This window comes from Heterocephalus glaber, unplaced genomic scaffold (assembly GCF_053883595.1).
Source record: "Heterocephalus glaber isolate CG9 unplaced genomic scaffold, H.glaber_assembly_v1.0 deba00001531, whole genome shotgun sequence".
NCBI lineage: Eukaryota > Metazoa > Chordata > Mammalia > Rodentia > Bathyergidae > Heterocephalus > Heterocephalus glaber.
The window spans coordinates 22,363,671-22,652,028 of NW_028258329.1; the positions used below are offsets into that span (position 1 = coordinate 22,363,671).

Here is a 288,358-nt window from a genome sequence, read left to right on the forward strand (position 1 = left end):
TGAATCCAAACACTCTAAAGGGAAATTTGATATTGTATCTGTAATAGTCTTCATAAAGTGCACTTTATTGCCAGTTCCACCTCTTGGGGAATATGTTAAAGAAATAATCAAATACGGAGCTAGATATACATTGAAAAACATTAATGACAATAATAGAAGAAATAATATAAATACCCAATGATAGAGAAATGGTTAAATATATTATGGCACAACCAATGTTATCATTAAAATCATATTTTGGAGTAATTTATGTCATAATAGAACAATCACTGTATAAATAAAATTGAGTTCAAAACCATTTTTAAAATCCTGGATGGCTAAACATGTGTATGCATGAAAATAACAGAAAATGGAAAGCTCAAGGGTTAATAACAGTTTTCTGATGAAGGTCAGATGAGAGATAATTATTTTCAAAATTTCAGCAATACACATGTATTACTTTTTAAATTAATAGAATTATACAACTTGTGGAAATCCTAAGACATCTAGTAAACTATCTGAGCTTTGATACGTACCCCTTCAGGAAGGTTGCTTTTAAACTGGGCCTGGCGATTTGCAGGAATCCCTAAGGATAATAATGTTGCTTGCTCTCTGGTTCTCTTTCTCTAGGCTTAGGAATCTCAGCAGGGATCTCCCAGAGTCTCACATGGCCATTCAAGATCCACTTTCTCCTGGGACTTACCTTATGGATTGTCTTAGCTCAGGTTCCTGTGGAAAATCATCAAAGACCGGCAGCATAAACAACAAACATTTATTGCTCACAGTTCTACAGGCTGAAAAGACTGAGATCAAGGTGATGGTAGATCCAGTGCCTGCAAAGGGATCTCTTTTTGATATGCAGATGGCAACTTCTCATTTTTCATGGTGAAAAGAGGGGCAGAGAGAGAGGGGCTCTCATGGGTCCCTTTTAGGAGGGGTCTGATCCCAAGGCCAGGACACTGATCCAGTCACACAGTGGGTAGGATTTCAACACAGAAGTCGGGGCTGGTCAGCATCCAGCCCTTAATACACCCAGCTGCCTTTCCCTTCATCTGGCCTCACCTGAACAAAATGGTGCTAGAATTTCTTGAAGCTGGAACCATGTTCCTCTAATATGTGGGGCGTGTTTTCTTCTCCTGGTAAAATATTTCCCCTTGGCCACATCCTTTCAAGATCAGAGTGGGAATATGTGAAAGGTGGAATCCAGTCGCTCAGTCTGGATCATTTTTAGCAGCCCAGCCTCTCTGGTTCCTCTGTCAAATTCCCTCACATTCAGCAAGAAGAAGGCAGAAGAGTAGCCTGCTGGGACCCTGAGACTCAAGAACAGCAGAGAGTCATGTCAGGGCAGTCCCACACTTGTTTCTACCTCTTCTTCTTGTATCTCACTGAGTCATGGTATCCTTTCTCAATATGTGTACAGCTGGGAAATAAAGGAGACCTAATACACACTAGCACATTACTGTGGGCACAGTGGCCATATCCAGCCAGGTACAAAACACAGGTACCAAAGATGAATAGGAGTCCAAAAGTCAAGTGGAAACCAAATCTTCAACCCATTTTGGGCATACGGTCTACCGTAAAGGACTGTGCAGATAAAGTCAGCATACTTTGTCCAAAAATCATCACATCTTATGACCCCTATCATAACTTGATTCAAATTTTATTTAATTTTACTTTTATAAATCCTTTATAGAAAACTGTACATACATAATAATTACATCTCTCACGGTTCTTCTTTAGCTTTTACAGAGAAAACAATACTATAAAAGGTGGTTGCTGAAGGGTAATTTAATCCGCATTCTCATCAATTACACATGTTTTCTGTCTAATCTGCATAGAGGGAAAAGTCTTAGGGCTCAGTGTCTTCCATACTTTAATTTGATTTCCAGACCTAATTACATTTGCTTGAACACAACACACTTGTGCTCTTACAAGGAGGATGTGGGATGAAATAAAGCTTTTTCAACGTCTAAAGTTGCTTTTCTTTCCTGAAAATTAAACTTCCACTGTAATCCAAGTACACAGGCACAAAAAGGCACTGACTTTAATCATGTATTTAAAAAAAGATTTGATGTAAAGTGGCTGAATTGAATGTAGCTTATTTGAAAAAAATGATAATGGAAAGTTTAGCTAGAAAAATTTCCAACATAAGCAATAAAATGTAAGATGCCCACTCCTGTTACTTCCTCCAGGTATGCACACAAACACCTTCTCCCTAAACTCATTAGTTATGCCAAAAAATGCTTTGCAGATCCTTCAAATGTTTTGTTTGAAATATTTTACCCGCTTCCCCAATCCTTTTCATTACCAAATCCTACACCAAATCTTTTCTTTTTGACAAGCCTGAATTGTTGTATCTATTTCTTCTCTGTAGTCTTTCACCTTCTGACCTGCACAACACCTAAATTATCACAGTTTTCTATCAAAAAGGTAGAGACAAACCCTCTACTTTCCACCTAATACAGCTTTGAAGCTGAGAAAGCAATTTAAGAATTTGTCTCTTTTAGTTTGGCAACAACCATTTTTAGTAAAGCAACATGTGCTCGGTTTGTCCTGCTATCATCTGCACTCTGACATTGGTGAGCTCCAGTGTGCTGGATCCATGGTTGCAGAATTAATGGCACAGAGGGGAACAAAGCAGATGCAAAAAAATGACTCGGTCTCAATTTCCTGTGACCGGGGCGGGTTTTCTGAACTCTGAGCCACATGGCATCAGGAGTCAAGATTTTATTTTCTTCCTCTTGGTCGTGTTCTCCAACATGAAAGGAAACAGGAGGAGTTGTCCTGCTGAGATCATTCTGAGAGTCAAAAGAGTGGGCAGAGGTCAAGGGCCTCTGCAATTGCAGTCTCTCCAGTTACAGTCACTGCTGAAAGCCAAATGCACAGCAGAAAAAGGCAGGTCACCAGACAAGGCCACCTCCTTGCCTTCCCCAGAGTCGTCAAGGCGGGAGGGTGTAGGGTGACTCTAGTTTGGAAGGATAGAAGGAGGTAAGGATTAGACAGGGTCCATTAAAGCACTTGGTGTCTCCTTTCTTTGTTAGACTGTGACCATCAAAATATCCAATTTTTCAGTGGGATGACATATGGGAACCACCTGGATATCTAGCCCTGTACCTATTTAATAAGTGTAACAGGCTTCCAGGGCTGCCCTAAATAAATTCTACAGCTTGGGCTTGAGCAACAGAAATGTGTCTTCTTACAGATTTGCAGGCTGCAAGTTCACGATCAAGACTCCAGCGGGGTTAGTTTCTCATTAGAGCTCTCTTCTTGGCTTGTAGACATTTCTTACTGAGTCCTCTCATGGCTCTTCCTCTGCATAGAGGCAGGGGAGGGGGAGGAGAAGGGGAGGAGGGAGGAGGAAGGAAGGAGGAAAAGGGAGTAAGAGATCTGGAGTCTCTTCTTTTTACAGGGTTACCAGTCCTATTGCATTAGGGCCCTAACCTTATGACCTCTTTTAAATTCACTTACCTACTTAAAGATTTTTCAGTATTTCCAAAAATAGTCACATTGGGAGTAGAGCTTCAAGTGTGAAATGGTCAGAATACAATAAATAACTGTAAGCAAATGTGAATTTTCTTGAATGTGAAGCATTTTAGCTTATTAGGATGCCATAACAAAATACCACAAACTGGGTGGCTTAGACAACATAGATTTATTTCCTGGTAGTTTTTCAAGCTGGAAGTATAAGCTTAAGATACCAACAGGGCTGGTTTCTCAGTTCAACACTTAACATAATGTTAGGGTTGCTAAAGTCAAAGATGCAATACTGAAATAAATATCGTGCCATGATGTACATCAATTCATGATAAAATGCACTCGGCTGGCAGCACACAGGACTTTAAGCAAGTATCCACAAGAGCTGTCAAAATTGCCCCAAATTTATTTTTTTCTGTTTCTTTCCTTCACGATATTACAGATGAACTTGTAAAAAATCATATAGTAATGTGTAGTACATTTATTAACATTAAATGCTAATGTGTTTATGTATTTTCATTTCTTTTTATTTGATTTGAGAGTTTTTAAACACCTAAGCAGAAGCTACAGTTTTCATTATCATTATGTTGTTGCTTCTGAGTTTTAATTGCATTGTGGTGAGATATGCTGTCTGTATTAGAATGATTATTTTTAATTACTTTAATTACTTTGAATGTGTTGAGGTTTACCTCATGGCTTAGACTTACCTAGGTTTTGTAACTGTTCCATGTGTATTTGAGAAAAATCACATTGCTTGATTGTGAGCTGCTGGTCTCATACATAGCCATCAAATATGGTTTATTAACTGTGTTATCAAATTTCCTAATTTGTGTGATGTGCAGGTGCATATGTGTGTATGCATATGTGTGTGTGTGTGTGCATATGGGGTGAAGAGTGTGTCCACTCAGCTTACAATTACTGAAACAGTAGTGAAATTTCCTAATATACTGATGAATGTGTCATATTTGTCTTGTAATTAATTCAAATTTTACCTTATACATCTTGATTCAACTCTAGATAATTGCATTTAGAATTCTCTCTCTGTGTTATTAATAATTTTCTATACTTTCTGATAAACCATTTTGTTTGATATGAATATAGCGATATCAGTGTTCTTCCAGTTGGTTTGTGTCAATGCATCTTTTTCTCTTTTCCCCATCCTTTGTCCTTACCTGGCTTAACTCTTCTAATCAGCAGACAGCTACACTGCTTTTCTTTTTCATCTCCTAGCACAGTTTGTACCTTTCACAGTTGTGTTTAGATCCTTTACCTTTTTGTGTTATCAATTATTTGGCATTATTTATCTTAATTTAGTTTGTGTTCTATCAATACCTTTCTTTCCATCCCTGCCCCTTTTCTTTTAGATTAAGTGCACAAACACACTCTTCCTCTAGCATCTGTCATCTACTATTGGGAGTTACGTAGTAAACTATTTTTATTCTTTCACAAGTTCATGTTGTTCTTTGTTCCAGAATATTCTCAAGTTATTTCGCTTAACCATAAATAAACATGATTAGAAACACAGATTGAGTACTGAGCACAGAAGCTACCACCCAGCCAAGGATGAGATCCGACCGGGCCCCAGTAGACTCTTGAGGATGAGTTCATTCAAGTTGCTGTAACAGAAATTCCACAAACTGCATGGTTTATAAACAATAAATAATTACTTCTTACGGCTCTAGAGGCCAGGAGTCCAAGATCCGGGCATGACATGTTCTGTGACCTTGGATGATCCTCTTCCCAATGGACAGTATCTTGGCGCTGCATCCTTCTGCTGGGGAAAGGGCAAGGTTGATCTCTGGGGCCTCCTTTGTAAGGACACAAATCCCGCTCACAGGGCTCCACCTAATGACCTCGTCACTTCCCATCTCACGATACCATCACCACGTGGGGTAGGGTTTCAGTATGCAGATTTGGGGGATACAACATTCAAACTGCAGCAGCCAGGAAGCACACTCCCTCACCAGTTAGGGCACAATGAAGCATGGTGGTGATAGGATGTCTTGAGGGGTTCTTTGAGGAACCCATAAAAGGATCGTTGGGGGAACCCACCACCCCAAACAGGGCTGGTCAATTAAACTGGTACTTTCCTTTTGCCTTTCTTCCTCCTCCAGATCTCCTGGCTCCAGAAAAGCAAGAAGCATCAGTCCTAGAGGCAAGGACCAAAAAAGAGAGAGAATGAGAGGAGGAGAGAATGAAGATGCAGGAGCAGGGAAGAGGCTACCCATGCCCCCTTCTGCCCTGCATGTCCTGGCCAGGTTAGAGGGAGGGGCAGGATGGAAGAAGTGCTCGCCTGAAGAAAGCAGCCTAGGTTTTATCTCCACCAGGCTGGACATTTGCAAACTTTTTAGTGTAGACATTTTCAAATATATACACACTACTTGACAAAATATCACTTAAATGAGCAACTGGTTATAAATATTATTTCTCAATTATACTGCTCAGTCTTTTTAATTCTCAGTTTTTGCATGTGTAAAATAGGGATAAGTTTAATGTCCATCAGATAGGGCTGTGTGAGATGAAATTTTTTTAAAGTAGAGTGTATAAAAATCCATCACAGTGCTCGGAAAACAAGTACCTAATGTATCCATTCATTCATTCAATAGCCATTGAATTGATAACTTTTGATTCAGAAAGGACTATGTAAAAGCCTGGAGAGACAGCCTCAACAGTAGCAGACTGAGGCTCAGCCTGCAAGATGCTTCTATTCCAAAGGAGGTAAAAGAGGCTGCAGTTCCCCCACAGGATTGGATTGCAGCCAGCAGGATGAAGTATGTGGTGACACAACAAGGACTGAGCTAATCTGGATGTCTGAGAGGGCTCTCCAGGGGTGCTGATGGGCACCCCGTCCAGCTCACCTGGAAGTCTACCAGAGATAATGCACTATGTAAGGTATGTTCTTCCAGGAAGAGTGCAGGACCTCTTCTTCTGAATGGGTGAGCTGGAGGATGTCCCAAGTGGTTGTGCAACTCTAGATAAACTAACAGAATAAACTTGAGATTGCACCAAGTTATTTTGTCTGCTCTTTTTGACCAGGATACACTTATTCTCATAAAAATCCTACATCTTCACTCATGATTGTGGAGTACCTGGTCAGGAGTGAATGAATAAACTGAATGATTAAGCTTCAGGACAAAATCACATAGGCCCTATGAAGAGTGAATGGTTAAAACATGGGGCAAAAGCACACAAATAATTAAACTGCAAGGCAAAAGGCATGAAGGAATAATTAAACTGTGGGGCAAAAAGTGCACAGGCTCTGTGAGGAATGAATGGTTAAACAAGAAGAAGCTTAGATTAGTAAAGTAGGCTGTGTCTGCCCAATGTCCTCCCCATTTCTCCAAGAAAACCTGCTTAGCCTTGAGACAGGTCCTGGCCCAAACTGCTTTTTCTCCTGCTTTTTTTTTTTTTTCTTACACTGATATTCTAAATAAAAGCCAGAGAGTTCTCGGTTTGGGGGCTTATTTTCTTCTCCCAGAGTCTCCTAAACAGCTAGCCCCTCTCAGTAGAGAAACAATCCCTCTGAGCCTCTTGGTGACTGAACTAAGTCTTGTCTCCCAGTAATCTGTTCATCCTCCATGCCACCCATGGTCAGAAAATGCAACAAACAATTGCACATCAACTGGGCTCCTATGTTTTTTGAATTCTCCTTTTCATCATTTATTTTAGTGTTACCATTAGAGAGAAGATGTTCTTTTAGGTCATCTATAATCTTTTCTTGTTTTATTCCTTCTCTTCCCAAACCACCAGTTATTTATGCTGATAGAAGATTCACTGGTAATGACTTTAATCCCTAAATTAATTTTTTAGCCAGATTTCATAGCCAGCAATGGACCAGCCCATCAGTCATCATTCCTCCATATGTTCAATGCACACTGAGCCTGCTATAATATTCCACACACCCTAGTGAAAGGCAGAGACTCGACAGGAGCCAAGCCTGGGAAGATCCTGGTAGCTTCAACCCTAACTCCAGGTTAGAGGTGGATGGAGAAGTTGAAAATGAGACAATTTTACTTTGATAAGTGCTCAATGGAAATGAGCAGAGACATGACAGCAAGCATGACTGAAAATCATTTTAGACTGTGGGGTGCTCAGGACAGATTTCTGCCAAGAGGTGACATTTGATGAAGCCAGAAGATAAGCCAGGAAAACAACCTTTGCAGTCCCTGCTGCACCCTGAGCCCCAGCCCCAAGAGGTATCTCAGAACTAAACCACCTGTTGCAGGATTGGTGTGTTGGGGTAGGTTCTAGGCTCCTCAGCTGTAGTAGCAGGCTGGTGGGAAGCCAGACATGTGCTGTGACAGGGACACGGAGAGAACATGTGTCTCTGGTTTTGCCTGGTACAGCTTGTGTCTGAAAGACAGGATAGCACATGCCTGAAAAAGATAGGGTGGGTGGAGACTGTTGATTACAGCTTTAGCCCACCTATTCCCCTGCCAGCAGGGCCACACACTTTCATTCGTTTGTTGCAAGGACAAAGTGTCTGGTTATGTAGAGAAGCAGCACATGTCACCTTGTATGTGGGAAGTCATTTCTCAGACTTGTTGCAAATAGTTTGACAATTTCCATCAGTTTTCAATATGGACCTTTTCTGTGGCTTTGAGAGGCCGTAATAGGACTTCTTATGGTAGGAGAATGAACACAGTGTCTAAGATGATGTGGCTCTATTAATTTTGGTTTTTGTTTCTGGTTTGCATTTTTTGTTTTGTTTTGTTTTGGGTGTTTTTGTTTTTTTTTTTTTGCTTTTCTAGCAGGAATCTTTGTGTATCTGACTACACTGCAACAGGAGCTATAACAAGTGCATTCCACAGTGATGCACCTTTGCACACTTGCCCAAATCTGTCCCAGAGACACCTGAGAGGACCACCCTGTCCCCTTCTGGGGTCCTTCCAGAAAGACAAGATCCACTGTCTCAAAGCTGCCACAGCAAGGAGCATAGCAGAGAGCATCCTGTCATACTTCCCTCCTTGGAAGGGGACTGGGTGACAGGCTGGTCAGCTCTCTCTGCCCACCTGCTCCTGTACCTGGCACTAGGCTCCCTGGGAACAGGATTCTGCTTTTCTCTGTTCTCTGGTGCCCTCTGGGGGTTTCCTGTTGGATTCACACCCAATCATTGGATTCACATCCAATCATTGGATTCTGCAACTGGGCCAGGTGTGGGGCTCAGGTACACAACTGAGCTAGAGTCTCAGTCCCATCCATGAAGGTACAGAGAGCACCAAGCTCAGGAGGCGACCTGGTGCTTTTCAACACATAAGCAGCATGAGTGTTGCCTATCATTTATTTAAGGGTAGGAAGGAATGAACTACGTGGAGGGGTTGTCTGCAAGAAAAGACTTTAGGCAGAGGTTCTGCACTTCTTTGTGCACACTGAGCTGCCTCAGGTTTAAATGCTATTATCCCAAGTTCAGGTGTTGGAGGACAACAGGAAAATACTTAGAGCAGTTCTATTTCAGAGCACTAGTTCTGAGGATGGTTTGCTTTGGTTCAGATGCCAGCTCCACCATGTGACCTTACACAAGTTATATAAATTCTCTCTGTTCTCCGTTTTCTTTCCAAAATGGGCCTAACAGCCTGTGCCCTATTGGGTTCTCAGAAGACCTAAGTGGCACGCTGTGTGTCAAGTGCTTACCATGGAGCCTAGAGCACAGCACTCAGTGAACATGAAGCTAAACTGCAGGGAGCAGGCCCTGCTGAGTACACTGCCCACTCGCCTGGGGACTGGGGGTTCTCCATTCAGGCTCCAGGAGAAGTCTGGTCCAGGGAAGATACTGTGCCCTTGTAGCCAGGGCCAAGTGCAGTCTCCTCGGTGTGGGCTTTCCCTGAGACACAGGCAGATAGCTTTGCTTCTAAAGGCAAATGTCAGAGTTTAGTTTTCCGCAGGAAATCAGGCCCTCACAGGGCCGGTAGATCCAACAAACAGGTTTTCAGGGTGAGGGATACTGAACAAGATTTGTCATTCTCAGGGACAATTATTTCCTTGCTTTCTAAACTTGGTGGAGATGGAGGCAAGCACATTCATACTTTGTATTTATTATGAAGAATGCCATCCTAGATACAGTACTGGTAAAAGTTTCTGGAGTGCACTGGGTAAGGATGAGTGTAATCCCAGCATTTTGGGAGGCAGAGGCAGGAGGATCACAAGGTCAAGTCCTGCATGGGCAACTTAGCAAGACCCCATCTCAGAATAAAAAATAAAATGGGCAGGGGATGAAGCTCAGTGGAAAGGCTTTGGGTTCAATCCCTAGTACCACAAAGGAAGGGGAAAGGGGTATCTTTAGGTAAATAAATTTAAGCTTTTAAGATACTAACAAAATGGGTGTAATTGAATTCATTGAATCATCTAAGCTAAATGAGGCATGATAATACATGGATTTTGTTCTTCTCTAACTTTTTGCTCTCAAACTTGATTAGAAGCATCTCCTTTTTCCTTCCCCAAAAGATGCTTTGAGCAAATACCACAGTTTTTCAGTCACTTTTTTTTCAGGAACTAAAGTGATGTCTAAAAACCCACTGTCAACTGAACTTCTGGACTTCATACCGCTCACACAGCTCACACCACTTCTCCTCCACTCCCAAGGGCCAGTCAGGCCCCAGCCAGAGGCTCCAGTGTGGGCTGTGTTCCTCATGTCCTCTGCCCTCCTCTCTGCTTCCACCTTTGGGCAGGAGGATGAGTGATAACCGAAGGCAAAGTTGTTTCCCTTTTGCTGCTGTTACAGTCTCTCTGCCCACATGCTCTGTATAGGTACTTGGCTATTTGTAGGGCACCCATTAGGTTTTGTTTTGGAGACTCTACTGACAGCTTCTCCAGGCTTGTTTCCCTTACCTGGCAGAGTCACCTCAGTTCATCTCTTGTAAGCCCTCCCAGCTCCTGGCCTGTGAGGGTGGCCCTGGTCCTTGCATTCCCTGGTCAGCCCAGGGTTCCTCCTGCCTGACTACAGCCCTCCTGATGAAGTTCCACCATGGTGTCCACCTGTAAAGCAGGAAAACTGTCCCCTGCCCCCAGACACAGAGAGTGTTTTCCACAGCAGCACCTTAGTCTCCCTGACCGTCTCCTCTCTTTCTTCTGCTTGAATACACACAGAGGGTGAGTAAAGCCATTCGCTGCCTATGCCAGTGTCTGGCAGGGCATCAAGATGCCCACCACCTGCACCTCACTGTGGAATGTTCAGATCTGTGCCGTGACTCCTAGAGGACTTCTCATTTCCCCGGGGTGCTGGCAGACAGTAGGAAAGCGTACTCTGGCATGCAGCTCTGAAGGCTCCAAGCTCTATCTGGCTCTTGCTCTCATGTGGACTGAGGGACTCCCAGAGTTGACAGCACCCAGGTGAGTACGTCCACCTCTCAGTGGCTTCCGGGTGGCCCTTTCCGGAAGTGACACACACACTTCCTGGGTTCTGCTCTGCGGCTTCCCCCTAAAATTGCCAGAGGACAGGAAAAGTCCTAGACAGGTTTTGTCACATTCGGATCACTCGTGTCACAAAAACCTTTTAAAGTTCTTGGTATCTTTCAAAAACCTTTTCCTTTGGCAGTCAGGGTGATTCATGAAGGAAAAGCAGAATCATAACAACCTTACTGCCAGTTTCTTCATGCAATTCGCTAAAAATACAAGTTCTTTATATGAGTAATTTGATTATACTCAAAATTTTTATAATTTCTGTGAACACTGAATCAAGGTCAGATGCTCTATTTTTTTTGTAAATTATAGCTCCTTAAGAAAAAAAAAGTAGTAAATGCATTAGCATCTAAATTCAAGTTGTATTTGAGTACATTTGGCTATCTTCATGACATATCTAGGGTTTTTTTAGCTTTAAATAGAGTTCCCAAAGTACTCTGCTTTGATAAATAGAAAAATAAGGCTTCAGGTGCTTCTTCTCATATATCACTGCCAGCATGCATGATCAAGGACCAGCGATCAGTTGATGATCTAACTGCAACACAAAATAGCTGCTAGAACATTCATGACAACATCAAAGCATGATTTTCCAAAAAGCGTAAAATATGAATTTCATAAATATAGAGGGAACATGTGTCAACAAGCCATTTAACTCATTACCGGGAAAACCCAGCAGAAACTATAGGATAATTTCATAAAAAATTAGAAGAATGGGGATTATATAGTTAATTAGGAAATTAATACCAAAATAAATGTGTTGCATTGGAAACATAACTAGTTAATGTTTTGCATTTCCATTGGACAAAAATCTGCAAATTATAATATGAAACTTCAGAGTCTTGCCCTTAATTAGTGGAAAATAGTAAATACAACAAGAGTTCATCTTCAAATAAAATCAAATAATCCTTGGGTGGGCCTGTCCAACAATGCTCCAGTACAGAAAATTGAAAGGACAAAGAGTTCCCTTTTCCTTTATTTCCACATTTTGGATAATTTTTAAATAATGATATTTGTGTTAATATATTGTGTGCCATTGTTATTAAGTAAATTACAGTACTATAATCTGAGTAAAACTCGCAATGCTTAATTTATTATTTTCCCAGGTACAGTATTTACCTCTGGCTTTGTAGCTAACTCTGCAAGCTTCTTGATAACTGTCTTAGCTCCTTTCTTTATCACTGAGATACAACACCTGACATGCACAAAATAACCCACAAAATAAAGAAGGAGAGTTTTATTTTGTTTCACATTTCAGTCCATACTCAGCTGTCTCCTAGGCAGGACAGCATGGGGCACAAGGTCCTAGTCGAGGAAAAACTGCTCGGTTTAAGGCAAACTCTTAACTGTGAGGCCCTGTAAAAGTCAAAAAGAAAGTTAAATACTGCTAACAGACAATGGCAAAAAGTAAAAAATTCCATTTCAAACTGGAGGAATAAGAGGATAGAAACCAATGGAACCAAAGCGAAACTGAAACCCAGCAGGGCGAACACCAAATCCTGTAGTTCTGTATCCAGCACCCAGTACAAGTTGTGGTGATGAAATGTGAACTCCAAAGAACTTGGGCACCCCTGCTCCCACAGCATTGTTGATAGTTGCAGCTCTCATAGCTTCTCTCTTGAGGTGGTGTTGCTCACTCTTTGCAGCTTTCCTCAGCTGTTCTGTTTCTGCCTTCTCCAACTTTCCTGGTTCTCCACTATACCCTCAATTTAACTCTCACAGCTTCACATACTGTCATCTCAGGGGCATACTGCTTGGCCTCCCAGGCTTCCTTCTGAAGTCCAGGTGGAAGCCTCCTTGATTTCACAACTCTTGCATTCTGCATGCCTATAAAACCAGCACCATGTTGACAATGCTAAGCTTTGCCACCAGCTCAAGAAGCAGCCAGATTCCCTTGTATCATAGTTGCAGAGGTCTCAAGGGCCTGTATGGCTGAGCACCATGAACTGAACCCCACACAATCAATGCCCTAGGTGTTCTTCTGGGGCAGGGTATCCTGGCACACTCTTCTTAATGCAGTCTTTCACTTTTGTGATTTTGAGCCTGAAAAGAGTAGGGCCTTGCTGATTCTTCACATCCCCTTGAGGCATTTTTCCTATTGTCCTGTTATAAAGTACTTGGCTTCTTTTTAATGCTAATCTTTTCAGCTCTCCTCTGCTCCAGTTCCACAGGCATCTCCCTCTGCCAAAACTGAAAACCTTCTAAAAGGGCTTTTTGCTCCTATTTCTCACAGTAGATCTTGCTAAAAGCAGCAGCAACCATGCAAAATCATGAATGTCAGGTTCCCTTGAATCTTCCTCCATCAAATTAATTAGTCACCACCCTTAATCTCAGTCTCCCACAAAGTAGCAGGACAGGAGCAAAATGCAGAACAAATTTTCTGCCAGAGCATAACACATGGCCTGCAGTCCAACTGCCAATGAAGTCCTTGTTCCCAACCGAAACCCCCTCATCCTAGGGGAGGGTTATGAGCTGTCTTTTTATCAGCATTCTGGTCTTCTGAGTGATGAGTACAATTTTCCACCAAGTTTGTTTCACAGCACTGTAGAGATCCAGAATTCTAGAGCTGCTTCTCCAGTCAGCATCTTCAAGCCTTTCCAAACTTCTCCCTTGAACCAGTTCCAAAGACTTCTGAACCATATTGTCAGGTAGCCTCACAGCGATGACCCCACTTCACTGGTGGCACTATCTATCTTACTTACTTTCTTCATCACTGAGACACAGTACCCAACACCTGCGAATTAAAAGAGAAAAGGTTTATTTTTGCTCATGTTCAATCCATAGTCAGCTGGCTCCAAGGTAGCATGGCATGGCACAAGGGCATGGTGGAGGAAAAGCTGCTCACCTCTGGGAAGACAGGAGGTAAAGATCAAATCAAAGGAGGTTCTGGAAAGCAGATACACCCTTCCAGGTCACACCCAACCTGACCCACCTCTCCCAACCAGGCCCTACTTCCTAACAAGTCAGCCATAAGGCCTCTATAATTCAACTACCTTCCAAAGGTCCCACCTATGACACCACGAGGCTTTAGGAGAACATCTACATATAAACCGTAACAGTAATGTATAACTTGTAGTTCTCTTTCCCATGAGGAGTAAAAGTTTAAAAGATGCCTCCATTGCTTTATTCTCCTCCTCTTCCTATTTTCCTCTTCCTCCTTCTTTTAACAAACTTTTTGTTTTGGTATAGATTTACAAATTTGCAGACACTTTGAGAAAACAGTAAATACAAAGAATTCTTATCTATCCCAAGTAACAATTTTCTCTGTTAGTAATTTAATACATCTGCCACAGTGAACTAATATTGATAATGTTACTATTAACTAATGCAGATACTTTATTCAGACTTCTTTAGCTTTCACCTCATGTGCCCTTTCTCTCCAGAATGCCACCAAGGAAGGAGAGCATTCTACATTGAACTGTTTTTCTCCTTAACATCCTTGTGGCTGTGAGTCTCAGGCTTCCTTTGGTTTTGGTGACACTGATGCTTTTGAGGAGGATTGGTCAGATGTTTTGTATAATGTTCATTAACTGGAATTTATTTAATGTATTTCTAATTATTAGATTGCTACCATTATTTGGGTGAGGAAGAGCAGAGATAAACTAATATTCTTATCACATCACATCAGGGGCACATTTCATCAACATGATTGATTGCTGTTGATGTTAACTCTGATTGCCAGGCTGAGATAGCATGGGTCAGATTTCCACAATGAAAGTTATCCTTTTCCCTCTCTTTCCCATACTGTAATCTTTGGAAGAAAGTTAACTATATACAGGCCACACCTAAGAAATGGGGAGATTTGCTCACTTCTCTTGAGTGCAGAGCATCTATATGTATTAGATTCAGTTCCCATGCTCTGTCATACTTTACTACTTCTTCATTTCTGCACTAAAATACAGCCATTTCATACTGAAAAATACTATGCTCACTCAAAAACCCTCATTTGCCTCACCAAAGAGATGGTACAGTTTATTTTGAAAGTTTCATGACCCCTTGAAGGATTTCAGTGTTCTTTGGGAAAACTTTTAACAGAACTCCATGACACTCACAGGTAAGTATATCAATAGTGTTTGCAAAGCCCAGTTTTGGGGTACCCATTGTTATCTTTCTGTTTTTCTTGAGCTGTGTGATGACATCATTCTGCAACTTCACTTCTTTCAGCATATGCAGACTTTCTTCTGTTTTCATAGGTGTCCTGCTTATCATTTTTATCTATTGAATTCTTTGAAATTGCAGTATTTTAATCACTATATTCTTCAATAAATCACTTTTGATATAATTTGTTGTAAATTGGTATTATAGATCTTGACAATAATTTATTTTAAATCAACTGTCACATTATCATTTACATATGATATCATGTATTTATTTAATGTGTGTAGTTTGATAAATTTTTGACCAAAGTACACACCCTTGTTATCACCTCCACAATCAAGATGAAGAACAACTTCTTCATCCAAAAGTTCCCAGTATCATCCACTCTGCAGTCAAGCCCGCTCCACCTTGATTACCTTCACTGTAGGTTAGTTTAATTACAGTAATTTAAGAATACAAATAACAACAATTAGAAGACAAATGATGGAGAGAATAAATGACCCACATAGCTGAGTGACCAATGCTGTTCTGGGAGTACCTCTGTAAGACATGACAAAATAAATGAGAATGCAATGGAATTTTAAAGGTATAATTAGTATCACATGCCCAACTTACACAACATATCTGAATAGGATTGCTTCTTCACTTCTGTCTCTCAAACTGCCAAACTTCAGCTGGGTTATTGACAAACCTGAGCAGTTTGCATTTCACAAATTTGAGTCTAGGAGGTCTTTGGCTTTAAAAAGTTAATGGGATTAACTCTCCTAATTAAATAGATGTAGCTATGGTAACACATAGGTGCGTGGTAGAGTAAGTGACAGTGTAGGTACATATGGGTCTTTCCTAGGAAGAAGACACAGCAATCATCAAAGAGATGCCCAGGTGGCTTGATGACTGGATAGGGCAGTTAGTCTGGTACAATTAATGTCCAATGCCATTGTGGTTAAGACTCCTCTCCTAAGCATGTGTGTAGGTATCCCTGCAGAGAATGACCAGTTCCTGAAACTGTATCCTAAATGGATATCCCTGGTGACTCTGATGTGAGTGACCCTCTGCCCTCACATGAAAAAATACTACGTGAGACATTTTAGAGCTCTCTCTTAATCTGAAAACTCTGACAAATAAGCCACAGAATAGCAGCCACTCACATCACACTTAGTGCTATGAAAAGGTCAACAAAGACTATGCCACAAATAATTACAGGAACTCTCTAACAAGACATCCATAAAGAAAACTAAGAGAATTGAGAAATATAAGCCTGAAATACATCTAAGTTGAATTTTCTTCCAGAAAACATGTATAATAAGCCAAAAAAAGGATCAAGGGTATCCAACGCTTTCCCACAATGACATCCTCCATATATTTCATTTAAAAAAACAGTTCCTTGGAGTCTGCATGCTTCTTGGACCATGCACATTGAATTTAAATTGAAAAAATTATAAAACAAAGGATATTCAGAACAACAATAACCAGTACTCTGAAATTTCATTATGTTCATTGGTTCTCTCTTTTAAGTGAGATTATTTTTTCACCTCTACTTTAAAAAATATCTCCAAGTAGGGCCAGGGATTTAGCTCAGTGGTTTCACTGCCTGCTGTGCAAGCGCAAGGACCCGAGTTCAATCCCCGGTATCAAAAAAAGAAAAAAAACCTCCAAGTAATTCATGCACATAATTTAAAATGTCAAATAGTACAAGGCTTATGGACAAATAAACAAAAGTCTGGAACCCCTTGGACTTCTTTGGACTTCTTTTTGCTACCCCTAGAATAATTGACACAAAGAAAAATTGCTCTGTCTGCAAGCATGAGGGCTGAGGGTGTGGGGCTGCTGGGATGGTCTGAATTAGTTCAAGTGCCCATTCCTAGGCAGAGCATTGAAGTCAAGGGTACAGGCTTATGCCAGCCAGACTCCACTCTGGGAAGTGGAGGGAGGTTGAACTCAACAGCACCTTCCAGCTGCTGTTCAACAGTGGCCATGAAGAATGGACTAGACAGAGTCAATAGTGCTCCTGCAATACTTCTCCAAACTTCTTTCCTTCTGCCCTATGGCAGACTGACTAATGGCCCCCAAAGGTGTCCAGATCCTCAAACTTGAACCCATGCAGATTCTCATATGGTAAAAGTGGTTTTGCAGATGTGATTGAACAGAAGCTCTTGAGATGGGAGATTGTCCTGATTATACAGATATTGTGGCTTCTACTTAGATGTCATCCCCAAGCCTCATGCACTGATAGGTGAAGGCTTTACAGAGGTGGCTGGATCTAGGGTGTGTGGATGTGAATTAAGGATGAATGACAATTGGATTAGTCCACTGATTTGTTAGCATTGTTTTTGGTGTGAGTAATGGGAAGCCCCACCCCAGGTGTGGGTGGCACCACCCCAAGAACTTGTAGCCTGGATGAAATAAAAATGAAACATGGAAGGTAGGCTGCTGCTACTGTTGCTTGCTGCTTCCTGTCTGCCCTGCCATGGACTGTTTCTCCTCTGCCATGCCACCCTGCCTTGGAATCAGCTAACTATAGACTGAAACCTCTACAAACTATGAGCTAAAATAAACTTTTCTTACTTTTACTTTGAGTGTCAGATATTTTGTCTCAGAAATAAGAAAAGTAGTTAAGACAATAGTTGTCCTTATAAGACTGAGGCAGAGGCAGAAGTGATACAGAGGAATAAGGCTGAAGATGCGACCTTGCTGGCTTTGAGCATGGAGGAAAGGACTATAAGCCAAGGAAGATAAGGAATACAACCCACACAGTGCATTTTTCAAGTGAAAATCCCTTTCCTGTGGCTGTTCATGAAGCCTCTCCTGCTGTATGAAAGTTAAGAAGTTGTGTTTCCACTTTCCACACAAGTCTCTGACTTTGAATGTGGTAATCTTAGTAGTATTCAGATTGAATGCAGAGCTGAATTTAGCCACAAGATGGAGACTTCCCCCTAGTCCTAGAAAATATCCCAGCTCCTGGATTTTTGTTTTTTTCAACAATTTCAGAATGAATCACGGTAACATTAGAAACTTTTAGTCCAGTCTCTGAATTCATCCACAAGATGAAGAACCTGAATCCTAGAGCAGCTACAGGATCATTTTTAAAGGGGTCAGATCTAGAACCATGCTTCTTAATTCCCAGTCTGGTGTTCTTCAGAAAGCTTCACTTTTGTTTCCTGCCTTCTTTTACAAGGTTGTTTCTCTTGCATTCTGACTATTGCATTTCTTTATGTAGTTTTTTTTTATTGTTTGCTTCCCACCACCTCCCATTGTTGCATATCAGACAGAGCACTTATTTAAAATCATATCAGAGTGCTGCCCACGTTGGCCTATTATTTCTCATGAGAGAAAAAGAAAACTCAACTCCAACTCATACCCATTTGTAGCTACTGCTGAATGCTGAGTTGGGCATGTGGGTTATTTTGATGAGTCAGACAAGATCTCTGCCATCGGGGAACCCTGAGTTCGGGAGAAGAGGCAGTCATGTGAGTGAGATGACGGCCATGGTGAAGTGCACTATTCTCTCTGTTCTCAGAGAGGAGGGGAGGGGACACATCCAGCTCCATAGGCAGAGAAACAGCTTAAGCAAATTATGCAGCCAGAAAAGAAATCAGGAATTTGGAGAATGGAAAACTCCCTAGAAACCAGTGAACACCACCATTATCTTTTTCTGAAAGTACAGCAGTGATGGAATGCCAAGTGTCTTGACCAATAAGACTTAAATATAGGTAAAACATCCATTAACACTTTTAAGTGCCTTGTAGGTATCTCAGTTATAAAGTCTGCTCATAAAATAGTCTACACATTAAATATTAGTTATAACCTAAACAAGTCTCACAAAACCAAGTGAGAATGCTGGCAGCAGCAATGGAAGGCAGACTCCAAGAGCTGCCCAAAGTGCTGCTGCAGGAAAGACAGCTCCCTGGTGACCACATGGAGCAGAAGCAGCCACAGAGGGTTGTCACCTTAGTTTTCCTGTTAGCAGACCAGAACATCCCCGGGGGGACACCAAAGGGGCAGGTGTCCTGGTTCCTGCACACACTGTGCCGTCATGGCCCAAGTTTAGCGCTCATCAGGCTCACTCTGATCCTCACTGGAGACATACCCACTAGCCTTCCTCTGTGGTGTCAGCGTAGTGAATCCTAACTCTACTCAAACTAGCCCCAGGGCACTCTTCAGCCCTTCTACCTGGGCACCGGGGACCTGGAGATGAGCCAAGAGAAGGGGTCCCAAATAAAATCTAGGCGACAGTTTTTCCTGAAAGAAATGTGTGTGGGCTTAACAGATGAGTAGGCTTGCCCTCCCAAGGTCCTGTTAGAACCAGAGCTTCCAAGAACACATCAAACCTGTCAACTCCATCTGCTCTGCTACAATGTCAGGAAGTACAAATATAAAGAATGGAAGTTATTTAATCAAGGTCTGCTCAGTTATGCTGTGATAACAGAGTATCTCAAATGGCCAGCAGCTTAACAAACAAAGCATCTTTCTCACTCATGGTCACATTCAACAAGTATCAACAGAGCTTACTGCACACAGTCAGTCAGGGAACTAGCAGTGGTTGACACTATTGCCCTAAAACTCCTTTGACTGCTTCACATGACCTGAGTTGCCATAGTGGGGAAAGTAAAACTGAACCATCATGCATGGAATGTGCCAGAAGGGGACCGTGTCTCTCCATTCCATGTTATTGACCAAAATAAGTAACATGGGCCTAGATGTAGGCTAAGATACCAGAGCTCCAAAGCTGACCAATCTCCTGGAACATTTGGAGTCAGTTTATTACTTGTCCCCTCTATCCCTGTCCCAGTATTACAGAGAACCAAAGGGCAGCCAGGAGGTCCACCACAAGGAATGTACAGAATGCCTGGTTGTCTTCTAATGAAACAAAGTAAATTTGTGTAGAAATTCTCAACAGGCAAACAAACCTTTGAAAGCATCACAGTTGAACTAGAAAAATGTTTAGAAGTCTTTCCAATTGTCCGAAGTCATTCCTCAAATCATTGCTAACAGAATCAAATGATTAAGGAAAATTTAGCTTTTGCAGATTTAAAATATGCTAAGTCGGGCTGGGGATTTAGCTCAGTGGTTTCACTGCCTGCTGTGCAAGTGAAAGGGCCCGAGTTCAATCCCCAGTGCCAAATAAATAAATAAATAAATAAATAAACTTAAATTAAATATGCTGAGTCAAAGAATTCAAGTAGTTCGTTTCCCACATTGAGTTTGTTGGTGATTAGGTAGAGGTTCAGATCATTCTGGATGTCATATTGTCAGAACCAGGTTGGGACTGTGGAGATAACACACAGGTATTGAAAGAGGCAGCAGGAGTCTGGTTTGTCTACTCACAGCAGGGCTGGCTGAAGACTGCAGCAGAAGTCAGGGCCAGACTTGTTCAGGCATTTATGTTAGATTTGGAGAAATTCAAATCCAGTAGTTCTGTATGGGATAAAGACGGCTCTTCAACAGGCAGCTCATCATCTCCTGGACATCCCACTGGATAGGGCAAGGGTACTAATACTTGGAACTAGGTTGTCCCCTGAAGTGTCAGAGGCTTGGTCCCCAGATCATGATGGTCATGGGAGGTGGTAGATCCTTTAAGGGTAGAGTTTAACGAAAGGTCTTCAGGTTATGCGGGGAAGGAGTGTGTGGGACCCAGGTCCCCCCTCTTTGTCTCTTTCACTTCCCATCCATGTGGGCAGTTGGTTGCCTCACTGTATGGTCCCACCAGGATGAGCTGCCTCACCACAGCCCTAAAAGCAGCAGGGCTGACTGATCATGGACTAAAACTGCTAAACTATGAGCTAAGGTAATTTTTATCACTGCATAAGGAGATTACCTCAGGTATTTGTTGTAGTAATGAAATGCTAACTCAAGGAGAAAATGGTTGCCTATAGTACCAGTATGCAGAGAAATATGGACAGGATATTTTTCTTTTTGATCTTGAAGGTGACATCTTCAAAATAGTATTCTCTAAAAACTGTTTATTCTTATCTCCAGGTATCCCTTTTATCTACTCTCTGCAAGGTCTGGGACCCACTGATTATCACAGGGAAAGACTCAAGCTTTAGTGCTTGGAGGTCCATCACTTCTGGCCTAAAATGGTGGAAGCCATCTTTTCAATGTTGCCAAGTTACTTGTCAGGGTGATCCACTGGAGGTGCCCTGGCTAGATGAAATAAGGGTATTGCTTCTACCTCATGTTATCAAACAAACATCATAATAAAAAAGGAGTTAGTTGATGTGTTCTTTATTAAAACTCCTCCCTTGAGAACTACAACCTACAGAATGAAGGGATAGCCAGAGCTCTTCCAAATCATTTGTCTTCAGTCTCTCATGCAGAAATATCTCTGACTAGGCAATGCACCTAGCCCTCTCCATTTGCCTATTGAGACACTGAGGTCTGCAGAGATCCAGGCCTGGGCTGGAGACAGTTTTCTGTGTCACTGAAATAAAGAAGACTTTATTAAAAAAAGGAGAAGAAGAAGAAGAAGAAGAAGAAGAAGAAGAAGAAGAAGAAGAAGAAGAAGAAGAAGAAGAAGAAGAAGAAGAAGAAGAAGAAGAAGAAGACGACTTTATTGAAGATTGCCTGTGGCCTGAAGATTCAGGGGAGTCAGTGCTCTGTTCCAAAGGAACCTTGGTTTGTATTTGACTTGTATTCGGTCAAAATGGCTTCTCATGATCTCTGTTCCCCAGGAGCTAACGATGTCATTGGAACAGGTCACTTCAGTGATGGATGGCCTCTCTCTGCTCTGGTAACAGACACTGAGGGCCAGCAGGAGAGACCTTAGCCAGATGACCACCTATCTATTTGCTCCCTTCTCTATATTATTTATAGGAATATCATTAAGCAGCAGGAATGTACAGAGATCAGAATATATGAGATTACTCTGAAAGGTTTAGGCTGGCTATTGGGAATAGGAAAAACCAGAACAATCTACTTGGAGGAGTCACAAAAAGTGTGAAACAAGGTTGTCATCCTCTCCATTGATGATTATTCCTTGAATTAATGTTCTTCAGGAGATTTTATTTCAAAACTGAGCTAGACCATTGATCACACAAATGAAGACTGTATAATTGCATTATCATAATACAGTATATATTATGCACTATATTTCAGGCCTGTAGAGTCAACATTGAATTAGATTAAGTTCAACACAGTCGAGACTAAGATCTGGCTCACATCAGATTCCAGAGACAGTCTGGGAAGCTGTCTTCCTGGAAGTGACCCAGAAAGCCATCTTACTTCCTTCTTGCTGCTCTGCCACTTTAACTCACAAACTCCAAGGTCACGTGTCAATCACCTGTTGCGTGTCATGTGTCAGTGACAAAACACCTGAGCTAATCAACTTAAAAGAGGAAAGATTTATTTTGGCTCATAGTTTCAGAAGTTGCAGTCCGTGGTTGGCTGTCTCCCTTGTTTTAGGCCTATAGCAAGGCAGAAACATCATGGTGGAAGGGCATGGTAGAGGCAAGCTTCTCGGTCTATATAGCCAGGAAACAGAGAGGGAAAGAACAGACAGGAAGGGTCCAGAGACCAGATATAATTCCCGAGGTCACACCCGTGTGGCCCTCTCCCTTCAACTAGGCCTCAATTCCTATTCCCATCCCCTCCCAATCATGCAATGCAATTATAATCTCATCAGTGGATCACACTGGTGAAGTTAGAGCTCTCACAATCCAACACTCTCCCAAAACCACTCCTCTCTACACATGAGCTTTTGAGGGGACATTTTAGACCTAAACCAGAACAGTCACTGCTCAAGGAGACAAGATGTGTGGAAGAGTTACACTAGTTCTTGACCATCTCGGCTTGTGTGTGACATATTCCAGTTTGGCTTCCATGTCAAAAGAACTAGTTACTTATAATTAGAGCTAGTCACAGACCTGGTAACTAAGAAAGCTCCTGGGAAGTGCTTGTACATTTAGATTCTTTCTTCTATTTTTCATACTGGGATGATATTAAGGCTTTCTCTTTGCTGAAAAGTTTAATTGGGTTTTGACAGAATGTGTTTTCACATGTACAGCATCACACAGAGGGTTTCCCTGCCCTAAGTGCATGTGTGTCAGCACTACGTGACAGCACTGCTCCACTCCATGTGTCAACGCTTTTGCGCTGCACCCTCCACAGCTGACCCCTGGCCACCACTGGACTGTTGACCATCTCTGTATTGCTACCTTTTCTAGATGATCATGTGGAATCCTAGGATGTAGCCTTTTAAGACTGGCTTCTTTCCCTTGTCTGTAGGAAACTAGGGCAAGGGGCAATATGATCCTTTCTGGCCAAAAGACTTTCTGAACCTATTCAGGTGATTAGGGGAAAGCAGAGGGTGAGGAAGGGCACTCACTGCCAGGATGAGGCCAGTGCCAGATGACTACATTCATCATCAATGAAAAGGTCTTTTTAAATTTTAATCCTATCAAGAAAATTCAGATCCTTCTAATTTTTTCAGCCTGTTAAGACTTCAGAGCCACGGGCTGGCATTGGCGCCAGCGTTGGCTTTTTTGCCCACTGCACTTCCCGTACCCTGGCCACCCCGGTGCCGGGGCTGTGCCTCAGGAGGGTGCTCTCCTTTTGTTGTTGTTTCCTCTGCAGTCTTGTGAGTTAAGTAAGTCCATCAAAGGTAGAAAGAATGAAGATGTGAACACTAATTTAGCACACCTATTGAACATACTTTCAGAGCTTGTGGAGAAAATATTCATGGCTTCTGAAATACTGCCACTGACACTGAGGTATATTTATGGGTGCTTACAGAAGTCCATTCAACACAAGTGGCCTGCCAACAAAACCCTAAGAACAAGAGCTGTTGGTGGTGTTGTGTTTCTTCGACTTATCTGTCCTGCCATCTTGAATCCATGGATGTTTAATATCATCTCAGATTCTCCATCTCCTATTGCCACAAGAACTCTGATATTAGTGGCTAAGTCTATGCAGAATTTAGCAAATCTTGTGGAATTCAGAGCTAAGGAGCCTTATATGGAAGGTGTGAATCCATCAAAAGCAACAAACATCATATGATCATGTTCTTCGATGAACTTGGGAATGTACCTGAACTTATGGACGCTACAGAACAGTCCAGAACTGGCATGTCCCATGATGTTTGCAGCACTGCATGAAATCTGTGTGGCCCATTCAGATGAACTGTGGACACTCAGTAATGATCATGGTGCACAGCAGCACGTATTGAAAAAACTTCTGGCTATAACAGAACTACTTCAACAAAAACAAAAGCGGTATACAGAAACCAATGATGTCAGGTAGCAGGCCTCATGAGGTTCTGCATGGATTCCACATACCCAACATGGTAACTGACATCAGTATAATATCTCCTCTGCTCTTGCCAAAAAATAGAACACCTTTCCACATTCCAGTGATGTGTGAGCTATGCAAAGGAAACCGAAGATTCTGCTGGTGACTCACGACCAGCACCTCTGTAAGGTGTTTGTGCAGGACATTTGCACTTCTCCACATAGAACCTCCACTAAACTGTGAGCCTTGGTGTACAGATCACCTTCCATAAAAAGATGCTAGGACTGTGTCTTCAACCCCAAAAGTGTATTTTCAATACATCCAATTGCCAAAGTTTTGCTGTCTTTTGGAAAAAGAACTATGAAACCAACTGACAAGTAAAACTGTTCTCTATTGACAACTAGGGAGAACTGGATTCTAGACTGTTCTCACTGTAACACTTTTCTGACTCGGAATATAACCATTTGACTGTTCAACAACTGTGTTTACAGTTTCCAGGGTTTCTCACTACAATAGGAACAATCTTTGCTATATACTTTTTTAAAATACTGTGCTATTTCTCATTCTGGAACTGTTGAAAGAAAATATATAGAATGGATCTATTGCTCATCAGCTTTATTTTTTAAACACACTACTTATTTTGTTGGAATTGTCAAAGATTGCATTTAGATTTCAATACTTTTGTTAAATGTTTACAACAGTAAATAGTTTGAATTCAGAAAATATTATTGGTCATTTCACTGATCAGTGCATGTTACCCTTTCAGGCATTTTATAGATTCCCAATTTCTTTGTGTAAAAAAAAAACTAGAATGCTTTTTAATTCAAAGTTGATTTTTATACCCCTTTGATTATGCAGAAACCTCATCAGCCACTAACACAACTTACCCATCTTTGAACTTCTGACTACTGGTATCTGCTGGGCTGGATATTTAGTCAGACTGTATAGTTTTATTTGCTTCTGTATGTGTATTTGTGTGATGTATTCACAAGGTTTAAGTTAAAATAAAACTAAGGGATATCTTAAAAAAAAAAAAAAAAAAAGGCTTCAGAGCCAACCTCTGGAAGGCACCAAAGATTGTCCTCCCTCTTCTCTGTTCACATCACAGTAGCATTTGGAAATAACTTATCAGAAAGCTCTGTATCTCGGCAATTTTCCTGTGATCCCGGTAATCTGCCAACGAGAAGAGTGGACAGGAAGTGGGATCTAAGCACTGTATCAGGGAAGCAAGTGGAGCCAGAAACGTGGGAAAATCAAGGTGAGGAATGATGAAGGGAGAGGTGGTGATGGGCTCCAAATGGGACCGTTGAAAGAACAGGTCAGGAGCTGCCAGTGAGGGAGCCATCTCATGGTTTGGAGGACTTCAAGGGACAAGGTGAGACCTAGGTAGGCAAACAGAAGACAGAGACGTTCTGAGGAGGGAGAGTCGTGCCATGGGGCATTACAGGTTGGATCTGAAGTGTCTCCCAGAAGTTTGTGTGTAGAAGAAAGCTTGGTCTGCAGCAGATAGTGCTTTTGTGAAGTGGGGCAAGTGGGAACACGTGAGGCATTGTGGAAATATTGGGTCCTGGCCCCTGCTCTCCAATTTGCTTCCTGGCTGCCATAAGTGAGTGTTTTTCCTCTTCCATCAGCTCCCTGACATGATGCTCTGCCTCACCACAGGCCCAAAACCAACAGATCCAACCCCCTGTGAAGTGAAATCCTGAGAAACTGCCAGTTGAAATAAACTTCCCTTCTTATAAGTTGTTTATCTAAGGTATTTGTCACTGTACAGGGAGTGGACTGTAGGTCCCCACTGCACACAGAGGAAATGAGTTTGAACCCTTGTAGGGGAAAGATGTAAGAGGTCCTTGAATGGAAGGCTGAGAAATCAGAGTGCAAGCTTCTTGAAATGAGGACAGGAAGGGTCACTGAAATTTTCTCAGAAAAAAAGTAACCAGACAAAAGAGGACCGTGGCCCCTGTGTGTCTGGGGCCATGATACAGGGTCCCCAGAGAACCCCCAAACCAGACATCTGTGTCCCTCAAAGCTCACATACTAGAAACTTGATCCCAAACTCACAGGTTGATGGTATTTTTCCATGGGACCTTTTGGAAGTAATTAAGTTAGATTAGATCACGAGGTGGGGACCTGTAGTGTCTTTAGTGGCATTACAGGAGGAGGAGAGACACCCAGGCAACACTCTCTCCTGCTTTTTCCCTTTCTCACTCTCCTGGATCCTGCCACAAGTTTGAGGCCAGCCTGGGAAATGTGGTGATTTAGTAAGACTCTACCTCAAAAAATGGCTGGGGATCCAGCTCAGTGTGAAGGCCCTGGGTTCCATCCCCAGTACCACAAAAAACAAAAGGGTATATCTGTCAGCCATCCCACTAAACATCATGTCCCTTTCAGGAAAGGATCCTGTATTTTCTTCATTTCTTTCTCAGACACAAATCTTAAAATGCTTGTTGAGAGATTACATGAGTGAAGGTGCCAATTCATTCCTGACCAGCCTGGAGAACTTGCAAGTACTCCCTGTCCCAGCCATCTCAGATGAACCCAGAATAAATCAGGTTGGAGAATTCTACTTTGACCTTGAGATGAAGGTGACCTGGAAAAGACAGAGCAGAAGGGCTACAGACAGTAAGAACAGACATCTGAGAAACCAGAGTCCAAGAGATTTCTGCAGACAGCTGACCGAAGGGAGAAGAAGCCAGGATGGGACAAAACAGCTTTGAGAATAACTGATGCCTGGATTTCAACAAACAAAACCTTGTTAATTTCCCCCTACATCTCAGCCATCTCTATCTTGTGGCCATTTGGAGATCATTTGAAGCCCATTCCATAATTATTTTCTTCCTAAGCTTCCTTTATGCAGAAAAATGATAATGCAGTTAGAACACTCTCAAAAGTCCTGGGGGAAATTAATTTGTTTACAGGATTGTGTATCATATGGTTAAACCAACCATAAGAAACAGACGTCCTCTTCCCCAGCCAAGCTGAACCCTGCCTGGTGAGGTCACTAGGCAGGCAGTGAGTATGAGATCGCCATGTGATCCCTTAGGGCTGTCTATCTGGAACCTGGTCATCTACTCACAGGACCCAGGGCTCCCGTCACCCTCTCTGGGGCACATCCTCAGGTACAGCAGCTCTGCTCTCTCCTCCAGGGTTCTGTTCATTTCTAGGGCTGATGTGTGTGGCACAGACTGACATTTCTTTGCAATTTATTCCTGCTGCTTCCTCCCTTGGGTTCTTCAGAAGAATTGTCCCATGAGCCTTTCTCCCTATTTCGTGTCACCTGAGTGGTTTGCTGACAAGTAGATGTCATCCTCATACAAACCACAGCAGCATTCAGAGAGATGGCACTGGACTGAAAATAGGTAAGCAGTACTGAGCTAAACTATACTGAATTAATGATAGGCTTCTATCATCTAGCAATATACCATAATATAGAATTTCCAAATGACAGCATTTAACTGTACATTTTTATTCTGGATCACATTTGCCAACTCTGAATTATCACAATTTCCAAATTAGTAGAGTGGAAATTTAATAAGATCGTACACTCATCAGTGCCAGTTGGTCTTCCCTTCTTAACTTCATGAATGACACCACTTACCGAGTCCCATCCTTCCTGCAGCCAGCAGGTCCACATGTTCCACAGCACGGGCCAGAGCCAAACACTGGCCACCCCAGAGCACTGGAGTTGACCCTGCATTTCCCTTGGCCACTTGGAAACTCAAACCCTGACTCAACATCCACCTGTGACCTGGTATTCTCAGCCCCCCTTATTATAAGGGAGAAGGCTTTGTGGAGGTTTATTAGTGCTTGTCACTGTCTATCACATAGTGAGTAAATATATCTGCAATCTTTTTCTTTGCAAATGCTCTGCATGAATCAGGTCAGTCCTCAAAATACAACTCATCCCAAACATCCTAACCAAATGTTCATGCTGATGTTAAGGTTAATGTCGTGATCATGATGGCTTAACAATAGTTCATATGAAATTACTAAACCCAAGCCATTGGGACCTTGATTTCATGGAGGAAGTTGAGTAACACTGTAGTTATAGACATAGCAAAACACAGCTGTCATTTTTTTCAGTAGTGTAGATGAAACCTAGGGCTTTCACACTAAGCTATATCCCAAGCCCCCTTTTTTATTTTGAGATATGGTTTTGCTAATTTGGCCAACCTGTGCTCCAACTTGTGATCTTCCTGTCTCAGCTTGCCAGAGACGGCTGCCAATGTTTAGTCTCCTAGGATGGCAGGTACTGGGTCAGGCGGATCACACACAGCATTACCAATCCTTACAAACATGCAAGATTATTTCTGTTTGGCAGGGAAAGAATTGACTCGGGGACCACCACGGACATCTCCAATGTGACCCATCTAACAAGCAGTATAACTGGCGGTTAATATCTGCACTGTTTAACCTAAAGTCTGTGCTCATTGCAACACATCAATTAGATTATTTTGGCTGATAAGTTAGATTCCTAGAAGAAAAATAAGCGGCAGACTCAATTTTCATTTATTTACCCAACAGAATAAATTTGGTCTTTTTGAATGATGTGACACATAAACTATTTTTGTTTTCAAATGTTATGTAAAGATGGTGTGGTACTATTACAAGATGACCAGCAAGGAGTAATATGGATAGATTTAACATCTAGTAGAGGTAAGTACTACAAGGAAAAATAAACAGAGCAAGCTGCCAAGGAGAGGTGGTGGCTCTTCCAGCCAGGATTGCCAAAGAGACTCTCTGATAAGGCCATGACTGAGAAGAGACTGGAAGGCCAGAAGGTGGGGATCCACCAAGTATGAGGGAAAGAGTTCCCCAGCCAAGGAAGAGAGCTATCCAGAGACCCTGCAACTGCAGGTAAGGCAGGCATGGATACAGCCTGGAGGCCAGTGTGGCCAGAGCAGGTGTGCAAGAGTCTAGCTGTTTTAAACAATGCTATACATAAATGAATTTATAACTATTATTGGCCCAATGTTTGAAATAAATCTATCACAATTACATCTAACATTGCTGAGCACTCACTGGGCCAAGCCATACTCTGATCTTTTTTCTGAAATTCATTCATTTTACCTTCACTCTCTCTCTCTCTCTCTCTCTCTCTCTCTCTCTCTCTCTCTGAAGTACACACTAGTGTTTACCTCATCAGAAGAGCTCACCAGACAGCAGTGGCCAACTCTTGTCAGCATTGTCACTCTTGGAAAGGGTGTGGCTTGTTGTCTGGCCACTAGGAAGGACTACTAGAGACTTCCTGAAGGGACGGACCTGACTGGACATGGACTTTACAAAGGACTCTGCAGCTGGAGACCAAGTTGGGGCTGACTATTGCTGGCAGGTGTCTGGAATGCTCCAATGGTTCTGTTCTTTTAGTTGAGTTTCATTAATATATTTGCTGTTTAATGTTGGAAGATTATGCAGCCCAGTGCTTTAAGTAAATCTGTCAATAAGTAGATCCAACATTGTGAATACTTACTCCATTACGCACTCTTCTGAGCTTCTTCCAGGCCCTCATTCCTTCATTTTATCTTCTCAAAATGCTTTAAAGTGCATGCTGTTACTGATCTCGATTTAGACCATATTCACTTCCTGTGGCTGCTACAATAAATTACCACAACCTGATACTTAAAACCAACAGATATTTGTTTTCTCATGGATTCTGGAGACCAGAAGTCTGAACTCTGAAGTCTGGTAGCATCACCAGGCCACAGCGCAGGTGTGGCCAGGCCATCCTGGAGGCTCTGGTTGGGGGAACCTTTCCTCAGGATGGCACTCTTTGCCTTGTGGCTGCATTCTTCCAATCTTCAAGGCCAGCCTCTTCCCATAGCTCTGCTCTGTCTCCACATGGCTTCCTTCTGTGTGTAGTAAGATCTCTGGCTTCTTCTCACTTATAAGGTACATGCAGTGGCATTTAGGGTTTGTGCAGACAATCCAGCAAAACCTCCCAATCTTAATATCTTTAACTCAATCATATCTACAAAGATCCTTCCCCAATATGCTCTTTGCCAACTGAGGTGAGAGTTACAGTTTCCAGGTATTATGAGAATGAATTATGTGTGTAAGTGAGCATTTTTCAGTCTACCTCAGTGATATTGAGAACATTCTCTGAATATAAATATTAGCATAGTAATGCTGGTTTATATTATTTTGATGTACTTGAGAAGATATTATTAGGAGCATAATTTCCAAGTCAGACTTATGTTCTCTGTCCTTTGGTATGAATAAAGGCTTCTTAGGCCCCAAGGAACCTGCCTTGGGAAGACACTGTGGTTTATGGGTGGACTTCCACATAGCCCAGGTTCTTAGTAAATGCTTGCTGAAAGAAATGAGCAAAAGAATGAACTCAGAAGCCTCAAAGGGTGGCGAGAAAGGGGAAAGTGGTGTGAACACAGGAACTCCATTTACTAGAAATAGGCAATGTTTTCATTTATTATTTTTTAAAATTAGGGGAAAATCTGTATGAGCATTAGGAACTGGAAAAAGAATCATTCTCCTATTAAATTCTTCCAGAAGTTGCCAGAGGATGTGATAGAAGTAGAAGAAAATTAAATGAAGCTCTTTAACTGAGAACTTTCATCTGCAGGAAATTTGAGTCACATTTAGCAGAAAGTCTCAGAGCACTTGACACAAAGGTGGGCTGTGGAAGAGATAAAGGTCATTTTTTGTTTTATCACTTTTCTTATTCTAGCTGAGAAACCTACAGAATGACAAAAGGGCTTATGCATACAATTTAATGTTATTTAGTATTAGAAAGGAAGAAGATTCTGATACTGACTATGATATGGATGAATCATGAAGACTTAATGCTAAGTTAAGTAAGCCAGTGATTGAAGGTCAAATATTTTATGGTCCCACTTGCCTGAGCTCCCCAGAATAGTCAAAGTCATAGTAGTCAAATTCAGTAGACAGAAAAGAGAATGGTGGTTTCCAGGGCTCTGGGGGGAAAGGGGCTTAGGGGGCTGCTGTTTAATGGGTACAGAGTTTCCGTTCTGGAAGATGAATAAGTTCTGGAGATAGACGATGGTGATGGTTGCACAACAATGTGAATGTCCTTAAATGACTAAGTTGTATACTTGAAATGTCAAATGTCATGAATATTTACCCCAACAAAGGAAAATTAGGTATACACTGGAGAGATGGGCGTAGTCAGAAAGAATAGTCCAAATAGAAAGCTCCTGGCAAGAGTCATTTTCAGTGATTCTGATTGGCTCCAATGGAGTGAGCTCTTGTCCCTGTGGTGAGAAAGCACCCAAGAGAGCAGGACGAGAGGCAGAGTCAGACATATTCAAACCTGAAGAAAATTCCATACTGAGCAAAGGAGAAGAATAGGTGCTACACCTTGCATCTAGATGTAACCCCAAAGCCCCAGGCCATCATAGGTGAGGCTTTTCAGTTGGCTGGATCTAGGGTGTATGATGCTGGGATTAAGGGTGTGTGATAACTAAATGGGATTAGCATAGTTCTGGGTGTGGATAACGGTGGGTTGCACCAATCAATAGGCTTCTAGCCTGGATGGAATATAAAGGAAGACAGGGGAAGATAGGCTTACTGCTGCTGCTTGCTGCTTCATTGCCTTCTGCCCACCACAACGTGGACTATTTCTCCTCTGCTATGCCCCTCTGCCATGCCACCTTGCCTTGGACCCAACCAACTACAGACTGAAACCTCTACAGACTGTGAGCTGAAATAAACTTTCCCTCCTTTAACTTTGAATGTCAGTTATTTTGTCTCAGCAACAAGAAAAGTAAGACAATAGGAGACCCGTCTTCTGGCATAGGAAGGGAGGTGTAAACAGAATAAACAAAAAATTCTGCTTTCTAGAATGCTCCCAGCCTCAATTCGCTCTCCACTCCCTCAGCCTGAATTGTTGTTGTTGCAAGGATTTGGATCTGAATTGTCCCTTGCAGGCCCATGAATTAAAGATGTGGTCCCCATCTTGGAACTACAGAAAGGTAGTGGAGCACCTAGAGGTGAAGCTTAGTTTGGAAGTCATGAGGATGAATCCTCAACCTAACCCCGGCAGAGTTCAGGAACTCAAGTAGTCCTGGTAGAGCAGTGTAGCCACATCTTAATTCAAGAGATGAAATCCAGAGACAAGAACAGTCACAAGAGTTACTCATGGTTCACTTGGGCAAGCAGACCAAATATGTAAGATTCATATAATGATTAAAATCTACATGGTCCTGGGAACTGGTTGCAAAGTCTCTGCAAAATGTCACTTTTGCATCAGATATGTGATGCTGAAGTTGCTCCAGGTCACCTAGACCAGGAGTTAGGAGAGGGAACTGTGTATGTGAGACAGAAAAGAAGACAAGGAATTCTCCCTTACCCTCCAGCATGACTGGAGCCCAGAAGGACAGATCAGAACCCACCTACCTCCTTTCTACCTCCAGCCTCAAAGTACAGATGTCCAGCATAGAAAGCCTGTGCCTTCGGCCACAGAGCTGCACACACCAGGCCAAAGGCCAGAGCAGCTGAAGGAGAAGACCCAGGGGGAGCTGGGGTTATCGAAAGACCAGACGTGGCCCATGCCACCTGGACAGGCCAACACCTGAGAGACATGCCGCCACACATCCGGTGTCTTCAGCCATTCAAAGTGGACAAAACAGCAGCTCCTTGTTTCTACCTTTCAGATCTTATGCAGATCTTTTCTGTGGCCAAAATAGGACTTTCATTTAAAAATTAACCAATGTGGGTGAGGAGATGTGGCAAGAATTAGCCCTGTGAAAATATGATTTTACTCCAAACACAGAGATAAAATCCTAAAAGTAAAAAAAGGAGGGATGGATACTTTAATTTTTTAGAAATCCACTTCAGGAAAACAAAATCAATTTTATGGAAGATATTGCCTTTCACTTTAAGGAAAGAAGACTTTAAAATCTCTTTATAAAATTAGAAATGAAAGTGATATGTGAAAAACATCTTGATTAATGTGTCTGTGATAACTATCACATGTGTATGCATGTATCAAATCATATAGTGTATCTTGAATATATGTGATCCATATTAAAGAATTAAATATTTTCAAATAAAAAATAGATGAAAGGAGACATCATTAAGTAGTGATAAAAAAGAGGAAGCTAATTTTCTTAAAAGAAAGAATTGTCAGGTATCACAGCAAAAACAAGGCAAACTCTGTATCTTGGTAGCAGGTCAGGATGTCACAGACATGTTTTGTCTGGAATCTGTCCTGTCCCTTCATTTGATCCCAGATGCCGGTCAGCTTCCATCTGCTGTTTGAGATGCAGCATTTTTGTAAGGAATCAGAGGAAATGTTAAGGCACATAGTCATCTCAGCTCCAGCACAACATTGGCTGTGATTTCTAAAATCTCCCAAGCGAAAGGGACAATTCAGAGACCTAAACATCATTAAAGAAAAGTGTCCACCAACTCCTAAACTGCTCTCCTGGACTCCACTATTTTAGAAAATTCAAATTTTTCCTTTTTCTAGGACAGACTATATGTTGAATCCTATGGAAAGGAAGAAAATTCTTTTTTACGTATTATCAAACATATAATCTGTCCTAGTAAAGGGAAAGCCTGCATGTCTTTGCAAGGAAGAAAATTCAACAGCACGCAGGACAGGGCAGCTGCATAACTCCCATCCCACTGCAAGCTATCTGATGATCAGTTTCTTTTTAAATCTATATTACATTATTTAAAGTAACCATAAAAATGTTGAAATTTATAGGGTATCCCACGGTATTCCTATGCATGTATACAGGCAAGTTAAACATACAGGTCTTCTGAAACATTTACCAATATGTAGTGGTAAAAACAGTTTTACTCTTAAAGCCTGTTGTTGTGGTGACAATCTGGCTTCACTTATTGCCAGAGCGACTGTGGCACAGGACGACCCCGCCCACCAACCCATTTATGAATCCCTAGGGCAGTGCTCTCTAAATGAGTAACAGTGCATTGCACAAGCCCTAAGGGAAAGAGTGTGCCAGCTGGGTTTCATGTTTATTTGCAGCTGATGATTTCATGAGGAATTCTTTTTAAAAATTAAAAGTTGTTCTCACGTCTCGAACATCTCAGCTGTTGCTCAGATAACTGGAAACAATCTATTCTTGAGTACTTTCCCTGAATAACATTCTGCAGACCAAAAATATATTCCCAGACTTCACAAAAAAACTTTAAGAGTTGCTAAAGCAATATAAGAGTCATGTAACTACAGCCCAGAAGTGAGAAAGGCTGTCTTGTAAAGTTCAGAGCTGAAATCTTGCGAGTAGGGAGAGGGACATGGGCTTGGCTGGCGGGACACATGAGACACACACCGGCTGCAAGATGCGCCCAGGGATGCTAATGTCTCATCTCAGAATAGAATTCACTTAGCAGGAAAACAATTCTCTAACTCATGATGTACGAAATGAATGCTTTTATTCCTGTAAACTAAGTCACTGAGTGATTTCTGTTCAAATCTTCTGGGATTTATAACTAAATTTTACTCTTTTCCTGTTTCTTTTCTCTTTTTGGAACTGAATATGATTTCCATGCTATATAATTTGTCTTTCTGCTTTTCTCCCTTCCCCTTCAGTCTCCTTTATCCTACCACATGGGCCCTGAAAGCAGTTGGTCTGGGAAATAGTAGTTGTAGCACATTTTTAACATTGTTTGGATTCTCTTATTTTGTTTAAATGGTGCAATGGTAAGTATTTGAGGGATTTCTAGTCATTTTTTATATATACAAATTCTGTTTTAACTTAAAATTATCCAGTACATTCAAAGCTTCTAATAAAGTTGTCAGCGGGAGTCAAATGCATGCAAAATAATTTATCCCCTTGTAAAAGCAGCATCCTTGGCACTTCCAATTTCTGCTTGGTCTTTTGGAGCCCAGAGGGGCTGAACCCTAGGGAGGAAACATCAAACTGAGTCTGAGTTCTCCACTGAGGAGCAAGGGCAGCCATCACAGCCTTAACCTGAACACAGCACCAGCCTCAGGCCAGGGGTCTTCAGAGTGAATTTTTAAACATTAGACTAAAGAAACCATGACGAGACCCCAGGCAAATATGACCATAATAATAAACTCATTTGCGTGCATTGTAGATTTCAAAATAGGTAGAAGAAAGGATTCTGAATATTCCTAACACAAAGAAATGATAAATGTTTCAGATAATCAATTTGTTAATTACCCTGATTTGATCATTAGACCTTGTAAATATGCATCAAAAGAACACATAGTACTCCCATAAACATATATAATTATTGTGCATTGATTACAAGTAATTTCAAAAACAGTAACTTTAAAAATGAATTTTATCAATAATAAAAACATTAAACTAACATAAATGTAAAAATAGCATTCATTTGACCACATTGAATTTTTAAAAATGATAGTCACTTCATTTCTGGAAAACTAATTCTAAAAGTATGATAAATGCTAAAGAAAATCAATGGAAAAATCTATCTGGGAGAACAAAATGGGTGTTTGAGAAATGAGCAGAGTTGAACACTTTATGTTGTAGACAAACTATTCCGCGCAATGGCCTAATGGTAAAATATGCTCACAAAAATTTTAAAATAACATGGAAATTGCTTTAGAAAAAAATCAATTAAAAAGCTAAGAGAAAAATATCTCTACAAACTGAAGAATATGCAAATATGAAGAAATATCTGCACTTGGTAAAAAACTGGAAATGAAAGAGTTGATATCATTGAGCAGCATTGTTCCAGGTAGTTCTTCATATTTCTAACTTTCCACTAGTTCCATTTTTATGTAATGACTGTATTACTTTCATAGTAAATTTGTTTTGAAATCTACATTTCTTCAAAAGTAGGCAAGAAACTAGGATAATGATTGATTCATACAAAAGTAGAAATTATTCATATTTATCTGTGATTTATTATTTGAACGCTAAAAGTAGGGTTAAATTCTTTTGATTAACACATTTTATCTCACCAATATGTCAAATAGAATCACCTGAATAAACACACAGAGAGGGAATGAGTTGCATTAATTTGTTTTATAAATCTGTTTTATCTGAAAATGTGTTAACATCTTTCCTTACCTTCTCTCAAAAAAAACCCTATGTACATAATAGTAAAGAAGAAATAAAAATGCTCAAAATACAAAATTGTATGAGATTAATATTTTTAAAATCTAAGTAAATATTTCCAAATAAGACTGGAGGCCTTAGAAAAAATAGGATAACAATCTTTGAACTATTCAAGTTCATATAAAGTATGTAAAGATCTCTTAAAACAATACAAAAATCTCAGAAGAGCTAGAAACCAACCTGTTGTAAACGCCATTTGCCCATTTGACAAGCAGATACAGTGGTACCTCGGTTCAGGAGCTTAATTCTTTCCATGATTCAGGTCACAGAATAGTATATTGCAGTTTGGTTGCAACCAGAATTGTGGAACAAATTCTGGGACCAGAATCATGGAAAGAATGAAATTCATGAGCCAAGGTACCACTGTACTTTGTCCAGTGGTCCACATTGACGACCAGGCCATGTGGCCCAAGGCAAGGTGGAAGACAGATGACCTGGACCCAGAGACCCCCAGGCCCATTTCTGAGCCAAGCCCAGAGCCCCAGATCTGAATGCCTGCTTTCTAGCTCTGGGACCCTGGGCTAGGATTCTGCTTTCTTGTGCCAGGCAAGCAAGGGGCAGATAATCAGAGCTATCTAATTATTTGTTAATGAGTGAGAGAATGCATCTGTCTCCTGAGCCCCACACTGCAGCTGCTTATGGATTTCCTTTCCACCTTTCTGTCTGGTGCACAGCCCAATCCTTCAGTCACCCATTTCTTGTCCCTGATGTGTACTAGGCAGGGTGTTCAACAGAAAGGGCCTCACCACTTCAATCTTGCACCTTCTCATTCTGTTGGTACCAAGGTGCAGTTAACCTCACCCAAATAAACCACTGTTTGTGTTAACGAGCAAGTAGAGGGTCATAATGTGGAATTATAAGACTCAGGGATCAGTCCTTTGGCTGAAAACCCTAGTGCATGGGTAACTAGGTGAAGCTGTAGATGCTGCGGCTGGGCCAGGGGCGCAGAGTTGCTGGCCTTTTTCTAAAGATTAGCATAGCCAGGCATCATCGCATTTTACACAGGCAATCTATTTTCAGAATCTTGAACCTCTATCAAATTCTTTTTCCCTTATTAGGAAACTCTGGAAATCCCCTTAAATTCTCTTACACTCAGTCTGCTAAAGTCATGATGCTTATTAATGTGACCACACTTAATAAATGCAAAACTACAGTGAAATGTTAACTTGATTATTATTGGCATGCTGAAGTTTTTAGGGTTGACACTGTCATTATTTTGGCAACCTGTTTTCAAATGATGTCAAAGAATATATATAGACAGAGATAAAGCAATTATGGCCAAATGTGGCAATTGGTGAATGTGAGTTAAAAGTGTACAGATATCTGTGGTGCTATTATATTAACATTTCTGTATACTTGACTTCTTGCAAAAAAAATTTTAAAGTTAAACAAAAAAGATTTTTTAAAAATACAATGTCAAAGCTGTGCCCCTCCTCCCTAAAAATTTGTAAACACCAGTGGTGGTTATAGACTAGAGTGCTTTGCAAACCGTAAATTGCTGTCTGGGCACAAAGAGTTACAGAGAGGGCTCCTTGGGTGGCACTAAGTCACCTCTGGGTCACCTGGCCAAGCCTCCCACCTTTGGTTGCAGGGACTCCAGCCAATCAGTGCTGCTGCAGCCCCTCCACATTACATATTCAGAACCGGCCTCCTGGCTCCTTCCTGTGCCCAGCCCCAGCTGCAGACACCACAGGCAGCCCAGCTCTGGAGAAGGGGAGGATAAGTCTGAAGCTCCAGAAACCTCAGTCAGAACCGACCCTCTCTCATCTGCTGGCTTCCCAGTTTCCCTACAGCTCCCAGGGGCTACTGGCAGGAAGTCTGCTCCCATGAAACCCTCAAAGGCGTCCCAGCGCTACAGAAGCATCCGAAGAAATGCCAGCCAGCACTACCTCTACCAGGAGTCCCTGCTTTTCAGGTGAGTGGGTTCCCTCCATCAGAGGCAGGGAAGGCAGAGGAGGCAGCTATGTGAGCATGGGTCACCAAGCCAGGGACTAAGTCCCCATCCTGCTCAGTTCCTCTTCAGGATAACTCAGAAGCTTATTGCTGCTGAATCTTATTCACCTGTGGTGTTGACCTCAGCAGAAGGGATGGTGACAGCTGCTTGCTCTAGGCCAGAGGATGGGACATCTGAAGCCCACCTCCTAGCCTGGGTTTAGGCTGCTAACTCCATATAAGAGCTTTCTCTCATTCTCTCTGTTTACAAGATAGCAGCTCACACATCTTTCACAATAAATACACTGTCAGTTAGAAAAGGCTCAGAGCAGTTGGAAGTGAATGAGAACACTATTTAAGTTTGTTAGATAATTGTAATGAATATTTTCTTAAGTAATAAAACCTTTTACTTTGGGGAAACTGGAAAAAAATTTCCTTTGAGTAAGAAAAACCAGTCTGAATTAGAGAATAACAACACAGAGAATACTTTCTCTTCTAATAGCCACAGAAGAATATTCATCTCCTCCAGAAAAAGTTGAATTAGGATTAGCATATTACTTGGAATAAATGTTGCTGCGTGTTGAAACATCATTCTTCTAGAGAGCCACTATTTCCTTGGAATGCTTTGCCCATTTACACTTGCTGAGCTAATTTCTCATTCATAGAGACTGCCACTTTGTTTGTTCATGCCTTTGTTATCTCGGGTTTGAAATCAATCAGAGAACAGACAGAAAGCCATCTCTGGGTGACAGAAGTTTGGTTTTTATTTACTTTACCTTCAGAGTTGGGGAACAAGGAGGAGTTCTGCTTCTAAAATTATCCAAGTATTTCAATGAGCTGATAAAGGAAATTATTTGTCTACCGAGATTGTTGCAATTCAGGAATCAAATCTTTCACAAGTGACTCCTTGACTGATTCGGTGTCTCCTAACAATATCTTCTATCCTCAGAAACCTTTCTTCCCTGATCATCAAAGTAATAGACTCCAGTAAATACATTCCAATGGGTTACTGATGCTGTCAGTTCTCTACCTCCATATTCCTTACACACATACAGATGCACACACACATACATGCACATACACGCACACAAGCTTCATACAAATGACCCTGTCAAACTTTCCCCAGGAAAGATTATCTTTTCTGGAAGCAATTCCGCTAATCAGATTTCCTCCTTAATGCCCTGATCCGTTTAGTAACTTGGATGACAGCTTTAATGCTGATGAAACGGGGGACAGCAGTGACCCGGAACAAATCTTCCAGAACATACAGTTCCAGAAAGATCTCGTGGCAAATATTCGCTGCAGACCCTGGACCATGGGACAGAAGCTGAGGGCGCTGAGGTGAGGCCTCTGTCACAGTGACTGATTGCTATAAAGATGCTTTCGGACACAGGTCCATGCCCTGCCCCATGGACATAAAGATCAAAGATCTGGTCCTTGATCTGACTCAGGGATGTCACTAAGATAGCAGAGGATGTGTAAGTGTGAGTGTGTGGTATCTGAGTGCATGCTGAATGTGTGTGTTGGTGAAGTTTTCTGGCCTTCTGCCTCTTTCCCCAACACTAGCTTTTAACATTTTCTCCAAACTCACAGGAGATAAGAGGCCCAGCCTGGGCAGAAAGAGGTATTTTAGCTCCCTTGCTATTATCTCCTGGGGGAGAAAATCTCTACAGAAGCCCAGGTTATTGTGATACTTAGGGTCCTACTAGAGAGTCTGGCTATGTAATAATTAAGTCCAAAGGATGTGCATACAGGTTGCCTGAATTTGAATATCATTTCTACCAATCCCTAGCCATTTGGTTTTTTTTCTTTTCAGTGCTAGGGATGAATGGAACCCAGGGATCTTGCATTGAGCTACATACCCAGCCCTTTTTATTTTTATTTTGCAACAATGTCTCACTAAATTGCACAGGCTCAGCAATTCACAATCCCTCCTGCCTTAGCCTCCCGGGTGCCAAGAATGTGCCATGACAGCTGACTTATTTTCTTAATCTTTCTGAATACTGGTAACCTTCTCTTCCAAGTTGAGGTGATCATGAGGAATAGTCCTTATCTCTCACAGCAGCGTTTCCAACAGTGACAATTTGCTGGACTCTCGGGCACTCTCACATGATAATTGAGTGTTTAGCCACAGGGCTGCACCCCAGCTCGCCAGCACTTTAAACATGCATTCAAGCTGATTCTTTTGAGTTCTAGAGTTTGAGACCATGCATTGGTCATAGTCTATGAGAACTTTAAATGGGCTGGAAACTCACTATTGTGGGATCAAGTCATCTCTCTTAATCTGCGGCCACTGGTCCATTCTGTGTTTGTGCAAAGTTCATTATTCGTCTGGAGCTGAGGGCCTCCTGGTCTGGAATGGTCTGTTCTATAAGCATGGATTAGGCCAGGCCAGTTAAGTAGGGGTATTGATATTGTTACGAGGCTAAGAGAATGTGGAGAAGGTGTCCTTCAGACTTTTCCTTCCACTACATCCACCTTTTAGGTGGACACTCAGAGGTGTGAAGAGACCGGCCCAAGAAACACGTGGTTTTTGAGTGCTAGAATGAAGCTATCAACATCAGATTTCCAACCTCACTTCCAGTGTCCTCTTGTACCAAAACATGGGAATTTCACCAGAACAATCACTGGAGCTGTTAATCTAAAAGATAAAAAAAAAACAAAAAAGGACACATGTTCTATCAGAACTTTTTAAATGACTTAAAAATCATTCCAAAATGATGATGATTAAATGTTCTCCGAATGAGAGCGTAAGCCCCTTTCACCTTGATGCCAGAGCCAAGCAAATGATTACTTTTCAGTCTAGGAACTTTGGAAACAAAAGACCAGCCAGGCCTCCCACCATGCTGCTGGGCTACGCCACCGGGCCAGAGCTCCAGCTGGGTGACACCGGCCGTGAACCAGGCCAGTGGCACAGCTATACAAGGGCAGCTCGCCCTCCAAGCACTTCCATTTGTCATCCCTTGTGACACATACCTCTTCTTTGTCACCTTGCAAAGCTATTGGAGCAGCATTGCACTGCTTGGATCCACTGAGGTTTATCGTGAGGACACTGGGGAAGAGCAAGGGACTCAGAGCCCGAATCCAGGAGCTTCACCTGGCACAGATCAGAGCACCTGTCTGGAAGGGGGTGGCCCACACGTTTTCCTTGCAGGAAAGTGAACAGTCAGATCGGTGCTCATGCTGCTATGACTGCACCCAGGTTAGGCCTACCTGCCCCACTTCCCCTCCACCATGGATGGTGCTTGCCATGCCCATGCTGTCCTGGTCATTGTACCTCTAAATCACTTTCATCCCTACCCAGCAATGAGCTCTTCCAGAGCAGTGACTCTGTGTTATGCATTTCTCTATTTTACTATGTCTGACTCAAAACAGGCATCCAGCAATATCTGCGGGAAAGAATAACACCTATGGAGGATGGCCCTGGGGTGGTGCTCCCAGTATGGAGTAGCATGACAGCCTTACCTCTGTTTCTTGTTTTGATCACAGTGAAGCCAGTGCATTGCATTGGGAGGGCTATGATCATAAGGATTCTTGCAGTGAGTGGGTAGAGAGGTCCAAACCCCAGTGTTGTTAGATCATGCTTTGTAAAGATCATCTTGCTGTAAAAAAGAGAGTTGACTTGTCCTTAGGAGCTGCTTGGGATGTACACACAGAGGAGGGAATTTGCCAAACTAGCAAACTGGCTGATCCGGAAGAGCTAAGCTGTTGAGTACTGAACCTGCCCAAGCAAAGGGTAAGGAGGAACTCTGCTCTGGGGTGGCACAGGATGAGGTTACTCCAAGGAGATGTTCATCTCCAAGAGTCCATGGCTCAAGTCTGTCTCGTGGCATCAGCACTCACTCTAGTCCTGTTGTTCACACAGTTGTGGATTTAACAATCGATCTCAATGGATTCTGTCCATTTTTCAGATTGAACATTTAGATAACCGTAGCAGGTTCACTCAACAACACAGTATATGGGTGGTTGGTTTGGCTGAGTAGGTGTGTTCATGGCTACATAAACACGACTTTCCTGCTCCCCCTAACCAGACATCACTCTTTCCTTAAAGCAGGTTCTCTGAAGCCAGTCTGATTTTCACTTCCAAAGAATTGACAGAAAGAGGCAAGTTGCTAAGTGGAGGAGCTCAGACAGGATTTCCAAAGCTAGTGATTCCCAGCCAACCTCCAGAATTTTAAGAAATTCAGTTGTAATTACCGTTGGTATGCACTCACCATTTTGGATTAGTTGGTCTGTGTAGGTGTTAAATAATTTTGTGTGTGTGGAACTGGGATCAAACCCAGAGGTACTTTTTATTTTTTATTTTGAGACAGAGTTTCTGTAAGTTTCCCAGGCTGGGCTCCAACTTGTGATCCTCCTGCCTTGGCCTCCCAAAGTGCTGGGTTACAGGTGTGCTCAGCTAAAGAAAAACAAAATTAGGCTTGGCAGCCAACTGGCCTCCCGGTCTGACTCTAGGTGATGTTCATCCTTTCAGTGGTAATGGAGTGGTTATCTTCCTTCCAGTCAAGAGCGCTGGCAGTTTGTCTGGGTTGTTGTTTCTCTAAAAGCAAATGATAGTAAGAAACATGTTTTAAAGTGAAGACATGAGCACCCGGAAGGAAGCTCCCCCTCCACCATCCCAGGCTCCTAGGGCAGAGAAGCTCAGCCAGTCCCAGCACCCAGAAGGAAGCTCCCCTGCTGCCATCCCAGGCTCCTAGGGCAGAGAAGGTGAGCTGGTCACAGTACCCAGAAGGAAGCTCCCCCACCACCATCCCAAGCTCCTAGGGCAGAGAAGCTGAGCCATGTGGGCACCAGAAGCACCCCCACCCCCACCCCGTGGAAATGAGAAAACATATAAAAAAGCCTCAAAAACAGAGGTCAGGATCACCTACAGCAACCCCAAAGGGAAATGAGATGGAACAATCTGATACTCAAACACCTGGACTCTCTGAACTGGCAACAAAAGAGGATCTGGGAAAAATGAAATCAGAAATAATTACTCAGATAACAGCAAAGATTTGGCTCATGGTGCAAGACATGATTAATAAATCTAGAGAGGACACAGATAAAAATCATAGAGGAGCTGAGAAACATGATGGAATCCCAACATAGAAAACAAATGGAATCCATAAAACAGATACAAAGAGATTGCCAAGAGATTAAAAACTCCATCGAAAGTCTGTGCAGCAGAATGAACCAATGTGAGGATACAATTTCACATATAGAAGATAAGATTGAAATTAGTGAGGAGGAAAAGAAAATTTGCTTTACAATTGTAAGGGAACACGAGAAATCAATCCAGCAGCTGCTAGATGATGCAAAAAAGAATAACATAAGACTGATTGGAGTCAATGAAGAAAGAGGACAGAGTGCAGATGACATAAAAAAACTGTTCACAGAAGTGATGGCAGAAAACTTCCCAAAGAGGGGAAAAGAACTTGACATACAGATAAGTGAGGCATATAGGACTCCAGCTAGCCTTAATAAAAAAAAAAAAATCTACACATAGGCATATAATAGTTAGGATTCCAGACACTCAACAGAAGAACAAAATTCTACAAGCAGTGAGAGAAAAGAAACAAATCACATACAAAGGAAAGCCCATCAGAATCACAGCAGACTTCTCAGTGCAAACACTCAAGGCAAGAAGAGCTTGGAGTGATGTATTCCAAGCCCTAAAGGGAAATAGCCTCCAATCCAGATTGATGTACCCTGCAAAACTATCTTTCAAAATTGATGGAGAAATAAGATACTTCCATGATAAAGAGCACCTCAGGAACTTCATGAATACCAAACCAGCACTCCAAAAAATTTTAGCCAATATCCTAGGAAAAGACAATGAGGATCACAGCCCCAGGAAACCCAGTGGAATGAATCCATTGGGCATGACAAATTAAACACAAAGGGGGAGAATCCAAAAAAAAGAAAAAGTCATGACAAGGCTTTTGAAACTTTTGACTTCATCTCCCTAATGAGTGTATAATTCAATCCTATTATTGTACTGATTAGTATTTTTCTGATTCTAGAGCTGCACACCATTCCTTGTGCTATACTGGCTATTTATCATCTTCTTATGTCTACATTTTAATTGGGTTGTCTATTAATGAGCTCTAAAAATTCTTTATATATTCTGGTCATATCTTATATGCATTGTAAATATGATCTGTTTAAGGATTACTTTTCATTTTAATGATGTCATTTAAAGTTCTAAATTTTGATGGAATCTCATTTATCATTTTTTTTCTTTTATACATCATGTTTTTTTGTATCCTAGGTAGTTCTTGCCTACCCTGAATTCATAAATATTTTCCCTTATAATTTCTTCTTAAAGTTTTATACTTTTAGGCTTTCTTATTTAGGTTTATAGATCCCTTCAAGTTATTTTCATGTATGGAAAAAAAGGGTTGAGGTTAATTTTTTATATATGGATACCAGGTGTTCTAGTGCCCTTTGCTGAAAACACTATCTCTTCCTCAGCTTTTGAATTGAATTTATATTCTATAAAATGCTAATGTTAAATAATCTTTCAAAACTCAGTGGACCATATATGTGTAGTTCTATTTCTAGATTCTCTGTTTTATTCCAATGATCTATATGTCTTTCCTTACACCAACACTGCTTTGATTACTGCAGCTTTAGAAGAAGTCTTAAAATTAGGTACTAAATGTCTTCCAACATTGTTTTTGTTTTTGTTTTTGTTTTTAACTTTTCTAAGTCCTTTGTACTCCTACATAACTTTTAAATTTCAATATCCAATTCTTCATTTATAGCAAGTATACACAGACCTGAATTTTTATATATACCTTGTGTTTTCCAATCCTGCTAAATTCAAGTACAATTTCTAGGGGCTCCTAGAGATTTCTTAGTATTTTCTCTGTAGATGACCATTTCATCTACATATAAAGATTTTGCTTCTGCCGTGCCAATCCTATCCTAGTTGTGTCATTTTATTGCCAGACTATTTTGGTGGGGACTAGGTTTCAAAGTTTAATGGACAGATAAAGAGTAAGCATATCTGCCCTTGTTCCCCACCTTAAGGAGAAAGCATTGCATCTTCTCCATTTATATAAGGCATTCTCGCTGGATGTATGGAGTACATATCTTTAATCTGTTGAGAAGGTTCTGTTCTACTTCTAGTCTCCTGATAGCTTTTACCATGAACAGCTGTAGAATTTGGTCCAATACTCTTTCTCCAACTAGTGACAGGATCATATGGCTTTTTCCTTTCCTCTGTTAAAATGATGACTTTTGGGGGTGGATCTTCCAATGCTGAACCAACACTGCCATCCCTATAACAAAACCACTTTCTACATCCTGCCAGATCTGACTTCTAATAGTTTGTTTTGTTAAACAAATTTCTGTCTATGTTCATACTTTTTTCTTCTATTATCTTTATCCAGTTTTAGGATTAGCACAATGTTGAGTTCCTAAAATGAGGGGAGAAGCGTTCCTTCTTTTTTCTGCTTTCATTGTTTGATATAATTTATCAGTTAAAATGTTTATGAGCCTGCTGTTGTCATATAGGTAGGTTTTCAAGCTAGGAATTACACTTTCTTTAATAGGTGCTCTTCAAATTTTATATTTCCTCCAGAGTTAGTTTCATTAATTTGTCTTCCAAGGTACTTCATAGAAGTTGTCAAATTTATTTCAAAACAGATTTTTGTAATATGGTTTCTATATCCTTTTAAATTCTGTAAAATCTGTGGTAATGTCTCCTAGATCTTAATATTGTAATTTAAAAAATTATGACTGATATTGTGTAACAGGAAGAAAAGGTCTAAAAGAGCAGGGGAATTGGGAGGGGTAGGGAAAGGGAAAAAAGGGAAAGGAAAAAATATGAAAAGAGGAAAAAAAATGGAAACAAGGTCTTTGCAAACAGGGAAGGGTGGGGGGGGTGAAGGGAGGGCAAGGGAAGGGAAAAAAATAAGAACCAAGAGACTCATATAATGGTACAAGATCCCAATGAAGAATGTAACTGTATTTTATACCGAAAATGTACCAATAAACTTAATGGGGGAAAAAAAAAAGGAAAACAAAATTAAAGGTGTCTTCTAGCTATCAATAGTCAGGACATGAAACCTAGTAATCCTCTCCCTCCCACAGCATCTCGTCCTGCTTTGTTTGGCGACTTATTCCTCGTGCACTTCCACATATTTTGCAAAAATTGTAAGTGTGATAAAATTGTGCTGACAGTTATGTTTTCTTTTCTCAGACGAGCGAAGGAGATTGTGCTGAAGTTTGAAGGGAGGCTGACCAGGACTCGAGGCTACCAAGCAGCAGGCGCAGAGGTAAAGAACAACCGAGATGCTGCCCCTTTGTGGGGCTGTACTTGCCTTGGTCCGTGGGTGGTGAGCTCATTTGTTAGCAGCTCAGAGCATGGGGCTGAACTCGAAAGCCTCCTTTCCAAAACTTGGAGTTTAGTCCCAGCTGCCATGGCTCACCAGTTATGTGACCTGGCTAACTAAGCCTTGTGCCTCAGGAGAGGGATGTCCAGACTTAGCCCCACCCACAGATGCCGGTTCCTTGCTGTGTTACCTCATGTGTCCCTTGCTGTGTCACCTCATGTGTCCCTCACTGTGCGAAGGCTGCAGCACACTCCAGCTCTGGTTCTATAGTGCAGTGCTGAGGTTTCAATTGTGATTTTTCCCAACCAGTCATTTAAAGCTAAACTCTAGCACACCTTGAAATTATCTATGAAGATATTTCCTATGTCTTTTAAAATGAAGGGGAAAATCATTTGTTCTGGGCCCCTTGCTATCATAATGTCATCTTTTTAAAAATCTCATGTTACAGTTGCTGCATAAACGTGTGATTTTCACCTTGTAGTGATATCATATACAAATATTTTTGTCTTGCTTCTTTTTTCACTTAACACCACAGGGATTTTTCCATGTTGCTATATAGTTTTTAATATTCACCATTTTCGATAACTGCTTAATATTAATCTGATAAATATACATTAATTTAAAGGGGCATTTGCCTGCTCTATATATTTAAATCGCTTCTAACTTTCCATTACTATTAATAATCCTGCAAAAAAAATTTGCCAAATAAGATCTTGCTATCTTTTTAAATTATTTTCCTAGGCCAAATGTCAGAACTGTAATTACTACAGAAAAAGACTATGATCTGTTTTTAGGCTATTGATAAATATTTTAAAAATTACTTTCCAAGAGCCTTGATATACTATCATCCTCCATGAAATAATTTATTGGCCTCATAATATCTGCATAATCACTGAATATTATATATTTCAAGTTTATTTTAACAGAAAAATGATAGACTCTTATTAGTTTCTCTGAAATAAAATTAAAATGTCACAAATTTTACATGTCTGAAAATTATATCAAAAAAATCTCCAAGGTTCTGCCTTGGCATTCTTTCTTCTTACTCTTCACAGAATCTTCCTGATTTACGATCAAACTGTCTCATGACTCTTATGCCTGTTCCATTCTGAGGGAGTTTATGAACTACAAATACAAAACAAAATCATCATTTATAATCACACATGCTGCCAACACTCTTGTTTTTCTCTAAGTAAACTGTCTGAAATGCTATGGGAAGACATTTGTCTGATAATATTAGGCCCTTCACTTGGTTACAAACAATCTGTAACATATACAGCAATAGAAAGGTTAACGGGAAACCCAACATGGACTCAGGATCAACTTCAAGATGTGAATTTCCAGAGAAAGTGTTCCAAGCTTCCACCTTATCTAGAGATGGCCCAAAAGTTTTCAGCCATGCTATGCAGGCAGGCAGGGAAACCCATCCTTCCCACAGCCCCAGTGGCCAAGCAGGAAGCACCTCAATCCAGGTCAACGGAGCCCTGTGCCAGGTCTTCTGGTGGACACAGGGGCAGACCTGCTGAAACACTGCTCCTTCTGCCTGTGGAGCCCCCATGTTAAAGAAAAGCCCTCTACCACCGCTTTAGCCAATCTGCATATTGCTTACAGCTCAGTGAGTCTTATCTCTATTTATAGTCTTTCATTTGTTTTACTAAAAAAAAACCACTGTTTTCCAAATAGTAAACTTCATAGAATATTCCTCCATTCTCTCATGACTTCCACCCATGAGATCTTGGTACACCACCTCCTGCATGGCTATTCTTCCTTCTCCTGGGATCCACTCCAGACTCGAAGCGCCTTCTGCAGGCCCCCCGTTGTTCTCCATCTGAAGTTTCTGTTCATGTGAAGTTTCCCTTGATTCCTGCGCAATAACCCCTTGCTGTAGATAGTCTTACTTTGGCATTAGCACATTTCTGTGTTCTGTAAGAGACCAAGGTCTGGTAATGCAAGACCTCGGGTCACAGAGGCGCAAGAGCTGCCCTGGGTGCCTGGAACTGCAGATGGGGACACCCAGGCCTTTCTGCCATTGTTTCCCTGCTCTGGGTAAATGGCTTTGAAAGAATCCTTTGAGTTTTAACAGTCTACATCTTTCATTTCTCACGTGACAGCAAAAAGGGAAGTCCCCCTTCCCCAGAGCCCCATGGCACAATTTGGCAGGAATCCTTCTTCCATGTAGGACTACAGATGGCTGCCCACGATGCTCTCTACACTGCTGGCCTTCTAATGGGACGTCTGAAAACCATTTGCTTACACCCTGGAGCCAGGGCAGCATTGGAAGCAGGAAACTGCTCATCCCACCTCTTGCTAATGTTCTAATGATAACCAAAAGTAGCTTTAATGACCCTTAGAATTTATGCTACACTCCTTCCCATGTGTAGCTAATCGGGCCACCACCACTGCTGGGTTTCTTCTCACACCTCTCTCCTTGCTCCACTAGGCAGTCCCCAGCTCCTGCTGATGCGCAGACCTACACCAGCTGGCCTCCCTGCCCACACAGCTCCTCCTCCCATTTATTGTTCTTAAAGTGTTGATTCCTTTGCATTCAAGTCTCGGTGCAAGTATGGCCTGCCCAGCTAGAGCTTCCCTGACTTCATGTGTAAGAGCCTTCTCCCCAGCCAGAGGACTGTCCCACGGTGGCACGGACTTGTCCCCAGCTGCCTTCCCTCTACTGAAGGCAAGCTCTGCCCTGGCCCCCACACCACAGGTCTTGCCCACTGTCTGCACTTACAAGAGGTGCAACTTGGGGTCCCACTCAAGCAGGTGCTTTTTAGAGCCATTACACATGTTGTAAGAACACACTCCAGGGAAGCATACAACTCTTTCCAAGGATGAAAGAATGATGTTACCAAAATGCAGTAAGTTTCTTACCAAAATAACTCACCAAGATTACCAAAACTGAATACTTAGTACAAAAATAACAACAAAATTGAGTTACCCAAACTCAGTAACCCAAACCCACAGTCAGGACCTGTTCCTTGCAAGGTTTTTGTTTTGTTTTGTTTACTTTGTTTTGTTTTTGCTTTGCTCTTAAAATTCTGAATTATTCCATAAAGTTCGAAGAGTTTTGCTATGGAGATTTGGTGCAAATCATGATATTTTTCCCTGCACCTTACTGAATCATAGTCATCAAAAAATCACCTTTTTGGGGGCTGGGGATTTAGCTCAGTGGTTTCACCGCCTGCCTCACAAGCGGAAGGACCAGAGTTCGATCCCTGGTATCAAAAAAAAAGAAAGTAAAAAAAAAAAAAATCACATTTTTCTATTTGCTATAAGAAACTCGTTTAGGCAAAGCCAGTGTGGACTCATGGCCACAGTAAGCCTTGGGGATCCTTCAATCCAGTGCTCTGGAAACTGAGCCTGGAGGTCTAGCTTTTCCAGCACCTGAGGCCAGAGTGGAGACCAGGCAGTTACCACCTGTGAACGTGGCCTGCTTTAGCCTGATTCATGTTCTGAAATTCTCATACAATTTTAAACATCAAGAACACTCTGAAAGCCACCAACTGAACTCTATTGTTCCTTATATAGATGCACAAACAGCATTGCAAGCAAAGAAAATAACTTCCCCAGGGGCATGTCACAAGACAGATGAGGAGCTAGAGCTAGAATTCTGGCTTCTTCCCTCATGTTTTTTAGATTTGAGGACTTGACACAGGCCAGAGACTCAACCCAAGCCTCATCAAAGGACACTTGAGCATGCCTGCCTCTTGGCACTGCTGGGGAGACAGGATCAAAAGTCTTAGTGTGGTTCTCTGCACTCTAGAGAAAACCCAGCTGTGCAAAATAAAGGCAGTGCAAGGTGGGACAGGACGACATTGTAAGAGAGACCAGAGATTATTGCTAGAGGACTTTACAAACAGAACAACTTCCTTCCGGCCACAGAGAATCTGCAATGGTTTCATGAGAGTGGCTATATTTAAGTTGACTCTCAAATCCTAAGTAGAAAATAAATCACACCAACTTCTGATAAAATTCAGACTTTTATTTGCAAGCAGCTGTCTGCCCTAAGCAGACACATCCACAATGATATTATCGTATGGGTCTGAACCGGGGCCATGGGCTGTTTTATAGCTCAGAGTATGGTTATCACATTTGTAGCCCCTTGTGGAATGATATCATTTGCTTCCAACACAAACACAGATTGTTTGTGTGTTAAAACGCACAACCTGCCAACTCTGTTGGACAGCAGAGCCAGTGTCAGGGCACATTTTGCTTTACTCTGAAAAAAAAAAAAAGTGAACTCTTCATTGCATCTTAAGCCCACAAGACAAATTTCCAGCTTTATCCCTAGAAGCTTCAGCAGAAGAGAGGCTGGGAAGCTCGCTGTGCTGCAGGGCACCAGACACACACAGGTGGGGCAGGTCCTCAAGGTAGCCGCTGGACCCTTGGTCCTTAGGCAGGGATGTAGGTGTCACCACCTGGGCCCCATTCCCCCAGCGACCTCAGGTTTATGGCAGGGTCAAGGGTGTGCCTTTAGACACCATTCCTTCAGTGTTTTCCACTGTCTTAGCCCCTGCTTTGGGATAGTAGGGGGAAGGTCAGCTGTGACCCCAAACAATGTGCACCTCACCCAGATCCTGCAGGTACATAGTCACCTGAAGAAAAGCATGGAGAATCCAGGGGCCACTTGGGTCCTAGAACCAATGACAGCAGAGGATGCCACAGGCAGAGGTAGCCAGAGTATATCTGAAAGCCTCCCGCGACCAGCCATTCCATCCCCTCATGTGACAGTCCCTAACTGGCCCTTTCTTCCTAGCTATGGCGGAAGTTTGCTCGTCTGGCCTGTAATTTTGTGGTCATCTTCATCCCCTGGGAAATGAGGATAAAGAAAATCGAGAGTAAGTACTTTCAGGTGGAGAAAGCGGGACTACTGGCCAGTTCACAGTCTGAGCTCAGTCGGGGGTGTCCCTGCCCTCACACTGCACAGCCCTGCGTGGCCCAGGCTCACATGGGATCCAGAGATGGGAGACCCCAGCCTGTCCCCACCTGCCTTTCTACATTCCTAGGTAGCAGTGACCTCTCCCATCTTGTTCATTCAGTCAGACACACAAATCTCAGAAGAGGAAGTAAAAAACTGTGACAATAAATAAGATGGCAATTGTAAAATACAAGTATGAAAATCTGTACTTTCAGAGAAATGTTGTAAGCATTTAGATAATGTAAAAAAATAAACAAATCACATCTACACTCACACAAATGCAGACACACACACACACACACACACACACACACACACACACATGTACAATACCAGGAATAAACTTAACAGAAATTCTGAAAAAAAGGAAACTATAAAATTGGACCACAGAATATAAAAGTCTTCTAAAGAGATGTGAGATTTTGAAAATGCTGACTTCTCAAAATCCATTTTCAAGTTTAATGCAATTCTAATAAAAGTCTCCATGCATTGTTTTGAGTAGTTGACAAAATGATCATGAAATTCAGGTGAAAGAAAACAGCCAGAAGAATAATTTTGTAAAACTTAAGGAAAAATGCGAATGAAGTTGTATAACCAAGATGTTAAAAACACATTGTAAAAGCTAAGTAATCAAAACAGCATAGCATAATTCAATAATTGGAAATCAAAGGAATAAGCAAAAACTTCAGGTACAGGTAGCAATATTCACAGACTTTTACAATATGACTATTATCACAATCTGGCTAAATTACTCCATAAATGTTGCTGGAACAATTGAAGCAACTGTTTCAAAGAGTAGATTTAATTCTTTCATATTAAAATGTCATAAAATATTTAAATATACAAGTGGAAACCATGAAAGAATTAAAGAAAATATCAGTGATTGAATCTCAAAAGAGAACCAGTCTAATTATAAAAATGAAGTAAGAAATTATTTAGGAAAGTACTAAACTGTTAAAGTACATAGATAAGAAATTATATCTACAAAAAGATAAATCTGAAAGTTATACAACCAACTAGGAAAAATATTTAAATATTTAAATGAAATTAAGCAGTTTCTTAAATTTAGAATAAGCATAGGTATACAGAAAATGAGCAGAGTCCCCTTGTGCCCTTCACCCAGTTTGCTGATGTCTAACAAACTGGTTGTATCTTGAAATTAAGACAAAAGACCCTCAAAAAATTATTAGCATTCTTAAAATGACATCTAATGAAAAAGAAATATATCAGGTTCTCAAAAAAGCTAACATTTCTTAACATTCATGAAATATATGAAATATATGAAAATATGAAATATGAATAAAAAATATGAAATATATGACAGAGCATTTTAGATAAAATGTCATTAAGGAACTATCAAATAGTATTTTTGGTAAAGGAGGAATTTTTCTACATACAGAAGCAGTAACTATTCATGGGCATCTTGGTCCATCTAAATTACCATTTGGGGGGTAACACTCATCAGTAACTGCATGCTTCCTTAGGCCTTGCTGATATAGGAGCAACAACAGTGTTGCTTTATGGCGATTTCTTGCACTATGAGAACTGAATGTCGAGTGTTCTCACCATCACATCTTTCTGCAGGTCATTTTGGATCAGGTGTGGCCTCGTATTTCATATTCCTGAGATGGTTATTTGGAATTAACATTATGCTCACAATTATGACAAGTGCTTTCATTGTCATTCCAGAGGTAAGAACTATTTCAAGACAGAGAAAAGTACTGCTTGCCCAGAAGAGATGTTAGAGTAGCACAAATCTCCCGCTCTTGTTATCCTTGTGGGAAGGATGATGCATGTGTGAGGAATCTTTTCTCTGCAGGGCTGGACAGTATTATGGGTCTGTGAGCTGGTCAGTCTCTGTCACCTGCTCCAATCTGCAGTACCCTGCGAAGGCAGCCATAGACCATACCCAAACCAAAGAACACTGACTACATTCCTACAAAATTTTCCTTATGGAAAGTGAAATACCCATTTTATATTGTATATATTGTATATTTATATTGTATATATTTTGTATTGTATATATTGTATATTATATATTTTATAAAATGTTTAATTTGTCCCAAAACACTGTTTTTGTCCCCCCTGCTCCCAGCCATTTAAAAAAACAAAAGCTTTTCTTTACTCTCAGGCCATATGAATCTCAGGATTTGGCCTCTGTGCCAGTTGGCCAACCACAGGTTAAAATAAAATCCCCTATTCAGCTAAACCCCATCCTCACAAAGACAGCAGGGCTATCATTTCCTGGGCCATGACGGAAACCCAAGGACCCCAGAGATCTCCCGCAGAAGCCACATCTGATTCAGAGAAATCTGAGCCCTGGGCTGAGCTCTTCTCAGTAGAACCAAGCAGACACCCGGAGTTACTCGGTCCCTTGTCCAGGGGACCACTGACACCTCCTTTCTTACCAGCTGATCGCTGGCCAGCCCTTCGGAAGCACCGCCAGGAAGACCATCCCCCCGGAGCAGGCTGCATCCGCCCAGGACCTGAACACCGTCTGGTCCCTCGGGGTGAGGCTGGTGTGGCACCTGCGGGGAGCAGGGCACGGCGCTCAGAAGTGACCTAGCGCGATCTCCCCGCAGGGCTACCTTCAGTACTCCGTCCTCTTCTACGGCTACTACGGCAGGGAAAGGAGGATCGGGAGAGCTGGCTACCGTCTGCCCCTGGCGTACTTCCTGGTGGGGATGGCCGTGTTCGCTTACAGCTTTGTCATTCTTTTAAAAAAGTATGACTGCTCAGTTTCTCAAGATCTGTGCTAGCAATTGTGCTGTGTGATTTGATGCAATCTTGTCACTGACCCTCTAAGTTAAGGGTGTAACTGCACCCATTTTACAGGACAGGGGCCACCTGTGCATTTACGAAGCACATCCCTATGCTCACTGCCAAGGGCCAGGTCCTGGGTTGGCTCTGAAGAGACAGAGTGTCACACAGTTGCCAGTTTACATAACTTTAAAATTATGCAGTACCACACTAATAGAGATGAACAATGTGATCTAGGATACCAGAGCTTGCAGAAAGCAAAGCTGTGTGTCTGTCTGTGTGTCTGCCTGTGGCCAGGCTCCAGATCGTGCAGGACCCTGGCTGTGTGCACTGTCTTGCAGCTGGCACCCCTAGTTTGTCCCCAAGAGGTGGCACAACATACACGATAGCACTGTGAGTCCTGCAGCCACCCACGGTCCCTCTCAAGGCCTTGTCTGTAAGAGGCAGGTTGGCTGGTGTGGCCCCTTCCCAGCTGGCTTCCTGTGCTTCTCTGTAAAGAGCATAAGCAATGCAGGTGACAGGGGCCTCCAGCCTGGGGGAGATGTGGGCCCCACCACCTGGACCCCTCCCCATCACCTGGCATGTTAGCAAAGTGCAGGTAGAGGTGCTTGGAATAAAAATACATATAATAACCAGATCAACCAGCTCCTCAAGGCCTGAGAGCCCCCATTTGTAAGGCTTAAATGCTTTACTACATATTACAGTTTATGAACAAATCAGAGCAAACTTGGGAGGAAGACATGGAGCTAAAAGGTACTGTACTTCAGGGTAAATGGTATAAGGCACCGGCACAGCTTTGCCTGAGGAGCAGTCAGGACTCCTGCTTTCAAATACAGTATCTAAAGGGCTGTAGAGTGCAAGAGGGACAGACTGCTGGGTGCAGCCTCTAGGGGTAGTTATCATGGGCAGTGGTCCAGGCGACACCTCAGTGCAAAGGGGTGGCCTCTGTTCTCCAGTCACAGATGGGGACTGTGATGTCCAGGCACACACCTGTGGGACCGCTAGCCACACAGCCTCCGTGCTGTCCTCCCCAACCCTGGGCACTGCGCTGCCCCCCCCTGGGGCCGTGTCAGGGTGGCATCCTGGAGTAGACTCCCCTGTCCCTGGCCCCAGGACTCAACCATCACCCCTTCGGTCCTCTCTTGCAGGATGGCGAAGAACTCCCGCACAAGCCTGGCCAGTGCTTCCAATGAAAACTACACCTTCTGCTGGCGGGTGTTCTGTGCCTGGGACTACCTCATCGGAAACCCAGAGGCTGCGGAGAGCAAGACGGCTGCCGTGGTCAACAGCATCAGGGTACAGAGGGCTGGGTGCAGGGAGAAAGCACCGCAGCTTCTCTTTCCCATTTTTATTTCAGCCCTTTAGAATTTCAGTTTGCATGTTTGACAACTTACATAACGGATTATCATCATGGTGCATGTAATTAACCTGCAAACAAATAATTACCTGTAAGGTAGGGATACAGGTTTTTATTTTTAATTTAGAAGTCAATGTGATGAAAAGCAGTCAGAGCTATGGGCCACCCTGAACCCGACAAATCACTTGGAGCTCTAGTTAAAAAAAAAAAATCAGTATTTCAAGATACCACACTTTTCCCATCTTCCACTCTTTTTTCCCAATCTCTAGTCTTCTTTTCTCAAATGATTCTGAGATCACTGGTATTGAAGTCACTTATATCAAAGGAAGTTTACTGGAGAAATTCGTGGACATTGGAAAGAGGTGTTCAAGAACCGGATAGGTTGTCTCTAATGATTTACAGTTAATGACGATGCTGAGCTTCGAGTGCAGCCTGTGTTTTTTCTTAAAGGAGGCTATCCTGGAAGAACAGGAAAAGAAGAAAAGCAAAAACCTGTGAGTATTTTTTTTTCCATGTGCTGGATTCATGGATAAGTTTTAATTTGATACAGACATTAACCAAGCATATTTGTCATATTTTCGTAATTGTTGAGCAGCTCCTCTTTCTTTCTAATCTCCATCCCTCTGCTAGTGCAATTTGTGGAAAGCAGTCCCTTTTCCATATTGGCAGTTAGGAGCCCTTCCTCCCTCCATGGGTTCTGCAGCAAGGTTCAGAAGTCTGAAGTTTACCATTTCCTGTTCATTTACTTGGATAATAAAACAGGTATTCTTAGTGCCATCTTCTATTTGCTAAACGAAGCAGACATATGAATGCTGCTGGACTAATTTTATTTAGAAACAAATCTCTGAAGTTATAAGACACAAATAGTTTCCAGTTCATGCTCACAGCCTTCCAGGTGGCTTTCCTGGGTGTGAGGTCCTTCAGGAGACTAGAGAGCTGGCCTGAGAGGGTCAGGCCCTTTCACCAGAGGACAGATGGACAGTGGGCATCCCAGGAAGGGGTGATGGTCCTGTCCTCGTTGGGAGAACATGTCTGCTCCTCTCAGATCTTTCCAGGGTCTTCCCATGCATAGTCAGTATCTGTAGTCCAGAAAGAGCATGCAGAGGACTGTTGAAACAAACAGGACAATTGAGGAAATACTTCAGCCCCAGGGACAAGAAATCAGAAAGCAGGGATTCCAGCCCTCCTTTGTCATTGAGTCCCATGACACAGGGCACTTCCTTGACCTCTCTGGACCTGCACCTCATCTCTTGTGGAATGAAAAGGTGAGACTTCAGGCCAGTGTGTCCCAGAGGGTGGGTCATCCCCCACCTTGGAATCACCTGCAGTCCCCAAATATACATACTCCTTTGTCTTCTCCAAAGGAAGCAAATGTGCAGTAAACATTCTGGAAGTGCTGCACATGGTAACAGGACCCAGAAGAAGGGGGCAGGGGAAGAGGACAGTGAGCATTTGGCTGGTGACATCACATTGGCCCAACATGCCTTTTCTGGTGTAGCCACCAGAGGGCCCACCAGGAGGAAAACAAAGGAACCATGAACTGCAGGACTCATTCCCTGGGCCACATTCCTCCCAACTGGGACCCAGAAAGAAGCCAGGGCACAATGGTCTGGAGACCAGAGCGAGTGGGTGGAGAACACCTGGCACTCAGGGACCTGCATTCTCAGCATTTTCTATCTCCAGGGCTCGGTGATTTGTGTAACTGTAACTATAGCATGTAATCTACTACCATGGCTTTACCACGTTACTTGGAATGTGCTCCTTTACTGTCCAAATGAAGAGCTAAGACACACATGAAGGGAGGTGTGGTGACCAGCACAAGGTCCACAGGGGTAGGACTTCATGGAGGGGATAGGACATGCTTGGCCTCCCCTCTTGCCCACCAGGCAAGGCCAGGCAGCCTCTGTCGGGAGCAGGCTCCTCTCCTGGACTTCGGGCTGGCTGCCCTGGCCACTCTGAGCCAGACCCACAGATCTAAGTAACCCTCATACACCTGTGGTCAACTGGCAGGGTGAGAGTTCAGGGAGTCACCCTGGACCACAGGGAAGGGGACAAATGTCCCTCTCTTTCATGCCACCAGGGCCTGCAGTCACATCTAGCGGCAGCCACCTCTGTCTGCTACATCCTGTGCTGACAGCTCAGCTCCCTGCCTTCTGGGCTCACTTTTCAAGTCCACAGCCTACAAACAGGCCTATGCCCAGGGCTCTCCCGGTAGGGGCACCAGGCTCAGACAGCCTCAACGGCAACAGAAGGTGTCTCAACATCAGGTGCTGGCGTTGGTTGGTCGGTTGTCCCCTGATGTTGGCAAAAGTGGATATATTTCAGTCACGTGCAGATTCTAGAACATTGCTCACTCTGAGATCTGTCCACACTGTGACAGGCTTGTGAGAAGTGAGACCATGTGAGGAGAGGGATAAGTCCCATGTCCCATCTCATGGTCGCTGAGCTGCTGTTCTATTTGCTTGTTCATCCAGCAAATACAAAGTCCCCAAATGTCCCTTGGCCTAGTCTAAGAGCCGAGGGTACAGGACTGAAAAAAATGAGCCAGAGCTTACTTCTGGAGGGAAAAGACAGCTAATAAACCACCAAGAAAACATCTGGTCCAGTGTCAGCCACTGTGTGGAGTGATGGGCAGAACCCTTCTCTCTTTCGCCCTTCCCTCCCTCCCTAAAGGTAAATGTGGATACGACAGCACTCAATAGCCAGTGTTTGTCTAAGCACCAAGGCGCTGCCTGTGGAATATATAATTCATTGTTAACCCCATAGAAAGTGAGGAGTGGGGGGGTGGCTCTTCAGGGTCACCTCAGCACCAGAAGCGTCTCTGTTCCTGTGCCCCTTTGCTGTGCCTCGAGGTGCTCTGAGCACCTTGTGCCGGTCCCCCCACCTCCAGGGTCGTGACCATCTGCCTGAGGATCATTGCCAACATCCTGGTACTGCTCTCACTGGCCGGGAGCATCTATCTCATCTACTTCGTGGTGGACCGGTCTCAGAAGTTGGAGCAGTCAAAGAAGGAGTTGACGCTCTGGGAAAAGAATGAGGTAACCACGGCCATCAATTACCTGCACGCCCCTCCAAGAGATGCGGCTGGGCCTCTGTGTCTTTAGTGGTTTACGCAGAACCATCCCTGGGAAAACAGGTCAGTCCCCTAGTTGAGGGCATGAACCACAGGGCTTCAGGTGGCAGTGCTAGGGCTTGAGAAGTGCCTCAGGGCTCTGGGCAGGGGAAGACTCTGATTCACTGACATTCACAAGCATTCACACCAGCTCTGCCTTTGGGCTTTGCTGTCTGGGCCTCTCTTATCTCTGTGTCTTCCTCCCATCCTGCTTGCAACCTGACTCCTGCAGATGTATGTTAAGAACAGTGTGGGCACCACAGGGCACCAGTGCCCAATGTCAGACATGTGGCAGTTCCCATATTTCTAAATAACAACGCTCCCAGCTTCATAAATAGGGCTCATTTGTTATATGATCTCCCCGCCCCACTGAAAATTACTAAGTGGAAGGGTGTGGACAGTTTTGGAATTCGTAATACTCATTACGAGACTGCTGTTTTGAAGGGTTGGCCCGATTTACCTGTAAAGCTTTGAAAGGCATACATAGCACAAAATCACCTCTCAAGTCACTTGTATGAAAATAATTATCCTTTAGGATTTAAAAAGCAAGGAATGTAAGCAGTAAGATGATCATCAGTTTATCTGATATATATTTATCAATGTACAATAATTTATCAAAATCTAACACTGTAGGGCTGGGGATGTAGTTTAGGGCCTAGCACAAGGTCCTGAGTTTGATCCCAGATACCGAGAAAAATCTAACACTGTACTAGATAATCTTTTCCCATACCTCTTTCTAATTAATGTCAATTAAGTGGGTTGTGTTAAATATATATTTAGAAATTACTTATTATTTTAGACAAAGGATTTGTGTACCAGCTAAAGCTTCTCTTTCTTTTGCCATGAGTACAAAGAAACAAAAGCCAGGCATAATCCTTTAGGTAATTAATCCTCTGTATACAGAAAGAATATTAAATTTTCCCTCTGCCTTCCCTTTTCTATTTGTAATAATTGCAGTTATTTCCCTCTTCCACCCCAGGGTGGGGAAGTGTAAATGAGATGAAGTGGTCATTGATAAATGATGCAGAGATGCTGGCAAATTCCTGCTGGCATCTGAGTGTCCTCAGATTGCTGAAATTCTTAAGAGAAATACCCGGGACAAGCAGATGCTGGCCTTCAGGAAAGGAGAGTCAGCAGAGCCTGGGAAGGTTTTCAGGAGGAAACTGCAGGCCCTGAGGGTACCTGCTGCCCAGACCCTAGATTCGGTGACCCAGAGTAGGAGCGTGAGGCTGGAGTGGCCAGGGGGCACAAAGCCTGGCAGTGCTGTCCTGCAGGTGAGCGTGGTGGTGTCCCTCGTCACCATGTTGGCACCGTCTGCCTTTGACCTCATCGCTGCCTTGGAGATGTACCACCCCCGGACCACGCTGCGCTTCCAACTGGCAAGGTAGGCACTGTGCCAGGAGGGACCCCATGTGGCTCAGCGTCTGCCACCCAGACCTGGTGACCCTAGCAATCCTGGCTTTCTTCTGTCCCCAACACTTACCTAGTACTTCACCTGTGGTGTAACTCAAGAAAAGTGAGGTACCCCAAGAGAGAAAGGAAAAGAGGCAGGGAAGGGGGACAGAATGCAAAGGACAGAAGAACCAGATTCATAAGGCAATGGAAAAGAGGAGGAGGAGGAGGAGGAGGAGGAGGAGGAGGAGGAGGAGGAGGAGGAGGAGGAGGAACAGGGCAGGAAGGGGAGGAGGCACAGGAAGACGGTGTGATGTGTGTCTGGTTCTCTTCATTGCTGAATTCCACCCGTACTTTGACTGAATGTGAAGAGACCCACATTGTTTTTCCAGACCCATGAGGAGTCGTGTATGCATTGCTAATAATTCCCCAGAGCAGAGACCTTTCCCAGAAAGAGACCCTTCTGGAAAGGGCTGGGGGCTTCTGAGGTTGTAGAGACCCTCAGTGTTGAAGAAGATGGATGGTAACTGTATCCTGTGTGTGCGGCAACATCCCAGTCACTCCCTTGGGAGTCAGAACAGCGCTATCTTTTCTAGCAAGGGCTTCATCCTGAAAGAACTGCTTCTCCCCCTACAGTGAGGTTCACTCCCTAACAAAGCCAGCAGGGTATCAACGCCTCTGTAGCTAACAGTGGCAGCAGGAGGTGGCCTGTGCCAATTCACCATGTTTTTTCCTGAGAGGCCTAATAACATCCTCCAGGGCCACTGGTCACCAAGCACTTTGGGAAGACTCTCTCCCATCCAGGAATCCACAGAGATTTCTGCAAAAGACCTGAAACTAGTTTAGATTTTATGGCTCCTACATATACATCTGTCACAACTCTAAGCTTTAAGGTTGTAACCACATAGAATACAAAAATAGAAGGCTGGGGCTAGGTTCCAACACAACTTTATTTACGAAAATAGATGTGGGTAAGGCTGACTGGAAGGCCGAAATCCTCCAACCCTTGAAACCCAACTGTCATTTCAAAGATAGAAAGACAAGACCAGAAAGAGTGAGGGGCTGGCCCAGGAACGTCTGGAGCCACCACACACACACACACACACACACACACACACACACACACACACACACAGCTTCTAACTGGTTCTTTCTTCTCTGCTTCGCATCTCTTTCACCCAGGGGAGCAAGTGCCTCCCTCCACTCCTGCCTCCCTGGCGGGCATGGGGTGGAATCAATTCTATTATTGCATTTGGTCTAACAGCAATCCTATTACACAGATTGGCCTCATTACTCATACGCAAAACTGGAGAAACAAAGGCATGGAAAGACTTAGCCCAGGCAAAATTAGAGCTGATTCTGGTAACAGCAGCAGGCAAGTTATTTTAGTTGCATTAACTCACCAGCCTTTCATCCAAAGCACAGTGAAAATAGCAAAGCAGGGTCAAGACTGAGGTGGCATCCACTCCACCCTTCCCTCAGCCAGCATCCACTGGGCAGCTCTTAGGGCTGGTAGAGATCGAAAGTCCCAGTCTGCCTGGGAGATGCCCTTGGCCTGTGCACAACTGGGGTCCTGCCCCGGGGAGAGGAAGGAGGGCTCTGGCCACAGCAGACTCCTGCTTTCACTTGGAGTTTTTTCTCCACATAAAGCTTCCTTCCCACCAACAGGCATTGGACCCATGATTCTCACCATGCTCACTGCTGTCCCAGTCACGCATGGGGAGCCCTGCCTATTCCTTCGCAGCCTCAGGTCACCACGGTTTCCCACAGGACCACAGCCAGCCCCCTGGGCTACTGTACGAGGATTTCCAAAACTCCCAACTCAGGAAAGCTGACATCAGGCTTTATCACTGGCTGATGGGGACCTCTGGCAGACTGAGGTCACACACAGTGGCCTTCGTGCTGTAGCTACACCCGAAGGCCCTCTGTGTTCCCACAGGGTCAGGCCTGAACCACAGACACAAGGATCCCAAGTGGAATCCCAAGTTCAGTCGTGACTCCCTGTGATCTTGTGAACTGATCAGTGACAGACAGCTCTGTCTGTGTTTCTGTTTCCTTGTCCTCTAAGTAGGAATAAGGATGTGTGAGCTTCATGGCCCTGCCAGGACCCCTTCCTAAACTCACACTCTTTCTGCTACCTGAGGGTTCTAAAACTCTGATCCAAGGAAGGGCTCTAGTGGAAGAATGTAAACCCTACCCAGACCTCCTAAAACAGAGTGGATTCTGGAATTCCACACTTCAGTGCATCCAAGGCGATTTAAAGAATGCCAGGTGTGGTGCAGCAGCCACTTTCAATTTCTCCATGATAGTCTAGAACAGTGATGATAAACCTGTTAAAGTCCCAGGCCCTAAACTGCAACCCAAAGCCCCTTATTTATAGCAAAGTGCCAACACTGCAATTAAACTTGAATACTGAGGTGTTAGTTTTTTAAAAAACAACTTTTATCTAATGCTCAGCTGCTATGGCCACTTGGCTCACTCGCCAACAGAGAGGGCTCTGCATCCCCGCTGTGGCACACATGCTATATAGTTTCACCACCGCTGCTCTAGAACCTCGTCCATGGACTTGGATGTGGGGGTCTGGTTCTCAGGTGGGCTTGTGGCTTTCAGGGTCCTCGTGCTATATTTGGGGAATCTCTACAGCCTGATCATTGCTCTCCTGGACAAAGTGAACAGCATGAGCACTCAGGTGAGTGTCTACCTCTGCCACCTGCCCCCCAAGCCAGGGTCACTGTCACTGTCAGCATCACAGCTCCATACCTCATGTCCTAAACTCAAGGTAAGGACAGAAAAATTAGCCTAGTGCCCGGATAGGGAAGCTGAGGCCAGGATCCATGGCCAGTAAGTGGCCGTGCTGGGATGAGAACCTGGGGCTCTTGAATCCACTCTCTTGGTATGTACTACACTATTTCCTTGAGTTCCATCAGGAAGAGCTCTCAGCAGCTCTTGCAATAACCCCAGGAAGAGCAGCAGGCCATGAAACTCACTCAGAAATCAGGAGAGAATATTCATCTCATGGCAAACAGATCACACACTGTCCCAACTCAGCTAGCATCTCCATGCTCAGCCCAGGGGAACTTGGTGTCCATCCCCATCCTGCTCTGCTTTAGAGGATGCCCCAAGTGGTGGGGTGGGGGGAGAGGCAGGGAGGAGATTTCTGAGGGTGGTTTGCCCAAGACAAACCATCCTAGCACCAGATCTGAAGGCTTATAGATGAAAGAGGCCCTTTGTTGCATCAGGCTTTGAGGTTATGCAGGCCTGCGTCTCTGCTTGCCACTTACCTACATGGCCTTGAGCATCCATCTCCCACTTACTAAGCTTCAGTCTCCTTGTGGACGTGGGGTAATCATCCCTGCCTGATAATCCCATGAGGATGAGGCAAGACCATATGTGTTACCTTGAAATTTCTGACACTACATATCCATTACATCTCTGTGTCCCATGACAGAGAGGGAGAGGGAGGGAGAAGAGATTATTCCCAACCAATGCACTGTTTTCCTTTGTGTGGTCTCCCTGATTGTATGTATTTATAAACATGTGGACAACCTGTCCTTCCCTTCTTCCCTCTCTCCACAGGAAGTAGCCTCAAAATATAACACAAGTGCTTGGATGGATTCTACCACCTTCTTTGCCACCACGGCAGCCCCTGAAGAAGGGAAATGGCCCACACCTGGGTCTGGAACAGGGATCAGGGGAAATGGCACATGGGTCTTAGAGGAGATGAGGGTCCCAACATACACAGTGCCACTCAACAAGGTCAACAAGACCACACTCCACAACCAGAGTCTACAAGGCCAGTGCTGGGAAACATACGTGGGCCAGGTGGTTCCCAATACACTTTATGAAACTCGTCCACACCCATTTCCTGGCCCATTCCTTACAACTCTTTGAAGCATCATTGTCCCTATTTTCTAGGAAAAGTAAAATTCAATGGGGTTTATGCTTTTCTGGGTCTCAAAGTTAGTAACAGTCAGTGTGAAGGCAGCCTGTGCGGTAGTAACTATGTGCTAAGCAGTGTCCTCGTAAGACTTTCGTTATCATCACCATAGGCACAATGAGGAAACTGAGGCAAGGGTGGTTAAGAGAACTGCCTAAAGACACAGATGGTAATGAGCAGAATACTCAAACTCAAGATCTGTGCCTTAGCTATTCTGCTCTTACCCTTTGCTGCTTAATCTTAGACAGAGACTCAACTGGACAGTCTTATGCCATAGAAATGAGTCTCCTGTGGTTTGGAACCTCACACTTCAGATTATTTCCTGTTTGGGATAATGCTGGCAGTGCCTATCAAAATACAAATTCAACCCCAGTGTTCCCTGAGCACCTATGTGAGGCAACAGCCCCTCCCTGTGCCCACTCTACCTGACTGGACCCTGGGGAGAGCAGAGAGGAGGAGGACCAGGGATGTGAAGGAAGAGGTGGAGTGGGGCAGGCTGGGGTGGCAGCCATGACCTCCTGTGTTGCAGGAGATGCTAAAGCTGTCCATCATAGACATGCTGTTCACTGTGGCCAGCATCCTGCTGATAGACTTCTTTCGAGGACTTTTCGTTCGCTACTTAAGTGACTACTGGTGCTGGGACTTGGAAAGCAAATTTGTAAGTGAAATGCTGGGTCCTTGGGGAAGTTCCTGAGGCTAGATCCACCCTTTCCTGACACCTAAGCTGGGAAACAGCCAGGTATGGTAGAGAAAATGCCCAAGGGAAGAGGGAAGGGGGCACAAGGCTGAGTTCCACCTCCTCCACCCAACCTTCACCTTTTGCTGGTGGTCACACAGGCAGTGATCTCTGAAGTCTATAAAAGCAAAGCATTTCAGGTGTGTGACTGAGACTTTTGTGTTTAATGCAGAAATTCTTTTATTCTTACAGCCTGAATATGGGGAATTCAAAATAGCTGAGAATGTGCTACACTTAGTCTACAACCAAGGAATGATTTGGTAGGTATCACAGCTTCCCTTGTCTTTGCTACATCTCATCTGGGCTAAGATTTTGATGAGTCTGGATGGGACAAAACCAAAATCCACACAGTAATAAGCATTAAGAAAGGATGTTTGCAAGGGAAATAGTTCACATGCATAGCAATTTTATTAATGGTTTTCTAAGGACTTTGTGGGTAAGAAATGATGAAGGAAATAGTCCATTTTTAAACCACTATTGCTCACAGCCAAAAGGCCGACATAGGAATCAATACAAGGGAAGGGTGGAAAGAGGGACTGCTTCTCCCTAAAATAGGAGGATAATTAAGAGGTATAAAGTAATATTCCTCCAATCAAATTCTATGTTCTTATAGTCCACTATATTTTGCAAAACATCTTCACAGAGAGTATTAAAAATATGTAACACTTTTTAAATATGTGCTAGATACCGCGCATTTTTATCAGTAACTGATTTAATTTGTTGTGGTGAAGCTATGAGGTAACTGCTGATGTTTTCTGCGTTTTAAAGATGTAGAGACTGAGGCCTAGAGAAGCCGAGTGTCTTGCCTAACATCACATGGACAGTGCCATTTCTACCTGCCACAACAAACCATGTATTGATTTTTTGGGAAGACTTTTATTTATTAGACATAGCTTTTTATCTATTATCAAATTCCTCAAGTGTTAGTTCAATTGCATATCCAGTATAAATGGACTTAAGAGTCAGGTGTCCCAGGTTCTGTTCCACATTTGACATTTATTTGCCAGGTGACTTTGTGTGCCAGCTTCCCTGGGAAGGTTGAATTTTTTTCCATTGCCTCACCTCTTTTATCCTCAAAACCATGACAATGATGGAGGGTCTCCCCTATGTTAGCAAAAGGTCTTTGAGAAAATTGCTTTGTTTGCTCAACTTGCCTTCCTTATCTATTAATTTTTGATATTTACCCTTCTTTTCATAATTGCAGAACATTAAATGAGCTAAACTATATGAGGATGCTTTTCATAATGTTCAGCAAAAGTTGGTGCTCAATATATGTTAATTAAACCTAAAAGTCAGTATCTATTAGCACAGTGTTCACCCTACCTAGGAAAAATGTGGAGCCTGATCCAAAGTGTAGCTCCCAGGAGGAGGACCTTTCCTTTGCTTAAGTGTGGAGAGAATAACAAATAATAAGTAGCTCTGCAAAAGGGACAATTAAAAACAAGAATGCCACCTATGTGCAGAGTCTGGTTTTACCTCCAGGATGTGGAGAGTTAAGGTTTCAGACTTCCAGGCTTTTTCCAATGCTTTAAACATGGGGCATAAACCCCAAAGCCTCAGAGCCATGTTCCTCATGGGCTCCTGGGCACAGCCTGCAAGACACACTGGGAGAGAACACATGCCAACTGTTTCCCTTGTGGTTGCAGGATGGGTGCCTTCTTCTCCCCCTGCCTGCCTGCAGTCAACGTCCTCAAACTCATCGGACTCATGTACCTGAGGAGCTGGGCAGTGCTCACCTGCAACGCACCCCACCAACAGGTGTTCCGTGCATCCAGGTCAGTGGGAGAGGGTAGGCCTGGCCTCAGCAGAGACCTCATGAGAGCCATTCGCGCCCTACCTCCGAAAGGCATCCCCCCCACTCTCTGCTTGTCAAAGTCCTGCCACCTTCTATCTTTTCTCCAGGTGCCCCCATTTCCCAGGCTGCCCTTCTGGAATTAGTTATGACTCCTCTCAGGCATATAACACATTTTTTAAACTTCTTACTAAAGTTTGATAATCATTTAGAAAAGAATCCACAAATCATAAATATTAAGCTTGATGAACTGTCCCAAACTGAACACAACCAGCACCTAGATAAAAAAACAGAACACAAATGACCCAGGACCTCTACTTTCCTCCCTTTCCATCACCATGATTCCCCACAGTATGGTGGGCTCTGCCCAGTTCTCACTTTGTGGAAATGCCCCAGAGTCCTCTTTCCAACACTCAGTGAGCCACTTGTGGAAGTTGCCTCAGGGAGATGTGTCCCACTTCCCCCTTGGTGCTGCTGCTCAGGGACATGTGAGCTGCTTCCAGCTGGGAACTGTCATGGATGTGTTGCCTTTGGTACTCCTGTAAGTGTCTAATATCAGGAGCACATGCAGCAGAGCCATTGCTGGGCATCAGAACACAAGTATGTTTACCACTACTGGACAGATAGATCCAAAAACCTTTCCAAAGTGGTCCCATCTGTTGACGGTTTCACTAGAATTCCCATGGCCCCACAGGCTTAATAACACTGGTTCTTCTCCAAGACCTTCATTTCAGCCATTTTGGTGAATCCATAACACATTCTGAATACAGTGAGGTTTACAATGCCACTTTATTTTTGTGTGTCTGTCAGTATTAGTGGTTTCCAAGCTTTGTAACTGTGACCTGCATGACAGTGTATTTACATTTTACCTGGTAAGGTAAGCAATACACATACATGCTTACATTCGGGTATTTATGTTTTATACATTTGTTTTATACATGTGTATTTTATTGTGTGTGTGCACATGCAGAGAAAGAGGGGGGAAAGAATATTTTCATAAATTAACCCTCACCTTCTGTCTTAGTTCATTTTGTGCTATTACTACATAATATCTGGGGCTAAATTATTTATAATGAACAGAAATGTATAGGCTCGGGGCCAGAGATTTAGCTCAGTGGTTCCACCACCTTCCTCGCAAGTGGAAGGACCCAAGTTCGATCCCTGGTACTAAAAGAAAAAAAAAAAGAAATGTATAGGCTCACAGTTCCAGAGCTGGGAAACCAGGCAGGTTTGGTGATTGGTGAGACCCCAGTGTCTGTTCCAAGAAGTTTCCTTAACCACTTCATCTACTGCGGGAAGAGCACTGTCCCTCAGGTGTCAGAGAAGCACAGAGGTGAAGGGGCCAGACTTGCTTTTTAATGTCCATGTCAATACCACCCATGAGAGTAGAGACCTCAGAGCTTAAGTCATTGCCCAAAGGTCTTACTTCCCAAAACCCCACAGGGCAGCCAAGTGTTAATATGAGTTTGGAGAGGACACTCACACTGTAGCACCTACTTAATACATTCTCACCAAGACTACTAGTCAAGTGTATTGAGAGACAGAGAGAGAGATAGAGATAAGAGTGGCCAATAGCGAGCATGCTGCTGGCCATCACTAGGTGAAGCGACCCGACCGTGCATGCTTCCTGCAGAACCATGCACAGGATCCTACAATCCAGGTGGGTCTGAACCACCCTCAGAGGGGCTGGGGCAGCAAAGCTCACTGACATCACCCAAGGGACCAGGAACCACAGTGTGATAGGGAAGAACATTATTCTGAGCATCCAGGAGCCTAGAGGTTAGGAGATTGAGTACAAATCTCATCCAAGAAAGATAAAGTCAAGAATTCTAACAGAAAGAGCCAAACACCCTTGAGACATAAACAAGACAAGTTCACGGCTGGGAGCAGGAGAGAGAAGCCTTAGGTCAGGGCCCAGGTAGGTGAGCAAAGTCTAAGCTCTTTTCCCCCACACTGCTCTTGTTGGGTAGGAGCCATGGTATGGAGGTAGGCCCCTGGCTCTTCTGTCTTGTGCTGCGTGAATGCTCTTCCAGTGATTGTTGGAGGAGCAGATTGGGCTGCAGGGTCCATGATGTTCCTCTGAGCACCGATTTCCAGGTTTCAGTACTTTATTCATGGGATCCTACAGCACACCCATTCCTTAGCAGCTCTGAGAAAAGGATCTTCCTGTGTGCAGAGTCAGGAGCAGCTTCTGTGTCGGTCTTGGAACATCTGTGCCTGATCTGGAATGGGCACAGCAGCTGATGTTCTATGTCTTTGCAGGTCCAACAACTTCTACCTAGCCATGCTCCTGTTCATGTTGTTCCTGTGCATGCTGCCCACCGTCTTCGCTATCGTGCGGTACAAGCCGTCCCTAAACTGCGGGCCCTTCAGGTAAGCTCTTTTAGCTGAGATCCATGGGGAAATTGAGTCACATTGAATTGCATTCTCCCCCTAGCTCACAGGACTGGAAAACAGCATAAAAGTAGCTTAAACTTGCATCTTTCAAACCCAAGACCAGGACTCTTTCCTTGCTAGCAGGCTGCCCTTAGGCACAGCCATCTCTGAGCTCATGTTAAAAAGGTACAACTCCTTCAAAATAAAGAAGGAAGTAGCCCTGCTCCCAGGCTAGAGAGAAATTCTACCTGGCCAAAACCCAGAAGGCTTTATTAAAAGATAGCCCTCATCACTTTTTTCCTACATGATCTACCTGAAACCCATGGTCACCTCCATCTAACATTTAACCAGCTTTGATACAACACATACATACGTTTATCTTGGTGTGCATGCTTAAAAGACATGCCATGTGATTCCTGACCCTATCTTCAAGCTTGTGTATTCATTAGATGGCTACTTCATGTATAATCATCGTGGGAAGGGTATGTATCTTTTATTTGGGACATTTATCTCTAGCTTCGTAGCTGAGCATCCAGACATTTTTGTATGTCATGTAGCATCCTTTTGCCAAAAGCAATGAAGTCTGGAGCTATGTGTTTCTTTCTCACAGTGGACAAGAGAAAATCTACGACATTGTGTCGGAAACGATTGAGAACGACTTCCCTGGGTGGGTCAGTTCCGTGGTCGGGCACCTCAGCAGCCCTGTGGTCATCCTGCCCGCTGTGCTGCTGCTGTTGTGAGTGTGACACCGCCAGCCTCCAGGGACTGCCTCGTGCCTCGCCAGCCGACTGCTTTCCAATAATTATGTGAAACTAATTAGTTTATTCCGAAATCGCTTATAGAACTTGATGATCTAAGCTGGGACTCTGAGTCACACCCCAGAGTCACTTGATCCACCGCGCTGCAGGGAGACAGCTGTGGGGTTTCAGCGGGAGAGAGGGACACCCCACTGCCATCAGGGTGGCTATTGATCCATCAGCAGCATTTGGGCAATGACCGTGGCTACTGTTGTGGGGCTGAACATCAAAAGTATCGGTATCATATTCTGCAGAATTTAAAGGATCTTGAAAAGGAATTTCCCAGTGCAGCCAAGTAGTGTTGGCTTGTTTGGGCTTAGAAGGAAAAGTTAAAGTGAGGAAAGTGAGTACTCCTGGCTTAATGCCGAATGCCCTCCCTGCTGTTGTCCAGAGCAGAATTCTGGGCTGGTGGGGTTGCTGCAGAAAGCGGAGGAGAAAAGCAATCCTTCCCTGTGCTCTCCATAGAGGGGTCAATGTGAAGCCCCCATCTGACCTGGGGTTGCTTGTTCTGCCCAGCAGCTGAGTAGGGGTGTGGCCTGGCAGTCAGGCCCTCACTGCTGTGTCCTTCTGTCCTAGCATGCTCATCTATTACCTGCAGAGCATTGCACGCTCACTGAAGCTCAGCAACCAGCAGCTCAGAGTGCAGATCCAAAATGCAAGTATCCCCAGTATCCTGCTGTCACCCCCAAGTGGCTGTCACCCACGTGGTGAGCATTCTCCGAACAAGAGTGTTGTAGCCACGGCACTTGTGACATTTATGGCACAAGCTCCCCACCCCCCAGGTATCCTTTAGACATCCCTAAGAATATGAAGTGGGGGCAAACACTCTGGAGACAAGTCACTGTGCTGGTATTTTTCCTCCTCTGCAATGCCTTTGCTGAGGCCTTCAGCACCTCTGCACTCCTCGGTGGCCACACCAAGTCCAGACTCACCTTTAGGTTCTGGCTGCCATGAGATTCTCTCCCACCTGGGGCTCAGATGCTTTCCAAGCAGGCAGGAGGAGACAAACACTCCCCAAACCTAAAGGATTTTTTCTTCTCTGCAAGTCCCAGGCTCTCTGGGGTATGCAGTGAGGCCAGGGCTAGGGCGGTACCCAGGACACCAGGTTTAAGGAGGTTCTCTCCAGGTCCAGCAAAACTGCCTTCTCCAAGCCCTCAGAGTGAGGGAATCCTTAAACTTGGCAGCCTGGATTCCTCTATAGCTTGACCTTCATCCCTCCCAATCCCCATGCAAAAATGTTTTCCTCCCTTTTCAGTTAAAAAAAAAAAAATTCCCATAAGTATAGATTCCCATAAGTATCGAAGTAAAAATTTCCCATAGAAATTCATTGCAAAGGGGATTTTGCCAATATGTATCTTCACTGCTGTTGATCTGCATGGTCTCCTCTGGGACACAGGCAGACTATCCCAGCATCCCTAATCTAAAAATGTGACATCTGTGTCAAAATGATGACCCAATTGGAAAATTCCACACCATGAAACTTTGTTTCATGCCCCAAATTATTGAAAATGTTGTATAAAATCCTTCATACCATGTAGATAAGGTGCATATGAAACATAAACGATTTCAAGTGTAGACATGTGTCTCATCCCCAAAACACCTCATTATATATTTGTACATATGCCACATATTGGAAAAATCCACAATGCTGCTGGTCCCAACCATTCCAGATAAGGGACACTCAACTGTATTGGCGGAATGTAAACATGCCAGTGAATTGGCTGTCCCTAAGTGAAACCATTTAGGCACCAAACTTTGGTGCTTATGTGTCTCCATTCATTCACTCATTAATAGGCAGAGCCGCCACTGGTGCCTGGGGCGGGGGGAGTTCATTCACGCCCACGATATGAAGAACAACACACAAGTCTTTTCCTGCCCAAGAACAGAAACTTGTTACTGCTTTCTGCTGAATCTCAACCCAACAAGATTATCATTTACATTTTAGGCAAGATCCGAAGATAAGAAGAAGGCCGCCCAGATGGTAGAAGGTAAGTATACTTTTAAAGCACAAAGGTCTGATGTCTCAATGGATAAGCAAGAAGGTGGCCTAAGGTATGCTATACCCATAACAAGTCTTCACAGCCAGCGCTGCTATCTCACGATTAACTAGGTACAGTAAAGTAAAATGCAGGCTGCAAATACCAGTCGATGTCTTTAATTCTGACAACATGGCAGGCCTGTACACAACCTCCAAAAATCCAGTCAGAAGGAAGGTTTGAAGTAGTGGAGAAAGCAGCACAGCGATCTGGAGAAGCTCTGAGACCGTCCATCTTGTTCCTGTTCCTGATGAGGCCCAGCTCTGTCTGCAGGACCCACTCCCAGCCCCCTGGCCTCTGTCTTCCCTGTCCTGGCCCTGTTGAATGTTGGCATCTTGGCAGGCCCAGGCTGCAAAATGGATTCTGAGTAGGGATCCGAACCCAAGGACTCTGTAAGGGGATACCTTCTCTCCCAGGTCCTCCAAATTGGTTCCCATCTAGGCTCATGGTGGGGAAAGAGAAAGAGCTGCACCTCAAAAGTGATGGAAGCAGGGAAACAGATGCTAGTGTGGCCCAGAGGGAGGCTTGCAGGCAGGTGCAGCTCAAAAACAAGTGACTTATACCTGGGTGTGGTGGCACACACCTGTCATCCCAACACTCTGAGGTGATAAAATCACAAGTTTAAGCTGATCTTGGCGACTGAGTGGCTTGATGAGACCCTGTCTCAAAATAAAAAATTAAAAATAGGCTGGAGATGTAGCTCAGTGTGAAGAAGCTGAGTTCAATACTCAGTATCACAAAACAAGTGGGCCAGCCTCTTGGGACCACAGCCAGGGCATGCTGGTGCCACTGACTGGCACAGCCCACATTCTCCCTCAGAAGACTGAGAAGGGACTCAAAAAGTTCCATGCATCAATATTGTGCCGATTCGATGCTGAGCTCACTGGAAGAGATCTGTTCTCTTGGAGTTATTCTTGTTCCATCCATCTTTGCAGACAGAAACCACTAAATGAAATTAACTATGGAAGGTGACTATAGGTCACACTGTAAAAGCCCACTGCAATTGTCAAGGATAGTTTAGGTAGTTTCTAAAAATTTAGTTTTATTTCAGGTAGCACTGCATCTACCCAGACTTTTTCAAGGTAACAATAGCATTATCTAGCGCTCACTTTCTAGGTCAAGACCATCTTTTTGCTCAGAGTCCTATCTGGACTTTTCCAAATGAAACCTAATTGTCCCATAAGCTTTCTTATATCCATTGTATAGATAATGAGCTTCATGGAGGTATCCAAGGCTACGCTGTTATCTCAGGTCTGATTCCTCCTACACTCCTGCTCTAACCTTCTGCAATAAAATGACTTGGCTGCTGAATGTCAGTGGCCCATGGGTTGTGTTTGCAAGGGCACCTGGTTGTTTGTAGACTCTGCTGCTGCTGACAGTCATGAAATTCTTGCAACTAAACCAGCCTGGTGTCTGTCACCCTTCTGTTACTGTAACAGATACTAGATATGGTCCACTTAAAAGAGATAAAGCTTATTTTGGCTCATGATTTCAGAGCTTCCAGTTACAGTTCATGATCACTTGGCCCATTACTCGGAGTGAGTCAGCACCTGGTAGGAGTACGTGGCAGAGTCCAACTGCTCAGGTCATGACCAGAAAGCAAAAGAGAGAACGAGCATAGTTTCCACACTCCTCTTCAAGGGCACGTCCTCCATGACCTCAAGATCTCCCGAAGGTGCCACCACCTCCCAATGGTGACCTGCTGGGGACCAAGATTTTAACTAATAAGCCTTTGGGGGACACCCAAGATCCAAACCGCAGCAAGCGTGAATGTGTCACCCGTTAGATGTCATCTTCTCATAAGCCCCTCCTCTCCCTGCAGCTCGAATCCAGACCCAGGAGGAAAGCTCCAAGAGGCTTCCAAAGGACAGTGACCTCGCACACGTGGTGACACCCCTCAACAATGGCACTGTGGTCAGCTTAGACTCCCTGAGCACCGGGAGCAGCAGGATAGAGGCCATCAGTCATCCTGTGCCCCAGAGCCCGGGGCTGGGCCACAGGGGTCCCTGCTCACCTCTTCCTGGTGTCCACAAACCAAGGCCAGAGCATGATGCTGACAGGTGAGGCTTAGTCACAGACCAGAAGGAAACTTGGCTTCCTCAAATGTGACACCAGCCATGGCCCAAGGCCCACAGAGGTGTGCACAGAATAGGTGTGCCCCTGGAGTTGGAGGTCCTCAACAGTTTCAGGAGGCCAGGGACATTAAATCCCAATTCTGCCAGAAGGCTGGCCGTAAGGTCAAGAGACTGTCACAAAAAAATGGAGAGAGTGGGGAAAGGGAATCAAAGTTTGTTAAAAAGAACAAATTCTTTTTCCTATACCATCTACCATATAACCTACATTCGAACCTGCTCGTCCAGCATACACATTTCCATAGCCTGAGAAAAGAAAATTGGGCCCGGGATTTAGCTCAGTGGCTCCGCTGCCTGCCTTGAAAGCACAAGGTCCCATGTTCGATCCCCAGTACCAAAAAAGAAAAGAAAATGCCTTTTTGTTTATCTTCCATTTTCCAGTTCTGAATTGGCCCTATTATTGGCAAGACTTTCTATATTTCAGCTTCAGGTCAACTAAGCTTTAGTCAAATCATCTGTGCACTATATGGGTCATTTGGTTCTGTCTTTCCTAGTAGAAAGCAGTGGACCCACTTCCTTTAATGGAAGTGGGGTGTCAGAAGGGTGCTGACCCGAATGCATATCCAGAATTGAATTTGATCTTAATGTAGCACCATGGAAGCACTTTTAAAGACAATGACTAAATTAATGAAGAACTTGAAATCTTGCTATATGAGGCACAGGGTTGTAACAAGGAAGAGGGAATCAAATACTCCTGGGGAGACCATGCGGGTCAAACCAGCACTGCCAGACAGAGTGGCATCTCAGGGAATGAGCTTTCTAACAGGCATGACGCCCCCCAGTGGGAACGTGGGGAAGTTCCTGGGGAGAGGAATAGCCAGTTAGCAGACACAGGGGGCCAGTCTCCCTAATAGGTGCTCCACAAACACTGGTCCGGCCCCGTGATAAGACCTACAGTGTCAGCAAAATGAGCCATGCCCCACTCATGCCATACACATCACTTCCGGTCCTGAGGCTTCCATGATGAGAGGCCTCTTCGGCCCTTCTCCCCAATGTGTCCAGCCACAGGATACCGTGACACTTTGGAATTGATAAAGCCCTGGAGGTGCTCTGAGACCAGTGAGGCCAGGCTACTTAACCCCTTTGCCTTACAGGTATGGACAGGGGCCATGGGCCAGCACAGGGGACCTTCACCAGAACAGGGCCTTCACACCTGTGACACTGCCACAGCATATCGAGGATGTACGATCAGAACCTCTTTTCCGAAGAGACTTCCGGCCAGTCTATCTTCCTCTCCGGAGCCCCAAGGTCTCGGCTTTCGTAGTGCGTGGTCATAGGCCTCAAACCCCCAGGAACTATCTCATGCATGAGCGTGACTCCCACCAAAAGCCCCATCTGACTTTCTGGCCAGAAAGACATTTCAAGATGGACGCTTCTGGTGACATGGTGGAGGTGTACCCCAGGAACATGCGACAGCACATGTCTTGGGTGCCCCTGAAGCCTGGCTCTCCACAGCTGAGTGAAGAAGAAGAGGAGACGCCGAGGAGAGGTGTAGGCCAACGGCCATTCGCCCCTCGCTCCCAGGTGGACCTCCATCAACCCCCTCATTTTTACATTGGTGAGAGGTCCAGAATCAGGACCCGAGATCCTGAGCTCCGGGGAAGGAGGCGCTGTAAGTCTGGGGGTGACGGTTTTGAGGGTCAAGCCAACAGGCCCATGTCTGTGCCCAGGAGGCCATGCTCCGGGCACCTGCAGTACCCACAGCATCCTCTGCAGCCCCGGGCCTGGCCCAAGTTCGAGCCGTCCTTCACAGATTCTGACTCCATGTCGGTGTTGTCCAGCAGTGACCAGCAAAACAGCAGCACTGACCAGTACCTGCAAGTCACCCGCAGCCAGGACAGGCTCCCGAGGGCCATGGGACAAGCTGGCCGGAAGAAGGCCAAGTCTCGGCGGGCACTGCCCACTGATCTGGATGACCTGGTCTGTTCCAAAGTCTAGGCTTCCTCCCATGACCCATGCATAGAGGTCAGGGCACTTCGAAGCACCCGGCCGCACACCACTTCTCAGCCTTTCTGGAGACAGGAGTGTGCCACTGGACATCAGAGATTACGTGGTGCATTCAGTCACACCTGTAGATTGCTGGCCAAGACCCTGAATCTCAAACTGATGTTACAACAAACATGCACAAGTGTCATTTCTGAGTGCCTCTTAGGGCCAGCACACATCAGCTCAGCATTTCAAGATAACTTCAGTCCTTTGCTTGCAATTATATAAGCCAGACAGCTCATCCCGCTGTGGAAGTCCAGATCTGCTCTTTTCTAAAACAGTATGAGCATGCTGTTTTATGAGGCTGTCCTTCCACATACAAGGACTCCCTAATAAGCACCGGAAATGAGGTGGCTACCCCTAAGGGTTTCACAACACTTAATGTGAGTAATGAAAACTAGAGTAATGAGAAGAGTAATGAATCAATAAGAGCTCCTTTTACTATTTACTGAGCTGTGTCTATATTAATTAGTCAGAACACTAGGCTTGCACAGAATCCAAGTTTTATCCCTAAGTTTATTGGCTTTTTAACTGGGCAGGATGGATCAAGACCCAGGAATAGGTTCAGAGGAGTCAGGGCACTGAATTTCTCCGGGATTATGTATCTTTACTCTGCTCTGGTGTCTCAGATCCTCAAGCTCATTTCTCCTGTGCCAATAGCTTCCTCTGTGTGGCTGGTGGAAGAGAAAGTCACAGCTACAGAAAACACTCACTTTGCAGCATGCAGCCAGGAGGCCCGGAAGACAGGGCTGAGCTCTCAGTTCACTGCTGCCTGTGGTCCTCTGACTGGCCTTAGGCAGGGCAGCAGGTGTCAAATCTGGCACAGTAAGTGGACTGGGTCCTGATCCATCTCTCCATATAACTCCTTTCACTATGTGTCTTCTTGGCATTCTGTCTCCTCAACATACTTTATCTTTGGAATAAAAATGGCATTATTTTCATTTCTGCATCTCTTGTGGCAGACATATAATAGATATTATATTTGTTTTGCATTGCTACTCTCAGTCAAAATAATGATGGAGTCTTGCCAAAGATTAGGTTTCTTCAAGTGTAGCGGCATTGTGATGGGAATCCAAATGACACAGGAGACTATGAGTATATGCAAAGTATAAGGCAAAGGGAATCTTTGAAGATTTCGTAAGTGGTCTTAATCAACTACCCTGGGCTAAGGGCTAGGTAGTAGCAGCCCAAGGTTAGATGGACAGTGACTGGGCCCTTGCAGAAGTACTGTCAGTGAGGGGCTGTGTTCTTGTGTATTCTGTGGCTAGTTCCTTAACAGCTATCTGTGCTTGAGATTCCTTCCTTTACAACCTCCCAGACTGATGTATTTTCTCCTTAGGGCTTGACACAAATCACTCCATTTTGATTCTGACAGTAACAAACTGAGTGGCTTGAACAGCACGCGTATATCTCCGTTTCCGCGGTGAGGAGCGCAGGTGTGGCTCAGCTGGGTCCTTTTCTCAGCGTCTCACTGGGTTGTAAACAGGGCATCAGGTGACTGGGATTGCATTCAAGGTTTAAGGTCCTCTTCCAAGCTCATGTGACTGTTGGCTGAATGCCTTTCCTTGAGGTTTGGGGACAAAGGTTATCACCTCTTAGAGGCTGCCTGTATATCCCTGCCATGTGTCCCTCTACACATGGCTGTTTGTACCTTCAGTCAGCTGAAAGTGTCTCCAGCTTTCCATCTCTTCTTCCAGGGAAGTTCTGGATGCTCTTTTTAAAAGGGTTTACCTGAGTAGGCAAGGACCACCCTGGAGAAACTCTCCAATGATTAACTGCAAGTTAACTGTTTGGAGACCTTGATGCTGTCTTCAAAATGATATCTCACAAAACCCAGTGTGGGGGTGAAAACTAACCAAATCCACAAGTGCCAGCACAGCAAGAAGAGATGTAAATGGGGGTCAAATATCCTGGGGGCCTGACAAAGATATTTAACAAATACAGAATGGGTGAGTGAATGATGAATGAGCTGTACTAATGACTGAATCACAAATAGCACACTCACCGGATTAGAGGCCACTTCTAACCAGAAAGAAAAATTTAATCTAATTATTGCCATTTTAAAAATACAGATGAACACTCCTCCCTGGATTCATGAAAAAGAGCACACTATTTTCAAAGTCTAGCCACGAAATGTTCTGTGAGGCCATGGGATATGCTTTGGTGACCATAGTGCTGGTCTGTGTTGTGGCCGAGAGCTCACCGGGATACTACAACACATTTGGGAAAGGCTGGCCCCACATTCAGGTGTTGTAGGAGTACGTGCCTGGGTAGGGGTGTGAGGAACCTCATGAAGGCTAGAAGATAGACCAGCCTTGGGACACTCCTAAGAAAATCTAGTGACCAGGACATACCCAGGGCTGTAGGCATGATGTTGCCATACGCACTATACATCCTGGCACTTAGCATTGGGCTATGTCTTCAATTTAGAAAAATCTAAAAGACACTAATTAGTGCAAAATTGGTGTGACAAGCACCTGTGTTCCTACTAGGAGGGTCAACCGTGGAAACTTTATTTTATTCTCATCTAGACATTTTGCTATTATAAAAAAGAAACCGTCATAGACACAATGAAGTCCACATTTATCACATTAAATCTCATTCCCCTCACATTGTCCAGAGGTTGGTGTGAATCCACCCAGTAGATCATTTGTAGTTATAGATGTGTTTGTGAATATATATGCATAAGCATCAGTAAACAACATCTAAATATATTTTACTCAATTCTGTAATCCTGCATGTATCATTGTATTTATGTTGTTGATGCCTGTAGATGAAACTCACTTATTATGACTGCTGCATAGTATCTCATCTGTGAATAAACCATCTAATATTCATCCATTTTCTTCATGGTGGACATCGAAATCTTTTCTACCTCTTTGTTACTGAAAATAATCATGCACTGGACATCTTTATATGTTTTCTTGGAATGGATGTTAGTCCTCCTAAGAGAGAAATCTGTAACCTATAGGAGATGAGCACATTCGGGTTTCCTGGCTGCTCTTCTATTTGTCTTCTTGGTCCAGACCCTCAACCCCTTTTCTCAGCTTCACCAAAACTTGATCTTGTCACACTATATAATTTTTGCCTATTTGATGAAAAAAAAATACTAGTTATTTTAATTAGTTTGCCTTTGAAAATTGCTGGCACCTTTCCTTAGTTTGCATTTTCTCTTTGTGAACTGGTGCCTACTCTGCATCAGCCATCACCATCGCCCTAAGCCAGTTCCCACAAAGCTCTTGGGATAGAACTGCTTGCTAGGCAGTTGTCACCCCCATCCCCTGAATGCTACCCCTCACCTAAGTTGCAAGAAGGCACAAACCTACGTTACCAATGAAACCCAGCACAACTATGGTTTCACAGTATTCCTTTGGGTTGAGTAATGATCCCTGGCAGGGAGGTTGTGTGTTTTTCTGACCTGTAATTAAGTTACTATTGAGGATATGATTCACAGTACCACTAAAAATCTCTCCTAATAAAACCTGCATAACAAACTCCTCTCAAGTCTCAGAGATCAGAACAACTGTAAAAATAGTGAATACCTCTTGATGAGAATAGTCTGATAAATATCTGAGTGACCTAGGGATGATCTTTTGGTCACTCATTTTGTTTCAGATTTCACGAAAGCCAGGAAATTTAGAGGAAAGATTTCTGCACATCTCTGTAAAACCAAATTCCCTAGCCTAAAGCAGTATTTTCCAGGCACTCTGAGTGTATGTATGTGTTTGAATTAAGTGTGTGATTTTCTTTTTTTTTTCAAGTTTGCAAATTTTGTTTTTTGTACATTTCATGGTAAACTATATATGTTTGTAGGAAGTGGGATATAATAAAAATATATGAGTAAATATGTAGCCTTTGGAAAGAGTATTTGCCCACAAATTCTGCCACTTACTAGCTATGCGAACTTGGATGTTCTCTGCAATTCTTAGATTGCAAAATGGGGGAGTAGTTTCTTACTTCATATTGCTTCAAGGATTAAATGGCACATGCATATGATAGTGGCTGGCACATGGTAAGCACTGAGTAACAATTAGCTATGCTAAGTGAACACCAAATATATATATTTGCATATTTACTTAATAGATTCAGACAACCTAATCGACACACTGCCGGGAGTCCCTATCTGCCTGAACATTTATTTGAAATTCAACTAGGACTTTGGATCTCCTCCCAGCCCAGGAGGAGGAGGGTATGAAAGAGACTTACTCTCACTTGCCCTCAGCTTTCTTTGTTTAGTGTGGCCCCAGCCTGAGTCTCAAGCTGGAGCTTTCTAGAAATATTCTACACTGAATTTTTTAATGAAGCTTTCAAAAAATTTAACAAGATGTGCTGGGGATTTAGCTCAGTGGTTCGGCCACCAGCTTCGCAAGTGCAAGGACCCAAGTTCAATACCCAGTACCAAAAAAAAAAAAAAATTTTAACAAGACCTGCATGTTAGTACATAAAATAATCAAACAGTATAGAATGATGTAAAATGAAAAAGAAATGTCTTTGGGCTTACTCTGTTAAGTTTTTTTTTCTGTACCTTTCTAGAAGTGAATATTCTAAACAAATATACATATATAAACATATACAGAATGCTGATAGTCATACATTGCCTACCAATGGGAGTACATCTTGAGAGATGTATAATTAGATGATCTAGTTATTATGTGAACATCACAGAGTGTACTCATTCAAAATGATGTCACTAGCTGATATCTTAAGGGACCACCACTGTATACACTTCCTGCCATTGACCAAATTATCTTTATGTGGCAGATGACTGTAAGAAAACATAAACATATACAAGCATGTCTCTAGTCATTTCTTTTTCACACAAGACATATATGTATATATTTATATCAAATGGCGCATATACATCATATATAAATGTCTGTTATAGGTGAAGTACCACTCTAATTGCTATTCATTACGAAATCATTTGATCATGTCAACTCTGTTATTATTATCATTTATTTCACTTTCTAAATGAGAATGCTGAAGTCTGAATGATCAGTTTCTTATCAAGACTGAATCTAATAGGTGATGCTGCTAGGCTTTGAGTCCAGGCAATCTGACTTAAGCACTGGTTTTCTTTACATTAACTTTTTTTTTTCAGTGCTGGGGACTGTCTATTGAGTACAATAGACTAGCATTCACCACTGAGCTACCCCACCAGCCCCAGCACTGGCTTTCACTCACAATGCTACAGCCCTTTGATTGGTATTTTTGACTTACTATATAGTATACGAATAGATTTCCCTACTGTTTCATACACACAAAAAAATTTATTGGGGGAGGGTAAGAACTTAAATAATATTCACTTAAGCTTTACATACCCTTCAATTCCTTGGAGAGAATGAATGGCTCATGGTGAGAAGGGCCTACTCCTTGGCTCCTATAGCCAGACTCAGCCTGTGCCCACTATGAGGATCCAATAGGGAAAAGAGTCAGGTAGCAAGGATATGTGGGAAAAACAAATGCATTTTGGGGACAGGAGGGGAGATGGCTCCAGGTGTTCTGCACCTGCCTGTGTGCCTAATGCCTATTAGGGCCACTGGACCAAGCGGTGCTAATCACAGACAATCTCAAGTTGCCATTTGTCTCTAGGGAGGCTCAGGGGCCTTGCAGTACTGGCTCTCTTCAGATTCACCTCCAGTCACAATTCTGACGTCTATTTTTTGTGCTGACTTTGAGAGCCAGATCCCTCTCTGACTGCCTATTAATTTCTATCTAACTTAGCTGCCTATAATAATGCTGCTTTATATGCTCTACACAATGCCCTGCGGAGACATTTGTTATCATCCCATTGCACCCTGGAGCAAACTGAGTCCCAAAGAGGGTAAAAGACTTGCCCCAAACCATACAACCAGTAACAGGTCCAGAGCCTGAGACTTCCGGATTCCTGCCCACTTCAGTCCACAGCCTGGCAGCCCCTCTCATCTTCCAAAAAAGGGCTTTCAAGTAGTTGCTTTGCTTCCCCACCCTTCCTCACGTTTCTTTGAAACTTTTTGAGGAAGCCAATGCGCGCGCACACAGAGAAAGAAAGCACAAATAGACCTCAGCATCGACCTTTTCAGAGATGTGATTAGATGCAGCCCTGCAGAGGTGGCAATCCAGGCTGCCCAAGCACTTCACGCTGGGACCTGCAACGGCCACCCACCCCCTGCGAGCCGCCCAGCCCAGAGAATCCCGATAAGAGCTCCACTCCAGCAGGCCCCACAGGCACCTGTAACGAAGGATGTGCCACCAGAGACCTGGCACAGAACCTAGTGCCAACGGCGGAAAAAAAGCATATCACCAATAGACAAGGAATGTAGAAAAGACCAGGGTTTATTTAGATCAGCGTCCACTGCCAAGGTGGACAGTGGGTGAGTTTCCAAGAGAGGAACCACGCCAACAGAGTAAGACCTTGGGGGGTTTTATAAGAGTTGGAGAAGGGTCTACACAGCAAATTCTCCAAAGAATCCGGATCATCCAGCACTCTGCAGATTTCTAGGGAGCGCCTGCTTTTTTTAAAAACAACGTGTTTGCAGCTACAACTCAGACAAGACGCTCCCGGACTTTTAGCTTTAGATAGGAGGTGATCTAGAAGTCTTTTATCTTTCACGGAAGATAGGTCAAGACTCCTCTGGAGGACGAATGGGCCTTAGATCAGGTTTTTGCTCTTACCTGAGAGCAAGGTCTTTAACTGGTGTTCCTCTGAGCTCCGAGGGCTGTAACAGGAGGCTGGTTCCTGTGGAGGTTTTGAACCGCACCCCGCGCGCGCAACCCGAGCGGGGGCCGGTGGCGCCGGTCCGCCGGATGCCGGACCCACCCAGGCGGTGACGCCATTGCGGCCCGACTCCACCCTGCCGATCTCGGGGCGGGCGAGCGCCAGCCAATTCCGGAGCGGAGCGGGGGCGGGGAGGGAGGCGGGGAGGGGCGGGGCTCCGAGACTCCGCCCAGCAGCCAGCTTTCCGGTCTTGGTCCAGGCCTCAGCCTCGGACCAGGCCTGGGCTCCGTGTGACCTCCCGGGCCCCATGCACCTACGTGCCATGGACCCGGCGGCGGCAGCGCAGGTGAGCGAGGCGGTGGCGACGAAGATGCTCCAGTACCGACAAGACGCGTCCGGCTGGAAGAGTTGCCGGGGAGGCGTAAGTGGGAAGCTGGGCGGAAGGGGTGGCGACACTTTGCTCCCTAGGGTCCGGGGCCCCAAGACTCTGCTCTTTTCCTCCGGTTCCTGGAGCCGAATGGAGAGGGATGCCATGCCATAGGGGGCAGGGGTAATAGACATCAGCCGGTCTGTGGTCGCAGTGACTCCGGGAGGTAGGTACCCGTCCCTTCCGTGGCATCCACTTCTACTTATCCAGCGTTACCTGGCGGGTAGGTGGTGGCGAGATTTGGAACCCGCCCCAGGCTCCAAGCCTTTGCTAGGTTCCTTACACCTGGGCGCCCACCCCTGTCGTCCCAGAGGGTGGCAGGGAGCAGTTTTCCTTACTTGACACGACTTCGAATAAATTGCTTGAGGAAACAAAATATGTGGTGGCCTTGAAGGTGACTTGAACACCACCCATGGCCCTTGGAGCTGGCCAAGTAATTAATTAAGGGCACTTTCTCCGTCACCCTCTGCGGTTGGCAGCTTTGTCCAGTTTCGTCCCCACTCTGCCAGGTGTGGGTTGCGACCTTGGAGATCACATCTCCAGAGGCTTTTGATTCCTTTTCTGCAGAACTAGAGACTGAACCAAGAGTTCCCCCAGAGCCCAGCGAGCTCTAAAATTCTGCAATTCTGTGCCTTTTGACAGCATGGAGTTTCAGTTTCCTGGAGGCCATCCGTGGAGTTTGCAGGGAGCCTGTAAGTGTACACCCTTCTCCAAGCTTGTCAGATGCCACACCCTTCCTGGTGTCTCTGGGTTTGCTTCCTGAAAGGCTCCAATCCACCCTGCACCATGAACCACTCACCAGGTGTCTTCCAAAAACACCAGCTTCTGTTCTTAACCGAATCATTTCCAGCCAACCATGCCCTTGAGAAAGCTTAGGCCCACTTCTGCGGGCTTGAAGGGAGGTAGGCTGGTGCGCTTCTGCCCCTCTTCTGCCCGCCAGTGCCGAAGAGCTGTGGTGGACTTGGCACAGTTGCCCTTACGTAGGTCCCAAAGTAACAAGTGTGGTTGATGCTGGAGTCCAATACCTCTCTGTGTTCCAGGTACCGAGGAGATGGAATTGTGTGTGGTACCCCAGAGGAGGTGTGGGACTGTGTAAAGCCAGCTGCCGGGGGCTTGCGAGAGAAATGGGATGAGAATGTGACCAGTTTTGAAATTATCGAAAGCATCACCAACGTAAGTTTCCCCCAGCATGCTACCTGTAGACAGCATCTGTGCCGCCATGGGAACCTGATCCCAGCCCCTCTGGAAGGGTCTGTGACACGTTTTGACAGGAGGGGTACCCTCTATGCAGATGGGAGACAGTGTGACACAGAGTGTAGATACCAATAGCTGGTGACAAGGTACAGAGGGAATCTGGACGTTTAGGACACTAGGGGAAGACGTGAGTATGACTCCTCAGCTCTCACTGGACAGGGAGACCCTTGCCCAAGAGTCAGCATCCTCTGTCTTCTGTGGGCTATGCAAGTGACACCTGAATTAGCATCCCCTTTGGTAGAATGGACACCATCTAGACCAGCCCTGTCCGACAGAACTTTCTCCAGTGACAGAAATGTTCAATGACTGCCTTGTCCAACATGGTAGCCATGAGTCCTTTGTGGCCTGGGGCATTAGAAGGACTACTGAGGAAATGAATTAATTTTATTTAATTTTAACTAATTTAAATAGCCACATGGAGTGCCTGGCTCCCATAGTAGATACCTTAGATGTGAATAAGCCTGCCCTGGAATCCTCCGTGACTTTTAAGATCTGGTCTCATTTTGATTTCAGAGCTCAGGGGAAAAAAAAGTCATGGCCAAAACTAATAAGCAAGGTGCTCCGGGGAGGCACTGCTGACCTGTGCAGTTTGAGTGCTGTCCTGGTTTTGACATCTGGAGGCAACCACTAGGTGTTCACATAGGTGATGTTGTGAAATCTTGCTCAATAGCTTTCTGCTGGAGAGACTGGGTGCCAGGTGTTCTTAGCCCTGAGCCAGAACCCACACTTCATTCCTTGTCTCAGGCATTTAGGTCAGTGTTTCCTGAAGCATGGTCGTACATCCCTGCAGTAGGAAAGGTGATTTCAGGTCCTTCACACTCAAACCTGAAATTGGATGTCATAGTAAGGAGGTCGTCCTGCTTCAACTCCCTCGGGTTCTCCTGTGTAATATTTGCTTATCGTTAATAACAAAATGAATAGCTGTCCTCAGCCTCAGAATTAGAATCTAATAATCCCTTGTATATACCTGTTGCAGTTGCATATAATTTATAAGCAAGTGATTCTCTGAGGCAGTTCCAGTAGTTAAATAGCTTCTCTTTAAAGCCACCTGGTGTAGGTGTTTTAAAATGAACACAATTTGAAGATGATATTAAATGAATAATAGGATAGGTGAAATTTAAGATAGTAGGCAAATAGTCCTACACAAATTTTTGAAGTTGAGGAAACAGGTAAATACGCTTTAGAACTAAATACAGTTGTAATAACAGGAGGGTCATGTATAGAATTTTCTTACTGGAGGTAAAAGTGATTGTGTCTTTTGAGCACATTTGCACTTTTTGTCTTGATACAATGACTGGTGGAATGAGAATGAAAGGCTTAGGAAATTACAGGTTGATATCTGAGCTGACACAGTGATTCGGTAATGAGCAATGGCATTTATTGGGTCCATTTGTGTGTGCTACAAACACAGGGCTCTTTAACTGGAACCCTAGGGGCAGGAACAATTTTACAGAGGTAGAGAGGGACCCAAGTTCACGGAGGTAAAGGGGCTGACTAGGAGTTAGCTGGCTGGTGACCCCCACTCTCCCTGCACCCAGCTGCCATGGGTACCACTTCCCTAAGGAGGTGAGCGCTTCTCTTTAAGCCTTCTCCCACCTCTGGTGCTTCATGCTGGCGATCTGATGTCTCAGAGGCCCCCAGGAAGATGTTTTCCTCCTTGCTACCTTGTAACTACCTTACTTTTCCCAATCTGTCAGGGCACAGGACAGCTGGGGACTCCCTTGTGCTGAACTCTTATCTGGGCTGAGCTGCTCCTGCCGTCTTGGCCAGCTTGCCAGGGGACTGTGTGGTGACACTGGCAGGGTCTTCCTGCTGCTCTGGGTACCCTGGTTTGTCCCTGGATGTGGCTGCTGCCACACAGGACCCTCTTCTCTTCCCTAGCACCCATGTGTCCCGCCCTAGTGAGCCCCCTGGAGCAAGGATCTTCACATATTTTTGATTACATACCTCTGGCAGATTTTTGAAAAATTTTTCATCATCCCCACACATCTAGATGGCATCTAACATTGAGTTGAGAACTACACCTTCATGAGTTGCAAAGCAAGGCAGTTTGACATGTAGTAAGTCTCAGTTTTGAACACAGCAATACTGTGATTTTTAGTGAAATCTAAATAACATGTGAACTTGTGTTTAATGTTATGTTTTAAAAATACATGAGTAAATTTTTCTTATTCAGCAGTTGTATATAATGACTTTCCTTGAACTCAAATCTTCATTCCACGTAGCCCACTGGATTTTATCCTAAGATAATGTATGTTTATTCTTGGAGGTCCTCATCTTGCATCATAGATATGCCTACAGATTGAAATTATTTTTTGAAAATCATGTATTTTCTTTGACTGTAAGACTTGGTTAAAAATGGGAGTGAGGTATAATTAAATGACACGATTACATATTTTGATGAAGAATTATTAAGCACACAAAAAATTTTCACATCTCTGGAAGAAATGAATAAGAAGTCTTTGTCCTAATTAATTCATGTGTCCAAGGAAAAGTAAGAGTTCTCACCAGAAGGATACAGTCTTCAGTGGATTTTAACTGTGGAAAGGAGGGAAAGCACAGGCCATTGGTGAGCTGGATTTTCCCAAAAAGCAGAGAAGCAGGCAGTAGCTCTTTTATCATTTAGTGAAACAGCAGAAATGTGGAGAAAAGGCTCTTCCTCGCAGATTGACAGTCCCCCACACAATTTGGAAAATCCTCAAATGATCTGATTCTAAAATAGATGAATGATAGATGAATGGATAGGTAGACAGGACCCAGCACTCTCCCGTGAGTTTGTTGCTGCCACCTACATGATTTCTCACCAGTGTCCTCTTCACCTTGGGCTCCAGACACTGTCCCTAGGGCATAATGTGTGTAGGGCAACAGTTCAGGGTGGAACCTGTAGGGCCATTACAAAATCACTTCCACCTTTCTTACTACAGAATATCAGAATGCAAAAATAGCAAAATTGGCCAAACCTCACGCCTTGGAACATACGTAAGAAAGGGGACCACATGAAATCTAACCTCAGTATGTAGTACGTGGGTTAAATATCACTGTCAGCATCCCTGGTTGTTGTTGGCACCCCAGGGACACTCCTGGTAGAGTGATTCTTGCTGGGTATAGGGGTGGGTGTTCCTGTGATTCTTTGTAAGCAAGAAAGGAGGCCTGCCTACAGGTGCTGCCTTGTCCCAGGCAGGCCACTTTAGGAAGGAGTTCTGGGGAAACTGATCGCCAATACACCTGCTGAATAGTTCTCAAGTACCCCACGTCCAGTGCTCTGTGGTCACAGGGCCACCGTCCTGCCAAGCTATCCTGTTTTCCAGGACCTGGGGCATGGGGTAGGTGGGGAAGAGATGTCTCTCCCTCAGATGCACTGGGCCCCTTGCTTTGGCAGACACTGTGCGTGAGCAGGACCTCTACCCCTTCAGCTGCCATGAAGCTCATTTCTCCCAGGGACTTTGTGGACTTGGTGCTGGTCAAGAAATACGAGGATGGCACCATCAGCTCCAATGGTGAGTGGTACCCAGGTGCCACTGGCTTTATGGGGATGTGCTGGGCTCTCCTCCACACCCCCTCAGACCCTCAAGGGCAGCCAGTGGCCAGAAACCAGCCAAGAACTCACTCAAGCCCCAAGTCTCTCCCTTGGCACACTCCTGGCCTTAAGGGGCTAAGGGCGTTCTGTGCCATGGCTTTGGCCAGGAATGCTTCACACTTTGTCCTCTGGCATGCTGGTAACTAGTTGGTACAGTGGCCTCTGCCATTCCTCTGAGCCTGCCAGGGGAGATGGGGAACACCTCCTTGTCTCTGACAGCTGAGATTTGAGAGGGACACATTCTTCCTCTTAGCCCGAAACCTTCTACTCTAGAATATTCTTTTCTCTAATTTCTCATAAACTTGCGGAAGTTGTATGCTGGAGTATGTGTGTGTAGGTACATGCGTGTGTGTGTATGTGTTTGTTGTGAGTGTAAGGGGCAGTGGCAGGTAGCAGGGGTCCTGTGCCCTTACCCTGGGCTCCAGGCGACCTGGTCTGAGAGCACAGGTCCTTCACTGTGGAGGTTGGACTGACTGAAGCTGTTGCTCACGGCCCGTTGGAATTCCTCTCCAGCTACCCATGTGGAACATGCACTCTGTCCCCCGAAGCCAGGATTCGTGAGAGGATTTAACCATCCATGCGGGTGCTTCTGTGAACCTCTTCCAGGGTAAGAATAACCTTTGAGTATAGGCACCTGTCTCAGACCTAACTGGTTTTTTAGGGTGGGGTATCAATTTGATTGGGTTGGTCATGAGGTGTGGCCTTGGGATCTATATCTGGTACTGGGCCTCCTCCTCTCTGGGCCTGTTCCATGCTCTGCTTCCTGGCCACCATGAACTAAGCAGGTTTGCTCCACCATACCCTTCCACCATGATGTTTCTGTCTTGAAGCCAGCTGACCATGGAATGAATCCTCTGAAACTGTGAGCCAAATTAAACATCTCCTCCTTTAAGTGGTAGGTATTAGGTATTGGGTCCAGCCATGGTAAAACTGACTAGTACAGGTACTTTGACTACAGTTCCCAAGAATAAAAATGCCTTAGGCCTTACTGTTACTAGAAAAATGCCATACATGCACATGTCAGTGACATAATACGCCAAAGTGCCTGGCACATGGTAGAGTTGTGGGGAAGTGTTACACAAACTAATTATGATGTGGGGATGATTAGTCAAATGTCACGGTCTCATTTAGCAGATGAGGAAACTCGGGTTTGGGATTGTTAAGTGCTGGGTCCAGGGTCAGAGGCTGGAAGGCTGGCAGTGCAAGGTCTGAGTTCCATGTCTCTGCCGTGCTATCTGGGTACCACCTAACAGCCTGAGGGGCTATGATGATGATAGTTGTCCCCACTGCACATTCTGCACTGTGACTGTCTGTTCCCAGCTCAGGGGCTGAAAGAGGAATCGGAGCCCACACTGAGTCAGCCTGGAGCCAAACCCAGAAGCCTCCCTTCCTGTGTGCTCATGGGCATGGCCAGGTTTTACCAGGAGCTGTCCCTGTGATGAATATGCTAAAGGTCACTAATCTGGGAACCACCCAAGTTGACAGTGAAGGATACTGCACCTGCTGGTACATCTGCAGGTGTGTCCCAGGGTTTCCTGCAGACACAGAGAGTGAGGGCTTGTGCTCTCCCACAGTACCAGCCAGTGGCTTGGGTGTGGAGTATTTTATTCAAAATTCAGACCTGGCATCTACACCCACCTGTGTGTAGCACTGTTTGCTAAGTTGGCTTTGCAAACATCCTGTGAAAGACTTTGAGTTTGAAGCTAGCAGAGCCATGCTTGAACACACACCAGTTTTAGTTCCCCTGAAGTAATGAGATGCCCCATGTTCCCTGGCTTGGACTGACGATACTAACCTCTATCTCATTTCGGCCCTCCCTGCTTGGCAGTCAGATGCTTTGTGCTGCCTTCCTGGGTGCCAGGTCTGCTGAAGAGAGGTCTTTAGAAAAAAAATGCAGAGTCCTTGCTCCCTAGGGGCTGAACTCCAGGGCTATCTTCCTTAGAGGGGTGTATTAGTTACCTTTCAGTTGCTGGGACCAAATATCTGACATACAACTTATAGGAAGAAAGGTTTCTTTTGGCTCGGAGTTTCAGAGGTTTTAGTCCATGGTAAGCTGGCTCCAAGGCAGAAATACCATGGCAGAAGGGAGGCTGCTCACCTCATGGTGGTGAGGAAACAGAATGGAAGAACTAGAGAAGAAAGGGCTAGGGACCACATACTCCCTTCCAAGGCTGGACTCGGCAACCAGCTGCTTTCTCCAGCCATCCCCACCTCCTAACAGCCCATTCAGCCAAGAACTCACCAATGGATTAATCCACCAGAGGCCAGCGCCCTCGCAATCCAGTCACCTCTCTGCATCCTGTCTCTGAACTTTGCTGCTTTGGGGATCAAGCCCTTGATACATGAGACTTTGGGGAACCCTTCATATTTAAATCATAGCAGAGTGAGCACAGTATGATTAGCCCCTTACCAGGTAGCAAAGGTGACAGCACAGAATTTGCAGGTGGGGCATCTGGGCTGGAAGGGTCCCCAACACCCAGCAGGCACACAGGTGTTAACTCAAGCATTGATAGCCAGCTCCCATCCACTCAGAGAAAAGCATGTTGTGCAGAGTAGAGCTTCCTGCCAGTCTGCCCACATGTGGTTACTCTCCCAAGGCTGTAGGCCTGAACCTGGGACGCAGTTTATTCCCTTATCTTTCCATGACTATCCCTCTAATCTGCATGTTTGGATTCAGCGGGCAACAGCAAAAATATGCGACATTACTGTGTGTCGGCACTTTTATAATAACCTAGTAATTTTTGTTCTTACAGCAACGTAAGGCACTGTTATCCTCATTTTTAGGTGAATATGCTAAAGCACAGAGATCTTAAATTATTAATAACTTAACCCAAGATGACAAAGCCAGCAAATGATTCAGCCATCCGACTTCAGAATCTGTCCTCTTAACTCAGATATTGACCTGTTTATTTGTCTGTTTTTATCAAAACAGATAAAAAGTATCTGCCCTCTTTAGGGCTTACTTTCATTGTGCACAGGAGAGGAAAAACAAAACACAAATTTCCTTAGTTAGATTTCCACCCTTGTAGTTCTCAGATGTTTAGTGTTTTGGAGAAAAGTAAAGCCAGATGGAGGCAGGCAGCTGGGAGTGGGTGGCCCGGAGGTCAGCAGAGGCTCCCTGATGGGATTCTCAGCAGCCCTCAGCACAGGCCTGGAGGACTGGGGTTTCTGCAGAGGCAGGGGCAGGGCCAAAGTCCCAGGGGTGGAGCAGGCACAGGCATTTAGGAAATGTTCCAGAAGGAGATTCCTGTAGGTGCACAGGCCGCGCCCTGGTGGGCACTTAGCTCTGAGTAAAAAGGGAGCCATTGGGGAGCATGACTGGCTGTGCTCCGGATCCACTTTAGCTTCCGTGAGTTGTCTGGAGCAGACTAGGCAAGAGCCAGAGCAAGAGGGCCCCAGGGAGGCCATGTGGAGTCTGGGCGTCAGAGGAGTCTGGACCAGGCTGCATGATGACTTCACTTACAGCCATGGGCTTCTTGTTGTTGGGAGCGCCTGACAGCTGGGACGGTGCTGTGCAGTCCCCATGGCCCACCCCTGCCACTGGGGCTCATGGTAGTGAAAACCCTCCAGCTTCCTCTGCGATCGGGTATGCCTTTTCTTTGTGTCCCTTACCAAATCTGATTTTGGGGACACCTCACCGCCTCTGTTGCTCTAAGTGCCCACATTTCCTGTTTGCAGCCAGACAGCCATCTGTATTTCTGTCAGTCATATCCCACATGGGCAGGACACCAGCCTTCGGCTTCTAGCCCAGGGTCCTCTGCCACAGAGCTGCCTACCCCCAGATGATCCTGCCACCCCTGCCCCAAGTCCACACATGTTCAAGACATTCATGAGCAATTCTCAGATTCCGGGCCTGAGGCTTCATTACACCCTTCAGTATAATTGAGGATTCCCGAGGGCATTTGTCCCGGTGGGGTGAACCTGTCCATTGTTTAGCATGTTTGAATGTAAACTGGACGAGCTAAGAGATACCTATTTTCAAATAGTAATACATGCATACATACCATAAATAACATTTTTATGGAAAATAACTATTTTTCAAAACAAATATTAGCATTAAGAAGAGTGGCACAGTTTTTCATCTTTGCTAGCCCTTTCCAGTCAGGCTGGGTAGAAGCTCATACCTGCTTCTGCAGTCCGTCCTGTGGCTCCTCAGAGAAGGAGAGGAGAACCGTGTGCCAACAGGCTTGACCTTGCAGAGACCCAGGAAGAGCCTGGGTCCCCCAGTAAAAGTGCTGCCCTCGTTGGACAGGGACAGGTGACATCCATGTCCCTTCCTCTAGGGCTTGGCCTGGAGGGGTGAGCTTTTCAGAAGCATTCGTGGGACATATCAGAAGTTAGAAACTGCCTCCTTGGGCTGGAAGAAGGGGCTTCTCCCTGCCTGTGGGCCTGGGGAGCTGTGGAATGTGCCCACACACGGACAGGTTGCACCCTGATCGAGCAGGGGTACTGAACACAGGACAGGGTTGGGTGTGACCACCATATTACTTGTTTCTGCTGGGCCTGGCTCTGCTTGCCTGCCTCAAGGTGCAGGCTCCTGACAGCTCTGCTGTTGCCTTTGCAGGGAGCCCGGCAAGACCAGGCTGGTCACGTTCTTCCAGACGGACCTTAGCGGCTACCTGCCGAAGAGTGTGGTGGATGCCTTCTTCCCGCGCAGCATGGCCGGCTTTTATGCCAACCTTCAGAAAGCAGTGAAGCAGTTCCACAACTGAGCTCTCATGTGACAGCTGATGGAGATCAGCCGTGATGCATGAGGAGCCCCAATTTCTGGGAGAGCCTGAAGGCTGGCTTCTGCTCTTCAGGTCACCACGATGGGCAGCGAGTCTCTAGGAGTGCCAGCCAGGGCAGCAGCTGCCCCTCCTTCCTCTCAGGGCTGGTGTGGGGAAGCTGTTCACTGCTCCAGCTCTACCTGGGGTCCAAACGCACTGCCTGGTGGACCCTGGCTACTGGCCACCCGACAGAGACTCCGCTTGTTACTTGGTGATGCCCTGTGGTCCAGAGGCCACGTGCCATGTTTGTCCTCAGCTGATAATGATCACAGTGTCTGGCACCATGTCAGCACCTGTAGCTTCCCACCCTGTGCTGCCAACTCTGACTCTGGTGTATGTGTTTAACACTGCACAAGATTCCCCACTAAATGTCATCCTGGGAAATAATGATTTAAACAGTGGAATAAGCCTCAAGGGACAATACTTCACTGAGCCTTTGGATGTGTCTTCCATTGATTTCAGGTCCCCTTCTGTCTTCTTTCCCTTCTGAATTTACTTTCATGGCCCCAGCAACTCTGTTTGCCTCCGCCGTGTCCCAGCCCGCAGCCTGGAGTATGTTCTCTACCATGGTGACTGGAAACTGAGCCCTGCTCTGTCCGCATCCCAGCGCTGGGCAGAAGAGTCCCCTGTCCAGGCATCTACCTGCCTTTCCTCTCCTCTCCTTGTCCCAGGGCCGGGACAAGGATGCCCTGCCTGCTAGGAGGGACAGAGGGACAGAAGAGAGGCCAACCTAAGCAGCCTGGCCAGAAACCCTGGAGTCTGCCACAGAACCTGCAGGGGCCAGGCTCAGCCAGACCAGCACAGCAGCCCAGCTTCACACCTAGCAGAGGCCTGGCTGGAGTTCGCACACCTCTGCCTTTCCCCTTTCCCAGTAGGGCTACGTAGCCAGGGAGCCCTTTATGACCTTCCCCACCTTGAAGCTCCTTGGTGACTCAGTGCCGAGGCAAAGAAGAGCTCCCTTTCTGTTCCCGTCAGTTGTGGATCCCAGTCACCATGCGGAAATGTTCAGCTCCCACATCTCACCCAGAAGTCTCTGTGGGACACTTGTATTTGATTAGAACTCGTTCATTCCTGGTGAGTGGCTACGAAGCCTCACTGTGTGGCCACCCCTGTCCTATGTCAGGTCCCAGGAACAGACTGGTTCATGCCTACCTTGTGAAGTCCAGACCTCAAAGACAGTGGTCTTGCCCAGATGGGGCCTTGTGCAGGCCTGTCTAGCAGGCTGGACGGTCAGCCACCCGAGGACGAGAATCACTGGGCCCATAGGACATACTGCCTGCTCTGCCTAGCACCACACTTCCTGGCATCAGGGTTAAACTGCTTTGAACCCTATAGAAAGAGCTAGAAAACTGACTTCTTATCTTACAAGAAAGTGGAGAGCCACGAATACCAACCCTAGGTAGCTGCCTATGCTCCGGCACAGCAGAGCCGGTGTGGGAATCCAAGACCAAGGGCCTCGGGTAGAGGGCACTCTCCGTCCATGGGGATGGGCCCACACCGCCCCAGCTGAAGAGGTTGTGATAGGAAACAGCGTTTTCCATGCCTGAGCCAGCCCTGAAGAAGTTGGCCATGGAAAGCACTCTCAGTCCAGCAGCACGGAGCTCCCGAAGATGAGCTTTTAATTGCAGGTGCTGGGTGGCTTCTGACCTGAGCATCTTGGCCTAGAGACCAGGGACCTGGTGTCATGTTGTCAGAAGCCCTAAGGCAGCTGGGTGTGGGAGGGGTGGGGAGGGGCCTTCTAAAGCAGGTCAGAGACAGGAGGAGTGCTGGAAGGGACAATCATTGTTGGCAGGAACGGTGAGACCAAGGGGGAGGGACATATGCATTATGTGGCCACACTGCCCAACCCCAAACACGTGTTGTATTGAATCACACCTTCCACTGCTGGATCAAGTTCACCTTCAGTGTTCCATTAAGAAGGCTGATAGAAATGGTGTCTCACATTTCTAATCTACTTGCTCATCTACTGCTTGGCAAGACTCAGAATGGGATGAATGAGGCAGCAAGCAGAAAACAAAGTACTCTACATTGTTGTTTCTCTGAAAGAAACAGCTGATGCCAGCTGTGCTGATGTCACCTGAAAAAGTGACAAGGACTAGAAGCCTGCTGGGCTGACAGTCCACTGCCAGGAACCTGCTGCTTGTCTTCCTACAGGTGCTGGACAAGCCACCAGGCTACATTGCATGGTGCCATTGATAATGGCCTGGGAAGAACTACTGGTGTTTTGTCTCTGGCCCTTGTCCTTACTTCATAGGAGCAGAGGCTGGTGAGGGGCTGGGACTTGCCCAGGCCTGGTCATAGGTTGCTGGCTGTTGCTAAGTCACACTCACTTCTCCAAAGCCCGGCAGTAAAGTCTTTCAGGTAACCAAAGCAAATATCCCCTTGGCCAGGCATTCAGAGGTATTTTCCCTACTCTGGCCTTAAAACCACCTTTGCCTGTTAGTCTCTACCAGTGACAGGAGGAAGGACTCAGTCTCTACCTGATTACTCCCCAGCTGCACAAATCATGCATTATCCCTGCATTTCTGTGGGAGTCAGTACACCGGCACAGAGCCACATGCTGTCGGAGCTGCTGTGACCACCAAGTTACCCATTTAACACTGCACAGTACACAGCATGCAGTGGCTGCATGGGACAATTCTTCACACTCATGAAGCTGGTCCATCCTGACACACCTGTACACACTTGGAGTTTCCCTTGCCCACCTCAGCTCACTCCATCACCTGGCACCAGCCTATGATCACTTCTCCAACCCAAATAGAAATAGGTTTGCCAGTGTTTTATGTGACAGACTGTGTTTTTCACAAACAACCCAGGCAACATTTCCTCTCCCCCCCAAGCCTGGCAGGTCTGGCCTGGCTCTAACCCAGGTTCCAATGGAAGGCTGAGTTCCCAGTCGCCAGCCCAACCACTCCCACTTGAGAGGAAATGGTCCTTCACATGGCTCCTGCCCCCAGCCTTAGCATGGTTCCAGCTGGGGTCAAGTGGCACAGAGATGAGCCATCCACCAAGCCTTGCCACACTGCAGACTCACGAGAAAAATGAAGTTGCTGCTGCAGGTGAGCTATGATGTGATTACAGTACTTGTAGGAAATGGCAGAAAAGGACATGGATTTGTTAGATAGCAATATTTGCATTTTATTATGGCACCATAACATCATCACTAAGCTCTATATACAGTCTACAGTTTATATCAGCCACCCCAGTGTAACCCTGTCCTCACTTTGGGACAACCTTCTTATGGGTGGTGTCCCAGAAGGTCTAGACTAGAACAGCAGCAGCAGGACACACCCTGGGCTTCCCCCAGGCCAAGTGGGGTGGGCAGCAGAGACCCTGAGGACCAGTGTTACAGAGGCTACATGCCCTTGGCTTAGCTTGGCTTCTGTGTTGGCGCCCTCCCTACCTAGGCCTCGGCAGCTGAGGTCTCCTTGGCCTGAAGACTCCTCCTTTTGAGGACAATCGTGACAGGCCCATCGGGAAGAGCCTTGATGACATTCCAAGCTTCAAATCTCGTGAGGCCCTGCACAGAAGTGCCAGCCAGTTGCAGGATTTCATCTCCAGGCTGGACTGTCTCGCTCTGTTCTGAGGCTGCCCCTGAAATTAGGAAGAAGATGACTGTGGGTCAGCAGTTTTCAGGAATGAGAAAAGTTACCCTCTCCCTTTGGTCTCTGAGGAGCCAGGACAGCTGGGAAGAAGGTAGCACCCCATCCCATGGGAGCTTGGTGGTTCTAGAATGAGCCCCCTCATACTCAGGACTGCATGGACACCAGGCTTCTGCTCGCTGTGGTCTATGCTACCCCAGAGAGAGGAGATTTCATGTTCTAGCTTGAAAGACTGGGAAACTGTCCTCTAAGCTGTGGGGAATACAGAGCCAGTACCCATGCCCTATTCCCTTGGCCTCCCCTTCTTTGGGGATCATTGGCACTGGGTGGGGTGGGAAGGACACTGGGGAGAAGCATTCTTCATGGGTCTCCTGAAGAAGACCTATTTATGTAGAAAGAACACAGTCTTTCCAAGTTGCATGTGGAAACAGTCCTAATTTTTTACTGTTTATATTGAAAGGAAACCTCCCATCCATTTGACACCACGATCTTACAAAGAATGAATATGAATAGAACATAATAATGATTTTAATGAAAACATAGCTAAGTCTGTTGGCAGTTACTACAACAGGTGTGGTGCACATGTTCTGTATTTTTGACAGCAATGTACGATGAAGTATGTACAGTTTGTATTCTCACAGGGAAGAGTCCAGAGACTAGTAACTGCCTCAGTGCTTCAGAGCTACGTGATGGGAAGGTGTGGGTTTGAATCTGGACTTTCCGACTCAGCCCTGGGTGACCAAATGGCCAGGATGGAGAGAGACTGGCCGAGGGCCATGCACTATGGTGGCAGAACTAATATTAGAACCAAGTCCCCTGATCTTGGACCCCAGGCTCAACTTTGAGGTTAAAAATATCTTCCTCAGAATTAGGGTTAACACTGTGGAAATCAGTATGGATATACCTCAAAGAACTAGGGCTAGAGGTCCCTTTTGACCCAGCTATTCCCCTCCTGGGTATCTTCCCCAAAGAATGAAAAGAATCATATCACAGTGATATATGTGCACCCATGTTTATAGTGGCACAGTTTGTAATAGCTAAAGCTTGGAAACAGCCCAAGTGCCCATCAACGGGAAACTGGATAAAGAAGGTGTGGTTTTTTTAATAAAATGGAGTACTACTCAGCCATAAAGAACGAGAAACTAGAGTCATGTATAGCTAAATGGATGCATATTGAGGCCATACTCTTAAGTGAAATAAATAGGACACACACGTGTAAATACCGAACAGTATCTCTAGTGTGAGAAACTGATAGTGTAAACAAGGGTTAAAATGATTAAAATGAATAATTGATAATTTGAAATAAGAAAAGGTCCAAAGGTGTACAGGTGGTGGGAGGGGGAGGGGAAAGGGAAGAAGGGAAAGGAAAAACTATGAGAAAAAAAAAATGGAGGCAAAAATCTATGTAGGTAGGGAGGGGTGGAGGGGATGAAGGGCGCACAGGTAATGGGGAAAAAAGTAAGAACCAAGATACATCATGTACAGGTACAGGCACCCAATGATGAACGTAAATGTATTGTATACCTAAAATGTACCAATAAAAGAATTTAAGAAAGGAAAAAAAAAAAAAGAATTAGGGTTAACACGGACTCTGAAGGAACCCCACATACCCTTAGGTCTGCCCTCTGGATTTCCACAGCTGCCACACAGCTTACCCTAACAGCCAACCGGTGGTGGACCCGTGTAGGCAGAGGCCCTTAGGGTCCCATCCTAGGAGCCTCAGACAACCACCCACCCTGTCTACTTCTTTTTATGGTCAAGGAGCCAATGGCCCAGAAGGGAGTGGTCCCTAGCAAGTTAGAGGCAGAACTGGGACACAGCCAGGCTGCCGGACCCCCTGTCCAGGGCTCTCTCTCCCAGCCCATTGCTCTGTAGTTCTCCGACCCATAGGCTTCCAGCTTGAGAGACAGGAAGGAGTCAGGGGTGGTCACTCATGATTTCCACAGGAAAATCCAAATCCAGGTGACCCCAGTGTCAGACTGACTTGCATCCCAATCCATGATGAAGAAAATATCAAACTTTGGAAAAGTTCAGCAATAGAGACAGACCGGGGAGGCTGAGTTGTAGAAGTGTAACCCCAGACTCTGACTCTCTTTAAGACTTTGATGTTTTGTTCATCGTGGATTTTAAAAATTAATTTTGATTCTTAAAAATCAATGCAAGGGAACTATATAGATCTTGATGACTGTGCATGTGGTGCTCCCTTGACTGGTACCTTGGGCTGGTACCTCACCTGCCACACCAGATCCTGGCCCTGCCCAGTGGAACCAAACCAGCCTCGGTAGCTTAGGAGGACCCACTATCACAGAGGGGCTAAGGGAATGTCTGAGCAAAAGAGAACAGGTTAAAAAAGTAAAACTGACTCCCAAAGACATGGCTCTCAAGAGGACATGGGGCACTGAAAAGCCAGGAGGCCCCAAAGGAGCTCGAACCCTTTGAGGCCTGGCTCCATGCCTACAACCGGGAATAGCGCAAACAGCAGACCACTCCACACCTTTGAAAATTCTGTTGACTGTGAGAGGCTTGTCTCCGTGCAAGGAGCCCTTCCCTCCTTCCAGGCTGAAGCCCAGCCCTGCAGATGTCTTCTCCAGTGTCACTGGGCAGACCGTGGCCACTGCAGCTAAGGAAACACAGGGGCGGTATCAGAGACCCCTTCACTTCTGCCACAGAGGCTATGGCTGGTGCTCCAGCCCAGCACACTCCATCTCCACCCACATACATCTCAGAAGCAGGCCAAGTGCTATTGGGACCACATGTTGCTGAATAGCCCCACCAGCACTGGCTCTATTTGTCAAGACCATGTGGCCCTCCGGGCTTCCACTGAGCTGGCACAACTTACTCGAGTCCACAGAAACGTCACTGGCTGCTGAAGCCGATGCTGCAGGGTCGGTGGAGAAGTTCAGGTCAGGTGTGGCCTCCAGCGTCCGCCGTGTGACAATCACAGCTTGTCTTGGGTCCCGAGCTTGGCGGAGGATGGCCAGGGCATCACTGTGCGTGGCCCCTTTGAGGGACTTGCCGTTGATGGAAAGGACCTCATTGCCCCTCTGAATCGTCCCTTCCTGAGAGGCCAGCCCATTTGGAAACACTCTGTGAACCTGTGAGAGCCACAGGAAGTCAGAACCCTGGGAAGCATCCACCCAGGGTCCACACTGCTGAGGAAGGAGGATCTGAACCAGCTAGTCAGCCAACCCTGGAGGATTTTTAGGCTAAAGAAGACAGACTGGTCCTGTCCTAGATCAAGGCTGGTGCAACAGGACCAGCTTTCCTTCCTTCTCTGCCCAGAATGGGGATCCCCAAGAGTAATGGCAGGATAAACCCTCAGCATCCTTCCAGCAGCTGTGTCCCTGCAGTCCTTACTAACATTCAGGGGAGAGCTCTGGCCTGACCTGCTTTCTGTCAGCATTTCCTCAGCCACAGCCCTGAAGCACAGATTTTGATGGTGTGTGTGAAAAGGTTTCTAAGATCAAAAAACTTGGAGGACACTGTGTTAAACACAAGCCTTGAGAGTGTCTGTTCTTTAAGGACGTTAGAAATTTTGCAATGCAAATGTGCATCTCAGATCTCTAACACCAGGCATAGAATACAGTGTTCCTGACAGTGGGCCACAGCTGATCTGTTTGCCAAAGAGAAATGTTCCAGTGCCATCTTCTCCAGGATGCATTTAAGGTAGCCTATCCTAGACAGTCTAGACATTTTTAAAGTATTCTCCTGGAAATTCTGATTCTTTAGCTCCGGCCACCCTCTTGGTCCCTTTCTACAAGATCTGGGAGATTTAAAAATTCACATCCTTGGCTTGGCCTCTTAAATGATATGACTGTACCTTTGTGATTAAGAGGGGTGAATGACCACTCATGAACCATCATTGTTTTACATTTATGATGTGTTTCTCTACATGGTCTTGGTAATTTTTAAAAAATCTATTGTATGGTCAGACGTCATTAGAATCCCCAGCTGTATGACCTAAGCATGAAGCAGAAATGCCAGGGAATCTCAAAAAGAATCATAAATGCTATAATTCCTTATCCCAAGATGTGAGAAAGATTAATTTAGACAATAGGTCACTGAAGGCCCAGCACAGTGCTTGGTTGTTGGCAGTGCTGTGTGTTGGTTCCCTTTTAATGAGTCTGAAAAGGATGAGAATAGCTCAAACACAGAAGGAGAAAGAGGAAGTGTTTGCACATATGCTCAGCCAATGTGCACCAGTTCCTCCTGGCTTTTGAGTAGCTGCAGTGTCACAGGGTTGGCCAGCCAAGCGAGGTGGTCAGGAATCACTATTCAAGCACAGAGGGAAACACCCACACTGCTGTTCCCACAGGCACGCTGTCTTTTCTTCTTGTCAAACAGAAAGTGACCTACACCCTCAGGAATCTTTTGTAATAGCTATGTGCTGAGTAGCAGGAATCACACATACTTTACGTGCTCTTTAGTGGTAGAGAACTTGTAAAGACATCAAGGGAGTTGCTGTTCACACAGAACTGAGGGAACCAGCAGGAACAGGGCAAGTCACTGCTGCAAGGAGTTGTGGTCTGCTTAATGCTGAGCGGTGCTGTGAGCTGGAGGATTGTTTTCAGCTGGGTTGGGAGACCCAAAGGGGGCTGCATTGCCTACACGAAAGGTTTCCTGAGACACAGCCGAGGGGTGACAGCAGTGCACTCAGTGTGGGGAGAAAGAGCAGCTGGGATCAGCCTGGTCCCAGATGACACAGGGCCAGAGACCAAGTGGGCCAGGCCCAGGTGGGCTGAGGCAGGGGGAGGAAGGCAGCCAGCACTGACCAGGTTGCGCTGGAAAAGATGTGCAGCCCCAGACTCTTGTAGGTCCTGTGTGGACAGGGCTGGGCCACAAGACCTGGTGTGGGGTCTGTGCACAAGTACTATCGCTGCCCTTCCCTCCAGCCAGGGTCTCACTGCACTTGGCCAACCATCCGGATGCTCAGCCCCGCAGCTGTCCAGTGAACATCAGTGCTCACTATCCAGGTGGGCAAACCTCGGAGGCCACGTGCATCACAGGCCTCTGGCTCCCTGAGCTCCTTTCTCTCCAGGCCTGTGTGCCACATACTATGCCCAGGTCATACGGCCCTCCAAAAAGACCCTGTGGTCAGACATCATTCCATCTGAATCTTAGTGACCATTTTCAATTTCTAAAACATCACCTTCAAAAACACCGACATGGGGCTTCAGCCTTACAAATGCTGATTCAGATGTTCTAGTGGGAAATGGAGTCACACACACACACACACACACACACATGCACGCACACATGCATGCATGGAGCTGTACAGGTGATTCAGCTTTTTCTGGTGTACAGAGGCTGTTCTGGCTCACAGAGACCTTCTTTGTTTAAGTGAGGATCACTCAGCTGAGGGCTGAATAAAGGTCACATAGATCTTGGTGGCTCTCCTTTAAGATCCTGTCCTGACCGCCTGCCCATTGGCGTGGCATTGTGCATCCCTCTGCTTCCCAATACAAGGCCCTTTCCAGCAGGTCTGTCCCCAGAGCCATCTCCTCTGGCTCTGCCTCACAGGGTCACTCACCGTAATCAGCTTGTTTTCTAGGTCCGCCCCTCCTGCCAAGCTGAACCCAAGGCCTGCACCTTCCTCCTTGTGCAAGATGGTGACATGGATACTGTCCAGCTGCTGTGGGTGAAACATACACATTAAGAACCACTTTATTGCTGCCAGCATGAGCAATTTAATGACTCTTTCAGCATCAGGCTGCTCTGCTGTATCAAATACCAGCCAGGGCAGGCTCCAAGTCCTGCCACCTCCACAGATCTAGTTTCAGTTTCATCATCTGTGAAGGGAGAACTGTACTTTCAGAGGTGACAGGAAGCTCAGAAGGAAGCAACTGTACCTAAAGTAGCACTGTTTCTTTCTTGCTCACCCATGCACACCCACATTCACATAGGCTGGGCTAAGGGCCCACATCAGGTAGAACCCCAGCGTGCTGGACACCACAGCTCGGCCACGTCACTGCAGGACCCAGCTTGCTATGGGACGCTAGGTCACAAAGCCCAGGGGTTAGTGCTGTTTTGCAGGAGTTGACTGCTCCCTCTTCCTCCCTTCTCTTCCGTGGGTACAGTGGCAGCAGTGAGAGGGTGCAGATCACATCTCATTCCAGTGTGCATGTGAACACACACGTATGCACACATGTACACACATGCAGGCACACACAGCACTTCCCAGGCTGGACATGCATTCAGGACAACTCCTTCCATGTTCAAGGCCTGTAGCTGGGTCTCAAGCTCCAGCTCCTCCAAGCAAGTCACTTAGTGAGAAAAATGGTGGATGTGAGTGACAGGAGCTGTAGAGTCAGAGAACACATCTCCTGTCAGAAAGTCAGCGGCTGCAGGGAAATGCACAACAAGGCTACCAGACCATCCCTCTAAAGAAGAGTCAGAAGTCCAGGTTTGGGTTTAGGTTTTATAATCTAGAACTTCGTAATTTACAACAAAAGAGAGACTAAATAGATATGTTTGTGGGGCTGCCTGGACCCTGGGCCACCAGTTTTTCACTTGGCCTCTAGGGAATAAAGTTCTATCAGAATTCACTTGCAACTGGCTCTGTGGTCCTTCGAGTTGAGGACTCAGAAATGATTCGGGTTGAAGGTACCTTCTGGCCTAGCTCTAGCCCATGTGTCCCAGGTCATCTGGCTGGAGCTCTGGCACAGTGGAAGGGAAGTCCTGGTCCAGTAACGCCCAAGAAGGGACAGCTCTTACTGTTCCGTATGCTTTACCTTCCCTTATTTCATTTGTGCTGAATTGGGCTTCAAAGAACAATGCTTCCCATACAGGTGATGAGTGAGACTCAGGGGAACCATGGCTTGGGGCATCTCGTGTCCATCAGATGTAACCTACCTTTGGCATTGGAACTGCAGTGGTACCTTGGTTCACAAAAGCTTTTGGTTCATAAACAAAGGTAATTGGCAAAATTTTGTTTTTGTTTGAAAACTCTTCATCAGGTGACAAATATCACTGTGGCCATCTTTCCCACACAAACACAAACGTGGCCATCTTTTCCAGAATCATGGAACAAATTAGGTTCGTGAACCAAGGTACCACTGTATAGCTATCATGCCTCATCATATAGAAAAGAAAGCTCTCCCTGTCTTTTCATCCCAGTCTGGATTATTCCTGTGCCCACAGGAGCTGTGTGTGGACCCTGGGCAGCCCACCCACATCTGACTGCTAGCCCCAACTCCCCCTGCCACTTCTGCCTACACAGCCTTGGGCAGTTCTCAGAAAGCATGTGGGAAGTGGGGCTTCAGGATGATGTGTCTGGAGCATGGGGCACTCGTAAGTTCATGGTGGAAATAACAAAAGCTCGGGGTGAGAGCTCTTGCCAGCCACGCTGTTGACCATAGGCATTGTGCTGCCAGGCAGCCCCTGGGACATGGGCACAGCATTTTGAGCTTGAACTTGGATACAGAACACCTAGGCTCAAAGGAACTTCAGCCTCATCTTTCTCATTTAAAAATGGACAAAAAGATGCAAGAAATCAGTGTATTGGAAGGATTCCCTATGCAGAAAAGCGCCCTTCAAATGAAAAGTCACTGTAGCACAAAGAGCCCAGGTGTGTGGGCAGCCCTGGGAGCTGCCTTCTTGAGCCTCCAGGCTTGGGGCTTTTTGAGTTGCTCCCTATCTCTAGCTCCTCTGAAACCTCTGGTGACCACAGAGCCAGCCCCCAGTAGCCCTGCCGCTCTGTGAGCTCACAGAGGAATCTACCTTCAAGGTTGCTTCATCCAGAACTCTCACTTCCTCGATGAGTTTTTCCAGCTCTTCTGAGCTCAGCAGGGAGATGACTGACTGGCCAGACTGAGAAGAGCCGTGGTCCCCATCCTCGGCTTCCTTGGGCTCAGCAAGACCTTCTGTGTATTCTCTCAGCTCTGAAAGACTTCCAGAGGGAACATGAATAATAGTATTAATAAGAGCTACTCTTTATTACATAAAGCTTATTGCATAATTCCAGGCATGGCCATTCTATTATTTGATGCACGAAATCTATTTCTCAGCAGTATCATAAGAACAATACATAAAAACTACCAGACGGAGAGCTACACTGATTTAAGAGCAAAGCCCAGCCCTGCCACAGGAGCCACAAAGCACCTCTGCCAGCCCCAACCCTGTGAAGCAGAACTCGTCCACACTTTATTTTCAGCCAGAAGGGAAACTGAGGCTGAGCATGGGAGGAACGTGCATGAGGTCAGCAAGTCAATACCTGAGTGGGAGTAGGATCCAGATGTCCTGACCCCCTGTGGAAATCTCTGTGGAAAACTTGTCAGGGTGCAGTCCTGTGTCCCCACCTCCCATCCCTCCTGATGAGAGGTGTGGTGGAAACTTCTTAATGTGGCAGGCAGAGATGTAGCTCACATGCATGCACAAACACAAACACACACACACACACACACAAGGAGAGGAGGAACAATCTGTTAGCGAGTACATCTAAGAAATTCTTAAAGTGATACAAAGGATTAGAAAAGGACTATGAAAGCCAAAGCAAGAAGAGAGCATGGCAGAACCCTGATGGAACTCACTTGAGCGAGAACCCGGTGTCCAAGGGCATAGACTCAGAGCTACCTGCGGCAGAGTCTTCACTGGGCAGTGGCTTTGGAGTGGCCCCTTCCTTGGGGTTGCAGGCTGGCTGGCTGCCGGAGATGCAAGAGGGGAGGCACAGCAGGGACTTCATGACAGCTGAGGACACGTGGCTGCTGATGGAGTAGAGCTTGCTGGTCTTCTCGTCCAGCAGCCTCGCCTCGCAGGACTGGGTCCGGGTCAGGGGGAAGCTCCGTGCTCGCTGGCTGGGCATCTTGAGGATGCGGCCCGCAGTGTCCTCCCTCTGTGTGCCCAGCACCCCCGTGAGAGGGTCAGGGGCAGTGGAGACAGTTTTCAGAGCAGGTTGCTGCCTTGTGGGAGGGGATGTAACCACACCCATGGCATCGGCCTCTGAGGCCGCAGGGAAACTTGGGGACACCAGCTCCTGCCCTGGCTGCCTGTGCTCAGCAGAAATCTGAGCCCCTCGAACCAAAAGGCCAGAAGCCCGGCCTCCCTCTTGCTTCCCGGGAGGCTTGGGGGCCTCCCCAGAGGAGGATTGGAGGCTCAGTCTCTGGACTCCTCTATTGGGTAGCTGAGAGGAGCCAAAGGTTTCAAAGGAGCTGATTCTCTGCTTGATGGAGGAGGTGGCCCGGGGGAGTGGCCCAGGGGACTCTCTGGGAGCAGGGGTTGGCTGGGTGGATGAGCCTGAGTCAGGAAGCCATCTCAGGTCTGCAGCTCGAGTCCTCAGACCTTTCAAGCTCTGACGAAACCAAGCCGGCTTGGGGGCCACAGGGGGCCCCTTTTTCACAGAGCTGTTGTCGGCTGACTTGTAAACTCTGGGTGCACCATTGGCAGTATCCAGCCTGGGCGGACTCCCATCCGGGTGACTCTGTGTGCCATCTTCACCCAGGCTGACGCTGGGCTGCAGTGGCATGTGGCCCTGGCTGTCACTCATGATGGGGCTGAATAAGTTTTTGATGCAATCAGAAATTCTAACCCAGGGGTCTTCAGCAGTGGTGTCAAAGCTACAGTTCATCCGAGCCTGCCTCTTCAGCAGCCGGGGTTTTATGGGGGATCCTGGTGTCACTGGGGAGTGAAAACAAAGCCTGGGCTTATGCATTCCACCTCATGGCAATTTTTCTTCCTAAATTCTAGTTTTAAAGTTGAACCGCAAGGAGAACTCTGAAAGAGGAGATGAGCAGAAGCGGGGACACTGAGATGGGTACAGTCTGGTGGTGTCATCTGACTGAAGGGTCACCTCATAGGATGAGAGACCCAGGGGGATGCTAAATTCCAGCATCTGGTGCTCCAGCATGGGAGGTGTTTCCAGGAAATTTCTGGTCCAACCTCAGGCATTTTACACTGGAGGACTGCAGCATTCAAGAAGGGTAGGCATTCTGATGGCAGAGGCAGGAGAAGACCCCATGTCCCCTGACTGCCCACTCATGCCTGAAGTAGCCTCCCACATAGCTCATATAACATATAAAAGCCAAACAATTCTCTTACCTTTTAAATCTTTAAGCCAAAGCTCACAGATGCCACCATATTTGGTTTGGACTGCCATGTCCTTGTGAGGCAAGGTGACCGCACCTGCCTGTAGAGGGAGCTGCAGCCAACCCAGCTCTCTGCTCTCTCCCACCCAGTCAGTGGCTCCCACATTGACCCATCTGCCTGTCTCTGCAGTCCTATGAGTTTACTAGTCTGTCTACATTCAGGTCATGGATCAACTTGCTCTACAAAGAGGATTTTGCCCATCTAAAGAGCTTAAAAATTTCCAGGTAGAGAAAGCTTGGTGACACTGATTCTCAACCTTGGCTATGCATTAGAATCTGAAGGTCCACCCCTAGGTTCTGGTGAGATAAGACTGAAATTCGGGATGCATCCTGAGCTTTGGGGATGCCATGAGTCCCCATGGGACAGGACCTCAGGCTTGCCCTTCACCCTAGGGATAGTGCAGCATTGTCTTTTTCAGAAGCCAGCATTGACCTGGCATCCAGTCTGCCAGATAGAGAAGTCTTTCCCCTTGATTCATTTCTAGAGTTGGCTGAGGTCTACCTCAGAGCCCTGGAAGCCAAGAAACCAAGTGGATGTGTGGCCCTGCCACATTCCAAGAACTCGCCTTTGTCTGGTAAGAGCTTTGCATTTTGACTGTGTGTTGGGGAGTGGGAGAGCTTGATGCTGGAATGCAACCTAGATTAAAAGCACTGGTCACTCCTGCCCTGTCTCAGTGCCAAGGAGGCAAACCGTGATGAAACTTTCTGATAGAGGGTGAAGCTCTGCATGCCCCGGAGCCCTGGGTGGGCACTGCAGACTCTAGGACTTCAGCCAGTGAGTCCAGCCCTCTCTGCCTGCTTCTGCACTGATAAATTGCTCAGCTGCAAGGGGTCACGGTGCTGAGAATCCAAGTCAAAGATCCCACAGACAAGCTCTTTGCAAGCCAGGTGGGGACCAAGGTGTTCTCTGGCTGTTCCTCGACTGGGATGACTAAGGGAAGCAAGTGGCAGGTACTGGCTTGGTGAGATGTGTTGAATCTGCCCATTTCCGATGTCCCTTAGCTCTCCAGGAGCTCTTGTGTGATTTCCTGTAGTGTTTCTCAAACAGACATATGGCTTGTAGCCTACATATTTATTTCTTTGCCATACAGGGAGCTTCTCGTTGCAGGAACCAATCTGTCTCATTCTCCTTACAGCACCATACACAGAGCCTACCAAATAAGCATTTCATGTATGTAGCTGAATTAAATCACATGTTAGAATTCTATATGATCTACATCTTGACACTAAGTGAGGGAACGCTTTAAAGGCAAGCTGCCCAGAATCATAGAGAATAAGGCATAGATCCAGGATTTCCTGCCTCAAAATCCTATAATCCTGTGCTCAAAGTACTCAGGTCACATCTCAGCACTGCCAGGAGTACCATGTGGACACAACCTTCCTGCCCACCTCATGGGAGAGGTGGCCACCAACAAAACAGCACTTATGCTTTCCCTACTCTATGTTCTGACTTGGAAGTACTGCATGCAGCTGGCACCCACCAGGGGCTGCCCACCGGCCCTGTGTCTTTGACCTCTTCCCAAGGCCCTAGCCTCCTCCTGACCACTGGATTGGCCAGCATTTCAACCCTGCCCTCACAATCCAACCAGGAGGCTTCCTCCACCCAACCCACCGGCTGCAGAAGGCAAACTCACTGCCTCAGCAGAGCTCTCTCCATGAGGCCCTGCCTTCAGGAAGACCTCCGTGCACACTCACCTGGGCTGACTCTCCTCCCTGGCTGGCCCTCTGAGGAAGACAGGGCCTGTGGACTGACTCCAGGTCCTGAGCAGCCAGCGACAGTGCGGGGGGCTCTCCCCGTGGTGTCTTCCGGTGGCAGTGGCGGTGGCAGTAGCTCGCTGCCTTCCTGTGGTGTAAACAGGAAGCAAGACTGTGTCAAAACGGTAGCCTCCAGCTGTGAGAAGGCAAGGCGCACTTTGAAGAGGGCTGGAGAGCAGCTATGAAGCCACTTTCCTTGGAAAAGTCATCAGCAGCCAGGTGGAGAGGGTCATTCCCTTCCCAGCGTGGTCAAGGCACCTCCCAGGCACCCAACACGTCCCTCAACTTCCAGCAGCCTGGTGTCCACCCCAGGTCTTTGTGAGAAAGACAAGAGTCTTGGGCTGTGGAGGCACTGTTGCTTCTTTATTTATAAGCACATAATGGCCACTGACCCCCATCCAGGAGGGCACGGAGCCTCATAGAGTCCTCGTGGCAGAGGTAGTGTCCTTGAGTGTCCTTGAGTTAAGGTAGGAACACACCTACGGATTGCTTTCTCCATTGTCTCTCAGGATTAGACCCTTAGTAAGCAGGCTGCAAAGCGTGACATCACTGGAGCCTAGCGTGGTCTCCCCTCTGTAGCACCTGGGATGCCATCTCTTCACTGTAGAACTGTATTCCCCACTGAGTGGGATGCAGCCTCAGGGTCCTTCCTTAAACAGCCCAGGAGAAGCTGGACCAGGCACCAGGTAAGCAAGCAGAACTTTCACTGGACACCCAGCATGAGTGAGGTGCTGAAAGCACCAGCTCTGTCCTGGAGCTTCACCCAGCTTCACCAGAGAAGGGCCTCTGTCTCGTTCCTACAGAATGAGAATTTCCTGGACAGAAAATCAGAGTGAAAGTGTTCCTCGGAACGGGCCAGCTAAGCACAACACCATCCCAGAAGTGACAAGGAGACATCATGAGATGGGTGCCTGGAGGTCTGGTGGTCCGAAGAGGGAACTGTGCTGGGCTGGGCTGGGAGCTCCATGTTCCAAGGGCTCCAGAGTGACACAGTACTAAGCACATGGCTGGGCTGCATGCTTCCTTCCCAACAGGTGGGAAAGAAGGAGAACCACATGCATCCTTTGGGACTAAAAAGAGATGGCAAATGTCCAAGGTCTGAAATGTAATGTCCATAATGACAACAAATGTTCTTTGAGAAGGAAAGTTCAACACAAGTCAGAAACCCATTCATAAGTCACTGCAGTGTCTCAAGTTCCCTACCATAGGACTGAGCTTTAAGGTTGCATTTGGGAATTGCTGGGGGTTCAACAAGCTGGAGGACTCTGGGCTTCTTGAACTCATCCTGTGAAAAACCAAGGCTTGGCTGTGGCATTAGATGCTTAAACACTTAACCTGATGGTTTGCAAGACTCTCATCACACCAGAAATTTACTTTCACCTAGCAGGAAACTGTAAGGTGGCATCTGTCCGTATCCACAGATTGTTGGCACTTTGATAGACAAGTGCATCTGATGCCAAACACGCTCCTCAGAGCTGCTGTAAGTCTCAAAATAGACACAAGTGCACTTTGACTTCTAATTGGCACATCCGATGTGGCATTCTCTTCAGGGGAGGTTTTTAAAAATAGCCCATGATGTAAGTTTGATTTTACACAAATTTTTTTCTGGCAAGTGTTTCCTGGCACAGTGCTTGGTAGATGAGGGAAGGAGTGGGGAAAGAAGGAAAAGGGCTGGAGACGTGGGTTTAGCACAGAAGGGCTGTGTCACAGTTGTTTTTAAAATACAAGTGATATGGGCCAGGGATTTAGCTCAGTGGCAAGCGCAAGGACCCGAGTTCGATCCCCGGTACCAAAAAACAAAAAAAATACAAGTGATAGTTGGTGCCGGTTTTCTAAAAGGGAGAAATTATTATTTGTTTGAGGAAAATAGCCCTAAAGTCATTGTGGTTGTGGAGGTGTTATAGGAGACAAGGCATGGCAAAGCTGGCTGGGGAAATGAGCGGGACCTGTCAATCACAAGATTGCAGGGCAACACAAGGACCCCATATGTAGAGCTTCTCTCGAGCTCCCAGGAGATGTGGATGGCATAAAAAGGACCAAAGGACTGGCCATCACAGAAAGCCGCCATCGTGCATGAGTTTCCCTGATGGCCTGAGTGAGCCACAGCGTTTCTGAGGCCCAGCCTATATTTTATTTTGGCTTTTGCCCTCTTTTTCTCTTTGTTCTGTCCAAGTTCACTCTGCAGAGATGGAGTCTCCCATACCCATTTACCCCACACTTTTCAAAGAAACTTTTGGCACTGTTACTGGCTTGTCTCATTCAATTCTTTGTTCGAGGCAGAAAGAACCTGGAATACTTTCGACTGAGGAGCCATTTCTAAAGAAACTACCCAATAACAGAGGTGAGGTCCCCTTGAGTTACAGTGGATGGGAAAATTCAAGGGACATCCATTGCCGCTCAGGAAGGATCTCAGGATGCTGGAGAGAAGACGTCAGAGGACCAAGGGCGAGAGGAAAGGGTGAAATCAGAAGGAAGCAGAAGAGGAGAGGAAGGGAGGCAGCACAGTGGGTCACACAGAACAGCATCCGCTAAGAAGTGCCTAGGAGCAGCCAAGGAGATTTTAGGAATGACATCCAGCAGATCACTTCCTGTTTCCTGGGTGCTGTAACCCTTTCCTCAAGTCCCCAGCGCCCTGTACAAGTATGCTGTGCTGGTTGGGCTTTGCAGGACAGACTATAGGAGTTGGGTCTGCTGGGCACATGGGACAAACAGAGGGGAAAGGGAAGGGCCTTTGTGCTACCAGGGTCCTGGGACAGTGCCACAGGTGGAGGACAGGAAGGAAGAGAGGCAGGTGGGAAGGTGAGGGTGGCTGCCTGGGACTGGGCTCCCAGTGGATGGTGGCTCTGCCTGGCCTTCACTGAAGAATTCACTTCCTCCTCCCACCAGCTTATCTGGGAACAGTCCTTCTCCTGTTCTGGCCCCACCTGGCCAGGAGGCCCACATCCACATCCGGGAATAGCTCCTCCATTCAGAGACTCCAAGGGGAAGGAAAAATCCTGGTTTCCCAGCCTGCTCATTTCAGATTTGCCCTTTGATTGAGGTCTTGGGCCTAAAGGGAAATGAGGAGCCTGAGGACAGGGGGAAGAAGGACAAATCCACTGGAACACCTGCCCAGGACTCTCCAGCTGCATTCTGCCTGTTCCCTGGCTCCCTTCCCCCTGTGCCCTGTTGCCCTCCATGGACTTTGCCCTCCCCCCAAGCTGCTCTGTTCCCACTACCTGGGGTTCTGTACCTCTCGACACCCATCAGCCTTCAGTGCACCCTACCCTAGGTGATCTCCAGAGGCCTCCGTCCACCTACCTCATGGAGCAGCTGCTGAGCAAGAATGTGAGCAGCTCCTCAGCTCTCTGTGTGACTGGGCCCCACACCCTCGGACTTCTGCTAGGCAGCCCTGAGGCAGGATACCCAGCAGGACTCTGAATGGAGCCTGCACATGAGACCCTTACATAACAGCAGCTTCTCGCCAGTCTGTCTGCCTCCCTGTGAGCAGCTGAGGGGGCCTGACAGAGGGATTGGCACAGTGGTGCACACTGTGCCCCAAACCATTAGACACCTCACATAGTGGTTGGAAGGAGACCTGAGTTAGGGACCCTAGTTCCCCCAAACCTCTACCTGGGGAAGCAGAGGTAACCAGGGAGAAGCAGGGGCCAGTTCCTCACAATCACCTGGTTCTCCTTAAGAAAGAGGGTACCTAGATCCTGCTCCTTTGGGTGACTATTTAGGTAACTATTCTCCTGTTCCTGACAATGGCGTGCAGAGACTGCCTATTGCCATCACAAGGGGCCCTTCAAGACCTCTGCTCCTTTCCCATTTCCCTGAGTGTGACAGTGACCTGGCAAAGGGTACCTCAGATTCCCACCCAAGAAGACAGGAAGCCAGAAGCCAGTGTGAAAGACCAGGGCTTCCATTCTGACTCTGCCCAACTGCAACCCTATATGCCCAGCGAATCATCCCTCCAGCCCTGAGCATCAGCCTCTCTGCCGTGAAGGAGAAAACTTGGCCTTGGCCCTGCCCCACCACCACTAATGCTCAGGAACAACTGCGTGCTGTGCAGGAGGACAAGGCCCTCTTACCTGGCCACAGGTGGGTGGGCCCTGCCCAGAAGGGCCTGAAGAGTTGTCCTTGTCTTCCAGATTCTTCTGGGGCTCACTGTCACTTTTGAAGTATTTTCTGGGTGGAGGCTTGGGCTTGGAGGATGTGGGCTTTCTCACCAGTATCTCAAAGGACTTCTTCAGCCTCAGAGGCGAGTGGCCATCCAGGCCACTGGGCAGGGCTGGGTTTTCCTGGGGCAGCCCTGAGGCTGGGCCTGGGCTGTGTGTGCTGCCTTCAGAGCAGGAGGGCTGCTGCTCAGTGCTGCCACTGCAGGGGCTGCCCCCCGGTGACCCTGACATGTAGCTGCTGTCGCTACTGGATCGGACCATGGCCCTCTGAGCCCTGTGGAATGTGGGGGCTGAGGTCTTCTCCCGCTCCTTCTCCATGGTGGGCCGCCCATGCCAGCTGCTTTCCAGCCTCTTGATACCTGCAATGAAACAAGGGACCTTGACTGCTGAGCTATGGGGCAGTGCTTGGCAGACTCGGCCTGCTGTGCTCAGCCCAGGTTTGGGCAAATCATCCCAACCCAAAGCCCACAAGTGATGGATACACAGATGTGCTATTCAGATCCACCAGTAAGGAAGGGCTTGGTGCCCCAACGGTTGGGAGACTGATGGCAGATGGCTTCCAGTGGTTGCTGCCTCCAGGGATGCCTCAGCTGCAAAGCACTACCTGCCAGAGGGTGGCCTCGTCCTGGTGACTGATGGGGTGGGCTGTAAAGATCCACCCATTTCTGCCAACACAGGCCAATTTCAACAGGCCACATTAGCTGCAGAGCTCAAGAGCTGGCTGAGCTCAGCTTCACCCTCCATCTGCCCAGCATTTCTTCCTCCCCTCCTTCCCACAGTGCTTTAGGAAACCTCCTAAAAGACGCTGATGCTAAACTCCAGCACAGTCAGCTTCCTGAGTGGGGAACAGCCCATAACACCAGGTCTGCCCCAGTAAAGAGAGAATCATAACTCCAGGTTTGGTGGGCTTGCTCAAGGTTCAGTGTCACACAAACTGAACAGGTGAGCAGAGGACAGGTGGGAAGAGGACAAGTGGGAAGCCACTCGGAACCTTGTCCCCAGAGGTCGCCATTTCTTTCCAGCTGAAGATGAAGCAAGGCCCCAGTCCCTCTCTCCCTCCCCTCCCCACTCCAGCTCTTCTTCCTGGTTTCCAGCCCCATGATTGGCATCCTGAAGGCATCTACACATCCCTGAGAGCCTTCTATCCAAGGTACCTTCCCAAGTGCCCTTTCTTGGAGTCACAGCTCAAGAGAGTGAGACCTACTAAGGCCTGGACTCTTGCCCAAATCCCTGCTCCCTACAGGGAGCATCTGAGCCACAGGAGAGGACAAAGGTCCGCCTAGCTCTTTCTTAATTCAAATTCACTTTGAAAAAAAAGTTTTCATTTGCCTTTTCCTGCTCATAAAATAATATATCCTTAATTGAGAAAACACAACCACAGCAAGGAAGGCATGAAAGTATACATCCTCCTGGGTCTGATTATCCAGCTATAGTCACTGTTAACATTTTGGTGATTTTTCTCTGTCAACTTTCCTGAGCATATATATATGTGTGTATATATATATATATATATATATATATATATATATGTATATATATGTATACATATATATATATACACACACACCTTAGATGGGGTAAAACAGTAGGACACAGTTAAATAAAATCAGAGGTCCTCTTTTTTCTCTGCTTTTTTTTCCCATCTCATTGAACGTTCTTGTAAATGTGAGCACAAATGGCTGCTCATTGTTCTGTTGTACGGCTGTCTCATGATTACTTGGCTTATGCTGGTCAGATCCCTGTCCTAGGTCCTCTGTACACTATTGGTGTGACTTTGGGTAAAGGAGCCTCTCAGGGTCTTACTTTTCCCTATAAAATGGATTTTAAAATTAGATGTGGACATTTGGTAAAATTATGCATGAATTAGCAGTCTGGCATTATAAAAACTCAATATATGTTACATATTATCATTTCTCAAGCTTTTATTTTTATAGCTGGTTCACAGCCTCAAATGTGTACAGGAGCAACGTGTGTGAAAGAAAACTGGTAGAAGATAAGGGGAGTGGTGGGGACCATTGGGAACCAGATTTAAAACAATTCATATATAAGTGCTTTAATCTTGTACTTTCCAACCAAAGAAAAAATGTGAACCAAATTCAGCTGGTGGGCTCCTACCTTTCAACTCCTGTCTATGTATCTTGCCTGTCTGTGATGACTGCTTTCACATATTCTTATGGTAGAGAAGGACTTAATGGCTAAATTCTGAGCTTTCTAAGAAGGCAAAGACATTTCAAGTCAAACTTCACTTTTTCCTTTATGTATAGGTCAGCTTTCCTGTCTCTGGGACAAACTATCTGACATCTGCAAATTACGAAAGGAAAGGCTTATTTTTGGCTCATGGTTTCAGAGGTTTCAGTCCATGATCAGCTGGCTCAAAACAGAAATACCATGGCAGAAGGGTGTGGTGGAGCAAAGCTGCTCACTTTATGGTATCCAGAAAGCAGAGCATAGAGGAAGAGTGAGAGCAAGAGATATACTCTCCAGTGGTCACCTCCTCCAGTAGGGCCCCACTTCTGAAAAGCATGTTCAACTATGAACATAAGGGGATTAATCCATTCCCTGTGATCTAGTCACCTCTCCAGGAGTCTTATCCAATCAAGCTGATAATTAAGATTACCAGCACACTTTACCTTCCAAACTCCACTGGTGCCTCTCCTTTCCGAACTTGATGTTCTCCATAGCCTGAGTCACAGCTTCCTTGAGTTGCTGTTCGGAGACCTAGAAAATATCAACCAGCCTCTCAAATAACAGTGGAAATCCTCCATCAAGCTCTGTGTGCTCTACCAGCCATGCCTATGTGTTCTGGGCTCTTTCCTTCCACCCCACACTGCACATAACTGACAGATACACTAGGCATTGATGGTGCTGGTATTTTCCAGATAATTTCCAAAGTCTGTCAATGAAGGAGTTCCAAAAGTGGCACCTCTCAATGCCCCAGCCTCCTCCTCACAATGTGCTGTGTCACAGTTTGCCTCTGCAAGCCATGCCCTTCTTGGCAATGCTGCCCTGGCACTGTCATCATCCACAATGTCATGACCATCACAGTGCCATCACATTGTCTGTGTTGTGCCTTACAGGTCATTAGTTATGTTGTAGCAGTAGCTAAGAGTGTGAGTCTAAGAACTGCAAGATTTGTGCCCAAGGCGCAGCTCTCCCACTGGTGGTATGCATGCAGACCAGCTAGTTAGCCTTTGATGCCTCAATTTTGTCTTCCATAAAACAGTCACAACAATAGAGCCCACTTTACAGTACAGAGATAAGATGTTTAACAAAATAAATTGTTTGGAACAAAAGCTATAAGAAACAAAGGAAAAAATAGATAAATTGGATAACATCAATAATGAAAACCTTTGGGCAACACAGGACACAATTGAGAGAGTAGAAGCAATGCAGAGAATACTTGCGGATTATGTGTGTGTAAAAGGTCAAAATCCAGGATACATTTTTTTTAAATTCCTATAATTCAACAACAACAAGAAGAAAACCCTCTATTTAAACATGGGTGAAGAACTTGAACAGACACTTCTCCAAAGAAGATGTACAGATGGCCAGCAAGCAGAGGAAAGGTGCTCAACTGATATTAGGGAAATGCAAATCTCAGCCACAATACGAAACCACACTTGCCCATTAGAATGGCCACTGTCAAAACACAAAACAGAACTGGGCAGCCAAAACAGCCCAGTTGGAAGAGTATTAGACTGAAAAGACAAAACAAAACAAAGAGTTGCAAGTCTTGAAAAGATGTGGAGAAACCACAATCCTTGTGCACTTTTGATGGGAATGTAAATGGTGCCACCCCTATGGAAACCAGTATTGAGGCTCCTTTAAAAAGTTAGAAATAGAATTACTATATGATCCAGTAATTCTATTTTGGGGAATATATCCAAAAGAATTAAAATCAGGCCCTACCGAGGTCCTGAGTCCCGCAGAAGACGCCAAATCACCTCGCTGCAGACAGGCAGGTCTGTGCACACCCTACCGAGGTCCTGAGTTGCGCGGAAGACACTGAGTCACCCCATTGCAGACAGGCAGCCACCTGATTCCACAATACAAAGATGCAGAGGACACCAGACCACCAGACCAAGGTACTGAGTCCCACTGTTCCTGGTCCAGAGGAAGGGGCTTCTTGGTCACCATCCCTCCCGCTGCTCCAAGCCCAAAGGAAAGGGCTTTTGGGCCACCTTCTGTCCTGCTGCTCCTGACCCAGAGGAAGGGGCTCCTGAGCCACCATCCCACTGCTCCTGGTCCAGAGGAAGGGGCTTCCCAGCCACCATCCCTCCTGCTGCTCCCAGCCCACAGGAAAGGGCTTTGGGGTCACCATCCCTACCGCTGCTCACGGCCCCTGTCCCACCTCACCCAGCTCAGAGGAGGTAATCTGTGCAGGCACTAACAGCCCCCCACCCCAGTCAAAATGAGAAAACACATAAATAAGTCTCAAAACCAGACTTCCAGATCACCTACAGCAACCCCAAAGGGAAATGAGATGGAACACTCTGATACTCAACCACCTGGACCCACTGAACTGGCAACAAAAGGGGATCTGGAAAAAAATGAAATCAGAAATAATTTCTCAGATAACAGGAGAAATTGTGCCCCTAGTGCAAGACATGATTAATAAATCGAGAGAGGAGCTGAGGAACATAATGGAATCCCAACATAAGAAACAAATGGAATCCATAAAACAGATGGAAATAGATTTCCAGGACATGAAAAACTCCATTGAAAGTCTACATAGCAGAATGAGCCAATGTGAGGACAGAATTTCAGATACAGAAGATAAGATTGCAATTAGTGACCAGGAAAAGAAAAATTGCTTCAAAATTATAAGGGAACATGAGAAATCAATCCAGCAGCTGCTAGATGATGCAAAGAAGAATAACATAAGACTGATTGGGCTCAATGAAGAAACAAGAGAGAGTGGAGATGACATAAAAAATCTCTTCACAGAAATAATGGCAGAAAACTTCTCAAGCAGGGGAAAAGAGCTTGACATACAGATAAGTGAGGCATATAGGACTTGAAATAGCCTTGATCAAAAAAAATCTACACATAGGCATATAATTGTTAAGATTTCAGAAACTCAACAGAAGAACAAAGTTCTCCAAGCAGTCAGAGAAAAGAAACAAATCACATACAAAGGAAAGCCCATCAGAATCACAGCAGACTTCTCAACACAAACCATCAAGGCAAGAAGAGCTTGGAGTGACATATTCCAAGCCCTAAAAGAAAACAGCCTCCAACGCAGATTGATGTACCCTGCAAAACTATCTTTCAAAATGGATGGAGAAATAAGATACTTTCATGACAAAGAGCACCTTAGGAACTTCGTGAATACCAAACCAGCACTCCAAAGAATTGTACACAATATCCTAGGAACAGACATTGAGGATCACAACCCCAGGAAGCAAAGAAGAATGTATCCACCTGCCATGACAAGAAATTAAATGTAAAGGGGGAGAACCCAACAAAAAGAAAAAGTCATGGCAATGACAAGTCAGTACGTTTCAGTTATAACCATCAATGTGAATGGTCTCAATTCACCAATCAAAAGAAATAGACTGGCAGAATGGGTCAAGAAGCAAAATCCAACAATATGCTGCACACAAGAAACACACTTAATTCAAAAGGAAACTCATAGACTGAGAGTTAAAGGGTGGAAAACAATACTCCATGTGACAGGAACCCCCAAAAAAGCAGGAGTAGCTATCCTCTTGGCAGATCAAGTAGATTTCAAACCAACACTGATTAGGAGAGACAAAGAAGGATACTATATCCTTGTAAAGGGAAGAATCCAAGAGGAAGAGATGACAATCATAAATATCTGTGCACCAAACACTAGTGCACCCAACTATATAAAACAAATACTAACGGACATAAAAAGTCATATATGCACTAACACAATTGTAGTGGGGGCCCTCAACACCCCACTGTCACAAATAGATAGATCAACTAGACTAAAAATAAGTAATGAAATACTAGAACTCAATGGAACTCTTGAACAAATGAACTTAACAGATGTTTCCAGAGTGTTCCACCCCACAAAATCAGAATACACATTCTTCTCAGCTGCACATGGTTCATTCTCCAAAATAGACCACATACTCACACATAGAACATGTTTAAGTAAGTGCAAAGGAATTGAAGTTATCCCCTGTACATTATCAGACCATAGTGCAATGAAATTGGAGATCCATAACAAAGAAAATCAAAAAATTTCATGAACACGTGGAAATTGAACAACACACTTCTGAATAACCAATGGGTCACAGAGAAAATTAAAGAAGAAATCAGACAGTTCCTTCAATTAAATGACAATGACAATACAACATATTGGAATCTATGGGACACAATGAAAGCTGTCTTACGAGGGAAATTCATAGCAGTGAATATGCATATGAGGAAAACAGAATGATCCCAATTAAACAACCTGATGCTGCACCTCAAGCTTCTAGAAAAAGAAGAGCAGGACAACCCCAGAGCTCATACAAGGGAGGACATTATAAAGATCAGAGGAGAAATCAATACAATGGAGACCAAGAGAACAATACAAAAAACGAATGAAGCCAAGAGGTGGTTCTTCGAAAGAATCAACAAAATTGACAAACCTTTAGCCAACCTTGTCAGAAAAAGGAAGGAAAAGGCCCAAATCCATGCAATTAGGAATGAAAAGGGTGAAATTACAACAGACCCAGCAGAAATCCAGAGGATCATCAATACCTACTTCCAGAACCTATACACCAATAAGATGGACAACACAGAAGAAATGGACAGATTCCTAGATACATATGAATTACCAAAGTTGAACGAAGAAGACCTAAAAATTCTGAACAACCCAATATCAACCAATGAAACTGAAAATGTAATTAAAAACTTATCAACTAAGAAAAGCCCAGGCCCTGATGGCTTCACTGCTGAATTCTACAAGACATTTAGAGAGGAACTACTGCCACTACTGTTTAAACTCTTCAATGAAATGGAAAGGGAAGCAATACTCCCAAATTCATTCCTGGAAGCAAGCATCACCTTGATCCCCAAAGCAGAGAAAGACCTAACTGAAAAAGAGAACTATAGGCCAATCTCACTAATGAACATAGATGCAAAAATCCTTAATAAGATACTGGCAAACAGAATGCAGAAGATCATCAAGAAGATCATACACCCTGATCAAGTGGGATTCATCCCAGGGATGCAGGGATGGTTCAATATATGAAAATCAATTAATGTAATACACTATATCAATAGAGTCAAGGACAAAAACCATATGATTATCTCCATAGATGCAGAAAAAGCATTTGACAAAATCCAACATGCATTTATGATAAAAACCCTACAAAAAATTGGAATAGATGGTCTCTACCTCAAACTGATAGAAGCCATCTATGAAAAACCAACAGCCAATATCATACTAAATGGTCAAAAACTGAAATCCTTCACACTAAAATCAGGAACAAGACAAGGATGTCCACTATCACCACTCTCGTTCAATATAGTTCTGGAAACATTAGCCACAGCAATTAGCCAAGAGAAAGAAATAAAAGGAATAAAGATAGGAAATGAAGAAGTCAAATTGTCATTATTTGCAGATGACATGATACTCTATATAGAAGACCCCAAGAACTCCACCAAAAGTCTTCTAGACTTAATAACCAAATTCAGTCAGGTAGCTGGTTACAAGGTTAACACACAAAAATCAATAGCATTTCTCTAGACCAATGACAGACTCACTGAGAGAGAAATAGGGCAAATAATTCCTTTCACAATAGCATCCAAAAAACTGAAATATCTAGGAATCATCCTAATGAAAGAAATCAAAGACCTCTTCTCTGAAAACTATAACACTCTGAAAAGAGAGATTGAAGATGATATCAGAAAATGGACAGACATCCCCTGCTCCTGGGTAGGAAGGATTAATGAAAATGGCCATACTTCCAAAACTGCTATATAGATTTAATGCAATTCCAATTGAGATCCCAGCAGCATACTTCATAGACCTCGAGAAAACAATCCAAAAATTCATTTGGAGCAAAAAAAGATGCAGAAGAGCAAAAGCAATTCTAGGTAACAGAGACATGGCAGGGGGTATCACAATCTCCAACCTGCAACTATACTACAAAGCTACTGTGATAAAAACAGCATGGTACTGGCAAAGAAAAGACTTGAGGACCAGTGGAACAGATTAGAAGATGCAGAAACAACGCCAGACACACTCAGCCATCTCATCTTCAACAAAGGAGCCAAACATCCTCACTGGAGGAAAAATAGCCTCTTTAATAAATGGTGCTGGAAAAATTGGGCTTCAACTTGCCAAAGATTAAAACTAGACCTATATCTCTCACCATACACTAAACTAAAATCAAAATGGATTAAAGATCTAAATATTAAAATAGAAACTCTGAACCAGTTGGAACAGAGGTTAGGTAGAACCCTTGAAGACATCGGTGTAGGAAAAGATTTTATGAACAAAACCTCAGCTGCCCATGAACTAGCACAAACAATCAACAAATGGGATCTCTTCTTATTAAAAAGCTTCCGCACAGCAAGAGAAACCACCAGCAGTGTGAAGAGACAACCCACAATGTGGGAAAAAATCTTCACCTGCTCTTCCTCAGACAAAGGTCTACTATCTCGAATCTATAAAGAACTTAAAAAGATCAGACCTCCCAAATTTAAAGACCCAATCCAAAAATGGACATCTGAAATGAACAGACATTTCTCACACAAAGAAGTAGAAATAGCAAGTAAATACATGAAAAAATGCTCAACATCACTGGTCATTCGAGAGATGTAAATGAAAACAACACTGAGATTCCACTTCACTCCAGAAAGAATGGCTTCTATCATGAAATCAACCAATAACAAATGCTGGCGGGGCTGCGGGGAAAGAGGAACCCTGCTCCACTGCTGGTGGGAGTGTAGACTGGTGCAACCACTGTGGAAATCAGTATGGAGATACCTCAAAGAACTAGGACTGGAAATCCCATTTGACCCCGCTATTCCACTGCTGGGGATCTTCCCCAAAGAATTCAAAGAATCATACCATAGTGATATATGTGCACCCATGTTCACAGCAGCACAGTTTGTAATAGCTAAAACTTGGAAACAGCCCAAATGCCCATCAACTGGAGACTGGATAAAGAAAATGTGTTTTTTTTATAAAATGGAGTACTACTCAGCCATAAAAAATGAGAAATTAGAGACATTTATAGCTAAGTGGATGCACATTGAGCCGATAAGGATACTCTTAAGTAAAATAAATAGGACACACATGTGTAAATACCGAATAGTTTCTCTGGTGTGAGAAAGTGAAAGTGTAAATAAGGACTAAATGTATAATAGGTAATGTGAAATAGGAAGAAAAGGGGCAAAGGGGAAGGAAGTGGGAGGGCTAGGGGAAAGGATAGAAGGGAATGGGATTAATATGAGAAAATGGAAAAATAGGAACAAAATCTTTGTAAATAGGGAGGACTGGAGGGGTTGAAGGGAGGGCTGGGTGAGGGTGAAAAATAAGAACCAAGAGAGATTATATGAAGGTGCAAATTTCCAATGATGAATGTCATTATATTGTATACCTAAAATGTACCAATGATTAGAATGAATAATCGATAATGCAAAATAGGAAGAAAAGGTCCAAAGGGGTAGGGGTAGTGGAAGGGGCAGGGGAAAGGAAGAAGGGAAAGGAAAAATGATGAGAAATGTAAAAAATGGAAATAAAATCTTTGTAAATAGGGAAGGGTGGAGGGCGTGAAGGCAGGGCTAGGAATGGGGAAAAAATAAGAACCAAGATGCATTATGTAAAGGTACAATTCCCAGTGAGAAATGTAATTGTGTTGTATACTTACAATGTACCAATAAAAGAATTTAATACAAAAAAAAGAATTAAAATCAGTTCTCATTGTAGCATTATCATAATTGTCGAAAGGTTAGAGCAACTCATTGATAGAGTTCTCTGCTAGAAAAAATGGCCCCCACAACCCTGCATCCTAAGATGGCCCCTGCCTACAGTAAAAGAGTCACTCCAGAGAGAACAAAGACCTGCTCTTTCCCGCCTCGTCCCCAGTCACAGCCAATCATCTGCCTCCACCACACTCCCCCAGCCCTTATAAACCTCACCCAGCCAGCCCCTGGTTGCTGTTCTCCCCATTGTTCCAGACAGCCCGGCAACTCTGTCCCTTAATAAAAGTTCTGCTTTGGGTGTTCATGTTTTGGCTCATTTTATTTCTCTCATTCATTGGTTCAGCAACAGATGGATGGGTGAACAAAATGCCAGGTCAGTATCCAATGTGTGCTACTCAGCCTTAAAAAGGAAGAAAATTCTGAGACAGGCTACAAAATGAAGGAAACTTAAGGATATTATGTTAAAATGAAATAGTCAGGAAAGGACAAATATTGTGTGACTCCACTTACATGAGGTATGAAGTCAAAAATCATAGAAAGAGAAGATGGAAGGGTGAGTTCCACGAGGTAGGGGAGTGAAAATAGGGAGCTGTTTGGTGGGGACAGAGTTTCAGTCTGGGGAGATGAAACCTGGTGGTGATGGCTGCAGAACACTCTGAATGTACTTAGTGCCACTGAAGTCTGCACTTTAAAAACGTAAATTTTCTGTTAGGTGTATTTTACCACAATAAAGCAAATGATAAATAAACCACTTAAAATACTGGGTGCAATGCTTGGGAAGTAGCAAAACTTTTTTTTTTTTTCAGTACGGGGACTGAAGTCAGGATCTTCACACGAAGCTACATCTCTAGTCCTTTATAATTTTTATTTTGAGGCAGGGTTTCACTAGGTCAATAAGCACTCAGGCTGGGCTAGCAAACTATTGAGATGACAGCTGTTATCCACAATGTTCCTGCCATAATGGTCCTGTTAGGTCAAGACCACATCCCCATTCCTTCAGACTTGAGGCACCAAAGGCTCAGAGAAGCCAGGTGAATTGCCTGATTTCCCATAGGAAGCAAAAGACTGGACATGAGCCAGACTTTTTGGCGCTGAGCCCAGGGCCCCTCCTCCCTGCCACCTGTGCCCACTGAGTCTCCCCTGCCTGGCCTACCTTTGTCTCTGCCCTACCTGTCCTTTCTGAACTGGCCCCTTATCCCAGCTGCTAGGGCCCCACCTCCCTCTTTCCCGGGTCCTCACCTCATAGGGGCTCTTCCTGTATCTGCTGTCTGCCTTCCCTCCAGCCCTGTTCCTGCCGCCCCACCTGTGTCTGATGCCCTGATGTCCTGGCAGCGGCTTTTGCCACAGTCCTCAGGCAGCAGGAGGCACTGATGAGCTGTTTTCTTCTACTTCCCAGAGATTTAAGCCAATCACTTGCCTACCTTAGGTGAGGAGTTTCCTCTCTCTGCTGTGTTTAGCCTCAGTGCACAATGGCTAAGTTTTAATCCACTATGTAAATTGGGCTTCCCCATTATTCCATTGTCTGTGCTATTTTCTTGGAATCTGTTAGCTAAGAGCACAGGCTTTGGTGGGATTAAATCCTAGCTCCTCCACTTCCCAGCCAACCACTGTGCTAGTTCTTTTTCCTGTCTGGGGCTTGGTTTGCTTATCTGTGAATTGGAGAGGGAAAATCTCACCAACTTCAGAGGGTTGTAGGACAACTAAGTGCAGGTGTGTGTGCCATATGTTTGGCAAACATGCCTGGCACCACTAGAAAAGTATTAAACACACAGCAGTAGTGATCATCACCAACTCCCCAGGGGGCTCCCCTATGCCACAGTCCCCAGTCTTAAAACACTCTAATCATTCCAGGCTGCTCCCTCTCTTCTAACCCATAGTTAACCAGCCAGCAGACCGTCAATTCTTTCCCAGGGCAGCCTCTTTTGCCTCTTCTTCTCTGAATCTCCCCACATCTGCTGCTTAGTTCAGGCCTCCACCATCTGCTTCCTTCCTCCTGCAGATCCACACTCCACCCACTCTATCCTGTCCTCTACAATGCACTCAAAGGTCAAGAAACAAAATCTGAACATGTTCCATCTGTAGCTGTAGGCCTTCTGCAGCTTCTCAGTACACACAGAATAAAACACAAGCTCTAGCAATTTGTGCAAAGCCCTTTACAATGTAACCCCAGTGCCTTACCACATAAGGATCTCAATCAACACCCCCCACCCCAGCATACCTAAACCAGCCCCACAGAAACCAGCACTCTCCTGCAGAACAGGACCCTTCCTGACTCTAACTTTGACCTTTGTGTTCTTACCACCTGCAAGGATCTCCTTCAAATTCTCTGGAGAAAAGTAACCTTTGGTATTTCCTGTTTTATAAATTCTTCTCTGCTGTACTCCCTTAGTGTGTACAGCTCTAAATTGCATTTATTTCTATGTAGTCTCTTTGTTGAAGCTGTGAGCTGCTGCAGAGCTGGTACTATGAACATGTTTGACTCTGTACCCTGTGCGCTGCCCCCAAGACACCCCCCTAGAAGATGCCCACTGCTTACATGAAAGTATGAATCAATCTCTTGCACCTACTAGTTGGAACCCTTGGTCTCCACTTTCCTGCCCTGGAGCTTGTAGCTCAGCTGCAAGAGCTTCCTAAGTTGATGCCAACTTCTTCTAGTGTCTAGGAGTTCATTGATAGACCTCTGCTGCAGACATTTGTTACCACAGGAAGTTGGAACAGGTTCTTGGGGATTCAAACCCAAACCCTAGCTAGCAGCATTCCATTTCTATCCATTTCTTGCTCCAACTTGGGTATGGAAGGAGTGAACAAGATGTTACCTGGGGGTCTGGATGTCGGCTGACAATGATGGGGACAGGACCAGGATTACAGTGACTCAGGATCCCATAGACTTCATTGAGTGTCATGCAGTGCACAGGGGAGTCATTGATTTCCACAATCTCATCTCCGCACCTGCAAAAGTATCAACCAGAAGCCATCAGGAAGCTAGTGATCATGACAGCTGGAAGGTCGGTCATCTCTCTGTTTCCCTGGCCAGGGTACTGATGAGGTCTAAAATCCACATCACCAACTAGATCTCTCTAGAGACCTGACCAGAACCCAATCATAACCAGGGCCAACTAAGTAGTTTCTGCCCCCAGTTCTTGCTTTTCATGTGAACAAGAACAGAAAGTCTTTTGTAATTTTCCTCTTCCCCTTCCCATTTAAGTTTGCCCAACCAAGATGGAGGGAATGATTTACCTGATCTAACTGATTAACCAATTAAGCAGCCATGCTGCAGCCCACCATGTCCTCTCATAAGTGGAATGTCAGAAGGAGCAGAGAGGCTGTGCTAAGAAGAAGAAATACCTGGGCTGGAGAGCAGTTGTGGTTCTTGTAAGAAGAAACAGGGAGAGCAGGTGATGGCATTCATTTTAGCTTTCAGGTGGCTCAGGTGTTACTGGCAACATCTATGGTTGGATAAGTGCTAAAGGTCCAATCCCCAACTGCTGCCATGATCTGCTCAATCACTATAGCTCCCCAAAAGCAACAGCTACAAATGGACATGGACCGGAATCTCCAAAACTAGGACCCAAATTAAACCTTTTCTCTTATAAATTAACTAGCTCAAGTATTGGTTACAGTAACAGGAAACTAAGACAGCAGTCTAAACAGAAAAAGGAATGAGACAGAGAAGATAACGTTTGACCATATATGGAGGATCTGTACAGTCCAACACCTTTCCCTTTGAGAGATGGGGCAACTGAGGCATGAGGTGAAATTATTCCTCTGATACAGTCTAGCTTAGAGATTGACATTTTCTGTAAAGAATAAGTATTTTAGGTTTTATAGGACATTGCATCCCTGTTGCAGCTATTCAACTTTACTGTTGTAGAATGAAAGCTGCAGCCATAGACAATTCGTAAACACATGCATGTACTATGTGTCCCTTTGTTCCAATAAAACTTTATTTAAAAAACAACAGGTGTCAGGCTGCAGTTTCCAGATCACTGGCCCTGCTGGTTGTCAGCAGGACAAGAAAGGTACTCGCGTCTTTTGATGCTAACAAAGTTTATATCTTTATTGATATAACTGTCCTCAGTGCCTCCAGAGGCTGCCAAAAATAGGAGCTTCCTGAACAATCCCTACCCAACTGCAGGCCTAGGAGGCATACTTTCATTTGAGGGTCTCAGAGATAAAGCATCAAGCATCACCCTGACCCTGTGATTATATCCCAAGTAAGTACCAGCAGCCCTGTAAGTCAGTTGTCACCTCCCTGCGGGGTGGGAGTGGGGGGCAACAAACCTGTTTAATTCAGAAGTTCTGCCAAGATGCCTGTTAAGCAGGGCTTGCCTTTCTGTATACCACTACAATTATGGAGAAACTCTTAAAAATAGGGCAAAACTCTTCTGATTTAACAAAGCCCAAACCAAGGCAAAGATGTACTTTTACTATATCCAAATGTTGGAGTGAGTACAAAGCACTGTAATGAGTTAAACTGAGCTAAAATATTTTGATCAAAATCAGATCACTTATTGAAAAGAAAATTTAGATTTGTACTTCTCTTAGAAGACATCTGGCATGACTAAAGAATATTTTATATAATGAGGAGGTAGAATAGATCTTTAAACTTTAGGATTTTAAGCTGGGCATGGTGGCACACGCCTGTAATCCTAGAATGTTGGAAGGCCAAGGCAGGAGGATCCAAGTTTAAGCCCAGCTTGGGCAACTTAGTGAAATCCTGTCTCAAAATTAAAAAAAAAAAAAGGAGCTGGGGTCACAACTCAGTGAGAAGGCTCTGGGTTCCATCCCCAATACTGCAAAATATAATTTAATTTAATCTTAGAATTTTTCTCTCAGAGATGATCTGCTTCTCCAGCTTCCTCATCCAGAGAGCATAAGTGTGGTCCCCTCCGTTTCAGATAAATAGACAGATAAAATAACACCTCAGTTAGAGAAATGTTCCCACTGTCTGAAGGGAATCCCCAGGTGCTGGCCCGAGAGGTTGGGGTCCAGTTTCCTGCAAAAGAGAGGGAGGGAGCCAACAGTGGTGGAGGGATGAAACAGTGCAGGAACTTCCTCATCTGTCTTCTTACTGTGTTCCTCCCCCCTCTCCCTTGAGATAAAAGCCCTTGCACATCCAAGCAAGGGGAGCAGAGATTTGAGGCAAAGACCTCCCTCCCTGTGTCCTTTGAGGCTGGCTTTTCCTTTCCACCAAAATTGTCTCCTGCTTGTGCTCTTGGGTGGGGACAGGCCGTAATGGACCACAATCTCCAGCTATATTCATGCTACAGGAAACCACATTTATGCCACTGCTTTGCTTAGAAAGCTATTTTTCCATATAGGGCTCACAGGCAACCCTAAAGCTCCTGCTCTGTTCCTGTGAATTCTGTTAGTTTGTCACGGGATCATCCTACAGGTCTGGTCCCCACCCAGTCTCCCCACAGTCCCACGTGTTTCTCCCTCTGTCATGAGACCAGCAGAAGGGACGACATACCGCAGCCGTCCATCCAGATGCGCCACAGACCCTGGTGAGAGCGTGTGCACGAAGATCCCTGAGATGCACTGGAAGTAGGGGACACTGCACAGGCCGATCCCCAGGCCCACACCGGCCTCTGGAAGCAGAACATGGTGGGGTGACCATTCGCCCCCCGGCTCAGTCAGTCCCTGATGGCACCCACCCCACCTGTGTCTATGGAGCGACCTCCATGTGCAGGCAGTGCTTAGGGTCAGAGGAGAGGTCATTAGTTCAAGGGGAGAATGGCCAAGACGGAAGGAGGGAGGAGAGGACAGCAGGGAAGGAGGCCTCAGAATGAGATGAAAGTTGTCGGGAAATGGCAGAACTGCGGTGCAGGCCTGAGAGGACAGCATTTAGGTTACACTGTGGGTGACAAGGAGTCAGGAGGCAGAGAGTCCAGCAGCAGAAACAGCAGGTGCCGAGGTGAGGATGAGAAGCAGCATGCTGGGCTGCAGGTTCGCAGGGCGACAGGGTCGTCACAGGTCACAGGCATAAATGAAGAATGGGAGGGCTCCTAATCAAGGCAGTGGTGAGCACAGCAGGCACGTGACTGACTGCTGTGTTCAGTGAGGTGTGTCTGGCTCAATGAGGACAAAGGATGGAGCAGTGGGGACCCAGCCCAGGTTAGAGCCCTGACAGAGGGACAGCAGTGGCTCAGACTTCACTGCCAGCAAAGACAGAGAGGGATGTGCATGCAACTGTTTTGCGGATGGACTTGCTGAGGGATGAAATATGGGGATTTAATGACTAAAAACCAAAATAACTTAGACATGATTTTGGCTAGATGTCATTTACCAAAACAGGGAAGGCTTGGGTGGCAGAGTGGGGGACAGGGCCATAAGGACGAGGAAGAGGTGTGCTATTCTGTGTTTGTTGGAGGTTCTGGGGATGGAACAGGCCCTGGTCATGGGAGACAAGCACCCCACCCAAAGCTGCACCTCAGCCCTGGGTTGGGGTTTACCCGAGCTGCCTTGGGTGAAGTTTAAACCCTGGAGTGACACGTGATGGTGTTAGGGTCTTGGGCCCTCCAGAATGTGCAAGGGGCAGATCCAGGGCTGGCTGACTTGCAAAGCCCAGAGAAATAGCAAGCAATGACAGTGGAGGGAGAGAATCTTCTTTTTGGTTTGCTCTGGGCACGTGATTTACAAAGCCCCTTTGTGGATGCCTTCTCCTTCTAGGCTGATTCTCCCAGCAACCCCATGAGGGATGCCATAGGCCACTGTCAGAGCCCCCAGTCCCACATTCTGTGGCTGAAGATTTTGGCTGAGATGGTGGATCATGAACAAGTCAGAGCCCTTCTGACATCTAGGTCTCTTGATGAGTTAGGGTTAGAGTTCTTCAGCCACATGGGCATCAGAATCACCCAGGCCCTTGTTCACAGGGCAGGTCCCTGGGCCTCACTCCAACACAGAGTCTAACAAGCTTCATTTCTAAAGTAAACAAACAAACTCTGTCCTCCACGGTGCTTCTGGGGCCAATGATTGGAGGAAACAGCACTCCGAGGCCACACCTGTCAGGTCCTGCACCTGCTCAGCAGACTCACTGCACAGACCATGCAGGCCTGGGTGTGCCTGGTTCCTATGCCAGGCACTGCCCCAGGAGAAGGCACAGGCCAGGCTGAGGCCTCGGATGTGTCAGGCAAGCACAGTGCCTGGGATTAGGAACATGGACACACACACTCTCTCTCTCACACACACACACACACACACACACACCCTACCACTTAGTCCTCTGCTTCTCCCCAAGTGCACAACTGTGTCTAACCCAAAAGGCTGAGTGGTCACAGAGCCTCCATTTCCTCATGTTCCAGGCTGTTCTCAGCAGAAGACCCTGGGAGATCTCATTCAGACCATGAGCTGATTGGCAGGTCTGCTTGGGAAGCCTCAGAGGACTTCTGGTTCAGTCAGAAGAGAATCAGGCTGCAAAGTGATGCAGGCCGGCCTCTCTGTCTCTGCCAGGTGGTCATTTCTCACCCTGGGGCAGAGTCCCAGCTCCTGGTCCAATGTGTGTGTGCGCGTGCGTGGTTCTGTGTGTGACCTACATTTGCTTTGTTTTGTTGTAACCTGCGTCAGAACCCCAACATCTGCAAATCAGCAACATGCTGCTGGCCCCCAGGGGTGACCCCCTCCCAGGACTCGGCTGGGTGGGGACTGGGCAGGAGGGCAGAGCAGGTGGTAGAGTCCCAGCACCTCACCCTTACCTTTCTTCAGGGATACCTCCACCATGATTCTGTAGTTGGGCTTGGTGGCGGTGGCAGGAGGTGTGGGGCTGTACACAGTGAAGGGGCTGCTGCTCTCTCTGGCGACACAGGTGCTGGAGCTCAGGGAGCGGCACAGTGGGGGTGACAGGTGGCCACACAGGGAGGGGGGCGCCGTCAGACGGGTGCGCACGGTGAGCGTGAGCAGCCCCTTTTTGGCTTGCTGGAAGGAAAGAGAGTGGTAATGTGTGACAGCATCCAGGCGGCCAGGTGGACAGACCTGGGCTCGCTGAGGGGTGGTAAGAAAGGCCTTTTTAGGGGAATGCAGCTCTCTGTGTGTGATATGTAAACATGTATGTATTATTGGACATAGTACATGTGATACATATACACACATGAATACCATACATTTAACGTACTTTATATAGACTATATATAATATTTACATATATACCCGAAATAAAGCCTTGAACTAGATATAGGCTCAAAAATATCTTTTAGTGATGTCTTAAAAACTCAAAACGTATTTATAAATATCTCACTATAAAGCATGGAGTGTTTTGAAACAGCTTTGTAAATGTTAAGTGGTTTGAATATCCTTGACGGCAATCCTGACTGCCTTGCTATTTTCTGAGTCAGGTCTGTTAAGGCCATCCCCCAGCTCAGCGTCAGCTGGGTGGCCACGTGGAGAATCCCACACCTTCAACGTGTGGGGCTGCAAGGAGGGGGATGAAAAGAGCTTGGTTCTGTTGCCCTCAGGCCCCGAGTTAGGCCTCGTGTGGATAAGAAACTGTCACCTTGAACTTCTGCAAAGCACCCTGATGTGTCAGCCCGGACATTGATTCACTGTTGAGTTCCAGAATTTCATCACCTGTTGGGAGAGGGAGAAACAGCAGCTAAGGATAGCGCAGCCAACAAGGCCTAGTCTTTACCTCGAGCTCTGCTCTGGGGAGTCCACTTTCTCGGCCTGTGTTCTCCCTGGGAGGCCGGCAGGTGGTGAAGGTAACCTTTGGGCACCTCCCCCTCCCCGGCAGAGATCAAGGCCCCGTCCCCTCTGGTCCCTGCCTAACTCCCTGCCTCACCTCCATCAACCCACCCTGCATTTCCCACAAGCATCTCTGCGTTTTCGCAGCTGTCCCGAGCTGTTTTGTCAACTAACGTGTACTTCTCCTGCCACCCTTACCCAACCCTTCTTGATCCTCAGCGCCCGTTCTGGTCTTCTGTCTCTTATGCTCATCCTGTGGGTGATCAGTGACCCGTGGCCCCCTTGGTCTAGATATTAAATTTACAGATGATGTGATGCCAGCCACTTACTGTGAAGTTGACTTAGATCAAGAAAAAAGACATGTATTTGTGTATACTATCAAAAACCACTGTTGGTACCAGATGTACATAGATGACTTAACTATATGGGGCACTGCTGGTAACGCAGAAGAAAAAGAAAATATTACTATCTTAGACCTATAAAAAACTTGAAATAGGTTTTAGTGGAAATTGAATGGTTGATGTTAATCGAACTAGTAAAGGAAAGGAGAACCTGGCTCTGAACACTAAAATGTAGATGTCATATTCAGTAAAGCAGAAAAGTCAGGTGTAAAATCTGAAGATGGTTTTGACAAATATCTTGATCTGTCCTTTTTTCAATATTGGATTCATTGGCTTTGAATTTTCAACTCTATCATGATGATGACCTTCATTTCAATGATTTTAATGAGAACTTTAAGAAAAGATTATGCCCCGATAGACTAAAAAGGAAACAACAGGTGATATGGATAGAGACCTAGGAGATGAATATGGATGGAAGCAGCTGCATGGAGATGTATGTAGACCATCAAGTCACCATTGATGTTTTCCTCTCTCATTGGCTCTGGATGTCAGATGTTTTCTGTGTCTCTCATTGTTATTATTATTGATTTCTATACAGAGAGGATCAATGCTCAGTACCACCGTATTTGTCTATGCCCCTACATTGCCAATGAATGGTTATTTTGGAGGAAATCAATATACTAGACAGGGAGAAAGGAGATACATAAAGCACATGTTTATTGGGAAATCGCTTATCCCAATTATGGTGTGTGGCACTGCCTTCATCAATTTTATAGACATTTGCTACGAGGCTTCAAGAGCCATTCCTTTTGAAACAATGGTGACACTTGTTGCGTCTTTGTTTTGTTATTCTTCTTCTAAATCTTGATAGTACAATACTTGGCCAACATCCATCAGATCAGCCCAACACCCCCTGTCCTGTCGATGCTGTGTCTCATCCTGTACCGAAGAAAAAATTGTCATGGAGCCTTGAGTAATTGTTTGCCTGGCAAGAATTTTACTTTTTGGCTCTACCTTTATTGAAATGTATTTCATCTTCGCATCTTTCTGGGCATAGAAGGTCTATTATGCCTGTAGCTTCATGATGCTAGTGTTGGTCTTCCTGTGCATTGTGACTATCTGTGTGACATCCCATGCTCCTCCTTCCTGCTAAATGTAGAAGGTTACAGGTGCCAGTGGACACATTTTCTATCTATGGCATTAACTGCAATCTACATTTATGTGTATTCCTTTTACTATTAATTTTTCAAAACAAAGATGAATGGCTTATTTCAAACATCATTTTACTTTGGATATATAATGCTATTTAGCACAGCCTTTGGCATAATGTGTGGAGCAATTGGTTACATGGGAACAAATGCCTTTGTCTGAAAAATCTATACTAATGTGATAATTGATTAGAGACCCAAGAAAACCTGGAACTGTGGATCAATTTCTCTTTTAAAGGAGTGGAATTTATGGGCTTAACTCTGGGTAATTTGTGGGTGTTTCTTTCATGGATGGCTTAAAGTAATATCTGTCTCCATTGATCCTGGGTTCTTACTGACTGCTTTCTCCAATTGTTCACAGTAAACACTTGGATTTATGTAGTAGGTCTTACTATAGTACATGGCTAACCTTTTCCAAAACTAGCTCATTAAACATGAAACAGGTCAACTCTCTTCAATGAAGAGGACAAATTGTTTGTTTAAAGTATTTGTTCCAATAGAATAAATAGAGGGAAACATGGCTGCTAAATTTTTACATGAATAGAGAAATATACCTGGCTCTTAGTGTTTCTATGTTATTGCAAAATGATGTTCCAGAAAGATTACCTTTTGTCTCTCTTATTTTTACTGCTCTTGTGCAATATTTTTATATACTGAATCTGAGTTCTTCTTGACCTGGCTTAGGTTTTGTTGTGCTTTTGTTTCATTGGAACTCAACTGCATCCTCTTTTTTAAAACAGAATTTAAAAATACTAAATTCCACATGTCTATCTACTGTCATCTTAGTCGGGACAACTTCGCATTTACTTATCTTAAAATTATCCAGCTACATCCTAATTCCACCAAAGAAGATACAGTCTGAAGATAACAGTATATTCTCTACAGTAAATTTATTGTACAATTAGAAAGCAAAGTGTTAAATGGAAAAGAAATTTGCTTTTATTAAAAATTTTGAGATTTAGATAAACTACATTTTAATTGAATGTCTAACGTGATTATCATTTTCCACCCAAGTTAGTCTTACATTTTTTGGGGGGTGGTGAATGAAAGCTTTACATAAAAATTATTAGGAATCAAAGTGGTGGATAATAAATGTATTTAACATTAAATAATGTAACACATAGGTATAGATTTCCAAATGCATTTGGATGTACAGAGTGACTGAGGAGTAATTTTTTCTGATGATTATTATAGAAATGAATGAATTGGAGTGGCTTCTTACATCTTGCCTACCACTGCATGAAATATTGGGGTTTCTTCAAATGTATGTGTCACACTTCCTTTGGGAGAAAATTTGTTTTCTTCTGTTTCTTTTCTGAAATTCCCACAGGAGCTGAATTTGTAATTTAGAAACATTTAATTTTGTTCATCCTGTCTGGAATATCTAAATAACATCTAAAGCATTGCTACTTTAAAATGTTAGAATAAAATTTCCTGACCAAAAAGAAAGAAAAATCTATTTTTACATGAATAGAAAACCAAGTTCTCCCCATTCATTCAATTTATGCACTACACAAACCAAGGCACTTTCTGTAAGCTCCATAGTGCACTTGGAAATTCAGAGGCAAGCGCTGTTTTCACACTGACTTCCATAGTCAATGATGAATCTGCCATCACTAATTACAGTTCCAGTTCTATAACCCATTTTCCAGCTCTGGTTGCTTCTAAGATACTTTTCCCTTTGTCTTTGATATTCTGCCGTTTCATTATGATGTATCAGGGTGAAGGAAAATCTTTGTGCTTCCTTCAGCTGAAGCTCCATACCTTAAATCAATGTGGAGGATTCTGACTGTGTCCTTGCATACAATCCCTCTCATATCACTGAGTGCATTTTTCTACAATTCCTATTAGGTGTACATACTTGGGATCTTCTCAACTTTTCCCTATGTTTCTTTAATGCACATCTTTTTCCTCCTTTTTGCCTTGCGTGGTCTCCCAGTTCACTAATTCTTCTAGCTACATCTAATCTGCTGCCTAACCTATCCATTGAGTTTTTATTTTAATGACTATGCTTTTAAAAATATTTATTCCAGAAATCATCTTTATTCAGTTCACCCAGTTTTTCATTATGTTCTATTCTTATAGTTTATTTTCTTTCTTTTATCACTTAAATATGATTCTAAGCATAGTAATTCTCTGGTCTCTTCTACTTTATTCTACTACCTCATGTTTCTGGGGACCAGTGTTCCTTCCTTTACCTCTGCTCACCATCCTACATGGTGGCTTCTTCTAATAATCCCTTACATCTTTATTGTGAACTCATTTCTCAGAATATTCCTGTTTTCTTATGGAATTCCCATAGGCCTCGGGTCACTAGCATTTCACCCTTCATTCCCTCTTGGTACACCAAAGGAGTCACAAGTTCGGGACCAGATCTGATATTGTCTTCCCAGCTTGTATTCAGATACTCTGCACAGACTGTAAATGTGGCCTGCATGTCACATGTGACACAGGCTTTGATATTTATTTTTTCATCAGCAATGTCTTCCCCATCAAGAATCATGAACAAAGTCCTAGGCAAAGTCACAGTCTTCCCTGAGGCCTTTTGACCTTCCCCGAAGGGGAATCAAGGCTTTGTGTGGATTCTCGGTGCCTCACATGGACCTGAGGACCTGTCCTCCATTGCTATGAGAGCACACAAGTCCTAGTCCCTGGCCCTCAGGGTCTATAGCAGCCCAGCAGTCCCCTGGGCTGCCATGTCACCAACTCCTGAGTGTGCCATCCTTAGATGTAAAGTTGTCTGTTGGTTTTCTATCAGCTTAGTATCTCCCTTTCTTTCTCTCTCTCTCTCTTTCTTTCTTTCTTTCTTTCAGCTCAGATGTGCTGTTTTATCCAGCATGTCTATGTGCTAGAAATGAGCCTGGGTGTCTGGTGGGGAGTGTTCAGCTCAGCCCAGCGTGGCAGCTGCAGGAAACAGAGCCTTTGTCCTTGTGAGACTCTAAGTCCAGGGGCGAGAACAGAGGCATACAAAGGAAACACTTCAGGATGTCCACTCTCAGTCACACCGAAGGAGAATTTCCTTTCGAATTACTAGAACATCCCTTCCAACAGGGCCAGCTCTGGGATCTCCCGACCTTTCCTTACTTGGCCACATCTAGTGAAAACTGGCCTGGGTTTTGCCAAACACATCTTACACAATATTTTTGGAAGGGGAATAAAAATAAATCACCAATAGCCTTCATGTGCACAACAAACTTTTGTTGCAACCAACATCCCCCAAGAGTCCAAGAGTAGATTTGAAAATTTTACTTTAGAAAGGAGTTACGAAAGGCCATTTGGCTGATTATCTGGGACTAGAACCAGTGATTGTCTATTAGCAGAAAGTTTTGTCTCATTAAAATTTTCTATTTTTATAATTGCCATTAACTAAAGGAGATAAATACCCAGAAAAACAAAAAACACCAACAACAAAATACCATAAAATTTGGCTTGAAAAAACTAGTATTCAGGAAACAAAACACAATGTTCTCTTTTCTTGCCGCCTCAACCCCTCCCCTGCCATCTGTTTAAAGTCAGAAAAACACAAAAGATAATGACCCAAACCATGGCACACTCTCTTCCTTTTTCCATGGCTCCTCCTCTCTGCCTGCCTCCTTGGCCTCCACACTGTCTTTTCCTGCTCCCTTCTTCCGATAGAGAATTCCAGCTATTTCCCAAATGCTCAAGATGCCCAAGTCTGCTTTCAACCCTCACACCCTGAGCTGGGCCCAGACTTTCACAAGCCTGCTGGACAGCGCCACCTCGTGGACACCTGGCAGTCACCTCCCTTCTCTCCAGCCTATGCCTCTTTTCTGTCTTCCTGTCCCTCCCCTCCTCAGCCTCCTCTCCTGGGCACCGCATCATCTTTCTCCAGTTGACCAAGGTCAGAAGCCTCCAGTTGTCCTTTATCTGAGCCTCTGCTCAGCTCTGTCCCTTCCCTGCTCTGCCCATCTCTCAGGCAGTGACCATCCCCTGGCAGCCATCAGAGATGGACCTGGCACCAGGCCAGCCTCTGCACTGCTGGCCCTGCTCTGCTGTCTTGCCAGCCCGCAGCATCCTGGGTTCCCAAGCCTTTCAAAACCCCACAGCCGGTCCCTCCCTCGGGATGAGAAGTTCAGGGCTCCCCTGCCCCTACAATGAAACCCCATACCATTCTGCACAGGGCCAGGTGGGCAAGAGCTGACCGTGGCATGGACTCAGCACCAGCTGCAGTGGGAGTGCGGGTGACCGTCAGAAATGAAGCCAGGCAGCTGTGAACACTGAAAACAGTGAAGCTTCTCAGGGGACACTGGAACTGGAGCTTCATTTAATGTCCTCATGTCAGAAAAATCAAAAATAGTTTTGAATTTTTGGACTATTTAGAACTGTAGGAACCTTACTTCATTCATGAGTGATATGAAAACAGGCAGAGTCAGGCTGGGCTGTACAAGATGGGTTCCTGTAGATGGCACGGTTCACACAAGTTCACACACAATGCACACACACAACACACTCACACACACACACACGCACACACGCACACAGTGGAGAAGCATGAGATCTGCAAAACTGCCTCTCCTCAGACCAAAGCTACCCTGGCCCAAGGTTGCTGCCTCCGCTCCTACTCTCTGCCCTCCTAGGAAACCCAGAGAGCTCCTGGGGCCAAGCCTAGTGCCCAGCTGCATTCTAAAACTTAAGACACATTTTGCATCCCGGGTCTCTTCTATGGCCTAGCAACCCTGGACTCTGCTTTTGGTCCCAGAAGGATGGGAACTCTACCTTCTTGCAGCCTTCCATCAGCTGCCGCTGCTCCGCCTGCAAAGATGGTTTTGACATAAATCCCAATGGGGCCATAAATGCTGTCCTGTCCTCCAACAATGCTGAAGCCCAGGCCCTGGGGAGAGAAGAGGAGGAGATTGGGTTTAGGGGTGGTCCAGGCTTCCCAAGGGCTGCCCCAGCCCTCAGCAGGAGTCAGGAAGGAGAAGTGAGAGGGAAGAGCACTAGCAGGTGCCACCCCATCTGCAGGGTGTCAAGTTCCCATGAATCCATGCTCCCGAGCAGACCAAGGATGGATGATCATTATCCTGGCTCTGTCTTCAGCTGTGATTCCGGTCAAATCGCTTCCTGACCCTGAGCCTCAGTTTCCCCCTTGTCAAAAGATGCTGAATTACCTAACTCAGAAGGTTGCTTTCAAAAATAAAATGCCACACCCAGCAACAACAATGAAGACATCAACGAAAGTGGTAATATCGTGGTAGCAGCCCCCAGCACCCCTTCTCCTACCCCATTTCTGTGCTACATCCCACCCCCTCTCAAAGACAGGGCTGCACTGTGGGCTCCCCCACCTGCCCTTGCCCGGCCATCCTCCCTGCCACCATCCCGGTCACTTCCAGAGGCTGAGGAAGATGCCCTGAGATTGCACAGTGGCCCTGGGAGGACAGGCTGCTGCTCCAGGGAGACAGGCTCTCCCAGGCAGCTTGCTGCATTTTGTTGGCCGCAGAGGAGCTCTGCGCTCCCTGGCAGGCTGAGCTGGGGCCTCCCTCGGGAGCTGGATTTTAGGCTGCGACCTCCCTGAAGTCCCCAGGTGCATCTTATTGGTCAGTGTCTTGCCTCAGGCAGGGGTCAAAACACATATGTTGTGGGCCGGGGATTTAGCTCAGTAGTTCTGCCACCTGCCTCGCAAGCGCAAGGACCCGAGTTCGATCCCCAATACCATAAAAACCAAAACCCACATATGTTGTGATGTGAAGCCAGATCTCGGTTCTGCTTCAGCAGGCAGTGTCCAGTCACTTGGCTCCCAGACTGCCCCAGAAAGGACTGGCCATGACAGCCATGTCACAGTGTGTGGGCACGTTGTCTTGGCCAGCAGCGGTAGCATCACCCCTGGACCACAGGGCTGGCAGCCTGAGCACATCTCCAAGATGCCAGGCAAGCAGGCACCGGGCAGGGAGGCTGAGGACAGGGTGCTGCTCAAGGTGAGGTGCGAGAGTGTCAGGATGAGAGAGACACAGAGTGCTCGGGTAGCACAGGCCTGGGACAACATGAGGTAGGGAGGTTTCTGGGCTCTGCCATGGGCCTCCAGCCTCAGGCCGGGCTGCAGTAGCAGCTCCCACAGCCCTGGAAAGGCAGGAGGCACCACGGTTCAGAACAAAGCCAGGGCCAGGAAGTTGGGGTCCCTGTCGGGGGTCAGCTGCTCACTCACAAGTGACCTTGGCAAGTCCTGTGACCTCCCAGACCCTCATCTCCATGACTGTCGGGGAGAGGCTAACTGGGCTGCTGTGGGGACTGAAGGGCTTTCCCTCACCCCGCTCGAAGCACAGATGTGGGTTCTGTGGCTGGTGGGGTCGTTCAACACAGTTTGGACTCTGTCTCAAGTCCCCGCTGATCCTTCTGTCCTGACCCCATCCCCATGCCCCAAGCTCCAGCCCCAGAGCCACCTGTCACCCCACGCCCCTGGTGAGACTTCAGTGCGCGTAGTGGGGGAGCGCCCTCCTTTCTTGCCTGTGTGCCGGGCTTCTTGCGCCAAATAATATGTCCCCATTTCCTCCTAGGCCCAGAAAGATGATGTATTGAATGGACCTTATAATCAAGCCATTTCTGTCATTTTTTCATGAGTCTGGGGCCCTTTTCCATTTTGATTTCCTTTGATCATTGCCAAAAAAATTACACATGAAGTTTTTAAAAGTACTTCTATCTAAATTCAAGGTATAGGGAAAAACACTGTGATTTACTGACCAGAAAGTGGGGTTCTCCGAGAATGCCACAGTAGAGATGATCTGCACTTGGTGATTCAAGAGGCTGTCATCCCACCGCTTCTCACACCTGGGCGCTCTCTCGCTCCCTCTCTCTCTCTCATACTAGTGCTGGAACGCAAGGCCGCCTCACCACACGCCCAGCCCTTTTTTATTGTTTATTTTGAGGCTAGATCTCATTACGTCATTAAGTTGCTCAGGCTCTCCCTGTTTCTGCCTCCCAGAGTGCTGGCATTACAGGCCTGTACCACCATGCCTGACTTTGACTTGACTTTTTCCCTCCCTGCTGAGCTCCCACAGGGGGGCAGGAACAGGAGGAACCAGAAGGAAAGAGGACTCCTCTGAAAGACCATAGCACCAATTAAATCCCTGCCCTACACTACACACCAAAATGGCATTAGATACTCGTAGGTTAAAGAAATCAGCCTTTCAGGCAGGGATTTAGCTCAGTGGTGCCGCCACCTGCCTTGCAAGTGCAAGGTCCTGAGTTCGATCCCTGGTACCAAAAAAAAAGAAAGAAAAAAGAAATCAGCCTTTCATTATTTCTGCACCCAGTGGCTTGGGCAGATGTGAAGACTTCACAGCCGCTGGCTCTGTCTGTCTTGTTATCTTAGGAGCAGATCACCTCAAATACAAAGCTGCATGGTTTTCGGACACCATAAAGGAACATTTGGGATGCTCTCTACCCTGATACCTTTCTTCTCTCCTTTGACATTTGTTAGTCATGGGGAAGTCATGGGGCTTCGTCATCTGAAGAGAGGCAGAGTTAGTTCTGACTCTGCAGAAGGCTCCAACTAATGACAAAAACCAGTTACACACTACTGGCTTATCCACACACACCAGGGAGTGTGTGAGTGAGTGTATGTGTGTGTGTAAATTTGTATGAGTCCAGCTTTCTCCTACTAACATCTGAATAGCAGAGGTGAAATCAGGACCCATAAATCTTTGTCCACAATCTGGGTTTGTGTATCAAGTAAGACTTAGTCTTAGACAACATCGCTCCAAGAAGGAATCAGGCCACAAACTCAGAGAGTGCTAAGGCAGCTGGTAGGAAGTGGGGTGCTGGGCAGAAAATGATCACTTTGTCTAATCACCAGGCTGTGTGGTGATGTAGCCAGGCATGGTGGTGCATTCCTATAGTACCCACACCCTGGGTGGCTGAGGCAGGAGGATCCAAATTTGATCCCAGATTGGGAAATTTAGCAAATTTTTGAGACTTTGTCTCAATAATAATAAAAAACTTTAAAAGGACAGGGATGTAGCTCAGTGCTAGGCCCTGTGTTCAATTCCCAATAATACATACACATACACACACACACACACACACACACACACACACAATCCTGTGTACCAGCCCCGTCCCAAAGGGCGGTGGTGCTGGCAGCTCTGTCGACACCCTCCCCTTGGTGTGGTGCTGTCCCCACCCCCTATGGGCAGTGGCCTTTACCTACCTTGGCCTGGCCCTTCATCAGCACGATGTTTGAGATGACCGAAGCCTGCAGCCCCGCCAATGGCTGCCCTAGCTGAGCTGTGCTCAGCGACCGAGTCGGCCTCGATGTGCCCTGCGAGGAGAAGTGGATGGCAGTGAAGTGTGGAGCTGGAGGGCAGAAGACCAGCTGCAGGGAGGAGTGCATCTTCTCTCTGGGCCCATGGCACAGGAGTGGAAGGAGCCACTGGGACGCTGTGGAACAGCGAGGCCTCCAGAGGAAGCAGGTGGAGGGCAACTTCCCAGACCACAGGCCCGGGGAAAGAGTGCCAGACACAGGGTGGTGGGCAACAGGAGGAACCCAAAGACCTAGGGCCTCAGAGCGTGAATCCAGGAAGGTAGAGAGCTCCTCACTGGGGAGAAATGAAGGACAGCAGACAGGCAGACGCGTGCTCTGTACCATGGGCAGCTGCCCAGCAAGGGGCAATACCACCGGCTGATTAGAGCTGACACTATGGAGCCCCCTCGGGGAAGTGATTTTACCCACCTGTGGCTCAGTTTCCCCCACTATAAGAACATTTTTGCAAGCATGTAGCAGTACCTGGTACACAGGAAGTGCCTTCGTTTCCTGTCACTCTTTGCCCTCTCATATCCCAAGGCATGGACAGACTCCTGCACACCCACCGAAGCAGACACACCCTTGTGGGGGTTGAGGTAGCTGCACGGGCCCTGCTCATGGAAATCTGAGATCCTGCGAGGCAGGACTGGGAGCCCGGGCGGCCGACACCCAGACCACAACAAGCCAGGGCAGAAGAGTCAGGAGCGCCCATGTTCACATCCTGCTACCCCACCACCTACGACTCAGGTGACCCTGAAGGCACCAAACTCCCATAAGCCTTAGGGTCCTCATTTCTAGAGGCAGGGTACAGAAAGCACATGCCTCTTTGGGTGGCACTGTCTTGGCCGTACAGCTCTTGGGGTGACAGTTTAATACAAGGATCCGGAGAGAGCACACAGCCTGAGACCAGCACATAGGGAAGCTGGAATCCACATTGGCATCAGTGCCTTCACTGCTGGCCACCAGCTCCTCTTGGGATCTCTCTTCCTCTTGCTGGCTAGTGACTGCCCACTGCTGGCTGGGTGGTCCCCAAAGAGACCCACAGAGACTCCAGCCCCTGGAGCCCCCAGGGCCACTGTAGACCACACTTCTTTTTTCCCTGAAGAAGTAACCTTTTCTGACCACACTGCTCCACCTCCCCTGGAGGGCTGTGGGTAGACCAGATGGAGCCAGGGGCATGTAAGCCAGTTCATTTTATGTGTCAGCTTGGCTATACCAAGGGGTGCCAGATGTTTATCAGACATCTGTGTGTGTCCATGAGGGAGCTTTGGGACAAGATTAACATTAAATCAGCAGACAAAATAGATGTCCCTCCCTCATCCAATCAGTTGATGTGGATGTGGGCCTCATCCAATCAGTTGAGGGCTGAACAGAACAACAGGGCTGAGTGTCCAGTGCATGAGCAAGCTCTCCCTGCCAGAAGTCCACACAGTGGGACCCAGCTGTTGTCTGGCTCTTCTGGGTCTGAAGCCCACAGGCCTTTGGACAGAAACTCCCCATCAGCTCTCCTGGGTCCCCAGCTTGCTAATCAACCCTGACTTCAGACTTTCCCACCTCTGTGATGAGCTAATTTCTTAAAATAATTCCTCCTCTCTTCATCAAAAAGAGTGGTTCCAGGACCCCCATGTATACCAAAATCCTGGGATGCACAAGTCCCTTGTTCAGGTTTTGCCTATCACCTCCCCACATCCTCCCACCTATTTTACATCATCTCTACACAACCTCTAGACCTCCAATACCCAATACATCAATGTTGTGCCCTAGGGATCGATTAGGGAAAACAACAAGGAAGCCGTCTGTCTGTGTTGGGTGCAGATGCATCCATCGTGGCCTTAACCACATTGGTGACCTGGAGCTGGCTGAATCCACAGACACAGGACACACAGAAGGGGAGGGTGCTGATCGCTCTGTGGAGTCTGTCCCTTCTGTTACCTGGAGACTCCTCACTAACACAGCATCCAAGTGCCCCCACCTTTGAGGAGCTGAGTGAGTGGAGGCTCCGGCCATGGGGCGGAGCTGCCTATCACATGAAGGAGCCTTTCTTAGGTGGCTGCGCCTCCTTGGTCCCACCCAGCCTTCCACGTAGTGGCCAACTGCCCCCATGGCCATCTGTACACTAAAGAGCCAGGGCACAGGCACAGGAAGAGAGGGACAGGTGCCACCTGAGAGACACTTGGGAAAACAAGCAGAGGGATCAGGAGGGCTTCCAGCAGGGGAAAGCATGGAAGGTGGAGCAGGGTCTCTAGTGACACAGGTGAGAGAAGGAGGGGACACAACGGGACAGAGGGTGCAGTGTGTCCACAGCAGTAGCCAAGGCCCTGAAAAGGAATGCACTGCCTGGAGTGCACTGTCCTTTCCCTAAAGGACAGGTGAGGAGTCACAGGCAGGCCCATGATGTGCACAGCAGACACTGTGTTTTGCATCTGCTTGGCTCCCAGTCTGAAAGCTGATGTCTCGTGGTGGAAGGGACAGGGGCTGGGGGCCACACAGAATTTGGTTCAAATTCTGGCCCCCTTGGATTTTATGATGTATGAGCATAAAGGGCTTTGCACCTTGCCACGCCTGTGTGCTGCTCCCTGGGAAACGGGGTCAGCCATAGGCTCCTGCATAAGCTTATGTTAAGAGCTTGTGGCCATGCTGGTAAAATAAGTCACCAAGTCAAGGACAGGGTTAACCACAGGGGCTTTGGATCTGACTTCTTCATGTCCTACCCTGGTGACTTAATAGCAGTGTGAATGGGCATAAAGTCCCCAACTCATCCAACCCCACTTCCCATTCAACTCCCAGGGCCATTCCACATGCAAGAAAGGGACCACAGTAAACCTTAGCCCTGCACCAGCTGGGGGAAGCCTGGCTTGGTTAGTGCTAACAGCCCAGAGACGACAGCAGTTGTGAGTGTCTGGCACAAGGGGGTGCTCCGTGGATGACCAGAGAGAGTGGTTCTTGCCTAAGGTGATTCTTTGCCCCTCAGCCCGCCCTCTCCTCTGCAGGGTGGAAGTAGAGCTGCAGGGGTTGCCCCCTCACCCCACCCCCTGCTCCCCACTCCCTCCACTCCCTCCCTCCACTCTTACCGCAGCCTTTCCTGCAGGCCAGTCCAACTGCTGGGAAAGGGACTTCTTGTCACTGCAGAGGGAGCTCAGCTGCCTGTCCGTGGAAGCTGCCGATTTCCTGCTCATGGGAAAGTCTCTCTCTCCTGTGCAATAGGGGTTAACACCTAAACCAAGAGAAATGATAGGGCAACTCATTTACGCTCTCAAAACACAAAGCTCAACAAGGAACAAAATCAGTGCCACTCATTCACCAGGCAGCTGTGTGGGCATGCACATTAGCACAGCACTGAGTGCCTGGAGCATCATTCACCCCCTCATGTGTGCACTCTGTCCTGTTGGCACAGACAGCTCTCCCTTCACCTCAACCCAATCCAGGGCTGGTGGGCATCTCCTATGAAGCAGTATACCAGGCTCAGGAAACCACCAAACCCAGGTGGGGCCACCAACTATGGAGAGGGGTGCCCAGAGGGCACCCAGGACATGGGCCACATAACACTGAGCCAGTGGCCACTCAGAGACGGACTGGGCACAGGCTCCTCCAACCTCCATGACAGACACGCTCACACCCAGCCAGGTCCACACTCCCCACACACAGGCGACACTTCATTCCTTGGAGAGCTTAGAAACTGCAAAGTCTCCAGCTTTCTCTCTGTGGGATCCCTGACTTCCTTTCCTCAAATCAGAAATTCTGCTCTGTCACCACAGGCAGCTGGAAAAACCTTGAAAGACTGTCTGATTTAACCTACGGTCTAGACCAGTGCTTCCTGGCTGAAATGCACTGTTAGCCGAAGAGGCAACTGTTTTCCAGTAGCTGCCAGGCACAGAGGTGCACCCTACTTGGAATCCCAGCTACTTGGGAGGCTGAGGCAGGAGGATCTCAAGTTTGAGGCCACCCTGGACAACTCAAATTTAACAAGACCCCATCTCAAAATTAAAAAAAAAAAAAACATTTAAAAGAGCTAAGGATGTAGCTCAGTGTCAGAGTGCCTCTGGTTTGATTCCCTAGTACTGAAAAGAGAGAAGGAAGGAGGGAAGGAAGGAAGGAAGGAAGGAAGGAAGGAGGGAAGAACATTTTAAGTAACACATTAAACAAGTAAAAAGAAACATGAGAAAAATTTCAATGATATGCTTTATTCATCAATGTATCTAATCTTCTTTTCATCATGTAAATAATACATAAGCATATGAATGAGATTTTCACCTCATTTCTCCCACACTTGGTCCTCAGACTTGTGTCACCTGCACTTCCTGCACTCCCCATAGCTGAGGGCAGCCTGTGGCCCAGAAAGGGGTTTTCCCAGTGTCCCTGGCTACAGTAGACAGGTTTTGGTGGGCAGTTCCTGCCCAGGGAAAAGTGAGATCAGTGTGGTTCCGAGGACATGCAGGATGGACTGAGGCTTCAGGTCTGCTGCCATTCTTAGGACAGAAAGACCTTCACTTGTTTATAAGCCGAAGAGAGGAAGCCCCTGGCCAGAGTGGATGAGAAGAAAGAGGACAGAGCGGGTCCTCAGGACGCTTCCCCAGGATGGCTGCATGAGGCACAGGTAGGCAATGCCTGTGGCTGACAGGGACCAGCTGCTCTGCTCCCAGTGGACAAGGACAGGCAGGAGGGCAGGGGGTTTGGAATCCCCGCAGGTGAGGACACAGGATCACAGGCCAGGGTTAGGAGCAAAAGCCAGAGCTCACTGCAACCTACTCCTGGCTTTGCGCACCATTTACGTGGTGTTTAATAGAAGGCAGACAGACCTCAGTGCCCCACATGGACTGTGCAGTGCTGGTGGGTCACTGACCTGTGGGATTGTCCTGCTGTCCAGGCCACATAGCGGCCTCTCCTTGGCCCTTCCAGAAACTACAGGAGGACACTCCTCCCTCCTGCTGGCTCCAGCACCTTGAACAGAGCCCCAGCAGAACCCAGGCCTCCCGCACCCATCTCCCTGTTTCAGCCCACAGCAGTGCAAGGTGGCCTAAGTCAACTCCGGCGAGGGTCACAGAGCAGACAGGCTGAGCACGGCACTGCCAGTAAAACCTGCTCGGACTTCACCCAGCTCTGCCTGCCTCTACCCAGCAAGCCTTGCGCTCTGAGAACCCTATCCCTGCCATGATTTGGATCTGTACAGAGGTGAATTAGCACAGAGCAGGTTCCCCAAAGCTCTGCCCTCCTGATGATCCCCTCTGTGTGCAGTGCAGCCATAGAGAAATATCCTGAAGCCACCCTTGCAGAGGGACAGCGAGGGATACCAGGCAAGGCTTCCTCACTGAGTCCATTGCAAAGGGGTTATAAATCCAGAGCAGAAGCCAGAGTGTTTTGAAAGGGAAGCTATATATTGAGATGATTTGTGGTAATAATGTGAAATTTAAGGTCAAATTGAATTTTCAAATGGAAAAAGGAGCTATATCTGCCTAATACTATTTTAAGTTCCTTGTCTATCATTAGAGGAATAATTTAGAAAATTTATTCCCAAGTATTAATTACACTTAAACTTAAGGAAAACCAGAAGTAGAAATAAAAACTGAACAAATTTTACAAATCACTGCAAAATTTACACACATATAACAAGAAGTAGAAAACAAATGAATATCAAGTTATCACAGGAAATACAGCTGCATGTCATTTGTGAGAGATAAGCAAAATAAAGTATGATAAAAGAGTGGGTAAGCAAAGATGATCTCAAACAATATTAGTCATCAGCTAGTATCAGAAAAGAACTAGATCTCACATCATATCAAACACTGAAAATAACTTATAGATATATCAAATTTAGAATAAAAAGTCATTCAAAAGTTAGAAGAAAATATAGCCACATATTTAATACCTCTTTGTGGAAGAAATGTTCCCATTAAAAAAGAAAAGATCAATAAATTTGATTTAATAAAGTTTAAAACATTTTCATGTAAACAAAAATAATATTGTCAGATATCAATTTAACCTAATTAATAATAAGATAATAATCACCCCAATAGGAAAATAGGCAAACTCACCCAAATCAAAATAAACAAATGAAGAAGGTTTGACCTCCACCTGCATCTGGAAGCACACTGTGTCTGTGCCTCTCCCTGTTTCATGAGCACCAGGTCAGTCGTTCTGTGAGCCAGGCAGGAAGGGTGCCAGGCTGGGCTGGGCTGGTGGACACTAAATATCAGGCCTGAATGCAGGGCCGGGTGCCCGGATGGGCAGAGGCAGGAAGAGAGGCAGCCATGGGATGCTGGGAGCTGTTACCTGCCCATGGCCTTAGGGCAAGTGGAGGCAATATGTCAGCAGAGCCCACTGAGGCAGGGTCCACAGGACTCGGGCCACCCGGGTGTGACTGATGTCACTGGTGGGGCTGTGGCTGCGGCCCACACCAATGCAGAGCAAGGAGGAGGGAGCAGTCTGCAACCGTCTTGTCCACTGCGGGCCTCCTGTGGGCACCTCCTGTGGGGGCCTCCGTGACCACAGGCAACAGAAATCAGGGAACCTAGGGCCCAGGTGACACATCTGGGTAGGAGCAGGGCTGGCTGCATGGGCAGGCAACCTGTGCACCCCTAAAGCCCGAGGCATAAAGAGGCCAAACTTTCAGGTTTCCTGCTAGTTGGAAAGTCTTCATTTTGAACACGGCTCCCACATTTTCATTTTACAAAGAATCCTACAAATTGTGTTAGTGGTCCAGATGCCATCAAGGCAGAAAGGAGCAGCAAATGGGTGGGAAATGGGGACTAGAAAAAAGCTGAAGAGCAAATATTTTTTAAAAAGTATAATCCACTGTGGCTGGAACCTATGATGGCAGAAACAGGACTTCATACACACCACTGAAGGAATATTAGCTATTAAAATTAGGCAATGCAGATCCAAAGCCTAAACTACATTATGTTTTGACTCAAAACTCCATTTCTAGGAAATTATGCTAATGAGGGAAAATTAAAATTTATGATAAAAAAACAAACTCAAAAATAGTAGATTATTAATTGCAGAACTGCACATCCTACTACAGAATGCTCTGAGACTAAGAGTTTGTAAGAGACTTTCCTGAAGTCACACAGATAACTAGTTCCAGGAGCAGGGTGCAAACCCAAGTGCCATGACCTTGAGTGTGTGACCTCTCAGCCCACAGCAGCCCCACAGGACCCTGGCTCCAGGACCCTGCATAGATGCCAAGGCCAGGCTGGGGAAGCTCTTGTTCCTTATGCAGTATTCACACATAACCTACACACGCCCTCCCATGTACTTCATATCATCTCTCCATTGCTTTTAATACCCAATGCAATTTAAAATGCTGCACCAATGATCATTACTCTGTATTATTTAGGGGATAATGACAAAAAAACAATCTGCACATTTTCAATGCAGATGCAAATTTTTTTCAAATATTTTCTATGCACAGATATTTCATGTAAGGATTCATCACTAACTCAAACAAAATTCATGTACAGACTCAGCTCTTTGGCCTCAAAGAAAAACCGAGAATACCATAAACATCTATTAGGAGGGAGTTGGTTAACAAGATTGTGTGTATTCATGCAATGAAATACCATGTATCAAAGAAAGAAAGAAAGAAAGAAAGAAAGAAAGAAAGAAAGAAACAAAGAAACAAAGAAAGAAACAAAGAAAGAAAGGAGGGAGGAAGGAAGGAAGGAAGGGGAAGGGAAAGGAAGAGAAGGAAGGAAGGGGAAGGGAAGGAAGGAAGGAAGGAAGGAAGGAAGGAGGGAAACAGAGTTTCTGGCTGGACTTGTGGTGCATGGGCATAATCCTAGCACTTAGGAGGCTGAGGTAGGAAGATCGTGGAGAGTTCAAGGCCAGCCTGGGCTACATAGTGAGTTCAAAGGCAGCCTGAACTGTCTCAAAAAACCAAAATAAATAAACCAAAATAAATAAATCAATTGTAAAAATTCAGAGTTTCCAAGGGCGTGAAGTAAAGATACAGACGTGTGTGAGTTTTCTATATAGGAATCTGGGGGAATAACTGGAAATGCTAATATTCATTACCTTTAATATTATAATTTGAAGGGATTTTAGTTTCCTCAAACTTTTCAGCATTCTTCACATTTTCCTGACTTTGTACAAATGAGGTAGGAGGTAGAGCAAGGACAAGTAAATAGCAGGAAGCCATGGGGTAAGGAATAGAGAAAACAGGCACAGCAATGACAACTATGTCAAAATCTTCAAAAACCAATAGATCACCCTGTCCCCTGAGACCACCAGACATGTGCCAACCAATGAGTACGTCACCCTGGTCTGCATCCAGCCTCATTTGCTTGTGGTTTTTATCTCCCCAGTGGGCTTGGACACCATGAGACTTCCTCTAAAAACTGTATGGTCCAAACTCCCCCTCCTGGAAGGTGGACAAAGTCAGGTATCCCTTGGGGCCATGACTCCTGTCCATCTCCAGCCATAGATCCTCCTCCCATAACCCTGGGACCTTAAGAGGTCCAATGCCTGCCCCAATGGGCTGTGAAAGCTTCTCACTCACCCCAGCCTGTGGGGTCCACCTTCACTTTCTTTCACTTTTAATAAATACTACTCTTGTTACTCCTTTTGAGTATACTGCTCAATTCTTTAGGATGCCAAGAACCTGGAAAGAACCCCTCTGTACCCTCCACAACACAAGTCTTCTATTCGTAGCAACCAGGAGGACTCCTGAAGTCTTCCAGCCTCAGCCTCCACCATTTAACAGCTGAGGTGACACAGGCCTTGGGTAAAAGAGAGCAGCGTACTCAGGGCCAAGGCCCATGTCTGAACTCAGAAGCAGAAAATAGCCCTGGTCAGCTCCCTCAGGCCAGGTCTACCCACTCTGGCAAAGAGGCCATCTAGAGAGGTCAGCTAGAGAAAGCTGTCTAGGCAGGCTGTCTACAGCAGGCATCTAGAGGAGGCCATTTAGTGAAGCCTCAGAGAGGAGGCCAGTGCACAGCCCCCCGCTGGCCAGCATGTGCACACACAGGGAAGAACTTCTAGTGGGGCAAGTAGGTCACCTCCTTGGTTTGTCCCACTGGACTGGAGAGATCGGCCTCCCCATGTCATTCACACTGCTGCTACTCAGAGCAGTGGCCACTCCCAGACACTTACTGGTGGAGTTACTGCGGCCCCTCTGGTGGCAGCCTTTAGGAAACAGGAAGTTACTACTCAGTGCTTCTGGTTTTCCAGGCTTTTCTCTAGAGGACGCTGTGGATGATTCCTGAAAAACAATTTCCATCTTTTATTCAGCAAATCAGCTAGGATAGAAAAGTGCCCTTAGATGGGATTCAAACATGGACCTCAGAAGGTCTCATTGGACTGTTTGGCTCCCCATAAAATGACAGCCACTGTGAAGCCAGTCATCCCACCAGTAAACATGTATCCATTCATTTAATGAACATACCAAATAAATAGTTGTCACATAAGTATCCAACTAATGCTGAAGCCGGACTTAGAGAAAAACAAGTTCTTCCCAGCCTTGGACAGCCCCACATCCCCACCCCAGATCACTCTTCTCTCCCCTGTAACTGTAACTCCTTGTTCTGTTACAGATAAAATTAACAACCATGTTCTGCAAACAAAGTTTATGAAACTCTGTTCTCATATCATTTATAAGACACTGTCTCCTTTCAAGGCAAAGATACAAATCTGTCTACCCTTGTCCTGTTCCAGTAAACTCACTTGCCACGTCACTAGAAAAATCAGCCCCTTCCACAAAATGTATAAAACCTGGAACTTCTCTTTGTTCATCACTCAGCCATTTTGGACACAGAGTCTGTTGAGCCATTGTATATAACTTTAAATCCTCCTGACTCCCATTTGGTCTCTCCTGTCTCTTGGAGTTCTGCAACATTTCAATCAATACTGAATGAATATGTCAGCTATTAGGTTCAGATTCATCATTAGACAAGGGGGTACAGCTGTGAGCAGGTGGACTAAGACATTGACCTTGGACAAACGGCATTTATCATTACACAGAATGATATTTTCAGTGAAGAAAAGAACTAGAGGGACATGAACAGGAGTCTGGAAGCTCTGAGTTCCAGATGATGATAAGTGCATCATATCATCCTGGAGCTTGTCAAAAACATTTGTTGAATGAATGCCACGTAGATTTTTAAATGTGAACCAACTATGTGGTTCCATATTCTTGTAAGTATTATGATTTTATTATATTGCTGATTTCTATCTGCAAAGACTTAATTTAGGATACAGAAATCACATGCCTCTTCCTTGTGTAAGATGAAAATCTGAGACAATCTTTACTCCCTCTCCCCACCCTGAGATTTTAGGAATAGGAGGGTCATAGGGATGGAGGTTGATAATGAAGATGAAGATATTTCTCTTCTCTTCCTGGGACTGTTATTCTATTTTATAACTTTGTTAGCTACAAAGATCTTGACTTAATTTTTGTGTTATATTGGTTTCATTACTTCCTGCCATAATCCTCAGATGTGTGTGTGTGTGTGTGTGTGTGTGTGTGTGTGTGTTCTTTCAGGAATGCTAGTGAATGTTTAAAATGTTTTTTTAAAATGTATTCCTGTAAAAGATACATTGTCACTAGTTCTCTTCAAAATACTCCCCCTCACTTTGAACACACTTATCTCATTGTTCTTGCCACTTTCTGAACAAGCTCTGGATATCCCCTTTTGTGAGTTTCTTTAAAGGTGCTCTCCTGGCTGCCTCACTTTTCTGAACTGATTCAAAATATTTACCTTTCATGGTTATTTTGACTTTGGGGAAGAGTCAGAATTTACACAGTGCCCAATTCAGTGAATAAAGTGGATGAGGACACACCATAATGTGTTTACGAGTCTGCCTTTCTGTTGGATGGCACTGAGCAGCAGCATTCACCTTATCTTTTATCACATCTTGTAAAGACATGAAAGAGGACTTCCGGAACTGCTTCCAAAGGTGGCAATATTGTAATGATGGGATAAGTGCATTCAAAGCCTGGAAGAATCGTGGCAGTGTGCATTTTACAGGAATAAATGTATTAACGGAAACGTTCACCAAGTATTTTGATCACACTTTATATTGAATAGAAAGCCTCTCTAACCATAGAATGTCTTTCTGTGGCTGTCACATTGAATAATTAGCTAAGTTTAGAATCTTTGGATGTTAACTCCCGGACCTCAACCAGTAGAGGCTCAAAGGTCTCCTGGGACTTAGTGGTCCAAAGTGGAGTGCACTGGGGCACTCAATGTCCTCCTCTAACTGACTTGAGCATCCTCCCATGGGGTAGGCAGGCAGGGCTGTACTCCCATGTGCCAGGTGGGTGCAGGATCCAAAAATCTGTTCTAGTTCCCAGAGTGGAGGGAGAATCTACTTTCCTCCCACTGTGCCGCATAACCCACCGACACCTCCTACCCTGCCATTGCGAGCAGATTGGCATCAGGGGCTCTGCCAACTCTGACCCACTCATTTCCCAAGCTTTTCCCTCCCTGTGGCCAATGGCAAGTGGCCAGTCCACCCTCACCTGCACTGTGTCATGCAGAGGTCCTCTGAGATCCAGAATGTGGCCAGCCACATTGATCTATAAGCATTTCTGCCTATTTGCATTTTCCTTTTGAATTTCTAACAGGTAGAGGAGTTAATCAAGTGTACTCAGTAGCAATCTGAAGCCAGAAGTCCATTCATACCCTTTCAAATAAGAAACTGTCCAGTTCTGACACAGGAGATCCCATAGGAAGCCACACGCCAATCCTCTGATTTCTAATGAAGTCAACGTTTAAAATCAGAGAATCCATCCTGGCTGGCTCCTAGATGCTCGTCTTTCTTTTTAGCAGCAGATGGTGCTATATTAATTTGAACTAAATTGTATACCTTCAACCAGGCTAGCCTAAGAAATCCTTTAAAAGGAGAGAGAGCTGGGCTTATATAGAAAGTGGTTTAGTTTAGTTGAGTTCTTGAGGTTCTGTATTTCCGGCATTTAATATAATGATACCTCTGCTTCTTTACACAATGCAATATTCAAATGGTATTACTTAATTACAGTAGTCTAGTGAGGTCATGTCCTGACTCTAATTCCAAAACTTTCCTCTGGTGTTATTTCCTCTCCCTTGCGTGTCCTGTGAGACTCTGAAAGCGAGTGACACAGAGTGACTTCAGAAACCGCCGAGGTGCCACTGAACACAGCAGGGCCCAGCAGGGTACCGGATTGGTCTGCTTGTCTGGGTGTAAAACTTACAAAGCACCCTTGAAATGGATATTTCCTCAAAATATTTAGCAACATGAAAATAAGTAACTCAGCATATACAAGTCTGCTAAGCATCTTTAAAAATAATATTTATAAAGAATTTTTGCAGCATAACAATATCTGTGTTATCATGGTAGGTTAAAAAGATGCTATGTTATGTTATGTTACGTTATGATGTTATGTTATGTTATGAACAGAGTCTGACTACAAGCAAGTATAGTACACATTAAAAATGGCTGGAGGTAAATGCACCCAAACAGTAACACTCATTCATTCAACAAATGTTTATTAAGCACTCTCTATGTGCCAGCACTGAGGAGATGGCAATAAGGAGACTCAAGATCCTGCCCTCATGAATCAGCAGGAGTGTGTTAGGGTGATGTGATTACAGCTACAATTTTTTATACCTTTCTGTATTTCCCATGTTTTTTCTTTTTTTTTTTTTAATCCCCCATTAACTTTATTGGTACATTTTAGGTATAAAATACAGTTACATTCATCATTGGGATCTTGTACCATTACATGAGTCTCTTGGTTCTTATTTTTTTTCCCCTTCCCCTGCCCTCCCTTCACTCCCTCCACCCTTCCCTATTTGCAAAGATCTTGTTTCCATTTTTTTCCTCTTCTCATATTTTTTCCTTTCCTTTTTTTCCTTCCCCCACCCCTCCCAATTCCCCTGCTCTTTTAGACCTTTTCTTCCTGTTACACAATATCCGTTACACATTTTTTAAATTACAATATTAAGATCTAGGAGGCATTACCACAGATTTTACAGAATTTAAAAGGATATAGAAAGCATATTACAAAAATCTTTTTTGAAATAAATTTGACAACTTCTATGAAGTACCTTGGAAGACAAATTAATGAAACTAACTCTGGAGGAAATATAAAATTTGAATAGCACCTATTAAAGAAAGTATATTCCTAGCTTGAAAACCTACCTATATGACAACAGCAGGCTCACACACATTTTAACTGATAAATTATATCAAACAATTAAAGCAGAAAAAAGAAGGAACACTTCTCCCCTCATTTTAGGAAATCGACATTGTGCTAATCCTAAAAGTGGATAAAGATAATAGAAGAAAAAAGTATGAACATAGATAGAAATTTGTTTAACAAAACAAACTATTAGAGGTCAGATCTGGCAGGATGTAGAAAGTGGTTTTATTATAGGGATGGCAGTGTTGGTTCAGCATTGGAAGATCCACCCCCAAAAGTCATCATTTTAACAGAGGAAAGGAGAAAGCCATATGATCCTGTCACTAGTTGGAGAAAGAGTATTGGACTAAATTCTACAGCTGTTCATGGTAAAAGCTATAAGGACACTAGAAGTAAAACAGAAACTTCTCAACAGATCAAAGATATGTACTCCATACTTCCAACAAAAACTCCTTCTATGAATGGAGACCATACAATGCTTTCTCCCTAAAGTGGGGAACAAGGGTATATATGCCTACTCTTCATCTGTCCATTAGACTTTGAAACATAGGTCTAAACCAAAATAGTCTGGCAATAAAATGACATAACTAGGATAGGATTGGCATGGCAGAAGCAAAATCTTTATATATAGATGAAATGATCATCTACAAAGAAAATACGAAGAAATCTCTAGGAGCCCCTAGAACTTGTACTTGAATTTAGCAGGATTAGAAAACACAAGGTATATATAAAAATTCAGGTCTGTGTCTACTTGCTATAAATGAAGAACTGGATATTGAAATTTAAAAGTTATGTAGGAGTACAAAGAACCCAGAAAAGCCAAAAACAAAAACAAAAACAGTGTTGGAAGACATTTAGTGCCTAATTTTAAGACTTCTTCTAAAGCTACAGTAATCAAGGCAGTGTGGGTGTAAGGAAAGACATATAGATCATTGGAATAAAACAGAGAATCTAGAAATAGAAACACACATATATGGTCCACTGAGTTTTGAAAGATTATTTAACATTAGCATTTTATAGAATATAAACTCGATTCATGAGCTGAGGAAGAGATAGTGTCTTCAGCAAAGGGCACTAGAACACCTGGTATCTGTATATAAAAAATTAACCTCAACCCTTTTTTTCCATACATGAAAATAACTTGAAGTTTCCCATGTTTTTTCCAATGAGCATATATAGCTTTTATAGTCAGACCAAATATAAATTATTAATTTCACATTCATTCCTGTTACCACATTAGTAGACTTAGTGTGTGTTCATTGTTAAATTTCTTCCCCCCCCCCCCTTTATAAAGCCCCGCATCCAAAATGTAACTTAGAGATTGTTTGGTCCCTAAAACCAGCTGGTGGTGGGGAATCATGGGAGGGAAAATTCCCCCGGACTCACTGGGAAAATTTTCTGCCACATCCAGAGGAGGAGGGAGCCTTCCTTTAACGGAGTCCCCAGTTGTCCCTGCCTCGATGGTGTCCTGCCACTGTGTTAGGAGCAGAAACAATTGTGTGAAGGTGACTGCAGCACATGGACAAGCTGTGGTGTGAGCTGGCTCACAAGATGGCTGCCCTGGGAAGAATGCAAGTGACAGAGGGGAGGTATAAGCGCGATTTTCTATTAAAAAGATGAAAACCCATCTGGCTGCCCGCAGTTCTGATGCAGAGACAAGGCATGTGTGTTGGGATCTTCCATTTCTAGGCTCCAACAAGGGGCCAGGACACATCTGTGCTCTGGGACCACTGCTGAATGGTTCACTCTTCTCACCCTCAGAATGTCGAGCTGAATGGTTTTTTGAGCAGTGAGCTGGAAGAAAGCGTCATGAGACCTGTGGCAGTAAGTCCCTGAGGATTCTGAACTTGTGGCTTCATTGCCCACCCTCAGTTTCCTCTTTTGCAGGTGGAGTGAGCTCACTAACCAATGTTCATTGTCACTTCCAGCTCTGTGCTTCTGAATGAACTGATGATGCTGTGTCAAGAGCTAAAGGGATGCTGCCTTCTCTGGAATGATAGCATGTCAGAAGAATAAAGGTCTTCTGCTCTCAGCTCCCAGGAGAACCCAACCAGTTTCAGGCAAGTGCATCCTGGGTGCTGTGGTTCTGCCTCAAAGGAGCCTCTGTCGCAGCCCCACAAACATTCACTCATTGGGACTCCCACTCAGTGCATACAACAGAACGCTTCTGTTTTGGCTCCCAAGGCAGGACTGCTTCCCAGGCCCAGGATTTGTCCCTGAGCTCAGGGAGCTGAAAAAGTCCCTTCTGAATACATTTCCCCTTGTTCTCTTCAGAGACTGCAGCCCTGGACAGCCATTCTGTGGGTACCATACCCCATCATTGCCTGGGGGGCCATCTCTCCATTTACCAGGCCCAGTGGCAACTGAGTGGGGTAAGGGGTCAACTGTCCAGACAGCCCTTTAGAGTATTTTTCTCAAAGTTAGGGTCAGTCATGCAGCTGGTGAGGCTAAACAGTGAATCCTAAGGAATAGAAAGTGCTGTCGTCCCTATGTAACTGGGGAATGAAGATGCAGGATTCTGGTGTCCTATGAGCAAGAGGATGCTGGAGTCTCCATGTCTCTCCGAGGATTAGAAGGTCTCCCACTCCATTAGGAGTGTTGATTTTATGTGTGGACCCCTGGGCTGCATCACTCGCATCACTGACAGAAGCTTGACGCTTCTGGCATTTACTGGCTGTGCTCCCTTAACACAAACCTTCCCATTTTCTCTTTGATCTGAGATGCTATAATGGTTCCAGCCTAGGGAACCACAAAATATAATTCAGCTGTCTTGACTGAGGCTGTTTCCTGTGGTTGAGCTGATCATTCAGCTACAGGCTTTGATCTTTAGGTCATGAGAATGAACAAGCAAGCCCCAGAGACTGGTTCCAGGATGACCACATGGTCGTGTAGGATGATGAGGCCACCATATCTCATGGTATGGAGGGGAAGGATGGGAACCAGAGCCTTGGATGGCCTCTCCTTACATGCTCCTACTCCTCATCCTTGACATGACCATGGTCATCAAGTCCTTACAAGCCCACCTCTCAAACATCCCCTCCACATCTCTTCTCACCAGTCTTTCCAGAGTTCAACATATTCTTTCTGGATTGGGCTATTAAATGGCCTAGAGTGTGAAGGAAAACTATTCTTAAGGATATTTTTAAGAAATGGTGCTGGGACAACCAGATATCCACAGGCAATAGGATGAAGTTAGATTTCTCTCTCACACCATCCTTCCATAAACAGTAACTCGTGTAAGAACTGAAACTATAAAACTCTTAGAAGGAAATACAGAAATAAATCATCATGACCTTGGTGGGTTTGGGAAAGCCATCTTAGATATGGAACTAACAGGACAGGTGACAAAAACGGAGGATTGATAATGAGCTTTATCAAAATTTGAAACTTTTGTGCTTCAAAGGATGTCATAAAGAAAGTAAAAAAACCCTGCAAAATTGGAGAAAATATTTGCAAAACAATAAATCTGATAAGGAAGTTGTATATCTAGACTATGTGAAGAACTCTTACAATTCAACGATAAAAGGACAAATAACACAGGTTTTAAAAATAGATAAAGGTTCTGAACAGATGTTTTACCAAACAAGACATATAAGAAATCTACAAGTACAAGGAAAAAAGTCAATGACATGAGCTGTCAAAGAAATACAAGTCAAAGTCACAATGAGATGCTGCTTCACAATCCTAGGAGGGCTATGGTCACCCCTACTCCACATCTACCAGAATGGGGAGAATATTAAAAATTGACACACTCACACATTTATCATGGAGATGTAAAATGCTGCTGCTGCCTTGGAAAACAGTTTGACAGTTTTTAAACATGTGAATATATACTTACTACCATCTGGCAATTCTACTACTAGGTATATACCCAAGAGAAATGAAAACAAAAACCCATATGAAAACTCATGCAAAAACGTCCATAGCTGCCTTATTGATAATATCCAAAATGAGGAAACAACACAAGCGTCCAAACTGGTAAATGGGTGGATAAAATGTGGCAGGTTTGCATAATGGAATATTATTTGGCAATGGAAAGAAATGAAGTATTGATACATGGTGCAACACCGACTACTGGAAAATGGGACAGAAGGTAAAAGAAGCCAAGCACAAGGGACCTCATCTTATATGGCTCTCCGGAACAGAGAAATCTGTAGAGACAGAAAATGGATTAGTAGTTGATAGGTAGGGATGGGGCAGAAGTGTGGGGCTTGGCAAGTGATTGCTAAAGGGTAGCAGTTTCTTTTAGAGGTAATGAAAACATTATAAAATTAGAGCACGTTAATGGTGGTACAACTTTGTAACTATATCGAGGACATTTAGCTGAACCAAGACTGCTATCCCTATAATAAAACCACTTTCTACATCCTGCCAGATCTGACTTTTAATAGTTTGTTTTGTTAAACAAATTTCTATCTATGTTCATACTTTTTCTTCTATTATCTTTATCCAGTTTTAGGATTAGCACAATGTAGATTTCTTAAAATGAGGGGAGAAATGTTCCTTCTTTTTTCTGCTTTAATTGTTTTATATAATTTATCAGTTAAAATGTGTGTGAGCCTGCTGTTGTCATATAGGTAGGTTTTCAAGCTAGGAATATACTTTCTTTAATAGGTGCTATTCAAATTTTATATTTCCTCCAGAGTTAGTTTCATTAATTTGTCTTCCAAGGTACTTCATAGAAGTTGTCAAATTTATTTCAAAAAAGATTTTTGTAATATGCTTTCTATTTCCTTTTAAATTCTGTAAAATCTGTGGTAATATCTTCTAGATCTTGATATTGTAATTTAAAAATGTATAATTGATATTGTGTAATAGGAAGAAAAGGTCTAAAGGAGCAGGGGAAGTGGAAGGGGTAGGGGAAAGGAAAAAAGGGAAAAGAAAAATATGAGAAAAGAAAAAAATGGAAACAAAGTCTTTGCAAGTAGGGAAGTATGGAGGGGGTGAAGGGAGGGCAGGGGAGGGAGAAAAACTAAGAACCAAGAGACTCATGTAATGGTACAAGATCCCAATGATGTATGTAACTGTATTTTATACCTGAAATGTACTAACAAACTTAATGAGGAAAAAAATAAATAAAAAATTTGTCATCAAAAAAAGAGCATTTAATCCTATATCTTAAATGGATGAATTGTATGATATGTGAGCTTTTCCTTAATAAAACCATTAAAAATGAGATTTTCAACCACCTATTCCTAATTTCCCTGCCTTCCATCTTTTCTCCCTAAAATCCCTCTGCATTATGCTGCCAGCATGTTTTTACAAAAACAGAAAGGTGAAAGAAGGGAATGGAATTAATATGAGGAAAAGAAAAAATGGAAACAAAATCTTTGTAGATAGGGTGGAGGGGTTGAAGGGAGGGCAGGGGAATGGGGAAAAAATAAGAACCAAGATGGATTATGTAAAGGTGCAAATTTCCAATGATGAATGTCATTATATTGTATACCTTAAATGTACCAGTATAATTAATTAAAAAAATAGAAAGGCTGCCTCAAATCCAAACTTCCCAGGTGTCACTCAAGGTCGTTCCCCCTGTGACAATGCTCAGGTGAACTAACCCCCTGTGCTCCCAGCCATCACATTTCCTATCAGGGGACCCTGGTGTGCCCTGTCCTGTCTGTGTAGTAACGCATACTTCTCTCCTTCATCCTTCTGGAATCAATGTCGGTATCACCACCTTCCCAGTGATGATCCCAAACAGCTGCCTCCTGACAAGACCATGGATCTCTCTGCCAATTAGACCCAAGGAAATCTTAAAATCTCAGTGGATGCCTATACTTGTTTTGATATCTGCTGAAGTAAGTTCTTCATTACTCTTTTTCTGCCTATTCCTATAGACTACTGATTCAAATATATTATAGAATGTATTGTGTAGCTAAAAAAATTACTCTATAATTCTAGAGGAGCAGCTCCCCCAAATTTAAAGACAATTCTGGAGAATATTACTTTAACATATGTCGGTCCTCATTCTCCAAATACAGCATTTGTATTTTTATTTATTAAATAGAAATGCCGCTTGGTAGAGATTTTTTCTAATTTTTGTTTTGTATTAGAACATGGAGTTTTTAATCATATTATGTTCAGCGGAACTCTGGGAGAAAGTAAATGAAATAATCCACACAATTAACATCAAGAATCCTAATAACTCCATCTGTCAACAAGTAGGGCCAAGATACCTCCCAAGTATTTCTCAATTCTGACTCTTTTCATGTTCTATAAATTCATTATGAGAAATAATTGGACAAAATACATAAATATGTTTGTGCAAAGGTGTCCATCATCACATTGTAATAGAAGGCTCTGGTGGGGGACATTCAGTGGCAGGGCTGTGGTCACGGGGTGATGAAGGGCACTTCGTTTCCTGGAGGATGATGGACAAACCACCTTGATCCTTCTGCTAAGTGCAAGGGAACGTGTCAGATGAGATGGAAATGTATCATGGGCACAGCAGATAAGCAAGGACTCTTTAGAGGTCAAAAGTAAATAAAGGCTTCCCTGAGATATAAGCGGGGCCCGAAGCTGGTATTGCTCTAAGATCACAGGATGAATTGGCTGAACCTGAACTTTGTCTTTCATAGTCTTACAGGATACAGAAGCAGAGGAGCTTCATTTCCTTCCTAAGATGAGGAGGTTAAGAGGACATGAAGAGGAAGCCCCAAAAGATTATATCCTCATTTTAAGCATGAAATGGAAATAAACACGTGCCACCCTTGGGAAATGAATGAAAATTATCAGTCTGGAAATGGCCCTGAATGCAAAGGGAAATCCCCTTGAGAATTCACAATTACCAGCCTGCACTATCGAGAGTGACAACTGTGACTTGGGCCAAAGGGACATCTTGGAAACCTCTAGACAGGCTTGTGCTTGAAATGGCTCCAGGGTGCTGGGGCTCCAGGTACTCAGCAGGGGCAAACTGAATCTTCTCTAGAATAAGGAGAGTTGACTTCAGTCACATAGGGTTCCACAGACAAAGTGACAGGCCCTGAAGGCTCCAAGAGAAACAGTAAAGCAAAACACAGTGAAACAAATGTTTCGCAGAAAAGAACCACAATGAAACACATGATGAAATCAGACCTGCAAGGACCATATGGGCAGTGAGAAGACATAGAATACAAAAATGAGTATCTTTAACTTTTAAAAGAAATAAATGAAGTGATTGAAAGATCTGAGGAGAAACTGTGAAGTTCTCCTAGCAGACTTGAAAAAGAATCAAGAGATTTAAAAATAAAGTTGTTAGTATTCAGAAGTAAACAGATCAAACAAGGTATTAGATGGTACTAAAGAGAAAGCAAGAGAATTAGAATTAAGATCAGAAAAAATACCCAGATGGGAACACAGAGACAGAGACACGTCGGACAGAGTGACAAAGCCTAACATCTATCTCACTAGAGCTCCAGACAGAGGGAGCAGGGATAATGAGGAGGAGACACGCTTCATGGATACTGTCAGAAGACTTTCTAGTCCTCGTGGAACACATGAACTCATAATCTCACACACCAACACATCTCCAGTACGACAAATAAAATGAAAAGCAGACCCAGAAAAGTTCTGGAAAAACCGAGAAAAGACACAACATATACAGGATCTTAAAAGCAGCAGCCAGGGAGAAATGACAGACTGTCTTCAAGAGGGAAATAGTAATTGAAAATTCTCATCCCATCAGCAGACATCTAAGTCAAAGCAGAGTGGAGCAATTAATTAAAAATCACATAAAAATCAAATTGCTATATAATAACTGCTTTAAATCATGAAGGAGATAGAGGAATTCTAAACTTGTTTGCACCTCAAAACAGCTTCAAAAAGCACTGTATAACTTAAAAGAAACTGTAGTCTGAGATATTTAATGGCCCCCCCTTAAGACAGTGATAAATCAAGCAGACAAAATTCAGTAAGGATACTAGAAGAATACTTGTCTCTTCAAACATAAAAATGCTTTTGAAAATAATCATATTCAAAGTCATCAAAAGTTTTTTAACAATGACAAAGAACTGGAATGAAACATACGACATTTTCTGACCCAACATAATCAGCCACAGGACATTAAAGAAGCTGACTTTAGGCAGAAAACAGATAAGCTGCTGCCAGGGACTAGGGGTGCCAGGCCGAGGCCAGATATGGGGGATGGCGCAGTACTAGGAGCACCTTATGGTGATGGAGCCCTTTGGATCAAGGTCAGGGTGATGGTTACGCCTGTCATAAAACAGCACAAAACTGCACATGTATCGTCGTGGTGTGGAGTTTGTGGTTTTGATATTGCATGTAGTTATGTGTGATGTAGCCATAGGGGAAACTGTGAAGGTACAGGACCCCTCTCTGTATACTTTCCCACCTCCCCATGAATTTATAGTTACTCTGAAATAAAAAGGTTGTTTAGCCAAGCATGGTGGCACACACCTATAGCACTAGCACTCTGGGAGACTGAGCCAGGAGAATCTGAAATTCAAGCCCAGCCTGGGCAACTTAGCAACATCATGAGAACCTGTCTCAATATAAAAAATAAAAAAGGGGTGGGGATGTAGCTCAGTGTGAAGGCCCCGAGTTCACTCTTCAGTACAGACACTCCTCATTTAATGACCGAGTCCCATTCCTGTGACTAGGTTATTAAATGAATTGGTTGCTAAATGAGGAATTGTACACTGTTCAGTATGTATATTACAATATTCAGAACAAAGAAATGGATAAAAGGAAACTCTGACTAGATCATTTGCTTACATTCAGTACTTACATGCAGAGTATAAAATTATAATACTGTACTATACAGTGCAATCAGAAAAAATTACAGTAGAAAAGGCCACCATAAGGCCTCACTGCTGCTCACGTTCCTGCGCCATAAGTCTGAATGAGGGTCAGAAGTCTGAGCAGTGGGTCGTAAGTCCAAATAGTTGTTGAACAGGTAGGTCATGAAATGGGGAGTATTTGTACGGCAAAAACGTGCTTCCAAAGTAGCTGGAAAGTGTTTATATAACTGAAAGTTTAAAAACATATATCTAAGTAACTCATGGTCAAAGAAGAAATCATAGTGGAGATTTAAAAGCATTTTAGAACTGAATTATAATGAAAATCTGCTTATCAAAGCTTATGGAATTTTGCTAAAAATATAGCAGTACATAGAAGAAAAGTTATAATCTTAAATGTTTGTATCAAAAAGAAGAAAAGCTTAAAATGACTACTGAGACAATCCTTGAAGAAAATAGAGAAACTAATAAAGAACCAACCTTTTTTTTTTTGGAGACAGCGTCTCACTATATAGTCCAGGCTGGCCTTGAACTCAGTGTGCAGCCCAGGCTGGCCTCACACTTCCAGTGATCTTCCTAGCTCAGCCTCCTGAGTGCTAGGATTACAGGCATGTGCCGCCACACTCATCAAGAACAAACTTTATGACATAAAAAATAACATAAAATAAGGATAACTGTCAAAATTAAAACTTGGAGGGCTGGGGATTTAGTTCAGTGGTGCCCCACCTGCCTGGAAAGCAGAAGGTCCTGAGTTCGGTTCCCAGTACAAAAAAATACCTTAGTTCTATGAAAAACTTAAAATGTTGACAATACTCTAGTAAGATTACTTAAGAAAAAATAGGAAGACAAAAATAACTGTAGGAATGGAAGGAGGGCATAATTATAGATGTAGTGGAGAATACAAAGATGATACATAGACATTATAAGCAACTTTAAAGAAAGATATATTTGAGCAATGAAATGAAATGAGAAAATTCTGCAAAAATCCAAATACACCTTATCAAAAATAACTAAAGAAAAACTAGGAAACCTCTTGGCCCTGAGAAATTTAAAGACTGGGTTTTTTTAAATCTTCTCCTTAGGAAAACATTGGTACCAGGTGATTTCAAACAATAGGTTCTATGAATCACTGAAGAAATAAATGATTCCCAATGCGGACAAAGTATTCTAAAGTATAAGTGATGAGAGATCAAGTACACTTAGTGTAAGGCTGGAAAAGTTAGATATCTGAAAAGGAAAGGGACTTTGATGCTAGTAAAAGTGGTGAACAAAGAAATCATGATACCAGCATGAAGTTACATAATCTTGGAGCCAGTGTAGGAAAGAAAATGCCAGTGCAGTCACACACGTGAACATAAAATTATTAATAAAATAGTAGTCAGCTGTATCCCAGGTTCCAAAGAATCATTTAACAGTGGGAAATAAATGAAATAATCTATCACTTGTACAGACTAAACAAGAAAAATTATCTCAGAAGGTTATATAGAGTGTATGAGTTCATTTTATATGCCATTCTGGAGAAAGTAGAATTATAAAGACAAAGAGATCAGTGATTTCAGGGCTTGGGGCAAAAGAAGGCTCTAATCCAAATGGACTGTATTAGTCAGTTTTCTCATAGCCAGGACAAAATATCTGACACTGAAAACTTAAAGAAGAAGTTTAATTTGGCTCACAGTTTCAGAGAATTCAATCCACCGCAAGCTGACTCTCAGGGAGAAACGTCATAGCAGAAGGGTGTGGTGGAGGAGAGCTGCTCACCCCATTGTGTCCAGGAAGCAGAGAAAGAAAGGAGGAGCTGGGGACAAGTCTAAAGCCTTGCAGGTTACACTCCCAGTGTCCTGACTCTTTCAACCGGGCCCATTTCCTAACAGCACATTTAGCTATGAACTCATCAATGGGTCAATCCACTGATGAGTGCCGTGCCCCATGATCCACTCACCTTTCCAAAGCCCCACCTGTGAACACATAAGACTTTTGGAAGATATTTTAGACCTAAGCCATAGCTGGGAAAAATGAGAGAACTCCAGGAGGTGACAGGGCTCTTCTGTATCCTGGTTGTGCCATGATCTCATGAACCTACACCTGTTAAAACTCATACAACACTCCACCAAAGAGCAAATAAATTACTTTTTGCAGTATGTTAACTTAAAAATTTTTAAAAACTAATAGCAAGGAAGATGAGGAAACAAAGCCATTATTATTCATAGATGAGATGATTATGTGGAAAAGAAAACCAATCTATAGATAAAATGTTAAGAGTTTTAATTATAAGACTTTGTAAGATGCCAAGTGTATTGCCAATGTGCAAAAATAAACTTCAGATCTTCTCTGAGAAGGTGAAGTACATGTACTTTTCCATACTCCTCCCACTATGTACAACTAAAACTCCAGGATATTTAATATAAATTAAACATAAGAAGACTCAGAAAGGTAGAGAAAAGACCAGGTAGGAATCTTGGGACCCAAGGGATGCCAAGAAACTGAGTTCCCTGAGGATTCTTTTTGCCTCATGTACCTGATAACCTAGAATTTTCAGCAGACAAAAACAGTAAGTCTCATTTCTCTAGGAATGCGTCACAAGAAAACTTGAAACAACAACTGCTCTCCTTTACCAAGGAAATTTGGGGGCCCCACCCCCAGGTTTGCCCTGGTTGAGCAGGAGGCCCAGACTTCCACCCTTGCCAGGTATAATGAGGTGCCAGAGAAGGCTGATCAGAGGCCTGGGACTTTCATTGCTGCCATCTGTACTGAGACCTCTCCAGCCAGTGAGTGAGTGGAGAGCTATAACTCACTCCTGGGGCCAGTAATGGGATCTCTCACCTCCAATGCCAATGGAAGCCAAGTGGGGAACTTGGATGTCTCCCCTCACCTACAGTAACAAGGTGGCTGCTACCCGCTTCCCTGCAGGATCAGCATCAAAGAAAGCTAAAAGAGAAGGCTTAAATAATAACCCCTTAAATACCCAAGATTCAAATGAAATGCACTCATACCAAAACCAGAAAGCTTTCAAACTGGGTTTTTAAAAAATGAACAGATGCCAACACTGAGATAACAAACGTAGTACTGGAGTTAACTATCAAAGATTTTAAGGCAGAAATCACGAAATCCTAAAGAAACAGCTAAAGGAATTTCTCTAAATAAAAGGGAGATGGAAGGAGGTGAGAAAGAAGCAAGAGAAAAGGATGCAAAAGACAGAATTGAAGGAAAACAAATTGAGCTTTTACAAATGGGAAGGGAAATAAGACTTGGAGCAGGGAAGGATGGGAGGGGAAGAGGACAAAAAAAGAGGTAAGCTGTGTTATGTGCATGTACAGATTCCTCATGATAAATGCGATCACTATGCACAGCAAACATGCACCAGTAAACAAAAAGAGAGAGAATGAAAAAAGAAAAGAATGATTATTGGAAACACGGTGTTATGGTTTATGTCTAGATATCTCTCCATTGCCTCAGGTGGCCATAGGTGCGGGTTTTTGTAGGTGGCTGGATCTAGGGTATATGATGCTGGGATTAAGGGTGCAGTGCTGAGATTAAGGGTGTGATGCTGAGATTAAAGATGCCCCACCCTGGACATGAGTGCTGCCCACCTAAGGCCAGGCAGCCTGGATGGACTATAAGGGACAGAAAGAGGGCTGCTGCTTGTCTTCTGCTGCCATTTGCCTGCTCTGCCATGCCACCTAGCCTTGGAGCCAGTTGATTATGGACTGAAACCTTTAAAAATTGTGAGCCAAAATAAACCTTTCTTCCTTTAACTGTAAGTGTTGAGTATTTTGACTCAGCAATGAGAAAAGTAACAAAGACATATGGTAAACAAAATATGAGTAAATACAAGTTCTGCACATTAATGTAGCAATGTAACAACAATGTCAGTAACTTGAATAAGATATTGTACTATGATACTGTAAGATGTACCACTATGGAAAACTCGGTGAAACAGCATACAGATCTCTCTGTATTATTGTCTCATACCTTTGGAGAAATCTATTAAAAAAATAAAATGTTTACTTTAAAAAACTTAAAATCTGTATTTCATACCTCAGCAAATAGCAGTTAGAAAATGGAATTATGGAAAAGACAATATTTACAATTATATCAGAAACAAGGTTGAGTGCTATGGTTTAGATATAGAATGTCCTCCAAAAGTCTCATGTCTTCAGAGGTGAGGCTTTCAAAAGGTGACTGGATCATGAAGGCTCTAATCTTATCATTGGATTAATCCATTAATAAGATTGCAATTTGATGACATAATTGGAAGGTAATGGAAACTTTGAAGGTTCAGCCTCGTTGAAGGGAGTGGCTCATGGGAATGTGACCCTAGGTATTACATCTCATCCCTTCTGCTTCCTGTCTAGCTCTTCCCATCTCTTTGCTCACAGGATCCCATGAGATGAACAGCTTTCCTCCACCACTCCCTTCCATGATGTTCCTGTTCCACCACAGTCCTAAAAACAATGATGTGGCCAACCATTTTGACTGACGTCTCTGAAACCATGAGGCAAAATAACCCTCTCCCACTTTTAGCTGACTTTCTCAGGTATCTGATCAAAGTGATGAAAAGCTAACACATCTAGGACCTCATCTAGTAAAAGACATATATGCTCTTTCTGGACAAAAACATATAAAGCTTACTTAAAGATATTAAGTAAGTCTGAAAAATGGAGATTTTTATATACCATGTTTATGAAAATGGAAGAAGTGTCAATAGATGTCAATTCTCCCCCAAATTTACCTATAAATTTAATAGAGTACTAAGCAAAATTTCAAGGGTTTTTTAGAAGCTCACAAGTTTGACCTTAAATTTTTATCAAGGATCAAAAGACTTCAAATAAAAAAACATAAATAAGGACAGGGCTGGGGATTTAGCTCAGTGGTTCCACCGCCCGCCTTGCAAGTGAAACGACCCGAGTTCGAACTCCAGTACCAAAAAAACACAAAACAGAAATAAGGACAAAGGGGGGGAAATTTTCACACAAGAGAATAATAGTTGTATTTATTTATTTATTAGTCCATGTATGCAGTACACAATGTTTATATTCCTTGTGTGGAGTTGGTACATGTACATAACACATCTTAATTCCTTTTTACATCCTCTTTCTCTCCTTTTCCTCCTGTCTCCTTCCATCTCAGAGAATAAGTTATTTTAAAATATAGTGACCAAAACAGTAGAATGTTGGCATGAAAATGAAAAATTGACCAGCAGAAGAGAATTAAGAGCCTAGACACTGCCTCATATTCATGAGAGGGAATGTGAATCGCCATCAAAATGATACTTTAGCCCATGACGGAAGATGGCCTGTTCAATATAAAATACTGGGAGAACTGGTTCTCATATGGAAAAAATAATAACATCCATCAATTCCAAACATCAATTCTAGGTGGGTTAAAAGCATGGATAAAAAGTCAAATCTGTTAAGATGTCCAAAAAACAACCGAATAGGCTCTATAATGGAATATGTTTATTACTTTGTGTAAAAAAATCACAATTTTTAAATAAGACACAAAAAGCAGAAACGATAAAGGAAATGATTGATAAATTTCACATCAAAATTAATAACTTTTATTCATCAATTAGGATCAAGTGAGAAGTTAAAAGCTGGGAGAAGACTGGTAAATCTGGGAAAACAAAAAGACTAGCAACACAAAGGAAAAACTTTTTAAAATGTTCACACAAGCATAGGATATAGAGGAAATTTAAAAGTTCTATAAACACAAAAATATGTGCAGCCTTGTTAATAATCAAGGACATGCAAATTCCAACTAAAATGAGAAGAAATTTGATAGTCAGCCCCCACACTGGAAAACTTTTAAAATCTAATGATACCTAGAATTGATGAGGAGTCAGGCATGGTGGCACACACCTGTAATCCAGCACTCAGGAGGCTGAGCCAGGAACATCTCCAGGAGTTTGAGGCCTGCCTGGGCTACACAGTGAGTTCAAGGCCAGCCTGAACTACAGTGAGACCCTGTCTCAACAAACAAACAAACAATAACAAAAAAAAACAAGAAGAAGGAGGAAAAAGAGGATGAAGAGAGAGGAGGAGGAGGAGGCAGGAGGAGGAGGAGAGGGAGGAGGTGAACAGTGCATGTAAGAAACTTTTACCTTCTGATGGAAAGATTGATTGACACAATCGCCTCTCTCTTGGCTTTGACTAGAACACAGAAAGATGGCCACACCCAGGACTCACCCTGCTGAAAGGAGCACAATGTACTGGAGGCATGTACAGGACATCCTCAGCGGGAGAAAGAAAAGACCTCTCCCAAAGGTCCACCAATAGCAGAACGGCCAAGTACCTAGCATGGTGTTCACACAGTGAGATACCGCAGAGTAGTGAAAGCCAGTGACATTCTGCAGTCAAATCGCATGAATGAGTTCCTGGAACATAACATTGAGTAACAGGAGCAAGTTCACCAAAGAGGAATTGCTGTGTAATTGCATTCATGTCATGTTCAAAAGTCAGCAGAATAAGACTTCCAGTTCCAGGATAAGATCGAATAGGCTCACTTCCCTCCTCCCTGCTGAATACCCTGGAAATTACTCAACAGGCAACAATAACAGGATTCTGCAAGTCAGAAAGAACTGGTTGGGACCTCAGGACTTGAGGAACAAGAGTGGGGTGAGTCTTGGGGTTCTATTTCTATCTACTGTACACCCCAGACAGGGAGGTGGAGAGGCCGCTCTCCCTGTCTGACTAAAACACCAGGCAAGGCAGAAGCTCAGCAGAACCTGGTGGGCAACCAGTGTCTGCACCATGACTAGGGCCCCAGAGTGTGGGCTAAAATGCTGCTGTGCAGAGCAGGGCCACATGCCAACATGACTCCATTCCATCATGGGACACAGCAGGTGGTCTGTCCCCAGGGAGCCACAAGAGTAGACCAGAACTCCATGCCCCACCCTCACAGAAGGCTATTGGCCTAGATAAAAGATTTAAATCAGATCAAAAGTTGCCTAACGATAATCAAAATGTCCAAGATGCAATTAAAAGTCACATGTAATATCTGGAACCAGGAGCCCACAATTCAAATGAGAAAACAATCAACTGATGCTAATACTGAGATGAATCAAATGCTGGAACTATCTGACAAACATATTAAAGCAGCTATCATCAAAATGCTTCAGCAATCATTTGCAATTTCTGTAGAAACAACTGAAAATTTAGAAAATATCAACAAAGAAATGTGTTTGAAAAGATGTTTTTGAAAAAAACAAATGGAGATGATAGAGCCAAATACAAGCCCAAAGAAATAAACACCAAGATATGTCATAACTAAACTTATGAAAATTGAGACCAAAAAATCCTGAAAACAACCAAGAGAAATGACACATTACCTAGAAAGAAACATCAATTCAAATGACAGTATGTATCACACCTGAAAATATGGAAATCAAAAAAAAGGCACAATATTTTTTAAGTGAAAGAAAAGTTGTGCCAACCATATATCCTATATGTGTTATAACTACCTTTCAGGAATGAAGGAAAAATAAAGACATTCTGAGGTGAAGAAAACTAAGAATTCACTACTGACAGACCTCCCTCAAAGAATGACAGAAAGAAGCTTTCCAAATAGAAGATGATAAAATATCTGGAGCCCTGAGAAAGGAAACAAGAAAAGTAAAACAGGCAAACAGAAGCTGCCACAATAGATTATCTTTCTCCTGTGGATATAACTACATTTCATGGTTGAATCAAAAGTTATCATAACCCCTGCTTCAGGCTCAGTGGATATTGAAGAAGCACTTCAGGAGATGAGGAGGGTGAAAGGAAATAAATATAAGTAAAGTTCCTACACTTTACTCAACAGGTAAAATGCCAGTACCGACAGGTGACATGATGAGTTATGTGTGTAATTAGGAATATATATATTAACACTGTGCAAAAAAGTTATATGCTCTAAAGGAATTATAAATAAATTAAAATGAACTAAAAAAATCATCAACTAATCCACAGTACAGCAAAAGAAAAGAAATGGAGGAACAAGAGATAAAGACAAGCAAAAGCAAATAATAAAATGAAAGGAGCCCTAACATATCAATTATCACTTTAAACATAAATGGTGTAAATATTCTAACTAAAACACACAGATTGGTAGAGTGGATAAAATGTTCAACCTAACTATATGCTGTCTATAAGAAGCTCATGAGAAACATTATGACACAGATAAATTGAAAGTAAAAGGATAAAAATCATGCAAACATTAATCAGAAATAAGTAGAACTAAACAAAGACTCTGGTATACAAACAGATAGGGCAAACTACACAGGAAAGCAGAGGAATGACCCTCAAAGTGAAGGGCAGCAGTCACCCCTGTACATACCACAGACCTCAAAGTTAGTGCTAAGTTTACTTCTTAGGCTTGATGACTGATATAAGGGTAAATAGGGATACCTTTTTTTTAGTATGTATACATTTTGTAAATTTATTTTTATATGATCAATATTTAATAAAATATTTTTAAACTATCTTAAAACAATAAATTACAATCCATCCATGTGGTAGATGAAATCTCAAGAAGCCTTAAACATTTTTTCATTTTCCTAAATTGGTGGTGGAAGCACAGATTGATGGATCAATTCTTTCCACCTAGAGTTAGCACCTAGAATCTATTCTTTGGTGGAAACATAAAATTTTTATTGTTTTTTGTTTCAAATACAGATGATAGAAAATAAAGGTACGGAATAAGGGAGGAGATTAGGAAGAGCTTTAATGGCAGATGCTCCACTGAGATGAGCATCAGAAAATGATTAAGATATGGGTGCATGGGCCAGGGATTTAGCTCAGTGGTTCTGCCACTTGCCTCACAAGCGCAAGGACCCGAGTTCAATCCCTGGTACAAAAAAAAAAGATGTGGGTGGATGAAGAAGAGGATGAGGAAGATATCCCAGGCAGAGGCTGCAGCAAGGACAAGGCTCAGGGGCAGTCACCTGTAGACTGTGTGCTAAGACATGGAGAACCCTAGCTGGGCTGTGATGTTCAGATGAAGGACAACATGGAGAATCAGCACAGATGGTTTGTTAATTCTGCTCATTTTCCACTATTCTCTTCCTTGTTTCTATCAAATCACTCTTTACTAATAAAATGATGTCTTGAGATTTACTACCAACATATAAGAACAGCTTCTAGCAAAATAGCTCCAAATATCTTCTGGCACTGGAAAGAGCAACTAAAAATCACATGGAATTAGGAGGACAGTGAGCAAGTGAGCATTAATCATACATGTACGTGGGCCACCCTGCCTCGCCTCCTGATGCCCATACTCTGTGGGAGTCCTGAGCCCCTGCTACCCTGCCAGGGGCTGCTGTCCTGTGGCAGGAAGAGGCATGCAGCCAAAGGATCAGATTTCCCACTTGCCAAGGAAGCCTGAGCCACAAACCCACAGGCTGGGCTGCTCATAGGCGGCAGAATGGAGGGCCCCGGCCACCCTCTCTCCACCCACAGCATATGCCAGAGATTCAGATGGCCGATCTGACCTCATCACAGCCTGAGTCACGCTACATGAGTGGTGACTTTGCCTGACCAATATTTTGAATTTTTTAAGAAAAGCAGGATTTTCCACCATGTGGATAAAAGCATTCTGCATCCTTCCAGAAGGGCAGCTCTGGAGGGGACCTCCCACATACACGTCTGGTCTCATTTGCTGCTGTTTTTCTCCCAGGTTCAGCACCCAGTGACTCTACACTGAAGCCAATGCCCAAATCATTGTCCAAGGTAAACCTAGACATTGGCTCAGAAAGAACCAATGCAAGTTTGGGCCATGTCAATAGACTCTGCCTTACGGGTGGCCTCATTCTACCCAGGTATGCAATCACTCTTCCCACAAGTATTTATAGAGCAGTTACTATGTGCCAGTTCCCTGTCTCATCAAGCTCCGGGTTCCACAGGGTCATACAGCATGAGTGAACACAGGCCTGCTGCCTATCGGTGGCCTGCTAATATTACGCTAGAGAGAGACTGAGACACAAATGTTGATGCAGGCATCTGAGTTCTCGGGGGAGTTTATGCCCCATTCCCAGCCCAGGTCTGTGCTGACCAGTGTTGGTCTGTGCAGCAGGAGGGTGCTAGAGCAGCTGTCTGCCAGGGGAGGGTGCAGGTGCCCTATGCTTGCAGATCAGACCTCCAGAAGGGACAGATAGATGGTGCTGGGGGAAAAGAAAGAGTGTGGAGGCCAACAGCCCAGGCCAGGGCTAGACCTCCCTGATCCCCTCCAGCATGGGTTCCATGGGCTCCATGAACCCCTGAGCTTGGTCCTACAAGTTCTCATGAAGATGCATTAGCCAAGGTGGGAGGACAGAACACAGACAGTGAATATGTTTTTGCTTTGATTTGTAACTGAAATACTGAGGCATCTTGTATGTCCATCTCACTCAGACCTGTGCCCCCAGGGCTGCCCACATCATAGGCCAGCCTGGTTCAGTCAGAGGGAGTGACATCGGGGGAAAGAGGAATTCAGGAGGAATGAAGCGTGACAGGAAGGTCAACACATGAATTAGTGCAAATTAATGCTGACCATAGCATACTAATAATGACATGTTCTGTAGTTTTAAGTATATGTAGAATTAAAATGCATGACAATTTTTTTTAGTGGGCAGGAGTAGATGGAATTGCATTTCTAAGTTCTTAGCATTGTCTGGGAACTGATATGAAGTACTAATTTATATAAGACTAATATATTAAGAGTATATTTTTATATTTTATTAATAAAAATAACTGTATAGAAATTATAACTAACAAAGCAATCAAAAGAGAAACAAAGTGCTGAAAAATATATTAATCCAAGCGTGGCACCTACCTGGCAAGCACAAGGCCCTGAGATCAATTCCCAGAACCAAAAAAAGAAAGTGGAAAAAAATATATATGTATATATATATTAATCCAAAGAGGGCAAGATGAATGTAAAAGCAGAATATAAAATACTTGAGACAACTAGAAACCAAATAAGAGACCAGACAGATCCAAGCATATCTGAAATTACCTTAAGTACAAATTGTGTCAAAGCCCGCAATTATAAGACAAAGATTGTCAGACATAAGAAAGATAAATATGTGCTGCTTGCATAATTCATGCCTTAAATATGTGAACACAAATTGAAGTTAAAGGGGGGGGTAAAAGGAAATACCATGCAAACACTATCCAAAAAAAATAATAGGGAAAGCTATACTGATGTCAGATATCTTTCAGCAAAATCACCACTAGAAAACAAGAGAAATTTCAAAATTCTAACAACACTGTCACCAGAAAAATATAAAAATCTATCAAAGTCTGTGCACGTAAAAGCAGAGTTTCAAAATATATAAAGCAAAAGATGACAGAACTGAAAAGGTAAATTGACAAATCTACAGTCATGATGGGAGACTAACCTATTTCAAGTAAATAATAGAAAGATGAAGTTGAGAAAGATAATAATGACCTGGAAACCATGGTTATCAAAGTTGACCTGCTAGACAAATATACTGCACAGCATCTCATTTGGACTATATGTATATTCTGTAATATTCTGTCTCAACAAATTTCCAGAGATTAAGATCATTCACAATATGTTCTTATTGTTATTACAGAATAATTAATCTAAGACTTAATCCAGACAGAGAAGGACAGAGATATCCCACTAGAAAATCCTCAGTCACCTGGAAATTAAACAATATATTTCTAAACAAACCATGAATCATACAAGAAATCACAAGAGAAAAAATGAATACCTATAAGGTAATAAAAATATGCCAATTCAAAATTTGTGGATAAAACTACTACCTTAGAGGAAAATGTGTAGCCTCGGGACACTTATTAGGAAAGAAGAAAATCAATTATCCAAGTTTCCATCTCAAAAACTAAATAAAAACAGATAATTAGACCTAAAGGATATAGAAAAAAGGAAATAATCAAGAGCAAACATTAAGTAGAAAACACATGACAGAAAAAATTCAACAAAATCAAAAAATAGTTTTTGAGAAGACAGAAGAGTGATAAATCTAATGACAAATTAAGAGAGAAATGAGATATAATGTACAAATATTAGAAATGAAAAATGGGTATCACTACCATATCTAAAAGGCAACACACAAACACAAGTGAATGTAACAAGAAATCTGTAAGTCCCAAGGGTAACATCAATATCAAAATGCTGATTGTGATACTGCACTGGAAGTTTTGCAAATAGGGGAGCTGAGAATTGGTACATAAGATTAAAACTCTTGTAAATGTAATTATCTCAACAAAATTTCAATAAAATATAATAAGGTTTTTCCAACAACTTTATGCTAACAAATTTGAAAATTCAGATGAAGCAAATTGATAAGAACAAAAAAGCATTTTTCAAAACTGATCCCCAAAGAAGTTGAAAATCTGAATACTCCTACATCTACTAAATAGATTCAGTGGTAATTGAAAACTTCCCACAAAGAAATCTCTAGGTCCACATTGCTTGGAATTGAATTCTTTGAACCATTTTTAGAAATAGAGCATTAATATTAGCCAAACTATTCCAGAGAATGGAAAGTTCAGAATACCTAGAAGATAAGAAGTCAAAGACATGGCAAGAAAGGAAATTTTAAGTTAATTTGTCTCATAAACACAAATGGCAGCAATCAAAATTTAGCACATGAAATCCAGAGTGACAGTGTATGGGTAATCCATAATAAATAACTAAGTTTATGCCAGTAGGGCAAGACTGTTTTGACATAAAAAAAGGTCAATGAGTATAATTTACCACATTAATCAAGAATAAAACAGAAAAATCCATATAATCACCTCAATACATACAGAAAAATAATTCCTAAAATTCAACAATTCTTTGTGGGGGGAGAAAAATCACTTTTCCAGCTGTGAATAGGGGAAACTCCTTTAAGTCAATAAAGAATACCTAAAACAAAAACAAAAAATTACAACAAACTTGGCACTTATTGATATAATAATAATAAAACTTTCTTCTGGACATCAAGAATGAGAAAAAGACATCTGTTACCACTACTCCTATACAACATTGCCCTGAAGGCCCTAACCAGTGAAATAGAGGGGGGAAAGCATAAAATTTGGGAAGTGAGAAGCAGCTATAATAATTTTAAAATGTCAATCATCAGATATGCTAAAAAGCAAATCGAACAAACCTATGGTCAGTCTTTGGAAATCTATATTATGTAGTGGGTGGGACAGTTCTATATTGTAAAGACGTCAAGTGGATCTATAGAGTTAATGCAATTCCAGTAAAAATGCCAACAGAATAACCAAGGGTATTTTGAAAAGCAAAGCTAGAAAATTTAAATGGCCGGACATTGAAAATCTTATATACAGCTACAGTAAGTAAAACCGTGTGCTATTAGCACAAGGATAGGAAAAAACAGACTAATGGATCCAAATGGTGAAACCAAAAAGACACCGCATCCATGCAGCCCTTGGCCTGTAAAGGGAGGAGCTGCTGGCCTTGAGCAAAGGCAGGGCCCCAGGAAAGAGCCTGGGCAAGAGCAGACTCCAGGCTGTGCTCCTCTGCAGCTCCACCTCCCAAGCTGCCTGCGCCCACACCACTGCCCCTCCAGCCCATCTTCCGCAGAGATAGGAAAGGAGGATCTCGGCCTGACCCGAGCTCTCTGGCCTGTTTCTGAGATGCTCAGATTGCACTGTAATTTAGCTGAACCTGTTGCTTCCCTCCTTGGAAAGCCCCAGGTCCAAGAGCTGAAGTCCTAATACTGTCCAGCGCTCTCAGAAAGGCAAGGCAACTGCGGTGGCTGGAATGTGTCTTCCAAGTTCACAAGTGGGAACTTTAGTTCCCAGGGCAGCAGAGCTGGCGTGGAGGCCATGTTCACCCCAGATTAGGCTAGTTCCAGGAAAAGGGTGATTGTAAACCCGGTCTGCTCCTTTCGCCTGTCACTTCTGCACCCACACGCACCTGCTCACTCCTTCACTTCCCACCAGTCACACTGCAGGACAAAAGCTGTGTCCTTGGCCTTCCCAGGCTCCACAGCACTGAGCTGACCTTCTCTTCTTCAGAAAGGACCCCACCTGCATTGTTCTGTTACAGTGACAGGGAACAGGCCAGCCAGTAGCCTGGGAGTCTCCTGATAGAGCACTGGGCATGGAATGAATCCCTCTTTGTGAAACTGACCAGCAAGACCACAGCTTGGGGAAGGCGGGGTTAATTAATTATGCTTCTCTGGACAGCAAGCTCCCTGCAAGTGCAGCACCAGATTTATTTCTTTATACCCAGAGCACAGCTCAAAACAGGTGCTTTCCAACATGTGAAGAGACTGGGAGACCTGGGGAGAAGAGAGAGAGGAAGAGGACAGAGGAAGAGGGCTGGGTGAGCTCCCATTCCACCTGGCTGGGTGTTCTTCCCCTTGGCCTCAGTATTGGGCTTAAAGGGCGTTTAAAATCCTCTTCCACTTGAGAAAGGCCAGGAGGCAATTTACTTCCTCCTTTCACTTGCATCCGTGGTAGTTGTTCCTTAGAAAGCTTGGCCTCTAGCTTTCTGCCAGGTAGGATCAAAGCACCCTTCCCCCGGGAAAGCCTGTCAGGATCTCAGGCTCAGGCTGCTTTGCATCTGCAGCATTTGCCCAGCACCACCCACCCTATTAGCCTTTTCTTTTCAAGCTGAATGTTTATACAACTTCCTCTTCTGTAATTTTCAAATTAGGCATTTCTGGAAGACAGGCTGATGTCACCGGGCCTCATTCCAGATGTTGTTTTGAAACCATGTAACTATGGCAGTGCTGGAGGCTGCTGAGTCCATCTGGGCCAACTGAGTCACGCCCGACTGCAGGGCTGCCCAGGTTGGGGCAAGGAGGGGGACAGCTGGGCAGGGACTCGAAAGCCTCTGCCAGAAGTCGGGGGGGTGGGGCTTGCATGGCTCTGGGCACCTCCAAAAATGACACTGACACGAGCTGTACCCTTTGGCTTCTCTGACCTGGAATCTTGACCACAAGATCTGCTTGGACACCAGGACTCCTGCCTGTCATAGTTCACTAGTGGGCCTTTAGGAATCACCTGCTGATTTCAAAGGAACAAAAGACCTGGGGGCCCAAGGTGGGCCCCTTCCATCCCAGTTCACTCCTGCCTCAAACTTGACTCAGCCGATCAGGCTGCCCTTTCCTCTAGCCTCAGCGAGTCCACCTCACCTCCGGGCCAGGCATGGGTCCCTTGCACACGACCACCACTCTCCTGGAGCTGGAGCCTCCTGCTTTCCACAGCTACTGCCACAGGATGCCTCTCCCAAAATAGATATGCACCCTGGCACATCTGCCCCACACCCCAGCCACATTGGGAGCCACCTGTTGGTCCCCTCTGTCCTTTGTCCCTGAGTGTGGCACATGGAAAGGCCTCAGTAAGAGCTACTGACCTCATTAAGTACTTACTCAGAATCAGTACCTGGATCCTTAAAGAGTAGAAATAATAATATTTATCAAGTAATCACTATGTAGGATGTACTGGGGTAGATGGGGTTTCTCGTGTGACTGTCACTTTATCTTCATAAAACCCAAATGAGGTTTTACACTATTATTAACATTCCTAATTCCGTAGGTGAGGAAAGTGTGGCTCAGAAAGGTAAAGGGAATCATCCAGGGTCACAGTGATGAGTTAGACTTCAAGCCAGACCATCAGAAGGAAGGAGCCCAAATCCCTAAGCCCCGTGCCACTGCATCCCCCCAAAACACCAATCCTGCTGTGACTGTCCTCTCTTAGGGCTTTGGGGGACCAAGGAAACCAACATAAGAACTGTGATTTTTTTTTTTTAAATCACAGTACACAGCACCTGAGGATCACAAAGAGATGGAAAATGTGAAGGCCATCCCTGACTCCTCCCCGCCATCCCCTCTGCCACTCCAGGCCCTTGTGGCCTGGCTTTCCCTAGGTGTCCAATCTGCTGCTGGTGCTCAGGTGCAGGAATGGAGCCTTTCCCTCCACTGTGCCCATGGCCCAGGCACAAGTCCCCAGCCTCAGGCTCCACCTCTGCTCCAGCAGTTCCCTCCACCAGGACTCCTCTGCTGCCCAGCCCTGCCTGTAAAAGCCTATGTCAACCAGGGAAAGCCAGAGCCATGTTAGACGCCACACTTCCTTCCCCTGAGGTACCCAGGCCCAAGAGTGCAGCTAGAAGGGGCTCCTCTCCTGCCCTCAGAGTCTGTAGTCTTCCCTCACCACCCCTGCTGGCCTCACCTGGAAACCAGAGCCCCACTCCCAGTGCCTCTGCCCCGGGCCTCTTGGCCCATGCTGCACCTTCTGGTTCTCACTGCAGTGCCTGCACAGGCCCCTGCTCCCCATTCTCTGAGATCACGTCACCCTGCTGCGACCCTCCTTCTCAGGGAGTCCCAGTCCCTGCCATAGCACCGCCCCGGCCCAGCGTGTTCCCCTGTCCTCTGCAGGCTGTGCCCCAGCCCTCTGGCCCTGTGATGCTTCTCCTCCTCTGTCCAGGGCCTCGCTCCTCCACCTCATTCAGACCCTCCATGGAAAGCCGCGTCTTTACAGAAGCTCCGTGGTCACCTTTCCAAGATGACAGTGAGCTCCTCCTTGCCCTCCAACCCCTCTTCTCGCTTCCTGTTTCTTATGTGATGTCATTTGTTTGGTCCCTACTGTCTGTACCCCCTGGCTAGAACAGAAGGCGCTGAGGACAGGGACAAGTCTGCTTGGCTCACCCTCCAGGACAGCAGAGCTCCATAAGCAAAGGCACCACCCCAGACATGTGTGCCCCTGCCCTGGGCATCTATTGCCCCCACTCTCTCTCACAGGGCAGTTTTTACTCTGCTATGTGGAAGTTCTTTGAGGGACGGGTTTGGATCCTCAGTGACTGACACATTGTAGGGACTCGGGCAATGCAAGTCCACTCAAGTGTCGACTGGGATCTTGAAATGATTGTAGAACTTCATTTATCTGAGCTCTCCTCTGGGTACCTTCCTATTGTCATTCGTAAATGCGACTCTCCTGTGGCCTGCTGTATATGTGTCTCATCCTTTTTGGCTATCTGAAGCTTACCAGCCTTCCCAAACCCATGAGGTTGTTGGCTTCTCCTTCTACTCCATCAGGTGAGTTCAGTATATATTGATAGGAGTCACACTGTGGGTAACAGAGAGGCCTGGACTGGGTGGGGACGTGAACGATGCTACCCTGTTTTCCCAAAATGAGACCTAGCTGCAAAATAATCAGCCTTGAAAACCAGAGATCAAAAATGCCAGCCTCATCAGCCTATCCTGGCCTTCCCTGCCTTACAGAGTAGCCACCGAGCAAGAAAATAGTGAGGGCCAGTACGGCCAGGATGGGCTGATTTGGGCTGGCATTTCTGATCTTTAGTTTTCAAGGCTGACTTGTATTTTCTGGCTAGGTCATATTTTCAGGGAAACCTGGTGTTTGGCTCTGAAGATCAGCAGGTGTCCCCTCTGTGTGCCATATAATGTTACCTTATCCTGTTTATGTGGCAATTAGTGGCCTCCTCCTGAAGGAGGCCAGGTGCTTGAAGGTCCTTGGCCCTTTCTTTTCTGAGGCCGTCTGCTGATCACAGTCATGTGACTACCTAAGGGACCTGACATAGGCCCCAGGAGACCCTGAGTGCTCAGCACTATCACCGGTCTTGGGCCAGGAGACACCCTCTTCCACAGAAGACACAAAGCACGGGGCTCAGCAGGGAACAACTGAAGAGTAAAGTCCTGTAATCAGCCTGGATCCCACAGGACCCTGCCATGTCAGTGTCATTTCAGTGACACTGGAAATATGGAAATATGGTTCAACAGAAAAGAAAACACTCAATTCTGGCGAGTCCCCAAACACTACTTCATCCCCTTTCTCCAGTTTATAGCTTCACTCATCACCCTCCACACCCAGGCCTCTGTTGAGGTTGGCACAGGGCTTCTGGAGAAGGTTCCAGGTGGCACTCAGGGAGCAGAGCCCTCACTCTGTGTCTGGAGGCCCTCAGGACAGGTGTGAACTGACCGCCTGTCATGGGTCCACTATGCCTCTCCAGAGGTGAGAGCTTCCTGGTGTGTTCATCACTGCACCTGGCATTTCCCAGCAGGGATCTAGGCTCAGTGTGCCTTGAACTGACACAGTGCTTTGCAGCATTTCTCCAACAAGAGTGGTGACTGAGCCTGGTTCACTGCCATGCTCATTGTTACTGTTCCAGGAGGCCCTGCCCCAACTTTTTCCTTGCTGCTGTTCAGAATTAGAAGACCTTGGCTTCCTGACCTTTGAATACATGGGTTTAAAGACTAATTCACAGCCCCAGGCACCAACCATAGGCTCTGCTGGCCCCACAAAGCTCGAGCATACCTTCATGAAGAACATTCTCCTACAGCTCTTGCCTCGGTCACTCCCGGCTGCTTGGAGCTGAGCAGCTTCCGAGGCCAGCATGGCCTCTGATGTATCTGCCAGCTGCACAGCAGAGTGGAAACTCCCCTCCTCGGCCTGGCCCAGTGGAATCTCAAAGGGCTCTGGGTACTTCTCATCAGGGCTAGAGCCATCGTCCCCTGTCCTGGCGTTACAGAGGATCAGGGAACGGGAGATGGACCGGAACTTGGTGGATTTTCGGCTCTTTGCAGAACGGCTGTGTGGCTCCATCCTCAGAGAGGAAGTAAAGCTGCCCTTCTTCCTTTCCTGGTCTCTGGCCCTCAGCAGACGGGTGGCAGCTGAACTGGGCTTAGCCACCACTTCATGAGTCCCTGGAGGAGAGAGGAAATGGGAAGAAGCAACGTGACTTGCTGCTGGCGAGTGGGGAAGGACACAGTCCGGGAACTGGGCCTGGGTGCTGGTGCCCAGGAAGCAGGACAGACGGGCAGGTCATCCTCCAGGTCAGGAGCCTCCCACTCTGCTGCCACCAGTTACACAAGGTGGTCGACACCCCTGAACTCCAGGCTCACAGTGACCCCATCCTGGCATGTCTCTTGTCCAAGGCCTCATGCTGCAGATAGGGAAACTGAGGCACAGAGCAGTAAGTATAAACTCAATGCGCTGGCAGAAGAGTTTGCAATTGGCATCTCAGGAGAGAGTACAGGGGTCATGACATCCAGCACTTTAAGTCTCAACTTGGAAGCCAACCTTTAAGCAAACTCTCGGAGAGCTTGAGCTACAGAGCAGGTGGGAAGGGCAGGGAAGACTGAGCCCCACCTGCATGGCCCCCTCTTGCTCCTCCCTGTTCCCCCCTTGAGCTCTAGAGGGAGCCCAGAACCTGAAGACAGCACTGTCTCAAGTCCTTCCTTCACGGACAAGAGCCCAGGACCTGAGAGGCTGGGGTCCTGCCTGACACCCCTGCCGGGTTTGAGGAGAGTGTGGCGCCTGCCCAGAGCTTGCCAAAGCTCAGCAAAAGCACTGCACTTGTCCTTCCCCTGAGGGGCACATGCTGCTATCACAGCTGCTGCAGGACTCTCACTCCATCCTCAATCCCAGGACCAAACTCTTCAGGCTGAGGAACCACAGACTGCTCCCCACTCAGGCCCACAGCCTTGCCTACACCCCTGGGGGCAGTCTCCCTCCCCCCGAAAAATCACACAGCTAGGCGTCATTGAAGGCTCTGGGCCATCACTGATGATTCCCCTCATTGTTAGCCTCAGCCTGGCCCTCTGTGCTGAATCTCCATTATGCTTGTTCCGTCTTCCAACCTGGGTGTTGTCTCCAGGGCCCGTCACTTCCACCCTTCCCTCCCTCCACACCCTCTGCCCTCACCACTCCTCAGCCCCAGCCAGAGCACTTCCTCCCCTCCAGCACCCCAGCTCTGTTGGTCACTTCCACCTCTGCTGGTCAGGGCCAATGAGCTCATCTCCAGAAGGCTCAGTGTGCATGCTGGAGGGGTCAGGAAGCAGGTGCCAGTGCTGGAACCTGGCCGGGGTGCACGGAGCCCCGCTGTGGAGGTAGTTTTCTTCTTCACTGCAAGCCTTGGTTTTCAGAGGTCCCTTTCACACCCACACTGCCGGCACCCCCTCTGCCAGCACTCCCAGCACTCGGCACATTCAACTCCCACAGGCGGTCACACCCAAGCCCAGAGTCCTTGCAGATGTTCACGTACCCCAAACTCCTTCCATCTCCGTCAGCTCATTAGGACACCCCACAGCCTCCCAGAAGTTAAGGAGAAGGAAGTGTGTGTGTGTGTGTGTGTGCGCGTGTGTGTGCTGTCATCAGCTAGTATCAATTTGCCATTTGAAAACTTGAAAGACAGTCAATTCTGTTTGAAAATCCTTTTCTGATACTAAATGACAGGGGGGCTGCAAATATGAGTTGTTGAGGCTCACTACATAGAGAGGGCTGCCTGATGGACACGAGTAGGGAGAGAGATGAGAACACAAAGGAGGACAGAGAGAAAGTGTGACAGGGGAGAGTCCAGATGTTATTAAATGAGCACCCAGATGCAGCCATGCCTGAAGACACACTATTCAGTTATGTAAACCAAAGGATCTCTTTTTTGGCTTTAAAAGAAGACAATAGAATAATGGTTCTTCTGTCTGATGCAGCTGGTATAGTGCATGGAAAACAATGACATCCAAGGCCAAGAGAGAGAGCTTTTGGATGTTTTTTATCCCACTCCAAGCCTAAGAGAGGAGAGTGATCCTTGGTCAAAGCTTGAATTCTCCTCATCCCACCCCTCTCTGGGGCCAGGATCTCATGTTCCCGTTCCACCAAGCACTGGTACAATCCCTGTGGGTTCCCAGAATGCAAACCCAACTCCCCTTCTCCAGCTCCTCTCCCAGTGGGGCGGGTCACTCATGGGCATTTTCCAGCACGAGACTGAACAGGACCTTTGGGGATGAGCTGCAGGGAGGGCTTGGGCATGCAGAGGGACATCTCTTCTAGGGAACCAGCCGATCCCTGTGACCACTCTGGATTGAGTCTGGTGAGCGCCATCAGGTGTTTAGAATCAGCTTTTCCAGAGAAGCTGCCCTTCTGTGGTCACACGGCAGAGGGAACAGCACTCCAGGCAGGGGCGAACTTCTGGCTCTGAGTGAGGATGGTTTTCAGAGCAAGTCTTGTCACCAGAGCGCAGAGAGGAAGAGCCACCCAAGAAGGGCTGCAGTGGAGGAGCCAGGCAGGGCCCGGAGTGGCTGCCAACCCCAGGCCTGGGACAGAGAGGGAAAGACAGGGAGAGTAATTGAAAACACAGGGCCACGTCACATGGCTCTGCTTAGCTTCGGTAACGGTGCCCAGGACACTGCCCACTGCCTGGCTCCCTCTGTGAAGCTGGACTCAGGCACTTTCCCTCCTCTGCCCCAAGCTCCACCAGCACTTGCCAAACCTTCGCCAGATTCTCTCTGCCCCCGACTGATCCCCTCAAGACAGCCTGGGCCTCTGCATAGCCTCCTGGAAACACAGCAGGGTCCTGATGGGCAGGCTGGGGACAGCATGTTCATCCCTGGCTGAAGCATCAGAGGACCTGCTCTGTCCAGAAAAAGCCAGGAGCAGCTTTTCCCAGTGCTATGGTGGTGTTCACCCCGCTATGTCTCATTACCCAAGTGGCGCTAGAGCTGGAAGGCATCTCCTCCTCCAATCACACACAAGGACGCTGAGCCCTCAAGAGGCATCGAGAGCTGGGGAAGGCAAAGCTTAGAGGAGTGAACAGCTGCTTCCCACTGAAGGGGTTTGCAAACTTCCCCACTGTTCTGGGAAGAGATCAGGAAGCTTTCCCTTCCTCTCTCCCTCTTCCCTTCTCCCTCCCTTCCTTCTTTCCTTCTTCTCTTTCTCCCTCCCTCCCTCCCTCCTCCCTCCCCTCTCACTCTCCCCACTCAAGCAGTCCCCACTGAGCAGCTGCCCATGTCCCCTGTCCTCAAATTGGGCAGAGCTGTCCGGAAAGTCCATGTTGCTTCTGTGGGGACGAGACTCCTTTCCTTCTCTGCATTACTCCGGAAGGGTCACTGCCCTCTTGGGGGCAGGGGAGCTGGTCAGCATCGGAGCTCAGAGGTGAGTTTGCTGTCACTGTGGTCCACGGGTACTTTGGGTTTGAACTGGGGAGTGACTGGGTGATGGGAAAGAGGGGACCAGTGTGCAGCTCTCGTCCTCCCCAAAGTGTCTCCAGAAGGGTCCTGTGGGGCAGGCAGTGGGATGGGACATTTTCTGTCCCTGCATTACATGCAGGCTTGGAGACCATGTGGCACCTGTGGGCCTCAGTTTCCCTTCTGACCAAGTGAGCAGGTGGTGTTGGAGCTGGTTTTACATGTGGTGTGTTTCCTCCTCTGCCCTGTTTCCTTGGGGAGGAAGCAACTCCAGCCCATTGGCTTTGTGTCCCCAGAGCTTGGCAGGGGCTTGGCACAGAATAGGGACATTTGCATGGGGGAATGGAGCCAGAGGACATGGCAGGACCCCCCCTCCCCCCGCCAACAGAAACACACTATCCCACCTGGGACCACAGAAGGAAGGACTCCAGGTCACAGACCAAGGGACGAGTGGCTGCAGAGGCTGTTCCAGGAACAGAAGGTGGCTCAGTGCTGCCCACCAGAAGACAGGCTCTGGGACACACAAGGGGGGCTCAGGGCAGCTGCACACCAGCACCAGAGTAGATTCGGTCCCTGGATGTGCAGCAGGTTCACTCAGCACCACCCAGGCTCCCTCAGCTCACTTGGCCTCCGAGAGGGCAGAAGTAACTGCTGTTCTGAGGGGGAGCCACATAAACTCAGGAAAGGCACATGCACCCGCTGCACAGGCTCTGCCGGGTGGACAGGGCGCGCTCCTCCTGAGCCCAGTGCTCGAGACCCCGCAAATGTCACTGCAGAGGGAGGGGACAAAGCTACACCAGAGACACCCACACAGCCGTCTGATTGGGAGAAATGGCGACAGGAATGCAGATGCGCTGCCCAAAACTGAAACGCCAGAGGCGACCTCAGTCTCCATGCCCAATCTGCCACTTTTTATCTGTGCAACCCTAAGCAGAGCATTTCACACATTTGTGGCTTCTACATTTCCCCCAAAATAAGACCTAACCGGAAAACAAGCCCTGCCACGATTTTTCAGGATGCCTATAATGTAAGCCCTACCCCCAAAATAAGCCCCAGTTATGATCATCAGCCAGACGGACGCAACATAGGACAGATGTAGTGAATTATAGCATAATATTAATATGAAGTTAAATATAAATAATATAATTGACATTAACACTTAAAACAAATGATAATATAACTTAAGAGGTAGAGGGCTTGAAGAGAGGGCAAGGGAATGGGGAAAAAATAAGAACGAAGATATGTTATGTAAAGGTACAAATTCCCAATAATTATACACCTAAAATGTACCAATAAAATTGATGAATGAAAAAAAGAGCTCAATAGAAAGAAAGAAAGGGAGAGAATAAAAGTAATTGTCGTACATGAAGATATCCTGTGAAAATCAGCCCTCTTATATCTACTAGAGCAAAAATTAATATAAGATTCAGCCTTGTTTTGGGGAAATATGACAGTTAGGCACCCACAAAATACAGTCAATGGTGCAATCACTGTAAGCGCCAAAGATAATCATTCTAAGAGGTGCTTCTTTTGGTTACTTGGCATACAGCCTGATTCGAGCAAACAAAAACAAAAAATTTACCAAAAAAGTAGCACACACTAAAAGTTTGACTCATAATGGCTCAATTTCTTTGGGTGTCTAAGTGAATGAGAAAGAGGAGGAAAATAGTGAGAGTATAAACTACCTAAACATATATCAACTGAACATTTTGTTAAATAGATTACAGTATATACATGCAATAGAATACCATACAGCCAATAAGAAAAATAAATGAATCTATGCAGACATGGAAAGTTGAGCACAATATACTGTAAAACTAATACACACTATACAGTAGTTTTATATATCATAGGCACACACTTTTAATTACAAAATTATTTACTCATATTAATAAATACAAAACTGTTACATTTCAGAAGGCACAGGAAAGTTCTGGAAAATGGTGTTTATGAGGATCTTTTCTTTCCCACTTAACTTCCTATACTTGATTTCTTTTTACAGTGCCCATTTCATTTTACAGCATCTCATCATATTTATGATGAGAAAAATAAAAATTTTCTATTCAGGCAAAATAAAAAATTTATGGCCAATTTTTACCAGCTAGTAGTTCTGAAATAATTTCCTCAAAACCGAAATTGTCTGACAGAAATATTAACTGGGATTGCCTCAGATTTATAGCCAAATTAGCAGGGAAAATCTTCCAACCTAGTAATTTTTTTTTTTTGGTACTAGGGATTGAACTCAGATCTTTGCACTTGCAGGGCAGGCAGCAGAACCACCGAGCTACATCTCTGACCCCCTAGGAACTTTTTTAAAAAATTTGTTTTGTTTTTATATGTGCTCAATTTTTATTTTTAGGCCTTCAACCAAATTTTATATTCCTCTTTATATAAAATACAGGCTCTAAATATCTCTGATTACATTTATTCCTGAACATTTCTGTTTTATATTTTGATTGAATCATTGGTAAAATACATTTTCTAGTTGTTTATATAAAAGGCATGACTTTAGTATGTTTATTTCATAACGGGAAAGCTTATAGATCTTCTATAGCTCTCTTATTAGTTCTAATTGTTATCAATAGTTTACCTTGAGGTTCCAGTCACATGATCTCTGAAAGTTAACAAACTTCATTTAGAAACATTTCTGCCACTTATTTTATGTTTTAATTTTGCTGATGAGAGTTTCCAGAATATTCGTAAGTTACGAGACAGTGTAGGGTTTGCATGTCTTTTTCCAGACATTAATAGAAATTCCTCTAACATTTTCTGGAAAGCAGGATATTGACAAGTACATTAAGACAAAATGATTTTACCACATTAAGAAAATATATGTTACTAATTTTAATTTGAGGTGCTTTCTCACCAGGAACTGGTGGGTGTTTATTAAAAGCCTTTCAGCTTGACAACACTCTCCTGTATCTTTCCTCTTTTGATTTGGGGTTGAAGCCCTGTGGTTTGTTGTTGCTCTGAGCCCATCGGCCCACAGTGGCACCTATGAATGGACAGTGGTATGTAGCCTGCCAGGACTTTGCTTAGAGTCCCTGCATCATATCCACACACAGAAGTGCTCTGCCGACTCACCTGGCAGTGCCTTCGGTGTTGCTGGTATGGTAAAAGAATAGGGAAGCCAGATCTCTCTCCCTACTTTCTGAAATACTTCCATAATTAAAATACACCTAACCCAAAATAACTTAAAATAATCTTTCTGTAAATTATCCTTCAGACCTGGCAACACTTTTAGGTGGTTCTTTGAAATTTTTTCCATGACTTCCTTGATTGCTGGTGGTTCAATTTTTAACAGAATCTTTTCCTTTGTCAATTTAGACCACTTACCTTTTCATCAAACTGGTATTTTATCTGGATGTTTTAATTCACCAGTGTAGAGTGGCCCATCAGAGACATACAATTTTACATCTTTTCTACGAAGTTCTATGCATATTCCTCGCCTCTTGGCGTGAGGGTGGTTATTTTCTCTTGATCAGCCCTCTATTTGTGTTGCTTTTGCTTCATGGAAGAGCACATGTTTTAATGGCCCTTTCAAAGGGCTCATCTACTCCTCTTTTTGTTTGCTTTCCAACTGATTCATTTCTGCTTACTTTTTTCTTCCTATTTTTAATAGTTGCTCTGCTGTTTTATCTTCTATATTTTGCTACTTATATCTTTCAAATCCATTCTTTCTACTTTAGAAATTCAAGTGTGTCATGAAGGGGTTACATGCTTTGATTTAGAGCCCAAGAAAACCTTGGTTCCCATTTCAATCCAATTATTCAGTATGACTGACCTTGGCAGTCTGCTTAAACTCTTTGTGACTCAGTTTTGTTACTTGTAAAATGGGGATGATTATAGTAGCCATTTCACAGCAACTTTCCAATAATAAATTGAAATATAGGATTTCAATTTCTTAGCACAGTTTGTTGGGTAGTTTTATTGCCACCATGGTCATTATCTTCATTTTTATTTAAAGCAGGAAATTTCTCCTCTGAATATCCTTGATTAGTCACCTTTCTCATTGCTGGGGCAAAATACCTGACATTCACAACTTAAAGTGGGAGCAGTTTAGTTTGGCTCAAGGTTTCAAATATTCATTATCCAAGGCAGAAACATCGAGGTAGAAGAGCGTAGCAGAGGAGAGCTACTTAACTCACGGCAGCCAGGAAGCACAGTGAGAGGGAAAGGGGAAGAAGAGGGTGTGGAAAAACAATATTCCCTCCAAGGCATGCCACGCCTCCAATGATCTACTTATTCCCATTAAGCCCCACCTCCTAAGGGCTCATTGACTATCAACCTTCCAATGGACTAATCTACTGATGAGGTCAGTGCCCCAACAATCCAATCGCCTTTCTAGGACCCACCTCCAAACACCCTCAGAACTCTCAATGCATTAGTCTTTAGGGAACATATCATATTTAAACCATAAAAAGCCTTGGCTAGAATCCATGAATTTTAAAAGATGATGTTATTTTAGAAACAGTGTGCAGCTGCAATTTTGATTTCCAGTTTAAACCCAGTTCTTTCAAAGATTGCTATTGTTATTGTTAATTCCACGTGGATAGATTTCCAAGTTTTAGTCTTGTGCTTGAATTTTTTATTAGAAAATTCCCATTAGGTTACATCATGGCCACAGGCTGTGTCTTGGACATTTTTATTTGTTCTCATCTTTTGAGGTTTACCGTCTAAGATAGTATATGATGTGACTGTGTTAAGTGCTCTGGGAACCATTGAATATGCAGAGTGACATTGACCAGATGTCACCGTTGGCATATGACCAGACATATATACATGTCAGCACACACACAGACACTCACGCTAACACGTATACTTTGATTATCTCCATTTAGCATTTATCTCAGTGCGAGGGAAGCGTATTGCCCAGTGTTTTGATAAAGAGGACTGGTCCCCTTCTGCACCTGCCACAGCGCTACATCCATCAGCTACACCCATCCTTATTGTACAATGCTAAGTGCGAAGGAGCAGACGGGATGTGAGTCTGGACCCACTGCCCACCTTCTCCAAGCTTGACCCTGCTCCTGACCCTGATAATCCATTTAAGAGGAATAAGGACAAAAAAGGGAGCGGAGGATGCAGTTTGGGACCCCTGCCTCAATGACAGGGAGAGGTTCAGGAACACTTGGATTTAAAGTGCTTTCGTCACCTGTGCTCCTTAGTGTCCCCAACCCTACTCGATATCCTAACATACTGTTCTTTAAGCATTTAAAAGCTTCACTTACAGGGCTGGGGATGTAGCTCAGTGGTGCCAAGCCTGCCTGGCAAGCGCAAGGTCCTGAGTTCAATTCTCAGTAACCAAAAAAACAAAACTTCACTTACAGTAAGAATTTACACTTTACATCAGATTACATACCAGGCAAATCTCCATAAGATATACATATATATATATATATATATATGCTTATAAATATATAAATAAATATAGGGAACTAAAATAAAAATTTCATGGAACAGTTGCCATACTATGGTATAATAAAGTAAAAACATGAAAAAAATCACATAAAATATGATTTTGCTAAGAACCTAATGCATTCTGATCTATTCTATTCCTTTTTTATTTAAAAAGATGGGTCTAGGGGCCAGGGATTTAGCTCAGTGGTTTCACCACCTGCTGTGCAAGGGCAAGGACCTGAGTTCGATCCCCGGTACCCAAAAAAATAAAAATAACAAGATCGGCCTCAGCCCACTAACCTGACTTTCAGCCCACTTGTGTGTCAGTTTGAACACCGCCAGTGTAAGGTTGACTCTCATTTCTTCTCGTGGGCTCACGTGGACATTCACCTTGGCCCCTCCGCTGGCTCCCTTCCCTGAGTCCTTTCAGGCATCGTGGATTTTGCACCTTTTTCATCCTCATCCAAGGGACCTATGCCTTTCCATTTAGGGGCTGGGATGGGCTCTGGAGTTGCCTGTTGGAATTTTTCACACAGAGCCGCAAGACTGAGAACTGCCACTTCACTTTGCAGTGGAGAGATGCTGGGGCCTGTCCCATCCCCAGCTCCTAGCAGGAGAGGAGGCTGGTGGTGGCTGCCTAGCTGCTGTACCAGTCCGTACCCACTGGGCACGCCGAGGCTAAGAGAGGCAAGGCCCACGCAGATCCCAGTCCAGGTGGACCCCAGCAACTGCTTCATGGTGGAGGCACCAGCAGCCCGGTGAGCTGATTCCTCTCTCCAGCATCTACGAGCGTGACAAGCACAGGTGCTCCCCCTGGGCAGCCTGCTCGTGCCAATCTGTGCTCAGCACTCCCATCTGCTCAGAGTGCTTTCGTCCTGAGACCCTCCAGGTTTCTGGCAGACTCTGAGCAACCTTGTCTCATTACAAGGCTTGAAGAGATGTGTCTTGATTTCAACAGCAACCCAGAAAGAAGACTCAAAGTCAATCCTGATTTCAAGCTGCCTTCTGACCACACTTCAAGCCTCAGAGGTGTTTGTGTGCTTTGGCTCCATGGACACCTTCTCCCCATGTATAGGAGGAGGTGGCCATTTACACTGAGCTGTTTTTTAATATCAGAAAATTTATCAGATATAAAAATGCATCACAGCCCAAATGGACAATGCAAATGCAAGGTGTTCTTGGTCTTGTTAAACTGCTGTTTGTGTTGTTCATTCATTTATGCAAAATCATCTTCTGAGCTTCTCTGTGTGTCAGACACTCACGATGCAGAGGACAATGCCATGGTCCCTTACAGCTCCTGGGGTGACAGCTGTGTGTGTGGTTAGTATTCCTGGCCACAGTCTGGAGGGACCGGATGGATGATCTCACTGAGGACCTGAGGCTCGAAAGACACTGCTGGGTCCAGGTAGAGGCAGAACCTTGGTGGCTGTGGAGCTGGGGGTTGTGGCAGGGAGTACAGGAAGCCAACAGCCGTCTCAGGCTGGTGAGCCACCATGGAGAAGGAAGAAGTCCTTCAGGATCAAATCCAGCTCACTGTGTACCAGGTACCAGGCCCCTCTCTTCCCTTCTCCCTCTTCCTTCCCCTCTACTCCCCTCCCCTCCCAGCTCCCCAGCCTATGCACCAAGCTAGGATCCCATCAACAGGGAGGACATAGAAAGAGGGCGGGTCTGAAGCTTGTGCCCTGACTCTCCCAAAACAACTCAGCCTTACTTTCTCTGTGAGTGTCTGTGCAAGACTGTAATTCTAAAAAGGTCTGTGGATAAAATAAAAGAATTAGAAAATAGGGCTGGGGATTTAGCTCAGTGCTTTCACCGCCTGCTGCACAAGCACAAGGACCCGAGTTCGACCCCGGGTACCAAAAAAAAAAAGAAAGGAAAATAACTGCTATAGGTAATTATAGTCCAGCAGAGACTGAAACCCTGTGCACACATCACCATGTGGTGTTTAGAGTATAAACATGTGTTGAGGTGGATCACACAGCAGAGCTCAGGACATGGAGCCAGACAGGCTGGGGTCCGGGTCCTGGGTGCACCCCTTTTAGCCGAGAGACCTGACTGTTCAGTTTGGGGATGCACTGTGTAAAGGAGATAATGTAGGTTGAGATGTAGCACACAGCCTGCAGCAGAAGTGCTCAGGAAAGAAGCAGGTGGTCAGCATTAGGAATGAGCCTCATGCGGGTGGAATAAGTGACCAGCAGGTCCCGGACACCTGGCAGGTATGCAGGGAAGTGTCCCCTCCTGGGCTCCTAAGTGGACCTGCACTGAGCTGCAGGCAAAAAGGGACAGAAAGGAGGAAAGGGGCACCAGTCTCCCCTCCGGGGAAGGATGGGAAAAGAAAGAAGAGGACAGGGGCTGTGACATTGGATCTGGGCTCCGGGACAGAGCTGTCACTTTGGGTGGCTCAGCCTGACAAGGGCAAGAGGAGCTATGTGTCCCTGTGACCTCAAGGAGCCTCCTCTGCTCTTTGCCATGCTCGCTTGTGTCATCCCAACAGCTCACCTTACAGACACTGACCTACGCCAGGAGGAGCCAGCCCGGGAGGCAGAATCAACACTAACTGAGTCTCAGCACCCGGATCGAGAGCAAGGGGAGATACCGACAGACAGGCAGAGAGACCTCTCCTGCAGGTCAAGGGTGGCAGAGGTGCCCACGCCTCATGTCCGCTGGAGGAGGAGGGGCCTGGCTGATACCCAAGCCTCCTTTGGGTGCTTGCTGCCTTCTGCCTGCCTCCCTCCCCTTCTTCCATCTCCTTCTACATCCTCAGTCCCAAGGACGAGAGCCTGGGCCCGAAAGCAGCAATCCCAGGGTCAGAGCTCTCTGCCCACTGACCCACGAAACTGCCTCCTCCTGCACCCCATGGTGCGACATGGTGCACAGGGATCCCCTTGACCCGTCTTCTGCTCCTGCCTGGCCCCAGCACAGCTTCCAAATGGGAAATGAAGCTCTAGCAAGCCAGGCCCTCCCACCAGTGGGCAGCAAACAGCTGAGGGTCCCTCACTCACCCAGTGCCCACGACTTCCCTGTGCATGGCGTGCAGGGTGGCGGCCACCTCCTGCTCCTGTCTGCAGATGCTCAGTAGGGCCCACGGCACCAGATGTCCCTGGATATCCCAGGGTCCAGGCCAGGGTCAGGTGTGGCAGAATGAGCAGCGATGCTCCTGCCTCACGTGGAGGCAGTCTCGAGTCACAGACCCACTCTGACGATGCAGGTTGGACTCTGGCTTCCCCACCTGCCTGGACAGGTGACTCTGGGCATGTGTGTCCAGCCTGGCACAGATCCGCTAGAAGACTCCCAACCAGAGCCATCTGACTTCTCCGCGTGAAGAGGCTCAGTCCAAAAAGGGGGGCTTCCGGGGCGGGAGCTCAGCCTGGGAGCAAAGTCGTTCATCTGCTGGGCTGGCAGGGACATGGGAGGCTCCCTCTATGGAGCCATGGAGCTTTGGCAAGGCCTCTCCCTTCCCTGGACAGCACATAGGTAGCTGGGAGGGCAGGAAGGTAACAGGCATCACTGGGCACCTACATCCTAACAGCCCCTGGCACATGCTGGGGGCTTTCTGCAAACATCATCCCACACTGTCCTGCTAGAGCACAGTGTGAGTTATCATACCCATCTCACAGGTGGAGAAAGCCACTGCCCAGAGTTTATTGAGCATCTAATTACTACATGCTATGCTTGGTGGCCCTGAGTCCCAACTGATCACTGGCTCAGCAAAGTCAAATAACCTCCCCAAGGTCACACAGCTAGCAAGTTACCAGCCAGGAGTCTCATCAAGATTCACCTGACTCCAAAGTCCAGACTTTTCTGCCGTATCACATGGCCTTTCTGTGCTAAATTCCCCTACAATGACAATGTAGCTCTCGGCAGCTGATACAGCACCGTGGTTCTCAAGCCTGATCCTCCAGCCAGCAGTCACCACATCTGCTAGAAATGTGGTCTCTCAGCCCCAGTCAAACCTTCTGAAGGTGGGGCCAGGTGTCCCCCACCCTGGCCACCCCCTTTGTAGGCCAAGCATGTTCCCATGCAGAAGGCAGATGGTGAGCTGGGCACGAGAGCCAGCAACCTGACTTTCAGAACCATGCTGGAAACCACAGCCCGGGGACGTCACACTTCTGGGCCCCAGGGCACATGCAATCAGAGTGCCTTACCCACGCATGTCCCCTTGAGAGCCTAATCTCAGGGTGACATTTAACCCATCCGCCCCCCCAGGGAGCATCCCACACAACCGCCCGGAGCGCAGCCTCTGTGCGGTGTTCCTATGCAAGGCTGCGATCTCTGTGTGGCCCTCTCTTCTAAACAACAGAATGCTTTCTGAAGCTTACCACCAAATGTTTCTGGGCTTCCTGGGGGCTTTAATGAGGAGGTAGGTACAGCATGTAGGAAGCCCTGGAAATTCCACTCCAGGCAGTGGGGTCGAGCCACTGCGGGGGAACCAACCCATGGTCACACAAGGTTGCCTTTGTCAGCGAGGACCGGACCGGCACCGGAACAGTGAGGCATTGTGGGCTGAGCCTGGAGAGGCAGGAGATGGCTGAAGGGCAGGGAGTAGGGCGTCGCTCAGTGCTGTGTCTGTGTGGGGCCCCCAGGCCCAGTGTAGCTGGGTTCAGCTGGGCCTGGGCCCCACATCATGGCTGTCTCAGTGGGGGCCGGCTCCTTACTCAAGCCTCTTTATCTGGGATTGCAAGGCCTGTAAAGGGAGCTACTTGCAGATGATCTGTTCTTTCTCACACTCAGAAGAGGAATTTAGTCCAGCCCCAGACCATGCCCATACAGGGAGGTTGCACCTCAAGGAAGAAACTCTCTCACACCTGGGGTCCTGGCCTTGTGAGCTCAGCACCCAGGCCTGGCATAATTTTTGTCCCTGTATCTGCCAGATAGAATCAGGCACTCCTGCTGCAGTTACTGAGGAAGAGACAGCAGAGGAGCACTGCTAATAGCCTCGGAAACACGAGGAGGAAATGGCCACATGCTCCTTTCATTGTCACTGTAATTTTCTCTCAGTGTGAAAACTAATCCAGTTTGGTTCCTCAGGCTCTTCCCTACTGTACGTGCACACACACATGCACACGCACACGCACACAGGACCCTCTATAAGGACAGCTGGCATCTACAGACAGTTGTCTGTGTGCTGGATATTCTGATAAGTACCTTATTTCTTTGTGTCCTATCAACAGCTCCAGGAAGGAGGTTCTATACTTATGCCCATTTTACAGGCTGGCAGATCAGAGCTAAGAGAACGAGCAGCTTGCCTTTGGGACACACAGCTGCAGAGCAGCCTAGGGGACAGTGTCGCTGTGCCCTAGACCTGGCCACAGGGAGCACTGTGTGAGGTCAGGGAGGAGCCATGCCCCGGGGAAGACTGCTCCCCCTTGGCCTATCCAGCCTGTGAAGCTCTGACATCTATTTGACAAGCTCTTCTGATGCTTCACCAACAGCCTGTATTTTCTCCTGCTATTCCCCCTCACTTAATACAAGAGTAATGCTTTGTGAAAGCAAGTGAAAAGACTCAGAAGGCAAAAGCAAAAGTTCATCCTCACAACAGTCACCTCCCATTCAGATCAAACAGAAGCAAACAAAGAGGCCTGGAGTCAGAGCATCACGGAGGCCAAGCTCTGAGCTAGGCTTGTGCTGACATCTTCCTGAGCCTCAGTTCCCATCTCCATAAAATTAGAGCAAAAACCCAACAGTTTCACAGGCTTCTAAGCCAACAAGCATCCAGCACTCTTTAAAAACTCTCAGGAATTCTTTTTTGGTACTGGGGATCAAACTCGGGTACTTGCGCTTGCTCAGCAGGCGGCAAAACCACTGAGCTAAATCCCCAGCCCCACCTCAGGAATCCTTTATGCCATGAAGTTTGGGTCATCAGACTGTATTATCATGATGCAGAATAGGACCAGACAATCTCAATCAGAAATGTAACACCATGATATAATGACAACAAAAGCTCTACCCAGCTGGGACTCTCAACCCACAGGCAAGGCCAAGGCCAGGACTCTATTGTTTATCCATTTTTCCCATCTCCGCTCCACCATCCAAATTCACCCACTTCTCCTACACTCACTTCTACATGGGCCATCATAATCCATTTCCCACACAACACTGGCTAGAGTTTTTGAAAATGTAAATTTAGATCATGACATTGGCCTACGTAAAATTCTCAAGGATTTTGCATTGCTTAAGATTTTTAAAAAATTTTTAATATGTTTTGTTTTTCAGAGTAGCTTTAGATTTACAGAAAAATTATACAGATAGTACAGAGTTGCCTTTCCACAAACACAATTTCCCCTATTTTGAGCACTTTGCATTAACATTACATATTTACAATAGATAAACCTTAGGGATACATAAGTTACTGAAGTCCACGGCAGACCTTCGGGGTTCACTCTGTATCTCAGGGTTCTGTGGGTTTTGACAAATATTTAGTGACCGTATCCACCACTATCGGATCATCAGAAAGAATGTGTTTGCTGCCGTAGAAATACCCTGTGCTCCACCAATTCCTGGCTTCTCCCAGATTTGCAGTGCTTTTTCAAAGTAAAATCCAAATTGCTCAACATGGTCCCAGAGAGTTATATGATCTGACCCATTTATCCAAAGCCCGCATCCCCCTATGCTTCCTGCAGTGCATGGTCACCTCGACCCTCCAGCTTGCTCTCCACCAAGCCAAGCCCAGGTTTCCCTAAGGCTTAGTCCCCAGCTGCTCCCTCTTCCTGGAAGGTTCCTTTTCCAGGTCTCCATGTGGCTGGCTTCTTCCTACCTTGCTATCCTAAATCTCAATCTAAACACACGCCCAGTGCTCCACATTACATCTCCCTTGTTTATTTTCTCCGTAGAACTTGCCACCATCTGAAGGCAACCTACTAATCTATCTGGGTGACTGTGCACTGTCCATCTGCCAGCTCTGGAGTCTGCACCTCACACAGACACTGCCAGGCTAGTTCACAGCAGGGTCCCCACCACAAGGACTTGCCTGGCCCATAAGGCCTCCATAAACATTTCCTGAGTGAATCAGTGTACAACTGAATGAATAAATAAATGACTAACGCCATTTAATGAGTTTCCACATTTGTTTGTGTTTAGGGTTTACAAAGCACTCTTACAGACGTTTCCCTAGTATTATTCCTGTGAGTAGACTCGGGTTTAAATGGCACTTGAAACACACTCACTCATCTGTCTCAGCTCCTCAAGGCTGGATTAGGAGAGAATAGGAATGTTCTCTCCAAGAGAAGAGCATTTATTTCCAAGAGGATTAGTAGCTCTTTGGACTAGACATAGGCAGAATCACCCGGTTTAACTCACAGCTACAGGACAAAAAAAAAATGCTTGGAGATTCAGAAGCTGGGTGGATTAATTTCAGAACAATAACCATTTGCACAGCAGTTGCTGCAGCTTAGACATAATATCTCTCTCCCCAGTACCCTGGAGGTTGGCCCCACAATGGTACCCTTTTCCTATGCACAAGGGACTCACTGGGTAGGAAAACAACTTTCCCAAGCCACAGAGCAGGATGGGGGCCAAGGTAATGTGACAGCACAGTCCAGGAAGCCCTTGTCCTTGTTACAAAAGTGGAATAAGTAAACATGGCCACACTGAGCAACTGGGCTCCCTGCCTCTGCCATCGGCCCCATCGCCTGGGCTAAACACCAAGGTGGGAGGGAATGGGCACACTTGAGGGATCCCCCTTCAAGACCAAGATCAGGAAGGATGGCCAAGCCTTTCCAGCTGGCTGGGGGAAAGGCCAGGTATTAGGGAACGGCATATCCAAGGAAGAGGGGTGGGAGTCCACTCCACACAGCTTGGGTCTTGAATTTACAGAGCTGGAGTCAGCTGACCCCCCTCTTTTCTGGCTCCTACAGGATTCCAGAAATGCCTCAGAGGGCTGGCCCACGTGTGTGTCCATCCCAGGAAAGGGCGGAGGCCAAGATGGCCCATGCCGTGCCAGGCACTTACACTTTTGGTCTTTCTGCCCACGCAGTTATCTGGGGAACGCTGCTTCTTGCCTCACACCAGAAAGCAATATCTTTAAAGATGAAGAAATCCCTTCTTTATCTTTTTAACTTTTTATTGTCATGATGTGACTGACTCAATGTGTAAAAATGTTAAAACCCTGCTGGAATAGCAAACTGGTCTCCCTTGTGCTTGACGTTCTGCCACATGTTCCGTGCCTCCTCCACCTCCACACATCAGCACAGGGCTTCCAAGAGGGCTCTCGTATCCCAAATCAGCCCATGAGCTGCCATCTGCGCCCCAAGCAGGCTGACCACTCTCCTCTGTTGCTCTGTCCTATAACTGTGAGCACCTTGACACCCAGAGTCTGGGGGCTTCATCTTCTGTCCGCACGGCAGGCCTGTGCCTGACACATCCACGGTGGCCCCCAGAGGCAGGGCGTGCACTGACATGAGCATTAGCCTAGGAGCCCAGCATCTGTGTCCCCGGGCTGCTGCCAAGTGGTTGCATGCTCTGGGATAAGCCATCCCCACCTCCGAGCAGCAGATTTCTCATTTATAAAATGGGTTATTATAAAGTTGAAATAAAAATATCTCCATGCCTGACATACAGGGTGGCTCAACAAATACCAGCCCTGCCTTCCCTGGTGGCACCCTCCCTGCAACATGCACCATCCCCTCTGCTACAGGGAGGGCAGAGCAGCTGGGCACGGGAGGTGCCCTGCATTGGGAGGGACTCTCTCCACCTGTAACTCGTAACGCTGCAGCAGTACAGGCAGCTGGGGACACATGGGCCCAGGAAGTACAATGACAGTCCCAGAGGGAACCACGACACGACCATCACCCACCTCAGGATGTGCAATTGCACGCAGAGCCTGGGTGCTCTTCTGGCCTCTCTGGTCCAGCTCCTGAGTGACACACCTGCTGCTCCTAACCCCACAGTCCAGACCCAGAGCAGCAACCTGCCCGCAGGGCCAGGGACTGCCTAGGCCGCTCCATCTTGCTTCTTTTTGGCAGTGTAGTCCAGAAGAACCTCTGCCTGGGATTGTTCCCTTGTCCCAGAACCCAGTCACCATTTGCACTTGAACCCAACATGGGGCCTGTCCCTACAGTCAGGGCCTGTGCAGGAAGGGCAGGCGAGTTCTCAGCAGGTATTATACTTTATGTAACCAGGCCTCTAAAGGCAGTGACACGTTATACGTTTTCAATATAAACAAAGCCACTGGGAAGGGGCATGAGGGAGCTCTGGGGTGATGGTGATGTTTTATGTCTTGCTAGGAGCACATCTTACACATGTGTATATACTTTCCAAAGCTAACTGGATGGTGCACTTAAGACATGCACTGCACTGTATGTAAATCTTCTCTGGGAGAGGAATAGCAAATGAATATTGTTTGAACCGTAATTCATCCTGCACACACTGAAGTGTAGTGATGCCAGCACATTTGGGAATTCATCAAAAAACACAGTGACACACATCTGTAATCCTAGCACTCCCAGAGGCTGAGACAGGGAGATTGCAAGTTCAAGCCCAGCATGGCAACCTACTTAGTGAGACCTTGTCTCCAAATTAAAAATTTACAAAAGGGCTGGGAATGTGGCTCAGTGTGAAGGCCCTGGATTCAATCCCCAGTACCAAAAATTTAAGAACTAATTAATTAAGGTAGATGTGTGCATGGATAGAGGAATTGAGAGATAGGTATAAAGAAGGAAATACTGTAAAATATTATTTATAGAATCCAAATAATGGGTATGTGCATGTTGGCTCAATTCTTTCCACTTCCCTGTATGTTTAAAAATCACTACATTTTATTTTTGGAAAAATAAAATTGAAAGAAAGCTAAAGAGTCCATAATGAGGGAAATAAGTAAACTCTGGTTTAGGCTTCAGGGTTGGTGTTTCTGAAGACTCTGCAGGAACGGAGAAGTTATCCACAACCCAACCTCCTCTGGAAACTCCCTGTGTCCCTGTTGGGCCACTTGTCACACAAGACAAGGGCCTTGGCTCCCCAGGTGAGGAAGGCAAGATGCTCTGAGCTGGCCGCCTGGAGGAGGAGCTGCTAGCGAGGAGGGGCTCCGCAGGATATGCTCCAGGTCCCCTAGCTAAGAGGGCACCTCTGGGGGTGCTGCAGTGGGCAGCAGGGACAGCCTGCCACACAGAGAGACCCTTGCCCACCAGCAGAAAGCTTTCTTTCCCTTGAGCTAATGAGTCACTCTGATTATTTACTTAAAGCTGTTTCAAGAAAAGCTGCCTACTTGGAAGCACACTAAAAGGGTGCACAGTGGTGAGGTCAGGTGAAATAGTTTCTTTCTCATTCCTGTGGGACACCTTGCCATCCCCTTGCCCAGGGCTGGTTTCCCTACTCCTGTTCCCAACCTGAGTCCCTCATGTCCCATGGAAACCATTCAGGCAGAACTTCCTCTGGGAAGCCCACCAGGGCCCACAGACTAGAAATCCCACCCCGTATCCCTTGCCCTCTTTCCTATTTGCCCAGCATATTGCTGGTTTAATGGGTCCCACAAACTCCCCAGAGCCAACACAAAACGTGGAGCATCAAATGCCCTAAACAAATCTTTGTTTGCAAGCGAATTTCAAGTGTTCAGGAAAGTTATTTCTCTCTTTGTATATTGAAAAATAAATAGAAAATAAGGAAGCACAAGGGAAGGAAAGTAATAAAAAGTAAAGTAAAATAAAACCAGCTACATCCATATTGGCCCCAGGCTACATTACACAGATCTTAACTGTCAAAGACTAGTGCAGTGTCTCCTGTGATCCTCTTTCCTGAGAGTTCATATATGTCTTTTTTGGTACTGGGGGTCAAACTTGGGCCCTTCCGCTTGCAAGGCGGCCGGCAGAACCACTGAGCTAAATCCCCGGCCCTCTCTTTCCTGAGAGTAAAGTCAAGGTTCGGGGAGGTGGGTGGCAGAACTCCCCAGCCACTCCTGCCTGGCTCCAGCCCAGCACACAGCTCCTTCATGCCCACAGCTGGTCCTTTCACAAGGTGCCCCAGGGATCATGATTCCTATTGTCCAGCAGAAGGAATTGAGGTAGCTGTGGTCATGTGATCCAACTGCAGGTGGGGGCACAATCAGACACACTGGGCCCGTGCTCAGTACCTGTGTCATGGAGCTGGAAGACTTCCTAAAGGTTTTTTCTATCCAACTCCCCTCCACCCACTTCCTACACAGGGATGCTGGGTCCCAAACACAGAAAGGGCCTTTTGCAAGACCACACTGCTGTGTAAGGATGTAGTAGGTCAGGTGCCTGGGTTTTTAGTGCCCAATCTTCTAAACAGCTGAACTGGGAAGGAAGGCAGTCAGCCCAGTTTATCAGATGGGTGTTGTGAGCTGTCACCCAGGTCACCCGCTCACCCTAGTACCACAGCCAGCAGGAGGGCTGCTCATGACAGCTCATGGGCCAGTCCTGCCGGCAACGCCTTCAGCCAAAGACAGCCACCTTGCCCAGAGTCAGGCCAGGTCCCGAGGCAGCCCATGTGCAATGACCTCTCTGTGCAGGAGGAAAAGCTGTGGAGTTGGCGGGACCAGCCAAGGCCCAGCCCGTCCTTCTGTCCAGTTCTACCACATCACTTAGAAGACAGGGATCCCAGAGCGCTCTGTAGTCAACTTCAGACACACAAATCTCTGCCTGAGTCTGTTGCCAAGGAAACCTAAGCAAAAGCAAGGCAACCAGGGACAGGAAGTGGTAAGACCTCCCTGTGAATGAACGTGGAGAAGCTAGTTCCCCCAAACACTGAGCACCCATTACACCGTAGGTCCAGTTCTGCCCTGGGAGATCCCTTGTGTAAATCCATCCATCCGTGTCATCGACTCCCAGAGTGAGGCGTCCCAGGGTCCAGCCCATTCTCTGCTGGACAGGAAGGCTCCAGCTACTTTTCATCTCCAAGTCCTGAGTGTCTGAGATGGTTGTTTCTCAGAGTTCATTTGTTCAGTGAATTGTGGATCTACTACTCAGGGCACTTTGAAAGTTTTATGTCATTTATTGCTTCTCCCATCCTGTGAGGTGGGAATTCATGATTGTTGGTTTACAATGAAGGAAACTAAGCCATAGCAAATTGAAATACCTTTTCGAAGCGTGAGTAGCCTGCTCCTCTCAGAGCCAAGATCCCAGGCCAGGCGGCCAAACCCATAGCCGGGCCCCAGGGCCTGCTCTTGGCTGCCTTCTCCAGAGTCCAGTAGGGACTGAGTGGAACCTGACCTAGCCACCCCCAGGGCTTTTGCCATTGCCTCCTGGAGCGGAGCGGGAGGAGTCATAATTTGCTTTTGACTAGCTAGCCTCCTTATCCTTTTTAAAGAAAACCATGTGTTACTCCCTCATGCCAAAGTTAAAACAACTGAAGTTTCACCAGCACCAATGTTAAAATTGGGCAGAAGAGTTAAAATCCCTTGCCCCGTGACTGTTTGTTTATGTTTCCGGAGCAAAAGGAGGAGGTTGTTGTAAGAAATGATCTCATCCAGTGGGCCGTACCTGCTGGAAGGCAGGGGGTCCAGCCAGGAAGCCCAGGCCCCTCCCCAGTCTCAGATCCAAGGATGGGAGGGTCCCTCCTGCTCCAGACTCAGAGCTGCTCCAGGAGCTGAGCAGCTCCCTCTTCTGTTCTGCATCTGCAGCAACCCAGGCGAGCTGGTAAAGTCCCTAACAGCCACAGCATCTAGACCGCCACGTCCCTGCTCAGAGGGGCCTGCAAGACTCACAGCCAGAGGGAGCGAGGGTCCAGAGAAAGGCCTCGTCCTCATGCCCGGTGCCGGGGTCCTATGAAATGCCCCTTGCACTCTGCTATGCCAGGTGGAGCTCAGCCAACTGCTGCAAGGACACACGTGTGCACACACACTCACACATGTGCACATCCAGCCCCGCACCCTCCACAGTGTAACCCAAACCACTCTTCCACCCCTCCGGTGGGTGTCAGAAAGGATCAGCCCCTCCAGCTGCTCTCCCTGAAGATCCCTGGAGACAGATGAAAAAGCTGCACTTACCGGGCTCCCTTCTGGGGAAGACTCTTCTCTGTGAACTCATGAGTGCGGGGCTTGAAGGGTGAGGAAGAGCCTGGAAGGGTCCTGCCAAGCAGAGCCAGATGCCTTAGGGGGTCCACCGCAGCTCAGATTTGAATGGGAGTTAAAACTACAAAGTAACTCTCGTTAGAACTGTTTTTCCTCCACAGGGAGGGAGAGAAAAAAAATCCTTTTCCTTCTGCCAGAAAATCTTTAACATTTCACAACGGTTGCTTCCAACTCCTGCCCTCCTTGCGAAGCAAATGTGTATGAAGGCAATGTTATTTCACTGAATCAAGCCCTCAGATCATACGCGTTTTCCTGTACCACAAACAGAAATGTAAAACCTCAAACTTTCCTTTGGAGTCAGAGAGGGCAGAGCCCGGCACTTTCTGAGGTCTAATACATGGAAAATGTGCTGCACCACTGCCACTCGGACGGCCCCATGTGCTCCGGTCGCAGCCCCCACCCCTGGCATTTCTAATGAGTCCTGAGGTGTCCATTCTCTTGCCTGGGACAAACACAACACCTCACATCCCAGCCCCAGTTGAAGTGATTCATTTTCTCCCTCACACACACCACACACCAACACAGTGCCTGTTTAATCCAAGTGAAAACATCTTTCATAAAATCTGCAAAGAACGTGGGCAGGGCGACCTACAGTGAATACATCCAGTGTCCCCAGAAGGGCAGCAGAGCTCTGGGGAAGGTGGAGGCTGGCATGCACAAGGACAGCAGCAGGCTCTGTGACCCCTGCCACCACAGCAGGACAGACGAAGAGGGGAGCAGCCCTGCTTGGCTTTCCTTCTGGCCCCTTCACACCAGATTTTATTTCTGAACTTGGATGAGATGTACTATTATTTCAAATGGCCAGTTTGACTGTGGGATTAAATAAATCCCTGGAGCGACACTGAAAAGAGCAAATGAATATGTAATAAGTGAACCAACAGAACTGGGAAGTGGGGAAGGTCCATACCTCCTCTAAGGGCTGAGGAGTGTGCTGGTCCTGTGGACATAGCAGAGTGAGATTGGATGGGAGGGAAATCCTGTTTTGTTTGACAGAGAGACTCAAACTCACCCAGGACACAAGGGAGACCCTGGTCCAGGACTCTGGGTCTGCCTGTCACCCACCTGCTGTGGCCGCCTCCTGCCCAGTGGCAATGTCCTTGCTACCTCTCGGGCTCCAGGAGCCACTACCACCTATTCAGCCCCACCCCAGGTCACATCACACACACACACACACACACACACACTTCAGCACACCTTAGAAAATTAGGTCTTGCAGCAGTGTGGCAGGTTGCCAGAAACACCACTGCCATCAGCACCTCGGGTGGGACAGCTCCCACCGGCACCCCCACCCCAGGGTGATGGTGGGACCCCTGGCATGGATTCTGCTTCGCTCTGATTTGCTCGTCAACATGGAGTCCCTGAAGCCAGGAGGCCACACCGTGGGTCCCAGCTGCGGCAGTCACAGAAACAAGCTGCATAAACCAGTAACATTCATACCCAGAAACACCTATGATCACAGGAAGATGCCTGCTTGCTATTGCTAAGTAAATAAAATAATTTACCAAAGCAGGTTTAATTGTTGATCCACATACCTAAACCAAGACTAAATTTGGAACAGTAAAATTGAGGGTTTTTTTTTTATTCTCATCAACATCCCTTTGGGCTTTACACTGTCAGTTACCCTAACCCCAAAATTCAGAAAAGAACAAAAGGTCTCAATCCATACCAGATGATAGAAAAAATTTTAATTAAAAAATTGCTTTAAGACAATCATTGTCTTTGGAATCCCTAAATCAGTTTCATTAAATCAGTAGTGAAGACTGCAGTCTAAAAGCCATGGCTTTGATCACATGAACCAAGCCTTTGACAAAGGAATCACTGTTTGGTGTGATGGACAGAATCATGGTCTCTCCATAGATGTCCACATCCTGACCCCAGGAACCTGTGAATATGTTATGTTTTATGGCCAGGGGGAATTAAGGTTGCTACTCAGCTGACCTCACAGTAAAGGGATTGTCCCCGGATTGTCCAGTCTGGTCCAGAGTAATCCCAAGGCTCCTTAGAAGTGCAAAGAAAAGGGAGAGAGAAGAGGAAGGTCAGAAGGAGAATTGAGGAAGCCACACTGCTGGCTTTGAAGATGGGGGAAGGGGCCACAGTCAGAGAGGACAAGTGGCTTCCAGAAGCTGGGTCCAGAGGGAGTGCAGTCCTGCCAACACTCTGTGCAGCCTAGGGAGACTGTTTTGGACTTCTGATCTCCAGAGCTGTAAGATGATATTTTATGTTGTTTTAAGCCACTAACTTTGGGTGGAAACAAATAGATTTGCATTTGTTTTTATTTTGTTTGGGGTTTTTTTATGTCAAAATCTTGGCTTTACTATGAAGAGAAAAGCCCTCAGGACTCAAGGAAGCACAACATTTATGTCATAGACCATAGATTTGGGAAGAACTCAGAATGATATCTGGACAGCTTTTTTCTTATCCAGAGGGAGATGAGGGAGGTGGGATTGAGGGAGGTGAGGGTCAAAGCCAAGGTTGGAACCCAGAAAGACTCTGCACCTTCCTGAAGTTGACCCTGAGAGACATGTGGTACACAGTGGAACAAACACACAGACCTGTGTCCCACTTCCTCCCTGGAACTCTGGGAGAAAAGAGCATCTTGAGTGTTCTGAGCCTTCACCCACTGGACGCTGTGAGGCAAAGACTCTGGGAGCAGATGTGGTGACATGTACCTGTAATCCCAGCACTCTGGAAGGTTGGGCCAGGAGGATCACAAGTTCAAGCCCAGCCTGGCCAATTTAGCAAGGCTTTGTCTCAAAAATAAAATTAAAAAGGCTGAGAGTGTAGCTCAATGCAAAGGCTCTGAGTTCAACCCTCAGTACTGAAAGCAAAAGGAAAAAAAGAATCTGGGATGAGTTCCTGAGGCCTCGAGCCTCCAGAAGCCCAGACTCACCCAGTGGTACCAGCTGCCCCAGAGAGCTCCAGACAGCAGGACCCAGAGGGCGCAGAGTGAGGTTTGTGGGTCAGAAACCCGGAGGCTTCTACAGTCAATGTGGTGAGGATGGCAGCTCAGGCCACTCTCGAAGGGAGTCCCAGCAGAGACCACCATGGCCCCAGGGCAGCTGCCCAATCCCATGAGTCTACACAGCAGCCAGGTGGGGTGGAGAGGGGGCGTCCCTAGCTTGACCCTGGAGTCACCTGGAGGGAACTGAGTTTTAAGTGAGGAGTGAACAAATATACTCTGCACTGACAAAAATTTACTTTCCTTCATCTGCAACAGTAGAGTTTAAGAGTTACACTCAATCACAGAAGAATAAGGAGGCTGTGTGTTCATACATGAATCTCTTTTTGTAATTATGCCAATATATGAAGAGAGGTTATCTCTGGCCGGTAGAATTATGAGTGCTTTTTAAATTTCTTTTTCTCCGTATTTGTTAATTTTTCCACCCCAAAAGAAACGGGTTTTGTTTCCTATGGAACAAATGGATTCATGGATATAGGAAGACCTGGTCCTTGGGAGGCCAGAGCTGTACAGGAGCTCAGAGATTGCATTCTTAATGAGGAAGAGATGGTTGCTCCATTCACTGATTTATACCCAGTGCCTGGACAAAGCAGTTGCTTGGGTGCTTAGGTAAATGCTTTACTCGGACCCGAGTAACATGGCCGCTACCCACTGAATGCTACCGGTGCCTGGTGGGAGCTGGTCTCATGAGCAGTTAGGCGGTCCAGGTCGGGTGTGGGAAAGGAGGGTCTGGGCCCCGGTTCTGGGGCATCACGAGATGGTAAAGCGAGACAGGCAGACTCGGGTGGCGTGGTCCATGAACCGGCGCGGGTGGCAGCGAGGAGCCACAGATTCCCCTGGCCCTGGTGCGGTCCTGGCAGCTGCGGGTTGAGTTGTGAGGCTCCAGGACCCATCCTGAGCTGCAGCTATGAACCCCGAGAAGGACTTCGTGCCGCTCACACCCAACATCGTGCGTGCCCTTAATGACAAGCTACACGAAAAGCGGAAGGTGGCAGCGCTGGAGATCGAGAAGTGAGCTAGTCCCAGCACCCGGAAGGAAGCTCCCCCACCTCCATCCCAGGCTCCTAGGGCAGTGAAGTTCAGCCGGTCCCAGGACCCGGAAGGAAGCTCCCCTGCCTCCATCCCAGGCTCCTAGGGCCAAGAAGGTGAGCTGGTCCCAGCACCCGGAAGGAAGCTCCCCCACTGCCATCCCAAGCTCCTAGGGCAGAGAAGTTGAGCCGCGTGGGCGCCAGAAGCACGCCCCCCCCCCCCGCCACGGAAATGAGAAGACATAAACAAGCCTCAAAAACAGACTTCCAGATCACCTACAGCAACCCCAAAGGGAAACAAGATGGAACACTCTGATACTCAACCACCTGGACTCTCTGAACTGGCAACAAAAGAGGATCTGGGAAAAATGAAATCAGAAAGAATTACTCAGATAACAGCAAACATTTGGCTCATGGTTCAAGACATGATTAATAAATCTAGAGAGGACACAGATAAAAAATAGAGGATCTGAGGAACATGATGGAATCCCAACATAGGAAACAAGTGGAATCCATAAAACAGATACAAACAGATTTCCAAGAGATTAAAAACTCCATCGAAAGTCTGCACAGCAGAATGAACCAATGTGAGGATACAATTTCACATATAGAAGATAAGATTGCAATTAATGAGGAGGAAAAGAAAAATTGCTTTAAAATTGTAAGGGAACATGAGAAATCAATCCAGCAGCTGCTAGACGATGCAAAGAAGAATAACATAAGACTGATTGGAGTCAATGAAGAAAGAGGAGAGAGTGCAGATGACATAAAAAAACTGTTCACAGAAGTGATGGCAGAAAACTTCCCAAGGAGGGGAAAAGAACTTGACATACAGATAAGTGAGGCATATAGGACTCCAGCTAAGCTTAATCAAAAAAAAATCTACACATAGGCATATAATAGTTAGGATTCCAGAAATTCAACAGAAGAATAAAATTCTACAAGCAGGGAGAGAAAAGAAACAAATCACATACAAAGGAAAGCCCATCAGAATCACAGCAGACTTCTCAATGCAAACCCTCAAGGCAAGAAGAGCTTGGAGTGATGTATTTCAAGCCCTAAAGGAAAACGGCCTCCAACCCGGATTGATGGACCCTGCAAAACTATCTTTCAAAATTGATGGAGAAATAAGATACTTTCATGATAAAGAGCACCTCAGGAACTTCATGAATACCAAACCGGTACTCCAAAAAATTTTAGACAATACCCTAGGAAAAGACAATAAGGATCACAACCCCAGGAAACCCAGCAGAATGAATCCATTGGGCGTGACAAATTAAATGCAAAGGGGGAGAATCCAACAAAAAGAAAAAGTCATGACAAGGCTCTTAAAACTTTTGACTTCATCTCCCTAATGAGTGTATAATTCAATCTTATTATTTTGCTGATTAGTATTTTTCTGATTCTAGAATTGCACATCATTCCTTGTGCTATACTGGCTATTTATCATCTTCTTATGTCTACATTTTAATTGGGTTGTCTATTAATGAGCTCTAAGAATTCTTTATATATTCTGGTCATAGTTTATATGCATTGTAAATATGGTCTGTTTAAGGACTACTTTTCATTTTAATGATGTCATTTAAAGTTCTAAATTTTGATGGAATCTCATCAATTTTTTTTCTTTTATACATCATGGTTTTTGTATCCTAGGTAGTTCTTGCCTACCCTGAATTCATAAATATTTTCCCTTATAATTTCTTCTTAAAGTTTTACACTTTTAGGCTTTCTTATTTAGGTTCATAGATCCCTTCAAGTTATTTTCATGTATGGAAAAAAAGGGTTGAGGTTAATTTTTTATATACACATACCAGGTGTTCTAGTCCCATTTGCTGAAGAGACTATCACTTCCTCAGCTCATGAATCGAGTTTATATTCTATAAAATGCTAATGTTAAATAATCTTTCAAAACTCAGTGGACCATATATGTGTGGTTCTATTTCTAGATTCTCTGTTTTATTCCAATGATCTATATGTCTTTCCTTACACCAACACTGCTTTGATTACTGTAGCTTTAGAAGAAGTCTTAAAATTGGATGCTAAAGGTCTTCCAACACTGTTTTTGTTTTTGTTTTGGGCTTTTCTGGGTCCTTTGTACTCCTACATAACTTTTAAATTTCAATATCCAGCTCTTCATTTATAGCAAGTAGACACAGACCTGAATTTTTATATATACCTTGTGTTTTCTAATCCTGCTAAATTCAAGTACAAGTTCTAGGGGCTCCTAGAGATTTCTTCGTATTTTCTCTGTAGATGATCATTTCATCTACATATAAAGATTTTGCTTGTGCCATGCCAATCCTATCCTAGTTGTGTCATTTTATTGCCAGACTATTTTGGTTTAGACCTATGTTTCAAAGTCTAATGGACAGATGAAGAGTAGGCATATATACCCTTGTTCCCCACTTTAGGGAGAAAGCATTGTATCATCTCCATTCATAGAAGGAGTTTTTGTTGGAAGTATGGAGTACATATCTTTGATCTGTTGAGAAGGTTCTGTTCTACTTCTAGTCTCCTGATAGCTTTTACCATGAACAGCTGTAGAATTTGGTCCAATACTCTTTCTCCAACTAGTGGCAGGATCATATGGCTTTCTCCTTTCCTCTGTTAAAATGATGACTTTTGGGGGTGGATCTTCCAATGCTGAACCAACACTTCCATCCCTATAACAAAACCACTTTCTACATACTTCCAGATCTGACTTCTAATAGTTTGTTTTGTTAAACAAATTTCTATCTATGTTCATACTTTTTACTTCTATTATCTTTATCCAGTTTTAGGATTAGCACAATGTCGATTTCCTAAAATGAGGGGAGAAGTGTTCCTTCTTTTTTCTGCTTTAATTGTTTGATATAATTTATCAGTTAAAATGTGTGTGAGCCTGCTGTTGTCATATAGGTAGGTTTTCAAGCTAGGAATATACTTTCTTTAATAGGTGCTATTCAAATTTTATATTTCCTCCAGAGTTAGTTTCATTAATTTGTCTTCTAAGTTACTTCTTAGAAGTTGTCAAATTTATTTCAAAAAAGATTTTTGTAATATGCTTTCTATATACTTTTAAATTCTGTAAAATCTGTGGTAATGTCTCCTAGATCTTAATATTGTAATTTTTAAAAATGTATAACTGATATTGTGTAACACGAAGAAAAGGTCTAAAAGAGCAGGGGAATTGAGAAGGGTAGGGGAAGGGAAAAAAGGGAAAGGAAAAAATATGAGAAGAGGAAAAAAATGGAAACAAGATCTTTGCAAATACAGAAGGGTAGAGGGGGTGAAGGGAGGGCAAGAGAAGGGGAAAAAAAATAACAACCAAGAGACTCATGTAATGGTACAAGATCCCAATGATGAATGTAACTGTATTGTATACCTAAAATGTACCAATAAAGTTAATGGGGGGGGGGGGAAGAACAAGGACACTCACCTTCTAGATCCTTGTGGAATTTAAGAAACTGTTTTTCATCAAGGTTTTTCATTAAAGGCATTTAAAACTTTAAAAAAATAAATAAATAAAAATAAAAATAAATGCTTTACTCACTGATGCGCATGCCTGGAAGGCAACAAGAACAGAGGAAACTTCCTTCTCAGGCACTCTGGCAGGAAGTTCTAGACCCTACCTGCCTCACAGAGTAGTCACCGAGCAAGAGAATAGAGATGGCAGGGAAGGCCAGGATAAGCTGATTGGGGCTGGCATTTCTGATCTCCAATTTTCAGGGCTGATTATTTTCAAGCTATGTCTTATTTTCTGGGAAAGATGGTAGTGGACAAGAGGTCCCATACTAGGGGAGTCTTCTCTACTTCTTCCACTCTTTCTGTGTGACCTCTTCCATCCACAAACCTAAATCCTTGCCCTTCCTGGCCTGTGAGCAGAAGACTGAGCAGGTAGCCCATGGGCGCACCTGGGGTCTGTCACTAACCCACCTGGGAGAAAAGGAACCTTGCCCTCCTGCATCTCAGCTCTGTCTTCCTGCTAGCCAGTGGCTCTGCTTCTGCCAGCAGTGCCCCCTACTGGCCTTCAGGCCTAGGATCCTGAGACTGGGACTTGCCTGTGTCCCCTCCTGCTCAGCAGTGCCTGGGCTGTGTTCACTTCAGACAAACAAGTCCCCTTCCTTAGCTGGTCCTTGGCTCCCCCCAGCCCCTCAGGGCTGTGGCCAGAGGCACCTCCAAGTGCTAAGTGGACCCTTCCCAACCCTGAGCCCATCCTAATCCCTTCTCCTGCACGCATGCTCCCTCTAGTCTGGCAGCCTCTGGCATGGAGACTAGACTACCCCGTGTGCCCCTCTGTGCTGCCCGCCCACCCAGCACCAGCTCCTGCCCCAGGGCAGACAGCCCAAATCTAGGCCAACACCACCACGCCCTGTGATGTAATGGACCCTCGGTATTCTCTAGGGACAGGCCCATGGCAGCCTAGGGCCGGTTCCCACAGTCCTCTTCCTCCCACTTCCATTGCCGAGCTTCCCAATGCCACAGCCTCCGAGACATTGCCTCTTCGGGCTCCCCCATGACCCTTATACCAAGTGGTCTGCGGGTCCTCTGGGCTTGTCCGCAGAAGAGGTTGGCACTGTCTCTCCAGCCCCCGGCCACTTCCCACACATAGGCACACCACGTGGAGTGACAAGTGACAGCTTGTGTGATGGTGACCTCAAGGGAGTCTGAGTCCTGCACTCAGAAACTCATAGAGACAATCTACTGTGCCGATTTATGAGATTTTAGATCCTTTGCAGTTGTAAAACATTGATCATAAGGACAAATTGAGCCTCGCATAGGATTCAAAGAAAGGCAGAAGTCCACCTTGTTCTCTAACCTAGGGGATTTGTAAGCCCAGATCTGAAAAGTCCTGAAACCCCATCAGCTCATCTGAGATAACACTCAAAACCTCAGTCCTGCGTCAGAGCTAACCACCTAATCAGGATGGTTGATACTCATGCGCCTCACACATTAGGAAGAAAACCCAGTCATATATGCCAGCATTAATCCTTAGTTTCCCCATTTTACATGGAGGAAATGGAGTTTCCAAGAATAAAGTCGGGGATTTCCCTGGGGTCACAGAACTAAGAAACGATGGAGGTGGCGCTTACGCCCAGTATTCTTATGTAAGAGCCAGAAAAGTGATCATTTGTCTCTCATCAAGAATGAAGTCACTGCATTAGTAAAAAAGCCCTAGCACACCTGTGCCCAGGAGGCTGAGCCACGCTCTTTGGTACCCAGTCTAAGCCTCAGGGAGCATGGTCACAGAGGCAGCAAAGTCAGAGCTGGCAGAGCCCAAGGGTGACCCAACCCATGTGGGTCAGAATGACCACATCTCATTTTGCAAACAGCACCTTATCAGGAACAGCAATGGCTAAAACAGACAAATAGGAAGTTGTTCTGGTTGAAGGAAGGGTGACAAATCTGTTGCCCCAGCCCCTACCTTACTTATCCATGGTTAATATACCAAACTCCAAAAGTACTAAGTTAACTATGCATAAGTTCTCAAGAGCTACTCAGAAGCAAGCACAGGTCATGAGGTGCTCACCCTCTCTCTGTCTTCTGGAAGTCAGCTGTGGCCAGGACACCTCAGCATCTGGCTGGGCCAGGCACAGTGCTGCTGGCACCAGCTCGGGACACCTATGCCCCTGCCCTCAGCAGACCCTGTTCTCCCCTCAGGCCAACTCTTGGCAGAGCAGGAATGTTGCAGTCACTACCAGCAGCCACGAGGCCACTTTTGAGCCAGACTCGCCTGCCCCTGCCCCTGCCCGCCCTGGTGAGCTCTGTGCACGCTGCTGCAGCCTTGTTCTTGCTCTCCTGCGTCTGCCCAGCTGCAGCTGGATGATCTTCAGGGCCTCCAGCTTTCCTCCCTGTCTACAGTGTGTCTTCTCTGGGGATCTTATCTGATCCCTTTAGTTTCAGACTCAAGCTGCTAGCTACCCCAGCCCAGTTCCATGTGTTAGTGTGGTCCTCTAGGCTGGGCCGGGACAGGGGCAGGCAGAGATTGTACTCAAGTCACTGCAATGAACAATGATGATGAGGGTTGCGGTGATGGTGAGGATCCTGGTGGGGATGATGGCAGCTACCATTTCCGGAGCATTGAACTCAGTGCCCAGCACTGTGCTCATCACTTTGCATCTATGACTTCTCTTTATCGAGGCAGACTGTGGTCAGCACCATGTTGCAGGAGGTCATCAAAGCTGGTTATGCCTGCCTAAACACACAGGAAGACTGGGAAGGAAGTGACGAGCTGCTGACTCCCAGTTGCCTTCTCTGGCTGAGTGACCATGGAGGGTCAGCCAGACTGGCTGCGGTGGTGCCGAAAATGGTGAGTAAAATGACTTCAGCACCAGCCCGGACAGGAGCCCAGGAAGCCCAGGCAGCCAGAGAGTGGCAGACAGGACCCAGGAATGACTCAGGGACCAGAAGTAAGTCCTGGGCACCAGGTTTTGCTCCCCCTTGCGGAGGTGCAGATAACACACCTGGGGGTTCAAGTGAGGGCTCCTCTTCCTCCCTCAAGTCAGGTTGCCCTTAGCGGGGTTTCTGATGGGTCCAGCTGGGGAGAACTGAAGGAGACTGCAGTGTGACTGGAATGCTGGGATGGAGTCTGACCCAGGATGCTGAGCCCAAGGGACAAAATGCTGTTGTCTGAATCCCGCCTCTCCAGGGGGAGCTGGATGTGTGCAGACGGACCCCAACCAGAAGGAGACCAGTGGCCCACCCAGCCTCGGATCTCCTCTCAGAGGCAGGCAAAAGTTCAGAAAATTGGCCCCAAAGGCCAGAGCTCTGTTCTCCAGGGAAGCCCAGGAGTCCAGCTGTCAAGAGGAGACGTGAGCCCTAGGTCCAGAGGGTGGAGGGGGAGCATTTGGGGAGCTAGGAATGCAGGGTGGGGTGGGCTGGACAGCCTCGGGGTCTAGAATGGGTTAGGGGAGAAGAGCTCCGATAGGAGTGCACAGGGTCCTCCCATCCCCCCTACACCTTCCCAGCTCCTCCCGGGGCTACTTCACACCTCCGTCTCCCTGACCCAGGCCACGGAGCCAGCAGAAATCACCAGTGAGGCTGGCAGGCCCTGGAGCCTGCCCAGCATCAGCTTCGAACTCACCGGGTTGATGTCTTCGCGTCTCATCATCTGCAGTGGACACAGCCGGCCTGTAGGCTTGGAACGCCCACACTTCGCTGTCTCTGTGTAGTCTGCAGGGGACACCAACCCATGGTTTCTCTAGAGACGCTCCTCACCCTCCCTTCTCCTTTCCCTGTTCCAGGCTCTGTCTCCCTCAGGCTCTGCCCCTGAACTCCTAGTCTGTTCCCGTCCTTACCCTTTGCTCGGATCGCATTTGCAGCTGCCTCCTCCTGCACAACTGAGGAGCCCAGGGCAAGGCCGGCCTAAGCCCTGTGCCTGACCTCTCCTCACCTTGGCTTCTTCCTGCCTTCTCACTCCCTCCTCGCTGCTGCTTTCCACCAGCTGTTCTTCCGCCTTGGATCCCCAGAAGACTCAAGCCCACGGCCTATTGTCCATGTGTCCCCAGGGTGTCAGCCACTCACTCCACGAGTGAAACTTTCATCTCACGTGCAGCCCCTGTAGAAGCCATCAGATGCTCAGAGACCATGCGGCTCACCTCCCTGATCCAGCCTTCTTCCCTGAGATCACACTGGCAGCAACTGCCATGATATCTAAGCTCAGGTGCTTTCTGCTGTCCTCACTTCCCGGGTGCACTGAATTTCAATTCTATAACCAGAAAGGACAGCATTTCTTCCCAAGATGCATTGAGCAGTCGGCAAACAGCGCTGGTTGGCTCTGGGCGACTGTCCTTGGAAGTGATGGAAGGACAGAGGAAGGCACACAGCCGCTCGGTTTGGGGAGTGAAGCTCAGCTCTGGGGATGTAGGGGGCCAGAGAAGGGCACAGACCCCACTGAGCAGGCCCAGAGAGGCTCGGCACAGAGAGACAGACTGCAGTCAGGAGCAAGCCAGACGGGAAAGGGCAGCGAGCAGGTCTGAGCAGGAGTCAGTGTGCACCATGAATAGGAACGAGAAACCCAGGGATTCATGGGACCACAGCCCGACATTAGAGATGTTTCCGAGATGTGTGCTCTCTCTCCCGGTACCATCACTCCATTCCTACAAGCCAAGTCCTGTCCACGTGCTACCTGACTCCTTTCCCTCATTTCATTTCAACTTGCAGCACAAGTCTTGGCAGTCACATATCCTAACCACTTCTCAAACCCTCTGGTTTCTCTCTGTCCCCTACTTCCTGCTCAGGGTTCTCAACCTATGTAGCCAGAGGAACCCCAGTATCTCATCACTCCTCTACCCATCTCACCCTCTTCATATTCACCCTTCCCCACAGTGCAGACACGTGCTCTTGTACTCTCCACCCAGCACTCCTGAGGGCCCACACCAAAACCAATCGGACAAAGGATGTTGAGCCTTCTCTCACTGCCCTTGTCTGCCCTGCAGCCTGTCTGAGCCCTCACCTGCCCCAACACCATGCCCCAGCTATGAATTAGGCTACCTCCCCTGCAGTGCTGCTCCCTCCTGCATACTTTGGCAATGCTGCCTCCTCTCCTCTGTCTCACTCACCCTCTGAGTCTCTGCCCAGGGACCCTCTTCTGGGCCCTCTGTTGAATTCTTTCACCACCAGTGTGATTCCCGCCCCTTCCCCATGCTCAGTCAGAGCCTCCGCGTAGTTCTGATGCTGTGCTTTTCCTATCCATTTATTATCTCTAGGTTGTGAGTACATTAAGTGCAAGACCTAGATCTTATTCATCTTTGTGTTCTCTTACCTAACTCGGGGCCTAGAATGCAGTAAGAACTCAAACCTTTCTGAACCAAATAAATAAAACCATAGGAAATTGAATAATGGAAGCTTGTGGCTACTATGACCATGAGTGCAAGGAGAACAAGGGGAAGGAAGGAGAAAAAGCAGAATGAGCTTGTTTGGATATACAGAGTTCAGAGCACCTATGGGCTAGAGAATGTAGGAAGCCCAAACACTTGGACAACCAGTGGAAGAGACAACCAAGAGAAGACCCTACAGAAAGAGAGAAATTAAGAAAGTTCCAACACAGAAGCCAAGGGGAAGGGAGGATCCATTTTACATGCTATTTAGTCTTCACTGGCTGTGGGACAAAACAAATAAACCTCAAAAACCTTTGGCAAATCCACTTGGCCTCCCAACTCTCTTGGAGCAGAAACGGGCTTTCAACATCCCATTGAATTAAAGAGCTTCATTTCCAGGATGCTAAAGAGAAGTGTTTTGGGGAAGAGCAAATAGACAGAACAAAACAAAACAGAGGATGCATTTGGTGACCACCAAGCTCCCCAGTGTCAGGCTGATTCCTGTAGCCCATTGTCCATTTCCCATAATACCCAATCCCTGTGCATTGGAACGGTAATACAAGCCACGTGGTCGTGATTCATTTGCACTTCATGTAACAAATGTTGGGCTGTAGCTGTTTGATGTCCAAGAGACCATCTGAAGAGCCTTTGCAGCCAGAAGTCATGAGCTGCCAGGGAAATGAAGAGGAGAAAAGCCCTGAGGCCGTCATCAGGGAGTGGACAGAGAGGATGGGGCCAGAGGCCTCCATCTGCCAACTATTAGACCAGATCCATGTTCTGCGACGCAGCTCCCAGACCCGGGGGATGGAAACAAGCACTGCCCTGCCCGGAAACCAACTGTCACTTACATAACTAATTGGTTACTGTCGGACATTTAGATTATTTCTACTTGTGGCATGATAGATAAAGCTAAGGTGAAAATCTTTGTTGATAAATTTTGCTTATCATTTCCTGAAAGCTAAGTTTTCTAAAACAGAATTACTAGATCAAAGGGGAGAAACATTATTAAATCACATTTCAGAAAAATTACCCTGGAGATGGGAAAAAAGAAAAAGAAAATTTGAAGTTATCCTCCTGCGAGCATTGAATGAACTTCTCTTTCTCACCATATCTTTCCAAGCATGAAACAATAGCAATGAAATAATCCAATAGAATATTATGAAACTATTAAAAATCATGCTTTCAAAGACTTTACATATCCACTGCCTGCCTCTCAAGTGGAAGGTTCCGAGTTCGATACCCGGTACAAACAAACAAAAAAAAGACTTTGCATAGTAATGGGAGACTATTAATATAACTATAAAATTGTATTCTTTAATATAAATTGTACACAAATATAAACTCACTTCTATATTTATTTTGAGACAGAGTCCCAAGGCACTGCCAAGTTGCCCAGGCTGGGCTTAAACTTGTGACCCTCCTGCCTCAGCCTCCCAGAGTGCTGGGGTTACAAGCGTGCATCACCAATTATGATACAGGTGTGACATTTCTTGTGTTAGCCAGTCCTTCCAAGCGGTTTCTTGGGGACCAGGCTGTCTCCACCTCATGTCTGCACCTCCTTGAGGAGTTGCCCTGGAGTTGCAGGGGACCTGAGAGCATGGAGAATATACAGGGCTTTTCCACAGCTCGGGTAGAAGGGACACTGGTGCTTTCGCTCATGAACTGTGGCTGGAACAGCTTCCCCTGCCCCTGAAGCAAACACCCCCAGTGCGCAGAAGACAGCCAACAACTCTTCCCCAGTCCAGGGCACCTAACTCCAAAGACCAAAGCCTCCCACGGATGCACAGGGATCTCTGCGTCAAATCCTACATAGGTCTTCTTGGTCCAGAGAACTACGGTTCTAGAACAGGGCTCAGCACACGTTTTTCTCAAAGGTCCAGCAAGTAAACACAATAGGCTTGCAGGTGATAGGGACTCTGGTGTGGGCTCCACTCTGCCCTGCAGCAAGAAGCAGTCACAGTGTGGATGCAAATGGTGGGCTCAGCTATGCTCTGGTCAAGCTTTGGGTACAGGACAGAGCAGGGTGTATTTGGTGTGGGTGGAAGTTTCCCAGCCATGGCTTTGAAAGGTCACGTGACCTGCCTGCTAGACACCGAGTGTCCAAGGTGGGGCGGGGACAGCACAAAACCCACAATGTCCCCACCTGAAGACAGCAAAATGGAAGTCGTTGGCAGCCACAGGCCCAGGGAAACTCTGCTGCCCTCCTGCACAGCCGCTGTGGGGTGAGGGCTCCCTGGCTCTGCACCTCCTGCTCCCTCTGCTTCCTCTCCAAGGACACATTATAGAAGGTGCTTCCTCTTCTGTTGCCTCCTTAGCCATATTTAACATGAGCTTTGGAAACCATGTCCTCCTTGGGGGCTGCATAGCTTCTCAGCTTGTTTGCTGGCTAGCTTGTTGGAGCCTCAGTGATCACAGGCTTCTTACAGCCAGAGCCATGGTGGGGGTCTTGTCATGCTTTGCTGGCAGAGTGACTCTCACACGTTGGTAGTCAGCTCCTCTTCTGGGAGCCACACTCACCATTCCTTCCAGACTTGGAAGATCTGGGGATCTGCTTTTCTCTCCATTCTCTTCCCTGGGCTTCTTTCCCACACAGTAACCGTGTTCCCTAGGGCAACGAGGGGCAGTAAGTGTGAAGACCTAGCCTGGTTTTGCTCTGAGACCTTATAACCAAAGGGAACTTTCAACCACAGCCTTCATTTGGTTTTTGCCCTGATCCCAACTGGGCAGCACATCCTCAATCTATAATTTGCCATTCGCTTCTCAAGGTCTTTCTAAATCCTATTTCTTACTATTTATCAACTAGGGACAGTTAACTTTTCAACCTTAACTTCTGCCCTTTCTTCATTCCTTTTGTTTTTGGATATCCTTTTTTTGGTACATTTTAGGTGTACAATATAATGACATTCATCATTGGAGATATGCACCTTTACATGCTCTCTTGGTACTTATTTTTCCCCCTTCCCCTGTCTCCATTCCTTTTATTACTCCTAGAAACCAGTGAATTATTCTCTGTGCTTGTCTGCCCCTTGTAACATCTTGTTAAATGCGGTGGGTAACGACCAGCACATGGTACCAACACACTTCATTTCCAACCTCCCCTTGGAGCTAGAAGCTCATTAGGAAGGAAATCTGCCTTCCAAGCCATGGAAGGCTGCTCTTATAAACATTTACCACTCTACAGAAGGGGCTGCTGGCTTCCCAGTCTCTGATTCAGTTTCCTCATTGCTGCTGCCTCTCCAGTGTCAAGACCACACGGTTTAGTTTTCTGTTACAGCAGCATCCCACTCCCCTGCCAGTTTCTAAGCACCAAGATGCATGATGGACAATGTCTTACCCCATTTTATGTTGCTAAAACAGAATACCTGAGCCTGGTGACTGGTGGAGAATGGAGGTTCATTTTAGCTGAAGGTCCTGGAAGCTGACAGGTCCAGGAGCACAGTGCCCAAGAGAGCCTGGTGCTGCTTCTATTCACAGCAGAAAGCAACCCATTGCAGTGGTAATGATCCAATCTCTTCAAAGCAGGAATTCACCCATGCTGGTGAGAATGAACCCTGTCCTGTGACAGAGGCATTACTGACCCAAACAGCTCTCCAAAGTCCCATCATGTCTCCCATCATGTCCCATCATGTCACATTTCAACATGGTGTCAGAGGAACAAGCCAGAGAGGTCATAAATGATTCTGATTTTCGGTGGTTTAACGAGTCCTTCGCCTGCTCACATAAAGTTTGACACAAGTGTGGCAGCTGTCTGTGGCATACAAACATCTCATTTTCCACAGTGAGCATGTATTACTTTTTAATCAGAAGAAAAGCACAAGTACTGAAGCCAACAGGTACTTCAATTGCTTGGAGGTATGGTCTTCCAACAATTCACCTGCCTTTACCCTTTGAAAGCCACTTGATCTGAATGGACCTTCAGGAGGCACAAGGATGATATACATAGGTTCTTTTCCCTTGGGAACGGCCATGACTCTGAAATCTTCTTAACCCCAAAAGCAGCCTAGTGTCTCATCCTCCTCTATTCTCCCCACGCCCATCTCTTACCTGTAGCATTTGGATATGGAACAGTAATTTAAAATAATTGATATATTGGTCATTTCTCTTTTGTGTTTCTGTTTCCAATTTTTCCCTAACACCCTAGGTCACAGATATGCTGGGAGGTGGGAGAAGTAGCCAGCTAGAGACCAGACATGTAGGGAGGGAAAGTAAGTCATTCTGCTTTGGATGTGTGTACACAGGGTATTTGGAGGTCTCTGACCACACAACAATCTTATAAGCTAGATTTATTGGAGGGAAGATATTTCCCAATTGGTTTTCCTCCTGGCCATCAGGAGGCAAGCCTAGATGTTAACTTTCTTCATTTATTCCAAACACTAAGAGCATACCTTTGGCCTGGGAGGGAGAGTCTATGGCTTAAGATGCTGCCCAAAAGGGTAGGGCGTGACTTAGAAAAGTAGAATGGTAGAGTCCCAAAGGTAATGGACAAAAGGAGGAATTAGTAAGAGAAGAAAAACAGTGTTTCACTGTGTTAATCCTGATGCTGTAGGAAAGTTCAGGGAAGCACTTTTGCCCAATTCAAGCTGGACCCACTTCTCATCTCAAGCACACCCATAGGGAGATCATGACTGGGAAACGATGCCAAAGCAACTCAAAGTGTAGCAAAATAGGGAGACGGAGGCCTTGAAGTCTGCATAAAGGGGTGCTTTCCAACCCTGAGTGCTGTGCACATGGTCAAGAAGTTCCATGGTTCACTGGAGGAACCCCTGCTATGGGAGAAGCAGTGTCTACCATCGGCCCCTGAAGACCAGGGTGAGGACAGGACAACCAAGGAACACTGAGAAGAGAAGGGGAGGGCAAGGGACACTCCGTGGAGGAGGCAGAAATGGTGAATCCTGGGGTCTGGCAAGAACTGGAAGGATGGAGCAGCCACTGCAGTCCTGAGACACAAGGGCCTCCAGCTGGCCAGGGGCTGTGATAACAGGAGAGGAATCCTGTGATCGCATAAGCTTGGGTCACTGCACATGACAGCCCTCTCTTGGAAATGTTTACGAAGGAAGTCACCAAGAACTCTTTGGGCTGCGGTTAAGGAAGCTGACTAGAGTCAGCAGTTAGAGAAGAGATGAGGTTGGGGAGCAAACTGACAGTGGGCTGTGTCCCGCTCCACCCTGAGAAGGAAGGGTGCGATTGTCTCCCCTCACCCCGAGTCAGATGAAACGAACTTCAAAGGGCTTGCTCAGTGATACTGATGGGCAACCCTGAGTGTGGAAGAAGCCCAGAACTGGTGCTGACTCCCACCTGGAAAGGCTAAAGAGAGAAAGAAAATAAGAAATATTGAGCTGTGCTTTGATGGTGAAAGGAAAGAGAAGTGACTGCTCTTGGACAGAGCAGTCTCAGAATTTGGGAGTCTCCAAGAGCCTGGGGCTATTTCCTGTGGGCCAGATGTGGGCTGCATGAGAAAGAGTGAGCTCACCCTTGGTCCCATTTTTGTCCTTGGAGGAGCAGACAGACAGGCAGGCAGACCTCAACAGGAAGAATGCACAGTAGGGAGCTCCTGGGGTGGAGCACTAGCAGCACAGTGGGCCATGGACCTAGGTGAGATCTCTAGAGTGGGAGATCCCTCAAAGGCTCCCCAAAACACAGCGGACAGTGACGGCGGCTATCTGCCAAGCTTGAAAACACAGGAGCTGGGTCTTCGGATCTTTTCCTCCTGCAGCTCCGACCCCAAGAGCATCAAAAAGTGCAGTGAGCCAGATGGAAACACACTTGCCAAAGGCTCTGCAGGAGGGGAAGGCTCAACTCAATATCAAGTTCAGAATTTGACTCCTGTATAGAAAAATGACATCGCAGTGGCTAAATTGAGTCTGTGTTGACGTGTTCAGGAGCATAAAGTGGCCAAAGGCAACTGTATCACCTATGGGCCTAGCTGAGGGGACAAGGAGGAATTCACCCCAGAGATCAGGACCAAGGGACCCTCCTCAGGGTGCAGGAATAACATTGTCTGATGAATTCATCCCTGTGTACTCCATGTCTGGGTTACGTATGGAACATGGGGAGGAGGAGAGGAAAAGAGAAGGAGAGAGAGATGATGGAGAAGAGGAAGGGACAGAGTGACAGAAGAGGCCCCGTGGAGGTGAGGGGAAGAGAACTATCCCATAGGTTTCCCTCGCTTGTGACCTTCATTTGACATTTTTTTGGGTGGTGTTACTGGAGATTGAACCCAGGACCTCACACTGAACTACTTCCCCAGCCCTTTTTTATTCTTTTGTTTTGAGACAGGGTCACTAAGTCACTAAGTTGCCCAGGCTGGGCTCAAACTTGTGATCTTCCTGCTTCAGCCTCCTAGAGTGCTGGGATTATAGGCCCGCATTACCACAGCTGGCAAAGAGTGCTGTGTTCCGCCAAAGCCCCTCAGTAACTGCCTACTGCAAGACCAGGGCTCCCCTCCTGCTCCAGGTAAGAAGGCAAAAGCACCATAGGGTTGACCCCCAGAGCAGCCCTCAGTGACAACCAGTGTGGGGTGAAGGTGTGACTCCCCGCTATTCGCATTCAGGAGAGGCAACTCCAAGTCACTTCCTGTGTGCCAGCCATAACCCCAATGTCACCTGCTTGATAGACAACTTTTATTGCCATTCCTTTCTTCCTCTTTCCCATTGCTCCTACATCAGCTGCACCCCTCGCCCTCACCTCCTTCTGTATGCATCCCAGGGGAGAGGCCACTTCTGCCCCTTGGTCTCTAGGGGCCTCCAGCCTGGCCCCCATCGCTGGCAATGCTCTCTCTCTCTCTCTCTCTCTCTCGCTCTCTCTCTCTCCTGGCCCATTCCCCTGTCCCTTCCAGTGAAGAAGGGAAGGATGAAGAACCCAGAAGCCTCTCCCACCACCGCCTATCCCCCACAGGAAGAGCCTGGACCTCAATTCAGGGGTCCCTCAGGCCCCCAAACTGTCCAGGCAGCAGCGTCCTGGTGTGGCGGCTACAGGCCCTGGCAGCTCAGCTCCAGGGTGGTGCTGCTTCCTGTCCGTCTGTTTAGAAGCACATTCGGGAGACATGAGCAGATGTTTGGCAGATGTTCAACCCTGTTCCAATCAGCCAACAATAACAGCGCAGAGGCAATGCAGGAGGGGAGGAGAAGACTGCTCAGCGGCAGGGGATGCCAGAGGAGGCACTGTGTCTGTCCCCCGGGATGGGGGTGCTCCTAGGTGATTCCACACTCAGTGGGCTCCGGCACAGCATGCCCAGTGCCAGAAGTCTGGGTGGAGCTCTGGGCGGGTCGGTTTGCTTAGCTGTCCAGACAGCCCACAACCCCAGTGCCAGGCTGCCTGGCTGCCTGAGAGGCCTGGAGAAGCTGCAAAGGGCTGGGCTGGGGTAAGGCGGGCTAGAACAGGGCCCAGGAGCTCTTCCTGGGCACACGGACAAATGCCCTCCTGACTGGACATCTCACCACATTGCTCCTCGAAGAACCTTCTCATGGTGAGAGCTGGCGTGAGACCAACCCAAGCACCAGGCATCCAGACTGCAGGGGTGTGGGAGAAACTAAATCTCCAAAGGAGCCAAGGAGGTGTTGCAGTCTTTTTTGTGTGCTTTTTGAATTTTAAGCTATTTAATTGACGAAGATTGTATGTGTCCAAGGTGCACAGTATGAGGATTTGTTAGGCAGGGACATTGTGCAGTGATTATCCCAATCACAGTACCCCCTACTTGTTGATTTTGTTTTCATTGTATTTTTTTAATTTCAGAAAGTTCAAGGCTTTTCATCATAACTGAATTGCATGATTGATTAAATATTGCCAGTATTATTTTCCAATATTTTTAAATGCAGCCACATAGTCACGTGTTTTGAATTATATTAACATGTGCATAGCAACTTAAGACTCACCAACATTTACATTATGCTTCCTCAGGAGGATCTGAGATGATCCATCAGCAAAGCAGGCTACAAGATTATTTGGAGTTTACAATAAGATGGTCGGTGGAATTCCACAATTCCAGCAAAGAACTGAATCTTTGAATTTGCTTTGTAACAAATGAAAATTCAGTGGTGCTCTTATCTGATTTTGCATTTAGAAGATGGTTATAAAAGCTCTATTATAAGGAATTAAAGAAGAGGATATCCTATTGTGCATCATGCAAGAAACAGAAAAGCAATGGCTTACAAATAACTGTTGAATAACTGAGGGAATTGTGGTTTTCCTTTCCTTATGAACTCCCCAAATCAAAGACGCTTCTCAAAAATACAGACCTGCCACAAGTTTCCATGTCTTCCTTGGGCAGAAGCTGTGCTGGTCTTTTCTGAAGTGTTTCAATATTAGTGTTGGTGATGCCACAGCAAGCACAAAAGGTGTTCACCTCCCACTTGAAAGCTCTAACCTTTGCTCATCTCCTCTCCTCCACCCCAGCCCACTCATCATCCCTCCACTCTCTTCACTTTTTTAGATCCCATGTATAAGTTAGATAATGCAGTATTTGTCTTTTGGTGTCTGGCTTATTTCACTTAACATAATGCCCTCAAGTTTCTTCCATATCGTCACAAAAGGCTGTGGTCCTACTATGCATTCATGGCAGGGATGTGGGTCTCCACCTCCTGGTCCTTCTCCTCGGCCCCACTCTGCCAGCTCCCTGCCAACCCGGAGTGGAGTGGGTGGTACTTGAGCCTCCCCCCCCCCTCCACCTCTCTCTCTCTCTCTCTCTCTCTCTCTCTCGCTCGCTCGCTCGCTCGCTCACCCATGCCCTGCAGGCACCTGTGTTGCGCATGTAGTGGCTTCTGTGACTGTTTCCAGCCCCACTGCAACACAGCCAGCACACAGGAAGGACTGCTTCCCACAAGGCAGCACAGCATGATGTGATGGCTACACTAGCCCCCGGCAGATGGCCTGGAGACCCTAGGGAACTTAACCTCTCAAGTGTTTCCTCTCCAGTACAAGTCTGATGGCAGTGGTGCCGACTCACAGGTCTTATGTGAGGATTACAGCGGCTAAGCATGATAAGGGCCTGGCATACGGCAAAAACTCAATGTTAGCTGTGATGGTGGTCATGTCCCGACACAGAAGATAAAATTGGGAGTATCCTTTCCTGCCACTGAAGAGCTCACAAACAATGCGGTAGACAGAGACACAAATGCACCATTGCTGTTCAGAGCCAGGAGCAGGAATCAAAAAAAGCACTGATTCACAGCAAGGCCAAGTAACTCACTTCACCTCTCCAAGCTCCACTTACCTGAAAAATGAGAAACTTCGTGGTACCAGCAGAGCACTGTGCTCAGCAGGGGATGAGGAGATTGAAATCATGTATGCATTGTGCAGCTCTGTACTAGAAGTTACTTTTTTTTTTTGGTACTGGGGATTGAACTCAGGTCCTTGTGCTTGCACAGCAGGCTGCAAAGCCACTGAGCTAAATCCCGGCATAGCTCTGTACTAGAGAAGTTCATGGTGATGCACAGGTGGAAAAACAGACATTTAAAAATTAGAATTAGAAGGCAGCACATGAGATGAGCAGAGACCAGCACCAAGAGACCAAGTAGCAACATGAATTGTTAGTGACAGAGGGCAGGACAGGATGCTGAGCATTTCACATGAATGACCTCCATCCTCACCAGACCCGTGGAGATGATAATTCTAGCTGCTTTCTTAACCCAGGAGTGAACAAAGGCTCAAAGAGACAGCATGGCCTTCGGAGGCCACACAAGCAGGATGTGACCAGTGTCCCCACCGAGTTGTTGGAGCTTGGACCCACTACCTTCCGCCACCTCTCTGAAACACATAACCCATTTCACTGAATCTTCTAAACATGTCAGAATCTGGTGACCAAGGGGGGTTCCCAGCTTGATGAGGACAAAGGTCTCAGCTTTGACTGTCAAGCAGCAGAGAGGGATTTGGAATCTGCACATCACCCAGGATCCCCAGCCTGGGGTCAGGGCAGTTTCTGGGTGGGCTCCAGATTTCAGACCGTGTGTCTATAAAGAGTTCCAATTTGAACTCCCTTGGCGCACATCCAGGAATGCTGATTAAAGCAGTTTTTCTACCTATGCTTCAGACAGCATTTCTTTCACAAAGAAAAAAAATGAACTGATATCTGGCCATGATGCTTTTATGGTTTTTCCCCCTCTTAAAATGAGTATTTTACAAACCGGAAGTTCCTCCGTATTTTGAAATTAAACTCAACAGCCCAGTGATTTCGTCTTGCTCTGCTACTGTAATTCACAGTGACATCTAGTGGCCATCATGGAGAACTGCAAACCCAAATGAGCCGCGGAGAAACAGGGCTTTGAGACCACACATCGGTGGAGTTCCAGCCTAGGTCCTCTCTCCAAGGTGCTGGGCAGATTGGAGGTGATGTGGCTCCTCCCTCCTGCACCCACCCTCCACACACCTTGCCTGTCTTCCCAGAGGACTCAGCCATGTCCTTTCCCCTACCTGGGCCCCTCTGCTGGCAAGCGTTAAGACTGCTCAATCCAGAGACTGGATTTTCTGCCCACTATCAATGACTCACTTGGGCTTTGGGTAGAAACAGCCAGCCTGGCAGATGACAGGAAAAGAGCATCCCTCGGGGACAGGCGTCTGCAGGCAGCTCTCGGGAGGGTGCCCACCTCCTTGTCTCTCGCCTCCCCTGTCCCTCCCTCCTCAACCCCAACACCACCTGCCTCAAACCTGATCGTTGCCTCTCCCTGAACTGCCATAGTATCTTGTTAAAGCAAAGCCACATCACTCTCTTTCTCAAAGTCATCTAAAATCTGACATCACTTTCAAGATAAAATTCAAATCCAACAATGTGATACATGCAACCAAGAGTGATATTCAAAACCACACAGCTTTCAGGCCAGGGATTTAGCTCAGTGGCACCGAGCCTGCCTTGCAAGCGCAAGGTCCTGAGTTTGATCCCTGGTACCAAAAAAAAAGAAACAGAACCAAACAGCTTTCTCTTGAATGTCACTGGACACCAGCCAACAACCAGAACCCTGGGCACAGCGGGGTTGGGCTGGACAGGAATGCTCCAGTAGCTGGACAGTAGGGAAGTACGGTGCTTCTGGGGCTTGGGTCAGTGGCTGTCGTCCAACCAGGATGGATGCAGTGGGATAGGCTCACCACCAGTGCAGCCACACGGTGGCTGCCTGCGTCAGCTCTGGTCATGACCTACTCCCAACTGTCCTGTCCTCCTCTCCAAGTGCCACACTTCAGGGACACAGAGGTGGCCTCTGCAAATGCAGCCTCCTTTGCCTGGAACACTCAACTCGGTGTCCTCTCTAGTTCCTGTCCTGTCCTCTGAGGGTCCTGAGACAGCTGTTCCTGACCTCTGGGGAGGAGTCACCCTGGGACCCTAGTGCCCTGCCATAGTCACACTATCCTCAACTGCAGCTCCTTACAGCTTCTCACTGTCTCCAAACCTCCCAGCAGGAGCACTGGCCTGCAGCAAACAATCAGTGTGCATTTTGCCAAGTGAGCTAAAGTGAACCTCTGAGTCAAAAGGACCCTGCAGCCCATGACTTGGGCAAAGCTATGTGGGCATCGCAGTAGCAGCAGTGACTCGATGCCACTTCTGTGTGGCACACAAGCACTCACAGCACTCAGGACAGTCTCCACAATCGGTGGCTGTGCATACTTCCCAGTAAGTTGTGAGCCTTTGCTATACAGCGTATTCAAGAATATTTAACAATTTTACCCATGCCTACTATTATGACTTGTGACTAGATGTCCCCTCAAAGCCTCGTGCACTCATAGGTGGGGCTTTTCAGAGCTGGCTCGATCTAGGGTGTGTGATATTGGGATTAAGAGTGTGCAGTACTGAATTAGTCTACTGACTGGAAATGGCACAGTTCTGGGTGTGGCTGAATGGATTAACTGCAGACAGAAGCCCCACCCTGGGTGTGGGTGGCATCGCACAAAAGGCTGGTAGCCTGGATGGGATGAAGAGGAAAGGCAGGTTGCTGCTGCTGCTGCCACCTGCTGCTTCCTGTCTGCCATGCCATGAGCTCTTTCTCCTCGGTGTTGCCCCTCTGCTATGCTGCCCTGCCTTGGAGCCAGCTGGCTATGGACTGAAACCTCTACATAATAATGATATATGTGGAAGTCTCAGTGGAAGGCTGCTTGAGGGGCTATGTCCATCTGGTCCCTGGACAGATGTCCACAAACCAGCCTTGCCTGGAAGCCACCAGAGTTCTGGGTTCCCATCAAAGCCTGGTTCACAGGCCAAAAGCAGGAAGCTGTCCTAGAGACCATGTATTCTAATCTCTATAGGAGAAGAGAGGGAGGGAGGGAGGGAGAATGGCTCTCCATGGCATCCTCTGTAAATGACAAATAAAGATCTACAAGAAGGTCTAGGATGGGGGTCCTCGAAGGGGACATTTAGCGATGTCTACAGACAGCTGTGGTTGCCACCAGTAGAGGATGCTACTGTTTCTTAGTGGACAGAGGCCAGGGCTGCTGCCCACAGGACAATCCACTCAGCAAAGAACTGGCCACAAATCCAAGGGTGCTGAGGCCAGGAGCCCTTGACCTACCAGGGCTGGCCCAGCTTGTGCTGCCGCTCTGAGCTGTGTGACCTTGAGCTGTGTGACCTTGAGTGCTGCCTTCTGCATACAAGGTATGAAGTTGCTCACTTGTTGGTTTGTCCATCCATTAACAGATATTTCTCAAGAAATGGGGAGAAGCAATGAAAAAGGCCCCACATAACCCGAGAGTAGAGAGAATCAAACAGCTGAGTGGTCAATGCCCTTTACAACCCCGCAAGGTGTCCAAGACCCCAGGCAGTCGAGGTAACGTGCAGATGACACCGTGACCCCTGTCACATACCCCCTCCCTTGGGAAGAGCTTGTTCTGCAGCTGCCGACTATGCTTTCTCTGTCCTGAGTCACATGCAGTTTTTTTTCCCCTGTTTTAACCTCTGAATGACGTGGCTACGAGTGAGCCAGCAGTCAGTGGCACTAATTCCTCATGGTGCCCTTAACCCTCCTCGATGGTCCAGTCCAGAAACCACTGGAGGGTTGTTTATGGGAGGCCTGCGGGTGCCCCTGTGGTCAGAAAGCTTTCCTCCCTATACAGGAGTGAGCACGCTTGGGTCTTCTTACTGGTAAAGAACATCTTGCCCAGCCTGGTGGGGCACCCAGACCTGCCCACCTCCACCTTGGACTGGCCTTATGGAGACAAACCAGCAGCCCTCATCCTGTCCCTAGGGAAGGGAGGGCTTCTCATCCAGGCTGCACATTAAATTAGCAAGTTTTTGAAAATACTGATCCCTGGGCTCTACTTCAAATAAATTACCAAGAATCCCTGGAGACGAGTCCAAGCCCAAGCATCTGTATTAAGCCCCACCCCCAGAGATGCAGATCCAAACACCCCAGGCACTGAGTGTTCTCATCCTTCGGGTGGTCCAAAGGTGCAGCCAGGCGGAGACCCACTGGTGAAAGCCCTCCCTGCACACCCAAGGAACTGCTGTTTCTCCAACACCCCTGAGCCATGGGGTTCCCCGAGGCTGCACATGGAGCCATCTGAAGATGGCTGGACGCAGGCTGCATCCAGACAGGAGGCCTGAATTCCTGTGCTGGGCCCCAGCATCAGTAGTTACTGAAGTTCCTCAGGATGGCACCAACACATGTCACACCGAGCCATGAGTCAGTCCAGCCAGGGGTGGGACCTCCACTCCCAAATACAGCAGCACCTGATGGCAACGTCTGCATCCCTGAAAGGGGTCATTGTGCCCAGTGGCCAAGCTTCATGTATGTAATCACATGTGTGTCACTGTGGCCTCCTTCACCTCAGTCTGTTCACTGGTGACCTAAGCCTACCGCCGTATTCTAACACCGCACATATCACAGGCACAAAGAAATAGAACGATACACTGACTTTCCAATCGTGCACTAGCACCATGACTGTGCCAGGTTAAGAGGCAGAAAAGAAGGTTTTCTGCAGCCTGAAACTCATCACAAAACAAGAGATTACCTGTGACACAGAGGAACTAAGTCAGAAACAGAAATAAAAATGAGATGTTTTCCAGACAGGGACATTTTTAATTCCAAGGCAAGGCCTTGGCCCATAGCTACCCACCACTGTACAGTGGAGGGCAAAGAGCTGGGCCATGACATCTGTTCCTGCAGCTTTCTTACATACAGCTCCCGGAAGTAATTGTCCTGGTAGGACCTGCTGTGGGTCAGCCTCCAAGCAGGGGCTGCTGAGTTCTTCAGGATTTGGTTATTGACAAAAAAGCCCCCACTTTGTCATTTCCAATGCTATTTGTTCCCAAAAGCTGTGTGAACCCCCCATCACCTGTGTCGCCCTGTGACCTCCCCTACCATGGACTCAGTGATCTTAATACAGACTTTGTTTTAATCTTGTGTTCAGAGAGCTCTCCACTTTACCTAGAGCAGCTCAAGACATGATGGCAATGTCCTTTAAAGCTGCATCTGATAGAGCCAAGCCCAGGAGAACAGGTATGTGCTGACATGTCACTGTGTGTGATGGCACACAGCCAGCCCCACGGTTCCAGTGTCCTCTGCCGGCTGTCCACGCAGGTCCAGCATGGTGGACGAGGCATCCCTCGGGTTCCCAGTGACCAACATCCAGTAGTTCTTTGGCTTCTCAGCTCTGTGTGAATCCAGATGTGTGTGAGCAGCAACCTCAGCTTCCTTCCCAAAATAGGTCCTGCAGCAGTAAAGAGTTAACTATGGTGGGAAACTGAGTCAAACAGCCACGGCTTTCCTTCCATCTCAAAGCACCTACTGCAGCAGGCTGCTATGTAGGCTTTGGGGTCTCTAGGACAAGACATGTTTTCAGGAAGGAGTCACCCTGTGGGGTTAGGGTTAGGTTTTGAAGGTCCACTTCTTGCTAAAGTCCTCCTGGCGGGAAGGACCGGTGTAAAGAAAGGGCCCCCAGTGAGTCTTCGTAGAACCACCATTCCAGGTGGCAACATCTCACCCCACAGGACATTTTTCCCCATCTGGACGGTCTTTAAACTGAACATCTGTGTTGGTACAGACATTCCTCGTTTAACAACAGAGCTCTGGTCCTGCAACTGGATCATTAAATAAATTGGTCGCTAAATGAGGAATCGTATATTTTGTACATTATAATATTCAGAACAAAAAATTAGTCAAAGGAAACTCCAGCTTGATGACTGCTTTTATTTGCGTAACTTTTACTCACAGTGCTGTAATGTATGACAACATAAAAGTATACAGTACTGTACTGTACAGTGCCATGAGCAAAAATTACAGGAATGTATAAACAAGGTATACTATACAAAAAAAGACACTGAGGCCTATAAACAAGGTGTACAGAACTGTACCAAAAAAAATGGGTCACAAGTCAGCAGTGAGCTGTAAATCCAAATAATTGTAAAACAGCTAGTCGTTAAAGGAGGAATAGCTGTACTTCCCCAACACCGCCGAGCGTAGCATTTGCTGTTACCTTCAATACACTGACCTTAAGAAAAGGTGCCGGTGGGCTGCCAGGCCCCGATTTGTGTGACGGTGATAGATGAGAATTTTTTCATTTGCCTTTACAGATTAGAAAAAAAAAGTGTGCCATTAGCATTCTGAATTAAGACCTCCAATTTCCTATAAGCAAAAAATACAGAAGTGTATGATATATTAATTTCAATTTAATATATATGGAATAACTTGGAAGCCAACCCATAATAAATTTGATTAAATACATTATGATAGATATTTGTATGATAGAGTGATCATTCAAAATCATAATGGAGATCTTTGACAATGTGGGGTATGGTCAATGGTGTTAATAAGTTGAAAAATGTATATTCATAATGTTCTGTTCTATAAAAAAAGAAAGAAAACGTCAAAAATCCACACATGTACGTCTGAATAGAAAAAGAAACAGTGAATAACAGCGGCTGTCTCTGGAAGGTGCAATTATTATTGGTGATTTTCATTTTTGTGTGTGCTTTTTGACTTTATAAGCAAACATACATTTGTTTATAATCAGAAAAAAGAAACATGACTTTAAAAAGAAACACGACTGCTCCTCCCTGGTGGCAGAGAGGAGCAGCCCGGCCAGAAGGAGCTGGTGGGAGGCCATTGCTGGGCCAGGTTCCTCCTGCAGAGTAGAGCAAACCTTGCTGGATGTCCACACCATCCAAGGCCTGTCTGTGACCACCCCACAGTGGGTCAAGACCAGAACAGAGCCTCTTTAATAAATGGTGCTGGAAAAATTGGGCTTCAACTTGCCAAAGATTAAAACTAGACCTATACCTCTCACCATGCACTAAACTAAAATCAAAATGGATTAAAGATCTAAATATTAAAATAGAAACTCTGATTCAGTTGGAACAGAGGTTAGGTAGAACCCTTGAAGACATCGGTGTAGGAAAAGATTTTATGAACAAAACCTCAGTTGCCCATGAACTAGCACAAACAATCAATAAGTGGGATCTCTTCTTATTAAAAGGCTTCTGCACAGCAAGAGAAACCACCAGCAGTGTGAAGAGACAACCCACAATGTGGGAAAAAAATCTTCACCTGCTCTTCCTCAGACAAAGGTCTACTATCACGAATCTATAAAGAACTTAAAAAGATCAGACCTCCCAAATTTAAAGTCCCAATCCAAAAATGGGCATCTGAAATGAACAGACATTTCTCAGGCAAAGAAGTAGAAATAGCAAATAAATACATGAAAAAATGTTCAACATCACTGGTCATTCAAGAGATGCAAATGAAAACAACGCTGAGATTCCACCTCACTCCAGAAAGAATGGCTGCTATCATGAAATCCACCAATAACAAATGCTGTTGGGGCTGTGGGGAAAGAGGAACCCTGCTCCACTGCTGGTGCTAGTGTAGACTGGTGCAAGTACTCTGGAAATCAGTATGGAGATACCTCAAGGAACTAGGACTGGAAGTCCCATTTGACCCCACTATTCCACTGCTGGGTATCTTCCCCAAAGAATTCAAAGAATCATACCACAGTGATAGATGTGTGCCCATGTTCATAGCAGCACAGTTTGTAATAGCTAAAACTTGGAAGCAGCCCAAATGCCCATCAACTGGAGACTGGATAAAGAAAATGTGGATTTGGGTATAAATTGGAGTACTACTCAGCCATAAAAAATGAGAAATTAGAGACATTTATAGCTAAGTGGATGCACATTGAGCTGATACTCTTAAGTAAAATAAATAGGACACACATGTGTAAATACCGAATAGTTTCTCTGGTGCGAGAAACTGAAAGTGTAAATAAGGACTAAATGTATAATAGGTAATGTGAAATAGGAAGAAAAGGGGCAAAGGGGAAGGAAGTGGGAGGGCTAGGGGAAAGGATAGAAGGGAATGGGATTAATATAAGAAAATGGAAAAATAGGAACAAAATCTTTGTAAATAGGGAGGACTGGAGGGGTTGAAGGGAGGGCTGGGCAAGGGTGAAAAATAAGAACCAAGAGAGACTATGTAAAGGTGCAAATTTCCAATGATGAATGTCATTATATTGTATACCTAAAATGTACCAATGATTAGAATGAATAATCGATAATGCAAAATAGGAAGAAAAGGTCCAAAGGGGTAGGGGTAGTGGGAGGGGCAGGGGAAAGGAAAGAAGGGAAAGGAAAAATGATGAGAAATGGAAAAAATGGAAATAAAGTCTTTGTAAATAGGGAAGGGTGGAGGGTGTGAAGGGAGGGCTAGGAATGGGGAAAAAATAAGAACCAAGCTGCATTATGTAAAGGTCCAATTCCCAATGAGAAATGTAATTGTGTTGTATACCTACAATGTACCAATAAAAGAATTTAATTTAAAAAAAAAAGACCAGAACAGAACCCCCCCTAATTGTGTCTGAGCACAGGCAAAGTGTGAGCATCATCCAAGCAGCAAGCTGTCCGACCTCCCCTCACCCCTCAGCTGCCAGAGGCAGGGACCCCAGCTTCCTAAGGACAGCCTGGACTTGCTTCCCTCGCCCTCCCTGGAGGTCTGGCCGGCCGCTGATGCACCAGCCACTGTTGCCCCTGCTTCCTGTCAGCACCCAGCCCAGAGCACAGTCTACTTCTTGGACTCCCCCTAGAGCCCTGCACCAGAGCCCAGCACCAGAGCCCAGTGCTCCCAGCCCTGTCCCAGCCACCCTTCCTGGGCCTGTGCCAGGCAGCTGGGACAGGTTGGGCTGCCATCTGCAGCTGTGCAACCATGCCCGAGCCGGTGTGGGCTCAGGTGTTCAGGTGAGTCAGGAAGGGAGCAAGGAGCCCTGCTGGCTGCTACCTCCACAGCAGCACCCAGCCACTGTGACAGGGGTGAGCTCCTCCGTGCGCCTGTGAGCAGATGAACCTCGAGTCTTCCGAACAGCTCCTGAGTGGATCCAGTGATGTCTCTGACTACAGACAGGCAGACTGAGGCACTGGTGGATCGAAAGGTGGAAAAGACGGCACTTCACAGGAGAGCAATTCGGGCAAAGGGTGACAGGAGGCAGAGCTGTCAGTCCTCCATCGGGGACAGCCTGTGAAGCGAGTCCTCCTGCAGGGCTCCAGGGAGACAGGCAGGCTGTGTCGAGTGCGATCACAGGGGCCCCTACTGTGGCCACTTCCAAGACAGTGGACAGTGGCCCTGGGGGGGCCACTTGGTAATGCCACGCTCTCCCAGTGACCCAACAAGCCTCATTCTCGGCGTGTCAGATGTCTCCCGAGCAGCCAAGCCTCCAGCCAGAGAAACAGCGAGCCCGGCTCTGTGCCCACCACACCCACTGCTGCCCCACAGGAATGTGCCACAGCCCCAGGGACAGCACAAGTGAGGCTGTCCTGCACACTGTGTGTTTCCCGGGTGGCTGCCCTGCTGTCTCCTTTACTTCCCTAAGATGAAAACACACCATCTTTTTAGAAATGAGCCAGGTGTGGCGGCACACATCTGCAGTCCCAGCACTCTGGAAGGCTGAAGCAGGAGGAGCGCATGTTGGACCCCAGACCAGGCAACTTACTAACTTTACAAGACCCTGTCTCAAAAAAATATATATAAAAAATGGCAAGGTAGAGCTCGGTGTGAAGGCCCTGGGTTCAATCCCCAGTACAGGAAGGAAGGAAGGAAGGAAGGAAAGAGGAAGGAGAGGATGGAGGGAAGGAGGAAAGCAGAAAGGAACAGAGAGAGAATGATTATGTGACCCTGTCCAAAAGAAGACAGCACAGAGGACACAGGGTTACAGTGCCACAGTCCTTGTCGTCACACACCAGGCTTCTCAGCCTGTTATGGGCAAGGCCTGGCTTCCTTAGAAGCTGCGCCCTGCTGCCAGGGTGGAGCGTGCAAGCAGGATGCCTTGTAGCACAGGCTGTGAGCTGTGGGAAGCCTCCACTTTCCAGACAGGGTGAGCACGTTTGTTCCTGCAGTGTGGACCCTGTGACCTGCCTGTGCACGAAGCACTCACCTGGACTGGGAGGCCCTCATGCTCCAGGCGCAGCTGGGGGTCGAGGAAGGCGGCCTGCCACCAGGCCAGGTGCGAAGCCTCATCTGTCAGGTGCACCTCCTGGAGCCAGGACTTCTTGGCCGATCTCAGGAGGGTCCTGTGGTCACTGGATAAATACAGCTGGAAAGGACAGAAGCAAGTGAGTCATGGTGATTCTCAAAGTTAGGGTAACAGCACCCAGCGGGCTGGGCGGTTGGGTGTCCCAAAGCCCTGCTCTTAGAAATTGCATGAGAAAGTGCAGAGGCGCGCACACACACACACACACACACACACACACACACCCCGCAGCTCCTGCTTCCAGACACCACACTCTCAGTCTTCTCTTCCTGCTCTCCACCCCTCCTCCCTCCTCTTCTTGGGGCGAAGGACACAGTCAGCATTTCATTTATTGTAAATAACGTTGCAGGAAACTTGACCTATGGACTGAAAGTGCCCTTCAGGCATGTTCATACTCATCTAGGAGCTCCAGCACACCTCAGGAATGGGACTCAGCTGGGAATTCACTCCAGCTGTTGCCAGAAAGCCCCCCAACATCCTGCAAAAACTCCCTCCGTGTTCGCTCCTTGTTGCTCTTTCTAGGTTTCCTTCACTTTGAATGTGACAGCAGCTTCTATCACAAGAGTGACAGGTTTCTAGTCACTCTCTGTAGACATGGCAATGTGGGGCACCACTGGGAAGGTGGCCCCTTGGCAGGACAGGTGATGGTACAGACTGGGCATCGTGTGGATGTGGATGTCCCCGGTGTGCTTCAGCCTCAGTCCCCACAGTGGTGCTGCTGGGGTGTGGGGAAGGCCTGGAGGGGAGACCTCAGGTCATGGACTCCAACCTGGTAATGGACAGTGGGGGCCTGGCTTTGCTCCACACAAACTCCCTCCACACTGAGCTGCCTCACCACAGGCCCAAGGCAAAGGGGCCCAACTGCAACCCCTAACACTGTGAGTCAAAGTCCACCTTTCCTCTGTTTAAGTGGATCATCTCAGGCATTTCCTCAGAGTAACATGATGCTAACACACATGAAAGCCCTAGAGATAAGGGCAGAGCAGCAGAGTCAGGAAGAGGTATGAGGGCAGAGGGGAGCAGGGTGCCAAGGAGAGGCACAGCACGGACAGGGCATGGGAACATCTTACAGTAGGCCTTAGGTATCACAGTGGATGCCCAGAATTCCACTTGGCAATGGGGAGCCATAGCTGCTTTTCAGGGAAAGTAGAGGCAACTAGGCCTGAGCTTTCAAAGATCAGTCTGGCAGCCCCTATCTAGGATGGTCTGAAATCAGGAGAGACTAAAAGGGCCAGACCAGGGGCCTGCCCTGGGAATGAGGAGGCCGAGAGGTGCCTGGGAAGGGACAGTAGAGGACTCAGCAGATAGCAGCACCTGCTGGGACAGGGGCCCAGGTCCACCAGGCCTGCACCCTGGAGTGCAGGGAGAATCATGGCACTGTCCAGAGGCTCCAGGAACCAGGGGCAGAAAGAATACCTGTCTCAAATCCCAGACTGTGTTCAAACCACACTAAAGAAAACCAGTAATAAAACCAGGAACTGGGCTAGAAGATATGGCCGCCAGATTTTGTATGGATGCCCCAGAAGTCCTTGCTAACTCAAAGACAAGGAAAAGAAATTAAAGGTATGAGAGTCTGAGAAGACAGAAAAGAGTCACCATTTGAAGATGAAATGTCTATCTACCTAGAAAATAGAAAAAGATTGACTGAAAAACTATTAGAATGAACAACGGTGACTTCATCAAAGGTGAATATGAAAACTGTTTTCTTATATTTTTATAAGAAAAATTATTCTTCATTTGATCAAACGTTCTATATTTACACTATCATAAGGACCTCCCTACCATGTGGCCAAAATACAAGACACCAAGGAACAACTTTAATGAGATATGTCAAATCCATGGGAAGCAAACCACAAACTCTTACTGAGAAATATGAAATTTTACTAAGAGAATAGATGGAGAGACAACTGAGAAAAATATAAATCATAAAGCTACTAAATATGTAACTGTACTTACTTTGACAATACCAATCAAAATACAAAGTAATTTCTTTGCCTTACAAGGGTAGAGGATCTTGAAAAAAGATAATTATTACATTTACTGCAAAATTATTTCCTAATACAATTCAGACAATGTAATGAAAGACAATTATGAGCTGTTAAAGTATATTACACAGGTAAAGTAATTAAGACACTATAGTCCTAGAATAAAAATAGACAACTATATTCCAATGGATCAAAATAGAAAGCTTAGAAATAGTCCATTGTGCATATGGGGGAAGCATTGTGTGACAATAGAGAAAGGAATAATTATTAAGGAGATATCAGATCTGACTGGTCATTTGGGAAAATGGAGATTCATAAAATTCTATCAAAATAAATTCTAATCTAAGTGAATTAAAAAATAAATTTAAAGAAGATGCAAGTTACCATATAGAAGAGAATACAATATATTTTTTATCAGATCACTAAAACAAACTAAAACTAAAACAAACTTTTTCCATTTAAAAGGAATGGAAAAAATTTCATAGGAAAATTCTGACAGATTTTACTTAAAAATACAATATTGGAACAACTATAATTTAAAAAACAAAGCATAGAAGGGCTGGGGATTTAGCTCAGTGGCACTGCACCTGCCTCACAAGCACAAGGTCCTGAGTTCAATCCCTGGTACCAACAACAAGAACAACAAAAAAAGCACAGGGGAGGGAATATGGGCAAAAATATGACCAAATGTGAAAAGAGAGAGAGAGAAAAGGAGAGGAAAGAAGAGGAGGAAAAGGGGAAGAGAAGTAACAGAAAACAGAGGAAAATTCATAAGTACTACAACATTTACACATCTTTTTTCTCTTAGCTTGTCAGCTTAGCAAAGATTTTAAAGATGATATTTAATATAATTCATGTCATTCTTATTTTTTGTTACTGGGAATACAAATAGGTACAACCTCGTACAGAAAGAATATGTATCGATACTTTTAAACCTATTCATGTTCTGTGACTCAGTCATTCATACTAAAAAATATATATATACTAAAGATGGAATCCCTAATTTGGAGTTGGGCATTATACACAAAAGTGGAGCATTTATACACAAAATGGGAGCTTTCTACATACTTCACAGCAGACGTGCAAAGCGACAACTCACCATTTTATTTTCAAATCCTCCTGTTATCCCAAGGCAAAAGTCCTGTCCATACCGAAGCACTTGGCCAGTGGCATCTCTGCCTATACTGTGGGTGGATAATAAGTACAGTGAAACTCCTGGGTTAGAATCATTCTACAGCTCTACTTTTCATGTATGCAATTTTGTATATAATGCATTATCTTGATAAAGTATATTCATATAGCATACCTGAATTAAAGAACTAAATACAAATTCTTTTGGCCTTAAAATCTGGCTGACATTCCCTTTCCTGTCCTGGCTGAGACCCATAGCACCCACACTTGGGGAAACTTTGGCTGGCATGGGTTAAACCCACTGTGCTGGTGCACACTAAGAACTTCCGGTCACGTGCACTGGCGTTTTCAGAGAGAGCCAAGGCCACACATTTGTAGACTTTGCTACACTCTTCCCACTTAATCCTCTAGGAAACAGAAATTGTGCTTAGGTTTTAGTTGTTTTAACATAAACTATGTGTACTCAAGAGAAATCTAAATCAAAGGCTTAAAGGACCAGCTATGTTCTTGTCATATAAACATTGCTACCATAAATTAGTTAACAAAAGTGAAAGCAATTGCTTTTAATTGTGATTATGTCTCTATTTGTCCTTTAAAGACATAACTGCTCATTTTCAAAAATCTCCTAAGTACATTTCCCATGGACAATTAATTTTTAAAAAACAAATCCCATCCATTGCCACCCAGTACAAAACTCAATCTTTTTTGTTGTAAAGATAGTGTGGCAAGTTTAAGAACAATGGTTAACAACCAGCACAAAGATCCCGGGACACCATTAGGAAAACCCACTTTGCTTACAAGCAGGATACGAATTTAATTCCCTGGATCCACTAATTATGAAGCAAATATTTTGAACTGAACACAAATTACCAATATCTTGCTGTCTGAGGTTAACTTCCCTTCATAATAATGGGAAAGGTGAGCCAGCAAGCTGAGACCACAGAATACCTTCATATAACCTTACTCCAGCCCCAGCTCTTTGACCCCAGGGAATCCTTAACCTACAAGGCCTACAGATGTGATGATGACAAGAGGCCAGAAGTCAAAGCATCTCTACCTCAGGATGACAAAAGTGTTTCTGCCGACCGGGGCCGTGGTGTGTGCGGCACTCAAACCACAGGGTAATTGCAGCTCATCACTCAAGTGAGCTTGCATCTCATCTGGGGTCATGCACAGGCTCAGGTCCCCGCCAAGAAACACACTGGCTTCTTCCCTTTCTGGGTGGTCAGGATTCACCAGCATCACTTGGTCGCCATAGTGAATATATCCGTCTTCAGATACGGAAAGCTGCATCTGCAATTTTAACAGGAATTTTTCAAATAATCCATATGATCCCTTAACCAATGAGGCCATCCTCACTTACCATCTCTTTCTCAGACTAGCACCTTGGCCAGAAGGGTTTTAACCAGATTCCCCCAAATTTTAGCTTGCTTTCTTCCCCTTCCATTTTGCCAAGACTAAATTCCCAATAATCCCAAATAATATCTAATGAAGCTGGTGAAAATCACACAGGTTGGCCCCATCACTAATCTACTTGCCATTCATTGAAAATGTCTTCAGCACCCACTAAGGGTATTAATGTATTAGTCCATTAATCTCTTTGCTTGGAAAATGCAAGTAAACACAATTCAAAGCAGATGTTCTTAAATCTTAAGGGATCTGAAACACTGTGGCTCACAGACTTCAAAAAAATTTAAAAAGCTTTCCCCAAAACGTTACCATTTTCCAAATGGTAACTCATTTAATGGAAATTTTTTCTGCTTCACATATGCTCATACTTAACAGAATTTTGGAAAACAATGTTAAAATTTAAAATTACCGGTCTCAAAAGATGCATTTTCAGTCTTCTGTTTCTCTGAATGAGAAGTTTCCCCTCCTCTCTCTTCTCTAAGAAGTCTTTCATGAGCTCCTGATAAAGAAAAGAAGAATAAAATCCAAAGATAGCAACAGCTCCCAGTAGGAAAGGCATTGGTATTGGTAGCTGTAGGATCAGAAGCTTCCTGAATCGAGAAAGCATGTTGGAGCTTTTATTTAGCATTATTTAATGTTCATATCATTGCAGAATCTTTAGAAAATTGAGAAGGCACAAGGAAGAAAAAGCAACATCCCCTGTAATTATCCCAACTGGGGACAACCGTGTGGTGGCAGGTGACCACCACCTCCCCTCTGCGAAGCCCCGAGTGTGCGGTGATCAGCACTAGAGGCCCACCCTGCACACGCAGTCCTGGCAGAGGTCAGCGAAGGACTGGAGTCACTCAGGAGGGTGCGCGCCAGGGCTGGGGACAGAGTGAGCAGGGGCGCTGGGCCGCCTCACCTGGCTCACAGCCTGTGAGACCTAAGGGGCTGCAGCTCCAGAGGGGTGTGGGGGCGCAGGCCAGGCCTGGAGAGGCTGAGGGAGCTGGGACGGGGCCCAGGGGAAGGAGGGTGGGTACTGAGCAGGGCCCTGGGCCGGAGTTTGCAGGCCTCACAGGAGGGCGGATGTGGGAGAAGGAAGCGGGGCCTAAGGCCAGGAGCGGGTCCTGGGGGCCCCTGCTGCACGTCATGCACTCTCTACCTCCTCCAAGTAGACGTCCTCATTCCAGTTTCCTATCCGGATTCGCGGGCCATATAGGTTCCGCGCCATCGTCCCTTGTGTCCAGAAAGCCGCCTTCCTCAGACCGCTGTTAGCGTGCTCCGTCGCTATGACGACCGGCTGGGGGTGGGGGGCGTTGGTTGAGGTCCAGGATCCCCTGGCCAATAGGTGTCTGCGCGCCGGGTGTGTGGACTGCTCCTAGGCTCCCGCGGGCAGTACCTGCGCCCCTGAGACCTTCACTGCAAAGCCTGCAAGAGAAAAATTTAAGACAAGCCTCATTGTCCTAAATGCTCCCTAGAGAAACAGTAAAAACTTTTGTTTGTTCAGGATCCAAAGGCAAAGCAATGTCAGAGCACCGTGTAGCTTTGAAACGCGAGCACGGCTGGCTCGCAGGTTTTCCTCATTATCAACAGCAAGGCTTTTCCTAATCATACAATACATACTCAATACGGACATTTGCGAACCAAACTAACGTGGGGGGGGGGCTACTCCAATTTTTATGGTCTCCAAAGAAAGAAACACGCCATACTGGTACATTTTTATTTATATATTTTTGATGCAAGTCTGCATTTTCTGGGCTTTGAAGCATTCCTCCTTCCTCTTCCAATCTGCAAGTGAGATGACAAGCCTGTGATTTGCCAGCATTCTTGATAAAACTGCAATACTCTGTAGCTAACATTTTTAAAAATAAAATATGACTTTATGAGTAACAGGGATGAACTGCTGCTACTCTACCTGGAACTGGATGCTAGTCAAGTGCATGCAGTAACTAACCTGAGAGTAATTTTATCCTGAGACGGGATAAAAAAGGAAAACCCAGGAGACTTCCTATCAGCAAACATAGTCTAAAACAGAAGATGGCTCATGAAAGCAAATCACAGGAAGACTGTAGTAAGTGCAAGTAAAGATGTAGTGATGAAGGCCTTGGAAGTTGCCAGAAGGATTGCTTCTGCCTTAAGGGGCTTTGGGAAGGAGAATTGGGTGGCCTTCGGGTAGGAGGGGTGCTCTGGAGCTCGGCTTGGAAGAATCTGAGCAGACAGGCTGCAGCCAGGGGTGCACATAGTAGCATTCCTCATGCAGCCACCAGCTCTGTCCATGCACCATCTTTTTCAAAGATACTTCAGCTAAGCAAGTCAAATCAAACGCATAAGCTGAAACAGTGCCTGAGAAACCAAAAGTACAAAGAGTAAAATATAAGATAGTTAATAAGAAACAAGGAAGTAGATCTTTTGCAAATGGGAAGGAAACCAAAAAATAGATAGGGGAATGGGGAAGTAAAGAGAATTAAGATGTATGACATACATGTACCAACTCCCCACAATGAATGCAACCATTATATACTGCAAACATGGACTAACAAAAATTTTAATTTTTTAAAAGGATACTTCAAAAGAATGGATAGGACAAAAAAGCTAGGTCAGATAATCTACCACTAGCTGCACCTGATAAATTAAGAAACTGACATTCCAAGAAGCTAGCAGCTTATCCAAGTTCCAACTGCTAAAAGGAATCATGCATGGAATAATGGTGTTTCCATCAACACTGGACCTCAAGGAGGACACTGGTCCCCACAAGATCAGAATGGAGATGCAAGTCTGGTGTTACTTAGTGAGGGGACAGCAATTGTGACACCATGGTGCAGCACATTAATGTTTGTGTGATGTTGGTGCAAACAAACCCAGCACACAATCAATAAAAGTATAACACAGACATTTATGCACAGTGCACAATACTTGATAAAAACAATAAATGACTGTGTTTCTGGCATACGTATTTACCAGACTTTTATCATTATTTTAGAGTGCACTCCTTGCACTCAATTAAACACAAGTTCCTGTAAAACAGTCTGTGTGTGGCGCTGGCAGCAGCTTCTCTTGATTGTACTGTTTTCTCTTGTGCTTGGTTTAATCTTCTGTTCTTTTGCTCACTGTGGCCCCTGAGCCTACAAAATCCACTGCTAATGCTGCCAGGGGGAAGCTACATCATCACTGACCTGGAAACAAAACTAAAAGTGATAAAGGCTACATACAGCATTGGAGAATCCGTGATGATCCGGTTCTACCATATCTCCAGTCCTATGGGCAAGAGCAGGTGACTGAGGAAGTTAAAGAATCAGCTCCATTGAAGGCAATGAGGAACGCCAAGAACAGATACAGCGAAGGTTCTAAAAACCCAGTTTAATACCCAACACTCCAAGATGGTCACACAGTGATTAAATCACCTAACAATGCTGTCTTAGTCACTTTCTCATCACTGGGACACAATACCCCACACCCACAACTTTAAGGAGGAGAAGTTTATATGAGCTCACAGTTTCAGAAGTTTCAGTCGATGTCTGGCAGGTTTAAACACAGAAATGACATGGCGGAAAAGCCTGGGCAGAGGGAAGCTGCTCCAGTCATGGTGGCCAGGAACCAGAGAGTGAAGGGAGAAGCTGGGGAGCGTGATACACCCTTCCAGTCATGCCCCCAGTGACCTACCTGCCCCACCAGGCCCCACCAGGCCCCATCTCCTAACAGGAGGTCAGCTGAACCACCCCCAAGATTAAATCACCTTCCAACATCCCACCTATGAGCAAATGAAGCCTTTGGGGAACATTCTCCATACAAACCCTAACAAACACATACATTCCTCAGAATGTATCCTTGTTAAGTGGCAGATGACTTCGTCCCAAAGAACTCAAGCCGATTGTCTGACTCCAAAGTCCTTCCCTTTCCCTCTTTACAGGTCTCCACATTTTCCATAAAATTGAGAGGAAGGCAAGGCCACTGTAGCCCCCACATTATTTAATAGGATTCTAATGAGCCAAACATTTGCAAGTCCTTATGCCAATCCAGCTTGGCTCCCACTTACCTCCTTTGTGTTATTACTGACATAGATATTATATTTCTGTATACTGTAGACACAACAATACAATTATATACAAATTGTTTTATGTAAATGCTTTTAAGACATTCAGAAGAAGGAATCTAATTATACTCTTTTGTAATTACATGCATAATTATCTTCACTAATGCTATTTGTTTTCTCCTATGGATACAAATTGCCTGAAGTCACTCATTTCAACACGAAGAACTTCCATTGATATTTCTTGTAAGTCAGATATGCTAATGTTACAGTGGAATGGGCCAATAATAATCAGGTTCTTGTGTACACACAAGGAAAGAATAGTGAAGTGTATGCCCAGTTGTAAGTAGTAAGCAGCTATGTTTACTGAAGATCATGGAAATTGTGTTCAGGGCAAGTCTGTGCCACCATAAGACAGGGCACAGACAGAAAAATGTGCTGGGGTGACAGAAAATCAATGCATACAGGTCAAATCACACAAATGTAACAACAGCAACCAAAAAGGTTGCAAATAAATCAGGCTTTCACCATGTAAAGGCCAAGCACCTCTGCTTCGGGTGCCTCCCACTGAATCTCTAGGTGCGATTGACAAGAATAACTCACAGGGTGCTGAGTCATCTTAGGGGCTCTCAGTATGCATGCTTGGTTGTCCCAGAATTCACTCTGATCTTAATTATATTTATGACATGTAGTGCATGTTTATGAACTTGTACTGAGGTGGGAGTAGGGTAAAAGGGAGCAAAGGTCAAGTTAGGAGATCCAACAGGCATGTGCTGTCCCCTAGAGCATCATGGATCTCCTGAGCTTTTGTTATCTTCTCGGGATAATGGAAGCAGGAATAACCATGGCTGCTGTGTAGAATTAAATGTAGGGAAGGGACACCCTCAGCTCCATTGTTTCTAACTGAATTACTGCACAAAGCCCTTGCCTTTCCCTTTTACAGATCTCCACATTTCCCATAAAATTGGGAGGAAGACAAGGCCACTGTAGCCCCCACATTATTTAATAGGATTCTAATGAGTCAATCTTTTGCTAAGTCCTTATGCCAATCGAGGAGGAGGAGGAAGACATGGAGGTGGAGGGCAGGGCATTTCCCCTGCTTATTTCACTGTAATTTCTGTAAGATTTTTCTGGGCATAAGAGTCTTGGCTGACAGGCGCTTCTCTTCTTGTGATATTTCAAGTCTGTCATCCTGTTTCCTCTAGCCCCCTCATTCTGATGGAAAGTTAGCTGTTGGGGTTGTCTTGTATGTGTGTATGTGTTCTTGCTGCTCTCTGTTTATGTTTCTTTGTCTTTCAATACTGACTATGATATGCCTATGCTTGTATCCTACTTGGGGTATGTTGAGCTTCCTGTATATATAGATTAATGTACTTTTCAACAAATTTTAGGAGTTAGCAACCATTACTTTTCGGGATAATTTTTTCTGCCTGTTTCTCATGCTCCTGTCTTTGTGAAACTTCCTTCATGTGTATGTTGGTGCATTTAATGATCTCTTACGTATCTCTGAGATGCTATGTAATTGCCTGTTCTTTTTTCTCTCTGTTCTTCAGATTGTATAATTTCTACCAATTTATCTTCAAGTCTGCTGCTTTTGTTCCTTGTGAGGCCAAATCTACTGCTACATCCCTTTGGCAAATTTTTCACTTTGGACACAGAATTTACACTTGATGACTGATACTGATAATTTCTATAGCTTTACTAATATTCTGTATTGGATGAGAGGTTGTCAGTGTATCTTCCTTTAAGTCCTTAATTGTGGCTTCCATTGGTTCTTTGACTATATGTATACCTCTATGAAGCCCAAAATTTGGGCCCCCTCAAAGGCAGTTCCTATTGCCTGATGTTTGTTTTTCCTATGTATCCATTACATTTTCCTGTTTCTTTGCAGGGCTCATAATTTTTGGCTGAAAGCTGGACATTTTAGATAATATATTACAGAAACACCATATATTTTGTTGGTATACTGTTTCATCCCTGGTGGTCATAATGTTATTTGCTTGCTTATTTGTACATTTGTTTACTGACTATAATATAACAACATATTTTTTGTCATTGTCCCTGGCTCCTATAACAAAACTCTTAAAACTCCTGGGATTCCCTGATGATGGGAGTGTCTTTTGCTATTCCTCATGAGTTCCTGTTGATCACCCCTGAGTTTCGGCTGCTGAGGTGCTTTGGGGTTGGACCTTAGATAGATAGCCTCCAGATGGGTTTGGCCACAGGAAGACCAAGTGACCCGAGGGGGACAACTTGTAACCCCACTCACCAAGATATGGGAAAGGGGTTTGGAAAAGTGAAGATTCAGTTCTGTAAAGTTTGGACAAGATTCACTGCAAAGTGTTTGCAGGCTGGCAAGCACAGCAGGTACCGAGAAGGTGGCACCCTCATCAAAGAGGCACAGAAGCTCTGGGCCAACCCTCCACACCTGCCCCTTGCCTCTCCCCCAACTTGACAGTTCTGAGTTGTGACCTTTGTGTTAAATCAGCAAATGTATGTAAAGCATCCTCCTGAGTCTGTGAGCTGTTCTAGTAAATGACTAAACTTGAGGTGGGCAGTGGGAACTCCTGATTTGTAGCCTGTCTGTCAGAACTGTGGGTGGCTGGGGACTTGGGATCAGCATCTGAGGTATGGACAATTCCTGGACCTGTGTCCTGATCCTAAATTCAGGCAGGTGGTGTCAGAATGGAGCTGAATTGCTGGGCAAGTAGTTGGTATCTGGAGAACCAATAATCAGTTACAATGTTGGAATATGCCCAGTGACACTGGCTGGACCAGTCTGGTGAAGTCCCCTCCACCACGGTGTACAGCTCCCTGGAGGCACAGCCTTTCCTGACAGACTCCCAACGCCTGCACAAACCTTAGTGTGATAAAGGGACACAATGAGGCATCTCACTACTGACAAAATGGTGGATTTAAAAGATAGGTGATAGAATTGTAAATGAATAAGAAATTTTTAAACCTTTTCACTATTATTTGATTTTTAATTATAAAATATTTATTTTATACGTAGTTACATAAAATTGTTAATTTACATTCCTCAAAAGCCCTCAAAGCCAAGATTAAAACCAGAATTTATGCACGTGTTGCTGGCCACTGTGTCCTTTACTCAGTCCTTATTTAGCGATAAATATGTCCTTAAAGTCTGGCCACCATGTCCTCCACCTTACAATTATGATTTTGACATGAATCATCTGTATAAAACTTATTTGCTATTTTTTCATTATTTGATGAGGTTTCTGAAAAAATCTAATTGAAGTCTTCTGTTACTTATTTGTAAAATATGTGACAGGGAAAGAAAAGCCAGAAAAATACTGGGAAAGAATTATTTTCACAAAAGAGAAGTGGGACAGAGTTCAGATATTAGGAAAGAGCAATGAGTTGCGATATTCAAGCAAGGATGTCCAGAATTCTGCAAATCCATGTGAAAGTCCTAAAGTTCTTGCTGCATGACAGATGTAAGTCAGTCGAGAACAACAAAGAGAAAACCAGAGGAAAAGACACTCTTATCCACGGGTCTTAGTGTCTTCATCAATAAAAAATCGGTTAAGGTTACTTCACTGTTAATTCCCTGGGAAGTATTTCCAAAGTAATCTGTAAAATCATAACAGACATGAAGAATTTATCTATCAAGTAAATTTAAGACATTCTGAGTTAGGGCTCAGTGTGGCCGGCTTTCTCAGAGCCCTGTACTGTAAATCTACAAGAGGGTGACAAGGCATACAGCGCTTCTCCAGCTAGTTTCAACACGGCGTCTTCTTAAGATTCTTCTTGTAATGTCACTATTTTAAGGAGCCCTGACTCAGAGATTTTTTTGAGGCTCAAATGACATAATAACATGCAGAAATAGGATTGACACGTGGATACCAGAAGAGAAGTAAACACTTTCAAGGCAGAGGAAGTGGATGAGGCAGCAAAGGACACAAAAGGATGGGACAGAATGCAGGGCACTGAGAAGACAGCAGGGAGGGAGAGGGAAAGGGCCCTGAGCATCAAGGCAAGAAATGTGGGTTTTCTTTCTTCCCTAATAAGTGGGAAGCCACTGAGAGCTTCTTCAAGGGAAACTGACAAAGGGCAGAGAGTAAGCTTCGTAAGTTTTCAGGGACTGTAGGCTGACATGAGTTTAAGGCAGACAGGTCAGGGTACAGGCCAGGGAGCCAGTTCAGAGGCTGTCCAGAGAGAGGGGATCCATGCACTTGTTGCAGTGCAGTGGGAAGACAGAGGTGGAAATGAATGTGGAAAGGACCCAGGTTTATATTGCCAGATCTTAGAAAACCAACAACTCAGTGGTGGAATCCACTTGATCACTCAGTCAACCTAGATTCGCTATGTGCCCAGCCTGGTGCTCAGCACAGGGGACAGAGAGTTCAGTAAGAGGATCATGATCCCACCTCTGTGAGAGTCGGAAGGAGGAGGCAGAGCTGGGCAGGAAGTGACAGATGTGAGTCAACAAAGGATCGATCCAGGCAAGACTTCTCTGAATGGTTGGACATTGGCAGATGTTCTCCACTAAACAATGGTCCTTTGACAAAGTAGGCAGAGTATAGAGAAGAGTCCTATCCTCACAGGATAACTTAGTCACTTTCTATTACCTCACCTGATCCTCACCTGAGAGCATGGGGCTTATTGAAGCAGCAAGAGTCTCCATTGGTCTCCCTTCCATTTGTGCAGACCCCAAGGGAAAAGAGCACTGTAGCAGAAACCTCTCCCCAGCCAGGTGCAGTCTCTGGAATTGAACTGATCCCCTGTATATTATCAGACCATAGTGAGATGGAATTGGAGATCCATAGCAAAAGAAACTTGAAAAATTTCATAAACACATGGAAATTGAACAACACGCTTCTGAATAACCAATGGGTCACAGAGGAAATTAAAGAAGAAATCAGACAGTTCCTTCAATTAAATGACAATGACAATACAACATATTGGAATCTATGGGACGCAATGAAAGCAGTCTTATGAGGGAAATTCATAGCAGTGAATACGCATATTAGGAAAACAGAATGAGCCCAATTAAACAACCTGATGCTGAACCTCAAGCTTCTGGAAAAAGAAGAGCAGGACAACCCCAAAGCTCATACAAGGGAGGAAATTATAAAGATCAGAGGAGAAATCAATGCAATGGAGACTAAGAGAACGATACAAACAATCAATGAAGCCAAGAGTTGATTCTTCGAAAGAATCATCAAAATTGACAAACCCTTAGCCAACCTTATCAGAAAAAGGAAAGAAAAGGCCCAAATCCATGCAATTAGGAATGAAAAAGGTGAAATTACAATGGACACAGCAGAAATCCAGAGGATCATCAATACCTACTTCCAGAACCTATATGCCAATAAGATGGACAACACAGAAGAAATGGACAGATTCCTAGATACATATGAATTACCAAAGTTGAATGAAGAAGACTTAAAAATTCTAAACATCTCAATATCAATCAATGAAGTTGAAAATGTAATTAAAAACTTAACAACTAAGAAAAGCCTAGGTCCTGTCGGCTTCACTGCTGAATTCTACAAGACATTTAGAGAGGAACTACTGCCACTACTGTTTAAACTCTTCAATGAAATTGAAAGGGAAACAATACTCCCATATTCGTTCCTGGAAGCAAGCATCAACTTGACCCCCAAAGAAGAGAAAGACCCAACTGAAAAAGAGAACTATAGGCCAATCTCACTAATGAACATAGATGCAAAAGTCCTTACTAAGATACTAGCAAACAGAATGCAGAAGATCATCAAGATCATACACCCTGATTCATCCCAGGGATGCAGGGATAGTTCAACATATGCAAATCAATCAAGGTAATATACTATATCAATAGAGCCAAGGACAAAAACCATATGGTCATCTCAGTAGATGCAGAAAAAGCATTTGGCAAAATCCAACATGCATTTATGATAAAAACCCTACAAAAAATTGGAATAGATGGTCTCTACCTCAAACTGATAGAAGCCATCTATGAAAAACCAACAGCCAATATCATACTAAATGGTCAAAAACTGAAATCCTTCACACTAAAATCAGGAACAAGACAAAGATGTCCACTATCACCACTCCTGTTCAATATAGTTTTGGAAACATTGGCCATGGCAATTAGACAAGAGAAAGAAATAAAAGGAATAAAAATAGGAAACAAAGAAGTCAAATTATTATTTGCAGATGACATGATACTCTATATAGAAGACCCCAAGAACTCCACCAAGTCTTCTAGACTTAATAACCAAATTCAGTCAAGTAGCTGGTTACAAGGTCAACACACAAAAATCAATAGCTTTCCTCTACACAAATGACAGACTCACTGAGAGAGAAATAGGGCAAATAATTCCTTTCACAATAGCATCCAAAAAAACTGAAATACCTAGGAATCAACCTAACAAAAGAAATCAAAGACCTCTTCTCTGAAAACTATAGCACTCTGAAAAGAGAGATTGAAGATGATATCAGAAAATGGACAGACATCTCCTGCTCCTGGGTAGGAAGGATTAATATAGTGAAATTGGCCATACTTCCAAAACTGCTATATAGATTTAATGCAATTCCAATTGAGATCCCAACAGCATACTTCACGGACCTTGAGAAAACAATCCAAAAATTCATTTGGAACAAGAAGAGACCCAGAATAGCAAAAGCAATTAACAGAGACATGGCAGGGGGTATCACAATCCCCAACTTGAAACTATACTACAAAGCTGTGGTAAAAACAGCATGGTACTGGCAAAGAAACAGACCTGAGGACCAGGGGAACAGATTAGAAGATGCAGAAACACCTCTAGACTTACTCAGCCACCTCATCTTCGATAAAGGAGCCAAACACCCTCAACTGGAGGAAAGATAGCCTCTTTAATAAATGGTGCTGGAAAAATTAGATTTCAACTTGCCAAAGATTAAAACTAGACCTATATCTCTCACCATGCACTAAACTAAAATCGAAATGGATTAAGGATCTAAATATTAAAATAGAAACGCTGAATCCCCTGGAACAGAGGTTAGGTAGAACTCTTGAAGACATCAGTGTAGGAAAAGATTTTATGAACAAAACCTCAGTTGCCCATTAACTACCACAAACTATCAATAAGTGAGATCTCTTCTTATTTTTTTTAATTAAATTCTTTTATTGGTACATTGTAGGTATACAACACAATTACATTTCTCACTGGGAATTGTACCTTTACATAATGCATCTTGGTTCTTATTTTTTCCCCATTCCTAGCCCTGCCTTCACGCCCTCCACCCTTCCCTATTTACAAAGACTTTATTTCCATTTTTTTCCATTTCTCATTTTTCCTTTCCCTTTCCTTTACCCTGCCCCTCCCACTACCCCTACCCCTTTGGATCTTTTCTTCCTATTTTACATTATCGATTATTCATTCTAATCATTGGTACATTTTAGGTATACAATATAATGACATTCATCATTGGAAATTTGCACCTTTACATAGTCTCTCTTGGTTCTTATTTTTCACCCTTGCCCAGCCCTCCCTTCAACCCCTCCAGTCCTCCCTATTTACAAAGATTTTGTTTCTATTTTTCCATTTTCTCATATTAATCCCATTCCCTTCTATCCTTTCCCCTAGCCCTCCCACTTCCTTCCCCTTTGCCCCTTTTCTTCCTATTTCACATGACCTATTATACATTTAGTTCTTATTCACACTTTCAGTTTCTCACACCAGAGAAACTATTCGGTATTTACACATGTGTGTCCTATTTATTTTACTTAAGAGTATCGGCTCAATGTGCATCCACTTAGCTATAAATGTCTCTAATTTCTCATTTTTTATGGATGAGTAGTACTCCATTTTATAAAAAACCCCACATTTTCTTTATCCAGTCTCCAGTTGATGGGCATTTGGGCTGCTTCCAAGTTTTAGCTATCACAAACTGTGCTGCTATGAACATGGGTGCACATATATCACTGTGGGATGATTCTTTGAATTCTTTGGGGAAGATCCCCAGCAGTGGAATAGCGGGGCCAAGTGGGACTTCCAGTCCTAGTTCTTGGAGGTGTCTCCATACTGATTTCCACGGTGGTTGCACCAATCTACATACAATCCCACCAGCAGTGGAGCAGGGTTCCTCTTTCCCCACAGCCCCACCAGCATTTGTTATTGGTTGATTTCATGATAGCAGCCATTCTTTCTGGAGCGAGGTGGAATCTCAGCGTTGTTTTCATTTGCATCTCTCGAATGACCAGTGATGTTGAACATTTTTTCATCTATTTATTTGCTATTTCTACTTCTTTGTCTGAGAAATGTCTGTTCATTTCAGATGCCCATTTTGGTATTGGGTCTTTAAATTTGAGAGGTCTGATCTTTTTAAGTTCTTTATAGATTCGTGATAGTAGACCTTTGTCTGAGGAAGAGCAGGTGAAGATTTTTTCCCACATTGTGGGTTGTCTCTTCACACTGCTGGTGGTTTCTCTTGCTGTGCAGAAGCCTTTTAATAAGAAGAGATCCCACTTGTTGATTGTTTGTGCTAGTTCATAGGCAACTGAGGTTTGTTCATAAAATCTTTTTCTACACCAATGTCTTCAAGTGTTCTACCTAACCTCTGTTCCAACTGAATCAGAGTTTCTATTTTAATATTTAGATCCTTAATCCATTTTGATTTTAGTTTAGTGCATGGTGAGAGATATAGGTCTAGTTTTAATCTTTGGCAAGTTGAAGCTCAATTTTTCCAGCACCATTTATTAAAGAAGCTATCTTTCCTCCAGTTGAGGGTGTTTGGCTCCTTTATCGAAGATGAGATGGCTGAGTTTGTCTGGCATTGTTTCTGCATCTTCTAATCTGTTCCCCTGGTCCTCAGGTCTGTTTCTTTGCCAGTACCATGCTGTTTTTACCACAGTAGCTTTGTAGTATAGTTTCAAGTTGGGGATTGTGATACCCCCTGCCATGTCTCTGCTACCTAGAATTGCTTTTGCTATTCTGGGTCTCTTCTTGTTCCAAATGAATTTTTGGATTGTTTTATCAAGGTCCATGAAGTATGCTGTTGGGATCTCAATTGGAATTGCATTAAATCTATATAGCAGTTTTGGAAGTATGGCCATTTTCACTATATTAATCCTTCCTACCCAGGAGCAGGGGATGTCTGTCCATATTCTAATATCATCTTCAATCTCTCTTTTCAGAGTGCTATAGTTTTCAGAGAAGAGGTCTTTGATTTCTTTTGTTAGGTTGATTCCTAGGTATTTCAGTTTTTTTGGATGCTATTGTGAAAGGAATTATTTGCCCTATTTCTCTCTCAGTAAGTCTGTCATTTGTGTAGAGGAAAGCTATTGATTTTTGTGTGTTGACCTTGTAACCAGCTACTTGACTGAATTTGGTTATTAAGTCTAGAAGACTTTTGGTGGAGTTCTTGGGGTCTTCTATATAGAGTATCATGTCATCTGCAAATAATGACAATTTGACTTCTTCATTTCCTATCTTTATTCCTTTTATTTCTTTCTCTTGTCTAATTGCCATGGCTAATGTTTCCAGAACTATATTGAACAGGAGTGGTGATAGTGAACATCTTTGTCTTGTTCCTGATTTTAGTGTGAAGGATTTCAGTTTTTGACCATTTAGTATGATATTGGCTGTTGGTTTTTCATAGATGGCTTCTATCAGTTTGAGGTAGAGACCATCTATTCCAATTTTTTGTAGGGTTTTTATCATAAATGCATGTTGGATTTTATCAAATGCTTTTTCTGCGTCTATGGAGATAATCATATGGTTTTTGTCCTTGGCTCTATTGATATAGTGTATTACATTGATTGATTTGCATATATTGAACCATCCCTGCATCCCTGGGATGAATCCCACTTGATCAGGGTGTATGATCTTCTTTTTGATCTTCTGCATTCTTTTTGCCATTATCTTATTAAGGATTTTTGCATCTATGTTCATTAGTAGGATTGGCCTATAGTTCTCCTTTTTGGTTGGTTCTTTCTCTGCTTTGGGGATCAAGTTGATGCTTGCTTCCAGGATTGAAGTTGGGAGTATTGCTTCCCTTTCAATTTCATTGAAGAGTTTAAACAGTAGTGGCAGTAGTTCCTCTCTAAATGTCTTGTAGAATTCAGCAGTGAAGCCATCAGGGCCCGAGCTTTTCTTAGTTGATACGTTTTTAATTACATTTTCAATTTCATTGATTGATATTGGTTGTTCAGAATTTTTAAGTCTTCTTCTTTCAACTTTGGTAATTCATATGTATCTAGGAATCTGTCCATTTCTTCTGTGTTGTCCATCTTATTGGCGTATAGGTTCTCAAAGTAAGTATTGATGATCCTCTGGATTTCTGCTGGGTCTGTTGTAATTTCACCCTTTTCATTCCTAATTGCATGGATTTGGGCCTTTTCTTTCCTTTTTCTGATAAGGTTGGCTAAGGGTTTGTCAATTTTGATGATTCTTTCGAAGAATCAACTCTTGGCTTCATTGATTGTTTGTATCGTTCTCTTAGTCTCCATTGCATTGATTTCTCCTCTGATCTTTATAATTTCCTCCCTTGTATGAGCTTTGGGGTTGTCCTGCTCTTCTTTTTCCAGAAGCTTGAGGTTCAGCATCAGGTTGTTTAATTGGGCTCATTCTGTTTTCCAAATATGCGTATTCACTGCTATGAATTTCCCTCATAAAACTGCTCTCATTGCGTCCCATAGATTCTGATATGTTGTATTGTCATTGTCATTTAATTGAAGGGACTGTCTGATTTCTTCTTTAATTTCCTCTGTGACCCATTGGTTATTCAGAAGCGTGTTGTTCAATTTCCCCGTGTTTATGAAATTTTTCGAGTTTCTTTTGCTATGGATTTCCAATTTCATCTCACTATGGTCTGATAATATACAGGGGATACCTCAATTCCTTTGCACTTACTTAAACATGTTCTATGTGTGAATATGTCGTCTATTTTGGAGAATGACCCATATGCAGCTGAGAAGAATGTGTATTCTGATTTTGTGGGGTGGAAGATTCTGTAAACATCTGTCAAGTTCATTTGTTCAAGAGTTCAATTGAGTTCTAGTATTTCATTCCTTATTTTTAGTCTAGTTGATCTATCTATTTGTGACAGTGGGGTGTTGAGGTCCCCCACAGAATTGTATTAGTGCATATATGACTTTTCATGTCCGTTAGCATTTGTTTTATATAGTTGGGTGCACTAGTGTTTGGTGCATAGATATTTATGATTGTCATTTCTTCCTCTTGAATTCTTCCCTTTACAAGGATGTAGTGTCCTTCTTCATCTCTCTTAATCAGTGTTGGTTTGAAATCTACTTGATCTGCCAAGAGAATAGCTACTCCTGCTTTTGGGGGGGTTCCTGTCACATGGAGTATTGTTTTCCACCCTTTAACTTTCAGTCTATGAGTTTCCTTTTGAATTAAGTGTGTTTCTTGTGTGCAGCATATTGTTGGATTTTGCTTCTTGACCCATTCTGCCAGTCTATTTCTTTTGATTGGTGAATTGAGACCAATAACATTGATGGTTATAACTGAAATGTATTGACTTGTCATTGCCATGACTTTTTCTTTTTGTTAGGTTCTCCCACTTTCCATTTAATTTCTTGTCATGGCAGGTGGGTACATTCTTCTTTGCTTCCTGGGGTTGTGAGCCTCAATGTGTGTTCCTAGGATATTGTGTAAAATTCTTTGGAGTGCTGGTTTGGTATTCACGAAGTTCTTAAGGTGCTCTTTGTCATGAAAGTATCTTATTTCTCCATCCATTTTGAAAGATAGTTTTGCAGGGTACATCAATCTGGGTTGGAGGCTGTTTTCTTTTAGGGTTTGGAATATGTCACTCCAAGCTCTTCTTGCCTTGATGGTTTGTGTTGAGAAGTCTGCTGTGATTCTGATGGGCTTTCCTTTGTATGTGCTTTGTTTCTTTTCTCTGACTGCTTGGAGAACTTTGTTCTTATGTTGAGTTTCTGGAATCTTAACAATTATATGCCTATGTGTAGATTTGTTTTGATCAAGTCTATTTGGAGTCCTATATGCCTCACTTATCTGTATGTCAAGCTCTTTTCCTCTGCTTGGGAAGTTTTCTGCCATTATTTCTGTGACGAGATCTTTTATGTCATCTCCACTCTCTCCTGTTTCTTCATTGAGCCCAATCAGCCTTATGTTATTCTTCTCTGCATCATCTAGCAGCTGCTGGATTGATTTCTCATGTTCCCTTATAATTTTGAAGTAATTTTTCTTTTCCTGGTCACTAATTGCAATCTTATCTTCTATATCTGAAATTCTGTCCTCACATTGGCTCATTCTGCTGTGTAGACTTTCAATGGAGTTTTTCATGTCCTGGAAATCTATTTGCATCTGTTTCATGGATTCCATTTGTTTCCTATGTTGGGAATCCATCATGTTCCTGAGCTCCTCTCTGGATTTATTAATCATGTCTTGCACTAGGGGCACAATTTCTCCTGTTATCTGAGAAATTATTTCTGATTTCATTTTTTTCCAGATCCCCTTTTGTTGCCAGTTCAGTGGGTCCAGGTGGTTGAGTATCAGAGTGTTCCATCTCATTTCCCTTTGGGGTTGCTGTAGGTGATCTGGAAGTCTGGTTTTGAGACTTATTTATGTGTTTTCTCATTTTGACTGGGGTGGGGGGCTGTTAGCGCCTGCACAGATTACCTCCTCTGAGCTGGGAGAGGTGGGACAGAGGCCGGGAGCAGTGGTAGGGATGGTGGCCCAAAATCCCTTTCCTGTGGGCTGGGAGCAGCCGGAGGGATGGTGGCTGGGAAGCCCCTTCCTCTGGACCAGGAGCAGTGGGACGGCAGCTCAGAAGCCCCTACCTCTGGGCCACGAGTTGCAGGACTCAGTACCATGGTCTGGTGGTCCAGTGTCCTCTGCGTCTTTGTAGTATGGAACCAGGTGGCTGTACAGAGGTGGGGGGGGGGGGTCCAGTCGGGATCTCTTCTTATTAAAAAGCTTCTGCACAGCAAGAGAAACCACCAGCAGTGTGAAGAGACAACCCACAATGTGGGAAAAAATCTTCACCTGCTCTTCCTCAGACAAAGGTCTACTATCACGAATCTATAAAGAACTTAAAAAGATCAGACCTCCCAAATTTAAAGACCCAATACCAAAATGGGCATCTGAAATGAACAGACATTTCTCAGACAAAGAAGTAGAAATAGCAAATAAATAGATGAAAAAATGTTCAACATCACTGGTCATTCGAGAGATGCAAATGAAAACAACGCTGAGATTCCACCTCACTCCAGAAAGAATGGCTGCTATCATGAAATCAACCAATAACAAATGCTGGTGGGGCTGTGGGGAAAGAGGAACCCTGCTCCACTGCTGGTGCTAGTGTAGACTGGTGCAAGCACTCTGGAAATCAGTATGGAGATACCTCCAAGAACTAGGACTGGAAGTCCCATTTGACCCCACTATTCCATTGCTGGGGATCTTGCCCAAAGAATTCAAAGAATCATACCACAGTGATAGATGTGTGCCCATGTTCATAGCACCACAGTTTGTAATAGCTAAAACTTGGAAGCAGCCCAAATGCCCATCAACTGGAGACTGGATAAAGAAAATGTGGATTTGGGTATAAATTGGAGTACTACTCAGCCATAAAAAATGAGAAATTAGAGTCATTTATAGCTAAATGGATGCACATTGAGGCCATACTCTTAACTGAAATAAATAGGACACACATGTAAATACCAAATAATTTCTCTAGTGTGAGAAACTGAAAGTGTAAATAAGGACTAAATGTATAATAGGTAATGTGAAATAGGAAGAAAAAGGGCAAAGAGCAAGGGGAAGTAGGAGTGGTAGGGGAAAGGAAAGAAGGGAATGGAATTAATATGAGAAAATAGAAATAAAGTCTTTGTAAATAGGGAAGGGTGGAGGGGTTGAAGGGAGGGCAGGGGAATGGAGAAAAAATAAGAACCAAGAGAGATTATGTAAAGGTGCAAATTTCCAATGATGAATGTCATTATATTGTATACCTAAAATGTACCAATAAAATAAATTTTTTTAAAAAATCTGACTTTATGGATTTCCACATGGAACATCAAATTCAGAACACAATAGTGTACAGCTGTCTGGCTCTGTTTTCCCTTTTTGTTTTACAGCTCAAACGGAAGTGTTGATGAGCGTTAGCACTCACAAGGCAAAGTACTAGGCTTGCGTGCACTGAAGGGCAGCACAATGACACATGTCCGCACACTGGAGCTTTCTAGTTCCCTTTGTCTATGGGAAGGGACAGGACAGGACTTCATCACACATGAAGAAACAGAAGCACCGAGAGACTAGGGAATCTGCAAGTTAGCATGGTAGCCAGAATCAAAGCCATCACAAGATGTGGACGAAAAGAATAAAAAGGGAATCAAAAAATCCAGCCTTATATTTTCATTGCACTCAGAGGTCTCAGACCATGTTTACTCACAACTTTTCTTTCAGGTGTTGCCATTATGAGAGGTTAGGTACCATTCTACATTCCATGGCTAAGTCTGTGGTTTAAGCCCTGGCTCAGAATCACGTGGAACTAATCCCTTATCCACTATGTGGCCCTTGGGTAAAATCACAACCTGTGCCTCAATTTACCCCTCTGTAAAAGGAAACACTAACACCCTCCACTGTGGTTATTGTAATCTGGAAGATAATGAGTATGACACATTGGCACCTGCATAAGGCACAGTGAGGGCTTGTGAAATAGGGCTGCTTATCATGGAAACTGACCCCAGACCTCGAACCGGAGTCAGCATCCTGCCTGGCTCTGCAGGCGTGTCACCCTGCAGATATGTATGGGTTTCACAGAATCACCATGGTCAGCTTCCCACTCTCCTTAGCAATATCTTGCCCAGAAACTATACATATATATATATATATAAAATCTAGGAAGATGAGGTCAGAAGTGAATTTGATTCCAAGATTGGGCAATTGTGCCCTCGTGTGGCAAGTCAGGGATACAGCTTTCTATCCAACACAAGGAAAAGTGGGCAGTCACAAGGCTGTGGCTTTTGTGACCCATTCAAAGGGCCCAGTTCACATGGGGTCTCCATGTCCAAAGGGAGGGGTTAATCTGGGTTTGTGGAACTAATAATGATACATCTCCCCGTCCCAGGCAAACACACAGGGTAAAAGCGAGTCAGAATGGGAAGCTGAACTCACCATTCCTCTAGCGGTCACCAGGTCCTCACTGGCAAGTGGTACCCTTTCACACAGTGTTCTAAGATCAAAATATTTACAGTTCCTCCACACAATGCTTTCATTGCCCTTCCTTTCTCCAGACCCTTCTGGCTACAATTTCTTCCCACCCATAAGACCATCTTCAAGGCCATCTTCCTCAACAACATCTGGAACTGGAGCGGCCCAGTGTTTGAATTTTTTCTGCAAACGTTGTGGCCAGCTTTTCCCAGCAGTGAGCAATGTGGACTTGTGTGAGACCTGTGGGGATGGGGTCTCCATTTCTTTGATGCCACCTCAGCAGGGGACAGAGCCTGGCCTGTGGGGATGTGAGAGGCACCTGTGGGTTTGGTGCACTGTTCAGCTATGCACTCGGCCTCGGAAGCACTCCCAGGACTCTGCAGCACAGTTTGTGCCCTCTACACAATTACAGTCAGGGGTTCCTCACTGAAATCACCCAGCTGCCCACCCAGAACACTGACACTGTTTGCACACGGAGTTGGTGGTCCCCTGTCTGCTCTGGGCTTCAAATGCCCAGGCACCTGGGGCTCAGGTGAGGCCTCAGGTATTGATACAGTGGTCGTGAGCTGCTGTGGCCGGCAGGTCTCACCTTCCCAGCACCAAGCCTGAAGGACAAGATTGGATCCTTCACCTTCATTCTCGGGCCACAGCCTAAATCTCAAGGCCATCAGGGCCCCTCTGCTATTCTCTCGCATGAACTGCTGTCCCTCCAGGTGTGCCAACCAGCACCCCAGAGACCGCTGTGTGCCCGGCCACCTTCCTGGCTTCTGAACACCCATGACACCTCCCTAGGCTGCCCAGGCCTCAAGCAGAGACACCCTCCTTTCTCCAGGCCCTGTGCACAGAGGGGCCAAGGTTGTTTGATCAATGAATTCTTCTGTTCCTATAGGCCAGATGTGTTGGGGCAGATGGAGGAATTTTGACCACCCCGTCTGCAAAAGATGCCAAGTCCAGGGAGCCTGGCTGGCAAGCCCTGGGCAGACCCAGCCTTACATACCTGCTCAGTTAGAGCATGCCCTGCAGGAGGAGCTGTTCCTTTCCCCACCTTCCCACAGATGGTGGGTGCAGCCTTGACACCACCACAGTACTGGGACCTGCTCTCCAACCTCCCCAGAAATCCGGTTCCCAAACAAAAAGAACATGCAGATCCTTCCTCTCTCCTCCCAACAAATCTATCAAGACAAGACTGTTTTTCCTTGAGAAATTTTTATTTTGTTCATTCAATAATTTACTAAATGCCTACTTTGTGTCAGGCATGAGTCTCTGTGGCCTTGAAATGAGCTGTTGGGGAGACTCAGGAAGTCCCCCAGAGAACACAGCCCCAAAGTGACAGAAGATCCCTCCAGGCTGTGCCCTGTCCCATCCAGTGCCAAGCCGTCCTGCAAGAGCTGAGGTCAGGACAGGTCAAGTGATATCCATGCTGCTCACAGTATTTCTCTAAAAAAAAAAAAATGTACAAGTAGAAAATCTCTGCACATGAGTGTTTATCAAGCTGATGTCAAAAGTAGACAAAACGGGGCCAGGGATTTAGTTCAGTGGTTCTGCCACCTGCCTTGCAAGCACAAGGATCCAAGTTCAATCCCTGGTACCCCCCCCCAAAAAAAACATAGACAAAACAAAATAAAATAGATAAGAATAAAGATAAAATAGCATCTAGATTTACCAATCTGTAGGACATTGGTTTAAGTAAAATATGATGTATATCTCCAGTGAAAGACTATACTGCCCCTAAAATAGTAATGAGACTCTGTCTTTATTTACAGAAGCAGATATCCATGTCTACTGGATTGAATGGTGCCCCACACACACACAAATCCCTGTCCCTCTGGTGCTGTGAAGCTGACTGAGTTGGAATAGGGTCTTTGCCTATGCAATCAAGTTACAATGTGGTCACATGGTTTTAGGGAAGGCCCTAATCCAATGACTAGCATCCTTACAAAAAGAAGGCAACGTAGACCCAGATCTCCAGGGAAAACCCTGTGTGGCAATGGATACAGCGATTACAATGATGTCCCTTCGAGCCAGGACTCCGGGCTTGCAGACAGGCGCCCCAGGCTTTTGGAGGGTGTGGCACCCACTCTCCCTCTGAGCTGGCTCTGCCAAAGCCTTGGGTTTAGCCTTCTGGCTCCCAGAACTATAAGATAACAAATTTCAGTTGTTTTCAGCTATGCATTTTATAGTCACTTTTATAGCAGTGCTAGATGACTAGCATACCAACCAAAATAGCAAACTAAATATCATATACAGTATGAATCTATTTACGTAGCATTTTATACTCACAGATACCATATATAGCAGCCGGAGTTGGTGCCTGGAAGAACATTTGCCAGGTTTCTGTTGATGATAATCTTTGAGAAATGAGATTTGGGACCCATTTTTCTTCTACTTTTTTCAGCCTTCTTAAATGTTTTATGATTTTTTTCCAAAAACAAATTATTTTCATAAGATAATAAATAGCCTATCTTGTATTCAGCTGTAGTTGCCATAACAACGCGCCGTAGACTGGGTGGTTTGAACAACAGAAATTCATTCCTCAAGTTCCGGAGGCTAAATCCGAGCCCGACCAAGGCGCAGGCGCAGTCTGGTCCTGTTGAACAGCGCTGCCCCGGGTTCCCTCTGGCTGATGGAACCCTGCGCACCCGCCCATGGTGGAAGGAGGACTCTGGCCTTCTTCTCCTTCTTACAAGGCCACTAGTCACATTGCTGGGGCCTCACTTTCCCAGAGGACACGAACGCAGTCCACAGCAACCTCTGTTCCCAGGAGTCGGAGCCTAGGGATGAAGCCTGTGTGGCCGACCGCACGCAGAGGCCAGAAAGGAATTCTGCAGATTATTATACTGATATTCTCTGAGCTAAACTGACCAGAAAAAGTCAGTGTGCTTTTGAAAACACAGAGCTCCATTTGCTTGGGTTAAGAACTGGGGATCTGCAGTCAGGGCTGAGTCCAAATCCAAGCTCACTGAATTTGTTCTCCCAGCGCTGGACGACGGAACCCAAGGGCACTCTACTACTGAGTATGACGTCTCAGCCTGGATGTTTGTTCATTTGTTTGGTTTTTGAGACAAGGTCTCACCAAGTTGTCCAGGCTGTCCTCTAACTCTCAATCCTCCTTGGGCCGGGGATTTAGCTCAGTGCTTCCGGCTCCTGCCTTGCAAGTGCAAGGTCCTGAGTTCAATCCCCGGTACCAAAAAAAAAAAGAGAGAGAGAGAGAAATCAATCCTCCTGCCTCAGCCTCCCAAATAGCTGGGATTACCAACTTGTACAGCCGTACCCATGTGACTTGACTCTCATAGCTTCAGTAGCCTCCTCTGAGATAAACTGGGATAAAACATCTACCTCTTAAGAATGTCAATGTGATTAAACAGGGTGATACATACAAGCATTTAGCACAGTTAAAACTAATGGATGTTCAATAAAAGGATGCTTTGCATCATTTACTTAGGGTTATTGCAATGATCAGATCATCAACAAAAATTCAGATTCCGGATGTAAGGACACTTGTGGGTCCTCAGGACCTACCTGCCTTCTCAGTTCTACCCTGTATTAGAAAAAAAATCCCATCAAATCCAAGGGTCCTGTGAGTTTAGTGCCTGATGTGGACGTCAAGGCCAGCAGCAGGTCAGCCCTGTCCTGCTGACACTTCCTTCCCCATCTCCCACTGACCCTGGCAGCCTGCTTACTAATAGCTAATAATACCCCATCTTCATGCTCTAGAGTTGTGGTAAGCTGATTCCTTTTAATATAATTTTTCCAAACTTCAAGATGGAAAAGCCTAAGACTTAGAAGCCATTTGGAAAGACTTCTTTCATGTGTGTCCTCAGGCTGTGAGCTCCAAAGACCATCATTCTAGAACCTTCCATTTGAAGTCAGAAAGGAGCCTGGTGACACTCCTGGGACCCACATCCCGAGTCCCTTCCTAGGAGAGAATGCTTTCTTTGTAGCGGCCACTTCCTCTCACCATTCAGATTAGTCCAACCTGACTTATCTCCTTGATGCAGCTCCACCCAAGGAGATGGTTCCCTGTCCTCTCTCCTCCTTAACCCCAGGGAGCCTTAGATAGGGGGGAGGCTGAACCCCACTCCCCAGCCTGTGGGCAGCAATGTGTCCAGAATGCTGGGAAAGGCTGGACTTTCATGCTGCTGGCAGACCCACAACAAGCTGCATCCACTTCCATCACTCCAGAAGTTGCCCTGGAAGCTCAGGCTTGCCAGCCTGCTGCCTTCCCCTCTGTTCTTATCTGGGAGTGAAGACCAGTTCTCCATCTCAGGATGAGGTGGAGAGGATCACAGCCCAGCTCTACCTGCCATTCCCCCTTCTCTTCTGTTCTTGGGTCCCAGGTGGAAGAGCGGCGAGCTGAGATTCCCAGAACAGCAGCTGGGCAAGGGAATCCATGCAGCTGGGAAGGGCCCGATCTACTGGGGGGTGACCCCAGCCAGCCTCCATGATCCACACCCTTTTCTGACAGACACAGCTCCTCTATGCTGAGAGGTTTCCATTTGCTGTCACATGTCCATCCCTTCCATACTGGTAACGGCAGGTGGGCCACCTCTCTGAGGGTGACCTTGAACTTCATCTCAACCTGGCTCCCTCTGGCAAGAGATCCTGGGTTGTGCTGCCATCATAGTAGCTGCAAGCATTCTTGCTGCCCCCGTTCAACTGCTTCTGTATCCACCAGCAGAACCCCAGCTTTGTTGCACCCATGGGAGTGAAGACCTGTGGAAGAGGTGGCCAGACACTCTTGTCCTGTGGATGCCTCCAGCAGCATTTGACAGCCAATCCCATTTTTCATGCTGAATCCTACTTGATCTTACAGAAAAGCCTCTAATGTTTTCTATAAATGAGGAATCTGCCCATCCTTTACTGGTGGAAAAGAGCCTGACCCAGCTCCAGAGGTTATTAGCTATGTGACTTGAAGCAGGATTTTTCTCCTCTCTGTTCCTGTTTTCCCAACTGTACAATGGGGATAGTAACATGATCTACTTTGCTCACTCACTACAGCAAGGGAACCAGTGAATACACCTAAAGGGAGTTGTGCAGTGCTAGCATCAGATACATGCTTGGTATAAATTGTCTGATGCCACCATCATCACAACAACAGGCTTCCTCCACGCCCCTCTTCCAGAGACAGTCCCGCCACAGCTTGACGAGCATGGCCTTCACTCATACACCTCCCAAGACTCCACACTTGCGATCATCCTCCTTTATTCTCAACCTTTACCATGTTCCATGCTTACAGAACCTCTTCGCTGCAGTCAGCCCCACTGAACAAGTCCTTCTCTTCCCAGTTAATACCCAAGTTAAAGACCCCATCCTCTGCCCCAGCACATGAGCCCTGGGTCCTGAGGCATCTTCAGGCTAAGCCAGTGTTCCTCAGGTTTTTCTGACAAGGATGCCACCCTGTCCTCTCCTGAAGCAGCTTAAAAATCTATGCAATTTCTGTGACCCAATTCTGGGGCTGGGTTTATAGAACACTGCATCATCAGCCCCCTCTGAAGGAGCGGCCTCAGACACAAACTGGCCAGGAACACTTGAACATGGCCTCACTGCAACACCTTGTCAGACCTGGCGCTTACCCAGAATCTCAGCCACCAAGATGTCAGCCCAACAGTCCTGGTCCCCTCAGTGGGAGGATGTCCCCGGCACTGTGACTGTCTGTGCTGAGCAAACCTGTGCTTGCTGGCCCCATCCTCCCAACAGCTTGGCTGCCACGTGGTGGTGCCACTCTTTGGCTTACTTCTGGGGTGCAGTGAGACACAGTAGCAGTGAAATGCCAGTTTCAGTCCAGATGGCACTGCCACCTCCAGGTGTCTTCTCAGGGGTACACCTTTGTCACAGAAGGGAGCTTCTGTGACAGTCTGGTGAGTCTGCAGTGACATGGTGCAGTCAGCTGGCCAGGCAGGTGTGGCACAGCTCTGAGAACATCCAGCCGTTGTCCTCATTCTAAGCTTGAAGGATGCCAGTGCTCATTAAGCCGTGTTGCCCAGCATCCCTGCCAAAAGAACCAAGAGTGAGCAAGGCACCAACAGACTGCTGGGGACGGCACAGGGGAATCTGAGGCAGGTGGCACAAGTACATGGTGCCCCAGCCTGGCTCTTCTCCACTCTGGTTGAGAGGTACACAGCTAGTGCTCAAAGCTGCCTCGGTGTTCCCTGCTGCAATAACTGCCCAGACCCCGCCAGAACACTTAGACATCCCACCATCACCAACAACAACACTGTTGGGCCAGGAATGTAGCTCAGTGATGCCACACCTGCCTGCCTGACAAGTGCAAGGTCCTGAGTTCAATCCCCCATACCAAAAAAACAAACAAACAAACAAAAAAACAGGTAGCAACAACAATGCTGTTTAACAATGAATGAAAGGGTGAGGCTTCAGGGCAGGCCATTGAGTATTTTTGCAATCAGCCCTGCCTGCGCACAGGAGGGCTAGATGAATCCAAAATTGTGTAGGAAGAGTTTGCCCCAGTAAAGCAGCATTATCAAAAACAGAAGAAAACAGGCAGAGCTGAAGGCTTTCTAAACTCCTCTATCAAGCCAACCAAGCTATTATCCTAACCACTGAGCTGGCATCCCAGACTAGACCAACCAGCACTCTACTTGGGGAGCAAAAGAAGGAACCACTGAGATTCAGGAGGACAATAACTGGCATCTTAAAGAGTACTCAGAAGCAGATGTGGGGAGGAAATACCTGGCCAAGTTCAACCTCAACCTCATTTTTGCTGAAAATGAGAGTTCTTAATAGCTAAAATGTAAACTGGGCATAGTGACACATGCCTGTTATCCCAGCAATCTGGGTGGCTAAGGCAGGGTAGTCAAAAGTTCAAGCCCAGACTAGGCAACTTCATGACTTAGTGAGACAATGTCTCAAAATAAAAAATAAAAAAGGACTGGGGATGTTGCTCAGTTCAAAGGCCTTATTCCAGAAAGACAGAGAGAGAGAAGAGAGACAGAGACAGAAGTACAGTGGACCCTTGAGTAACAACTGCCCTGACATATGGACAACTTGGGTTACGACCAGAATTTTAGTTTTAACTTATGACCAAAGTTTTGAGTTACGACCCAAATGCCAGCTGCTTGTGCTTCCAGATGTTCTCAGATACAGATTTAACCCTTATAGCATTCTGGAAGGAACATTACAATATCCTTTCCTGTGTGGGATTAATTGAAAAATCCTGAGCCAATGTCTCTCTAAGGACACTGAGATCTGCCCACATACAAGAGAGAGACTTTGAAGGCTGTGTAGAGAAACCTGACCCTCAATTGACTAACTTGACTTACAACCGGCCCTTGGGAATGAATTGAGTTCGTAAGTTAAGGGTCCACTGTAGAGGCTTTTTACGTTAAATTCCAAGGACAGAGGAAGATGCCTACAATCATTTAGGCATAGAAAACATTGGAGGGAAAGGAGAAAAATGAAGTTACCCCGTCTTTTTGTCCAGCAGATCAATACAACGCAGATGGCCAAAAATTTGCAAAGGAAGAATTCAAAACCTAAGAAGTCTTTCGTTGTTCATGATGCAAACCAACAGAAAGACAGTTGAAGGTATATGTTAATTCTCAGTATGCCTTTTATGTACCTTTACTTTAAAATATTATGCAACTGAATTGTAAGTCAAAATAAAGAACTCAAGAACAGGAAGACGGTATTATAAAACAACTGATAATAAACCCTGAAAAATTTAAATAGGAGCAGAAAGAGATAATTATCATGAATATGGTAACAAGGTTATAAGGGTAGCAAATAATTCTTGGAGAAGGAATATGTAATAATAAAAAGCACTAAAATTGAAAGTTTCAGACCATACAAAAAACCTGGGGTGCAGGTAAGCAGAGAAGGGGGGAAAGTTAAAAACAGAAGCGTTCAGGGCCGGGATGTAGCTCAGTGGCAGAGCATTTGCCCAGCATGTGCCATGTCCTGGGTTTTGTACCCAACATTGGGGGGAAAAAGAAGTTTCATTTTCTTATGATAACCTTCACTGAATGTTGGCAAACTGCTTGAAATGCTCTTGTCTTATTTAATACGCATATTTTTGTGAGGCAGTGATCATCCGCATTATATAGTTGTCAAAATGGATGGAGAGAAGTTTATCACCTATATAAATAAAAGTCTAAAAAACTGGAAGCATGAAATACACGAGAAGGAAGACAGTATGAGAGGGGATTATATACTTTTAAGCTTTTTTAAAATGTGGATTTTTTCAAATAAGGATTTAGAACATTTAAATGACACCCCGATCTTGATTTGATGGACCTCCAACCTCTCTGGACTTTGGCTTCCTCATCTGTAAAGAGGGGCTGATGTAATGTTCCACAGGTAGAAAAAAGATGCCTTGTTTCCAGAGTCCTGTGAGTTTTGGAAGTTTGAGAGCATAATATCTAAGAGCTGAGATATTCATCCCTAAATTCTGGACCCGATCCAAGGACTGGGCCAATCCCAGTGGCACCACGGTGCTGGGTGGGCCTGGTGGGTGTGGGAAGTCTGTCAGGAAGGAGCCTCCTGGGACACACAGATGACAGGGCTGGCCTGGCCTGCACTGGCCCTTCTCTCTCCTGGGGCCAGCATATCCCTCAGGGGCAAAGGCCTGTGCAGGCTCCTCCCTGCTGTCTGCTTCTGGAGATAAGTCCTTGATGACCCTCTGCAGCCCCACACTCAGGAGATACATTTCCTATTTAGGAGGAAATCCCGTACCCTTCCCAGTGGGAGTCACTGCTTCTCCCACTTAGCAATGGTGGGAAGTGACCACACCCACCCTCCCAGCCGGGGGATTCCAGCCTGAGCACTCCCGAGCTGGAAAGATAAACATCACTGCTTGTCCCTCACTCCCTCTTTGTCCCTCTTTAGCCACAGAATAGGAACAGGGAGCTAAACTTTGCGGAAGCCCATCTGCAGGGAGGGTGAGGGAAATGTTGCTTAAATTATGTTCGGGACTCCTCCTTTTTCCTCTTTGCTGACACCTCCACCCACCCGCTAAGAAAAGGGGAAAAAGCAAAACATTGCTCCTTATTTCCAAGGTAAGCATCACTAGCTTGGCCCTGGGAACTCCTTCCTAGGCTTGCCCCCCAGTGTGGTAAAATAGTCCTAGATTGCGGGCTGAAAAATGGTTTTCTCTCTGACAGGCTGCCACCTACAATGAGCTCCTGAGCACTGTGTAGCCTGGTGACCTAATGCATGAAACAATCCGATCTCCTCTGCCTGCTTCATAGGGTTGCTGAACCAAAGAACATACCAAACCTAAATTTTGTTTGTAACTTGTAAAGTGCACATCACTGTAAAAAAAAAAAATTATCTTTAGCCCCAACAGGTTCCTTCCCATATCTTACCTGCCAATGAAGCTCAATTCCTAATGTTTTTCTCAAATGTGAAGGATGCTCCTGCTGTAGGTAGCTGGTTAGGTTGCCGTTTACCTGGGCCCATGTTACATTGCTAGGAGAACAGCAGCGAATAGTCGGTTGGCATTCTGAGCCTGGTTCATGATACCTTGGTGTTAACTATTCCAGGATGTCAGCATAGTTTTAAAAAAGAAATGTGAAGGATGATTCATTTTATTTTCGCAAGCCTTTTTTGAAAAATTTTCTCCACTAGAGTAAGTTTTCTTCCTCGACCCCTGCCTGTGAGATTCTTCCCATCCTTCCCAGTCCACTGGAGGGCCCTGTCTACCCAGGAGCCTTCCTGTCCTGCTGTCTCCTGCAGAATCGCTGTGCTTTTCCTGAACCCTTCTAGCCTTTTCTGTTCCCTGCTTTCAGCACTAACACTATCCCTCCTCACATTCAAGCTGTTTCCACACCAGCATGTCATGCATGTGCTTCCTGGACCAACTACAAGCAGTTCGTGGGCAGCACCATCTCACACTGCACCCCAGGCAAGGCACCAGTGAGGTAAACGGAGCCCAGTCTGTGCCATATGCTTGCATTTGTGTGCATGGATTCAGCTGAGGGAAATTTATCCTTGCTATTTCCCAAAAGGATCAAAAGAAACACAGAACAGAACACATCTCAGGGAAGAGCGAGAGTGGAAGCAGAGCTGGCTGTCTCAAGGCACCTGGGATGCAGCTGAGGGCTGGATTTATCTCTGAGTTTCCTGGATGAAAGGGAAACGTGCTGGCTCCTATGCTTCTCATTGTACAATGACTCTGGAATCAGAACGGAAAGAGCAATTTTTCCTGGCACCATGTTCAAGGAGAAACTTATCAAGCGGTCTTTTCGTAACAAGCATGAGGTAACTCAAAGGAGCGGCATCTCTGCCAGGAGGTTGCAAAAGGCCACAGATGTCTTCTCATGGGCGATTCCTGTGTCTGATTGCAGTTCAGAGAGAAGGGATTTCTACACAGGAACAAGACCGCATGGCCCACATCCAGAGCTCACTCTATGCTTATGAAAGTCTTGAGAATCTGAAGGAAAGAAAAGTCGGTGTGAGCCTGTTTACTATAAGGCCTCAAAGACCCCCTCAGTCTCTCCTGAAGTATCTTGGGAGCCAACTTTCAACCACATAGGCCAACAGAGCCAGGAGCAAGCAGGAAGCTGGGACTAGATCATAGCACAGGCCAATGCCAGGTAGGCGGCACATGCTGAGCAGGCAGGGCTGTGCCCACAGCAGGCAATCCTGTCCTTCCCCTGGATGACGTCAGGGGACACACCAGGCCTGGGGAGCCTCAGAGGACATTAAGTAAATGTGATGGCCTCATGGATGTCATGACAGGGAATGAAAAGGATCTGGGAGATGACGTGGTTTGTGACCATATCAACTGAATATTAACTCTACCAAGATGGCAGTCAAGGCTGCCTGTTTCCTGACTCAGGCAGGACTGGGGAGACTGTGGACACCTCATTGTGTGACCTTCAGAGGCAGAAGAGGAAGGTGAGGGCTGCTGGATCACCCAGCCCCTTCCTTCACCATCCTGGCCCAAGGGCTCTGGTCTATAGCTACTCCAGAGGAAGCTCTGGTGATCCTCCTTCAGAGACAGTTGCTCTTCTTTGCCTCAGGGGAAGCCCCTGCCTCCCAGCTTTGAATGCCCCAGGAGACCCATGTCTCATCAGGGCAGCTCCCAAGATGCTAGGATCTGGTTTCAGCTTGAGACATCCTGTCCAGAGAGAGCTGCCTTCTTAATCTTCCCTCATGGTGTCTGCTGGGCCTGGTGCCTTCTCTTGGGGAAAGGCTGGTATCTCAGTCTCTCTGATGCTAGTGAGACTTCACAACTCAGATCCCGGGGGTCATTGAAGTCACAGACCTCATGAGGCTGACAGACAGACTTCTATTGTCCTTGTCTGTCAGTCCTGAGAGAGAGAGAGAGAGAGACAGAGAGAGAGAGACAGAGAGAGGGAGAGACCAGAGAGAGAGCAGCATCAAGGTCAGAGAGGGGGCAACCAAGATGCCTGGGAAGAAAAGCACCTCTGATGTCCCTGTCCCATGTGCCATTGGTCTGTGGTGGGCAGCCCTGGGTAGACATTTTGTAACCCTGCCAGGGGAGTTCTGTGAGGTGCTTCCTCTGGGTTCTGCTCAATGGCATCCAACTGATAAGACTGAAGAAAGATACCCTGGAAAGGGAAGTTGCCAGAAAGAGGGCACTGGAGCCACTGCACAAAGGAGCATCACTTGAAGATGGAAATTCAGTCATGGTTCACAGGAAGTGATTCTATACCCCCGTAATGATGTCTCGACTGTCCTTACCATTATCACTGTCATCACTACTCACAGCAACCATGGTAAGAACAGTGTTGTGTGTATGAATGACCACAGAGTCAAGGATAGAATTGTGATTTTTATTTTCCCAAAGAAAAATAGACCTTTCCATCCCTTGGTATACCCAGATTGACGTGAAGTCAAAATCAGTTATTCTTCCCTCTGACGAAACATCAGGAAGCCCAGGAGACTGACAGGTGTCCAGGATGGATGCTTCTCTGTATGGACACCTGTCTGTCATTTCTTCCCATACTAAAGCCCTCCCTTCTCGAGGTCAGACCCCTGCTGCCTGCCCAGCTGATGGCCAACCATGTTAGGCCCTGCAGGGCGGACCACTCCTTGGTGGCTGCGTTTGCTCCCAGCGTGGCCCTGAGGCCTTCCTCTGCATCCCAAGGGCCCACACTGGCACTCACACATGCATCCCCTGGAGGCCATTTTCCTCGGTGTCCTGTGATCTGGCATCCTGCTTCCACCTCCACCAGTCTAAACCTGCTTTTTTCCCATCATCTGGGATTCAAGTCCTTTATCTAAAGTTCAGTCACCTTCTTTCTCCCACTACACCAACCTCCAACCACTGGACCTTGGCTAATCTATCCTACTTATCCTTCACCTGGCCTAAATTTTCTTTTCCTCTTTTTTTTTTTTTTTTTTTTTTTTTGAGGTACCAGGCATCGAACTCAGGACCTTGCATCTGCTTAGCAGGCACTCTAAATTTTCAAAATGAAAGCTTTCCCTTCAGTCTCAGTTAACTGTCCAAGGAGTAGATCCTGACCACAGGGATGAGGATAGGGGAGTTGAATGAGGAAGTAACAGGAGGACCCCTAGTAAGGGAGCTGAATATGACCTGAGGGTATAGGAAGAGGTCGGCATATTCACTCAACTCCCACCAGGCACTGGTTGAAGAATGGAGCTGAGGAGGTCGCCGAGTCCCAACACTTCCAGCTATGTGAAGGTGTGGGGCAAAGTGGGCTCACACTGCCAGGAAAGCTCTCAGCAGGAAAGACGAAGGTCCTGGGAGATGGAAGTCTGGCCAGAGTGTGGGGAAAGTTAAGTGTTCTGGGGGAGCACAGAGACCATCTCCATCCCCGGGGAAGTCCAGGCACTATGGCTACAAGGTTGTCACCATCGAAAGACCCTGGGTAAGAGAGAAAAAAAGATATTCTGCTAAAAAATCCAAGACAGCCGGGTAACTACTTAAATAAATAAATAAATGTTAGATGCTTAATAATTCATCCCATTAAATATGGCTTCATCAAGCCCTTCACATGTGATCAAGTGCCAGGTCTCCCATGTAGGGCAGATCTGCCCCTCTCAGGGTAGAAAGGCTGCACAGGCAGCCTGGTCACTTGAGTCCCAGGTGAGGCAGCTCCTGAGAAGTCACCTGCGACATCCCATGGTAGACCAGGAAGGCCAGATCAGGCCGGAGAACCTCGATTCCTGCCCTCTGTGGATAGACAGAGGGTGACTGGGAAAGGTAGGGTTAAAAAAAAAGAGAAAAACAGGAGACAAGGGAGGAAGGGATGGAGGGAGGAGAGAAATAAAGGGAGAAGAGGAAGGAAGGAAGGCAGAAAGGAAGACCAGCCAGACCAAAAAATCTTCAAGATTTTCCCCTACATCTGGGTCCTCTGAGGGCCTGTACCCCTGCTTAGAGGGCTCTCACGTACCGCACAGGGCGTCCTTTGTGGGCGCTCTCTGAGGGGCTCTCTTTGCTGATAAAGAAAACCAAGTGTGAACTATGAGGCAAATCTTTCAAGTTCACAGCTAATTTGTAACAAAGCTAGGATTCTGGGCTAGCCCCACCTTGCTCCTGGTGAACCTGCAGACCTATGCTGCTGAAATACATTCCAGGAAAGATAGTAATTCCATCTCAGGGAGGGGTGTGTGTGTGTGTGTGTGTGTGTGTGTGTGTGTGTGTGTGTGTGTGTGTGTGTGTGTGTTTGGTTTTGGGGTTTGTTTTTTAGCATAGACTGCCATCTTTAGGGAAGTCATTCAATGCAGGCTAAATTCTCTTCACTTTTTTCTTTTTCTTTTTTGCTTCATTTTTTTTCTTTTTCCCCTTTCACTTACTCTCTGTCTCTTTGTCTAAAAAGTTTGGGCTTTCTGGGAAGCTTTAGTTAAGCTTCTGCTGTCCCGGCCCCCAGCTTATCTGGGCTCACAGAACTATAATTACCAGGACACTGGCACTGGGCAGGGTGGAGGTAACAGAGTTCTTGCAGGAGGGGCTGAGAAAGGATTGGCCTTGATCCAACCAGCAGCCTGGTTCTAATTTTAGCAACAACAGAGCCTGGACTTCCTGGAGAGATCGGATGTCTGAGTCTCCCCGCCATGCTCGTGCTCCTGTGACACCAGACCTGTGGAAGAGATTCAGATCTGCAAGGATCGCTAACCCAGGTCACACCACTGGGTCATCCAGCCCAGCCTCGGACTCAGAAAGTGAGGACACACTTCCTGAGAGCGCAGGAAACTCCTCGTAAAACTCCTCCAGATTGGAGACAAAGTCAGGGTAGAGAGAGGAAAACAGGACCAGCAAGTCTTCTGAAATCCAGGTCCTGGAGCTCCCCAAGATATCACCCTCCGAAATCGTGGGGCAGCCCTGGGATAAACTACAGTATTTCCCAGGTGAATTACTGGCCATTCAGAAATCTTTCTAAATAAGTTCCTCTACTAACTCTACTTTTTAATGAGGTAAAATTTATGTACTGTGACATGTATGAACCTCATGTACATAATTGGATGGATTTTGAAAAAAGTACCCACACCCATCAAGATAAAGAATACCCCATTGTTGGGGCCTGGGATTTAGCTCAGTGGTTCCGCCACCTGCCTTGCAAGCACAAGGACCCGAGTTCGATCCCCGGTAACAACAACAACAACAAAAATACCCCCATTGTCCCAGAAAATACAACAATGCTTCACCTTCTAGTCAGCCTTCCAGTCAGTGCCTGAGGCAACTCTACTTCTAATGTCTAGCAATATAGATTCATCTTTATATAGGACCTCTAAGGGATAAAGGAGAAATAACTCCCAACCTGCTAGATGTCCAATACTCTGAGTTCATGTTCCCAAAATGGAAGAATGGATTCTGAGGAACAACGGAGGTTAAGAGTAGGAAATATTTATTGAGGGGGAAAGATACAGCTCCTAAGAGAGACAAGAGGAGACCCAAATGGGTTGTGCAGACCCCACTTTACAGAAGAAGCTTTATAGAGCAAAATCACGAGGTGGGTGCAACATGCGACAAAACTATGATCAACCAATAGAATTACAAGTATAGCCACTTAGGTAATATTGATCCAATGGGGAAGCAAGTCAAGTAGCAGGTATACATAGAAAGAACAAGGACCTTTTTTGGAAAAGATGAGTCAGGAGGTGCTGCTAGTCACTCACCCAGGTGACTGATGCCTATCAAAACTTATTGGACCAAGTAATATTAATCATAGTATGTTATTTATCCCTCAGGGAGGTATGTAGGCCTAGTCATTCCATCTTTATCTTGAAGCCTGGCCTTCAAGGAATGCACGTCCAGCCACAGTTGTAATGTGTTCTAATCTTCTGCACTGATTCCTTCGAGGGCCTAACCCTATCTGACTGCCTATAATGCTTCTATCTATATGTTTTGCTGGTTCTTCAAATACAGGGAATCAAGGTGCTGGGGGTGGACAGGCTACTAATCCTTACCTTACCTTCCTTTCCATTCCAGATGATCTGGTTCTGTTTCTCTTTCCAATCCCCTCTTGCTGGGCTGCACAGGAAGAATCCGTAATGCTGAGTCTCTGACTCCTAAACCCACAATGTGGACCGAACACTCAGGATTCGCTGTTCCATCATCGAAGTCAAAAGTCACTCAATCTAGCTTTCCACCCCAGTAAGGCCTGGGCTCCTGACCATTCTTTATTTTGTCCTTCCAGATTCCCTGGGGCAACTTCTGCAAACCTTTCAGTTACCTCATAATGACCCTGCCTCCTATGATTAACCTGTAAGTGTTTGGTTAAAAGCTTGCCCTTTTCACTTTGCCTTCTCCTAGTGGAGCTGTTGAACTGTAGGTCAGTCCTGTAGAAACTCAAGAAGAAATCTATTTATGTATATTTCATTTTGTGATCTTGCCAGGCAGGGATTTTCTACATCCATGCTAAGATGAAAGATTTGGCAATGACTACAGGTTTGTGTCATAGCTGCAACATACATCTTAAATGGGAATTATAATTCTACCAGCAACTGGTTTTGTTTTGAGTCTTGTCATTGTGTGTCCTTGGCAACTCAGTTGTCCTAGTGGAAAGTTGTGTGTGAGCCAGATCTCTTGGGGTGCCTGCTGCCTGGGGTCACCTATGCACAAGGCTCCCCTAAGGGACCAGGCATCTTGCCTTTGTCTCTCTATATTCTCACAGAACTCTCAGAGGTTCTCAAGAGCTTCTATATTCCCAGCATACAGCATAAGTCTGGCTCAATAAAGATTGCTAAATAAAATAATCAATGGAGCACATTAAATTACTCTGGGGATGAATGAGAGATAGAGTCCTTCCATCCCTGGCTGATCTACTATAGATTGTCTAAGGACCTTGAAGTTAAGATCTTCCCTATCCTTAGAAAATCTTGGTTCCAGGGTGAGTAATTTTCCAGAGGAAAATGTCACCTACTGAATTTTTCCAGTGTCATTTAACTGTTGAATATCTTAGATGCTGGCCCTCAACCCTCTCATCTCATATGAGTGTCCACATTTGGGGGCAATCTTGAGCTTTCTCCCCATGTCCTCTTTGACCACCCTGTCCTTTGTCTCCATCCTTTATCTCCTTCTGGATACCCAGTTTATTGCAAGCACAAAATGAAGGAATACTCAGCTGTAAGAAGGGGCTCCTGTTTTATGTTCTTTTCTATAGCTATAATCCCATCAACAAAGCAAACAATTTCCTCAAACACCCCCCCCCCTTTAACCCTTCCCCTCCCACCCCTGAAATTGTGGCTTTAGGTCTGCATGGCCTTTGGTAAGACAGAGAAGTCTCCCTCCCTCTTCTATCCCGAAGCTTCCATCCTGGAAGATTGGCCTTTCCTCACAAATGCTCTGAAGTGGTCCCATTAAGCATGTGATTCTTATCTACAGATTTTCAGCCTTGTGAGTTTGTTCTACACTCAAAAGCCAAGATGAATAATCATCCTTTGCATAGAAAATAGCTGCTAGGAAGCCCTAGACCCCATATGTCAGGAACCCATGCTCAGTGCTCTCCCTCTCCACCCAAAGCTGCTGTCCTCATAGCTTCTGAAACCTTGCCTGAGGGATTTCAGCCTTCCCTGGGGCTCATGCTACAGCTGACATAAAACAGAGCCAGTACAAAGTCTGTGGGCTGGAAGTCACAGAATCATGAAGGAAATTACAAACATTCTGGTCCAACTCAAGTTTTTTTAAAAGGAGAACTTCAGAAATGGAAGTCATTGGGTCGAACAGCAAACAGGCAGTGAGAACATTCTAGGAGTAGGGGGTGCCAGCCCAGCTGGGAAGCCATCTCTGAGGTGCCATGCTGTGATGAGATGCATGGAATCTTCTGGAAGCTTGTGCAAGCAAAAAGTAGTTCTAGGGTGTGTGGGTGTTCCGGGATAGTGAAGTAGAGCTGGGCAGAGGTTCTGAGCAGAGCTCCCCCAGGGGCAATTATATCTCCTGAGCCTGGGGAGACCCGAACTCTGACAGGTGAGAACTGTGCCAGTAACCAGGCTCCTCAGAGTGCACAGGGCAGGTGTGAGGGCAAAGTCTGTCCCAGCCTGCTGCCTGTGAGCAAACACTGCAGACATGGAGGCTAGAGGGGAAATCGAGTTGCTTGAAAGTACGCATGAGCACGTGTATGGGTGTGTGAACACATGTGTGAAAGTATGTGTACATGTGCCCCATGTGAACATGTGTGTGTTCGTGTATGTGCATGTGTCCTGTCTTCATGGGGCACCCATCAGTATGTGCAGAAGGAAGAGAGTGGAGCAGGACTGTGCCCCATGGATGGACACCCAAGCATTTGGATTCATTTCCCTTTGGAGGAAAAAAGTGTAAATCTCTTCAGCAAAGAAGAGATTTGAGAATGAAGAAACAAAATCTCCCCCAGCCCTATTGCTTAACACACCGGCTGTCACCTTCCCCTCCCCTCCCTGTGCAAACGCAAATGCTGTTTGCACACTGCGGTCACATGTGTAAATCATCCTGCGATCTGTTTACTCAACATAACGCTAGAAGTTGGAGGGTGAGGCACCATCATTTCCCTCAGGGATGAGTATCTGCACTGCCTCCCAGGCCTTCTACACATTGGAAGATTTTTCTTAGGATAAATTCTCAGGCATGTAAGTCAAAGGTCAAGCACTATTTCTGACTCTTGATGTGTATTTTTTTTAAAAGGTCAAATCCAAGAGTTCCAGCTAATGACATTGCCACCTGGAAAGCAGAGGAGTGCCCACTTCTCTGGAGCTCTTCCTTGATGAAAAACTGCCCTGACGAGACCAGGACTCTTCTATGCCTGGACCACACCGGGCCTCCAGGCACGACTGCAGCTCTAAACACTCAGCAGATGACCAACGTTCATTCCAGGCTTGTCACATCCTACACGTAGACAATGAAAGGACCATCTTCCAGAGAAAGCACACAGTAACCAAAATAAAATGAGGTATGAAAGCAACTTTCTCAAATAAAGAGAAAAATCAGAACCAAAAATAAATGTTTAAAAAAGCCATAAAAGCCACAAATTCGCAAAATGGGAGGAAAACCCACAATTTTTACTCATCACCTGTCTGACACCCCTCCATAACACTTTTTTTCCCGACATTTTTGGTTGCATGCTCATTGAGCTCTGGACAGTGACAATTTTCTGTGTCATTTCCTGTACAGGAATAGGAAGTTAATTCAGTCTTTCTTCTGGCATTGTTGACCCAAATTTGTTACTATTAATAGCTTATAAAAGTTGCATTCAGCTTCACAACTTATTACTAATAGTACTGTGGATTTGTACAACTTGGGAAACGTCGGTCAATTTGCTTTGCATACAAGAACAATTCATCTACGTAAGTCAGGGTCCCCTCTGTCACAGATGCAAACCAGAATTTGTTTCCCTGCTTGGGAAGACCCCCTTGGCACTTAGTTCATGTTACTTGCACATAGAAAACAATCTAGACCATGTGTATTTCAGACCCGGTATCTCCCCCTGCTCTGGCCACTGTGGGACACGGTCATGTTGGGGACAGCTGCTCACCTGTGCCTTCGTGACAAAGTCACACTGCCAAGTCAGTCTGTGGGAGGCAAGCATGTTCCCGAAAGTCATTCATCCATGGGAGTCGAGAACAGTCATGTAACACCATGAGGAAGTGACCCTCAGTCACTTCGATGTGGCTCACCTAACCCAAACTAGATATGTCTCTAAGTCGATTCCAAGTCTCAGATACACTTGTGGCCTCACCAGTACCAACCAACACAAAGAGAAATTAACAGGAGGGAAGGCAAAGTGGAAAGAGATAATGAGTGGTCTTAATCACATGTGGCTGCGAACATCTTGTTTGTTCAAATTGCATAAAAGCTCAGCAAACACATTGCTGGGGCCTCTGCAGGTACCGTGTGAGGCAGGCGGAAGCCTTGTCATCCTCCTGTGTGCACCTCCCAGAGTCAGTTCCTCCGGCAGCTGATTTAGTAGGAATTTTTAATTACCTTAATTGCAATGGGGTGTTGTGAGGGTCTTACTTTTTATTATTCCAACTGAGAAATTACACTGAGGAGAATCACGTTTTGAGCTACAAAAATTATCACCCCTCTTCTGGAGAGGACTGAAAAGAAGCCGAGCCCCACCACTCCCACACCTTGCCCTGTTCCTGTCTACAGCTCAAGCAGACCACTGTGGGGAAGAGGAAGGGCAGGAATTCGAAAAGTCATTGGAATCTGAGTCACAGAACTGGTTGGGAAGCTCTAGAGGTTTTCCATCCCCAATATCGACTGATGGGTTAGAAAAGCATCACTGTGTAAGAAAGCCATTAATGCTGGCAGGATAGCTTGAAAGAAAGGAAAACTAAACATCTTGCTGTCAGTTAGCTGGTTGCTTATGCAGAGTAACTGTGACAGGCTTCCACGCCTACCAGGGTAGGGAAAGACAACCGGGCAGGAATGGCAGCAGGACACGGTAACAGGTGGCAGGTGGAAGGGCCAGTGACATGGACTTTCCATACAAGGAGGAACACAGTAAAGGTTGCCAGGACTTAGCCTTCTTCCAAGTATAGAACTCAAAAGAGATGGCCAGTCAGCAAGGGGACTGGTTCCAGAAGAGACAGTCAGGAGGGAGGGAGTGATGGGAGAGGAGATGACAGGTCAGGCCAGAGACCAGACTGCGTGTCCCACATCACAGAACAGTGCAGCGTGGACAGAGGCCCCTTCCTGAAGGACCTGCCGCCAGGCTCCCAAGTGGGCCCCAGAGTAGCCACCACCGAGCTCCTGCCACTCATGGTGGCCACGATGGAGAAGTCGCACCAACTTTTGTCACAGTGGAGGAGAGTGTCAGAGACAAGCCTGATCCCCCTCTTCCTCGAGAAGAAGGAGGAGGAGGAAGGAAGCATTAGATTCATTGTGATAATGAAGTTTTAAATCCAGCTTTAGATCTGCCTGAGATCTCCCCAAGGGAAGGGAACAGGAGATTCGTCATAGAACAACTGAAGACGAAAAATAGATTTTTTAAAAAGAAAGGTCTTCACGACAAGTTCAGACTGCTCAATAAATTATTCATAGGCCTGAAGAATTAGAAAAAAATAAACTGAGAGATCTGCTGTGTGACAGTTCCCATCCTTCGAAAGATTTCTCCAACATCTGCACATCCCACAAATGCGCAGGAAGAAAGCTGCCTCTGTGACTCTGGATCTGATAAGTTCCCCAGTTAGCAGAAAACGGTTTCTCTCCAAATTTCTGTTTTTTTAATTTTTAATTTTTACTAGTACATGCTTTCAGTACATAATGATTGCATTCATCACAGGGAGTTGGTACATGCCCACACCACATCTTAATTCTTTTTATGTCCCCTTCCCCTCTCCAAATCTCTGTTTTATTAATCAGAGTGATAGTCATGAAAAAGAATACCTAGGAAAAATGAATGTCCTTTACCTTTATGCTTTATAAGCCTTGTGAGCACAGAAGCAAATCAATGGGCAGTATGTTGCTGCTTTAGGGGAGCTATATGAGGATGTATGGTCCCTCGAAGAAACGTGAACCAGACATTGGTGCACTGAGGAGCCCCCTACGTCGCCAGTCAGAGGCCAACCCACATTCCTGGACCATACCTGCTCCACTCTGAGAGGAGGTGTGTGGCTTCTCCGGGGTTGGGGGATTAGCAAGAAGCAGACCTCAGTGTCAAACCAGGGTCTCTGACTGCAATTGCACTGTGTGGTGGCAGCCATCGCCATAGTGTGTGTCTCTCTTTCAGTGGGCTCTGAAGAATAGTGACACCCATTCTCCCATGTGCATCCCTAACACCCGTCCAGGTCCTGGCATTGAGTAGAAACCCAGGAAACAGCTAATGAATGAGCATAAAGTCATGTGGTCACTAAGTAGCTTGCAGAGCTTCAAAATAAAAAACACACAGTAAAAAAGCGAAGAGCAAAGCATGGTGTTCCTCGTGGTGTGACTGAACAGGAATGCTATGGTATCCTTGTCAAAACTACTCACCTACATGCCACTGGGTAGCTACTTGTCACAGAAGAAGAGAAATTTACTTTAAAAGCTATGCCCGGTTTGATGGTGTAGACCTGTAATCTCAGCACCTGGGAGGCAGAGGCAGGAAGATCCCAAGTTTCAGGCCAGCCTGGGTTTGGTAGCAAGACCCTGTGTCTCCAAAAGAACCAAAACCAAAACAAAAGTAGACATAACTGGGCCACTTTCACTTGTTTGTTTGTGAAAGAGAAAAATATCTCTTTGTCCATTTGTGAAAGCCATTAAATAGGTAGGTTTTTGGCAGGGAAAAGTAAGACCACATAGAGAAATGATCTCGTGTGTACCAGGCTCGTGGTTCTGAAAATGCTGAGGAATAAAGTCCTGAACCAAAGGAGGAAGTCAGGAGAGCTTTTACTGGAAATAAGGAGAATAACTCCCAGATTTCCAAAAGGGGTCCCGAACGGGATGGCCACAAGACCCCCTGATCTAGAGCTACTTATGGATAAACAGAGCACAGAAATTGCTCAGCTGTCTAGTGGTCGCCTATCACAGGTGGCTCTGTCGATTTAAAATGTCCAATCCTGTCTCAAGCTTTTAACTCAGTTCTCTGAGAGGTAGGGTTTACAGGACACTGAGATCTCAGAAGGAATGGGTTAATGTGCATTATAATTTCCTGGAAATTCAGGAACTTAGTAGGGAGTGGCTGTACCTCCTTGTAGGTCATTCAAGTTTCTGAATTTCTGTGCTCTGTTTATCTGCATTCCTTGCTGCCTGAGGAAGTCCATCCTTTGTCTAAAGTCTTACAAGCTGACTAAATAAACTGTTTTCTACAGAATGAGTGTGGGACACGCTCAGGGAAGTTTGGGGATTGTTTGCTCATGACCAAGAGCAAAGGGCTTGGAGTTCCCCAGCCTCAGAGGCGAGGACAACAGAGCCATGCCTCCCACAGGGAGTGGATCCCAGCTACACCATAATAATACAGAATCTAGAAAGTAAAACCTCGTTGAGGCAGCCCCAGGGTCGGGGTAGGCAGTTGGCGCCTCTTCTAAGCTGTTCTCCACCCCCTCCCCAAGATCCCCAGGTCTCTAGTGAGTGTCCCTTCCACACACGGGCGTGATGGGCGTGATAAGTGCTTTGAGGATGCCAGCGAAGAAGCTGGACCACACTTTCAATGAAGCAAATCAAAAGCTACGGCTGTGACCATCCCCTCTGCAGAACCCATGGCAAAGGGTGTGACAGGACTGTACCAGGAGCAAGAAGTCAGGGTGCAGAGTGGCCAGGAGAACACTGTCTCCCCACCAGCTCCACCATCCTCTGAGACTCCGTGTGGGATGGAAGGGCTCCAGCTGTCCTAACTGTGGCAGGCAATGCCCTCACTCAGACACTTGAGGCAGCCACCTACAGGTCTGGAGGACCCGGAAACTTGAGATGACCCCTGGGAAACAGGGTAAAGCAGAAAGCCTTCCTCAGATTCCAGGTAAACATCTAAAGAGCCAGAGTCACCCACACGTGTGCACATGTTTCCACACTGGCTGCCCTTTTGGTGCCCAGCGCAAGTTTCTTTGCATTTGAAAATGAGCCTTAGCATCCTTCTGGCGGGGTGAACCATCTGCTCCACTCCTTAAAAATCCACTAGAAGAAGCCAAATAGAATCCATGATATTTTTGTTCGTGACAGTTTGACTACAGGCCAAGAGAGTGAGAGAACAAGAATCGCCCCGCTTGGCTGTGTTCTCTTCTGGACACTTGAGAAGCCCCTCCCTGCTCACTTCTTTCATTGTAGGAGTTGATCCCAGCCAGATGTGGTGATCCAGGTCTGCGATCCCAGCACTGTGGGAAGGGGAGACAAGAGGATTTCAAGTTTGAGTCCAGCTGGGGCAACTTAGCAAGACTCTGTCTCAGAATAAAAAGGTGTAAAAAGGTCTAGGGATATATAGCTCAGTGCAAAGGCCCTGGGTTCAATCTAGCACTGCCAAAAAAAAAAAAAAAAAAAAAAAAGTTGGTCCCAAGATAGAGGCTGGAAGCAGCGGTGGAGAAGGTGAGCAGCGGCTTCCTGCACAGGGCCACCCCTAGGTCCATCCCTCAGTCCCATCTGGTCTGCTCTGCAAGCCTCCATTGTTCTGTGCACCTCTCTAGGGTTACCAAGGGGCTGAGAAAAGCACTGAAATCCGAGAGCCAGGTGGAACCTTGGCAGGTCCAGACCCTGCCAGTGCCTGGGTGCTCCATGGGGCCAGCACTGATCTGCAGCCTTGCTGCACCCCAGGAGGTTCCCTCGGCAGCCGTTCAGCCCACTTCCATCCCCTTCCCCCTGTTGCCAGTCAGTGGGGGTTCTTTTACTCCACTCCGATGGAAAACATGAATCAGCGAAGTGCTGCTCTGCTAGTGGTCCCAGTGTCACCAGATGACACCGCCTAATGCTGGATGCCCACAGTTGACAGCCAGCTACTGGCCACTGCCCCGGCCAACTTCTTCTGTCCAACTTGTACCAGACACTGTAGTTCCACTTTGCTGGGTGCTGGACTCCTCTGATCTTCACTGCCTGCAGGTCTCTGGAGGTCTTCAGGGCTAACAGCCCCTAGTCTTTATTGCTCTTTCTTTTGAGATGACCTCTCGGTCCACACTATTCATGACAATCCTGAGTTGATTTACAGGACCTTCAGAGCCCATATTATCCAAGAAATAAATCATGAACAGGATTACAGGACCACTAAAGTGAGCATTTTAACAGGGCCCATGCTGTAGCACAGAGGGATGGCTACACTGAAGGGAGCCCTCCTAGACTAACCCCACAGGTGTTTGGGCAGCTGCAGGCCTGTGAGTGGCCCAAGTGCAGGCCTGTGATTGGTTCAAATTCAGGCCTACTAATTGGTCCAAGCACAGGCCTGTGATTGGTCCAAGCCTAGGAACAGGGGATATCTAATCCCCAGCTCTCAAGGCCCAAATTCGATGAGAGAACTTTAGATGAGTGGCTTGATTGACAGCTGTGTCATGTCTTGGGAAAAAGGCTTCATTGAAATCAGGGAATTCTCAGGAAGGAAGGTTAGCTTTGTTCAACACAGCCAGTTAGGGTTCAAGAGGCTAGGGATGTTACCAATGCACCCATATCCCTCCCCCTTCATCTTAGCCCCTCTCCAAGTGATTCCCCTCCCTGAAGTGTCCAGAACAAGGGCGAGTTACAGCACTGACAGCCACTCTGCACTCATGTCGGAGCAATCTGCGGTAGAGTGGCGGTTGGACAGCAGAGGGGACACAGAGGCAAGTTGTCCCAAGCTTCTTCCAACAGGAGGATGGGGGGGTGAGACGCTAAAATCAGGCGCATCCACTCTGCCTCAACCTCACTTCCTTCATGGGAACACTGAAGCCACAGGCCACCTGCCTCCTCCCTCTTGCTGTCATTGCAGAGACCAGCAGACTATCTGGGAGACAATGGATGTGAGTTTACATTTCTCCCCGGAAGCAAGTCATCAGCCAACCCACAGCCTGTCGACTTTGTTGACAGCTTACTTCCTCCCAGCACACTTGGATTCCTAAATGACAGTGTTTGCTCCACCTTAGCAAGCACCTCCCCAAACCCATTTCTCCCTGGAAGGCGTCCCGAGCCCACTCGTATCTAACGGCGCCCTATGACTGCCCTCACCAAGGAAGAGGAAATGACACTCGGGACCAAGCAATGACAAATCACCGCACCTCTGCCCATGTTTGCTGCTCCTCTCTATCAACTTAGAGCTTGGTGAAGAAGGCAGCTAAACAATGGGGAGCAAGAACCTGATGGGGTTGGCACAGGGGCCACCCAGAAAGAACCCCCAGAAGCATCCATAGTAGACTTTCCATACTCAAGAGATGACCTGTTCTCATATTAGAATACAGAGACGGCCTGTGGAGACACGTCACCCCTTGTGGACCCAGTCCTCAGGCCGTGTCACTTCCTCAGCGAAGGCAGTGGCCAGGGCCCAGAAGGAGCTACTTGTCCATTTTGAATACCTTTGTCTCCCTCGTCATTTTTTGTTTGTTTATTTTGAGACATGGTCTTACTGTGTAGCCTGGGCTGGCCTTGAGCTCGAAGAAACCCTCCTGCCTCAGCCTTGGGTCCCAAGTGATGGAATCACAGGTGTGTGCCACCGTGCCCAGCTGCCTCATCATTTTTTTCATCTTGATCTACTCAGTCTTTCCAGGGATTTGTAGAACCCACAGTCCTCAGAAGTGAAGTCATCATCCAGAATGGCTTTCTAGAGAGAGGGGGCCTGGAAGAAATTCTGACTCTGCTGCTCACTAGCTCTGTGTCCTTAGGCTGGTAACTTAACCTCTCAGAGCCTCAGTTCCCTCCCCTATAAAGTGAGGATTCCTCACTGAATCAGTAAGTCTTTAAAATGCCAGAGGCAGAAAATCAAAGTCAACAAAACAAAGGGGAGTTAACTGACATTAGCTGGATAGGTCAAGGGTCAACTTCAAGTGTACTTTGCCCTGAGACCCACAAGTGACCTACATGAAGCTCAGCACTGCATGCTTAGTGCCCCCAGTGACCACTCCACTGCCCCCTCCACTGCCGCCGTCCACCTCACTTCCTCCTGGGCAGCTCCAGGCTGTGCTCTTGGGCTCACGGCTCACACCATAGCCCTGCAGGAGTATGTACGCCCTGGGCCCTACATCCATTGTGTGCAACCAGCCCAGGTCATGTGTCTGCCCTGGACCAGCCCTGAGGCCAGGAGAACACGGCCCACCCTTCCTTCTCCAGTGGGAGTTTTCTGAGTTCTCTCTGAACAACAGATATCTGTCAGTTATTCATCTTATCTAATGCACTCCCCTAAACTTTGCAGCTTAAAATAGCCAGCATATGTCAGCTCCCAGATTCCCAGGTCCAGAGCTGGGCGCGGCTGTGCTGGAGGCTCTGACTCAGGGTTTCACAGAAGGTTGTGCCGGGGTGGAAGTCATCTCAGGACTTGGCTAGGAGGGGCGGGAGGCTCTGATCTATGAGGTGAGGGGTGACTGGCAAGCTCCAGTCCCCTCCTGCTGCCAGCCGGGGCTGCAGTTCCTTACCTCATGGCCTCAGCCCCTGCGTGACTGCTTACAGCAGGGTAGCTAGCTGTTCCCAGAGGGGATAAGGAGAACAGAGCTCTAAGCAGATGGAACACGTGACATTTTACAGTCTGAACTCAGACATGCCATGCATCAGCCGAAGTGGTGGAGCACACTGTAAACCCAGCCCCTAGGATGTTGAGGCAGGATGATCCCAAGTTAAAGCCTAGCCTGAGTGACTTAGCTGGGTCCTGTCTGAAAAAATAAAAAGCGCTGGGGATGCAGCTCAGTGTGAAGACAATGGGTTCAATTCCCTGTCTCAAAAAAAGAAAAAATACTAACATGCCATCGCCTCTGCCATATGCCACCTGTCGCACTGGCCAACCTGGTACCTGCTGGGGGGAGGAGTGGGAGGATGGCAGCGGTGGGACCATCCTGGAGACTAGGCACCCTCCACAACGACACAAGTGGCCACAAGAGGCCCGGCGAGCCAGCTTGCCCAGACCTGGACATATATGTCTCTGAAGCCCTTCTTCAGGGCCAAGAAAACTGGGATGGCTGATGGCCGAGGCTTGGCTGGTGTCAGGAGGAGTACAGAGCTCCCATAGGACATTAGGATTCGCTCTTTTGACCTCTTCATTTTCCCAACACAGACTGAGCTCGACCCTTGCCCAGGTCAAAGTGAGATGTGAGCTCAAGTGAGTTCTTGCCTCACAGTCCGGTGCATTCCCAGTTCCTCGAGTCACTAGGAGAACAAGGGCGCTCCCGGGAGTTCAGTCAATGGTCCTTCTGCTTCCTGTTACACTCCAGTGAAACCAAGGAACAACCCAGAGAGAACTGCTCAGACCTAGCAAGGGACAAAGATGAACAAATGAACAGGACAAAACTCAGGGCACCAAGATTCGGGTTGAGTCTTAAAGCTCCCACTCAGACTTCTGAAAAACTTCAAGTGGATCATTTCGCTTCTTGGGGCCCTGTTTCCACATCTACAAATCGGCTGCACACTCAATGCCCTTCCAGCCATTCTGGGCCTGCCATTCTTCTGGTATTCAGATTGAATGGCTTGAGCTCCCAGGCTCTAAACCAGCTATGATGACCCTTTTAGGGACTGAGTGCCCAAACTGCAACCTCAAACCCATTCACTTATCGCAAAGTACCAATGCTGCAATTAAACCTGAATACTGAAGTTTTAGTTTAGAAAAAACAACTCATATATTCACATCTTTTGTCTTCAAAGAAAAACATAATAACAGGGCTTTTAATGAAACAAACCACTTTTTATTGAATGGTAAAAGTTTGCATTTGGTGTGCTTTTGCACAATTAATGTGATCTTTGCTGTTGTGTGCATGCTGATAATTTGGCAAACATTGGCTAGGGCAACTTGGCTTGGGCACCAACAGAGAGGGCTGTGCACGCCACAGGTTCCATAGGTTTCCAACACTGTCCTAAACCATGAGAAAGCAGTCAGGCCCTTCCCACTACTTCCTCACATCTCTCATGGCTATGGACTCTACAGACATTTTATTGAGCATCTACTATGTGTCAGGGACTCCTCAAGCAGTGAACAAGACCAACAAAGGGGTGCAGCAGGCACTCACAAGCCCTGGTCTCCTCTCTCCCTGGAGAACCCAGATTTCTCCTGCAAGCCTCTGCAGAGCCATGCAGCTTGTCCGCCCAAGCCCACCACCCACCCTGTGTTCCCAGATTTACCCTCTACTTCATCTCACCAAGGTGTTTCTTCAACACACAGTCTCATTTCCTGGGAAACAGAGCTGTCATAGTTTGTGTCTAGATGTCCCCGCAAAGCCTCATGCAGTCATACATGGGACTTTTTCAGAGATGGCTGGATCTAGAGTGTGTGACACTGGAATTGATTCATGGTGCAATGCTAGGCTCAAGAGCACTAGGATTAAGGGTGTGAGTGCTACCTGCCCTAAGTAGCCTGGATAACATGTAAGGGACAAAAAGACTGTTAAGGTCCCTTGTTGCTTTGCTGGCTTCTGCCTACCCTGGATGTCTCTCCTTTGCGATGCCTGTCTGCTGTGCCACCTTGCCAGCTGATTATGGACTCTACAAGCTCTACAAGCTGTGAGCCAAAATAAACCTTTCCTCCTTTAACTTTGGGCATTGAGTATTTTGTCTCAGCAATAAGAAAAGTAACCAAGACAAGAACAATGCAATTTTTGTCTTTGGTGGGGCCAGGGATTTAGCTCAGTGGTGCTGACGCCTGCCTCACAAGCACAGAGTCCTGAGTTTGATCCCCAGTACAAAAAAAAAGACAAAATTTTTGTCTCTGGTGGAATTGGGTGTTTGATAGTCTTGGCAATTCAAAGGAACTGTGTTGTGGGCATGAAAGCAGAGCCGAGGCTCACCCAAACATAGAGTTGCTCATGTGTCTGCACAGGCCTCTGGCCACTCTCCTGAATCCTAACGTCCCAAGTTTCCCATGTCTCAGTGCCTCTTTACACCCTTTTATAACGACCTGGGTCATGGCCAGGATGCACTGGACCTCGAGCACTCTTCTTCCTGGGAGAACACTAGTCAGAGTGTGTGATCTGGGGAGGTGCAACTCGCCCCAGACTGATGTCAGTGAGGGCCAGTATGTCTGCCAGGCAGAGAGACCCAATATGCAGGGGCCAACTGAGAAGGCCCAGTGTGCGGCATTGTCCCGCACTGCAGAGGCCAGTGGGCAGCCTGGAGGGCCCGGCTTCCTTCACAGGAGCCCTGTATCCTGTGCCTCTGTACCTAGGATCATTGTTTTACCGCAATTTGGAAAAGCAGAAATTGAAGGGAACCCCCGGGACTGCCTGGCTTCGGCCCTCATTAAATAGCTCTGATTTCTTTTCCCTTTGCTTAAGTAGATAATAATATTGCCAATAAATACAGCCCAGTGTGTCTTCTGCCAAGAAAAGTGGATTAAACAGTGTTTTAATAAAGGGGAAAAATTATATTTAAGAAAAGGAAATTTTACACTTCATGTAACCCGAAAGTCCACTGAGTGGGAAAACTGGGGCTACATCACGAGGGCTGTGATGGCAAGGTCCACAAAGTTCCTGAGCAGAAGCAGCTCACAGTGGAGGAAAATAGCCCACTGAGCCCACATGACCAGAGGAGGCACAAGTGGCCAGGTACAGAGATGTCCATCTGTGGGGCTGTGGGTGGAAAGGCGGGTGTCAGAGTATGAAGGAATTGCCTTGACATTCTCATCTAGGAAATGGGTCCTCAGATGGCTTTGGAGAGAAGAGAGAAGGTCATATAGAGTGACCTATGTCTTCAAAGTAAATAATTCACTTTGATCCTATCTAACCCATGGCAATCAGGATCTAGATTTGCACTTGTATTTAATTCACCTTTTTCCCAAATCCCGATGAAATGACCAAAACCTTGCTAGGAAACAGCGGTAGCCAGGGAGGCAGGGTGAGTTCCTGCAGGATCTGTTCGCACGTGGTCCCCTCGACAGCCAGCTCCAGAAGTTTCCTCCTGCCTGGTTCACCAATCATCCTGCCTGCTC

The 288,358-nt window shown here is 45.7% G+C and overlaps 4 protein-coding genes, 1 long non-coding RNA gene, 1 other non-coding gene and 1 pseudogene across 16 annotated transcripts; 3 read left to right on the forward strand and 4 right to left on the reverse strand.

Moving 5' to 3' along the window:
• Window positions 1-11,910: 11,910 nt before the first annotated feature.
• On the reverse strand, window positions 11,911-82,645 carry LOC110350758 (uncharacterized). 2 transcript variants are annotated; one of them, XR_015441779.1, is made up of 4 exons: window positions 82,460-82,645; window positions 41,616-42,690; window positions 40,724-40,791; window positions 11,911-13,579 (listed from the first exon to the last, which is right to left on the reverse strand). It is a non-coding gene; the product is annotated as an uncharacterized LOC110350758 (long non-coding RNA). The 2 variants fall into 2 exon arrangements; XR_015441778.1 differs by lacking the exon at window positions 11,911-13,579 and having other exon boundaries at window positions 38,891-40,791.
• On the forward strand, window positions 38,045-79,763 carry Tmc3 (transmembrane channel like 3). 2 transcript variants are annotated; one of them, XM_087188457.1, is made up of 22 exons: window positions 38,045-38,133; window positions 39,345-39,491; window positions 46,342-46,417; window positions 51,231-51,312; window positions 52,977-53,083; window positions 53,804-53,902; window positions 53,975-54,117; window positions 55,301-55,448; window positions 55,960-56,003; window positions 58,400-58,547; window positions 59,896-60,005; window positions 62,624-62,702; window positions 63,590-63,835; window positions 64,480-64,608; window positions 64,879-64,946; window positions 66,333-66,461; window positions 68,741-68,851; window positions 69,465-69,590; window positions 70,228-70,306; window positions 71,597-71,639; window positions 73,510-73,747; window positions 74,884-79,763. In XM_087188457.1, the coding sequence occupies exons 1-22, from the start codon at window positions 38,045-38,047 to the stop codon at window positions 75,755-75,757; spliced, it is 3,315 nt and encodes a 1,104-aa protein (XP_087044583.1). In that variant the 3' UTR covers window positions 75,758-79,763. The 2 variants fall into 2 exon arrangements, with proteins under 2 accessions (XP_087044583.1, XP_004852970.2); XM_004852913.3 differs by having other exon boundaries at window positions 74,914-79,763.
• Window positions 82,646-82,715: 70 nt separating the features above from the next.
• Stard5 (StAR related lipid transfer domain containing 5) lies at window positions 82,716-92,952 on the forward strand. The gene is made up of 6 exons (XM_004852883.3): window positions 82,716-82,923; window positions 83,572-83,621; window positions 83,970-84,102; window positions 87,563-87,680; window positions 88,274-88,367; window positions 92,325-92,952. Exons 1-6 carry the CDS (start codon window positions 82,810-82,812, stop codon window positions 92,470-92,472), a joined length of 657 nt encoding a protein of 218 aa, XP_004852940.1. The 5' UTR covers window positions 82,716-82,809; the 3' UTR covers window positions 92,473-92,952.
• A 2,690-nt stretch (window positions 92,953-95,642) lies between these two features.
• Window positions 95,643-213,714, reverse strand: Il16 (interleukin 16). 9 transcript variants are annotated; one of them, XR_015441780.1, is made up of 20 exons: window positions 202,562-202,984; window positions 180,584-180,972; window positions 149,586-149,694; window positions 143,570-143,712; window positions 140,406-140,516; window positions 136,982-137,096; window positions 130,508-130,581; window positions 129,714-129,933; window positions 127,493-127,610; window positions 124,836-124,968; window positions 114,756-114,843; window positions 112,039-112,484; window positions 107,906-108,053; window positions 104,660-105,743; window positions 104,344-104,465; window positions 103,851-104,019; window positions 101,662-101,763; window positions 98,971-99,226; window positions 98,626-98,751; window positions 95,643-96,123 (listed from the first exon to the last, which is right to left on the reverse strand). XR_015441780.1 is itself a non-coding variant. In XM_087188458.1 (19 exons), exons 2-19 carry the CDS (start codon window positions 180,869-180,871, stop codon window positions 95,933-95,935), a joined length of 3,921 nt encoding a protein of 1,306 aa, XP_087044584.1. In that variant the 5' UTR covers window positions 180,872-180,972; window positions 213,696-213,714; the 3' UTR covers window positions 95,643-95,932. The 9 variants fall into 9 exon arrangements, 7 of the variants coding, with proteins under 7 accessions (XP_087044584.1, XP_021120557.2, XP_021120556.2 ...); XM_087188458.1 differs by lacking the exons at window positions 104,344-104,465; window positions 202,562-202,984 and adding an exon at window positions 213,696-213,714; XM_021264898.2 differs by lacking the exon at window positions 104,344-104,465 and having other exon boundaries at window positions 101,662-101,760; window positions 202,562-202,972.
• LOC106009993 (transmembrane 9 superfamily member 3 pseudogene) lies at window positions 130,983-132,437 on the forward strand (annotated as a pseudogene).
• A 9,938-nt stretch (window positions 213,715-223,652) lies between the features above and the next one.
• LOC147824905 (U6 spliceosomal RNA) lies at window positions 223,653-223,758 on the reverse strand. The gene has a single exon (XR_015441882.1). It is a non-coding gene; the product is annotated as a U6 spliceosomal RNA (small nuclear RNA).
• Window positions 223,759-229,405: 5,647 nt separating this feature from the next.
• Window positions 229,406-240,683, reverse strand: Cfap161 (cilia and flagella associated protein 161). The gene is made up of 7 exons (XM_021264900.2): window positions 240,526-240,683; window positions 239,791-239,880; window positions 239,029-239,264; window positions 237,940-238,024; window positions 234,760-234,918; window positions 230,833-230,906; window positions 229,406-230,052 (listed from the first exon to the last, which is right to left on the reverse strand). Exons 1-7 carry the CDS (start codon window positions 240,592-240,594, stop codon window positions 229,857-229,859), a joined length of 909 nt encoding a protein of 302 aa, XP_021120559.1. The 5' UTR covers window positions 240,595-240,683; the 3' UTR covers window positions 229,406-229,856.
• Between the last annotated feature and the right edge of the window lie 47,675 nt (window positions 240,684-288,358).

What these genes read in the sequence shown, in the direction of transcription:
- Stard5 (XM_004852883.3), top strand. Translation starts at nt 82,810, where the DNA reads ATGCACCTACGTGCCATGGACCCGGCGGCGGCAGCGCAGGTGAGCGAG. An exon ending in GGAAGAGTTGCCGGGGAGGC is followed by an intron (nt 82,924 to 83,571) that starts GTAAGTGGGAAG and finishes GCCTTTTGACAG; the next exon opens with CATGGAGTTTCAGTTTCCTG. An exon ending in TTCTGTGAACCTCTTCCAGG is followed by an intron (nt 88,368 to 92,324) that starts GTAAGAATAACC and finishes TTGCCTTTGCAG; the next exon opens with GGAGCCCGGCAAGACCAGGC.
- Cfap161 (XM_021264900.2), bottom strand. Translation starts at nt 240,594, where the DNA reads ATGGCGCGGAACCTATATGGCCCGCGAATCCGGATAGGAAACTGGAAT. An exon ending in AACACTTTTGTCATCCTGAG is followed by an intron (nt 238,025 to 239,028) that starts GTAGAGATGCTT and finishes ATCCACCCACAG; the next exon opens with TATAGGCAGAGATGCCACTG. An exon ending in CACCGGCACCTTTTCTTAAG is followed by an intron (nt 230,053 to 230,832) that starts GTCAGTGTATTG and finishes TTACTGCTGCAG; the next exon opens with GACCTATTTTGGGAAGGAAG.
- Il16 (XM_021264897.2), bottom strand. Translation starts at nt 202,601, where the DNA reads ATGAGTTCACAGAGAAGAGTCTTCCCCAGAAGGGAGCCCG. An exon ending in GCCCACCCACCTGTGGCCAG is followed by an intron (nt 108,054 to 112,038) that starts GTAAGAGGGCCT and finishes TTTACACCACAG; the next exon opens with GAAGGCAGCGAGCTACTGCC. An exon ending in TGGATGAAGCAACCTTGAAG is followed by an intron (nt 101,764 to 103,850) that starts GTAGATTCCTCT and finishes TTTCACCCACAG; the next exon opens with CAGCTGGACAGTATCCATGT.
- Tmc3 (XM_087188457.1), top strand. Translation starts at nt 38,045, where the DNA reads ATGAAACCCTCAAAGGCGTCCCAGCGCTACAGAAGCATCCGAAGAAAT. An exon ending in GGGAAACATACGTGGGCCAG is followed by an intron (nt 63,836 to 64,479) that starts GTGGTTCCCAAT and finishes CCTGTGTTGCAG; the next exon opens with GAGATGCTAAAGCTGTCCAT. An exon ending in TCAGAGTGCAGATCCAAAAT is followed by an intron (nt 70,307 to 71,596) that starts GCAAGTATCCCC and finishes TTTACATTTTAG; the next exon opens with GCAAGATCCGAAGATAAGAA.